The 268,425-nt window shown below is 40.4% G+C and overlaps 33 protein-coding genes, 3 long non-coding RNA genes, 3 other non-coding genes and 1 pseudogene across 65 annotated transcripts; 18 read left to right on the top strand and 22 right to left on the bottom strand.

Moving 5' to 3' along the window:
- Positions 1 to 1,415: 1,415 nt before the first annotated feature.
- LOC135642059 (homeobox-leucine zipper protein ROC8-like) lies at positions 1,416 to 6,013 on the top strand. Its single transcript, XM_065157841.1, has 10 exons — positions 1,416 to 1,858; positions 2,002 to 2,119; positions 2,254 to 2,442; positions 3,183 to 3,644; positions 3,720 to 3,821; positions 3,904 to 4,110; positions 4,206 to 4,383; positions 4,483 to 4,751; positions 4,857 to 4,946; positions 5,244 to 6,013. The coding sequence occupies exons 1-10, from the start codon at positions 1,764 to 1,766 to the stop codon at positions 5,622 to 5,624; spliced, it is 2,091 nt and encodes a 696-aa protein (XP_065013913.1). The 5' UTR covers positions 1,416 to 1,763; the 3' UTR covers positions 5,625 to 6,013.
- Positions 6,014 to 8,826: 2,813 nt separating this feature from the next.
- LOC103991391 (type IV inositol polyphosphate 5-phosphatase 9-like) lies at positions 8,827 to 10,981 on the bottom strand. Its single transcript, XM_009410831.3, has 7 exons — positions 10,493 to 10,981; positions 10,285 to 10,395; positions 9,891 to 10,212; positions 9,620 to 9,804; positions 9,421 to 9,529; positions 9,183 to 9,334; positions 8,827 to 9,110 (listed from the first exon to the last, which is right to left on the bottom strand). Exons 1-7 carry the CDS (start codon positions 10,843 to 10,845, stop codon positions 8,960 to 8,962), a joined length of 1,383 nt encoding a protein of 460 aa, XP_009409106.2. The 5' UTR covers positions 10,846 to 10,981; the 3' UTR covers positions 8,827 to 8,959.
- Positions 10,982 to 12,924: 1,943 nt separating this feature from the next.
- Positions 12,925 to 16,122, bottom strand: LOC135642845 (purple acid phosphatase 17-like). 3 transcript variants are annotated; one of them, XR_010498097.1, is made up of 8 exons: positions 15,833 to 16,122; positions 14,964 to 15,120; positions 14,762 to 14,869; positions 14,546 to 14,673; positions 14,058 to 14,186; positions 13,915 to 13,982; positions 13,555 to 13,836; positions 12,925 to 13,482 (listed from the first exon to the last, which is right to left on the bottom strand). XR_010498097.1 is itself a non-coding variant. In XM_065159316.1 (7 exons), exons 1-7 carry the CDS (start codon positions 16,055 to 16,057, stop codon positions 13,626 to 13,628), a joined length of 1,026 nt encoding a protein of 341 aa, XP_065015388.1. In that variant the 5' UTR covers positions 16,058 to 16,122; the 3' UTR covers positions 13,504 to 13,625. The 3 variants fall into 3 exon arrangements, 1 of the variants encoding a protein (XP_065015388.1); XR_010498098.1 differs by having other exon boundaries at positions 12,926 to 13,482; positions 13,569 to 13,836; XM_065159316.1 differs by lacking the exon at positions 12,925 to 13,482 and having other exon boundaries at positions 13,504 to 13,836.
- Positions 16,123 to 16,420: 298 nt separating this feature from the next.
- LOC103991389 (actin-like) lies at positions 16,421 to 18,175 on the bottom strand. The gene is made up of 5 exons (XM_009410829.3): positions 18,108 to 18,175; positions 17,950 to 18,028; positions 17,446 to 17,839; positions 16,751 to 17,364; positions 16,421 to 16,655 (listed from the first exon to the last, which is right to left on the bottom strand). Exons 2-5 carry the CDS (start codon positions 18,007 to 18,009, stop codon positions 16,590 to 16,592), a joined length of 1,134 nt encoding a protein of 377 aa, XP_009409104.1. The 5' UTR covers positions 18,010 to 18,028; positions 18,108 to 18,175; the 3' UTR covers positions 16,421 to 16,589.
- Positions 18,176 to 30,653: 12,478 nt separating this feature from the next.
- On the bottom strand, positions 30,654 to 39,701 carry LOC103991387 (probable histidine kinase 4). The gene is made up of 13 exons (XM_009410828.3): positions 39,066 to 39,701; positions 38,808 to 38,943; positions 38,247 to 38,700; positions 37,503 to 37,736; positions 37,242 to 37,411; positions 36,092 to 36,310; positions 35,805 to 35,991; positions 35,677 to 35,728; positions 35,360 to 35,589; positions 35,018 to 35,116; positions 34,091 to 34,809; positions 32,990 to 33,481; positions 30,654 to 31,319 (listed from the first exon to the last, which is right to left on the bottom strand). The coding sequence occupies exons 3-13, from the start codon at positions 38,526 to 38,528 to the stop codon at positions 31,070 to 31,072; spliced, it is 2,934 nt and encodes a 977-aa protein (XP_009409103.2). The 5' UTR covers positions 38,529 to 38,700; positions 38,808 to 38,943; positions 39,066 to 39,701; the 3' UTR covers positions 30,654 to 31,069.
- A 1,535-nt stretch (positions 39,702 to 41,236) lies between these two features.
- LOC103991386 (uncharacterized) lies at positions 41,237 to 54,821 on the bottom strand. The gene is made up of 2 exons (XR_672212.3): positions 54,731 to 54,821; positions 41,237 to 41,838 (listed from the first exon to the last, which is right to left on the bottom strand). It is a non-coding gene; the product is annotated as an uncharacterized LOC103991386 (long non-coding RNA).
- A 361-nt stretch (positions 54,822 to 55,182) lies between these two features.
- On the top strand, positions 55,183 to 72,658 carry LOC135643374 (vacuolar sorting protein 39-like). 2 transcript variants are annotated; one of them, XM_065160225.1, is made up of 13 exons: positions 55,183 to 55,732; positions 57,280 to 57,491; positions 59,497 to 59,628; positions 59,714 to 59,857; positions 60,541 to 60,653; positions 61,171 to 61,588; positions 63,022 to 63,354; positions 64,241 to 64,462; positions 64,548 to 64,790; positions 64,919 to 65,362; positions 66,753 to 66,851; positions 67,111 to 67,328; positions 72,309 to 72,658. In XM_065160225.1, exons 1-12 carry the CDS (start codon positions 55,273 to 55,275, stop codon positions 67,309 to 67,311), a joined length of 3,021 nt encoding a protein of 1,006 aa, XP_065016297.1. In that variant the 5' UTR covers positions 55,183 to 55,272; the 3' UTR covers positions 67,312 to 67,328; positions 72,309 to 72,658. The 2 variants fall into 2 exon arrangements, with proteins under 2 accessions (XP_065016297.1, XP_065016298.1); XM_065160226.1 differs by lacking the exon at positions 72,309 to 72,658 and adding an exon at positions 67,751 to 67,874.
- Positions 72,659 to 72,949: 291 nt separating this feature from the next.
- Positions 72,950 to 80,109, bottom strand: LOC135643768 (uncharacterized). The gene is made up of 4 exons (XM_065161107.1): positions 79,836 to 80,109; positions 78,789 to 78,865; positions 73,661 to 74,026; positions 72,950 to 73,415 (listed from the first exon to the last, which is right to left on the bottom strand). Exons 1-4 carry the CDS (start codon positions 80,107 to 80,109, stop codon positions 73,041 to 73,043), a joined length of 1,092 nt encoding a protein of 363 aa, XP_065017179.1. The 3' UTR covers positions 72,950 to 73,040.
- Positions 80,110 to 80,459: 350 nt separating this feature from the next.
- On the top strand, positions 80,460 to 83,886 carry LOC135642665 (alpha,alpha-trehalose-phosphate synthase [UDP-forming] 6-like). Its single transcript, XM_065158988.1, has 3 exons — positions 80,460 to 82,942; positions 83,060 to 83,333; positions 83,412 to 83,886. Exons 1-3 carry the CDS (start codon positions 80,940 to 80,942, stop codon positions 83,721 to 83,723), a joined length of 2,589 nt encoding a protein of 862 aa, XP_065015060.1. The 5' UTR covers positions 80,460 to 80,939; the 3' UTR covers positions 83,724 to 83,886.
- Positions 83,887 to 85,617: 1,731 nt separating this feature from the next.
- LOC135643357 (uncharacterized) lies at positions 85,618 to 86,511 on the top strand. Its single transcript, XM_065160195.1, has 2 exons — positions 85,618 to 86,090; positions 86,162 to 86,511. The coding sequence occupies exons 1-2, from the start codon at positions 85,758 to 85,760 to the stop codon at positions 86,345 to 86,347; spliced, it is 519 nt and encodes a 172-aa protein (XP_065016267.1). The 5' UTR covers positions 85,618 to 85,757; the 3' UTR covers positions 86,348 to 86,511.
- Positions 86,512 to 88,574: 2,063 nt separating this feature from the next.
- LOC135643356 (adagio-like protein 3) lies at positions 88,575 to 92,513 on the top strand. 2 transcript variants are annotated; one of them, XM_065160193.1, is made up of 2 exons: positions 88,575 to 89,120; positions 90,722 to 92,513. In XM_065160193.1, the coding sequence occupies exons 1-2, from the start codon at positions 88,855 to 88,857 to the stop codon at positions 92,304 to 92,306; spliced, it is 1,851 nt and encodes a 616-aa protein (XP_065016265.1). In that variant the 5' UTR covers positions 88,575 to 88,854; the 3' UTR covers positions 92,307 to 92,513. The 2 variants fall into 2 exon arrangements, with proteins under 2 accessions (XP_065016265.1, XP_065016266.1); XM_065160194.1 differs by having other exon boundaries at positions 88,981 to 89,120; positions 90,735 to 92,513.
- A 1,891-nt stretch (positions 92,514 to 94,404) lies between these two features.
- On the bottom strand, positions 94,405 to 105,741 carry LOC103991381 (phragmoplastin DRP1C). Its single transcript, XM_009410820.3, has 16 exons — positions 105,192 to 105,741; positions 105,028 to 105,091; positions 104,835 to 104,939; positions 103,704 to 103,805; positions 102,061 to 102,111; positions 101,909 to 101,970; positions 101,286 to 101,376; positions 101,089 to 101,153; positions 100,781 to 100,975; positions 100,548 to 100,667; positions 100,394 to 100,464; positions 99,528 to 99,753; positions 98,957 to 99,007; positions 95,723 to 95,963; positions 95,380 to 95,519; positions 94,405 to 94,766 (listed from the first exon to the last, which is right to left on the bottom strand). The coding sequence occupies exons 1-16, from the start codon at positions 105,318 to 105,320 to the stop codon at positions 94,641 to 94,643; spliced, it is 1,839 nt and encodes a 612-aa protein (XP_009409095.3). The 5' UTR covers positions 105,321 to 105,741; the 3' UTR covers positions 94,405 to 94,640.
- Positions 105,742 to 105,887: 146 nt separating this feature from the next.
- On the bottom strand, positions 105,888 to 124,898 carry LOC135643142 (uncharacterized). The gene is made up of 18 exons (XM_065159774.1): positions 124,610 to 124,898; positions 124,239 to 124,331; positions 123,365 to 123,558; positions 122,330 to 122,434; positions 121,660 to 121,760; positions 120,668 to 120,746; positions 119,589 to 119,600; positions 119,385 to 119,450; positions 118,765 to 118,833; positions 118,624 to 118,680; positions 117,851 to 117,928; positions 114,016 to 114,113; positions 113,896 to 113,941; positions 112,555 to 112,682; positions 109,248 to 109,350; positions 108,853 to 108,915; positions 107,223 to 107,288; positions 105,888 to 106,225 (listed from the first exon to the last, which is right to left on the bottom strand). Exons 1-18 carry the CDS (start codon positions 124,710 to 124,712, stop codon positions 106,043 to 106,045), a joined length of 1,644 nt encoding a protein of 547 aa, XP_065015846.1. The 5' UTR covers positions 124,713 to 124,898; the 3' UTR covers positions 105,888 to 106,042.
- A 2,319-nt stretch (positions 124,899 to 127,217) lies between these two features.
- On the bottom strand, positions 127,218 to 130,304 carry LOC103991379 (probable inactive receptor kinase At1g48480). 3 transcript variants are annotated; one of them, XR_010498186.1, is made up of 4 exons: positions 128,659 to 130,209; positions 127,816 to 128,556; positions 127,539 to 127,627; positions 127,218 to 127,398 (listed from the first exon to the last, which is right to left on the bottom strand). XR_010498186.1 is itself a non-coding variant. In XM_009410817.3 (2 exons), exons 1-2 carry the CDS (start codon positions 130,004 to 130,006, stop codon positions 127,880 to 127,882), a joined length of 2,025 nt encoding a protein of 674 aa, XP_009409092.2. In that variant the 5' UTR covers positions 130,007 to 130,304; the 3' UTR covers positions 127,443 to 127,879. The 3 variants fall into 3 exon arrangements, 1 of the variants encoding a protein (XP_009409092.2); XR_672211.3 differs by lacking the exon at positions 127,218 to 127,398 and having other exon boundaries at positions 127,443 to 127,627; XM_009410817.3 differs by lacking the exon at positions 127,218 to 127,398 and having other exon boundaries at positions 127,443 to 128,556; positions 128,659 to 130,304.
- A 2,707-nt stretch (positions 130,305 to 133,011) lies between these two features.
- LOC135643269 (uncharacterized) lies at positions 133,012 to 134,884 on the bottom strand. Its single transcript, XR_010498187.1, has 2 exons — positions 134,626 to 134,884; positions 133,012 to 133,430 (listed from the first exon to the last, which is right to left on the bottom strand). It is a non-coding gene; the product is annotated as an uncharacterized LOC135643269 (long non-coding RNA).
- Positions 134,885 to 136,421: 1,537 nt separating this feature from the next.
- Positions 136,422 to 141,307, bottom strand: LOC135642308 (uncharacterized). The gene is made up of 7 exons (XM_065158342.1): positions 141,170 to 141,307; positions 140,442 to 140,504; positions 140,264 to 140,343; positions 138,327 to 138,435; positions 137,401 to 137,564; positions 137,114 to 137,273; positions 136,422 to 137,011 (listed from the first exon to the last, which is right to left on the bottom strand). The coding sequence occupies exons 1-7, from the start codon at positions 141,170 to 141,172 to the stop codon at positions 136,685 to 136,687; spliced, it is 906 nt and encodes a 301-aa protein (XP_065014414.1). The 5' UTR covers positions 141,173 to 141,307; the 3' UTR covers positions 136,422 to 136,684.
- Positions 141,308 to 142,774: 1,467 nt separating this feature from the next.
- LOC135642237 (ribonuclease 3-like protein 2) lies at positions 142,775 to 144,778 on the top strand. Its single transcript, XM_065158207.1, has 4 exons — positions 142,775 to 143,194; positions 143,275 to 143,442; positions 143,510 to 143,883; positions 144,382 to 144,778. Exons 1-4 carry the CDS (start codon positions 142,868 to 142,870, stop codon positions 144,548 to 144,550), a joined length of 1,038 nt encoding a protein of 345 aa, XP_065014279.1. The 5' UTR covers positions 142,775 to 142,867; the 3' UTR covers positions 144,551 to 144,778.
- Positions 144,779 to 147,984: 3,206 nt separating this feature from the next.
- LOC135642504 (ribonuclease 3-like protein 2) lies at positions 147,985 to 152,057 on the top strand. Its single transcript, XM_065158711.1, has 4 exons — positions 147,985 to 148,428; positions 148,510 to 148,677; positions 148,740 to 149,113; positions 151,664 to 152,057. Exons 1-4 carry the CDS (start codon positions 148,075 to 148,077, stop codon positions 151,830 to 151,832), a joined length of 1,065 nt encoding a protein of 354 aa, XP_065014783.1. The 5' UTR covers positions 147,985 to 148,074; the 3' UTR covers positions 151,833 to 152,057.
- A 402-nt stretch (positions 152,058 to 152,459) lies between these two features.
- On the top strand, positions 152,460 to 152,861 carry LOC135643767 (stigma-specific STIG1-like protein 1). The gene has a single exon (XM_065161106.1). It carries the CDS (start codon positions 152,460 to 152,462, stop codon positions 152,859 to 152,861), a length of 402 nt encoding a protein of 133 aa, XP_065017178.1.
- A 781-nt stretch (positions 152,862 to 153,642) lies between these two features.
- LOC103991376 (transcription factor bHLH149-like) lies at positions 153,643 to 154,512 on the top strand. The gene has a single exon (XM_009410813.3). The coding sequence runs from the start codon at positions 153,747 to 153,749 to the stop codon at positions 154,218 to 154,220; it is 474 nt and encodes a 157-aa protein (XP_009409088.2). The 5' UTR covers positions 153,643 to 153,746; the 3' UTR covers positions 154,221 to 154,512.
- Positions 154,513 to 157,104: 2,592 nt separating this feature from the next.
- Positions 157,105 to 157,177, bottom strand: TRNAE-CUC (transfer RNA glutamic acid (anticodon CUC)). Its single transcript has one exon. It is a non-coding gene; the product is annotated as a tRNA-Glu (tRNA).
- A 2,215-nt stretch (positions 157,178 to 159,392) lies between these two features.
- On the bottom strand, positions 159,393 to 159,465 carry TRNAE-CUC (transfer RNA glutamic acid (anticodon CUC)). The gene has a single exon. It is a non-coding gene; the product is annotated as a tRNA-Glu (tRNA).
- A 114-nt stretch (positions 159,466 to 159,579) lies between these two features.
- On the bottom strand, positions 159,580 to 159,652 carry TRNAE-CUC (transfer RNA glutamic acid (anticodon CUC)). Its single transcript has one exon. It is a non-coding gene; the product is annotated as a tRNA-Glu (tRNA).
- Positions 159,653 to 161,508: 1,856 nt separating this feature from the next.
- Positions 161,509 to 166,833, top strand: LOC103991375 (beta-amylase 3, chloroplastic). Its single transcript, XM_009410812.3, has 4 exons — positions 161,509 to 162,153; positions 165,228 to 165,438; positions 165,530 to 165,646; positions 165,755 to 166,833. The coding sequence occupies exons 1-4, from the start codon at positions 161,591 to 161,593 to the stop codon at positions 166,544 to 166,546; spliced, it is 1,683 nt and encodes a 560-aa protein (XP_009409087.2). The 5' UTR covers positions 161,509 to 161,590; the 3' UTR covers positions 166,547 to 166,833.
- A 771-nt stretch (positions 166,834 to 167,604) lies between these two features.
- Positions 167,605 to 172,117, top strand: LOC103991815 (probable pre-mRNA-splicing factor ATP-dependent RNA helicase DEAH5; annotated as a pseudogene).
- Positions 172,118 to 173,161: 1,044 nt separating this feature from the next.
- On the bottom strand, positions 173,162 to 177,387 carry LOC135643013 (probable transcription factor GLK1). 3 transcript variants are annotated; one of them, XR_010498120.1, is made up of 7 exons: positions 176,689 to 177,387; positions 176,433 to 176,573; positions 175,640 to 175,957; positions 175,495 to 175,569; positions 175,301 to 175,414; positions 174,215 to 174,422; positions 173,162 to 173,757 (listed from the first exon to the last, which is right to left on the bottom strand). XR_010498120.1 is itself a non-coding variant. In XM_065159509.1 (6 exons), the coding sequence occupies exons 1-6, from the start codon at positions 177,169 to 177,171 to the stop codon at positions 174,273 to 174,275; spliced, it is 1,281 nt and encodes a 426-aa protein (XP_065015581.1). In that variant the 5' UTR covers positions 177,172 to 177,386; the 3' UTR covers positions 174,052 to 174,272. The 3 variants fall into 3 exon arrangements, 1 of the variants encoding a protein (XP_065015581.1); XR_010498121.1 differs by having other exon boundaries at positions 173,162 to 173,753; XM_065159509.1 differs by lacking the exon at positions 173,162 to 173,757 and having other exon boundaries at positions 174,052 to 174,422; positions 176,689 to 177,386.
- Positions 177,388 to 185,877: 8,490 nt separating this feature from the next.
- LOC135642522 (signaling peptide TAXIMIN 2-like) lies at positions 185,878 to 186,326 on the top strand. Its single transcript, XM_065158733.1, has 2 exons — positions 185,878 to 186,021; positions 186,122 to 186,326. Exons 1-2 carry the CDS (start codon positions 185,924 to 185,926, stop codon positions 186,243 to 186,245), a joined length of 222 nt encoding a protein of 73 aa, XP_065014805.1. The 5' UTR covers positions 185,878 to 185,923; the 3' UTR covers positions 186,246 to 186,326.
- Positions 186,327 to 186,397: 71 nt separating this feature from the next.
- LOC103991373 (homeobox-DDT domain protein RLT2) lies at positions 186,398 to 193,161 on the bottom strand. 2 transcript variants are annotated; one of them, XM_009410809.3, is made up of 5 exons: positions 192,636 to 193,161; positions 192,074 to 192,553; positions 188,569 to 188,645; positions 188,063 to 188,350; positions 186,398 to 187,212 (listed from the first exon to the last, which is right to left on the bottom strand). In XM_009410809.3, the coding sequence occupies exons 1-5, from the start codon at positions 192,745 to 192,747 to the stop codon at positions 186,724 to 186,726; spliced, it is 1,446 nt and encodes a 481-aa protein (XP_009409084.2). In that variant the 5' UTR covers positions 192,748 to 193,161; the 3' UTR covers positions 186,398 to 186,723. The 2 variants fall into 2 exon arrangements, with proteins under 2 accessions (XP_009409084.2, XP_009409085.2); XM_009410810.3 differs by having other exon boundaries at positions 188,569 to 188,636.
- A 1,090-nt stretch (positions 193,162 to 194,251) lies between these two features.
- LOC135583107 (auxin response factor 15-like) lies at positions 194,252 to 200,607 on the top strand. Of its 6 annotated transcripts, none has more exons than XR_010498166.1 (12): positions 194,252 to 195,267; positions 195,353 to 195,409; positions 195,732 to 195,914; positions 196,043 to 196,127; positions 196,964 to 197,054; positions 197,133 to 197,288; positions 197,951 to 198,070; positions 198,149 to 198,224; positions 198,989 to 199,151; positions 199,242 to 199,940; positions 200,009 to 200,121; positions 200,246 to 200,607. XR_010498166.1 is itself a non-coding variant. In XM_065159878.1 (12 exons), the coding sequence occupies exons 1-11, from the start codon at positions 194,977 to 194,979 to the stop codon at positions 200,070 to 200,072; spliced, it is 1,989 nt and encodes a 662-aa protein (XP_065015950.1). In that variant the 5' UTR covers positions 194,253 to 194,976; the 3' UTR covers positions 200,073 to 200,121; positions 200,246 to 200,602. The 6 variants fall into 6 exon arrangements, 4 of the variants coding, with proteins under 4 accessions (XP_065015951.1, XP_065015948.1, XP_065015950.1 ...); XM_065159878.1 differs by having other exon boundaries at positions 194,253 to 195,267; positions 200,005 to 200,121; positions 200,246 to 200,602; XR_010498165.1 differs by having other exon boundaries at positions 194,254 to 195,267; positions 200,005 to 200,147; positions 200,246 to 200,603.
- Positions 200,608 to 200,720: 113 nt separating this feature from the next.
- LOC103991371 (monothiol glutaredoxin-S3-like) lies at positions 200,721 to 201,437 on the bottom strand. Its single transcript, XM_009410807.2, has one exon. It carries the CDS (start codon positions 201,336 to 201,338, stop codon positions 200,898 to 200,900), a length of 441 nt encoding a protein of 146 aa, XP_009409082.1. The 5' UTR covers positions 201,339 to 201,437; the 3' UTR covers positions 200,721 to 200,897.
- A 1,036-nt stretch (positions 201,438 to 202,473) lies between these two features.
- On the top strand, positions 202,474 to 205,056 carry LOC135643192 (transcription factor VOZ1-like). 2 transcript variants are annotated; one of them, XM_065159881.1, is made up of 4 exons: positions 202,474 to 203,064; positions 203,174 to 203,365; positions 203,454 to 203,976; positions 204,052 to 205,056. In XM_065159881.1, exons 1-4 carry the CDS (start codon positions 202,813 to 202,815, stop codon positions 204,606 to 204,608), a joined length of 1,524 nt encoding a protein of 507 aa, XP_065015953.1. In that variant the 5' UTR covers positions 202,474 to 202,812; the 3' UTR covers positions 204,609 to 205,056. The 2 variants fall into 2 exon arrangements, with proteins under 2 accessions (XP_065015953.1, XP_065015954.1); XM_065159882.1 differs by having other exon boundaries at positions 202,475 to 203,064; positions 203,177 to 203,365.
- A 422-nt stretch (positions 205,057 to 205,478) lies between these two features.
- Positions 205,479 to 207,578, bottom strand: LOC135643079 (ras-related protein RABA1f-like). The gene is made up of 2 exons (XM_065159636.1): positions 207,318 to 207,578; positions 205,479 to 206,216 (listed from the first exon to the last, which is right to left on the bottom strand). The coding sequence occupies exons 1-2, from the start codon at positions 207,533 to 207,535 to the stop codon at positions 205,784 to 205,786; spliced, it is 651 nt and encodes a 216-aa protein (XP_065015708.1). The 5' UTR covers positions 207,536 to 207,578; the 3' UTR covers positions 205,479 to 205,783.
- A 1,062-nt stretch (positions 207,579 to 208,640) lies between these two features.
- On the top strand, positions 208,641 to 212,750 carry LOC135583097 (sirohydrochlorin ferrochelatase, chloroplastic-like). Of its 9 annotated transcripts, none has more exons than XM_065160740.1 (7): positions 208,642 to 208,809; positions 209,121 to 209,193; positions 209,282 to 209,382; positions 209,491 to 209,552; positions 210,158 to 210,268; positions 210,353 to 210,445; positions 212,459 to 212,750. In XM_065160740.1, the coding sequence occupies exons 2-7, from the start codon at positions 209,183 to 209,185 to the stop codon at positions 212,564 to 212,566; spliced, it is 486 nt and encodes a 161-aa protein (XP_065016812.1). In that variant the 5' UTR covers positions 208,642 to 208,809; positions 209,121 to 209,182; the 3' UTR covers positions 212,567 to 212,750. The 9 variants fall into 9 exon arrangements, with proteins under 9 accessions (XP_065016808.1, XP_065016807.1, XP_065016812.1 ...); XM_065160742.1 differs by having other exon boundaries at positions 208,712 to 208,809; positions 209,139 to 209,193; XM_065160743.1 differs by having other exon boundaries at positions 208,760 to 208,809; positions 209,159 to 209,193.
- A 53-nt stretch (positions 212,751 to 212,803) lies between these two features.
- Positions 212,804 to 213,760, bottom strand: LOC135643596 (uncharacterized). Its single transcript, XM_065160745.1, has 3 exons — positions 213,477 to 213,760; positions 213,117 to 213,359; positions 212,804 to 213,049 (listed from the first exon to the last, which is right to left on the bottom strand). Exons 1-3 carry the CDS (start codon positions 213,758 to 213,760, stop codon positions 213,013 to 213,015), a joined length of 564 nt encoding a protein of 187 aa, XP_065016817.1. The 3' UTR covers positions 212,804 to 213,012.
- A 1,532-nt stretch (positions 213,761 to 215,292) lies between these two features.
- Positions 215,293 to 216,561, top strand: LOC135643766 (uncharacterized). Its single transcript, XM_065161105.1, has 2 exons — positions 215,293 to 215,572; positions 215,627 to 216,561. The coding sequence occupies exons 1-2, from the start codon at positions 215,293 to 215,295 to the stop codon at positions 216,559 to 216,561; spliced, it is 1,215 nt and encodes a 404-aa protein (XP_065017177.1).
- Positions 216,562 to 224,868: 8,307 nt separating this feature from the next.
- On the bottom strand, positions 224,869 to 226,284 carry LOC135643595 (probable xyloglucan endotransglucosylase/hydrolase protein 26). Its single transcript, XM_065160734.1, has 4 exons — positions 225,870 to 226,284; positions 225,699 to 225,799; positions 225,417 to 225,610; positions 224,869 to 225,348 (listed from the first exon to the last, which is right to left on the bottom strand). The coding sequence occupies exons 1-4, from the start codon at positions 226,117 to 226,119 to the stop codon at positions 224,976 to 224,978; spliced, it is 918 nt and encodes a 305-aa protein (XP_065016806.1). The 5' UTR covers positions 226,120 to 226,284; the 3' UTR covers positions 224,869 to 224,975.
- A 2,981-nt stretch (positions 226,285 to 229,265) lies between these two features.
- On the bottom strand, positions 229,266 to 232,634 carry LOC135643442 (auxin-responsive protein IAA17-like). Of its 2 annotated transcripts, XR_010498248.1 has the most exons (6): positions 231,973 to 232,634; positions 231,232 to 231,461; positions 230,568 to 230,709; positions 230,146 to 230,207; positions 229,687 to 229,769; positions 229,266 to 229,587 (listed from the first exon to the last, which is right to left on the bottom strand). XR_010498248.1 is itself a non-coding variant. In XM_065160396.1 (5 exons), the coding sequence occupies exons 1-5, from the start codon at positions 232,470 to 232,472 to the stop codon at positions 229,550 to 229,552; spliced, it is 972 nt and encodes a 323-aa protein (XP_065016468.1). In that variant the 5' UTR covers positions 232,473 to 232,632; the 3' UTR covers positions 229,266 to 229,549. The 2 variants fall into 2 exon arrangements, 1 of the variants encoding a protein (XP_065016468.1); XM_065160396.1 differs by lacking the exon at positions 229,687 to 229,769 and having other exon boundaries at positions 231,973 to 232,632.
- Positions 232,635 to 236,046: 3,412 nt separating this feature from the next.
- On the bottom strand, positions 236,047 to 246,111 carry LOC135643106 (uncharacterized). 2 transcript variants are annotated; one of them, XR_010498146.1, is made up of 5 exons: positions 245,582 to 246,111; positions 242,270 to 242,332; positions 238,527 to 238,679; positions 238,114 to 238,224; positions 236,047 to 238,051 (listed from the first exon to the last, which is right to left on the bottom strand). It is a non-coding gene; the product is annotated as an uncharacterized LOC135643106 (long non-coding RNA). The 2 variants fall into 2 exon arrangements; XR_010498147.1 differs by having other exon boundaries at positions 236,047 to 238,039.
- A 3,262-nt stretch (positions 246,112 to 249,373) lies between these two features.
- On the top strand, positions 249,374 to 253,246 carry LOC135642214 (eukaryotic translation initiation factor 2 subunit alpha homolog). The gene is made up of 6 exons (XM_065158171.1): positions 249,374 to 249,964; positions 250,056 to 250,142; positions 250,222 to 250,368; positions 250,532 to 250,636; positions 252,365 to 252,463; positions 252,780 to 253,246. Exons 1-6 carry the CDS (start codon positions 249,536 to 249,538, stop codon positions 252,885 to 252,887), a joined length of 975 nt encoding a protein of 324 aa, XP_065014243.1. The 5' UTR covers positions 249,374 to 249,535; the 3' UTR covers positions 252,888 to 253,246.
- Positions 253,247 to 257,991: 4,745 nt separating this feature from the next.
- LOC135642722 (transcription factor bHLH68-like) lies at positions 257,992 to 261,596 on the top strand. Of its 2 annotated transcripts, none has more exons than XM_065159106.1 (9): positions 257,992 to 258,081; positions 258,904 to 259,207; positions 259,459 to 259,536; positions 259,653 to 259,718; positions 259,892 to 259,957; positions 260,182 to 260,232; positions 260,747 to 260,791; positions 260,889 to 260,933; positions 261,051 to 261,596. In XM_065159106.1, exons 2-9 carry the CDS (start codon positions 258,950 to 258,952, stop codon positions 261,180 to 261,182), a joined length of 741 nt encoding a protein of 246 aa, XP_065015178.1. In that variant the 5' UTR covers positions 257,992 to 258,081; positions 258,904 to 258,949; the 3' UTR covers positions 261,183 to 261,596. The 2 variants fall into 2 exon arrangements, with proteins under 2 accessions (XP_065015178.1, XP_065015177.1); XM_065159105.1 differs by having other exon boundaries at positions 258,017 to 258,484; positions 261,051 to 261,471.
- Positions 261,597 to 268,425: the final 6,829 nt, after the last annotated feature.

Below are 268,425 nucleotides of genomic sequence, written 5' to 3'. Positions count from 1 at the left end.
ACTCGGAGAGAAGCTGCTGAGAAATCCAACGACAGGAACGGGTAGAGTTTGGGCTGGGAGGAAGCTGCAAGAACAGGCCAAGAGAAGAAGCCTTTGGAGGCTTCCGTCACACCGTGCCCAAGGTGGTGGGGGTGGTTGATGTAGTTTACTTGGTTATTGTCAGAGAATGGTGTCGAAGAGAAGCAGCATAAAATAACATGTTTCATTTGTTTATATTCTGGGAGCCCACAAATCACAGGATCCAGCTCGAGATCTTGCATGGTTTGACCCCTTTGGATTTCCGGGTTTAGGGAGACAGTAGGAATAAGGGGGCAGGCAAAATCTTAGTTCTGTGTTGCTGACATAAACGTTTCACTTCGGTACTGGGTCACTCCTGGTAACCATCTCCTTCTCCTTCCCCTTCCCCTTCCCCTTCCTCTTCATCCTTCTTCCACTGTTTGATCATGGCAACCGAGTGATGGACTGAGGGAAGACAACTACGGGTATTAAAGATCTCTGATCTCATAGCATTGAAGGGAGGGAAGCAGCGTCTCTTCAACCATCTGGTTTCGGTTCAGCATGGTGGACATCATAAATCTGTGCACCAGTAATTTCAGCTGCAAAGGGTAAAATGTACCACCATGCAACCATTATGGCTCTGCTCAGCTGACATGTAATCTTGATTGCTAGCATTCACTACATGAGGAGGAGGAGGAGGAGGAGGAGGAGGAGGAGGGGGAGGAGCACACCACAGTCGCTGATTGAATCACCATCGCTTCTCACTCACCCGACATGAGACTGTCTTCAAGTAGATGACGATCATGGAGTTAGAGCAGAGGGCGCATGCTATCATGGTAAGCAGCAGTGTGTTGCAATCAGCGGGACACGTGAGAGAGAAAGGGTCGAAGGTGAGAGCTGGCAGAGTAATAAGCTCAGCACTCTTCATGCCTCATCTCTCTCTCTCTCTCTGCTCCGCTGTCTCATCTTAAATTCTCGAAGACGAATCATCCCAACAGACAATGGTTCAAAATCAAAATGGAAGCTTTTTCGTGCAATTTCTGCCAAAATTTCATCTTTGTTTCGAGTACACCTTGTGGTTGCTAGAAATTTTAGATCGTACGAAAATGCATCGCAAATAGGAAGAAGAATTAAAGTCGGAGAGCGAATCAACGAGAAGAAGAAAGCTGGGAGTAGTATCAGATTCAGAAAACTAGCATGAGAAAAGCGAATAATCCTAAATCTCAGATGTATATTATTGTGTAATCTGCTCCTAATAAATGTATAAAGATGTGGTTCGGGGAGGATAGAATAGCCCATGAAGCGAAATCCAACATTGTTAAAGCCCTGACCTTTTACATCGCGTCAGTTACTGTTGGCTTTAAATACAGAGAGAGAAAGAGAGAGAGAGAGAGAGCAGAGTGAGAGGGGGAGAAGAATTCTCGGTGCATCTTAATAAGGGGGAGAGATGGGGGCGAATCCGCCCGGATTGCTGCCGATATCTGCGATATGCGCACCGCCGGTTTCTCATTTAGCTCGCAAATCCCGCTCCCCGACGAGAGTCACAGAGGGAAACTGATGTGTGTTTTTGCAGCCGGATGTGAAAGGCGCCACCTTTGAGGACGAAACATAGGGGGAAATAGCGTCGCCAAGCCTCGGAAATAGATAGCATGAACTGGCTAACCTCTGTAGCAGATTGTCGTGGGTACCGGTAGTGACAGTAGTAACAGTATAAGCGGGAGGAGGAGCGGTGAGGGGGGGTTTTGGAGGCGTCACAGGTTGGGAAAATGGACTCCGGTGACGAACAGGACGTGCCCGACTCACAGGGGAGGAAGAAGCGTTACCACCGGCACACGCCGCGGCAGATTCAGGAGCTCGAATCGTATGCTCTGCTCTCTTCTATCTCCTTCGCTCTCTCGCTCTGTTTGTTTGGTGTGTCCGCAGAGGTTATGGTGCTGTTTTGTTGTGTGTTTTGGGGCTGTTCGGTGGCGGCTTCCTGATGGGTTTCTCTGAGCTTGTTGGTAGGATGTTCAAGGTTTGCCCGCACCCTGACGAGAAGCAGAGGGCGCAGCTGAGCCGGGATCTGGGGCTGGAGCCGCGGCAGATCAAGTTCTGGTTCCAGAACCGCAGGACGCAGATGAAGGCAACCGCTCGCCGCTCCCTACTGTTCTTGTTCCTCTTTCGTTCGTGTTCTCGATGGAATGACTGGACTTTGATGCTACTGCTAGCAAAAAGGAGCTACCTTGGCCTTGTTTGATCGATCCTGGCGCTTTGCAGGCTCAGCACGAGAGGGCGGACAACTGCTTGCTCCGTGCTGAGAACGACAAGATCCGGTGCGAGAACATCGCGATGAGGGAGGCTATGAAGAACGTCATCTGCCCTTCCTGCGGCGCCCCTCCGGCCAGTGACGACTCCTACTTTGACGAGCAGAAGCTGCGGATGGAGAATGCGAGGTTGAAGGAGGAGGTAACGTCGACATCACTTTCCTCTAATTTGTTTGTTGGTGGTGATCCTTCCCGTGTGTAAGTATCCTGTTTAGTAGTCTCTTCACGCATGCATTTGTCATATAGTTGTTATAGCTCCAAAGAGTTGCAGTTGAATCATTGTTCGAGTGTCATAAATTGCTAAATTAATGGAAGCCTCAAGCATTTATACTGTAATAATAAGAGATGATTATATCCGATGCCATCAATCTACTTTGGTAGTAGTCTTCTTTTAGGAAGAGATAAAGAAAAGCAATCAGAAAAAACTTCAATCCAGTGTGCTTTTATCATGATGGATGAAGCCTGCAATTGATACAATCTGTTTAGTTAGTCATCCCATTTTCATATACATTTAGTTAGCTACTTATGCTTGGAGGAAGCAGATCACTATGGATCATTTTGATCGGTTTATGTTTGTCACTGATTTATCCAAGGACAATTATTTGCTGGTGTGGCATGTAAATGTGGATCATAAGAAGCCGCTGTTGTCTTAATTCTTTGGCTTCAAGGCTGTCATCTGATAATTATTTTCCTATAGCGCACATGCGCTAATCTGATATAATTATAGATTATGTAAACATAATTCATTTAATATGACACTGGTATCTTTACTCTAGTTAGTTGCTTGGTCATTGGTTGTTGGTTTACATTTGAGGAGAGTAATCATTGCTACTTGTGATAATTAAGATTAATGATTGCATTTCTCCATGTAATTCCTTGTAGCTCGATCGTGTTTCAAGTCTTGCATCAAAGTACCTTGGAAGGCCCTTCACTCAGCTTCCCCCGGTTCAGCCATTATCTGTTTCATCATTAGACTTATCGGTCGGAGGATACAGTAATCCAGGGATAAGCCCTTCGCTTGATCTTGATCTCCTATGCCGGAATTCTTCTTCGGCTTTTCCATATACATTTCCTGCAGCAGTTTCTGAGCTTGAAAAACCTCTAATGATGGAGATGGCCACTGGTGCAATGGAGGAGGTTATCCGGCTTGTGCAGGCTGATGCACCCTTGTGGGTGAAGTCTGGAAGTGACGGAAGGGACATACTTCAACTTGAAACCTACGACAGGATTTTCCAAAGGTCAAATCGGCAGCTCAGGTTCCCAGATACTCAAACTGAGGCATCAAGAGACTCTGCTCTTGTTTTTATGAATGCTACGACATTGATCGATATGTTCATGGATGCGGTAAAGTTTCATTCTTCTCAAAAAGAAATGCTTTCTCCTTATTCTACTTTTGAATTGATTTGGATTATGTTGCAGAGCAAGTGGGCGGAGCTGTTTCCTACAATTGTTTCCAAGGCCAGGACCTTTGAAGTCCTTGCAGCTGGAATGGCGGGAAGCAGAAGTGGATCTTTGATCCTGGTAATGACAGTTCTTAAGCTCTTTTCATGAATCCAAACTTTCGAACCTCCTCTGTGATACTGATAAATCCAAAGGCATGCAGATGTATGAGGAGCTACAGGTTCTTTCACCAGTTGTTCCGACACGTGAATTCTGCTTTCTGCGGTATTGCCAGCAAATAGAGCCACATGTGTGGGCAGTAGCTGATGTTTCAGTGGACTATCCCAGAGACAATCAGCTTGCTCCTTCCAGATCAAGGAAGCTTCCTTCTGGCTGCTTGATCGAGGAAATGTCAAATGGCTATTCGAAGGTGATCAAAATATGGTTCTTGTGCTTGCACAATGTTCATAGTTACTGGTTTCTCTCTGCTTGCATAACAGAATATCCGTGGTGATACTACTGTAGATAACTTGGGTCGAGCACATGGAAATTGAAGAAAAGAATCCAATTCATATACTCTTCAGGGATCTGATAAATAGTGGAATGGCATTTGGAGCACAGCGCTGGCTCACCACCCTCCAGAGAATGTGCGAGAGGTTTGCTTGTTTAACCATCACTGGACTTCCAGCTAGAGACCTTGGAGGTAAACTGCAGTTTGCTTAAAAGTTGCAATCATGGGTATCAGAATCTTTATACAACTTGTTAAATTGCTGTTTGATTGTGTTTTTAACTGTTGACATAGTGACACCAACACCTGATGGCAAGAAGAGCATGATGAAGCTTGCTCAGAGAATGGTTAACAATTTCTGTGCCAATGTTGGTGCGGCAAATGGTCACAAGTGGACCACCCTCTCTGGGTTAAATGATGTTGGTGTCAGGGTTACACTTCACAAAAGCACAGATGCTGGCCAGCCTAACGGAGTTGTTCTCAGTGCAGCAACCTCAATATGGCTTCCCATATCAACTGAGAGGGTCTTTAGTTTCTTCAAGGATGAACAAACACGAACTCAGGTTTCTGTTCAGCTTCTCGAGATGACTATTTTAAGATACCTTTCTTTCCGCTGTATTTTTTCTTTTACAAAAAGAGCGTTAACTCTCCATCTTAATCTCTTTCAGTGGGATGTTCTTGCAAATGGAAACACTGTACAAGAGGTGGCTCATATCACAAATGGATCACATCCGGGGAACTGCATCTCTCTTCTTCGTGTATGCTTTCTTTCTCTTGCCCTTGTCCTTGACCTTTAGATTTATGACATCTTATGGAACGAAAATGTCTTCCATGTGGCTGGTCATGGTTTTTCTTTTTTTTGTAAATATTTATTAGAATAGTATGCAAATCTAGTGAAAGAGTCTGCCTTCCAGCACCAATAATAATTTTCTTTTCATATTTTCCATGAATTTGTATGCTTTGTACAATCGAGTTATAATTAATTTTGACCTGCAAGTGAATGCCAATCTGTGTCAGAAGTTTTTAATTGTCTATTTTTGTTGGTCATCAAATAGGGATTAAATTCCGGCCAGAACACCATGTTGATACTCCAAGAGTGCTGCACTGATGCGTCAGGCTCAGTTGTGGTGTATTCTCCCATTGATTTACCGGCCATCAATATTGTCATGAGCGGTGAGGATCCATCTTACATACCCATTTTACCTTCAGGCTTCACCATATTACCAGATGGGCGATCTGCTGGGGGACAAGGCGCATCATCCAGCTCAAATCCATTGGGTGGCTCCTCTGGCTCATTGGTGACTGTCGCATTTCAAATACTTATGAGCAGCTTGCCATCAGCAAAACTCAATTTGGAGTCAGTAACGACAGTCAATAACTTGATCGGCACCACAGTTCAGCAAATAAAGGCTGCCTTGAACTGTCCTGACGTCTGATGCATCTGAAGAGAATTAAAAGCCTATTTTTTCATCTCTTCCCACCACCTCCCTTAACTTCTTCAGATCTGATGAACTCCTCTTAAGGCTTTTGATGCAGCATTCAAGATGGGGATTAAAGTGGGTCTTCTATTGTTGGTTGGTTGGCCTTGAATGCTTCCATCATAGGCTTGAATTGGAACTTTAAGATGATGCTGCTGCAGCTGCTGCTGGTGCCAGTCTCAGGACAACCCTTTGTTTTCTTACAGGAATCAATCAGGCTTTACATTTACAAGTACTTAATGAAGGAAGTCAAGAACGCACCATACCGGCCTCTGCTCTTCTGCTGTCATAACTTCTTCTTGGCCTTTAGACTTTAGGTTTCTTCTTTTAGGTTTGCTTTAATTCTCTTCTCCTCCACACCTCAATCCCATTCTTTCCTTTCTTCGTGCAGCAAGCGGTAATGGTTCGGGTATTGACTTCTGTCCTTGAACATTTATTAATGAGCATTTACTTTGAAGTGGTGTAGATGGTTAGATTCATTGTGATATCTCTGGCAACAGTAATGCAGAGCAATGAGTTGGATGATGCAGCTCAATCTTGAACTTGAAATGATGGGGCATTGTTCTTGAGCTTCGACAGTGTGGTCCCTTCATGCGATGAATCTACTCCAAGCTTGACACCATTAATATGGCTGAAGTGGGGGCACCTCCTTTACCTCTGCTCTGGTTCTGGTTAGCAATTCTATCTCTGTTACCTTCATTGAGTGAAAAGTTGTGCTAGCTTTAATTGTACTCTTTGGTCTGCACTGGTGCTTTGGTCCCTCTTCCCTTTAAGAGCCAGCTACTGCTCCATTAGTTTTCAAGGTCTAAAATTTTCATTGATTGTTCATGAGGCAATGTGCAAGCTATTTGAATTGGCACATTACATTTTTGTTGATATGATGAGTAAATGCAGTGATCAGTGTGACAGTGACCATCACAACATTGTTAGGTTTGAGTTCTTGGTGCATCCAGCTTTGCTTACTTTGTAGTCAACTTTCTCCAATATGGCTTCAAAAGCACAGGACAATACATTCAGATAATTCTTATTTATCACAATGCAAATTTGTTCTACCAAACCAACCTTATCATTACTGTTCTTTTAATGAGTTTTGTGGTCCACAAGGGCTCACTTCACATCAAAGTTTTGGCAATCCAAATGAAATAGGATCTGACTGTTAGTGAACAGTATAATCTTGCAGGAAGGAGAATCCAAACAGTTCATGTAAACATCTTTTTGTTGCCTCTTTAGTTTGTAGTCTTCTTTAAGCATGTTCAAAAGCCCACTCTCTTCTTCAGATGTATCCATCAGACTTCATTTTTCAATGGAATGTCTTGATGATTATCTAAAACTAAGATTTGAGGACACTACAAAACCTTTTATATTCATGTCCTCTTTTCAGATTTAAGTTTTAGGATGGCTTGAGGTAGGCCACTGGAGGTGCTTGTGTGGTGTAGGAGGTTCTTCATTTGGGGCCAAGAGCCTACTAGGAAATCTAAATCTGACAGATTCCATGGCTCTTCATGCTTACAGCACACACATCTTCATGAATGGATCAGAGCAAAAGGGCATTATCCCTGAAACCAAAAGCTTCAAGAAGATGAACTTTCCAAAGTCAGTTTATACCTTTCATTAATTTCATAAAAACAAAGATGCTGTTAATTAAAGAGAAGGGTGTTTGTCTTTTTATTTATATTATTTAGGGTAGAAACTGTCAGAAATAATCAAGAATTCCAACCACCTCATCAGAAGCTAAAAAAATAAGACACTGTTGAGAAATTATAGATAAAACTGATATTACAAAGAAAATAATTCTTTTTTAATTATTTGAGTATTTAAAGATCAGTTCTATGAAACCAAAAATAGAGGATCATTTGGACCATAAAAAATGTAGTTGAGGATGAAGTCAAATATTAATTAATCATGAGTGTCATTACTCTTTTACCATGGGTACTAAGTGCATAATTGCCTCATTGCTGTTATATCTCATACTTTACATCCATTTCATGTTGCTCTTCTTCTTCCATCTTCATTAAATTAAAATTCCTTGAGGTTTGTGGTATCTGTAACATAATTCCATATTCATCCACTTAAACTTCATGCATGTTCTTGCAAATCATACTTACTAAGTATACCTATCTAATATCCACTAGTATCCATGAGCTTCTAAATTTATGGTGCTCTTTAGTATGAAAAAAGTATTCACTTCTCAAACTAGAAATTATTATTACAATTTTTTTTTTCTAAAAGTTATTTTTATGAAGGAAAACATATTTGCTGATTGTATATGAGTAAGACAGTGACAAATTTATCATAAAATAATCTTATTTCTTTTGTCATTAAAGATATGTTCATCTCCATATTTTTGTAACTTGTCAACCCTTATTTCTTCTAATTTTTTGTTGATAAATTCGGTAAGCTAATCGATGGTTTAACTACTAATCTCCTATTCAGACTATATAAGCGATGCTTTAATTAGATTGAGCTCAGTTCAAATAACTGAACAAAATTCTGAAATTTGTTGGGTTATATCTATTATTCAGAGTTTATTTTCCTTTTAGCAAAAACAGTGCTTCCTCTTAAAGTTTCAGTCAACTGTTGCTCCTTAGTGCATTTTCTTAAAAGTTACAGTCAATTTCTTCAGATTGTAGCACTTGCAGATAATTTGATGTTCTTTCAATCCATGGCTTCCTCTTTTCTCCCCAAGCTTTCATGCAGTTAATATGAGTTGACTTGTCCCAAATGGTGCCATCCAAACTCTTGTCATAGGGTCCACCAACTTGTTCTTGTCCCCCATCAACTTTGGCCTCATTACACACAGCATCTTCGTCATTGGAAGCAGCTACCTTGCTTTGACCAGGACATAGTTGTTCTGATCCTTTAGTCAGATAGATGACCAATTTGTGGCTTCTACGTATCTGGATCAGAAGATCCAACTCAATCGTCTTCTCTGAGACGAAATCTCTTTGGCATGCATATGTTTCCTATGGAACCCAGAAATCTGTGTCTGAAACGAGTATGCGTTTGTTCTCTGAGTTGAAATCTCTTTGGCATGCATATGTTGCATATGGAACTCAGAAATCTGTGTCTGAAATGAGTATACGTTTGGTCTCTGAGATGAAATCTCCTTGGCTTGCATACGTTTCATATGGAACTCAGAAATCTGTCTGAAATGAGCATAGGTTTGTTCTCTGTTCATCTCATGTAGAAGAGAAGTGATCATCAGATACTCAATCAGTGGTATACAAATAGAAAAGGTTGAAACACAGTCCAATCACTGATCCTGTTAGCTTCCGGCGAAACCCGTCATACGGTCAGAAGCTTGTCAGAGACGTCAAGCTTGTCACCACCTCAACTTCTACACCGAAGATGGATCTCACCGGACGATGATCCGAGAGCTTCGATTCGCATCGTTCGTACAGTTTTTGCTTTATGCCATTCCCATGCCAGATGATCCGATCGCACCTGCAAAACCATCAGATATCATGAGGCGTTCTTGGAGCTGCCGTCTGCGTGGGAATCAGTTTCAGGCCTCACCATGCTGGAACGCGCCTCTTCTCTCCCTTCTTCCTCTGAATGCACCCGTAATACTCGTCGGAGTTCGGGTAGTACTTGTACGTGGGGGAGAAGGTAATGGCGCCTTCGTGCCAGCCGTCGAAGACTCGGCCCACGGACACCTCTGTTCTTAGCTGCAGCATGTTCAGAGAGAGTTGAGACATATTGATGATGGTATCAGAGTTCTCGTCTCTCTGAAACAGTGCTCTGCTCTTTGTACCTGATCCTTCTCCAGCAACACGTTCCAGTTCTTCTGTTCCACCAATGACAGTGTGGTGGCCTCCGGCAACGAGACCCTGTAGTTCAAATCGCCGAGCAGAATGACCCGACTGCATAATGTCAAACAGTGATGTGGTAAGTCTTGCGTCGCTGATGTCGATGAAATCTTAGCCAGAACGGATTCGTGTTGGTGTTCTTACTCATGATCTAGTATCTTCGTGGGCAGATCAAGTGAAGGATGAGGGAGGAAGCATGTCCGGGAGAAGATCTCCATCGCGTCTGAGTTCCTGTGCAGCTCGTCTCCTTCTTTTCCTCCTGAAGCCAAATGGCAGCACACGACGCAGAAGCTCGTCTCGTGCAAGCAGAATCTCACCGAGATCGAACCCTGAAGAAGGAGAAGAAGAATCTCCAGAAACTGTAGGATCTTTGCATCAGATTTCGTGATCCATGCTATTGATCAGAGCAACCCACCTTGTTCCCAAGGCAGCCCATGAGGCCGCAGCCAACGCAGCAGACGCCGGCATGGCGGATGCAGCGGCGGATGTCGGCTCTCACCCAGACTGAGACCAGGATTCCCACCATCTGCTTGCTGAGGATGCAGTGGAAGCTTCGTGCAGTGCCTTCACCGACTGGATGCACTCTCTGCTCCCCCATCTTGGCCTCTCGTCGACCTTCCGAGAAGGAGGAGGACCTGTTCAGTGCTGCTCCGATGAGCGAGTTCCACTTTGCAGCGACTCTGGTCTTCTCCGGCCCGAACACATTCTTGGCACTGAGGGGGACGATCTCTTGGAACCTTCCGAAGAGAACGATCGATGTCATCTAATGCAGGAAAGCACGTTGCCGAACGAATTGGCGAATTGGTTACCCGAGAACGTAGATGTCATAGGACGCATTTCTTGTGTGCAACCAATCCTCCAGGTTCAGACCATCCGATGGTGGCGCCATGCCGCCGACGTTCCAAGTACTAGCAAACAGCCTTGGAAAGAGAAGAGAGAAAGCATCCGCATCCATCAGTGATCGAAAGCCAGCATGTACTTGAGAAGGAAGATGAGATCGATTGATCCGAAACATACTTGTAATTTCGTGTTTCCTTTCCATCGTCGCATGATCTTTGTAAGTTGATGATCTCGTCCCAGTTTGATGTAGCGGTGGTGGTGGTGGGAAAGTCTGCAGCAGCAGAAGAGTTGCTGCTCGACAACCTGTGGAGCAGCTTGCTCGCCACCAGTCTTGTCCACATGACACAACTGAAGGGGAGGAAGAAGAGAAGCTCACTCACCGCCTGCTCTTTGTTGTGGAGAGGTGAAGCTGCGTGTGTAAGCCTGGAAGAGCTAAAAAGATGGAGGGTGTGACAAGTTGGAAAGGGTGGATAAGGCAGCGGTGATTGGACCCGTACAGGATGATGATGATGCTGCATGGGAAGCTTCATTGATTCAAGACATGCAACACTCCTTTAGGTATGCTTGTGGGGCAGAAAAAGTGCACAAAGTGGAGAAAACATTCCGCCATGGCTCTCACTGTCAATGCTCAGCAGACTCTCCACCACTGCAACCTCGTAGACTTCTCACCCACAGAATCACCACCGAATTCAAATAATTAAGGTGTTCGATCGAATCTTACCTTTGTCGTCTCGGTTATCAGATTTTTGCTATCCTTTCAGGAGCAAGTTTAGGTAAACTTGCATTAACCATGACTTTTTCCTCCTCCAATTTTGTTTCCCTTTGATAGAGAAGGCATCTTTTGGAGGCCATTAAGTTCCAATCTTTTCTTCTCCAAATTTCTTTAGCATACTTATCCAACTTGTATATTCCTCTGTGTGATTCTGACAAATCATTAAACTCAATCACCTAATGAACCATAGTAGCATATCTGAAAATAATCGAGCTGAGTTATGAACCACTCAAATCACCAATTCTTTCTTTCCCTTCAACCAGACAACCACTATAGTGATTTGGCTCCATATTTTTGCTGCTCCTTCAAACACAGTCCATGGCTTGAGTTTTTCTCTGAAGCAAGAGATAATGCCAGTCCTTATTATCTTAATTCTACTTACCTTCCAAAAGAAAACAGTCAGTTCTGTATTGTTCTTGAGTAGATTAACTGCTGATATCATGGATGTGATGACATCAAGGTAATTATATTTCAGTGTGTCATCTAATCCTGTTCGTCCTCAATGTTTAAGCCTCTACTACCAGAAAGCTAGTGGAGTCATCAGCTACAATCCCCAGATGAACCTGCTCTTTCAAGTATAATCCAGTTCTGCTCCAACACTCCATTAATTGCAACCTGTCAATGCCTCTAAAAGGACAAAGACAAACAGGGGATTCATAGAAATGGGGATGAACCCATAAACAAAAGGATTCTGATGATCTCACACAATCTGAGTCACTTATCATCAGTTCCATTGCTGAACAAATAATTAACTCTTTCAACATATACTATATGATTATTTTATAGTTGAATGTAGTCTTCGAAATCAGTGGTCTCTCTTCTCCTGGACATCCACAGCACAAGCATCTGATAAACAATCCTTGTGCTTCTTTCAATCAGTTTCAGAAACCTCTGCAAGCCAATGGTTTCTGACTTTTATGGCAAGCAGAGGAAAACTATTCAATGGTATGATGACAATGACATAGAAGGTCCTACTAATTATTAATTGTGGCTTATAATTATTATTTTTTTAGTCTACAAATTGTTCATTTTGATAGAGCAACTTGAGGAGATAAAAAGTTTTTTTATTTTGTTTTTTTTTTATGGAGCTAAAGAATTTGACCATGAAGAAAAGATAGAGCTAATTCAGAGGATGTTTTTATTTTTGTTGATACAAATCATGGTAAGCTATTCATGCACACTATGAAGAGGATGGATGGGCCCAAGCAAGCCCAATTTAGCCCATGGAAGCCCAATCTTCGCCCCTCTTCTCCTCGTCACCTTCACCTCATCACCCTATTCAAAAAGAGGAGGCAACTGTCGGCGGCGCGGGTGCTCGTGGCTTCCCATCGCTACCGCCAGACTCCCCTTCCTCCCCTCAAGAACACATCACAGACTGCCGTCGATCTTCTTCGGTTCTTCCACCCCTGAGGTCGGTTGCCAATCCTCTGTCCGAATCCGTTCTTTTTTCTTCTTCTTGTTTCACGCGATATTTTTGTGAGGTTTTCGCAAATTTGTCATCTTTATGCAATATGATTGTGGATTCGAGTTAAAAGGTTTTCGCAAATTTGTCATCTTTATGCGATATGATTGTGGCTCTGAGTTAGGTGGCTCAAGAAAATAATGCCAATCCTCTGTCCAAATCCCTTCTTTTTGTGCCTTTACGCGATATTTTGGTGGGGTTTTCGCAAATTTATCATCTTTTTGCAGTATGATTGGGGATTCGAGTTAAAAGGATCGAGAGAATGATGCATTGGTGAAACAAAAAACTTCTTTTTCTCTTCCGTCGTCATCTTTAGACTTCCTTGTTGATGGAATAGAATAATAATCTGAAACTTCTCGTGGGGGTGTTTGCACTTCTTTTCAAGAAATTAACTTGCAATGGTCTCTTGCTTAGTTCCAAGAGACCTTCTTGATGATACCCTCTTTGATGCAATGTGTGGAATGATCGAAGAGAGGCTCTTGTTCACAAAAAAAGAAGAAAATGAGGGTGTTTTTGCAGTGGGTTCAGTGGTTGCTTTCAAGAATTCTGCTTGATGATGCTCTATTCAAAGCGTGGAAATGTTTGATGGAAGGGGAGAGGCCAAATTGAAGAAGAACTTGGTTCGGAAATAATCTTCATAATTAGTCCACAAGTATGAATTGACTGACTTGTGAGGAACATCAGAATCATGATATGATCAAAGGGGAAACCTAAATGTAAGGATGCTTTTAGGACCTTGTTCTAGTGCTTGAGGGCATAGCACATTGTTATCTAAAGATTAGTTACTTTGCTATGGGATATAGGTCTTGTCTGATATCTTAATAAATATTTTCAAGATCCAGGCAGGATCTCTATGAGCTGTAGATTCTTGGTCCCTTCTCTTACCTTCATATCTGCCTTCTCTTGAGACAAGTGTTTCCCGCATATGGAAATCTACATAGAGGGAAAGAATAATTAGAGCAATGATAGAATCGCTTAGTTTCAGGATCTCAAGCAACAACACACAATTGGCTAATAACCACTAAGAAATCATCTTGATAATAGCTTTAAGGATCATGCCGCAGTCTTTCTTCCTCCTAGATTGAGCTGTGAAGCTCTTTGGTCACTCTCCATCTGTGAAGAACACTGCCAAATGCATCATAGAACACCACATCAGCCGCTGTCTTGGTCAGCTGCAGGGACATGAACCCTTGGCCATCATAGAAGAATCTAAGCTTGTCCGAGCTCGGATTGAAGACACCCCTCCATGACTTTGAGCCTCCTCCACTGGTTAGGTATTGGATTGGACTGCCAGTGAGTGATATGAAGACTGTCACATCTCTTCAAACAATTCATCATGCTTGCAAGGAGACATTAGATCTGTACCTGTCATTGCTGCTAATGTGTTCTAGGCAATGGTCATGCCCATTGACATAGAGGTCAACTCCATGAGCCTGAGAGGGTTGAATTATCAGTAGAATTCGATTCAAGCTTTTTCCTTCTCTACCAAAGACTTGGAAGTAAATTACCTTAAGAACTGGGAGAAGTGAAGTTTGCAGCTCCTTTGTGTCTCCATGAATGCTGACACTTCTTATGGTGTGGTGTCCAACTACAACCTTCCATGTTGCCCTTGATGCTTCCAGTGCTGAATCCAAATCCTAATCATAAGATCACACAGTTCAGCAATGTTCTTCACTACCATATTGTATGGATCCTTTTGAACTTGCATCAGATGAAATATAACAACCCTTGTCTAGGGTAAAGTTACGAATCAACTTACAAGTTAATGGAAATGTTATCCAAAGTTGGTCGGTCATGACAAATGGATATCAGAATCAGTGACATGGTAAAGGGCTAAAGTAGGAAAAAACTACCTATAAATAAAACCAGAGATTATTACATCATGACATATTAGTTTGAATTAAATCAAAGCATTTTGAGTTAGTGATTTAGACGTAACCTAAAAGGTTAATAGGTTAGTCGCCTCATTGGATCGGATAAAAAAACAAAATAATACCTTTAGAAGACTTGAGATATAGGTTTGGCGTGGAGTGACTTCTCTCCAGTCATAGTGATGACCCTCGGTATTGATCCAGTAATGGTCAACAAAGGGAGTCGTGTCCACAAAGAAGAAGTCCACAATTTCTAGCACAAACAAGGCAGAAACAAATGGTGAAATCACTTAATACAGCTTGAAGACCGTTTGCCAAGCCAAGCTGAGGATCATCTTCACCTGCATTTAGGACGAAAGATCTCAAGCACAGCCATCTGCTATCAACTCCTTGCAGCACAGGGCTCAACTGTGCCAACACATCTCCCCTGTAGTCATGATTCCCCAAAACTAGAGAGAGAGAGAGAATGAAAGCCACTCGATCAGATAGATTAATTGGCACCTTTGTGTTGGCACATTCTTCATCCGTGAAGAAGAAACGTACCACTGTACCATTGTTTCTGCAAGCTCTCTGCAGTGTAGATGTTGGTGAACGAGTCCTCAAATGCCTCGTCAGTGATTCCTGTCAAGCCATTCTCGTAGAAGTTGTCGCCAGTGGATACGACAAAGTCTATGTTTAGCTCCTTTCCGATCTTTCCCATCTACAATCACATCAAGTTTGTGAGTTGCGTTGCAGTTGAAGGTTCGTAGAAGAAACAGAGGGAAACAAGCAATCGATGTTCCGAGCTTGGAGAAGTAAACAGGTTAATCTTTCAAGAAGAGTACGAACTGTTATCCTGTTCATCCTATTTTTCATGTGGGTTGTTTACTTGATGATGGAATATGCTAATCCTCATGCCAAGTCCATGTTTGGATATGAATAGACTAACAAAATGCTCTGCTGCTACTGAAAGAATCATCTGTTCATATCCAAACACACAGTTGGTATGAGGATTAATATATTCCAATCAACATCAAGTAAAGCCAAATAAAAAAAAAGAGGGGATCTGAAATGATTCACAACCCAACTTGCTCATCAACTTAGCCCACTTGATCTTTCTTCAAAAGGAAGAAGAAAAGATACCACCAAACATGTTGGGGGCACCATCTGCCATTGCTGGGGCCTGGGGGGGCATTCCACCATTTATGTCTAAGCTGTCACCGCTGCCATACATGCATCTGCAATCAATGCACCCCCCTCTTTCCCAAGAACAGTCGATGCTCTACCCACCGATACCATCATCGTTCACATGGAAAGCTTAACAATGCATCAAAAGATTAGCGGTGCTTAAAACGGAGATAGTCACCGATATACTTCCTGAGAATGAGGAGGAAGAAGAAGGTTTAGCTGCATGCGCGCATGCCGAGTCCAACCTGCGCGGCCACGTGTGTTTGATTGTAGGCTCCTTTTCTGCCCCAGTCGCCGACGACCAGAAGGCTCAGAGATCCATCGGCCTTGATCGAGTGCTCCAGCTTCTGCAGCTCCGCAGTGGAAGAAACGATGAGAGAAGAACAAACGAGGGAGAGAACGAGAGCCACAGCCATGATCCTGCAACTGAAGCCGTGACTGGCCATGGCCGACAGGGAAGAGCTACACATGCTCGGTAGCAGGAGCTGAGACAAAGGAGGCTGTATAGAGATGGGGAGGGTGGCCAATGCAAGCCAGACAGATAAGTTTTTATAAGGGGGCAAGTGGACACCTGCGACCAATAGCATTTGGAGAGAGAAAGAAGTTTCTGCAATAGAGAATGCATCATTATAGAATCAATCATCAATCACTATATCACTATTTGTTACTCAATTTTTTCGATTGTTAATATAATATATTTTTTTAATTTTTTTTACTTTATTATGTTTGATTTCTATTAACTAACAATGAATCTGAGTCATACTAGTCGAGATTAACATATATATCAAGGATAAGGGCCGACCAAAGCAAACCAACACGTAGCTAATGAAACAAGACTTCTTTTCTTGGTGTGGGTTGAAGCATGCGGGAGCAATGGCGTTAAGCTCGACAAGAGAGTAGTAGGTTTGGCAGTAAGTGTCTGTGGTGAATTATATGCCAACTCAAAGCTTCACACCAACTACACAACACATTGTCGATGCCTTGTTTCCTAGTTGGGAGAAATCAGAAGCATTTCCTGTGCACGATGGATGGACCAGACTCATCGTACTCGGCCTTGGCAATCCACATCTGCAACCAAGTTTGGACTGTGATGAGCAATTCGATCCGAGAATGAAATGTTGGATTAGGAGAGAGAGAGAGAGAGAGATGGATCGATGGATGACCTGTTGGAAAGTGCTGAGCGATGCCAGGATGGAGCCTCCGATCCAAACGCTGTACTTCCTCTCCGGCGGAGCCACCACCTTTATCTTCATGCTGCTGGGCGCCAACGCCGTGATCTCCTTGCTCATCCTGTCGCCGATGCCGGTGAACATGGTGGTCCCGCCGCTGAGGACGATGTTCCCGTACAGGTCCTTCCTGATGTCCACGTCGCACTTCATGATGGAGTTGTAGGTCGTCTCGTGGATGCCGGCGGCTTCCATCCCGATCAGGGACGGCTGGAAGAGCACCTCCGGGCAGCGGAACCGCTCGGCGCCGATGGTGATCACCTGCCCGTCGGGGAGCTCGTAGGTCTTCTCCACCGCCGCGGGGGTCTTGGCGGCCTCCATCTCCTGCTCGTAGTCGAGGGCGATGTACGCCAGCTTCTCCTTCATGTCCCTCACGATCTCGCGCTCCGCGGTGGTGGTGAAGGAGTAGCCGCGCTCCGTCAGGATCTTCATGAGGTGGTCGGTCAGGTCGCGGCCTGCCAAGTCCAGCCGAAGGATCGCGTGCGGGAGGGCGTAGCCTTCGTAGATCGGGACGGTGTGGCTAACGCCATCACCGGAATCCAGCACAATCCCTGCGCCGCGCCCACCAGCGTTGCTCCGGTCATCCTAGTGCAACGCGAGGGCAAACGCAGTGCATGCAACGACGGACGTACCTGTTGTGCGTCCACTGGCGTAGAGGGAGAGGACGGCTTGGATGGCGACGTACATGGCGGGAGCATTGAAGGTCTCGAACATGATCTGGGTCATCTTCTCGCGGTTGGCTTTAGGGTTGAGGGGGGCCTCGGTGAGGAGGACGGGGTGCTCTTCGGGAGCGATGCGGAGCTCGTTGTAGAAGGTGTGATGCCATATCTTCTCCATGTCGTCCCAGTTGTTGACGATGCCGTGCTCGATGGGGTACTTGAGCGTCAATATGCCTCTCTTGGATTGAGCCTCGTCCCCGACGTAGGCGTCCTTCTGCCCCATGCCGACCATCACGCCGGTGTGGCGGGGGCGGCCGACGATGCTCGGGAAGACGGCTCTTGGAGCATCATCTCCGGCGAACCCAGCCTATAAACACACACGCGCGCACACACACAGAGAGAGAGAGAGAGAGAGAGAGGTTTGAGTTCCTAGAAATCATGGCTGTGAATCAAACGGATGATCGTGTTGGTTGGTACCTTAACCATCCCAGTTCCATTGTCGCACACCAGAGGTTGGATGTCCTCACCTTCTGCCATCGTTTACTAAGAGGAGCTCCTGTGTCAGCAACAGAGTTATGTGATGAAGAAAGGATATATGCAGAACGCGTTTGTGTCATGGAGAAAGAAACGAGTACCAAAAGGGGCCGTAGACGATTAGATGGAGTGAGAAGAGGGAGAAGAAGGCTATCGGTCTGTCCGTCTTCTTCTCCGCTCCTCTGTTTCTTCTCTATCGATAGCCGATGGGTATTTAAAGGGGCGAAGGGGTCGAAGCGAGCAAGCGGAGGTCCGCTTCGTGCGGCGTCCTCAGCGAAGAAGCAGTGGGCGTCCGGTTCTCGCGACCCGGCTTTGTTGCGACGTGGCAGTAGCATTAGCAATGGAATGATCGGGTTAGTCCGACAAGAAGAAGAACCCGATCCGCTTAACTCGATACATCACGTGATGCAAATACCGAGTTAATTTCTTCCGACAAGAAGAATCCGATCCGTTTAACTCGGTATGGCCATGAGATGGTATGGTTCAACGTCAAATGAAACAGTACAAAATGGATGAAGATTAGGACAGTATATGTTGGGGGAAAATATGGTTGACTTCAATGTCAACACTATATAATCCTGATCCATATATGAGAAATATCCAGGGTAGAGTATGATTTTTTTAGACTCGTTTTTTACGTAAAGACCGAGGTCGAGAGGTTTCCTGAGTTGATCCTTTGATGCTTAAGTTACTATCGAGTTCTACTTTTTTTTTTTTCTCCTCCTTTAATCTAGAGCTAAGGATATATTTTTATACTAACATCGAGAAGGAAGAATATCCCCAAGGGCAAATACCTTTGTCGTAAAGCTTAGCCATTGCCTTCTTATATATCAAAATTCACAAATGTGCAGTTACTCTGGTCTCATTGATTAAATCAAGCCCAGCTTGAAGCCTTGCTTCGAAGGCTTCCTTGTTGAAGTTTTTGACATGGGGTGTCAGGAATACTATCTTAGGTGGTGATCTCGGTACCAAATGCTAGATTAAAAAGATGATTCACCCACTATGGTCTTACATGTCGTTCGGGAAGCCCATAGGATGCTTGATAACTAGTCTACCCAGGTACCCTTTGATTCGATGACTCACTTTTTGAGATTTTTGAGGATATATCGGTTGGTGACTTCAATAAGATCATTGGTTTGGGGGTGGGCCACCAAGCTGAATCTTAGTTGAATTTTGTATGATTGGCAGAGCTCCCTAAATTTCGAGTTGTTGAACTGAGTTCATTGTCCGTGACGAAGGCCTTTGGTATCCTAGAGTGGGTGATAATGTTCTTCCATACAAACCCCTCGACATGTTTCTCAGTTATCGATGCTAACAACTCGACTTCCACCCACTTTGTGAAGTAATCGACTCCTACGATGAAGAATCTTCGTTAACTGGAAGTGGGTGAGAAGGGCACAAGAAGGCTTATGCCCCGTTGAGCAAATGACAATGCACAATCGATTGGACTCAAGGGGACTACCAATATCATGGTATATGAGCAAATTCCTAGCACCTGTGACACTTTTGGGCATGAGCAATTGTTTCCTTGCATAGTGTTGGCTAGTAGAACCCTTGCCCAAGCACTTTGAAGGAAGGGTTTATCTGTTAATGTGTTCTTCATAGATATCCTCATGAATCTTGGCAATCACCCTCATGGCCTTGTGAGGGGTTAAGCATATGAGGAGTGAGACTGAAAGACCTATGACATAGTCGACTATTGATTAGACAATACCATACCTGATGGTACTTGACTCTTTAGGTTGTTGCGGGGTCGGTTGGCAGTGTGCCATCTTTCTTGTAACATAGGATCTCATCCATCCAACTTAATTCCTCTCTAACCATAACTATGTCGAGCTTCTTGATGGTTTGGGTTGATAATGTTTTGACCCACGAACAGCTTTGCTTGGGAGTTTGGGAAGACACTAATCGGGTGAGTGTATCTGCTAGAGTATTTTTCTTATGTAGTAAGCACACTGAGTTAGGATCAGTTATGAGTTAATTTCTATACCTTAATGAGGTATTTTCACTATGATTGCATCTCGGGCTTCATAACCTCCCTTATGACTAGTTATGAGTGACTAAACATCATTAGTTCTTAGACCTAAAGTTCTTGTGCGAGCTAGAATCCTGATAGGAGTGCCTCATATTTGACCTCGTTGTTATATATTTTGAATTCAAATCTAAGGGCTTGCTTATACATCTGTTGGTCTGAGCGATTTAAGATGATGTCGGCACCGCCGGTCTCCAAGGTGGCTAAACCATCAATAAATAATATCCACACCGTAGGAATATGGCTGTCATCTTCAGGTGGGGGAGTCGACTCTAAAATAAAATCTGCCATGGCCTAGACTTTTATGGTAGTTCTTGGCGTATATTGTATGTTGAACTCACTCATCACTAGTCTGGTTAGTTGAATCGAGGTAGAACCAAATAGAGTGGTTGGTCGGTAATAACCTATATGATGTGCGCTTGAAAGTAAGGATAGAGCTTTCTCACCTTGAGTACTAGTGCAAATGCTAGTCACTCTATATGTGGGTATCATTTCTCGGGTCAATTTAGGATGTGATTAGCATAGTAGATGAGCCTTTGACTCCCTGCATTATCTTGGACTAGTACGGAGCTGACGGCCAGGTCAGTAACGACAAAATAGAGACTGAGAATCGCTCCCGAGGTAGAGGTCAACTATCGTCGTTGGGCGAGGTGATACTTTAATTTCTCAATAGCCTCTTGGCATTCCAAGGTCCAAAAAAAACCTTTTGGGTTCTTAAGGGCTAAGAAAAAAAGGTTAGCATTTATCGTCAGATCGGGACAAAAATTAGCTCAAGGCTACTATTCGCCCTGTTAGTCGTTGAACTTCTTTTACTGACTGAGGCGAGTGCATTTTTAGTATGTCTTATACTTTTTTATGGTTTGTGTCTATCTTTCTCTGATGTACAATGAACCCAAGAAACTTTCCTTAGCTGACTTCGAAAGTGCACTTGGTCATATTGAGACGCATGTTGTATCTCTTTAGAATTTGAAAAGTCTCTACCAGGTTTGTAAAGTGTGAGTCAATCATTCTGCTTTTGACTATCATATCATCTATATATACTTTAACATTTCTCCCAATCTGATGCTTAAAGATCTTATTCATCATCCTTTGGTATGTTGCTCATGTGTTCTTCAACTCGATTGACATGACTTTATAGCAATATGTCCCTTAGTGGGTGTTGAAGGAGGTGTGTTCCCGATCTTCTAGTACCATTCTTATGTGGTTATATCCAGAAAATGTGTCTATGAAGGTGAGGAGCTCATGACCCGAGGTGGCATTGACCAATTGATCTACCCGAGGGAGCGGATAGTTGTCATTCAGATATGCTTTATTGACATCGATAGAGTAAACACACATCTTTCAATTTTCATTTGACTTTTTGACAAATACAACGTTGGTAAGCTACTGCGAGTATTACTCCTTGGTAATGAACCAAGCTCCTAATAGTTTGTTAATTTCATTGCTAATAGCCTGCTAGTGTTCGGGAGCAAATTTGCGAGGTCTTTGCTTGATTGGTTGAGCTCTAAGAGATATGTTTAAATGAAGTTGAGCTACATCTAGATTGATTTATGATATGTCCCTTGATGACCATGGGAACACCTCGACGTTTTTCTTAAGAAAATTAATAAGTTGTACTCGCTTCTCGTTGGGCAACATTACGCTAATCTTAACGACCCGATTAGGGTGAGCCTTATCTAGGGGTGTTTCAATCAATGGTTTCATCAATTTCGATCAAGGGGCTTAGCGAAATCTTTTGGGTCCACAGGTGGTTCCTCAGATCGAATATTCTTAGGCAAGGAGACTATTATGAGGTAGCACTATTGGGACTCCCTTAGATTGCTCCTTAATTCATCAACGTTGGTGCTGGTTGAGAATTTCATCATCATGTGATAGGTTGACACGACTGCTTGTAGTTTGTTTAATGTAAGTTGATCTATGATGATATTGTATGTTGAGGGGATGTTAATTACCATGAACTTGGTTACAATTGTCTTTGAATATAGTTCATCTCTAAATGTGACGTGTAGGTTTATGATCTTGAGGGGGGAGATTGAGTTGCTTATATCGATCATGACCTATTTTATGTGGGTGCTGACCATCCTTACGGAGACTACCAAGGCATTATCGTGGTTTCGGTCGAGGCATTCCATTTCTTTTTCTTTTAAAGTTATTTCCTAGTCGCCTTAGGGTGCTTGCCAATGATGGCTCGAGCGTAAGCTTTACGACCCATGGTGTTGACTCCTAAGGTCGGACCATTGACGATAATGTCGATTTGTCTTTCGACCAGCCCTTGAGGTTGGGGTGATGGCTCCCGACGTCTTCAGATGAACCGCCTAAGGTGCCCTAGTCATATGAGATCATTAATCTGTTCCTTCGTAACATAATAATCCTCCATATCATGGTCGTAATCACGGTGGAAATGGTAATACTTGGATTTGTTTCTTTTTTCAAGTGGAGTTGATACCGGGGGGTAATGCAGAATGGATTTCGGAAAAAAGCCGATAGTAGGAAAGGAACGAACACACGATATAACTCTGATAGGATCAAAAAGAAAACTCACCACCAAGTTTAAAATCACAAAAGGATACAGAAAGATCACCATCCGAAGGATAATAGACAAGGATACAAAACTAAAAACAAAAGACTCACCACTCAAGGATGCATCCAAGAGATATAGAGTTTAAGGGAGCACTTCAAGAGAGCTTATGCCAATATCATCAGTTTCTAAAATTTTTTCTAACCCCTAAATACCAAAATAAGTACTAGTGAATGAAACAACCCTTCATGCATAGGGAATTTCGAAATTAAGTATTTTACAGTTGGTAACTAACTTCTTTAATGTATTCCTTGGTCATGAAGAAAAACACCTTGAAACAATTGTAACTTTATCCAAAGAATATGCTCATGACCTGTCATATTTTAGTGGGCTGAGTTGAAAATTATTGTTGAATCTCAGATTTTGATGATGAAACCAATTGATGAGTGTTTATGATTTAATCTACGTTTTGAGTGACACAGGATGCTTCGATCAGGATGAGACAATTAAAGCAGGAATAATCATGTTGGGCCGATGGAATATGTCAGAAGATTAGATGTCAAGCCGGAGGATCGGTCGACGTATCGACAGAAGGCTTTGGGCCAAGAAAAGCGGATATTGCGCCAAGGATATCGGAGTTGCGGAGTCAATTGGCCGATTGGGTAATAGGCCGCAAGAGAGGACGATGCGCCGAAGAATCGGACGAAGCGTCAAGGGACCAATGACATGCTGGACAACATGATTAATGCTTAGTATTAATTGCCTAGATCGAAGTGTATTTTTACATGCGTAGGATTAACTACGATAGCAAGGCATAAAGAAAAATGAAGTCCCGGAGTCAAGAACGCGAATTCGTTGGGAGTTCGAGAGTTCGTCGGAAGTCCAGACGTTCATCGGAAGTTCTACAGGAACTAGCCGAGAAGTCTCAAAGCTTGCCAGAGAAGCTCATCGGAACTCACTAAGAAGATCGTCGTGAAGTCCAGGAGCTTGTCGGGAGTCCGCTGGAACATTGTCGAGAGATCGTCGGAAGTTCACCGGAAGATCGCCGGAAGAAACTAGACTTACGGACTTGTTAACTTAGATATGTCTTAGGAATCGTAGCTAGCACGTAATTGGATTTGGATTTGGGCTAACCTAATTAGGACTAGTTGGGCCCATGTAAGGACTGTGTTGGGCCCAATGAAAGGCCCAAACAGTGCCCCAAGAGGTGACACCGTCGTGGCACACTCTCCGAGACTATGTCAAGCGGTGGTACCGCTAGTCTGGGCGGTGGAACCGCTCCTAGCAGGGTGCCAGGCGGTGGTATCGCCAGTCTGGGTGGTGTTACCTCTCGTGGCAGGGTGCCAGACGGTGGTACAGCCCAGTGGTAGGGAGCCAATCGGTGGTACCGCTAGACTAGGCGGTGGTACCGCCCAGCGCAGTGTCAGTATCAGACTAACACAAGCGGTGGTACCGTTCGGCTCCAAGTTTGAATCAACTTGAGGCCTATAAATACTCCTCTCATCCCTGGTTAAAATACACAAGCACAGAGAATTTAAAAAGGGAAAAAATGATGTAGAAATCTTTTATGAGAATCCTTCTCTAGTCTAAGTGTTAGAATAGTTTATGAGAGGAGTGAGTGCTTGTAAGGGTTGTCTCGTAAACCCAGTAAAAGGAGAAGAGGGGTGTAAGAAGGAGGTTGATCTTTGTCTATTAACGGAAGATCAATAGTGGATGCTGGTGGCCTCGACGGAAGAGGAATCGACGAAGTGGATATAGGTCACGACGATCGAACCACTATAAAATTGGCGTGTTCTCTGGTTTGCATTTCTATTGTTGCCATTTACTTTACTGCAAACCATTTTACTTGCTTACTGCCTTCAATACATTTACGAACACATGTTTCAAGTTAAGTTTCCGAAATCGGTTTTTATCGTACGAAAGAATTTTCTGAAACTGACGTGATTTTATTGCTGCACTAATTCAACCCTCCCCCGCCCCCTTAGTGCTGACCCCTTTCCTCACAATTGGTATCAGAGCCTCGTTTTCTCATTTGGTTTAACACCTAAAGAGAAATGGCTCTTTTCGGCTTTCAAGAGGGTCACTCTCTCATTCGCCCTCACTTTTTCAATGGGACGGACTACACTTATTGAAAAACTCGAATGAGAATTTTCTAGCTTTCATTGAATCTCGATTTATGGCATATAGTCGAATTTGGTTTTCAAATGTCTTCTCTTCTAATGAACCATTGGAATGATTTGGAGAAGGCTTTTTCTCTAATGCAAAGGTTATGAATGCCTTATTTTACGCCGTAGATAAAACTGAGTTTAATCGGGTTTCTATGTGCGAAACGACTTTTGACATATAGCGCACTCTCGAAATCACACATAAAGGCACTAGCAAAGTTAAAGATTCGAAAATCAACTTTTTAATGTATGATTTTGAACTTTTTCGAATGAAGCCTAGCGAAACTATTGTTGATATGTACACCCGTTTTACAGATGTCGTCAATGGTTTAAAAGCTCTCGGCAAATGTTTTTCGAATTTTGAACTCGTCAATAAAGTTTTACGCTCACTTTCTAAAACTTGGGACTCTAAAATAACGGCCATACAAGATACCAAGGATTTGAACTGTTTTCCACTCGAAGTACTAATAGGGTCTTTAAAGACCTATGAAATGAGTTTTATGACACATGTTGAACTTGAGAACCACCTTCTAAAGAATAGGAAGGATTTGGCACATCGAACAAAAGAAGACCACTCGAGCGAAAGCTCAAGTGATGATGAACTTGAACTTCTCACAATAAAACTTAAAAAGTACTTAAAGCAAGAATAAAAAAATAAAAACAAATTGAAGAAGAAGAATGCACTTTGGGACGAAACGAGCTCCTCGGAAGACGAGGAGAAAATCAACAAAGGCGAGGTGGCAAACTACGCCTTAACGGCTTTCGACGATGAGGTACTCAAAATGCGTTTATTTTATTTCGAAATTACATGATATTTTTTCATGAGTTATTTTTAATTTAGTTTAGTTATTTTTCTTAAAAAATTACATATTTAATAATGTTTAATAAAAATACAAAAATAAAATTGGATCATGCTTACCTTTCTAGTGATTTTAAAAATTACATGTTTTATGATAAACAAACCTGAACTGAACTGCTTTCTAGCCTTCCTAAAATATTCCTCTGAATATTCTGCAAGAGAGTGGTTCATAATGTTGGGAAATCTCAGACAACATCACATGTATAACAAAAAAATAAAATAATTTTTTTTTTTAAAGAATCATATCTAATCTTCGTGCGGCAATTGAGAGCGAAAAACTTATGAAATTGAAAACTGCATAACACAACACGTGTAAGAAATTCTCACCTATGGGAGATCATATATCTCCAATTTGCATATCTCAATCAATGGATGAAGGAGCTCTCGCAAACTCCTCTCTAGTGGTGATTCACACGACGGATGAAACAACGACACACCTCCTCTTGCGATGCATTCTTTCGTTGCCTTCGTGCACCACCACGTAGTAGCAAGCACAAGAAGGGGCCAGCCCTTCTTGCTATTCTCATGCCCCAAATAGGGTTGATAGTAAGGGACGAAAGGGAGGGAGGAGAATAGGAGATAGGCGGCCAAAAAGTCTAGCCCATTATTCTTTGCCCCCCTCATATTTATAAAGAGTCATCTCAACTTAACTCTAATGGCTCCTGCCCTATTGGGTATTGAATTTTCATCCAATTACTTTAGCATATTGGATATGGATCTCCATCTAATTATCTTTAGTTTAATGAAAATTGGATCTCCATCCAAATATCCACTCTAAGTTCTTATTAGGTTTCACTCAATAGATCCAATAAAATAGGGACTTATTGGATATCACATATCCAATCCTCTATTCATCGTGTCATCCACAATATGTGTGTGTGACCTTCTAGGCCAAATACCGAGCTGGCTATGAACTGCACCAGCTAGAACTCTTTATGATTCAGTGAATTATTTTTCCCATAATAATTCACTCAACTCGTACTAGGCCACTACGTCATAGTCTCAAACGGTACAAGGGAATCTAATTCATTAGACTTGTATGCTCTCAATTACCGTGTATCTGTAGTCCCTCATTTATCTAATATCCCAGAGATTGTATACCGGGCATGATGCTGTCAAGCCCATACGAAATCTATCTGAGTCCCACTCTAATCGGATTCTCCCGAAGAACTCCTCTCTCAATCCAAATCTCACCTTTATCGGATTCATCATGATCTGATCGACCCTAGCCAAGAATTTGCTTGAGTGAAAATGCATCGGATATTCCTCTCATGATATCGAGAGTAGATGTGTTAAGATCAAGAGCACTAAGAGGGGGGGGGGGGGGGGTGAATTAGTGCAGCGGAAATCTTTCGACGATAAAAAAAAAACGTTCGAACGATAAAAACGATTTCGGTGTGAAAGCCGATTCTAAGATTACTTTAACTTAAGATCAAGCGAGATGACGTTAAAGTCAATCTATGAAGGCAGTTTGCAGTTATGATGAAAACCAGAATATAAGCGCAAACTGAAATATGACGTTCATACGAAGAAACTGATTTACGTCTAAATATTGATTCGTAAATCACTTGATTAGGCGAGATGCAGCTTAAGCAAGGATATAAAGGTAGTTTGCAGTTAAGATAGAAATTAAAACGTAAACGCAAACTGAAATATGATGATCGTACGAAAAAACAGATTTACGTCTAAACGCTGATTCGGAAAGTGCAAAGCTTGAAACCCGATCGTATATGCGCAGAAAGCAGTAAGCTTTAGAGGAGGTTTGCAGTAAAGATAATATGCTCAAAGTAAATACAAACCGAGATTTAGAGTGGTTCGGTCAATCTTGACCTACTCCACTTTTGGCTTCCTCCACCGACGAGGTCACTGACGTCAACTAGGGGCCTTCCTTCAATAGGCGAAGCACCCTTTTACAGTTTCACTCCTTTTGACGAGCTTAGGAGACAACCCTTACAAAATTTTCTCTCCTCTCTTTACAGCTCAGAACTTGGAAGAAAAGAGGGAGAAGAACTTTTGGCCTTTACAACAATTTTGAGCTCTAAAAATCACAGAACAAGATCAAGATTTCGGAGTGTATTCTGTGCCCTTTCAGTGCTGAATGGGTGGGGTATTTATAGGCCCCAACCCAGTTCAAATTTGGAGCTCAAAACTGTCAATTCCCGGAATTCCGGGATCAGGCGGTTGCACCTCCTGACTGGAGCGGTTGCACCGCCTGGCAGAGCTCGAAGACTGAGCCTCTGGGCGGTGCCACCTCCTGTCAGGGGCAGTTGCACCTCCTTCCAGAGCTCGAGGACCGAGCTCAGGCGGTGCAACCTCCTGACTGAGGCGGTTGCACCGCTCAGCCAGTGCTCGGAGACCGAGCCCAAGCGGTGCCACCTCTTGTCAGGGGAGGTTGCACCGCCCAGTCTCGCTCGGAGACTGAGCCCAAGCGGTGCCACTGCCTGGCTGGAGCGGTTGCACCTCCTAGTCTCGCTCGGAGACTGAGCCCAGGCGGTGCAACCTCCTGCCTTGGGCGGTTCAACCGCCTGGTAGAAATCAGGGTCCGAATGGGTTGATCCATTCGGCCCAATTTGGGTTTTTCATGGGCCCAATTGCCCCAAGATTAAGTTAATGGGATCACCTCCCATTTCCAACTTAATCATTGTGCTAACTACGATATTCCCTAAGACATTTACTGCAACTTGCTCCGGTGCATCAATCGTTTCTTCCGGCGAACTTCCGTCGATCATCCGATGAACCCTCGGTGATGCTCCTGCGGACTTCCGGCAAACTCCTGGACTTGCGACGATCCACTTGACGAGTTCCGACGAGCTTCTTTGGCAAGCTCATGGACTTCTCGGATTTGTTCCTGCAGAACCTCCGACGACTGTCCGAACTTCCGTCGAACTCTTGAACTCCTAATGTGATCATAGTCTTAACTCCGGCGCAACTCCTACTGCATGTCTTACTTTTATCGTAATTAATCATGCACACTTATCTCAACATATGGATTAGATAACAAATGACAATTGACTTCATCATCAAAATCCGAGATTCAACAAGATGATCCTCTATTGACACCCAATTTCCCTCATAAGATTGGCTACTACCTTCGATGACCGGTTTTTATATATCTAGAACTCTCAGACTTATAAATCTGATATCAAAGAGTAAAGTACTCATTAAGGACATCCATGGTGTCTTAAGTTTAAGGACCAAACACACAATTGAGACTACAGAATCATTGTCTGACTGTGAGATATCATTAACCAACCAACATTCAGTAAGCAGATTGTTCATTAAACTCATTCTCCAATGAGCACATGCACTATATCCTTAGTGTCCCTACACAAGCAACTATGAGACCAATTGTCTTCATCATATGGATAGGTATATAGTACACTGATCTATCCAGTTATCTCGATGACTCTCTCGAGTAATCTATGACCAAGAATATATTGGGTCTATGTCTATAGATGAATTGGTCTTATTATCATGATCTCATCATGATTCAACTCTCATTGCACAAATCCAAGGACATCACAATATATTCATCATCCAATATAAAGTAAGAAAATATAATAATAATAATAATAATAATAATAATAATAATAAAGATTATGCAGTATGTCACATGTGTCATCACTCATGTGATTAACATACAGGGCACCTATAACTAGCACATAACCGACCTGAACTGCCTTTTGATATTTCAAGAATATTCTTATGAATATTTAATTGGAGAGTTGATTTATAACCGACTCGAATTGTCTTCTAATATTTTGAGAATATTCTTATAAATATTTCAAGGAGTGCTGATTCATAACCGACATAAATTACCTTTTGGTATTTTAAGAATATTCTTATGAATATTCCATAGGGAAATCGGTTTGTAACCGACCCAAATTGTCTTATAATATTTCAAGAATATTCCTATGAATATTATGTAAGGAAGGTAGCTCGACAACTCGATAATTGACCTGAGCTATCTTTTGGGCTTCTATCGTTATGGATAAGAGGGTGTTGGCCTGATATGGCGTTGGCATGACGAATGGTGGTTAGTTGATTTATATTCCCTATCAGTTTGCAAAGAAAATAAAAGATAAAGATCATAAGATGGCGATATAATTATTGGTGATATCTTTGTGAGTTCGATTTAATTTAGGACTGTTTGTAAGAGTCCAAAAATGACTGAGTAGATGACTCGGGTGTTTATCGGAGAGCCAATCTACAAGAAGATCAAGGTCGAGTGGATGCCCGACTTGATCTCTCCAACGCTAAGTTAGGATTGAGATGAAAAATGAAGTTAATAGGTTGGGTTTAAAAGAATATTAAGCAAGCTAGGATTAGATAAATTCTCCCGAGAATTTTTTTAAATAGTTTAGAATGTGAGAATAATAAAACATAAAAAAGATATTATTTCAACACCTGAGATATTTTTGCTCCATTAATATCTTAAAACCACTATAAATATTTTTCCTCTATATTTATCCAAAAACTATGATTTTGTTATTGTGATTGCATTTCTCCAAAAAAAAAATATTTTTTATATCTTCCTTCATAAAAAAAATTAAAATAAATAAAATATTTATAAAACAATCAAATACTAATTTTAAGGACCAAAAACATTGTGATACTTGAATTCCTTTTCCTTCAAACAACTAAATTATCCAAACAATTTGATTTCTTCTTAGGATCAAACTAATAATCTCCTCTTTGGTAAAACATCTTTATCCACTTCATAACTTTCTGTAGAGACATTTATAAATTGTTAACTTGAAAAATACACCAGACATACAACATACGATACCAAATTAATTCATGGTACAACACATAATTCTAATAAAAACCATTAATACACAATGAAAGGAAACACAAAAAACTGGATTGAACTCTAAGCATAGCTCATTCTCAAACACATTACAAGGTTTTTTGTTGCAAAGAATTACACAGTACAAAATGATTCCAATTTTCTGAGAGCTAAAAAACTGAGAATATGGAACATCCATAGAAGGATCGTCCAACAAGAAATAAGAAAAAACAGAGAAACTGGAGAGGATAGATTAAGCCAAAATTGGATCTTCACCACTGATATATGAAACTCATCTGTCATTGAATGATTCATTTAATGTACTTGTCAGAGCTTGAAGAGCAAAATTATGCTCATTAGAGCTCCCAACAAAAAATCAGCATGAACATCGCAATTTACACCACTGAAATGGTATGGTCTCAGATTTTACATTGCCACACAACATCTATACTATACCTTGCTGCTCAGTGTATTAAACCTCTGATATCTGCTGCTAGTTTCAAATCTACAACAGCTTGATCCAGTGGCTCTGTGAAACTGCCAAGATGAATTACCCTCGAGGGAGATTAAATCTCAAAATCAAGTTGCCTTGATCCTGCCAATTTCCAAGATGCAAGGCACTTTGGACAAGAACAACCTCACATGCTAGGGTGGAGAATTGCACTCTTCGGATGCAGAACATGTGCCGATGTGGATGCTGTCAAGAGTCTGGAATGGGTTGGGAAACCACAAATCTGGCAACTGCTTGATATAGCTGAGCTTCCTCGAAAGGCTTGGAGACATACCCGTCCATTCCGCATTTCACACACTCCTCGTGTGTTGCTTGGATAACATCAGCAGTCATCGCCAAGATAGGTAAGCGCCATTTAGCCTTCACCGAACCTTCTTCCAGAGGAGCTTCTTCATTTGCCTTGTTCTCCATTAGGCGTATCTGGCGTGTTGCCTCAAATCTGACATTTAAGAACATACAATTGTACAATGAATTTCCCATCTTTCTTGAGTGATAACAGATGGATGCATGTTATCTAGCAAATCCAAAGCTTAAATATACACACACTCTCTTATGTGTTCCTAATTTTATACTTCCACTAAAACCTTTAACCGTTCAACTCATGCGAATTAATTACAAAGAGAAGTGACCTAATTACTGATGAGTAAAGGTTGCTGATTGTGCAGTGCAATGGTAAGCGAAGGTGCTCAGTAAAATTCTATGTAGATTGGTAACAAAAGGTTCTACAGTTTGTAATGTATCAGTCAGTCAATTATAACTTCTTAAACCACACTAGAGCATTTTTATATCCTTTTCTTTCACTTGTAAAAGAGACTAATGCATAAAATTCCACACCTGTGAAGATGGCAAAGGATTGAGGGGAACCTCAGATATCATATAGGAATCTGTTTATTTCCTTTTCTTTCACATGTAAAAGAGTGTAATGCATAAAATTCCACACTTAAGAAGATGACAAAGGATTGAGGGGAACCTCAGATATCACGTATGAATCTTTTTGGCTTATGATCATAGTAGTCTTATCAAGAATGGGTGGTGGAGAGGTTGGATTGAATTTGTCCAAAAATAATTAAATTCAGTTTTAGACAAGCTATGGTGTTTGAGAAGTAGGTTAAGTTGGGTCCTTTTTTTTTTTTTTTGGCAAAGGGTAAGTGGTGAAGGCAAGATTTGAGCTAAGAACCTTGCGATAAACCATCAAGGTCATTACCAACTAAACTAGCTGACACCTTTAAAAATATATCCAATGAGGTTTCAAATCCTCAACCCTTGGTAAGAGAATCTGGTACACTACCACTAGACCAATGTTTAAAGTGTAAATAATATTAGTTGAGGTTTTGAACCCTCAACTTTTGGTAAGATAGTCTGGTACACCACCATCAGACCAATGTTTAAGGTGTAAAATATATCGAATGAGGTCTTGAACTCTCAATCTTTGGTAAGAGAGCCTGGTATACCACCACCAGACCAATGTTTAAGGTGTAAAATATATTGGATGAGGTTTTGAACCTTCCACCTTTGGTAAGAGAACCTAGTACCCCACCACCAGACCAAGTTAAGTTGGGTCTTGGTCAACAATCTAACAAATGTCCAAACTCTAACCGATCCAGATCTAGAATTTTGCCTTAGCTATCCATTCTTACAGTAGTGAGCCGGTCACCGATACTAGCATCGCTGAGTCTATCATTGGATGCTTCTCAACCAAGACCTAGCCACCACTGGACTTCTCCCAACCCCAATGACAACAAAAGATGGTCCTGACAGGATCCGAAGCTTTCTAGGTCAATGACAGAGGCAAACTCATCCTTAGTACATAAGACAAGCACTGAGGGTGAAGTTTCGAGGACAGCTGGTCGGGCTTGGGCTGGGGTAAGAGCAGGTGCAGAACCCAAAGCATGCTCCAGGCGCCTCAAACCTGACCCCTCCTACTTGAGTCATAACCTGGTTAAAGATAATTATGATCGATGTAATTTCATAAATAGAATTTTTGCACAACAAAATATGACATTAAGCACAAGAAAACTAAAAGACATGTAACTATGCAATTTCATCAATAGAATAGAAACTTTTGCAACAATGCAAATTTATCAATTGAATTATGCCTAATATCCATACCCATCCATCTCTGGCATCTGCACATCCATGAAGCAAGCATCAAACTTATGTGGGTGTTGGAGCAAGGAAAGAGCACTTTTGCCACTTTCAACGCACACAACCTTTGCGCCATACTTTTTCAGTGCAGCAGCAGCAACCCTAAGATTCACCTTATTATCATCAACCACCAATATGTTCTTCCCATCCAACAAGCCACGGAGGGAAGTTGAACCATTAAGTGTATCTTTATTTTGACATTTTCCCATCCCCAGCATCTGTTGAAAGCATGTTGCTATGGTGCTTGCCCGCAGAGGCTTCACAATTATAGCATCAACATGAGATCCAGCCCTTGTTTTATCAGATTCAATGGTCAATAGAAGAACAACTTTCGGCACAACTTGTATGCGACCAGCTTCTTTGTATTCCAAGAGTTGATTCTGAATATGAACGTCCACCTTTGGATCCCATGAATCTTTCTCAATTAACAATATGGATGGTTGTTTCCCAGGTTGACTGCAGTAATAGCAAAAAATAATAGTGAGACTCCAATAGCATAAATAATGGTGAAAACAAATCAATGGAAGCATAGAAACAACACTTAAATTCTTATTAATCTCATCAACATCAGAATCTTAATATGAAAGTACCAAATATGTATATTATATGTTGATTCACATTGCCAAAAGCCAACTTGCTACTGCTAATCAATAACTGGATCTGATGGTTGTAAAATACAGAAAAAACAATAACATAATAAGATATGATAAAATAATATGTTATTTTTTTCATAATTTAAATTTTAAAATTTCAAAATTTTCAACAAAAACAAGCAACATATATATAAATAAATGCATGCCCCTCAAACTGTTGGGCATACATGATACACAAGAACTTTTGTGTTTATACCAGAAAACAGAAAGGCTCTATGCAAGTTAATAGTTTTGTATATCACCATTGTCAGGACACAATTCTAACCAAATTTCTTTTTTAAAGTCCAATTTAGATGCAACACAAAAACCAATTTCCACGTAGAGCATTTCATAAAATGTTGAGAACTTCAAGAATACCAATTATCAAAAATTGTCACAATAAGAAACAAAGATAGGCATACACAAGGCTCACCTAGAGTTTAAACAATCATTTTGTCCAGATAGTGCACATAGAACTTCATTGCCAGTACTAACATCTTCAATGATTATGCCCAACCTTTGTAGATGGTATTTTGTTACGGCAGCTCTGACTGCTCTCCTGTCAACTAGAGTTACTCTCATTCCTCTAAAACAGGTAGGCAGAACTTCAGAAAGAGATCTCTTTGTATCAACACCAGCACTTTTTCCACATTTCTGGAGGACTGCAGTGAACATAAATGTGCTTCCAACATGAGGCTGACTAATGAAGTTTATTTTCCCACCCATAAGTTCAACCAGACATTTGCTGATGCTCAAGCCAATACCGGTTCCACCATAATTCCTGGAAGTTGAGCTGTCAGCCTGCATAAAAGGTGTGAAAACTCGATCTTGGGCATGAACCGGGATGCCTATCCCTGTATCTTCAACACTAACCATTAGAGTTACTTTATCAGCAATACTTTCAGGAACTGACCCACCTCCAAATGTGCAGGATAGAGATGCCCCATGAGAGAGCAACAACTTAAAACTTTCACATGAATTTCTAGAATCAGCAACTTCTAGACCACTTAATGTATTGAACACAGTAGTGGCTGATTTCTTGTTCACTTCATTGACATGTCCATTTAAACCTGTTTCAGCTGTTGCATTCATCGCCATATTCACATGCTCAACCAAATGAACTTGGACAAAAACATGACCTCTCTCTGTAAACTGTGACAGATCAAAGATAGAAGATCAAGGACACTTCAATTAACGTAAACTAATTTGTAGCTCAGTCTAAGGACTTCAACATACTGTATGATTATGCTGAACTTTATAGTGTCCAATAAGTACAATATTCATCTTGGTACAACCATCTGAAAATTCTACAACAGAGAAAAGAATACAATTTGTGCCTCAAGAAAAAGAGTGTACTCACTTTGACTGAGTTCCCAACAAGATTTGTAATAATTTGCCGAAATCTCCCAGGATCACCCATGAGAATACTAGGAACTCTCTCAGAAACATAAACAGCTAGCTGCACTTGCCAATACAACATAACAAATATTGGGAAGGTCAAAATATAGAATGCAGAATCCACTTAAAATGAATCATGTTGCAGTAGCATGTTTTGAGCAGAATAAAGCAGAAAAGAGATTAACATATATTCAAATGCTCAGATCCATACCAAAATTCCATTAAGATGCCACACATATTACAGCAATAATCAAACAGAATATATGTCCAATATTTTGCAATGAGAAAAGAGGTTATTATTCACCTCAATTCCTTTTTCTCTTGATTTTGCAGAAAACAATGATATCACATCATCTAGGATAGATCGCAGGTCAAATGGAACCGACTCTATCTCTAACTTGCCAGCTTCAATTTTTGCTCGGTCAAGTACTTCATTAATCAACGATATCAGTGCCCTTCCACAGACTTGAGCAGTTTGTGCATAATCCTTCTGAGTTAAATTCAGGTTTGTGTCCAAAAGCATATCGAGCATTCCTACAAATGAAAAAAGCAGTGATCAGCTTTCACATTGTGAAGGCTTTACTCTAAGCTTTTAACAATTTAACGGGGACTAGAGAATACCAAGGACTCCATTCATAGGTGTTCTGATTTCATGAGAGACAGTAGCAAGAAACTGTTGGAACAACAACTGTTGTTTAGATAAACTAAATGTAGACCTTGAAATTCACAAAGAATGTAAAAAATATAACCTGAGATTTAGCAACATCTGCAGCTTCTGCTTGCTTCTTTAGCTCTTCCATTTTACGAAAATCTTCTTTAACATTATCATAGTGACTCCAAGCAGCATAACCTATGTAACCTACCAGCATACAGATCACAAAAATACCAGATGGCGTAGTAATTGATGATAGTGAAACTGGAGGCTTCTCACGGTATCTGCCAAGGGAACCTCAAGATATTAGTCTTACCTAAGTAAGATCTAAAATTAGAATATCTCAAGATGGTGATCCACCACTAAACATGAAGACAGCATTACCTGCACTTCATTTGGTGTTTCCTGAATGGATCTCCAAAGTCAAGCATACTGACATGTGAAAGTAACATGTGATCATCAGGAGGATTGGTTCCATACATTATTAATGGTTCAGATGCATTTGTGACATCATATACATTGACCATGATTTCCTGATTGCCAGCAAGCTGGCGTAATAGATTTTCCACGAGAGACTCAACATCAAAAGCTCCTCCAAGGTACCTGTTCTCCAAAGGTTATCAAACTTGATAAAGAAAGATGATCAAAGAGATAAAGAATATCCCAATATAGAAAATATATAATAAAGAAACCAGCAAAAAGCAAACTATGAATTTTGGTTTGTCAGTTCTTTCCTCTTATTAGAATGTTAGGGAAGCCAAAACCATAAGAGGCTCTCAGTAAATTCTTTTTAAAAGGCTTACAACTAGAAGCCCATATCTCTTTGATAACCTAGTATGCATATATAATTTATGGGTATTCTTAAATAGAAATTGTAGCAAAAATTACACCATCCACAAGGTCACTAATGTATTAACATGTTAGCTTTCTAGCTCTTCATACCGAGTTTAGGCGTTACTGCATTATGTAAATTCCACCAAAACAAATATGGACATGACATACATTCATGATATATGTACTTGGAGGGTATATATATATATATAGCCTGCTGCAATTATTCACTGCTAGCATTGGTTTCGAAGTTTGGCCAATAAAATGACTGAAAAATTTTAGGAGGTCATCAACCCACAGTTATAATAACTTCTATATATACTGGTGAACTGCATTTCCTATGAAGTTAACCTCAAGAGTGTGACAAAGTACAATAATAGTTTTGAGTATGGTAAATAATTACAGTATCAGTGAACATGTACCTTACTGTGTCGCTATGAAATTCAAACAATAGTTTGCACAGACAAAATCAAAAACCATGAATGATGGTAAGGCTCTTCCAGCAGAGATACATATTGTCATACAGCCCAACTCAAAATCGTCTATGCCAGTATATCATATTCTCATTTAACAAACTTACCAACAAATTGTCCAGGTTTGAATGATCCAGTCACATGTGTTCATAATCTAGTTTAGTGATGATCATCTACAAATGAGCAATTAACAACCCTGAAGTGATATAGACAGAAGTAGGTTATCTCACCCTGCAGTTGCTCTCACACGCTCTTCAGCTGTAGCATCATCAGGAAGATCTAACAAATATACAGGAAATGTTAGAACCACACCCAGATGGTTAGACTCCAAAAGTCTGAAGGGCCTTGTAAGAACAGCTTTTCCGGTTGCTCTAGCCCTTAAGATATTTTCACGATCTTCCTACAGTTAGCAGAAAAATATTCATCGCTGGAAGGAACAATAGTGAAGAAATTAAACAAGAAACTAGACAGATTTGATTGCAGTGCACAACCTCTCCGGACATCATATCAAGGGCTTCAATGTAGGAGACAGTCTCCTGAGAGTAAATCACAGGGGCATACTCATCTTGTACAGGAGATGGATCCCGTTTCATAGTCTTGATCATCCAGCCCTGCTGATTCTCAAACAGTTGTCTTTCAGCATGGACAACCCGTTGTGCATAAGCCACACCATTCAACAATGGCCTCTCAAAAGCTGTACTTGCTGTGTAATCTGCAAAAGTCTCCTGAAAGCAAATTCTAATCAGCACACAATCCGAAACCCTATAGCACGATTTGAAATGATACAAAACAGATTGTTTAATGTAAAAGATAAAGTAATGAAGGAAAAGATACAAAAGAAGAGAACATGCTCAAGAAAATAAAAGATAGGAACACCAAGAACCTGAAATAAGATTGACAAAAATTAAAGAACCATATCAATAAAATCAAATAGTGCAATTTGTAAACATCTGTATCTGAGCAACAACGGGGAAAACAACTTAAAAATGGATGATAGAAGCTTTAAGTCACAAAAAAATAAAAAGAAAATGTTTACTAATTTTCAAGAACAAAAAACCAAGAAAAACTAATATAAGATATCTGATGGTTGAGATACTAATCATCACTAACATAATAAATATATTCCTTGGCACCTTACCCAACCAATCCAAGAAATATCAGCAATAACAACAGACTACAGTATCAACCATGAGATCGATAAACCGTATACCAAGACATAGTGCAATTACTCTGACCTGATCAAGGGCGGGTGGGCTTTTCTGGTAGTGAAAGGTCGACACAAGGATCGCTAGAGCATGCACGTGGTTGACACTTACAGCAAACTGCTCCTGCAGCATTCTTGCCCTCTCCTCACACATGCTCGTCAATGTCTCCTCTGCCTTCCTCATGCTTTCTGTCCTCATATGGCAATGCAAACCTATGCAAAAGCCTACCGAAAGCATCACCCAGAGCACCATGATCACATTTCGGTTCCACCACCACCTCTTTTCACCACCCGCCCCCGTCTTCAGACCCATACCACCAGGAACCAACACCCAGCCTCGCCTCCCCCTTTCTTCTTCTTTTTCTGCCGCCAGTTCGTACGAAGAGGTAGAAACCACAGCTTTTTATACCCTTTTCTTTCCTTTTTGATGGAGAGTGAAAATAAGGCAGCCCAGCGACTTCTTCACCATGCTCTAATTCCTCCAACTACAAACATCATTGGAGGGAAGAGTAGCTCACAGAAACCAAAAAGGGGAGATGAAGAGAAGAGATGGGAAAACAACCTAACAGAACCAAGAAAAGAATGCACCTACCTCTTCCAATCTTTAAAGGAATTGGTTGGGGATTAAGGACAAAACAGAGGCAGCTCATCAGTTGTGACATCAATAAACAAAGAATACCCGGCGAGGTTAACAGCGAAGCAGAGCAGGAAGAGAACTCTTTGGTGGACTGCAATGCAACGGAGGCGATGATTCGAGACAAGCCCCTTTCTCGAAGCAACAACTGAATCGAATTCCTGGATTTTCACGAGATATGCAGCAATTAAAATAAAGCTTTACTTTCTGGATTACCTCGGTATTATATTCCCTAAATCTCATCCGTTTGGCCCACCGATTTCTTTATCGATCTCTGGTCGCCTTCGTCCCCCTTCTTCCTTCGCCCCCTCGCCTTAGGTCTCTTCCCCAAGTCAGCGGACGGGGAAGATTCGGGAGCTCAAACAGTACCAAGCCTCCTCCTTTGGCATTCTCTACATCGATCAGAAGAGACACTCCTTTTTCACCGATTCGAAGTCAAGCTGCAACCTTTGTTTTTGTTCTCGATTCTTGGGCGCCAACCCAGCATCAGAAAACCAAACTATCTGCCGAGAAATTCTCCAAGCTCATCCACCAAGCTCCGGTTCAGCTCGAACACGAGACCTTCCGAGCTTGCCCGCAACTAACAGCAGCTCCGGAACAAGCGGAAAGGGCTCCTCCATCTGCCATTTTCCTTAGGTTTCGAGTCCTACCATCGGCCAGCGCCGAGCGAACTCGAATCACTAGGCGTCATCCAGTGATGCGTGGCAACGGAGGGGTGGGGGCATCCGGACGGAGCCTTCCGGTCTGTACACGACTACCCATTAATGGCGGGGAGGGAATCGAGCTCCCTCCGTGGGATCTACAATAAGGGGTTTTTAGGGTTCCTTTGTCTCGATTCTTAGGGCTATTAGGGGTTTGTTATTCCGCCACGGAAAGAAGGGAAAGAAACGAAACAAAAACCATACATATCGCTGTCCAAAAGATTTCGGACGACGACGCCACGTTTGGGAGAGATCGAACCGGTCGCTCAATTACCAAAATAGCCTCACCTCTACTGCTATCGTCCGAGGATTATGCTTCCGTTCTAAGGGTACATTCGTCATCGAATCTTTCTCCTACTTCGCACGATTGACGTCACTGGTCTGTCGAAAGAACACCAACCAGGAAACTTCAGAAAGCGAGATGCCATTGTTCTCTGCGAGGCGTGGGGCCCGCTTCTGCAATCAATGGTACAGCGTTGTTTCTCTGTTCGATGGTTGTCTGAGACAGGTGCCCCTCGCAGATCCCGGGCACGCCTTTTTCGCGGACGGATTTGCCCTTTGATGCGGCGACACAATGGCAGTTATGCCCCCGAAAAGCGTCGACTCTATTTACTATAATACCCTCACTTCAATGGTCCTCTCGCGCCCGATGAGGGTATTCTTGTCATTTAACTTGTCCTCTAGGCGACGCGAAGTTGCGGCTCCGCTCGTCGGAAGTGCGGGACCCGCTCGTTCTACCAATGGGAATCGATCGTTCCATGTCGGTGGCCCGTACGAGACAGGGGATCGACCACCAACCTTTGCACTCGCTTTATCCTCCAAATGACGATTTTACCCCTGTTTCCTATGCAGCGTTGTTGTACCGGATGGTAATTAGGGGAAATGATGGGTGCGGCGCAACGCGACGCGACAAGGGCCTCTGGTCTGCTCACTCGCGGGTGTCGGCATGCGCGAGAGACCACGGTGCGGCCACCGGGGCCCGGCTCGGTTTCATTGCTGCACCTAAGAGGGAGCAAAGTGTGTTAAGCTGAACCGCAGGTCCACCGCATGTACCCTTCACTGCTGTTCTTCCTTTTGTTTGATCGTAGACAAATATGATCTCAATTTGCATCTTGTTCTTTTCCTATGTATTCCTATTCATGATCACGATGAACATTTTTTGTTGTTTTTCTCCCAAAACAAAACAAAAAAAAGAAATAAAACTTATATGGGCATCAAAATATATTTATTACACTTGCATATAAGCTCTCACGAAGCTTAGAGATGAAGCAGCCAAGGATGATTTCTCCTTCTTGGCTGGAGTAGCAGCAGGTCACAGCTTACTGCAGATGCTGCAGAAGTGAGACCTGATGCAATAAAGGTGACTTTTGAGTTGCAGCAGAGTCACATCTTGAAGCAACTTTATTGGCTATCCCCAGTGCTTTATAGCTGGGAGATTATTCCCTCAGATCTGCTGAGGGCACATCACATTTGAGCCTTGATTGAATTTGATTTTGTATTTGCCAAGTTGATCCACTTGCAGAATCCAGTATGCAGAGCTGAAAACTGGATGGCTGTGGTGATTGGGATGACATGAATGGAGGACACTCTGATGCTTCAATCTATCTACTATTCATCTGTTTATATGAAAAAAGAGATTGAGCTGAAGCTTGCTTCTGAAAAAGTGCTCGGTGAGACTCACATATCTGAACAATGAAATGGAAATGATTTTGCCTACTTCCATCAGCACAATCGTTTAGTATTTTGGCTTATGTTCAGCTGAACATGGATGATTCTTTCATCATCAAACACAGGTTCATGAGGCTTCAGGAGCTGATCAATGGAAACACAAAAGTGAGAGTTGCCATCAATGGATGGAAGACTCCCGATGATGAGAGTATTGTCGGCAGAACACTGTGGAAGATTTGATGAGGGAGGGGGGGACAAAATGTTGTGGGTTTAGGGAAAAAGGAGGGGAAATAAAGTAGGATCACATTCTTAATTCAAATCCTAGATAATGGAAGAACATGAAGCTCCATGTCATCAGTCAAAGCTTTAGGGAGACACATAGGGCCATGGTGCCATTCCTGTTCTTCTGCGACGCAAGATTTAGCACCCGATCTGATACCTTTTGACACCATTAGTACTTGGCGATGGGGAGATGGTCCTCATGGTCTTCTTCTTCTTCTTCTTCTTCTTCAACTCTGCCTTCCTTTCCTTGCAACCAAATGAAGGAACTCCATGTTTTGATTTCTAGTCCTCACCCTCTGTTGGTTCTTTCTCTGCCTCATTCATGCTTGCGAGTAACTCTGGATGATCAAGATCGAAAGGCATATAAAGTATTCACTCTCTTCACATGTCAATTACTTAACAGGCCGATCATGCATGTGTTGAGTTGTAATTTATGCTGTGTTTTGCACAAGTGCCACAAAAGTTTGAGATCTGAACAATAACTTCATTAGTTTTGGAATAGACATGTTTTGAAAAGAATAAGAAAAGGAATGCTATGAATAAGGAGAATCTGAAGTAATGTTGATTATATCTCATTTGCGATTATGTGTTGCTGTTCTAATTGTTGGTCATTTAGCTACCAAAATGATATGTTGTTTAGGTTGCAGGGAGTTCAATTCAGATGTGCTCAATATCAAGACATGTTGTGATCTATCACACTGGAGGCCACAAAAGGTTGGGACTCAAAAGCTGTGCAGAACAGAGTTCAGAAGCTTGGAGGCTTCCTTGGTTCCAATCATGGCAAACCTGTGTGACCTGATATGAAGTTGGACATCCTGTGTCAATATTAAGTGGTGATGTACTGTTTGACACTTAATATTATGTATTTTTAAGATATGGCATTAGCAAACATTCTTCACATCATAATTACTTTAGTCTCTAAGGAATATTTATCGAATACGCTCTGATCTTCGACATCAAATTTATATTGAAAATGATCTTTGAATCAGATTATATCGAATAATTAAAATAAAAAATAAAACATCAGTGTTATACTTGATAAATCAAGAGGACAGACAGTATATAATGCCAAGACTTCATAAATCAAGAGGACAGGACATGCTTGAGAGCAATGAATGAAGACCTTGTTGTCACTTTCTTCCCACCTAGAATCATGGAGAGGGGAGAAATCTGCAAAAGAAACATCTATAATGGGGACATGTGATCTCCTCACATGGTCTTGATATTGCCTTTGTCACAAAGACATTGAGTGGACCATAGAAAAAGAAAACACTTCCTCCATTTTCTCTACACAGAGACATTGAGTGGACCATGGAAAACCTTCCTCCATTTTCTACAGGCTGCTCCTCTGACCTAATCTCCTTGTCAGGGTGCAGGATCTTGATGGTGACACTCATCCCTCACCAACCACTGAGCGCACTCTGAACGTTGAGTGCCTCCCTGCAGTACATACAGTGATGGAAGCATATATGTGGAGCTTGTGCTCCTCTCTCTCAGGCATGGTAACTTTCCAAGCCAAATTAGGAGACATAAGCATCCACATTGAATCAACAGTCAAAGTGTCAGACTACCTCTGTCAGAGGATAAATATTAGAGTACAAGCAAGCTTTTGAGGACAACCTTCCACTTCAAGGTTGGAGCGAGAGTAAGTAATATTAATAGGAGGTAAGTAAGCTTGCATGTGGTGTGTCGATGTGTAATCACCCATTTGATTGTCTTATTAGTTTTATTAATCCATAATTATTGATAAAAATACTAAAGTTCATAGTTACTAATATTATTATACTCGAGAATATAAAATCAACTGGTCATTATTCGTCACATTAAATATCATATTAAAACAACGTTCTCCTACTGGAAGCCTAAAAAGCAACTCGGGTCAATTATTGAGTTACTAGATTATTAAGTTACCTCTTCGATGAAATATTCATAAGAATATTCCTAGAAGAATAAGAGGTGATTCAGATCGGTTATGAATTATCTCCCCTATGAAATATTCACAAGAATATTTTAAGAAAATCAAGAGGTAATTTGAATCAACTACCCTTCTCTGTAGGATCTTCATAAGATATTCTTTCCTTCTTAGCTCTAGATTAGAGGGAGAAGAAAAAAAAAAGAAAATATGTAACTAAATACTAACTTGAGATTGGAGAGATCGGCTCAGGAAACCCCTCTCGACCTTGGTCCTTGTGTAGGAATGAAACTGGAGAATCCCTGCTCTACCCTGAGAGACTCCTCGCATCCGAATCAAGGCCACGTTGTACTGATAAAGACATCAATAATATTTTTTCTTAATATTTTGGCACTAAAATTAAGGCTCGATGTCAAGCATCCACAGGTCGACCCTATTTGCGAACATCCGAGTGAGACAGTGCTTCCAACCCATAATGTTTTCACTAAAATAGGGTAACAACCACCCTTTCCCTATATGGATGCATCCACCTCACCACAAATACCACTATAATATTGGCATTCACTTAATGACCATAGACCTTCATTTTCGTGAGTGTTCGCTGACCATCTCCTCATTCCTACTGAGGCGTTCCTGAATCTCACCTAGTAGATGCAAGCACTAGTCGGCATAATATAAGTAGTCACTCCACTCCTAACATAGTCAGACTAATAAGTGACACCACTATCTCAACCATCGATGACAATTCCACAACCATCGATGTCAACATCCATTGGCATCCTTCTGTCTAACAGACTAATAGCCCCTCTCGAGCATCCGTAACCCATCGAACCACTAGTTGAGATGGCTCCCCGCTCCCCAATCGTGAAATTCAATAGGCTACCCCACCACCGCTCCACTCCACTTGAGTCTGAGACCCACTCGATTGACTCAACGACTAATTTCTTGAGGATCTGATTACAACAAATGGATCGGCGCCTAGAAGAAATGTGTCACGACTTTCATGAATCTAGGGGTGAGGGGCAGGTCGACTCCACACCGGGTCAGTCCCCATTTATTCAAAATATACAAGAGGAGCCAATCCCTACAAATTTTCACATCCCGTTGTTGGAAACCTTTAACGGTGCTACTAACCTAGTAGAGCACATTGCTACCTTCCCGACTTAGATGTCGATATATGTTACCTCAAATGGCCTAATACATCGTGCCTTCCTAACCACCTTAAGGGATTCGATAAGAGAGTGGTATGCTTGTCTAAAATAGTTTTCTATTAGTGCTTTTACTCAACCAGTGAATGAGTTCAAACTCTAATTCCTCGAGAACGTGCACTCGAGGACCAGGACAACAATGTTTCTAGTATTAAGACAAGGCAAGGAGGATGTTGGGAAACCTAGGATAGCATCATATACACAGTGGGAAAATAGAAAATAAAAATATCAAATTTTCTGCATAAAAGGGTTTCTCGTCGTCGTGCAAAGATTGGTGCGCAAAAACCCGTAAAACCGAAAACTACGCATATATAAATAATGTGTTACCTAAGGAAATCGTATATCACTAAAAACTAACATATCTGTAGGGGAGGATGAAGGAGGTCAATTGTCCTCCTTTGTAGTGGTGATCTACATGGCAGATGCGACGAAGATGCTCCTCAAATAGCTGCATGACCTTCCTCTCCACGCGCATCACGTGAACAAGAAGGGGTTGCCCCTTCTTGCTATCCACACGACTCAAATTTGGGTTGTTGGCTAAGGAGGAGAGGGAGGGAGGAGTATAGGAGGTGGCAGCCAAAAGGAGTCTAACTTATAACCCCTTTGGTTCCCTCCTATTTATAGAGGTCCCTATCAACTTAACCCTAATGGATCCTGCCATATTGGATACTAGATCTCCATCTAAATATTTGAGCCTCTTGGATTAGTGGATTTCTACCCAATAATCTTTCGTTAGCTCTTATTGGATCTTATCTATAAGATCCAATAATTTATGAGTTTACTGGGTATCCAATAAGATAGAGGCTTCAGTAGATATCTTATATCTAAACCTTCACTCATCGTAACACCTATCATATGTGTGTGATCCTCTAAACCCAATATCGAGTTGGTTATGAGTCATACATATTAGGCTTTTTTATGACTTAGTGAATTATCGACTCATCGACTACAGACGTACTAGGCGACTACGGACGTACTAGGTCACTACACTACAGTCCCCAAACGATATAAAGAAATCCAATCCATTGGATCTATATGTTCTGAATTACTGTGTATCTATAGTCTCTCATCCATATAATATCCTAGAGACTATATACTGGGCATGGTGCTGTTAGGCCCATACGGAATCTACTTGAGTCTCGCTCTAATCGGATTCTCCCGGAGAACTCTTTTCCTCTTAATCTGAATAACCTTGGCCAGGGATTTGCCTAAGCAAAAACATAAAGGATATTCCTCTCATGACGTCGAGAGCAGATTATTCTCTTATCGATACTCAATTGCCCTCGTGAGATTGGTTGCCACTCTCGATCACTGGTTGTGCTAGATTTGGAACTTCCAAATATATAAGTTAAATATTAAAGAGTGGAGTACTCATATAGGACATCATTGATATATTAAGTCTAAGGACTAAATACACAATTGGGGTGGCAGAATTATTATTTGACAATGAGGTATCATCAATCATCCAGCATTTTGTGAACGGATCAATCAATGAACTCATTCTCCAATAAGGACTACATTGTATCTCTAGTGTCCCCATACGAGCAGCTATGAGACCAGCCGCTTCCATCATATGGATGGGTATGTCCCTCTCAAATAACCTACAACCAAAATTATTTATGGTATATGTTTAAAGGCGAATCGATCTCATTATTGTGGTCTCATTATGATCCGCTTTCCATTGCGTAGATAAAAAAATATCACAATATATATAACAAGCAACATAAAGTGAAAAAATACTAATAAATAATAATAAATAAAAAGAGTATGTATCATGTCATATGTATCATGATATCACATGTACAACGGAAGAACATAAAGCAAAATCATAAATTTCTCAAAGATGTGTTCGTCGTCGTATGAAGATTGATGCGTAAAATCCATAAAATAAAAAACTACATATATGAAAGATTGTGTTACCTAGGGAGATCGTATATCCCTGATTCCTTGTAAATCTCTCAAAGAGGGTGAAGGAGGTCAAGTGTCCTCTTATCTAGTGGTGATCCACACAACACAACTACAATGATGCTCCTCAAAACTCCAAGCCTACTATTTAAGGAGGAGAATGGGAGAAAAATAGGATATGCGACCTAAAAATGCTTTAGCCTATGAACTATTGGTTCCCTCCTATTTATATAGGTCCCTTGTCAACTTAACCTGAATAGATCATACCCTATTGGGTATTGGATCTCTATCCAACTACCCAAGCCTCTTAGATTAGTAGGTCTCTATCCAATAATCTCTTATCAGCTCTTATAGGATCTCATCCATAGGATCCAATAATTCATAGGCTTATTGGATATCCAATAAGATAGGGGCTCCGGTGGATATCTCATATTTGAACCTCTACTCATCGCAATGCCTATCATATGTGTGTGTGACCCTCTAGGCCCAATATCGAGTTAGTTGTGAGTCATAACTATCAGAACTCCTTCTGACTCAGTGAATTATTATCTCTATAATAATTCACTCGACTCATCGACTACGAACGTACTAAGCCACTATGCCGCAATCCCCAAACGATACAGGGGAATCCAATCCATTGGACTTGTCTGGCCTCAGTTATCATGTACCTATAGTCCATTATCCATCTAATATCCCAGAGACCGTATACTGGGCATGGTGTTATCATACCCATATGGTTTATACTCGAGTCTCACTCTAATCGGATTCTCCTAAAGAACTCTTTCTCTCTCAATCCGAATGATCCTAGCCAATGATTTGTTTGAGCAAGAACACATGAGATATTTCTCTTATGACACCGAGAGTATATGATCCTCTATCGACACTCAATAGTCCTCGTAAAGTTGGCTACCACTCTCAATGATCGGTTGAGCTAGATCTAGAACCTCTAGACCTTTAAATCTAGTATCAAAGAATGAAGTACTCATACATTACACCCTTAGTGTCTCAAGTTTAAGGACCAGATACACCACTAGGACTACGGAATCACTGTCTGACAATAAGGCATCATCAACCATTCAGCATTCCATAAGCGGATCAATCAGTGAATTCATTCCCCAATGCGCACTTGTATTGTATCCCTAGTGTCCCCACACGAGCAGTTATGAGACCAGCTGCATCCATAATATGGACAGATATACAACACACCACTCTGTCCGATTATCTCGATGTCCCTCTTGAGTAACCTTTGACAGGGATTATTTATGATTTGTGCTTAAAGGCGAATCAGTCTCATTATCGTGATCTCATCACGATCCGATTCTCATTTCACAAATCCATGGACATCATAATATATTCAAGTAACAGATAATATAAAGTGATAAAATATCAAATAATTATAATTAACAAAAAGACTGCATGTCAAATCACACGGGTCATCACTCACGTGATTGGCTTGTAGGATATGACTAGCATCACTCACATGATTGGCTTGCAGGGCACCTATGATTGACAATCTCCCACTTGACCTAAAGTCAATTACTTATGTGTCGGATCCTCATCAGACCCTTGTGACGCTCAAAGACAATATGAGACAACGACTTCATTAATGGATATACGATGTTATCTTCGGATGGAACTTTTTTCACTACTATATCTCCACGGGCAATGATCTTTATAATCAGGTGGAACCTCCTTAAAATGTGCTTGGACTTCTGATGAGACTTGGGTTCCTTTGCTTGAGCAATCGTCTCATTTTTGTTGTAATATAAGGAAATTGACTCCTCGATGCTTAGTACGACTCCTAGATCTGTGATAAACTTTTTCATTCAAACTTCCTCCTTTGCTGCTTTTGTTATAACATTGTACTCCGCTTCTATAGTCGAGTCAGTAGTAGTATCTTGCTTGGAACTCTTACAGCATACAACTCCTCCATTCAAGGTAAATACATACCCTGAGTTAGACTTGCTATCATCGACATCGAATTGAAAACTCGAGTCTGTGTATCTCTCAACCCTAAGACTACTTCCTCCATGTACTAGTAAATGACCCTTAGTCATTCTCAAGTACTTAAGGATACATTTTACTATCATCTAGTGTTCTAAACTTAGATCCATCTGATATTTGCTCGTAACACTTAGAGTATATGCTATATCAAGTTTGGTACATAATATATCTTACATGATAGATCCTATCGCTGAAGCATAGGGCATTATATCTATGTCTGTCCTTTCTTCAAGAGTATTTGGGGACATACTTCTAGAAAGTGATATCTCATGTCTCATCGATATGAGACATCTCTTAGAATATTTTATGTCAAACCTTTTGACAATGCTATGTACCTATATTGGGATAAGCCAAGCATCATCTTGGATCTATCTCTATAGATCTAAATCTCCAAGATATAGGATGTTTCCTTTAGGTCTTTTATGGAAAAATGTTCAAATAGCCAAGCTTTTGCTATGGAGAACATTCATACATCATTCTCAATTATCATGATGTTATCCACATATAACACCAAAAATATGATAATGTTGTTATTTACCTTCCTGTACACACAATGTTCATTTTTGTTCTTAATGAAGTCATAAGATCTAATTACCTCATCACATCTTATGTTCCAACTTCGGAAAGCTTTCTTTAGTCCATAGATGGACCTAAGCAACATGCATACCTTATTTAGACTTTATTTGGACACAAATCCCTTAGGCTGTATCATATACACCTCATCGAGGAGGTTGCCATTGAGGAATATAGTTTTCATGTCCATCTGTCAGATCTCATAATCATAATGTGCTACAATAGTCAATAGAATTCATATTGATTTTAGTATAGCTACGAGTGTGAATGTTTTGTCATAGTTAATACCTTACCTTTAATGATACCTCTTAGCCACTAGCCTTACTTTATAGGTCTTTATTTTTTTATCTAATTTGATCTTCTTTTGAAGATCCTCTTGCAACCAATGGATACGATACCCTTAGGTACATCAACTAGATTCCAAACCTTGTTGGAGTATATGAAATCTATCTTCAGAATTCATGGCTTCTTACTACTTCCCGGAGTCTATACTCGTAATAGTCTTCTCGTAGGTCTAAGAATCAATATTTTCAACATTCATTATTCTGATATGTCTCATATATCTCTCAGGAGGATGGGGTACTCTGCCAAACCTACGTAAAGTCAAAAATTGTGTGTTAGATACCTAAACAAACTTGGGCTATGGAGTGGTGCTTGAGCTAGGTTCTCGAACCTTGCTCAACTTTATCATGCTCCTACTATCTTCACAAAAAATATGTTCCTTCACAAAAAATATGTTCATTCTCAAAAAATATTGCCCTCTTGGCTATAAAGACCTTTTGGTCCTTGGAGTGATAGAAATAATACCCACAAGTTTCTTTTGGGTATCCCACGAACTTGCACCATTTCGTTCTTGATTTCAACTTATCAGGGTTGTATCTCCTAACGTGGGTGGAGCAACCCCAAATCTTAACAATCTTAAGATCAGACTTCTTCTATTTTCATATCTTATATGGTATAGACACTATCGACTTAGTCAGAACTCTATTAGGAAGGTAAGCTACAGACTCTATGGCGTATCCTCAGAATGAGATGGGTAGGTTGGCGAAATTCATCATGGACTACACCATGTCAAGCAGCGTGTGATTTCTCCTTTTCGATATACCATTAAGTTGAGGTGTATAATGAGGTATCCATTGGGATAGAATCACATGGTTCTTAAGGAACTATGTGAACTTTTTACTTAAGTACTCACATCCTCAATATGATCGAAGGGTCTTGATACTCTTTCCAGTATGATATTCTACCTCATTCTTATATTCCATGAATTTCTCAAATGTCTCGAATTTGTACTTCATCAAGTACATATATCCATACCTAAAGAAATCATCAATGAATGTAATGAAGTAAGAATAACCTCTCATGACTTGAGTAGACATGAGACCACATACATCACTATGTATGAGTTCTAACAACTTAGTGGCTCTCTCTCCGGTTTCACTAAATGGAGAGTTGGTTAATTTTCTATGAAAGCAAGACTCGTAAGTCGCATACGACTCATAGTCGAATAGATCTAAGTATCCATCATTCAACAATTTTTGAATTCTTCCTTTGTAGATATGATCTAGCCTACAATGTCATAGGAACGCATTGTTCACCTCATCTCGTTTCCTCTTGGTCGCACTTATATTCATAATATTTGGAGCAATATCTAGCATAAATAAGTCATTATATAATGTTTCTCTAGTGTTAGATCTTGTCATCCAATATAATTGAACAACTATTATTTTTAAAAACAAATTTATATCCTCTAACTATCAAACATGAAATGAAAATAATATTTTTGATAATAGAAGGAACGAAATAACATGCATCTAACACAATAATAGCTCCAACAGACATGTAGGGTGACATCGCCAACATCTACTGTAGTAACTTTTGTTCCATTGCCCATCTTGAGGTTCATCTCGTCTCTCGTCAATCTCTTAGGTCTTGTCATAACTTGCAACGAATTACAAATGTGATGAGAACTATCAGTATCCAATACCATGTGTTATTGTAAGAATTTGACAAATGAAGACCAATTATGAATGTACTTGAAGTTTCTCCAAACTTCAGTTTCGCCTTTTCTGCAAGGTATTCTTTGTAGTTCCTCTTCCGATGCCTATCTTTGTAGCTTCTTTTGATCATTGGTGGAAAGAATACTAACAACGATACTTAAAATACTTCAAAGATACAACTAGTATATGTTGGGAAATCTAGGGGGCGACATCACATGTGCAGTGGAAAAACATTAAAAACAAAATCTCTAATTTCCCAAAGATGTGTTCGTCATCGTGCGAAGATTGGTGCGCAAAATCCGTAAAACAGAGAATTGCATATATTAAAGATTGTGTTACATAAAGAGATCGTATATCCCTGAATCCCTACATATCTCTAGGAGAGGGTGAATGAGGTCAAGCGTCCTCTCTAGCGACGATCCACACAACAAGGTTGCGACGATGCTTCTCAAAACTCCAAGCCTGCTATATGAGGAGGAGAAGGGTACTAGAATAGGAGAGATAACCCAAAAATGCTCTAGCCTATGAACTATTGGTTCCCTCATATTTATAGAGGTCCCATATCAACTTAACCATAATAGTTCCTACCCTAATGAGTATTGGATCTCCATCTAACTACCCAAGCCTCTTAGATTAGTGGATCTATATCCAGTAATATCTTATTGGCTCTTATTAGATCTCATCCATAGAATCCAATAATTCAGAAACTTATTGGATATCCAATAAGATAGGGGATCCGGCGGATATCTCATATCTGAACCTCTACTCATTGCAACGTCTATCATATGTGTGTGACACTCTAGGCCCAATATCGAGCTGGCCGTGAGTCATACATATCAGAACTCCTTCTGGTTTAGTGAATTATTATCTCCATAATAATTCACTTGACTCGTCGACTACGGATATACTATGCCACTACACCGTAGTCCCCAGACGATACAAGGGAATCCAATCCATTGGACTTGTTTGTCCTTAATTACTGTGTGCCTATAGTCCCTCATCCATCTAATATCTTAAAAATCGTATACCGGTTGGCCCCAATAATAATAATCACTAGTACACACATAAAATGGTTGGCTACCACTCACGATGACCGATTGTGCTACATCTAGAACCTCCAAACCTATAAGTCCGGTATCAAAGAATGGAGTACTCATACAGAAAATCCTTGGTATCTCAAGTCTAAGGATCAGATACATCGTTAGGACTACGAAATCGTTGTCTGACAATAAGGCATAATCAACCATCCAACATTTCGTAAGCGGACCAATTAGTACCGGAAAGTTAGGATAAAAAACAATCATTCTAATCTTACCATTTTTTTTTTATTTTTTTTTGGAGACTTTGCATTGAGTGAACATCAAAAGGATTATTTTTTAGTCCTTTTCGGTTAAGAGGGACTAAAGGAACAATTTATATAGGAATGATGGCAGTAAGCCCAAAGTTGCTGAAGTTTTAGTAAGATACCACCATGGTTAAGACTTTGTCCGACTAAAATCCCATTGTAGATATTTTAAGGAAGGAGTTGGTCCGGATGGCAGGGCTTTAGTTTCCATTATCTGACTAAAATCCCATTGTGGATTCCATAGATATTTTAAGCAAGGAGTTGCTCATAAAGATATATGAGGTATTTTATGGATTGAAGACCTGAAGGTTCAATAAAGAAAATGTGAGGGATAATGTATTTTAGGCATCAGCTGATGGACTACGATATACTGATATCTTTTTTAGTGGATCGTGGTTTTGATGGAAAACTGTAGAAGAATATGCCGCTTTGTGAGGATGACTTTTTTATTGGAGTAGGATGGGACAGAGTTGAAGCTAAGGTCCACTGGTAGGAGAATTACTCGTGCTCATGAATGGTGGTTTCTTGCTATTTCATCTCTGAATAACTAAGTTTCCCTGTCACATTGTTGTTCTTCTATTTTTCATAGTTTCTCCCCCACTTCAATCGATCATACTTTAAAATTGCTACAGTTATCTGGGGCACTTCATAGACGAATAGGAAATATTGCTCTGAGGTTTTGAGTCATTTGAGGGAACAAACGAATGGGTTGTTCAAATCATTCATTGCAGTAGCAGCCATGAGCGATCTCATCAAAATTGTTCAAATCATGACTACAACCATTTTCAAGATTATTCCAATCATGAAGACTGTGGCCACCATTGAGACTTGGGATAGCAACCACAACATGCATGATCCAAGAAATGTACGATGTTAAAGAATACATGCAAGAAATGTTCAAGTACTTTGCAGTGCCAACTTCTATATTTTGTTGAAGGATTCATAGATTTCCTTCTTGCATGTATTGGTCACATTGAGGAAGAAAACTGTACAGCTGAGTGTCTCAAGTGTCTCGCACTTACTAAGTAGCATGATAGACACAACCAAAGTAATCACAGAATCAGATGGTGAGAATGACAGAGAATCAAGAGGATGTCAGAGGTGGAGCCTTTTTAACTAATTTGCAGGTACTGCCATGCACATTGATTTTGAACTAATTTGTCCTCCCTCTGAGCTACTTTGCTTGCTGGTAGTACATAAGTTTATGTTATGATGTATTTGGTTTGAAGTCAAGAATCCTCCTGTTTGTTCTTTTGACATCTAAATGGTGGATTATTTGGTTTAGCAAAGGGATGCTCTGGCTTCCTTCAAGAGCTGCTTCCTTCCATTCAGGTATACTTTTGTTTTTGAGCTTAGTCCAGATTTTGTCCTACACTATCCTTTTGCAGAGTATTAAGAATTGAAAGCCTACAATCACTCTTTCTTTTCCTCTGCAGTGATCATGCAGGAAGAAGACATTGTACCAACAAGAAACAAAGGTGATGGACTAAATGAAAGGAGCATTAGGTCTCAAGTTGAAGAGGCTGGACCCTCCCCCACCCAATATTCAAACCCTCTAAGTTCAGCAGATGCCTTCCCATGTTGGAACTGGGACCAATGGCATCATCCTACTCATCTTTTCTCATTGTCATCATTGTAATCTGGTTACTGTTTTGAGTGCAACAGATAATAATGGAATATAATTCAGCATACTCATATGTTCCCTAAATGATCTGTTTTGCCTTGATCAATAACCTCTGGGGGTACCACATGTGTTTGATGATTGAAGGGCATAACAATGTCCACCTTCATTCTCAAGCAAAACTTGTATCATAATTAGGGAGATGGAAGAAGATGCCGTCATACCCCTTACTGGAACATGAATGGTCTGTAGATTTCAACTCTCTTAGAATAATATGGTCTAAGAAGAGCATGACAGGTGGTAACCTCAAAATGAAGACCACAATCTTTTGGGAAGATGTTTACTCAAATCACATTAAAGATTCATTGCCTGCCACCAGTATTACCCAACAAAACCATGCTCACCACCTGATTGTTCCTTTAGTCCCTCTTAACCGAAAAGGACTAAAAAATCATCCTTTTGATGTTCACTCAATGCAAAATCTCCAAAAAAATAGATGTAAAGATTGGAATGGTTGTTTTTTATCCTAACTTTCCAGCACAACCACGAGACAATACTAGAAAGAGAAAGAAAAGAAATCAAAATTTCACCAAAGAATTAAGGCATCCAAACAAGACCAAAGAGGAAACGTAGTAAGGAGAGATTGTGGAGGCGACAATTACCTACGGTCCAGCAGGGGCACCGTTGCTCCTTCCAAAGGAGCGAGAGAGGTCGGGAAGACCGGAAGGAGGCGAGCCGAGGGGTAATGACAGGACGACCGAACCATTTGCTCGTGTGAAGCACGTGCCTTCAAATAGCTTGTGCGAAAAGACAATTGTATTCCTCATTTATCCACGTCGGCAAGAGGAAGGACCCCGCGTGCCATGGCATCATGTCGGGACATAAGCCCACGGGTGAGGACCCGCCCGAACCGATACAAGAGGGTTGACGGGTAAGCAGGTATCGGGTCCATTGACACGCCACTCGCTGTCCGGATCCTATTGGAAGTTTTCGGATTCCGAACGTGTTCGGCCTGATCCGAACGGTTGAATAGGGGATCTTTTCCAACGTTTAATTTCGCCGTTCGTTAACATTATATATACAAAGCTTGGAGAGGATCCATCTGGGTTGTTTATTGGTTCTGTGTCCCTCACCGGAGGGCGGGGAGAGAGAGAGAGAGAGACGAAGGGGAAGAAAGAAAGAAGAAAGGAAGGGAGGGCGAGAGATGGTGCACAGCGCCTACGACTCGGTAGAGCTCCTAAAGGGGTGCCCGGTGAGGATCGACGCCGCCGCCGCCTATGGCTCCAAGCTCCTCCTTGGCTGCTCAGATGCCTCCCTCCGAATCTACGCCCCCTCCTCCGCCCCCCCCGCACCCCTCGCCAGCGGAGGCGGAGGGGGCGATGATGGCCCCCCGCCACCTGACGTCGAGATCCGGAGGGAGCCTTACCTGCCGGAGAGGACGGTGTCCGGGTTCTGGAAGCGGGCCCCGCTGGCCATGGAAGTGTGCCGGTCGCGGGATCTCCTCCTCTCCCTGTCGGAGTGGGTCGCTGTCCACCGGTTCCCGAATCTGGAGACGGTGGTGGCGATCGGGAAGACGAAGGGCGCTCACGTTTACAGCTGGGACGATAGGAGGGGGTTCCTCTGCGTCGGGAGGCAGAAGAGGGTTGCAATTTATCGTCTTGATGGTACGTATACGATCACCATCCCTTTTGATGGAATCTATGGAATTCTGAAAGGGTCCTCATTTACCAATTTGGCATTCTGAATTCATGGTTATTTTAAGAAAGTAGTTCTTTTCTTTAATTGTATTAACTCCTATTTGCTAGTTAATTGATATGTACATGTTCCTAAACAAACTAGTAGTGAATCGGAAAGGGAGAAATTACATGTCTCATCTGTTCTCAGGATAAAAAATTGGGTAATTTTATTGCATTTATTCGGAAAAGAATCCTTATAACTTATCATGCCTGTCTTCACGTGCTCAATTTTTAGAGGCGATCCATATTTTAGTAGACTTCTATCAAAATTTTCTCTTTGCAGAATAAATGGTGGAGTGCTAGAATATAGACTGCCTTTCTCTTTTATGTATAATATTTTATTTTTTGCTATGCTATTCAATCAAAGACTTGTGGTGCGATCTACATTTAATGCAGATTAATATGATAGTTATCTATGATAAACAGATCATATCTCTGAGTCCAAGTTACAGAATAAAGTAGCCTCACTGGTAGAGTGTTGGTTTAGAGTTTTTTTGCTGCATGACTTTTGTACTGCAGGTTTATTTGCTGTCAGGATTTAGTTTCTCCTATAAGACATTTTTGTGTCTCTTACTTTTCATTTATAATTACTGAAGCTTAAGTAAGAACTTGGAGAAAAGCTTATGTGAAAAGTAAATGGTGACACATATTTCTGTGTCCTATTTGTGGAACCTGACATATGTTATGCCATGTATACTTCACAAACTTTTAAGCTTCAAATTGTCTTCCTCCTGATAAAGGGAGGCTTCCACGACCCGAGCACAGCACCCCGCCAGAACATTATAAGCATAAGCGAGTTTAGGAGTGTTGTAGAGTAACAGTACCTCTCTGTACTAAGGGCATAGATAGAGAAGAGACATCTTAGGAAAGAGCTATAAAGCACACAATAAATAGCGTTAGCGACCAGAACGACTAGCAAGGTTACGGAACATGCGCAATAGGAATACCTTATTCTAATTGAATTAAGAATAAAAGGGGTAGCTAAAGTAAAGAAGTAGTCAGAGTTGAAGAAAGAGGATACGGGATCAGACTCCGTATCAGTAACTGTCTGTTGTTAGATATTCAGTGAGAGATTGTTGTAAATTTACAGTCTTTTCTTACAAAATTGGCCTTGCTATTGTGATCTTTTCTGTTTCACTGTTTTCTTATCTCACAAACCCTTTCTATTTGTGAACTGTCATTACATCAGAATTTACTTGGTCATAGTGGTTCATAGAGAACCTTAGTCAACAAGATGGCAGTGTCCTATTAAGATAACCTGAAAACTTTCTTGGTGTGGTTGGTATAGCATGGCAAACTTATATTTTTCCTTCACTAGGAAAAATACACCTGGCAACTTGTTTTTTCATACATTTTGTTTTTCTAGGCATTCTGATTTTCAAGTACTTCTTGTTGTTGTCTGATAATATCCAGTGTTATCTTATGAAAAGTTATTTCTGCAACAAATAATCAAGTTATTCCAACTTGTTGAAAAGGTGGTCGAGAATTTGTGGAGGTCAAGGAATTTGGTGTTCCTGATGTGGTGAAATCTATGGCTTGGTGTGGGGAAAACATATGTGTTGGTGTTAGAAGGGAATACATGATAATGAATAGTACAACCGGTGCATTGTCAGAGATATTTTCTTCTGGAAGGATTGCTCCTTCTTTGGTTGTTCCTCTTCCCACGGGAGAGCTTCTTCTTGGAAAGGTACTTTTGCTTCATTCATGACATTGGGCTTCTTTACAATTGTTTGGTTTCTTAAGACACACATGAGTATGTTTGCTCATTTTAATATGCTATGATTTATGTAAAATAATATTTTGTTTACACCTTGTACTTTATTTACAATTTACACACTCCTTATTGATAAACATGTCCATCCTGTGTTTGCCAATCTAATTACATCCCCCTTTGTCATTAATATTTATTACATAAATTTATGAACCCACCTTTACGTTAAATTAACACAAGCAACAGATTGACAAAATTACCTTCAAGGTTGCTTCTCACCACGAGAAAGGATTAGATGTTAAGTCCAAGGGGCTGAAGAGGATGCAGTGCTGTCAGCTGGAGGTTGTTGAAGCAAGGAAGAAGATGAAAGGAGGTGGGGTATTTCTGTTATTTAATCTCGAACAAATATATTCAAACAGTTGGCTAGGATGCTTACCACAGGGATGGGATGCAATTATACTGGACACCAAAAGGGTGAAGAATAAAATTATTGATAAGTGTGAAGTGTGGTATTGAGAAATTATAAGGTGGAAAATGAAAATGCTTTTGCTCTTTGTAATTTTTTTGTTCCAATTCTGGTATCTGTTATTTGGAGAGCGACATTACATATTATTATTTGTTAAAGCTACCTCACTAATGTCCTGTTGCTGTTAATGTAAATCATTTATTTGGTCTGTCTTGTTCAACATATTAACTCTTGTGCTTCATTAAAAGAGAGATCAAATAACTGTCTGTCTGTAAGTTAGAGTAAATTTGAAGTAACTAGATATAAGCAATTAAGTATATGATAGCTAATCTTCACTCTGCACACTTTCAAAGTTGCATGTGCACTTAAATCCCAAAATTTAGTGGCTTCTCTATGTCAATTATTGGTGAAGCTTAACAAGTCATGACTTAAATGATACTATGAAAATTATAAAAGGGGATCTCAACAATATCTTAGGTCGACAAAGCATTCAATAATGACAAAAGACATATTCCTTCAATTAGTCCTAGAAACATAAGCTTTTAACCCTAACAATTTTGTTTTTTTATTGATTCACTTTGCCAAGTTCTAATTCATCTTACTACTCTTTACCTGCTTTCAGCTTTCTTTGATATACAACACGTGCTGATCATTAACCCATTTGAAATTGGACACACAACTGCTGATACTTGTGATGATCGAGCAATTTTTATATAAACTTATTAGGCAATAAGTTCGATCGTGGAAAATTGCAGAAGGAAAAATTATAATTTTTCTTCTTTTCTGACTTTATCTAACATTTGTCAGGAAGTTTGGAAATCTTTGTGATTGTTATTAAAGAATACCTATGATCAATTCCTCAGTTTTCTTCTTGATTTTTGCCTCCAAGATGCAGACAAAACCCTGTTATTAATAAAATTATCTAGAATTTATGCATGTCTTGGTTATTCCGAGGGTTGGCTAACTAATCCAGTAGATTCCTTGCTTGCTTAATGATATTCCATGTTTTAATGATTGGCACTCCTTTTGCTCTCTTGGCTTCTCCAGAAAGATGGAATTTCTTATGTTCGATTATGAGTTAAATATCAGTCATTAAAGTATATAGGAGCACAATTTGGGAATGCATCTGCAACCAAACTTATGAAACCTTAAAGCTGTAGTTCATGCTGATCAAACCAGTTAAATATCATACAACAGTCATAGAAAGAGCAAGGATGACAAAGTGCAACATGCTCCAGTTTCTTTCCCATCTCTTGCTTTCAGGTTGCATTGGTTCTTATGATGAACTCTAATAAGCTAAATGAATATTAGTGGTGAAAAGGTAGCAAGTTTAATTTATAACAAGATTTCAAATAATGAATTATTGCTCATCCTCATCAGGCTTCTAGTACTCAATGAATGTCTTTTTTATTCAACATTATGTAGATACATTTCATTTTCCCTTTAAAAGTTCAAATTGGTTTACCAACAAAGATTTTCCCACAAATTTTAATTTCACTTTCATTTTCCTTTTAGGACAACATAGGAGTTTTTGTTGATCAAAATGGAAAGCTTTTACAAGATGGCAGGATATGTTGGTCTGAAGCCCCTGCTTCGGTTGTTGTCCACAAGCCATATGCTGTAGGTCGCCTACCAAGGCATATCGAGGTAAGTGAATGACAGTTAAGATTTCCCACAGCAAACAAAATCAATTTTTTTATGATGTAAATTCTCATGTGTGAAAGCTCTGCAGATACGGTCCCTTCGAGCTCCTTATCCACTAGTACAGACAGTTGGTCTTCGTGATGTTCATCTTCTTCTCCAAAGCAACAATTCTTTAATTACCACATTAAGCAATGCTGTTTATGGTCTGTTACCTGTACCTCTTATTGCACAGGTATGCCTTATTTATCTGATTATAAAATTCCATATACCTGGTTGGTCATCTGCACAATATATTAGCTTCATGGACTTGGAGCAAGAATCACTCTTTTCTTAAGTGGGGAATAATCTGAACATGTAGGCTTTGTTCAATTGCAAAGTCAAAAATGTTAATAATCACAAAAAAAGCAATGGTCCACTTTAAAAATAATTGTTCTTGCCAGTGTATATATATTAAGTTGCAACAACTTTATCTATTTGCATATGAAAATTTGGATACTCTTGTGGCCAGAACAACATGAAAATTCTGGTTCATTTGTTTATTATTTCAAGTTGCTAATTTGTAGACAACCTATGGTTACGTATGGTTTTTATTATACTCATATTTTTTTTGCTTGAACAAATGAAGTCAAGAGATTAGTTGTATCTTTTGCAAGTTAAATGCTGCATTTTCCATTGAGAAAGCCTAATTTGCATGCTCAACTTTCTAGATAAACTCCTACACATAATCTCTTTTAGATTTTTAGGGGCATTGGAATCTGAATAAGTTGTCTACATCTTTTATTTCTGGAATTTATGCCTTTGCTTATCTAGAAGGGGAAAGAGTTCTTTAAGATTACCTTTAAGATTACTTTACCTAACCTAGGGTTATATTTTAATGTTACTTATCATCTTTCTTATCTGTTCATTATCTTACAGATTGTACAATTAACTGCTTCTGGAGATTTTGAGGAGGCATTGTCTTTGTGTAAGCTAATTCCTCCTGAGGATTCATCACTTCGAGCTTCTAAGGAAAGCTTAATACACATAAGGTAATTGTTTTCCTAAAGAATATGCATCTTAGATGGTGAATTGACAACATTAGAATTTTAGTTTGGAATGCCTATCCTTTTGAAAAATAATAAATTAATGTGTTTTTTGCATCATTTCCAAGACTTCAACAATCTGAGTTGTAGAATTTTCTTGCCAACTTTTTGATCATTTGGAAGAAAATGCTTACAGATGGTTTGCAATGTCTCCATGTCCTAGTTGTTCTTTATCATAAATATATGCATGATTTTATGATTAAGAAGAAATAAGTCAGGTTTTGGATCCATAATCATGTATGAGAACTTGAGGCTCTAATGCTTGAGACTCTATTACTTATTATTTTGAATTAGGTTATAGTATGTAATTTATGCAGTTTCATATAGAAGTACTTTTACCTTAAAGGTAGTACACTTTTATAAGCTACACATGTAGCTAAAAATAATTTCCAGCATCTTATAGTAATGTATTCTGTTATTATTGTCTTTTATCAAACTTTCTACCTATTTCTGTATGTTTCAGATATGCACATCATTTATTTAATAATGGGAACTATGAGGAGGCGATGGAGCAATTTCTAGCTTCCCAAGAGGAGATCACCTATATTTTATCCTTATATCCATCAATCATTCTTCCCAAGCTGCAAACCGTTTCTGTACCTGAGAAATTTGCAGATGCTAATGATGAATTACATCTCTCGAGAGTTTCATCTGATGCCTCAGATGAGACAGAATCATCTTTGTCCCAGCACTATGAATCTGATGATAAATCAACGCTTGAGATTAAAAAAATGAGCCACAATGCTCTTATGGCTCTTGTAAAGTTCTTGCAGAAGAAAAGACAAGGTATATTTGAAAGGGCTACGGCTGAGGTAACAGAGGAGGTTGTGCAAGACAGTATATCATCTTATGAGCCGTATAGGTCAAAGAGCTCCAATAAGGTAGACTCTTGTTTTTTCTCTCTTTTTTACCCTTTTCTTGAGCAATGCTAACAACTGTTTAATTGCTTAGATTAGTTATGGCATGTTGTGATGGATATAAGTTTTGTATTTAGAGAAATTCCTGGTAAGACTTGAATCAAATCTTTGTGTAATTTTAAATTATAAAAATGCAAATATAGATAATGACACCATATGTTTCTTAAAGCTCCATGCTAGTTTTCGCTAGTATTGGATTTTATATTAGTATGGATGTCAGTTTTCCAGCCAATGAACAAACCAACAAACACAAAGTTATATCTTTGAGATACCAGCATTTTAGCATGTGTGTGTGTGTGTGTGTGTGTGTGTGTAATGTGTGTTTTTGTGTGGTTTGACATATAGGTTGCATAGCTGGAATTGGGATTTGAATCTGTTGAATCTGTTAGCAGCAATACAAACAAGTTCAGTCGGATTGGCCAGAGTGGATTGTTGGGATCAAAATTGGTTGAGAAAATATTTTAAAATTCAAAAATCATAAAAATAAGAAAAAAAGGAAAAGTACTAGAAAATTTGAAAAACATTTAAAACAAGTAACATATAGAAATACATTTATCGTATTCTGTAAAAAAAAGTGCATAACTCAGTTCAAGGTGATTATATATCCTTGACTAGCTTTACTGTAGGTCCTGTGGGATTGCCAACACAAGTGGCAGAAGAAGCAACGCAAAAATGCAACCGAGCAGCGAGCATGAATGGTTGACTATTAGGGGAAATCAGTCAGTGGATCCACAGAAGACATGGCAAAGCAACCACTTAAACCTAGTCAGCCAGATCTTTTCACTCCCTTCCATTCCTCTTTCTCTGCTCCTTCCCCCATCCTCCATTATGCACCTCCTGTTCTCGTTCTCCTCTCATCCTTCTCCCTTCTCTCTCTTCCCTTTCTTCATCATCTCCTATTTCTCTTCTTCTTTCTTTCTTTTATTTAATGATTTGATAAGAGAATCCCTAGTGGTATCGGTTAGGATCAGCTGTGATCCATCTTAATCGGATGACAGCCTTCCAATTATTTACCTTATCATCACATGCAAATGATATGTAGGGTTTAGCTATAACCCTTCAAATCTCTGCCAGCTTTGTAGTAGGATTATTCTCGAGTAAATGATTACTACTAATGGCCAAGATCTGTTGTCACTTCAAGATGCCATATCACTATAATTTTAACATCTAGGTTCATTTTTGTTTACCCAATGGAAAGACAACTAGTAGCGTGCTTTCAGATATCCATGAATTCACTAAAGCAGTTTCATCATGACCCAAGTTACTGCATTTTTTTAAAATATTCATATTTCCAGAGAATACATGGTACTGCTTTTTGGTTATTAGAAGCAGTAACTTGACTCTAAGTTAGATGTTTTTTTCCTGATATCTGAGAAGGATATATTTTGTGATCTCAGAAAGGTGGTGGTTATACCCATATCAGCTCGGTAGCCAGGGAAATGGCAACCATACTTGACACTGCTCTTCTTCAAGCCCTGATTCTTACTGGACAATCTTCATCTGTGTTAGAGTTGTTGAAAGGTCCCAATTTTTGTGATTTAAAGACGTGCGAGAAGTTTTTGATGGAAAGAAATCAGCACACATTACTGTTGGAGCTTTACAAGTATAATGGAATGCACCGTGATGCACTCAAACTTCTTGATCAACTAGTTCAGGAATCAAATTCTGGTGAAATGCACTCCGAGCTGACTCAGAAAATCAGGCCAAATATGATTATTGAGTATCTTAAGGTAAGATGCTAATTCACAGCATTTCTCTCAAGGTAAAAAGTTGTTCACATTCTGAGCTTCATCAACTCAATAAAAGAAGCATAAACAATTATAACATATAAGATCATTTTTTATGCTTGATTCTTCTTCTTATTATTTTTTTCATTTGATCTTGATGCCTTTTGAGTGTCTGGCAAGTGACTCGGTCTGGGCGAAAAGGAGTTACTTGCTATTAGCATTAATTGCATATCATCTATCCTTTTAGTTTCCGATTTATCATTGATATAAAAGTATTTGAAAAAAAAAGGATTGCTGATTGATATTCCACCAGCTTTGGACATTATTAAGTCATGACTGTTGTAAGTTTTGTAGGCTCTCTTTTGCTATTTTACCTTCTTGTTTCTTTCTACATGTGAAAAAGAGCTCTGCAGTTGCTTGATCATTATTCTGCTGTGATTTATTCTCTACTTTCAGTACTTATCATCATGCTTATCTTATTAATAAATATAAAAGTGAATTTGTGATGTGTAGATCTTTTCTAAGATCTAAGTTTTATACTCTTAGGTTTCAAGTTAAATGCAAAAGCATAGCCAAGTCCTAGGTCGTACTGTGCATTTGACATTTTCTAAGAATTTATTTTGTCTTCTTTATTTGAATGTTCAATGAAAAGTGGCTTAAGAGCATAATTGGAAGTGTTATACCATAATACAAAATGTCTATTAATGCTAGTTTATGCAGTATAAGATACTTCTCTAGTGTAATGCTGTCTCCCAAGTTTGAAATTTGCTTATTAAGAATTGGCGGTATCTTACAAGTGCTCTAGACTTGATGTATTAAGGTACCCTTCCTTTTATCTTGTGCACTCCTAATTCTAGCACAAGTTTTGTTGAGCATTGTTTTTTTGCAGCCTCTTTGTAGGACTGATCCCATGCTTGTATTAGAGTTTTCAATGAATGTTCTGGAGAGCTGCCCAAGTGAAACTATTGAACTCTTTTTGTCTGGAAATGTTCCAGCGGAACTGGTGAATTCATATTTGAAGCAGCATGCACCAAACATGCAGTCAACATATTTAGAGCTTATGCTTTCTATGAGTGAAAATGGGATAAATCCAAAGCTTCAAAATGAGCTGGTATTGAACTTTATTCATATTTATTAAAATTGTTTAGTACCTACATTGTTCTTGACTGATTTGTTCTTAATACGACACATGTCAGGTCCATCTATACCTCTCAGAAGTAATTGATTGGTTCAAAGATCTCAAGGAACAAAAAAAATGGGATGAGAAAACTTATTCACCAACTCGTAGGAAATTGTTGTCTGCTCTGGATGGTATTTCAGGCTACAATGCAGCTGATTTGTTAAAGCGGCTTCCACTAGATGGTTTGTTTGAGGAGCGTGCAATTTTGCTTGGGCGAATGAATCAGCACCAGCTTGCATTAGCTCTATATGTTCACAAGGTATGTTTCCTTAAACAAACTAGTTTCTGTATTTTCAGAGAAGGCTGCACAAGTAACCCTGCAAGTTATTTTACCTTTTGGATTCCTATGTTGCCAAATAAAAGATAAGTTACTGTGGGCATATGCAGCTTCATTTACCAGAGTTAGCACTTGTCTACTGTGACCGGGTTTACGAGGCTGCACTTCATCAACCTTCAAGATCATATGCTAATATTTATCTAACACTTCTGCAAATTTATCTTAATCCAAGGAGGGCAATTAAGGAACTTGAACAAAGAACTGAAAACTCATTTGCAGTAGTTGCACAGAGCACTGGTGTCCAAAAATCTGGTTTTATTAAAGTTAAGGGGGGCCGCCAGTCTAAGAAGATTGCTGAAATTGAAGGGGCAGACGATATGCGTATCAGCCTCAGTAGCACTGACAGTGGACGAAGTGATGGTGATGCAGATGAGATGACCGATGAGGGTGATTCAATAATGTTGAGTCAAGCGCTTGATCTTTTAAGCCAGAGATGGGACAGGATAAATGGTGCTCAGGCATTGAGAATATTACCAAGAGACATAAAGCTCCAGGTACAACTGTTCCTAACTCAAACTTTGATCCTGCTCGGAGCTTCTCAGCTCTGCAAAATTATAACTGTTGTTGCTAGTAGGTAGATAATGCCATCATAAATAATCAACAGGTACATGTGTTGTGTGTACCCTCCATTAATGCTGATATTATTGTTATAATAATCATATTATATTATTTTGTGGGTCCTCATTAAGATACAAGAGGAAGAAAAGTTGTGAAAATCAATCTTGAATTATAATCCCAAAGCAAATGATTAGTTATGCAGTTACATGTGGCATGGTGAACACCTTGGATGATAAGCTGGTCTAAAGTCACTCTTTCAAGATATGTAATTGCAAGTTGTAAAATAATTGATCTACTGGTAGTTCATTTGACATATTGCATATTGTAGATCTGTTTCATGAGTCTATTTATTACAGGTGTATGCAGTTATTTACATACAAGCTAATGATTCCTAATCTTCACTGGTTTGTTAAAAAATTGAGTGACAGAGATAACTAGAGGTCCTCTAATGAAAAGTTAGGTCAAGTTCGTGTATGAGACGAACATGAGACACACTACTAGGTGAAAGATGGATTATTTGTTTGCTATAATCATATTCTGTTAGTTTCTTGCTTGTTTCTTTTGGAACACTAAAAAGATTTTCATTTGCCTACTTTGCTTTTGCTTATATTGCAGTAGCAATTATTGCTACTAGAGTGAAGTCTATTGATGATTTACTAGGTTTCTGAGTGACATCAATTCATAACGTTTTTGTTATGTGAATCTTTTACCAACTATTTTGGTTTATGCTTTAGCTACATATATATATTTTTCCTTCATTTTGCTTTGTGACAAGCAAGATCCCTTTGGTAATCTAAATTCCTTTAGTATGTTTTCAATTAACTCTTGTTTGGTCTTTCACTTTAAGTTTTGGAACTGTTGACTTGAATAAACTCATCTTTCTACACTAATGGGCTTATAGATTTTGCAAGGACAAATCTGGACCACCTTATGTGATTAGCCCTCATCATATACTCAATTAATGCTATCTGTAACTTTCCATCGTATTGCACATATAGGAAATCTGATATAAGGGTTGATTTAGTAAAGCTAAATTAGGGTGTCCTCTAATGTGATATTGGAAAATCTGAAAACTAATTAATTAATATTTAATATTTAAGAATCACTGCTGGCAGTTTGTTAACAATAGTAGTCTTGAGTTCAGCAAATTATGAGGAAATTAAATATTGGGATGTCATGAGAGACTGCTATTTAACATCCAACAATTCGTTGGAGAAGTGCACAGTGGTCTTATCAATAATGGTAACTCAATATAATTTCCTTACCACTTATTTGCAGCTTTTGAAATTTTTCATTAAACTTAAACCATTAATTCAATTTTGTCAGGATCTGCTTCCTTTCCTCAAGCCCCTTCTGAGGAAATCTACTGAAGGCAGCCGGAACTATTCAGTTATCAAGAGCTTGACATCCAATGAGAATTTGCAGGTAATTTTTTCATAAACATGGTGACTAGGTTTTACTTATATTTGCTTTCAAGATAACTTTTGCTAGCATAGAAAGGTTAGTCTTTCTTCTAGACAAAGTGAGTGGAACCTTTATTCTAGACGTGCCTTTAGAAACTCTTTTATCAGCTGGATTGGTTTGCTTGCTAAATAAATCATGTCCACACTTCTCTATAATGGCATATCTGCAAGGTTTGATAACACCTGCTTTATTGCCCTATTGATCTTTTGTACTTTATCAGGTCAAAGAAGAGCTTTATAATTGTCGTCGAGCAATAGTGAAGGTTGATGCTGATAGCATGTGTTCTCTTTGCCATAAGCGGATTGGGAGCAGTGTTTTTGCAGTATACCCCAATGGAAAGACACTTGTGCATTTTGTTTGCTTTAGAGATTCCCAAAGTATTAAGGCTGTTAGAGGTCCAGCAACAGTGAGGCGCACATAATCCAACCCCATTTTCAAGTATGAGTTGCTCATTTTGCTCCCTAACTCTCTATTAATATGGTAAAAATTTATTGGCTTTTTGCATTCATAGGATACTTTTATCATGTATTGATGAAGAAAATAAGAAAATATCAGATTGTTTAAGGTTCTCACCTATCAGTTATAATGTTATATAGTATGACCAAGAATCATGCCAGAGAGGCACTGATGGGTGATACCTACAGGCATGAGTCTAAATTGATATGATTTCCCTTTTTGTTATTGTGCTTACCTATCTCGTCTTTCTTTTTGCCATCTGGTTGTTAGAATTGAATGCATGTTTTATTTTTTTTGCTTGTAATATGACTTGCACAAAAATAAAATCTTAGTGATTGAACAGATAAATAATATATGCTTTTGATGCTTAGTCATTTGACATCTCATTCTTGCTATTTGTGCAGCATAATATCATTGTTCTTGTGCCTTGGTTTGATACGGTATCCAAAAATCAACTGCTTTGTTTTCTTTGTCCTCCATCAATCAGTCATCCTGGCGAAGCAAGTTTTTTTGGTCAAAGAGTTGACCTTCAATATTGGTTTGAAATGGTCATTGTTCTGGGTTGTTGATTGAATCAACTATACCGAACTTCATATCTATTTGTCTTGAGCTAGGTGGGATTAGGATGGACATCAGGTAGAGTACTTGCAAATTCCACCCTACCTGTACCGAATATGATTTAGTATACAGGTTCTGAAACTCATACTAAACTTGCTTCGAGTGCTTTTTTCTTTTTCACTTGTACTCTTCCTAAACCCGTTTCACGGATACCCTAATCTGGATTAAGGGGTTACAGTAGGTGCGAGGCCTAAAAATACCGACCTACTACCATTACTACATTAACTAGGAGCAACAACAGGTATTGCTGAACCCATGTATTGCTGAATCTACACATTGCTGAACCTATGCATTACTACATTTGACTTGTAGGGTGCTCACAAATCTCACCTTACGCATTGCTGAACCTAACTAAACACCCAATTGTCCCAATTTATCCTAAATCTGATCTGTAACACCTTGATTTAGTCTCACATCTGGTGTGTCTAAAGATTTCGATTGATTTATAAGGGGCTGATAATTGTACTATTTTTAACTTAGCTTAAAATTAAATGTTGAGTCTCGGCTTAATTAAGGTCATGGGTCAAGTTATCTCATTAGAAACCGACCTAGTATTAGGCATGTCGAGGGACTCGAGTCGAAAATCACTACCTATGGATGGGGCTTCGCCATTGGGCTAGGCCTTAGATTAAAGAAAGAAGATTAACTTGTCACTGCGTGGATCCACCATTAGGTTGTCTCACATGTGTCATACTAAGGTCAAATTTTGGATTTTGTTGAAGCCTTAACAACGAGACGTCAAGTCCTTAAGTGACTTTAGCGTGCGAGATTGTAATGCATTGATTTAGTTCCACATCGGAAGTGTGATGTGTTAATTGTGACACCTTATTCCTAGTCTCACCTATACTCTATATGCATGATTAAAGTAGGATGTCACATTTCAATTTTCATTACTTTTATCGATAGGGGATCAGGGGATCAACGGAAAGTAGGCAATCTTAAAATTAAAATATTGTAATTACTAAACAAAATGACAAGGTTCTCCTGTACATAGTGTTTTTGACACATGTACATACTTATACCATCTAACTAAAGAAAAATATAAACATAATAGATCTAAAATTTATATACACAAAATGCCCACAAGTCATCGTCCATATCTGCGCTAGCATGGACTTGCACGTGTTCACTTCCCTACCCAATCACTTGGATGGGTTACTAGTATCCTTACTTGCAAAATAAGGTCTGTAATAAGTAATCACTCAGTAAGTATAAGCCTTTATAATTTTATTTAGATGAGCATGAATCATGTCATATATACAATATTTCAAAATCATGGGCATAAGACATTTAATGGTAAACATATCATCTTATGACTTGTTTAGTAAGCATAACCCTACAACATAGTATATGCACAATAAGGATGTAAAGTTCTACGTTGAAATAAATTCAAAATGTTTATCTACACACGTAGGAAACATAGCAAATGCATGGATTTCTATGCCTCATATCATAACATATATGTGCACTCCCACATCGTACAATAACATTTACATGCATTCTCACATTGTACGTTATAATATATATATGCACTCCCACACTACATGTCTTAATATATACGTGCACTCCCACATCGCATGTCATGACATATACGTGCACCCTCACATCACACGTCATAACATATATGTGCACTTGCACACGACACGTTATAACATATACGTGCATAGCTTGTTGTAACATATCCGTGCACTCCCACACTGTATCATCATATATGCATGCATACAAAATATTTTTATCACAATTCATATATTTTTATGCTTACAAAATATACATCCACATTTAGCTCATGACGAGCTCATGACGATCATATCATTCCAAACATATTTTCCAAAATATATTATGCATACGATAATTTATACGATCACTATTTTGCAGTGAATTAAATTTACTTGATTGAACTAAAAAATGATGATACTAATGAAAGACCATGTTCCTTATTGGTCAAGTGTGCTAGTGAGCGATACACCTATCAAATTAGGAGCATAGGGTCATGAGATACATTAATTAAGAACCCTACCTCTTGAATTATCGATTTATAATAATTCATTACAATAATCCAAAGAGAAAGCTTGATGAAATGAACTATACTTAATCTAAAAATTTATCTAGATTCCACCACCAAATTTTCTAATAATTCACTCTATAATCAAATAAACTCGATAGTATCAATTAAACTATCACACTATTCTGTAAAAAAAAATTTACTTCACTATTCTAGTTGACCAAATGGTCTTGAATTATTATGAAATTTTATAGAAGACTAGGAGACATATAAAACTAAGTACACATCAAATTTTAGCTTAAAACAAAATCATTTGGAGGCAAAACTATCCTCCTAATTCAATTACTAACACCTATTTTGGTTTGTTCAAATTGGGTTGGGACTGTCTGAACTTATAAACCTCATATCTAGTGATGCACAGAGGTGGTATTCACTCTATTCCAAAGCTCACAGAATCCTAAAGGAACATTTTAAAACATATCAAAGGGCCAAAGCCTAATCATATCCTTTTAAAGGGGCTAATTCAGCTCGAACAGAATTCCTTCTTAGTAAATAAGGGATTCTGAGTACCTTAAATTGGGACCATAATAACTCTATGCACCAATATCAGATTAATGTCATACCAGTGGCCTTAGAATCATAAAAGAATCATCCAAAACATATCCAAAAATAAAAAATAAATTCGAAGTCTAGGTGACTCAAAAGCAGTTGAAAAGATCAACCTATAATATGTAAAACTGAATACCTAGGCATAGCAAGGGAAGAGTTAAGTTTTTCTTACCTCAATCCTCAGAGCTCAGGTTTCATGGCCTCCTTGAGAAAGCTAAGAGAATGACTAAAGAAGAAGAGAAAGAGTAGTGGGTTATCAATTGGGTAAAGAGGATGAGGCCAAAATTAATGGAGAGGTACTTAGGTTATCTTGAGGTATAGGGTTCAATCCCATTAGACCTCATTTCAAGTTTTCTTTTTCTTTTCTTCTTTTACTAGTATAATTTTAATATTGTAGGAACTTTAATTGAGTTTGATTTGGTTTGGTAAAAATAATATTCTTGATCTAAACTTATCGTTCAATCTCACTTATGTATCTCAATATTTAGTATAACACTTCTTTTTTATTTGCATCTGCATTTAATTTTTCATTACTCTATCTATGCCTAAGTAGCTTATTATCCTTCATATACATGAGGTTTAAAACTTAAATTTTCTTACTTTGATTGTGTTTAAATTCATTGAAGCCTTAAGATTCACTTAAAATCGATTAAAATTCAATTGTAGTCACTATATGCATACTTATTACCATAATTTAACTTTATATTCAAGTTCGCTAGCACATTTTGGCTTGTTGTACTATGCATAACGTAAACATTAATGTTTATGCATACTCAGCTAATATTTTGTGAAGTATCGAGAATGATATTTTTGGAAAGCATGTACTTCAATCTTAAAAGTAAAAAACATGAGCATATCATTTATCATATTTATGAAACATAGGAATTACAAATCATATCATGAAGTGAGAGTAACATATATATATTATTTGTGTTTTTATTGATATGCTAGTCATAATTCAAAGTGTGTAAGACTTGGGCACTACATTAATACTTAGATTGACTTAGGGTATAACGAGTGTATTACTATTAATTTGAGCTTAGTCATTGGGGATCAATGGATGGAGCTAAAAAAAACTTAATAGGTCAATTATTCCATCATTAGATCAGGTTAGGCCTTGACATGGTTAATGGCTATCCTAACTCAGACTAAGTAGGTCACATAGGTTTAGCCTGGAAAACAAATGTGCTACCTTCTACATGTTGAATAGGTTAAGTCCATTGTCTAAATTTAGTGTGGCCACAGAGTTTCTTTGTTTATCAATGTATTGGTTATGCTAGTTTTTAGTATTTGTCTCGACTCCGCAAAAGTCAGTTTCGGAAACCAACACGTATACTTGCATGCACAACTTGTGCACGAGATGCAGGCTTCCAGGTGGAGAAGTAGAAGGACATGTCATATGCATACTATGTATACATATTGAAAGTTCTGTTGTTGAAGGAAACTGATATTTGTGATAAAATAATTTAATGTGAACAGCATCCTGTTGCTTGAACAATTCCTCTGTTGCACCAATGCTTGCTTATAGTAACATGTATACCAAAAAAAAAAAAAAATTATTTTGACCTTAGATTTGTTTTCTGCCTTATTTGCCCTAAGAAAGAGTGGTTTTGCATTTTTCTTTGTAGTTGGACTTGATATTCAGGTTCCAGTCATGCTCTATAGCTTAAATTTCTTCATACAAAAAAATTATAAATCTTCAAAGTGACAAGTTAATCTTCTTTCCTTTTCAGCTCTGAAGCAAGCATATGACTTATGGACCGAGGAAGGATTATGGTTCTGATTTTGGTTTTCACTAATGGTGTTCTCCAAGTGAGCTCAGTTTTTATACATTCCTTCTCCAAGCAATCATAAGTTCCAGAGTCCACAAGAGATTGTCACTATGACATAGTCCGTGAACTATATATATATATATATATATATATATATCTTGGGAAGTGCTGGGAAAACCTGTGCAGTACTCACCAGTCAGCTACTTCTCATCTGACATGTAATAGGTATTGGGATCAATAAGAGTGCCATGTTCTTGATTTAAGAGTGTAAAGACTTCTTGAATTGATATGACACGGTGAGGTTTGCATTCCCTCTCCCTATTGTACAGTTTGTGATCCGTGAGGTGGTTTGGGGCGTTCGGCTTTCTGAACGAAAATATTGTTTAATTGGTTAATGTATTTGTTGTTGGATTACTCCGCTGATCTGTGTGAGTAATTAATAGGATTCTGGCATTTAATTTGTCTTCGTTACCAATCTACTACCTAGAAATGTTCTTAATGATCATTTAGTCTCATGACATTTCTTTTATATTACTTTCACAGGAAGGGTTAAGTTTCCCAAGACGAAGACAACATATTGCAGAGAGAATTCCTTCCGGTATGTTAACTCATTGCCGTCACTTGTGCTATTTCTTTTAAGCATATCAAATAATTCAACGTTTTAATCGAACTAAAAAAGATTAAAGCAGAAGCTCACAAAAGTGGGGCCCGGCGAGGGCGTCCTTTCCTTCTATGGACCTTCGGACAGGGGGGCTCGGTGATCCGAGGGTGGAAATCGTCTCGGCACGCATCGGACGGCTGAGGCGAGAACGAGCACGACGGGGACTGCGACCCCTCGAGCCCTGCCGTCAGAGTCGGAAGGAACGGCTCCGATGGGTTGCATCCGATGGGCCCGGGCGCCGCGGCTCCTTCCACGTCGGCCATGCAAGCGATGGAGCAGTATCGATTGAGCTCCGAGATGGATCGACGGCAGAGCTGGCAAGCGGACCCGCCCGCGTTCGACTTGGACGGCTTTGATTGCGTCCTGGGATTCAGCAGCACCACTTTGGCGCCGTTCACGGTGTAAGGCTGATCACCAAAAATAAATAGAGAAAGTTCCTTATATTAACAAGATAATTAAGAGAATAGTAGTAATCAAAGCCCAATCGAAGCAAAGAATTACCTTTTTCTTCTTAATCCAAACCCCTAAAAAAATTTAAATTACGAATACAATTCAACAAAAAGAGATAAATTGAGTGCCGGTAAATGCTTTCAAATTTATGCGCTGTACAACGATAGGGAAGAAGAAGAAGAAGAAGAAGGTATGTGTCTACCTGGACTCGGGAGCAGTCGAGGAGCTTCTGCATGTCGTGGACGCGGACGACGTCCTGGTAGACGTAGCGGCGGATCTGGAGGAGGCGGTGGGCGCGGTGGGGGCAAGCAGGCCCAGCGACACAGTGGGGGCACATGCGGCGCCCGCAGTCGACGCAGTAGATGTTCTCCTCGCTCTTCCGCGTCTCCTTGTGCTCCTCGCACACCCCGAAGAACTTGCTCCGCAGCAGTAACTCCACCCATCCCGATCCCCCCGCCTTCGCCACGCTCCTCCGCCTTCCCCTCCCCCTTATCTTACCAAGTAAGCTTTCCTCCTCCTCCTCTGTCTTGATGACACTCTTCTTCTTGTAATGGAACGCATACCCCACCTTGCCAAAAACCCAAGATTTCGTTAACAAGATTACATCGAGACGTTCATCAAGGAAGAAACCAAACCATTGAAGAGAATTTCGAAGAACGATTCCTACTGCAAGTCTTGAAATCAACAAGAACAGATGAGATCGAATAATTCTCTTACCATGTTGACAGGAGCGACTCAAGAATCCGTGAATTGTGAGCAAATAATACTGAATATATTAGGAAAATTTGGGGAACATTACCGAATCTTTTATACCAACAGCTGGGTGGATTTTATTAGGCAGGTAATCTTTTTCACCTTCCCCGAACAAATAAAGATTCGGGCCCCTTTGCACCACCTACATTCCAATTGGAGGAACAGAGGGGCCCACGTCGTCATACGGGATAGGGAGCGGAGGCGAGATCTCGGCCCGGTCGTGGGGACGACGACGACCGTTCGATAGGGCAGTCGGGGCCGCGGGAGCCGTGCGATGTGCGCCGTGCGGCTCGCCACCCGGGCCCACGCGCATCCCTCTATGATTTGGCCGGCGCCGCTTCGCCGGGCGGAAATCGCGCGTCGTCGAGCGCGTTTCTTTGCTCATTTATTTCGCAACGATGGACTAAAGGTCGAAACTTTGGCGGCTCGGCGGTGTACGGACTTCTCCGGTCTTCCTTCTTCTATTATTATTTTTTCTATCATCCTATTTATCGGTTAAGAATCGATTTTTTTCCTTTTTTTTTTTTTAAGAAGGTGTGAGTTTGAGAGTTAACTTTCTAATCATAAATAGCTCCAAAGAAATTAACCCATATTTATGCCTCTAAATTATTCGCATGTTCCGCATTCGTCATCATCTTTATGTTATGATCTATTTGTCTATCCTCCTTCGTTCATTTACTCTGTGTCAAATGTGAATGAGTCGTCTTCTTCATGTCTTCTCATCTCTTCAACGTTGCAAAATCCTTCTTGCTCGGTATTTTTTCATTACATGTGATACAATATATCATCATTGGAGACTTAGATTAGGAAAACATGGATCAAATTAGTGATTATCCAAACCAAAGAAATACATTCAGTTAAGTTCTTACAAGAAAGAAAAAGAAGAGGAAAACAGTGGGCATTGGGTGTTGTAACCCAGAGAACTTGATGCTTGGACCTGATCTCACAAGGCCCAATTATGATTCATGGTGTCAGTTCATTGGCTCATGGGCAATCTTGACCCCAGCTGCTGTTGGAGAGGGTGTTCAAATTGGAGCAACACTTTTTCTCTACTTGGTCTTTAGGACTATGATCATTGCCTCATTGGTCTTTAGGACTAACAATTTAATGTTGCTTGCATTTGGCATCTGGAAAACTACAAATGCTTGCTGTGAGTTCCATTTATGAGTAGGTATAGTACTTGAAGAATGTGAATGGCTGCCCTCTTCCTCTCCTGGTCAGGTCTCTCTCGAAAGCAGATCACAAACTTCTGAATTGTGAGGATGAACAATGAATGTGATGGGCAGTCTCGAAGGTGATTCGTATGGTTCAGCCACTGACATATCGATAGGCTGATGAAAAGAACAGACCACAACCGGGCATGACTACATTCATTGTTCTCAGACTGTTTGGAATTGTGTCATTGGTGAAACACCTAATTTTCTTGAATGCATTAGGTTGCAGCTGTCCTTGTTCAACCATTCCTCCTTGTCACTGAGTTACCAAAAGGAAGTAGATGTCTTTTGGTTAGATTTATGCTTGATTACATCCATAGTTTTACAAGTGCAAGTGGAACCTGAGGACAAGGATTTAAATGTGAGACAAGAAGTCGCATACTTAAGCCAACAGTTCTTCATGCTTTAGTTTTGTTTACCTTTGGACACTCATCGCCGGCAATTGCGATCTGTGGTAAACAATACAAATAAAAGAATTCTTTTTGTAAGTATGGTTTAGAGTCCCTTTCTATTTCAGTGTCACAGACCCTGAATAAGTGATGCAAAAGGGTTGAAGCTTTCAAACAGAGAGGGATTGTTGGATAGTGACTGTATGATTAAAGAGAGGATGGTTAGTGCAAAATGCTATTCAAACAATGTTTTGAGGCAGCCTGATGTGATAGCTATGTAAAATTGGATGGCTTTTGGTTGAATCAACCAATGTCAAGTGATTCCACCAGTTACTGATAAATGGCAAGAAGTTTATCTGCAGGAGCAGGAAGCCTAAAATGCATATCTTCTCCTCAAACATGCCAATATCCCTAAAGCTGCCAAGTGGGGGATCATAGTTGAATGCATGAAAATGATATCTGAACTGTGAACAGTACTGAGGTGCACATGATCATCGTTTAGCAAATGACTATGTTCTTCTTTTATTCTTTTTGACAAATCTGTAGGAGAAGTTGCATTTAAGAATAAGAACCTTCAATCTCTGGGTACTCTTAATGTTTACAGAAGTTGTAGCTAAGTGTACCCCAGAAAACATGCAGTGATCGACTTCTTGAACATGGGCACACAACATCTTTTGGCATTTGAGCAGAGTCTGATTTCACATTTGGAAAAAACAGTGGCTTGGCATGATGGAACACCAATTCACTCATATCTTGCTTGATGTATGAATTTGGAACTCCATGTAAATACCTAGTCATAAATCATCTTGGCATGTTGGATTTAGGCTGAGTAGGTCATGGTAATATTACAAAACTTATCTTGTACATGTGCATATTTTGTGACTTTGTAGTCAACTGATCATAGTTATTATATATTCAGCATTTTTTGTTTTTTGTGTATATACAAAAAAATTATATACACAACATTTCTAGTCCACAAGGACTGTAGAGAGATTTCTCTTATCCACAGATTGTCTCCCTCCTGTACTTGTACATGTCTCAGTATCTGGGATCCCTGTTTCTTCTTGTCTGATTCATTTTTGTCCTCATCCTACACCTGACATAAATGTGTGCCAGAATTATAGTTATCCATTATGGGCCCTATGATCATGCTAAATAAAACAGAGGACTGGACAACTTGATAAAGGAAGACAAAATCCAGCTGTATCGACAATTCAATATGCAGTAATACTTTGTTGATCTTAGATACAATGTAGACATAACACAGTTAATTTCTCATGCAGCTGTTCTCTAGTTTAACCTTACTTGGTCTTGGTGTTTGTTGCTTTCCAGCTTGCCACTGGAGTCAGCATATTCCTGTGGATGTGGGTAACTTTTTTATGAGATCATCAGATGGTGGTACCACTATAATGGTTAGGCATTCTCTCATACTTGAATCCTTGCTAATCTTATCTTTATCTGAAACCCAACCTAACTCTCTTAGTATTTTTTTATGCTGTATGCATGTGCCAGCCATCAATATCTCTTCTCATCTTCCTTTTGAAGACTCCAAGTAACAGGTCAAAATGCTATAACTGATGCTGTTTTTGTCTTGCTTTGAACCATAAATGATCATTTCGTATTGGAGAAATAAAAATACTCCTTGCACATGCTGTGGGGTGTGCATAGCTTAGAACTTGTATGCTTTCTAACCTTCCTTTTAACTGTGGTTGGCTTTTGACTAACACACTCAACTTTCTGTTCACTGCCTCTAATTTAGATTGTTAAAGAACAAAGCAATTCATCAAATCTATTGGAATGCAAGTAATTATAATTCTACTCTGATTCAAGTTCTGGGTGCTGAAAGAGTCATTGTAGCAGCCCAAGTGTGATGGGTAGGTAGAGTGCCAGAATCCAAGTAATTGAACTACTTTTTTCACCTCTGCAATGTAGGAGTTATTAGTGTCAAAAGTTCTGCAAAACCATTGCCCAAAGGATGCTCTAGGCAAGTGGTGGGAGCTCTGTTTCCATTTGGGTCATTGTCTGCCAACTCCTTTGTACCATATCTATGTGCATGTGATGATGGTCCCTGTTGAAGCAGCTGGGTGCTGCAAAGCACTGCAGTGTACTGGGCACAAGTTGGCTTAGTAGGTCTGGCTCAAACTACAGAAATCAACAAGAGCATGCCAAAATGACTTATCTTTTTGCAGGAAAGGAAAAAACAAGTAATTGTAGTTTTTTATGGAGAAAAAAAGGGAATCATTTTGATGTATTTAAAACAGATTCATCTTAGGATCTGCAAATATACATACCTACAAGAAGTGGAATTAAAGCTTTTTAATAAAAAGAGTTATTAGTGGCTGTTGAGATACCTAAACCAAATTCACTTCAACCCCCTGAAGAATCAACTGTAACAAATGGGAACCAAAATTGTTTGTTTGTGAAAATAGTCTTCAGCAAACACAGGTGGAGATCTGACAAATGAGGGTTGCATATCAGGTGCTTATTTTACATACACGTAAACTGAAGTGGTGAACACTTGTAACTCAGTGCTTTTTAGTATAGATAAAGTGTAAAGGCACCTTCTGGTGGGCTTTCTAAGAAGCTGCTTGGTTTTTAAGCTATCAATTAAATACAACAAAGAATCAGCTCACTACTAAAAGAATCTTATCCATAAGGAGCAAAGTTGGATTAAAATAATAATAACTGGTGACAACTGATTATTTCTGATCTTGTGATTTATAAACAGATCATTAATTAGTTAAAGACAAAAAGTAGGAAAACACCTCATATCTGTTGAAGTTCTGCCCTGCAATAAATAAATTTAATGGAATACCTACCTTATGTGCAATAATTATGAAGTCCATATATTGTAAACCATTCAACTCATTATGCAATATCTAAGTTGAGAACTTTTCATTCAGTTGATTCCTCAGGTTCCAATCCAAACTTGTTTCTGAGTGGAAAACCATTTAGAGAAATAGCTCCTTTGTACCTTGTTCCCTCTCAAAGCTCCTTTGTGGTTGCTGCAAAACTGAAGGTACAAAATTGCTTGAGCTTGTGAAGTGTGATCTGATCCAAACATTTATCAGAAATAAAATCATGCAGACTTGCACGATGGATCACCACTTTGTCAGCATTGCCTAAGCAATCTTGTCTTGGATGGGGAAGAAAGCAGATGACTTGGCTTTCCTGATCCGAGATGGACAACCAATTTGTCAAGTGGCACCTACCATGCGAAGAAAGCATATTCCTTGGGTGTCAATGTAGCTCCTCTTTGGTCACAGGTTGTTTCAATCCAATGAATTCAACATTATCTCTGGCGATGATCGAATTATCTTCCTCCAAATAGTCAAGATAGTTGATGATTGATCTTACAAAGTGTGTTCAGAATGGTAGTAATTCTGGCTGATGCTTTTACATACACACATTTTGTGTATCTCAAGACTCTTACTGCTCATCTGTGTACCTATCTGGCCGCAGCACAAGATTGTTAACTGGCAATTAGAGATTGGAAGATTCAGCAAGTGTTAGGAGCTGCATCATGATCAACCGCAAGAAATCAAACAGGTCTTTTTTCTGTCATATCTGATGAACCAGTTTAGTTTTCTCTTGCACAATGACTGAATATCTTCCTTGGATTATCATTTCCAACAATTTTTCCCATGATTAAACCATCCATCATGATGAAATAGAAGAGTAATGACATGATTTTGAAGGATCAACAGTTCCACAGTGCATCCAATCTTTTTGTGAATAGATTACTTTGTGTGATCATGCGGTCTGAAGGAGTTGAGTTCTTGCTGATCTTCTTCTTCACTGCATCCAAGATGATAAGAAGAACCAACGGAAGGAAAAGGGTAAACCTTCTCTCTCGTTCTCATAAATGTGCATGTTCATGTTTTGATGCAGGCTAATTGGCATCTTCCATCGAGGGGAGGCAAAAGTTCCAGCTCAGACACCATGTTCTCTGCTCCACTCTCACTGCATCCAAGACAAAAAGGAAGGGGTTAGACCTCATCTCATCACTCCCCATGTTGACCAAACTCCTCCACCTCCACCTCAACCTGGGAGCAGCAAGGCAGCAGCCATCGCTTTCCTTCTTTCACGGCGGCCCTCGTGGTCCCCGACTGTTGTCGTGGCCACATTCGAAGGTCCTCCAATCGGGAGGCCTCACCGGCGTGGGCCCGGGAAGCAGGCCGGCACGTGCGATGGAAACAGCTGCGGTCGCCCCGCCCGGCACGACGGCTCCGCTTTCGCCACGTTTCGTCGGGCGTGTCCGTCGGGGCCGCCCTCGTCCGGGCTGTCGCCGGCATTCCGTGGCTGCTGAGGGGTATGCATGTCATTTGATCCTCTTCAATTATTTGCTTCCGTTTAACAATTGGCTTGTCGAATTGATACTCAATAGGGACGAGCGAGCGCGTACACGGAGGAACAAAATGGGGGTGTCCTTATCGATAGCTCAAATCCTCTTCCGCTTGTCTTCACACCTGGATTTCCCCACCCGCTGTGCACCCGCGTTGATATTGGACAGACGCGTTATCCGCAGCCTCTTGTAGCGGGCGTAGGAACGGAAGCGACGTCTCTTTTGTCCGTCAGTGGTTTTCTTCCTCCTCTCTCACTTTCCTGCTCTCTTGAGTCAGTATAAAACGCGAAAGCTGCTCCGAGCAGCAGCCGAAACACCGTAGATTTTTTTTCTCTTTTCCTCCAGATTATCCCCCCTTTTTTCTCCCTTTTGCTTGTTTCTGGACCTCTCAAGATTCAACGCCGACAAGGAAATCTCTCGATCATGTTGGGGTTTTGGTAATCCTCCATTTTTCTTCTTTGGAAAAATCGCTTCTTTGTTGCTTTATGCTCTTCTGCTCCTTTTGATTCCGTTGATTTTCTCATACATTGTGAGAATACCGGCTTAGATTTGTCACCTTTTTTGCTCTTTTTCCTTGAAAAGAGAGACTTTGCTCGGAATTTTTTTACTTTTTTACCATGTCGAGCTCCCTCTGCTGCCTCTTGTGGATGTCTAGAAATCCTTTTTCTCTCGCTTTGATATGTTCTGAGCTGGGATTTCGATGAGTACTGGCTATTTGATTCGGTCGAGGCTTTGCTGAGCCGGAAAGATCCTTTCTTTGATCTCTAATCGCCGGAAAAAATGGTGTCGCGGTCTTACTCAAACCTCCTCGAGCTAGCCTCCGGCGAGCCTCCCTCTATCAGCCAGATCCGCCGGCGGATCCCCCGCGTGATGACCGTCGCCGGCATCATCTCCGACCTCGACTCCGACTCCGACTCCGACGGCTCCGCCACCGGCCCCTCTTCCACCACCCGCGACCGCACCATCGTCGTCGCCAACCAACTCCCCATCCGCGCCCGCCGCCGCCCGGACGGCCGCGGCTGGGACTTCTCCTGGGACGAGGACTCCCTCCTCCTCCAGCTCAAGGACGCCATCGGCGACCGCGGCGCCGACATGGAGTTCTTCTACGTGGGCTGCCTTCGCGACGAGATCCCGCCGGCCGACCAGGACGACGTCGGCCAGGTCCTGCTCGAGTCCTTCAAGTGCGTGCCGGCCTTCCTGCCGCCCGACCTCCTCGCCCGCTACTACCACGGCTTCTGCAAGCAGCAGCTCTGGCCCCTGTTCCACTACATGCTTCCCATGTCCCCCGACCTCGGCGGACGCTTCGACCGCTCCCTGTGGCAGGCCTACGTCTCCGTGAACAAGATCTTCGCCGACAAGATCCTGGAGGTGATCAACCCCGACGACGACTTCGTCTGGGTCCACGACTACCATCTCATGGTCCTCCCCACCTTCCTCCGGAAGCGGTTCAACCGCATCAAGCTCGGGTTCTTCCTCCACAGCCCCTTCCCCTCCTCGGAAATCTACAAGACGCTGCCGGTCCGCGAGGAGCTCCTCCGTGCGCTGCTCAATTCCGACTTAATCGGGTTCCACACCTTCGACTACGCCCGCCATTTCCTCTCCTGCTGCGGCCGGATGCTCGGGCTATCGTACGAGTCGAAGCGGGGCTACATCGGGTTGGAGTACTACGGCCGCACGGTCAGCATCAAGATTCTGCCGGTGGGCATCCACTTGGGCCAGCTCAAGTCTGTGCTCGGCCTTCCGGAGACCGAGACGAAGGTCCAGGAGCTCAGGGAGCAGTTCTTGGAGAAGGGGAGGGTGATGATGCTCGGGGTAGACGACATGGACATCTTCAAGGGGATCAGCTTGAAGCTGCTGGCCATGGAGGAGCTGCTCAAGCAGCACCCGGAGTGGCGGGGGAAGGTGGTCCTGGTCCAGATCGCGAATCCGGCGAGAGGGCGGGGGAAGGGCGTGAAGGAGGTCCAGGCCGAGAGCTTTGCGACGATGAAGAGGATCAACGAGGCCTACGGCAACCCCGGGTATGAGCCCATCGTTCTGATCGACGAGCCTCTCCCCTTCTTTCACCGAATCGCTTACTACGTGGTGGCGGAGTGTTGCTTGGTCACAGCAGTCAGGGATGGCATGAACCTCATCCCCTACGAGTACATCATTTCCAGACAAGGGAACGAGAAATTGGATCGTGTCTTGGGCTTAGGCACGTCGGCTCAGAAGAAGAGCATGTTGGTGCTCTCCGAGTTCATCGGATGTTCTCCGTCCCTGAGCGGAGCCATCAGGGTGAATCCATGGAACATAGAAGCCGTCGCCGATGCCATGGTCAATGCTCTGGAGATGTCAGAGCAGGAGAAGCAATTCCGGCATGAGAAGCACTACAAGTATGTTAGCACACACGATGTAGGGTACTGGGCAAACAGTTTCGTGCAAGACCTGGAAAGGACATGCAGGGATCACTCGAGGAGGAGGTGCTGGGGAATCGGCTTCGGATTGGGATTTAGGGTGGTTTCTCTTGATACAAACTTTAGGAAGCTTGCAATGGAGCACATTGTTTCAGCATACAAGAGAACGAGAACTCGTGCCATCCTTTTGGATTACGACGGCACGTTGATGCCACAAGCATCGATCGATAAGAGCCCTAACGCTAAATCGATCGAGATCATGAACAGCTTGTGTCATGATAAGAACAACCTAGTGTTCCTTGTTAGTGCCAGAACCCGAGCCACTCTCAGTGACTGGTTTTCTGCTTGTGAGAACCTGGGGGTAGCTGCAGAACATGGTTACTTTCTGAGGTTAGCCGTCCTCAGCTTCTTTGCGATGACAAAAAAATCGTAAATGCTTCATGTTTGATGCTATTTCTGGTCCTTCGAGTCGATATGTGATGAGCATTTATATTCATTTGGTTTCAGGTTAAAGAGGGATGCAGAGTGGGAAACATGTGTCCCTGTTGCAGATTGCAGCTGGAAGCAGATTGCAGAGCCTGTAATGAACTTGTACACTGAAACAACTGATGGTTCGACGATCGAAGACAAGGAGACCACGCTTGTGTGGTCATATGAAGACGCTGATCCTGATTTTGGATCTTGCCAAGCCAAGGAGCTTCTTGATCATCTGGAGAGTGTCCTCACGAACGAACCAGTTTCAGTGAAGAGTGGTCAGCACATTGTGGAGGTTAAACCGCAGGTAAGGTGTCACTGCTTTTATGCTATGCTTCCTCACGGGTCATGGATGAGGCTACTGATAGTGATGTTATGCTTGCAGGGAGTGAGCAAGGGCCTGGTAGCCCAGCGCCTTCTTTCCATTATGCAGGAGAGGGGCTTATCGTCAGACTTTGTACTATGTATCGGAGATGACAGATCAGATGAAGACATGTTTGAGGTTATCAGTACTTCTATAGCAAGCACTTCTCTTACTCCGACAGCCGAAGTATTTGCATGCACAGTTGGTCAGAAACCCAGCAAGGCTAAATACTATCTGGACGATACAGCTGAGATTGTGAGGCTAATGCAAGGACTAGCAACTGTCTCAGAACAAGCACTCAGGACCCAGCAATCTCTGCAGAATGGTCTTTGAGCTATAAAAAGGAAGTTGAAGGTTCATTTTTTCTTCTGCATGATCTGACTCTCTTCTAGGTAGCTCAACATTCTCTTTTCTTCTGCTTTTTCCTCACTGCAGTGTACATAAGATCTTTGAACAATTTTCTCGAGTGACAACGCAGATTGCTGTTTGATCTCTATTTTAGAGACCAAGAGACTTGTACGGTTGGTATGCATGCCCATGCTCTTGCTTCCCCACTCCATGTTCTTGCTGGGATTACAGATTCGGTTTCTCTTTCGATGATGCCTCAATTTACTTATGCAACCTCTGAGATCTGAACCAAGTTTCGGTTTCTCTTTCGAAACTACGCTTGCTCTCATTAGACGCAATCGGATCACGGTTGAAGTGTGATTTGTTCTCTCTACCTTGGTTTCTCTTGTTCTAAGTTAGATGTGCTGTCTTCTGAAAACTATAGAGAGATGTGCTTCTGTGTGACTTCCCTCCAAATTCTGAGATGCTTCAGGATTTATTTCATATCGACAGAGGTGAGACAGGAGACTATGCTGCCAACTTCATCATCCAGCACAATGATCTGCAAGTTTACCTTACTTTAAGATGTGCTGGGTGTGGATCAAGCATCTTTTCCTTACCAACTGCGACATCCACTTGTGATAGTCTTCCCCCACACGAGACTTCTCACTTCCTCCATGTCCTGCTGTGTGAGTACTAGTAATGGCAGGATTTCTTTCTCTGGAGGTCTATTCATGGCATTGCTAACTCCAACATCTGTCTAAATTACAAGAAAATGGGCAATCGAGGGATCCCAAACCCATAGAAAGGCTTTTGAGAGTCTACCTTGGCGTGGCATGGCAAGTATTCAACTGAGGAAATCTCTTTTACCATGTATAAATAGACTTAATGTGATACTAATTATAGTGTGTTTTTTTTACCTTTATAATTTTATTCTTCGTTCTCTCATTTTATCATGGTATCAGAGTCTCCACCTCCACGACAAAAGAAAAGGCTATCTATCACTGCTTTTCCATCGTCAGGTCGTCGGTGCGACAAATCTTTCCTCCTCGGCAACTGTCTTCTCCACTGCCACTTTGTGCCAACGTCCGTTCCCTTCCGTTGCGGCGTCTCTAGTGCTGAGCTCACCAGTACTGCCCCACCTTTCTTTCTCACTGTTTGTCAGCACCTCCCCTCCTCACCAGTGTAGAACTCTGTCAACATATCTCAATTGAGATCTATTGTTGCTTCTTTTCCTCTGGCAGTTGCGATTCTCTGGTTGTAGGTCACTCTCTACCGCCCAAATTCCCAACTGTTGCATAGAGATTTGCAACTTTACACAATTCACAGGTCCTCTTCTTCAACGAAAACCTCATCTCAGTGCCTTTGCTGATACTGATTGGACGAGAAACTTTGATGATAGAACCTCCACGTCAGAGTATGTCGTCTTTCTTGGGTCTAATCCAATCAGTTGGAGTTCTAAGAAGCAAAAGACAATGACTCGGTCTACAACTGAAGCTGAATATCATGCTATTACTATCATTGCTGCTGAACTCAATTTACTTATACTCCTATAATATATTGTGACAATGTTAAAGCTATCTACTTATGTATCAATCCATGTGTCTCTAATGTCCCTAATCAACTAGACTCACTCACGAAGCTGTCAGATTTCCTTAACTGGATAGCAGATGAGATTTCCTCAACTGCACGAGGAAATATTCTTTTTCACCAAGTATAAATAGACTTCATATGAGACTAATTATAGTGTGTTTTTCTTTTACCTTTACGATTTTACTAATTGTAGTGTATTTTTCTTTTATTTTTATAATTTTATTTACTAATGTACTTTTCTTTTACCTTTATAATTTTATTCTTCGTTCTCTTATTTTATCGTAACTTTCGTCGTTGGCCTTCACGACCTCTTCGAGTGGTAAAAATTGTTTTTGGATGAATCCGTGAAATATGCAGTCATACTTCCTAATGGCATCTCCGAGAAGCCAACACCACACGCCATCTTATCCCATCCTCCACCTTTCATAGCCATTCTCGGCTTCCTCGATGTTGATCCGTGCCGCAGTCCCACAAGTCCACCACCCATGGCTGCCTCCGCCCATTGCCCCCGCCCTTGCCGTCGTTCAGAAGGTGCCACCTGCGGCCATCTCCTGCCGCCTCGGCACGCCGCATTTGCGCAGCCTCAAGACAAGCCACGGCCTCTGTAAAGCGAGGCGAAGGGTGAGGTACGAAGAAGAAGATGAGGAGGAGGACACCGAGGAGCATGCGCAGAACTCGGAGATCTCGTTGATGGAAGCTTACAGCGAAGCAGTCAGAGATGTGGCTCTCGTTGTCCGGGCAACAGTGGATGGCGAAGAAGAGACTGTGCTCGTCTTTAAGGTAATCATCGAAGACACCATCTTGCTTCCTCCTATCAGCACTCTCTATATTAAGGAGTTCGGTGACTGCAGGGTTTCTCTTCTTGTTTGAGCTCCAGGACCTCATATGATCCATCCAAGAGTGTTCTTCCAGCGAGAGCAGTCATCGAATGCATAGATGTGGTGAGAGGGCCATTCGATCCCTCCAACGTGGAGTACTTGGAGAAGGACTTGACATGGGAGGCCTTCAAGACTCGTCTGCAAACCAACAACCGATGAAATGGTTCATCAACCATTACTTCTTCTTCTTCTTCTTCTTCTTGTCCTCCTTACAATGCCGTGGCTGTGGGATGCAACACAACCGTATGTATCGAATGCCAAGATTGCAACTCCGTTGAATGGACATCGACAACATATGAAATATTAATCCCGATTGCTGTAGACATTCCAAATGCAAATAATAGCTCGATAGAGGCACTAAAACTGTAAGCACACAAACCTTTTCTCCATACTGAGAAAAAAATGACTCTCAAACTGCATGCAATTCATGATTAAGCATAACTAATCCAAACACAAAGCATAGTTATCATAAACATCTTAAAAATCTACTGTAACTTTCCCTTGGACAAGAAAAGGGTTTGGAACCCATCAACTGAAGCTGAAGTGACACCACGCCAGCAGACAATTGAGTGATCGTAAACATCTGTTTTCTTCTAGTGGACTGCTTTCAGACAATGAAATTTTTGGAAAGTTATGAGCTTATACTCGATAGAATTTTATTTCCATGACAATAGTAATATTATTTTCTCACTGTTTTGCATAATTCTCTTTCCTCCAATGCTTAGTTGTGCGCGAAGCTCAATGAAATACAACAAAATTCTCATATGTCTGTCTGTCTGTCTTTTTCTCTCTCTTCTTACGAAAGGAATAAACTATGAACATTCTCCCGTTGGCAAAACTTGTGGCCATGGCATTGTGCAGAAGCCACAGATGCTGGAGATCACAGGGCAAAATATCTCCGAACACAACCAGGCCGAAGGCTGCATTCCGAGCTCTTGTTCTCGTTCACAGAGTCATCGTGCAGATATGCCATCAAAGATGCCTCTGATCTTTCATTAAGTCCAATAAAAAAGAAGCGGAAGCAACGGAGGAGAACAAAAAGAAGCAGCGAAGGTATCCGACAGTGCGCTGCCGTAGAAGAGGGCATGAGCCCGAAACATCTCGGCCACAATTGCTGCCATTGGCGTGGCATCTTTTGTGCATGTGTTGGTCTGCCACACGAAGATATTTCCTTACACATGCAACTGTGATGCACTCTCGGTACAGATCGCTTTCGTCGAGTTGGACATACATACATCCACTCATGTGTTCCATCATCATCAGGAAGAACAGCCTTTTCTACCTCTGCTGCTGCAGCTGCTGCACCCAAGCCATCATCAGACGAGGCATAGACTGTTCGGTTCCTAAAATCGATAGTTTCAATTCAAAATGATTAAATAAAATAGTTAATAATCAAAATTAACCGATCTATCTTAGGATATTACATGTCAAACTATGAAAATTATATTTATTCAACATTAAGATGATATATATATAAATAGAATTATCGATGGTTCCGACATCGATGGGACGGATCCAATATGACGATCCCGAACTATAAAGATTTCGATCGAAATCGTCGGTTTCGAAGGCGGAAACGATGCGTGCCTAACTTGGAAGAAGCATCAGCTTTGAGGTGAGTTTGGTGAGAAGAAACCGAACGCTGGTGATGACGACATGGGCGGTGGGTTGCACGTACAACTTGACCGACTTGTCGGCCGATGTTTTATTATTATCTTCAAAAGGAAATAAAAAGAAATAGATCGCAACAATTATATTTCTTTAGTATTTGTAGATTACGACCTCAAGTCAAAGTCAAATAATTTGTACAGAAACAAAAGTCCAAAGGTTCATAGTAAGTGATATTTGTTCGAAGAGATGGAGATGAAAATTGGAAAGAGAGAGAGAGAGAGAGAGAGAGAGAGAGGGTCGAATAAATATCTGAGACGAGAAGGAGTTGACAGAAGTTGGGCGATGATATTTGATGGAGAGTTGACAACAGTTGGGTGATGATATGTGTGGGTTTGAGAGAGAGAGAGAGAGAGAGAGAGAGAGAGAGAGAGAGAGCTGCCGTGGAGGGGATGGAGAAGTTTGCCGGCGCACTCACCGACCCAAGAAAAGACAGCCCACCCATAGATATTTTTAGGCAGCAGTGGCATCCACCGCTTCAAACCACATCGCAGCTTTTCTTACTACAAATAAATGATGTGATGAATGTATAGGTGATTTAGTAAATAATAATAATAATAATTATTATTATTATTATTATATATGAGCTATTTTTGAAAGAAAAAAAAAGAAAAAAGAAAAAATAAAAATGGAAAAATAAATATATTGTAGCCATGGTGGGCCCACGCGGTCCTTTGTACCATTTTTATGGCTTGTCAAAGCGAAGCATCAATTACGATCCAAAGTAGATTTGTTGGCAGCCCATTTTCTCTCTCTCTCTCTCTCTCTCTCTCTCTCTCTCTCCGAAGCAGATATTTGTAGTTCCGTCACCACCTCACAGCCACTGCCTCTCCGATCTCCTTTATCACCTCTGTTCAACCCTCCCATCTCATACGGAAGCAGCGGTAGTCGTAGTGGTAATAGGAGGACGGTGGGCAGATTCATTTGCAGCAGCAGCGAAGGAAGAGAAGAGAAGAGAAGAGAAGAGAAGAGCATATAAGAGACGAGCATAGAGGAGGATGGCAGCAGGAGTAGAGCGAGGGAGAGGAGGAGCCGGCGGGGGAGGGAACCCGCTGAAGCGACTCAAGTGGTCGCAGGAGGACGAAATGGAGCTCGAGGAAGAGGAGGAAGAGATGGCGGGCCTTGGCCGGTTCTACTACCCGGACTGCCCTTCGGCTTTCGTCGTCTCCGACGCCGTCGAGCCCGACTTCCCGCTCATCTACGTTAACACCGTCTTCGAGAACGCCACCGGATACCGCGCCGACGAGGTCCTCGGACGGAACTGGTGATTCTCTCCCCTCCCCCCCTAACCTTTGGATGATTCCGATCGAGTTAACCCTTGCGATGGGTCAAAGATTTGACGTCAAAATTTCATCTTTTCCGGGTATTTATTTGATTGGTTAATTTCGAAAGTTTCTGATTGGTACCGTGTGAGTGTTGGTAGCCCCATCATCTTGTTTCATTCCGGGAAGAAGGATTCTGCAAGTCCAGTGGACGTTCTACCACAGCCACATCCTCGATTGAAGGGAGCTAATCTTGTCGCCCTTGTCTACAGAAAAACCATGATTTACGCTCCAGGATTGAATGAAACGATCGACATCACAATAAAAAGAAGTTTTCTTGCCATCCGAATCGAAATCAATTCCTTATTCTTCTGATCAATCGATCTTTCCCTTTCTCCTTTGTTTTGCCTCTATGCCTGATATCTTGGAATAATAATGTGTATATGGTCGAGCTAGTTATCCTACTTCATTCTCCCTTTTTTCTTGCTTCGTATGTGTCTCATGGTTCTCTCTCCTATTTCAGAGCTTAACTCGCTTTTGTTCCGAATTAATTGTTAGGTAGTTGAAGGAATCTCCATGAGATTTGGTAAATGCACAAGATTTTTGGTTATTCTGTCATTTTTGGTAAATTCACAATGGATGGATAATTTGGGTCGAGTGCCTTTTTTGTGCAATTACCATGGGACTTGTGAAGAAGGAACACTTTAAGATGATATATTCCCTTTGAGTCGTAGTAAATTGAGATATTGTTGCCGTAAAAGCAATCATAGTAAGTAGAATGATGGAGACTCTCTGGTTTGGGATTTAGGGGTTTCTGCAATATGAAATGCTGGATTTGTATGTATTCCATGGACAACATTTATCTATGTCAATCAAGTAATTTACAACTAGTGATGATATTGTTCATCATAAAAGATTACAATTAAGCATAGTTGTATGGCTACTATGATTAAGTTCTTCACCTATTGCTTGATTTGACTTGATATATATACCTTTTTACATGAGTAGAATTATCTTAACAGCAAAGTAATTGCAAGATCTGCAGGCTACATGTTGGCCAAAGTATTTTCTCAGAACCAAATGCAACTATCAAAGAGGTTTATCTTCTCTTGTTCTGGTGCTCCAACTTTCATTCCAAGTTCTTTTATTTTCCTTGAAAAAATTCATACAACTTAGCGATATAGGGAATGTGTTGAATATGTTAATTGGACGTAGCTATTCGATACTTCCAACTCCAGCGATATGGGGAACGTGCTAGTTGGATTGCAATCTTGGTATAGTTATTCTGATAGTTGCTTTGAAGCTTCATTCATGTTCTCTTACGGCAGTTGTCTCCCTTTAAGCCGTTGCCATCATTAGCCACACTGCACAAATAGCAGAAGCATTTAGGTCACCTACCTTGTGGTCCTGCTCTGTCATCAGCATATACATGGTCCCTCTTTTTATTTTCTTTCATCTGCTTTGTTTTGTTACCATAAGTGTAAGCATTATAATCATTGGTTGTGCTTTGCCCCCAAAATTATTTTGCCCTCTATGCCTGTCATTTCTTTTTGAGTAAGAAGATCTGCAAACTTGATTGATTCATTTCAGAACCCTGTTTCAGCCGATTCTTGCAGTTTCGTGATCCGCGAGCACAAAGACGGCATCCCTTGGTGGACCCAATGGTTGTCGCTGAAATTCATAGATGTCTGGAGGAAGGGATAGAGTTTCAAGGCGAGCTTCTCAATTTTAGGAAGGATGGCACTCCGCTGGTGAACAGATTAAGGCTTACGCCGATATACGGCGATGACGGCTTCGTTACCCACATCATAGGCATCCAGCTGTTTTCTGAAGCAAACATTGATCTCAACCGTTTGTCGTACCCAGTTTTCAAACAGACCTCCTTCATCAAGTCCTACCATCAGGATCCAAAATTCTCCATACCTGAAACCAATTCTAATAACCAAAACCGGGACTACTGTGGGATCCTTCAGCTCTCAGATGAAGTCCTGGCACATAACATCTTGTCACGCTTGACACCTCGAGATGTAGCTTCTATTGGATCAGCATGCATTAGAATGCGTCAACTAACTAAAAATGAGCATTTGAGGAAGATGGTTTGCCAAAATGCATGGGGAAGAGAGGTGACCATAAGATTGGAGCTGAGCACCAAAAGATTAGGATGGGGCAGGCTAGCAAGGGAGCTAACCACACTGGAGGCTGCCTCGTGGAAGAAGTTCACAGTTGGTGGCAGAGTAGAGCCTTCCCGTTGTAATTTTAGCGCCTGTGCTGTTGGTAATCGGTTGGTTCTCTTCGGAGGAGAAGGCATCAATATGCAACCGATGGATGATACTTTTGTTCTCAATCTCGAGTCAGCAAATCCAGAATGGCACCGTGTGAAGGTCACCTCATCGCCTCCAGGACGCTGGGGGCACACGCTTTCATGCCTAAGTGGTTCATGGCTGGTTGTCTTTGGTGGATACGGCAGTCAAGGATTGCTGAACGATGTGTTTGTGTTGGACTTGGATGCCCAGCAGCCAGGTTGGAAAGAAGTCTTCGGTGAAGCCCCTCCTCTTCCAAGATCCTGGCACAGCTCTTGCACTGTTGGTGGATCCAAACTTGTTGTATCAGGTGGGTGCACCAGTGCCGGTGTCCTTCTAAGTGACACTTTTCTACTGGATTTGACTAGGGAGAAGCCAACATGGAGGGAGATACCCTCCCCATGGGTGCCTCCTAGGCTTGGTCACACACTTTCAGCATATGACAAGACTAAGATTCTGATGTTTGGAGGACTGGCTAAGAGTGGCTCACTAAGGCTGCGGTCATGCGATACATTCAGTATCGACTTGGAAGATGATGAGCCTCAGTGGAGGCAGCTAGCGACCACCGGCTTTCCTGGTACAGGTCCGCCACCGAGATTGGACCATGTGGCTGTCAGTTTGCCTTGTGGAAGGATTATCATCTTCGGTGGATCGATCGCAGGCCTTCACTCACCGTCGCAGCTCTTCCTCTTGGACCCATTAGAAGATGAACCAACATGGAGGATCCTCAATGTCCCTGGTCAGCCCCCAAAGTTTGCATGGGGACATAGCACTTGTGTCGTTGGAGGGACACGAGTTCTTGTGCTCGGTGGTCACACCGGTGAAGAGTGGATTCTGAATGAGCTGCATGAGCTATGCTTGGCTAGCAGACCCGAAGGAGATCCATGATCTCGATCATTATGTTTTAGATGTTCATTGGAGTGAAAAAGAGTTCTTCTCAGTTACCATATGTTTCAGTATTTGCCTCAATTTTCCTTGTTTGCTTCTGTGGGAATCTTGCTCTTCATTGTCTTGTATCATCCCCACCTTCAGCTACATCTAAATCTGCTGTACATAAACTTTACAGCGTATAAATAACTGATGTATTTATACTGATTCAGCTGATGTCAATCTCAGGTTGCCAAAATGACAAACTTTCTTTGTGCTACCACACCTAAGCAATTTTGATTTCCAAAGTCTTCCGAGTGATCTCATCTTCAAACTGGTCTTCTTGCAAGAATGTCAGAGCAGATGAAATCTCAGAGTTACCTACAAACTGGAATACTTGTTGCTTCTCTGAGCATTGGGTGATGATGGATCAATGACAAAACTCGAAGATATCGGTCAACGCGACCAAGAAAATGTTTGTCGGAGTGTATTGGGTGCTGATCGATCAAAGAAGGTTTCTGCATTTTTGCCTAAATGGTTTTATTTTTATTTTTCTTATTCATGAAATATTCAGATATGGATCCAAACATGAAAAGGTGTGCTTACCCTCCGTCGGTTGGACCTCAAAATCGCCTAAGAAAAATTTTTTGGGTGCTAAATGGTTCGAATTCCATATCGTTGTTCGTACCTGCGGTGGTCGGAGCAGGGAGATCCAAAGACTGAGGTGTGCTTACCTCCCACCAGTCTAACTTCGAAATGGCCGCCAAAAAAAAATTTCCGAGCCAAAATGGTTCAAACTTCCACTTCTTTATGCTCGCTCGCGGTGATCGGAACCCACTTCCACAGCAGTGAGATCCCAACACTGCAGTGAGCTTACCTCCCTTCAATCTGATCTCGAAAAGGTCCAAAAATAAATTTTGAGCAAAAATGGTCCCGACTTCCACGTCGGTATTCTCACTGATTGTGATCGGAACCCACTCACTTACCAATGAGATCCAAACACCTGGTGTGCTTACCACCCACCAGTTTACTTCGAAATGGCCGCAAAAAACAATTTTCCGAACCAAAATGGTTCAACTTCCACGTCTTTCTGCTCGCTTGCGGTGATCGGAACCCACTTCCACAGCAGTGAGATCCAAAGACGACCCATGTGCTTACCTCCCTTCAATCTGATATCGAGAAGGTCGCAAAGAAATTTTTTTTGGAGAAAAAAAGGTCCGACTTCGAAATCGGTATTGTCACCGCAGTGCTCGGAATGCACCGCAGCACGAGAATCCAAAGACGTGAAGGTGTGCTTACCTCCCTTCAATCTGATCCCAATAAGGTCCCAAAAAAAATTTTTTGGAGCAAAGAGGGTCCGACTTCCAAACCGGTATTCTCACCGCAGTGCTCGGAATGCACCGCAGCACTAGAATCCAAAGACGTGAGGTGTGATTATCTCCCTACAATCTGATCCCGATAAGGTCCCAAAAAAAAATTTTTTGGAGCAAAAAAGGTCCGACTTCCAAATCGGTATTCTCACCGCAGTGCTCGGAATGCACCGGACCACTAGAATCCAATGAGCCGAAGGTGTGCTTATCTCCCATCAGTAGGACGTCAAAATGGCCTCAAAAAATATATTTAGGCACATGTTGGTCAGAATCCCAGGTTCTTATTAACACTCGCAGTGTTCAGAACCCACTCAGCTGTGCGATGTCTGACGACCGTCCGATCGACTTACCGCGTCCCATGATCTATCACAAAGCGCTTCAAAAAAAATTAATTTCTCACAAAATTGATCTCTATTTGGTTTAGTGGATGGAAAGCGTCGCAGCCATTTTGCCTTGGAAAGATCCGTGACTAGTTAACTCATCATGCTCCCAATCTGCATAGAAATCAAACTTTAAGTTGGTTGGATTCCATACCAAGTCGATGCGATCCATTGACATACCCCCCTTCGACACACACACAAACAACAGAATGTAAGACGAGCACAAACCCAGATAGATTATGAACCAACAAGATTTTTGCCTTTTTGTGTGAACACCTTATGCATAGAATTCCAATAGGAAAAACAATGTAACTGTAGCTAACAACATGAATAGTATGCTGTGTAGAAATCACCAATGAGAACCAAATATCTAACCGTATAACAGACTCTTCATGTTGAAGATCAATCGCAATTGTAGTTACAGTTCAAGTGTTACAAAGAATAAAAGAGATAAAATGATCAATCAATAGACTGATGCTCTTCATGATGTTTGAAGGCATTTTGCTTCAAGTATGAAAACGTCAAGTGTCGAAATGGAACCTTTCCTTTGGTAGCCATTATAATTGTTGTAATATGCAGATCTCATATCCAGTCTGTTTAGACTATCATTTCCAGCCAACAGAATCAATCTCATCTCTTGCATGTTTGTAGAGCTCCAGTCTCTTAGCTATGGCATTTCTCTTCTCCATGAGAGTTGGGTCCTCGTCCAACATAGCACTAAGCTGCTTCTTCTGCAGCAATAAAAGCAAACGTGTCAATTGAATCAGCTTTGGCTTGCATATAGATTTAAAAGCTTGAGATTAAACACAATTTACCATCAATTAATCATGAAATAAACAAGCATTCAAACAAATAGCAACATCAACCTGTTTTAACTTTTTTGATTGTCTGGTGGGTCAAAAAAAGGAACATCTAATCTATTTCAAGATATATAGTATGCCATCAGCCACAAATTTTGAGTATTACTCTTACTCTTTCAGATTCGTTATCTTAGTAAGCTGAGTCATAAAATTTAGGTCTATATAGATCGAAGGAAATGAGACTGGTTCAGGCAAGACAAAAAAGAAATAGGCATTGTGCCACAATACAAGTCTATCAATCATTCCAAGCAATTGGCAATCACCAAGCCAATGGACCATTCACCATCAATTATTGCATGAAACATATTTTGTGATTGAAGGCACTTTTTAAACTGGATACAGAAAGGTAAACACTAAGTAATTGGAGTAATGGCTAATTGGGCTGATAGCCCTATATCATATCTTCTTCAGAATTGCATGCATCATCAATAGAATGGGTGTGAAACTAAAAACTACAGCAAGAGTAAGTTGCTGAAAGACAGACCTCCCTCCCCCCAACTTGCGCATAAAAATAATTAAGCAGCGACTTCTTTGCTTCGCGGACTTGACAATGAACGACAGCCTTTGGTATAGTATTCTTCAGTGTGTCGCATACCATGCCAACATAAGATGACACATTGGAACCTGAAATCGGAATCGATTAGAATGCCAAAAATAGATGTCATGAGCATGGCCAAGGCAATATCACATCATCATACATATACATAAGTAGGATAAAAAAATACGAGGAAATCTTGTTTCAGACATGCTGCAGGTATGAAACTTGAATACTACCAAATTGAACTTGAGCAAATGCATGCTTTACAAGTACAGATGTATGGATTTACCAATTTTCCTCAGGTGGTGATCACCATATCTGTCGGGTGCTGGAGTATTGGGAGTTGAACCAGGATTTGAACCTTTATCAGGTTCATGAGAGAGTTTTCTGAAGAAGTCCACTGTGAGGTAGGCTGACTCCATTTCTACTAGACGAAGAACTGTTTTCCGGCTGTCATCCCGGAACCTTTCCAAAGCTTCGTTTGCTGCAGCTGCTATATCACTCTGAAGAGTTGGGAAGCGCTTCAGTTCCTACCAACGCAACACAACACCACCACATCAGCATAATCAAGTAAGCAATAAGCTTCAGGACCTTGCAGCTACTCCAAAACAGTTTGTGATACATGGGTATCTCACGGAGATAATTGATAAGCCAGTCCCTTCATTGAGAAGACATCCAATATACCACTTTCTGATAAAAAAACAAATTATGCACTAATAATATTCTTGTGAATACTATAACATAACAAAGCACATATAACCGAGTAAAACAGCAAACTAAAATTAAAACTAATTGCAATTCTGTTACACTCATCAGTAGCAATTTACAAAACCTGCATCGGGAGTAACATCAACAAGGTTTTTAAATCATTCATGATGAAATGAACAATATTGGACCAAACAAGAGCATAATTAAAATATCAAGATGACCAGTGTATCGCTTAGAGGATGCAGAAAAAAAATTCATTAAGAATGCACAGAAATTTAAAATCCGCTAACATATTCCATTAATAATATTTACAGTAAAGTTAAAATATGTATTTAGATATGTATATGCATAAAAAACAAAGATATAGAAACTTGTCCAATATTACTTAATTATAAACATTAAACAAAACAATCATTAAAGAAAGTCAAACCCAAAGCATAAGACACCCATTAATATGGAATTTTGAGTGGCTCACTCTATTTTGTCTTACTCCAACTAGTCTGGATGAAATATATACCAACAATGAATCCAAATTGTTAATGACCCAACTATTTGGAATTAGGCACAAAAAACTTTTGCCACAATTGAACACTGCATAAAGTAATATCCTATTTATAGTTTCCAGTAAGGTCATCTTAGGCCTCCCTCTAGCTATCAATCTACAACTGATCTCCCTATAGGTCTTCTCATATCATCTTAAACAATTGTCCCTCATTTTATCCTCTGTCAAATCTGGATGTAATTGTCTACATACGAAAACATTTATTTTTCTATACTTCCTACTAGCTCCACATATTCATAAAACATCGCTGGCCTACTGGCCTAAGAACATAAATGGTGATCATGCAAAACTCATGACACTTCTATGAATAATATCTTCATCAATTTCTCCATAATCAACTCAAACCTAAAACTTTTACTTATTCGAACTTACTGTCCATTCAACCTCAGTTCTTCTCTTTATATTATTTAGATTATATCTCATATATTTAATTTGAATCCTACTTAATTTAAAATCCTAGTTTCCAAGGATTATCTCCAAAACTCCGGTCTGTAATTAATTTCATTTAAACTTTCATCTACTTTAACTATCAAGTTCATCCATTCGTCCATTACCAATATAAAAATGTAAGGATTTAAAGTTGATCCCTGATGTAAACCTATACTCCTAAGAAACTTATTAGACACCCTTCATAGTTTTAAAACTAGTGACCACACTATCATAAATATTCTTTTCATGACATCAACATGATTAGTGGAATATAGATCTCAACAAATTTTATCAGACTTTTTAGAATCAATAAAAATCATATGCAAATCTTACTTTTGTTCTCTATACTTTTTTATTATTTGTCTTAATAAATAAATAACTTATATAATTCACCTTCCCAACAAACATAAAACCAAATTAATTTTCAAATATATTTGTTTCATATCTTATATATTTTCATAGTGTAACTCATAAGTTTGATTCTTTATAACTAGAACAATTTTGAATATCATTGTTATCCTTATAAATAAAATTAATAAACTAAAACAACTAATATTAGTTAAAATAAAAAATAAAAAGATACATTATATTAAAATAAACATTTTAAGTATTGGAAAGACGCTAACATACTCATCACTAGCATCATATGTTTTCTCGGATTAATTACAAGAATATGTATAGAAAGCTGTTGCAAGTTAATCATAAGTAAACAATATGATGAAAATAACAATATAAAAATGTTTTAAAAAACAAATGATGATGGATGGTCATGGTCTGTAAAAGCTGATTATAGGAGTTGGAGAACAATGGAGTGAAAACAAGTGGAAACACCAAAAAGATGTCTCCAGATTTCTGCAATTTACTTTTTGAGTTGTTTTTCTAGAATGACCATCGAAAGTTGATAGGGCAGAAATTTGAATGATGCGTCGCCGGCACGAGGGCCATGCGATCCGTCGAGTTATCATGAATCATCGGATGAACTGAAAACAATACTCAGAAATCAGAACCATACTAGCACAAGATATCTCAGAAAGTATAATGCTCACTGAAACTTCTAAGAGGAATTCCTTAACCAACAAAATGTCACCATTAAAACCCATATAAGAAAGTTTCCAAGATGTTGAATGAGGAAGCCAGAATGCTGCTATTCAATGAATTAGACTGATGAGCCCTAAGAAGTCTAATTGATGGACAAATGTAACATAAGCCCAACCTGCTACTGAATGGTTCTCTGGATACAATTCTTTTTCTCTTTTGCAAGAACAATGATATCTGGTACGAAAATTTTCGAGGATCGACAATTTGAGCACAGTTATGAAACCTTAGATGCAGTAATTATGACAACGTTTTGTTAGTGTAAAGAGTTAGGAAGTATCATCAAGAAATCTGTGCACAAGTATTAAAAAAACAACAGATGACTGACAGAACAAGTGTCTAGTTTCACCCATCATAATGCTTGGAATATTAGGATCTTAAATATGTAAAAGTAAAAAGAGCACATACATGTTAATCTTTGGCTGCACACACAGGCCTACCAAGTTCCAAGATAATATTTGCTTTTGTAGTTTGAACTTATTATAGATGAACCATTTTTCGTTGTTTATTGCACACTTCTATAGGTAAAATCATGCTGCTGGCTGCTCCCAGTTATACAACAACATCAACAAAAATCAGTCATAATGTCTGAACTATTTGCAGTAGGTTACATGGACATAGAAAGAGGATTTGAAATAACAAGAAATATAAGCAAACAAAAGAACATAAGGCATGTGAGATATACATTTAGTTACTTTCTAAATAAGTTTTTTCTATAAGAGTTGTTACCTCTGTTTCACCAATAGATTTCCGAACAAGTTCTTTCAAAACAAAGTGCACCTGAAAAGTAACAATGACATTAAAAATCTATTACTATTGGCCAAAGTACACAAACAAATTACATCAAAATTTTTTCTTGCAACTCTAATATCATCAAAATCTTTGTAAGGGAAAGATTATTATGTTCTACTCTTATTTCTTCACTAAAGGGCATCATGTAATAAGATTAGTTTGAAAAATTAAAAGCTTATTTGACTCCTTACTGTCGTAATTGCATGAAATTTAATTATTGATACAGGATCTTCAACTCCTTGAAGTTGAGATAAAATTCTTCTCAGCCAAAGGCCTTATTTAAGTCTTTTCCTTCTATTATCTAATTCATTTATTTCACTACTCCCCTTATTTTTTCGCTATTGGAACAACTCTATCTAATTGATCTCTTTGTAAACTTCAAAGAATACACAATAATACAGCAAGTATATCAGACACAGTAGGAATGACATATCATGATGTTAAGCAATGCAAGGATAGTATACTACACAAAATAATGTGAGAGAAAAAGTGAGTGAAGGAATTTTACAGCATCCACGGATGCTTCTGCCGGACCCTTGAAATAGCCTAGAGAGCTATCTATAAGCCTTCTATATCCTTGCTCGGGCGCAATCAGATGAGGCTGGTAACCATCTGCTTCAGAAATAACCTTTCGAACATTATGTAAAGAAAGATGTCTATCAAATGGGAGCTTCTTCAGAGCTGCAGGTAGTTGGTTGTCGAAAACCCCATAGATCCTATCTCCACCAGGTCGTCTAAGACAACAAGCAATATATCAGTACATAGAAAACCTCACAACAGCAAAATCACAGCAGCATGTCAAGTAAACAACCTATGTCTTTTGCTTTATAAGTGAGTAGTTTTTATTTATTTTTTTCCCCATTCTGATATAGGACTTCTTTCAACCACCATGGCCTACTTACCTTCAATAATCCAAGGTACGTGCAGAACCTCAGCTGGTGATGTAAAGAAGTCAGGTGAATTGTTGAAGTGACCAAATGATTACCATCCACCAATACCTTGCTTATTTCTATAGAATTAATGGTAATCAGAGGAACAATCTAGGAGACTAGGACTATAAACATAAATAACTTTCTGAGAACATTAGCAAATGAGTGGTTTCTCTTATGACCACTGTCTAAGAGGAGTTCAAGAGCCAAAGAAGAGTATTGGAAGAAATTGCACCCGTGACCTTTTCCTTCTTGAACCACTATATTAAGTGAAATAAAGACATTTCTGAATTCTTTGCAAGATATTATTTTACCAGAAGTTGCTTCTTCTTTAATAGATTTTTGGCAATGAAATGAATTAATAACAGTCTGTCCAAAAGAAAATTAGAAGATAAGTGATTCCCCGACCACAAACCATAAAAAAAAGAGATAAAGATTGCATTACCCTCCATCCAAGTGCTCTTTAAAAATTCGATCAAATGCACGACACATCTCCAATATTGTGTAAAGCTGCGCCTGCATATTCAAAGCAAGGCAATTATGAAATTACAGTTATGAAGATCATACCTAAAAATACGATAGATTGTTCTCAATCTTACCCCTCCATCAGCTCCAATAGGTCTGCCAAGACGGTCCAACTCAGCCTCAAGCTCATCAATTGTTTTATTAATTAAAGCTACTATACTTGGTATTCGTGCTCTGATTGCACTCTCCAGATGCTAGACAAAAGAAGTCATTGAGAAGTTTTTCAGTGATTTGAATTTTGAAGTTTTCCAACCGAAAGGAAAAAAAAAAAAAAAAAGAAGCCAAAAAATGAGACATGGATGGCCACCTTGGATAATAGTTTTGCGAGATACTCCGAACCCATTTTATGTGCCAGATGTCCATAATCAGGGCTATTTGCAAAATATTCTTGTTCTTTGCGTCGTGCTGCAATCATATCTACATTCTTGTTAATATCAGCTTGTGACCGATTAACAATTCCTACCCAAGGATGTTGTAACCGATACGATCTTCCTTCAAGCACCTGGGACAAGAAGAGGCAAAGTAAGGTCTCAAAGGCAGGTTCCCCCTTAGGAATATAAAATCACAAATTTCACTTTGATGCATATTCACAGATAATAAGCAAGGATAGCCTACATCTAAAGCATTGGTACCCTTGTCCATAAGATCAAGCTTTGTCACGACACCAAAAGTTCGCTCACCTACATAAAAGAACAAAAAATGTAAGGCTATTGTTTGCATTTGACTGTGATCAAATAACCTCAACCATAGAAAGAAACTCCTACTCAAACTTCTTGTAATACTTATAGGAAGAAATAAAATAAATTTTCTACCTGAAGGATCTACTTCCCTTGCAAGCTTGATGGCATCTGAGGTGGCAATGTCTTGATTCGCAGGAGATATGGCCAGTATGATACAATTGGGCTACAAGCATTAAAAAATCATCATCACTAAAATAAGTGGGCTAATGTCAAACTTTAAATAGATACGACAATTACCCTTGACAAGATAACAAAAAACGTGGATTGCATATGCCAGCAGAACTATTTCGTGCAACCTGGCACATTCTAATATATAGGTGGGAAAAATAAAAAAGGGATGCCAGCTGGAACAGACCCCAAGCTGGGGCATGTATCATGGGGGTAGAGGAGCATGGATACAGATTTCATGCTAAACAAAGCTAAATAAAATGAATGAGAACAAGGAGAAAAAAAAAAAGTCCCATAGCATGCATTTCATGATAATTAAATTCAATATAATTAGATACATTTAACTTCTGTATCATCGAAAAGAAGAGAAACCTAAAGATGTGTTGTTTAGTAAAAATGTTCATTGTGTCAATTTAATTCCTATAACATAAAAGAAAGATATAACTAAAAATATGTCATCATTCACTGCAGACAATTAAATTCCTGGAACAACAAAAAGAAGAAAAACATAGAGCTATTTTGTTTACCTTTTCAACATAAGACCGCACCATATCTTCAATATCTGTGACTATTGATTCAGGCTGTCCCTCTGCAAAAACAAAAACATCCAGTAAGTTCATTGTAAAAAGAGAATTGTTTGCAGAACATAACAGATAACTAAATGACCTGAGATATTTACCTACTGCAACCTTTGTCAACCCAGGAAGATCTATGAGTGTTAAGTTAACCACTGCATAATACAACAATGCAAGAATGTTATGTAAAATATTAACCAGGAAATCTGAAGAAATCCAATATGTTCCACACATAAAACCAGTGCATTAATGTGAAACAACAAGATTACAAGATTTCAGCAAAAATTTAAAGATATAATATCTTGTATATTCGCTAGAAACTCTTGCAATAATAAGCACTGAAAACAAGGAAGACTTCGACTTCTGAATTTAAAACTCATTAAGTCAAATTCTACAAATGATTGCATGTTCTCTGCCACCTCTCTCTTGATGTCAATGCATGAATGGGCATGTGTAAACATAACCTTTTACGGTCAACCATGATACATGATAAATGTATGAAGTTAATACATGATACATGTATTACAAGTAAATAATTGGAAAACTTGTAAATCTGTTTACTTAAAACTATACAAACCATGCCTTAACCACCAAAAGGATCATCATTCTGGAGCAAGAGATGGTTAAGATCTGCCATGTGAGTCTGTTGAAAATCAATATTATAATTGAAGAACTCGTACATGATACTACTCGCACGGCATCTGATACTGATATAGTATAACTGAATCAAACTAATGGTCATTATGTGTAACTGGATTACTAACCACTATGTTGGGATAGTCAAGCAAGTACGAATGTTGTGAGCCTTGTGACTGTTGATGTGAAACAAATCTAAAGTTGTGCAACCACAATAATTGTTCAGCAGCAAAATTGTCATCAATATACTGCCACTAGAAAGCATTTTCCCAATACTAGACAACATCCCTAAATTTTATTCTTAATATGAACTGCTTAGATTCTAAATGTTGTCTCTATATCTCAACTTAAGGTTAATTTGCATGGATTTACATCATGGCTAAACCAAAATAGGCTGGCTATCACATACCTTTCTGTGCAATGCCATGTTTCCACGTGTATCAATCAAAACTATATTGTTCAACTCTTTATTTGACTCACTTTCTTTTCATTTAACTAAACTTATCCTCCTCTCGAGATGTTCTCCTTAGGGACCACATCATCAGCACTAACATTGTTGCCTCACACCCTTGCCAACTTACATCAATAGTCATCCCAGTAAAGTTGTTAGAGGTCATCAATACCACTACTATTGTTGGTGATTTTGTCTGTCTAATGATACACTTGCTTCTTGCTTCCACACAAGTTTTGCCCTCCGGTACATATGTGCATAGGTCCACTGACTGAGAGACATTTAAGAACAAATGCTCAAACATTTTCAAACAAGAGATGTGTGTGTATTTTTTTTTACTTTAGTTCATCCATTTCATCCTGGATCTAAGCAATGAATCACCATAATTGTCAACATGTTCAAAATTCGAGTACATCTTAAATCTTTTTAATTGAATTACCCCACAACAGACAGGATTTATAATCGGACTTTAACATTACAAAGCTTATGTAGATATTATATCCCACTTTTATGTGATGGAAACATGAAAGAAACAAGAAAAACCGTTGTGACGGATAAAAGGATGGAAAATAACCTCAAACATATGACTATGAAATAAGAATAATCCTTACATGAAAAGTACTATAAAGATGGATTGGAACATTATATAAGCATACGGACCATGTGGCGAGTAAATGCTCAGATGGATTGGAACATTGGATATTTGTTTTGATTTTCCAGTTATCCGATCAGTTTCATCAGCAATCTCCTTTCTAACACCAGCTGCAAATGCATAAAATTAAAAACATACTTCATTAACCATAGTTATCTGCATGAATCTAATAAAAGTACAATGATTAACGATCTAATATATAGATATTTGTATACTTCCAGCAGATTTAGAAATAAGATTCAGCAGAAGCCATCATTCCAACACTTGATTAACAACCATGAATTAGTAAGATATATAATACTGTTTTTTGTGTATTGACATCAACTGCCTTACTTTCGAGACAATCTTGTAGATACACTTGAAAGAGTTGGTACAAGCTTCGAATGGCCTAGTTTTAAAATGTCCCGATAGGTTAGGTTCAGACCAACTTATCCTTATAATTGAGTCAATTTACTAGTCATTTGATTAAACCTTTTTCCCTTTTTTTCTTTTAAAACTTTAGTACTTTTTTATTAGCTTAATCTTGGTTTTAGTCTTGTGGAGTCCTGGCAAGTATAATTTCTGAAAATGTTTTTTGAATTATAAGTGGAGTTATTTAATAATTCTCTGAGTTAAATATCAAGATTTTTCAATGACTCCAAATTTTTTTATTTAGGAAAATCTTGCTCTGCAAAAGAGGTCTAACAAAGCTGGTAGAAACATAAACTTGAGGACCAACAATTTGATACTTGAAAAAGCATGGCATTCACATGAAACAAACAGGAGCATAGCAGGATCATAGCACCAAGGGTTTAAGAAACTATTCATTGTAGGAGAATGCCAAAGTTCATTAACAGATCATGGGCATCGGTCCAGCATCCTACCAGCAAGCCAGCAAAATCATAGAACTCACGGAAACTAAGCCCAGAAGAAAAAAATCCAAACTAATCTGAGAAATTAAGAATTTTTTCCTTCATAAGTGCGTGTATGCGTTCCAAACAAGGATATGATGAAAAGATCTAAACGTAAAATATATGATGCTAACAAGAAAACAGATAAAGTTGTTAACTTCGAGACAAAAATGTATCAAAAATAAAGCGACTAAGTGCCTTCAAAAAGAACAGAACAGAAAATCTAAGCTCTAATCAATCAGATCCTACCAAAGTCGGTATACTTCCTCCTAGGGGCATGAAGGAACTCCGCGTACTCCGACCCACTCTCCGTCTTGTGAAGTTGCAACACCAACGGCCTCCGGGTCACGATACCTGATCCAGACGAATAGATCTCAAACCATAACCAAGGAAACAAGAACCCCAGAGGATGGATCGAAAGAGATCCGCATTGAAACGTTACCAGATCCACGAGGCAAGAAGTCCCTCCCCACGATGCTCTCCAGCACGGACGACTTCCCTGAGCTCTGAGATCCCAAAAAAAAGGATGATCAAGAGTTGACGAAAGATGCCAGGTACGAGCGATCTGGGAAGCGAAGAATGCTGTTACGCGAGGAGTGGGGCTACCTGGCCGCCGACGACGGCGACGGAGGGGAGAGCTTCCCACAGGGAGCCCTCGCCGCCATGATCGCCCAAGACGGTGCACGCCCTCTGGATCCGGTTCACGAGGCCGATCAGGCTCTCCATGGTCGCCATTGCCACGGAGAAGAAGCAGAGAAGGCGAGATCCGAGAGAGAGAAGGGAATAAAAATAAAATGCAAACGAAAAAATAAAAAGAGGAATGGCTCTCCAGGGGTTCCCCGTCGCGTGTTTCCATTTAAATAGACGTGTCGAGTCGTTGCGATGGATCCTGGCCGTCCGTTCCGATGAGCGCGCTTAAATTGAAGGATACCATGTCGCTGATCGCTGAAACATCAAATCATGATGATGAAGCTGCTGCTGTCCACCTCGTCTTATTGGAGTCACTGGAGACCACAATGAGAGCGCCCAGGCTTGTCCATCCGATCGCTCGCTGGTGTCGGCGACGGCCACACAGCTATAGCAGGAGGCGCGCGTGCCTGAAGGGAGACGTGGTTAGTTAGTACAGGGAGTTGTCTGAATGGCGTGCGGCAGCCATGTTAGAGATCACCCGGTAGGTGTCAGTAGCAGTAGAAAACTAAGTGACGGGGTACGTCCGAGGTTGTCGGCGTGAGTCGGGAGATCCCCGAGCCGAAGGTTCGTCTTCTCACAGGGCTCTGCAGTAGCAACGAGCCACACCTCAAAAGGCTAGCAAATGATATTCTTTGAACTACAAATTTGAAGCAATTATTCAACAATGCTTCGTTCAAAAGGATCACAATTGCTACGGAAGGTTAGTCGAAGAAACATTAAAATCACGATTTTGGACTGTGGCTGAGAAAATAAAAATGCATGCGATTCTAATGTCGCCTCGGCAAGAGCTCAGCTTCTATACGCTGGGCTTCATCTATCAGCTCCTGTAGCACTATAGACTTCTGTGACTCCTCCATGGTTGTGGTTGCCAGATTGCGAAGATGTTTCAAGCATGACAGATACTCTTTCTTAACATTGGGAGCATCCAACACCATGCTGCGTGTACAAGGCTACATAAGAAGCCTCATTAGAATGAGCAGAGATCATTCACGTAAATCAAATAGTACAGAAAACTATTACATAAGTGATTGAGGTTTCAGACGATATCAGTTTAACAAGCCATTCATGAGATACCATTAACAAGGAAAAACATACAAAGAAGCAATCATAACTAGACATTTATGATTACCAGCACTACACCTATTTCAAATGGTCACACCTCCTACAAATATCAAGTGGTAGCGAAACTGATAGATAATGACTAATTGAGTCAAAACTCAATCCATATATGAGTCTCTCAAGGACAGACTAAATGTCAACTACGTTGGAATTTCAGTTAAGCAGGGTTGTTCAATGAATGGATACACATCTGCATTTTTCACAGGTGAATTGCACATACTTTCAAACATGTCCCTCCACAAAAATTATCAGCTATGTAGGTCACATGATAATGAGTTTGGTTTCAGCTTCCTTAACTAGACAAATACATCAAAACAGGTGTCCAGGTTTCGCTGTTCTGTGACGTTCTTCACACTCTAAGCTCAAGGTTTGACAATATAAGATATTAGTACAGAGAAATCTCTTAAACCTTTAAGCATCAGAAAATGCACTATGCTTGAACCTTGCCTTGCACATTTGAATCAACATATGTGATTGATATTCGCAAAGCCAAACAGATATTTACTGAGTCAAAGAGCTGATATGAAAGGACTGACAAGTACTATATCTCTTCTGGGATCGAAGTTATACAACAATAACAAAGCCTAAGTCCTAACTACTTAAGATCGGCTACATGAATCTTTTTGGGATCTAAGTTCCATATAAACATAAATTTTAAATACAAACAAGTAATAAGCTCATGTGGCTAACACAAAAGACTTGAGAAGTTCTATCTTGAGTTTACATTTTCATTAAAAATGAAAAAACAAGCATTGCAAAATCTGAAAGAGGTACACAATAAATGACAAAGATTTGAAATGAAAAAACCTATAATTCATATATACATACCTCTTTGAATATTGAAATACAATCACGAAGAGCATGTTCTACTTCAAAAGGATATTCGAATGTTTCCTGAGTTTAAAAACATATCATTACAAGTCAAATTCAGCAATGCAAACTAATGTTAAGAATAAATACAAATAATTTAAAAAGAGTGTTGGCATTGGAAAATATTAGGAAGAAAATTTAGAAACCACATTGAATTCCCAAGGGTCAAATTTTTAGGGTAACTTAAACTGTTATTTTCATGTCTCCTTTGTTTCTAAGGTTTCTAGTCTAATAGCAGTGGCTATATTGCACAACTATTACAAATATATGTAAATCTAGTCTAATAGCAGTAATCTTGTCTGTGCTAGAAATGGCACAAATTGACAGGGACTAGTTAAATTGTAAGATTTTCTTTAAAATTGCTATTTACTCAGCAAAAAAGTTACCATATATGATATACACCATGTTGATTAAGATAGTGAGCAATACAATTCAGTGCCCCACCATTTATCTAACTATACCAATATTTACAGTTTTGTAACTACAGTTCACTAAAAAAATTGACTATCATTCCAAAAGATTTTCAATTTAGATACTTCATGTCCCTGCTCCCGATGGAGAGATGAACTTCATCTCATTTTAGATAAACTTATTTCCAAAATGCATTATCATGTGTGTGTGCATAAATATATATATATATATATATATATATATATATATATATATATATATATATATATATATATATAAGAGAATTAGAATAGTAGTAGAATTTCAACCCCGAACTAATATCACATTTTTATCCCATGACTTGTTTTTATTTCTCAGACATGATTATTAGAAAGCAGCACAAAGATTGAGGCACAAGGAAATTTCACATTCAACAATTAGCAGTAATGGGAATAATGTTAACTAGATTTTTGTTGCAATTTACTGAAATTTCTCTGTGTTGGCTATTTGAGGAAAATGAATTTTCTGAAAAATCAAGATATAGGTGCTCTGAAATGGAGTCCATAGATAGTAAATATGGTTTTTCAAGCTATACTATGACTTGAGATGCAAAAATGAACATTTCTCACTACTTTTTTCATCATAGTGATGAAGGTACTTTCTTCAAAGATGGAAACTACTTTCATCAACACAATACCAGATATTTCCATTCCACATCTACCAGGCAATTAGCTACCCAAAGAAAAGATTATAATAGAAAAACTGGTGAAATCCAGCAAGCTTGCAAGATAAACTTGTTGTCTTAATCATAAGGTAAAGGATTTCGTAACTCTAGACACAAAACATATTAAAGGTAGACAAAAATAAGAAACTTGTTTCATGGATTCAACCCGCAAATTATGAACTGTTTATACCTCAACACCAAAAAGAAAAAATCTAGAGTCATGTTTTGAAGTCAATGATATTGGATGCTGGAGCAATTATTTCCTTTCTTGGCCAAAAAATAACAGATAAAATCAAATGCTGAAATGTTGTGACCAAGCATATATATAGTGTACATCGGAATTCCAAGTAAAATTAAAAGCAGTACCAACTTTCTGAATGCTAGACATTCCTTTCGGAGATTCATAAACAGAATATTCAACTCATTAATTAAATTGATATTATAAATAACGAAGGCAATGGCTTAGAAACAGACCCTAGCTTCTACTAATTCTCGCCTTTGGGCATCCAGAAGGCCAAGAGAATCCAGCGACTGTAACTGCATACAAATTATTTGACTGAGCTTCAAATATAAAGAAGTATGCAATAATATATGCTCATAATTGATGATTAAATGCAATTATATCATCTTAAGCAAGAAACTTTATAATCCACAAGTATGTATCTGATTTGCCTTGGAGAAACCAAATCAAATCATACAGACTAATGAACCTAATATCAATCATTTATTCTGTACATATATGATTCAAGTCAACTTCAAAAGAATGGCAGTATATCTTACTGGGATAAACATACCAAATGAATCAATACAAATAATAATGAGAAGTTGTACATAAGAAATTCATCATTATATAGCCAATACAAACTGACCTGTACAATCAATGCAACATGTCGATCTTTCTCACCTTCAGAATGGCTACTCTTGAAACTGTTCTGGTTCATACCTGATGACCCCAAAATGTCCTTTGCAATCCTGTAAGGAAAATATCCAACAAAAGCCAGAATCATTTAAAACAAATTTCAGGTTGAAATGCTAAATCATAACAAACAAATTTAAAAAGAAACTTAGTAGTTTGAAGCAATAAAGCCAATGACACATAGGAGGCATAATGTGCCACAATCTAAAATGAAAGATCAGGATATAACAGCTTATATGAACTTACATGTTTTAAATTATGATATGTAGTCAACAATTTATCAGTTGTTGCCCAATATACATCATTCTGCCAATTAATGTACCAAAACCTAGGTATGTCGTTACCACAATCTGAGACATATGAAACATTTACCTGTATGTATTGCTGCAGTCGTTTATGAGCATATGAACAAAAGGAGGTGTTATCAAGTAATCCATTATAACAGTACAAACAAAGTTTCCAAAGATCAGCAGTGTAAGGTTTCAGTATTTTGTCAGCATGATAAGGCTCCACAAAATCCTGCCAACAATCTATAGTATAAATTAGCCAGATCTATCATGGCACAAGTCAACACAGTTCAGCACTTCATGTCAGGGAAACTTGAATCCTTGGTTGAAAGTTTAAACCCTGTTTTTCTTCCCAAGACTAACAATGACCTTCATCAAGAAATAAAAACCAGTTGTCTCGTTCAGTACAGACCAGTAACGACCGGTTCAATGGCCAAGCACTACAAGGACGCAGGTAATTTTGCCCATTCCAGTCAGGTGTTGGCCTCAGTGACTGTTATGCTTGCCGTATCAGGTTCATCGAGCGAAATGCTGATTTTTTTCTTTTAGCCAAAAGCTTATCAACAGACAGCTGTACAGGGCAGTAAGACTATTGCCCAATATAAGATTCAAGGCTTCAAGCCCCCTTTTATCTCATCTTCTCACCTCCAATCTTTCTCCCTTTCTTCTCCTCTTCTCACCCTCCGCCACTACAGCTTCCCCACAATATCCGATCCTTCACTGTTGTCACTGCTTCCCTACCTTCGCCACTCCTTCCCACCACCATTGTGCACCAATCTCACCATTGCTCCGTACCTATAATACCCTTTGGTTACTCATTGAGAACCTTCTTGTTTCAAACCATTACTAAGCTATTATTTGCTACAACTAACTCTCTTCAAATATTTCCAACAACTATAATTGCACTAAGACATTGGAAATTCATGTGCTACTTCAAAAAAAATGAAGTAGATTTTCAACCAACCAAGCTTTTAATAGAAACTAAGGCAACTAGGACCTTATAGAAGTTGAAATCAATTGACATGACAATGATAAAATTTACAGAATAAGCACCAACAATAATAGTCAAAAAGTATGAATACCACACTATTTTACACCAGTGATTGAAAAAGGCGCTCGGGCGCTCGCCTAGGCGCTCGGGCGAGGCGAGGCGAGTCGAGGCCCGAGCGCCTCGCTAATGTCCCAGGCGGCGCGCTTCAAATAGGCGCTCGCTCGAGCCCAGGCGCTGGGCGCTTCGGGCGAGCGCCTGGGTAAACCAAGTGACCGAACCAGAATTTTAGGTCTGGTTCGGTCCTAGTTCGGTTGTTAGTTGGTTCAATCGAACCAACTAAACCGATATAACCCTTACCCAACCCTAACCCGCTGCCGCTGCCGCTCCCGATCCCGATCTCGTTGCTCATCGCTCCTGCTCCCGCTCCCGCTGCCGCTGCTCGCCGCTGTCGCTGCTCGCGCCTCCCGCGAGCCCTCCCACTGCTCGCGCCTCCCGCTCCCTTTCCCTTTCCCGCTGCCGTTGCCGCCGCTCGTCGCTGCTTCCTCGTTTCTCCGTCAGGCTCAGTATACAGTATACTCTTAATATTATGTTTATTTGAATTTTTAAATGATTAATTTTCAATACTGTTAATAGATTAATAATATATTATTTTGATTTTAATGTTGTTAATTTTTATTTATTTGAAATTATTGCTAGGTTTCAACATAAATGGTAAGTGTAGAGAGCAACTCAATAGAGTCTCCAATGGTATCAAAAAAAGATCCTGCATGGAAGTATAATTATTTGAAGGATCCGAAAGATCATAATGCAGTGACTTGTATATTCTGCGATAAGACTACCAGCGGTGGTATTTTTCGTGCAAAACAACATCTAGTAGGAAATTTTATTGTTTTGAATTTTGAAACTTTTTGTTAATGTGACATTACGATTTTGTATCTTAGATTTTCTTAATTTAATAGCATATTTTTATTTAAAATTTTAAATAATTATATTTATTAATTATATTATATATTTTTATATTTTAGCGTCTCGCTTCACTCGGGCGAGCGCCTGGGCGAGTGCCTAGCACCTCGGGCGTTTTTGGACCTTGGCGCCTTTTGGCGCCTAGCGCTTTTTAAATCACTGTTCTACACTAAGGAAAATAACCAAGGTCAGCTTATCAATTTACATTTTAACATCATATGAATATGTGTAATTTGTAATACCATATAAATTCATGTGTGCATATTCCATTGTCCATACAACTATATAATTTCTGAGCTTAAAACCATTGTATAATCAAAACAACAGGTCTTGACAACATTTTAGGTTTGAATACTTGTGGAGAAGATATAGAAGTATTTAACCTATGCATTTGTTTTAGTGGAGGATCGGAGGATCCCCCCTCATTATTCTAAAAGGGGAGAGTATAATAAAGAATAAACTTTTATAGACAAGAATTGTTATATTGTTCAGGGCATGCCAGTATGGGCTGAAACATATCATGCCATAACAGTAAAGCTATGCTTTTTTGATCAAAGTTGTAATTTCCAATTAACAGCAAGACAATTTTTTACATGTCAACCAGCATAGAAGTGTGCCAACAAGTACAGCACAAAATCACACAGTATCTTTGGCTCTTTGCTTTCAAAATTTTATTGTAAAATTTCAATATTAACAAACAAAGAAGCAAATTTGTCAAAATCAATTGACATCCATGAGAACTATACTGCTCAGCTACCCAGCATGAGAAACAACTGAACGACTTACTGATATCCTAAGCAAATTTGTCAATATCAATTTACACACACAGGTATTATACTGCTCCAATACATAACATGAGAAACAACTAATCAACTAATCAGTTATGCTTCCTCAAACATGTATAGCAAAGTAAAGAAAAAAACAAAGCAGATTGTTCCAACTAAGTTGTTTATGGCAAATAAAGTAGGACAGGTAGAGTGGTAAACATTCATCATGACTTTAGAGCAACTTTTATGAACCTGACTGAGGTATTCAAAAGCAGCTTGGCGTTATCTAGTTCGCTGCTTGCTTCAGATACTTTCAACTTCCGCAGGTTGTTTGAATTGAGCATAGCTACTCTTGCCAGATGAAGCATATTAGCAGCAACCTAAAATATAGAAAAAACAATGTTATCAGCTACCCAAATACATCTAGTCAACTTTTTTTTACGCTTTCCCAAAATTAATTCATTATAATATTTTACAATTACACAAAACACATTTATGAAAAAAAATGTGCAAGTGCAACCATATGGGTCAACAGCAATGCACTAGTATTAGCAACTATTACCAAAGCAGATTTGTTCAGTTATTATCCATTTAGTGATTTACATAATTATGAAGAATTGCAGACCATCTTGAATTCCAGCCATCAAATAAGTCATCTTAGTAACTGCAGGAGACGAGTTTTCTATGATCCAGCATCTTTTACTTGTAACAGTGTGCTGTGCCTACTTTGTTGTGCTCGTTTATTTTAAATTCATCTTCAAATGTCTGGAATGGCATCCTATGCTCAAATACTGCTTCTTAGAGAACCTGCTGCTGAAGAACCCATTTATGTGAATGCAATACATTACAGTGCAATTCTTGGAAGGAGGCAGCTTCGTGCAATGTTGGAAGCTCAAAACAAACTTATCAAAACTCAAAAGATATGAAACTAGCATATGTGGTTGGTTCTTATCCTTCTAGTTTTAAAAAGTACAAATCCTATTGTAACAATATCTTATGGCCCCTTTTCATAACAGCTTCATGTAGCTAACCAACTATAGTAGCCAACATACTAAGAATAGAGATTAAGTGCCGACAAAAGAGTCATCCAAAGAAACATCACATCCAAGGACATCTTGATGGTTTAGATACAGATTACAGAGCAAACTATTTCACACAGAATGTGATGCAGCATTCCAGGTGCCCAGAATCTAATTCCTCAGCCTTCAACTTACCTATCAGCTTGCAAAGGAATTTTTCATTCTCTTCTATATTACTGGCCACACACACCCCTACATTAATCTTGTTTTATTATGATCTAGATTGGTCTTTGAAGACTGCATATGCAATAAGTATGGTGGTCTGTTGCTTTGCATTTTAGAACCCTTTGTTTCAAATACTGTTGAAGATGTCATTTGGTGTTTAAGATGTCATTTCCTGTGCATATTCTCTATAAGAAACCCAGGTGAAGCAGACTGGTAACAAATGCTAACCATATGAAACAAATTATTGATTATCAGGTTTATCAGATAGCTGGTGAGACAAAAAAACGATAACAGGAATTTAACATCTGTTATAGAATGAAATGAATTTCATTAAAAAGTGCGGTTAGACCTGAACATGATTTTGAGGAAATATCTTTTGTCTGGCAACAAGACATCTGCAGGAATAAACATATACATTGGTGAACAAAAACTCAAATGAGATAAAGTAAATAAATAATGACTCAATAACCGTTCTAAAAGCTCCTTGGCTTCAATTAAATTCCCAAGAGATTGAAGAGTCAATGCCAAGTTTTCAGCTGCAATTACAGTGTCAATAGAATCCCAACCCTACAAAAAAGACAACAAACTAATATAACAAAAAGATGATATGCACATTCATGAAATGCAAGGAATAAAAAAACCACCACAGTCCAATATTTACATAAACACATTCTTTGGTAGCAAGAATGCTGATAAATTTTAAACAAACATAAAAATGACCAGGAAAATCCAAGAGTTGAATTTCTAAAAGACAAGAAATTTCCAAGTAATAGCTTCCACATTGAGCTAGTGTAATTTAGTCAATGCTCAAGACTCGAATTTAGTTATGAAATTTGCACAATTTTAAAATTTATTTGAACTGGTAGTCATAATGGGATCAAGTTATGCCAAAAAAATAATTGGGAGCAACCTAAGGACTAAGGAGTATATTAAACTACAACTCCTAGAGTTAGAAGCTGACTAGCACCTCACTTACAGGGTTAAACCAACAGTGTGCTGTCATCTCTCATCTAGTACATGATTTTGCATGTTAGAGTAGACCATGAATGCAATGAACCAGTCATGTCAGTTACAACCAAGATTTCAATTTTCAATCTGAGATTCATACCAGTCACAGGCTGGACTGGTGTGGGTCCAATATGTAATGGCATACCATATGAGTCGAGGTCCAATGTGAGTCATGGAGTCCAAGACTTATACCCATCGTCGGCCGAATGCTACCAGAGGACATACTCATTTGTTGCATTTTCAACCCTTCTTTGGCTGCAGCAAACACGCTGTTATTGAGTTATCAAACTTTAATCTACAACACCGCCTCAACCCACCAATGACTCTAATATGGCTTTGATTGAGTTGTGTTAATCTTTGTTAGTTCCAGTGGATCACATTGATGAAGGAAAAGGATCTTCACTTTTGTGTGCCACTCCCTCAAATGTTTTACGCCGATTGAATTGGATGGATGTATGTTGGAACTTTATTGAGCATCGCTTTGCAAAATTTAAAGTTTTAAGGTCTTCTCCTCAACAAAATTTGCTTATTTCCACTTTTGCTTAGCTATTACCTCCAAGTAGGTTCTCGTTTGATGAAGAGGACAAGCTACTTTCGGTAGAACCTGTCACCTCTAATGAGTATTTGACAGTTGTTATCTTCTTCTAAACAATCTTTGAAGGAACTTTAAAAGCTCAAACAAGTAAGAGAACTGGGATACTCAGTTCTAACCAATTCTCTTAAAACTTGAGAAAGCCATAGTTACTTGACTTCGCTAGCCTCCTTGAGTGTTGTATTCAATGCATCAAGCTGGCTACTAACTTTTGCTCACACTTCTAAAGCACTAGAAGTGTTGCACTCATTGCATAGAGTTAGTTACTAAATTTCACTTCCTTTATCATCAAACATGTTATAGGTCCTCCACCACTTCCGATTGTGTTTACTCTATTAGCAATCAAATTTCGTCCATCCAATCTTAGGCCTTCAAAGGATGAAGCTTAGCTCTAGGTCACTCAGCAACTCTCGAAGTCGACTAATTTCATTAAAAACTAGTGTGCCATTATTTGAATATTAGGATTATACCTCTAGCACAATCTTCAATGTTCGTTCTCTTACGCAAGGATTTGCTCGGTACGGTATGGTACTGTATACCGAGTGGCATATTTCGATATACCGCTCAGTATATATATATATATATATATAAAAGAGGTAAATCGCTCGGTATACCTCTCTTCTCCCCACGTGAGGCGACGTCGTCGAGGCAACGCCGCCTCTCTTCTCGGGCGACATCGCCGAGGCGATGTCATAGAAAAAAAAAAAAATTGCAACGACATCACAGAAAAAATAATTTTGCGATGTCGTAGAAAAAAAAAAATTACAACATCACCTTGGGCAACGTCGCAAAAAAGAAAAAAATTCGCTGAGACGTCGCCTCTCTTCACCCCGTGATGTCAATACTCTTCTCCCCACGCGCGGATGAGAAGTCGCCATAGACAAGGAGAGCGACACCGATCTCAGATTCTCTTTTTTTTTTCCCTATTTCTTTCTTCCCCTTCTGCCTCTTCTTTCACCTTCTCCCTCTTTCTTCTCCCTCGGTCACCGTCGACGATAATGGCCCCAATCAATGGTACTGCTTGATAGTGGACAGTCCGTGTACCGGTCTACTGATGGGCGATAACATTTGGTATTGTAAACCTTGCTCTTACTACAAGTTGAATGGCAACACAAAAATTGGCATGTTCTTCAAGAAAGCCCGTCTTTATAGCCTCATGCCCCGTGCCAAGTCTTTCTAACTCCAACTTCACCTTTGCAAGTGTCATATCCTTAACTCTCATATAATGAGAGCTCCACAAAGTTAGGACTTTCGCTCATGTTTCGTAATCTAAATAGACTCCATTCATGGGACTCAAGCCCTTCATATATCGAGGTAATGGTAGCCCTTGTGTCCACTGTTGCACGGGTGAGCTCTCGGATAAGTTCAATGTTCTCTTCATCGACTCAACATGTGCCTTTGTTTTTTACATGTTTTTCACATTGCCTTCGGTTGCTTTCCTACTTGATCTCGCAATGTATCTAATGACATATCACTGCATGTGAGATCTTATGACTCCTTGTTGATTGATTTATTTCAACCTCTTTTGAGCTTTATAGAGCATTTATCTTTATTGCACATGTCCTTTAACTTAAAAGAGACGACCATAAGGTTAAGTAGACTTGCTTCTCGAAGGCATCTCCCTCTTCATGTGTGGCGAGACTTGCCCTTTGGAAACTTGTTTAACTGGAGTACTTTCATCTTTGTATACTTCACTTATGCATAAAAGAAAGTTTTCATGTTCCATATGATCGAGTTTCGATCCCCTTGGGATGGTTGCGAACAAGTCGTCGTTCGCATCCAAGCCCTTGCATGAGTATCGAATTCATTGAGTCATCAATTTTTGCATCTTTGTGAGTCCTTGCATGTACAATTTTAATCACAGATCAACCATTCTTTGATTTGCAAGGTCTCATCCTTTGTGTTGACGACCTCGAGTCATAGCTCAAACTCAGTCATCCTAACCAATCTGTGGACACATGTTCTCCTTAGCTTGTTCGTATGGTGCCTCTCGCGCAAGTAGTCATTCCTTTAAATGCCAATTTTGGATGCTCACTCCATTGAGTGACTCCATTTCCCACATCTTTATTTGTTTTTCTCAACCGATCATGTGTGCAAACTACCCTCCATGCAACCCCACTAGATCTCATGTTGTAGGTTGAATGTTTGTTAATGTGCTTGGCTCTCTCTAATACCAATTGTGTACTTAGTTAGTTTTGTCTAATTCGTACGACACCCTTACAATATCCATCCATAAAGGATCGGTCTACTTAAACCATGAGAATGCTTAAACAATTGCATATTGTTTACATCAGGGTCTGCAGTACCGAACCGTACCGCCCGATACGTATCGGTCTGACAGGTTTTCGGTACGCGGACCGACTGTTACCGGTCTGAGGCACTGTAGCAGTGCACTGTAGTACTGTAACAGTACTCTATACACCCGGGTGTACCGCTCGGTACACCTGGGTGTACCACTCGATATACCGTACCGTACCGGTACCGAGCCCAGGTCGAAATACTGGTACGGTACGGTATTGCGAACCTTGGTTTACATAACATTCAAAATACTATAAGAATGCTTAAACAATTGCATATATTATAAACAAACAGATTAGGACATTGTCACATGGATACAACATATGCATTATCATCACAATCATGAGCAAATCATTAACCTGGTGGTTGTGCACATAAGCAAAAGACAAATTTCTGGGTAATAGACCTTTGAAAGTTCCAATATATGCAAGATCTTTCTTTGAAAATTTTCTGTCTCAGCAAGACGATTAGAATTCAGTAGAATCTGCAAGAGAAGAGAACAAGAGGAATTTAAAACTGACATTTTAATGTATCAAACGATGCCAATGGTTGCCATGCATTATAATTTAATATGCTTTACCATCAATCGTTGATCTAGTTTGAATGGTTGAGACACAAGTAATCCATATATAATTAATGATTTAGATTGGAAACCCTAAAATCTTATACACCGCCTCATCCCAACTCCCTCCCTTCCTAATGCCCTTGTCTCCTGCCTCTGTATCCTCCGTTCCCCTATTCTCTTCTTATTCTCCAACCTAGCTTTGCTAGATACCTACATCAACTCCAACTTTGTCCACACTAAGACACTGTCATGCCCTATGCCTCCACGTATAAGCCATTAAGCACTTCCCCAGATGTCTTGTCTTGTGAAGGTCTCCGCCCTGACCTCTACATCTTCCCACCCTGGCTTCTACAAGAAACTCTGTCATGACAGTTCAATCTCATACCAGGCAGAAGACAAACTGTTTATGTTCAGTCCAAACAGAATCATTCAGTTGAGCCTACAAGAGCTCCCCCAATTCAGTTGAGCCGAACATGGACAGGAGGTTGTTCATTCAATCTCAGCTCATAACATGTCTTGGTGGTACAGCATCCTATTTGTATAGCTTTGCTAAGAACAAAAAAGTTGATATTGTGAAAAATAGGAGACAGAACAAAGGTACAATTATTAACTACCTGAGTCAGGTATCTCATCCTCCGTATACATGTTGCTGATTCCCCCAAACCAGCTTCCTGGAATGTTGCAAGTGTTCTGCAGTCAAAGCTGGAATGTGCATGCTGAAAGTTATATCAACTATAAGTACTTGATAAAGCAACCTCTAGAATCCTAATAGACTCCCGTATTAGGTCCTCAGCTTCTTTCTTTTTTCCTTGGAGATGCAGAACCTGAAACAAAAGAGAATAGAAAAAAGGTCAACCAAAACAGGAATACACTGTTTAGGAAAAAATGGTCAATAAGTCACTTAAAAAATCAAGCATAATTAAAAAAAACCTAGCTAAATTTAAGTCACAAAACTGTTCAGAGGGTCTCTCAATATATAATAAATAGTTATTACAAGAATAATTCATTCATGAAGATCAACCAATAGAATTTGAAAGATAACAGATACGAAATAAATGAATTCCTCGTCACAAAGTAGTGTTTTTCCTTAATAGAACAAGGCCCAAAAGACATTAATTCATTAAGAAAATGATTCAAAAGTCCAAATACCATATAAATTGCATAATGAAATAAGCAGATACTTTCTAGTTTCTAGCAATTCATATCATCTCAATAATAGTGAAAAACACGTCTCTATTGTCCTTTCTAAATGTATTTGATTAGCGATCCCTACTTTTTTCTCATTGAAAATTGAAATAAAAGGTTGGCGTTATAGCTATAGCAGGTAATAAAGTAGAGCAAGCTTAAATCATAAATCAGAACCAGTATGCATTACCCTTCCAAGATGATACATTGTATCTGCATACTCTGTGTGACCGTAGCCAAGAACACGTCCCTTTATCTATACTAAAAAATAAGTTCTTAGTCAAAATTACACAAATGAAAGCAGTCAGTATCTACATGGTCTCAATGAATCACCTCAGAGTTAATGGCTGGAGAAACATAAATGATCAAACAAATCAAAACGCTAACTACATACCTTTAAAGCTCGCTGCCAAAAGAAGCATGAAATGATGAACAGGCAAAAAGAAGAAAATTTGTCAGTGAAGTTTTATCAATGTATACATGCTGTCGATAAACTTGTCTAATTAGAAAAAAACTACTATGCCAAAAAGCCAATAGCTCAAATAGATTTATGACTTTTTTTTCCCTATATGTGAATGACCACAGAAGCAACAACTCCATGACGTTGTTGTGCTATTTGTGCATGAAAATATAACGAATCAAAGAATAAGAATGCTATTTGTGCAACAGATTACATTTCTGCCTGCGCTTCAACTCTCTTCATCCTCCATAAATACATAGTAGAACATACCAACAAGAAACCATTTATTGGTACTCATAGCCCTTTTTATTTCTACTGTACTAGTCTTACGAATGATAAGCTAGTATAAATTTCAGTCATACTCCAATGGTACTCTGGAAATATAGTTATTTGGGAATGTTTCTCACAGAAGTCATAAGATGACAAAACAAAATTGAATCCAAATTCAAAACAACAAGAGAAAACACGGTGCAAGATTGTTCATAATCTGGAATCAAGTGGTCACATGAACTCTAGCGACCATCTGGAAATTTTCTGCTGATGAGTCCAGCCCATGATAATAATGTTGGGATTTTGTTATATTGTAAAATACAAGTAGGTATACGATTTTTTTTCATTTTATTATATGCTTTTACTTTTAACATCTTCCAAACTACAACAAAACCATATACAAATTTGAGAAATCACATACAGAAACATCCTATTTGTGCAAACGAGAACTCAGGGCATCAAAAATCAAATAATTAGAAATAGAAGCAACATAAGAAAACACCACCACCACCACTAACAGAACTCACTTCTCTCGCATGATGCTTACTTTTCACATGAGAAATTCCATTGTTTTTCAGGTCTTACTCAGAGAAGTCTATCTTTTACATATATGAAACACAAAATAACATAAGCAAAAAATATATACCAAACCCTACAAGACAATACTCCTAAGAGAAAAAATGTATACAAGTAAAGTTCCGTTACAGCTAAAACAAGCAACATTGAGATACCAATTCTCTTACCTCATAACACTTCCGAGCTTGCTCAAGTTTTCGTAATGCAAGGTAAAACTGCCCAAGGTTGTGAAGGGAAGCTCCTACACTGGAAAAAGCATATTATTTTACCCTCTGAAAACTGAGGTATAAGCTCTAGAGTTTGCATATCAACATCTATAAGAGTAAAATAATACTTGTTTGGTTTAGTTGACCAATTTTGGTCTTGAAACTAACAGGTTTTGCGATATGAGTTTACAACTTATTCCAATATCATATCTTGTTAAATTGAAGCTAGATTTCCTTTGTATATTTGTACATGTATTTACAACTTTGCTTGAGGTTCATATTGTCAATCTGTTTTAGATAGATCAAAATATTAAACAGACGAATATGGAAATGTGTCAAGTTCAGAATAGTGTTAGATCATAATTTTGAGCATCTCCACAGGATGCTTTGAGAAAAAGAGTGATACTAAGTCACCTGGAAACCATTTTCTCACGTCGATAACTGTGCTAGGGACTAGGGAGTAACAAACGGGTCTCACACATTATTTGTTTTGAAGCCAAATTCTTGCACTGTTTTGGATTGGTGTGATCGGAGAAGTATTTCAAACTCATAACAAAAATAGTTTCAGATTTGAGTTGGTGAACACCACGATCAAAAAGTTCAATAACACAATTTTTTTACAAGAAACACAGCGGGTAGGTGAAAATAAAATAAGCGAACTTGAATGTACAAATTACGGGCTCTAGGAATGAAGCAAGCATTACTGTCGCTAAGAATTTATAAGCACTCCAAAGCTGCCACCTCCCACTTTGATCTTAGAGAACAGATGAATTCTAAAAATAGAAAGAGATACTTCCAAATTCAGATATTTCAAATATCAAAAACAAAGTAGGATAATTTTTCCTTTCTTGCCATTTACAGTGGCTTGTGCCCAGGATGATAAACTTGCAGGAGATCTTTTTGCACATCAAAAATATTGCTAACTGCAAACAAAATAGAACACATGACCATACCGTACATCATCAGCCCCAAAAGTGTCCTCCAGAATATTAATTGCTTCCAGATATAATGGCTCAGCTTTCTCATATGCCTTTTTAACCCTGTAAAGTTCTGCCTGCAGGAATAAGCAGAGTAAATTTGATTAGAAAACCATCCAGATAAGCAGATAGCAAAAATGCATTATATTGAAGAGGATAAAATAAAGCAATATATTTGATAAAACATGTTAAACATTCCTATTTCAGGTAATTTTCATGAAAAGATGGGAGCAATAACATGCCATTACTAACTAGACATTCTCAAGTCAATACCAAGTAATGCACTATAAATACATACAATTTCATGACCAAATTGCAGTGGCAAATCAGTGTTCACCCATCTGATGGCATACAGACCAAACCAGCTGTCAAGGTACAAATGAACTATTCAATGGCCAGCCAGAATGAGGGTTCTCAAGGAATCCTTGTCGGAAGTCGACATGAGGTTGATATTAAACAAACATTTTATGTGAAAACAATTTTCTAATTATGGATTATGCCCTTCTTAAGCTTATTGAAATTTTTAGTAGCAACATTTCATAAAACTATCTCCTGTAAAACTGGACCATGACTATTTCACTATTGACAATACAATACTAGACAAACCATGGTTCTAATAAAGAATGAAAATCAGCAACTAATATACCAGATTGTTGCATGATGATGCCACATGTGGATCCTTGGCTCCAAATCCCTTCGTAGCCTCATCTAAAGCAGCTTGGAAGAACTTCTCAGCCTCATCTAGTTTACCCTATCAGCAACAGAAGACTCATAAGATTCAAAATAAATTCAAGAAAAGAAATTGAGTCAATGGTGTTCAATTACAACTTGACTTAGGACTGCACCAAACCCAAGGAAGGACATTGTTGACACTGCAGAGCAGGTCAAGCACATAGCCTCAGGCAGGCACTGATGTAATGATTAATGCCTGACAATGGCAATATCTGAGTGCAGGCTACTTAATGTGTTGTTGTTCCAATGCTACCGGTAACAACCCAATGGAAATTAGATAATCTATAATTAACTGAAAATTTGGGCTCATATGTGACATCAGACTTTCATGGATTGGACGTTTAGACAATTGTTATGCTTTTGAAGAAGATTTTTAAAAAAGTCAAAGATAATAATCAACTTGATATTGGGACGTTGACAAATTGCCCATGACTTGATAGACTCTAAATTCTAGTGAATGGGCATGATATCAAAGTTTACAGACCAGAGGCTGGTTAACTTATGATGGAGGCAACAAACTTATTAACAGATCTTGAAAATAGCCAAGAGGTGAGCTTAAATAAGCAGACAGGTTGTAGCCATTTATGCAGACCTAAAAGCAAGGTGCAGGAGCAAAATATGTGCATGCTACTTGAATGAATTCCTAGTCTCTATCTACGGGGGACCAAGGTGTTAGTTTTACCAAGCCAACAGATTGGTGGTATGCTAATGTGCATGTAATTTCTTGTTTAGCACCAGCACCTCATTCATATAGGTTTAAGCTCGTGATCATGACATGACATGTGCTGGCATGGCCATTTCACGGTCCAGCCTGCTACGCTGCTCAACTCAAATAAGATTTGGGTTGAACACAAAATCTTAATGCTTAATATGACTTCACCATCAAATGTCAATTTCTTCTTAAACAAAAGCAGGTTAACCAAAAAAGAAAGAAGAATCCATTACATGCCTTCAGAAATAAATCCCTTCCATTATCTGTAAATATTCTCCACTTAGATGTATGCACATTTGAAATCACAGAACCATCTTCGATTTTGCGCAAACCAGTAACATGAACTTGTCCTTGATCATTTTCAGTAGCCTGTTCAGCTACAGAAGCATCTTGAGCAAAGACAGAGTTCTGATTGGACCCGAGAATAATTACTGTTGTACCACAAACCAGGATAGAAAAGGGCACTCATAGATGAGAACGCAAATTTATATAAAAATAAGAATAAGGAAAAAAAACAAGTAATAGTAAATCATAGTTGATATACAACAAGGCAATTGCTAATCTAGATAATGAAAAAGAATAGTACATCAATTTGGATAAACACAATTCTTAAATACCTCTTGGCGTATAATAGAACATACAAATGTATGTGAAGTATGGTTCGTCTTAACAGTCCGTACCAGTGTACCAACCAGATGTCGGTATAATATGTACCGAACTGTACTGAGACATACAGAGTGTAGCAACACATGGTACATGTGGGTGTACCGATGTATCGCACATACCGATTTCTTGTCAGACCGATATGTACTGTCTGTACGGAGCAATATGCAGTGGTACGATGAACCTTGATGTGAAGAGCCAAAAATACAATAGCACAAAAAAACAATTCCAAGCATATGAAACAAGAAAATTCGAGGAAGCAAGAATTTAAATCACCGACCAAAACCACCTGGCATCACAGGAAAAAAATATATTAAATTGGACATTGATTAGTATCTGACCCATTCGGTCCAGTACCGATCAGTATTTGTATTCCTTGCTTGGAATAATGTGATATTGATTCACTTGACACTGAGAAAATACGCATCGAAGGTATTAAAAGATGTACCAGTTTGTCCAGAGATGATAATTCCCAACATCAAATCTAACCGATGCTTGTTCCAGCTAAAACCAGAATCGGAACCACAATACGAAGTTAAACCTACAAGCATGGCGACACAATTATGAGCGTGATATGAACACAAGAAGAGAAGCCAAGTTTCTCTTGAAGCACATTAAAAATAAATTGTATGACTTCAGATATCCCTCCGCAGAAATCAGTATTCAAATTAGACCATGATTGAGGCATCTTAATTTTTTCTATCCAAAAACTTAAGCCTGTAGATATTTATCAATATCATGATCCCGTGTCGCGCGTAATGCATGATGTCTCCCAAGAAAGTAAGATGCATAAATGGAGAAGGAAGCAGAAGAGATTACTCGACGACGGAGCCGATCCCGCACGAAGAAGCATCCGAGGGGCGGCGAATCGACGAGGGCATCGGATTCCGCGGAGGAGCGCGGAAGCCCGGCGGATCCACATGAGGCCCAGCAAGAAACCCTACGACTCGGCTGAGGCGAAGGGAGACCGCGCTGAGACCCACGATTTATACAGATTCATGCAAATCTTGGAAACCGGGGAGAACGAGAGACGAAGCAAACGGAGACCACCGTGAGACCCGCCCGAGTCGGCGTGGAGGAGGCAGAGGCACGGAATGGTAATGTGGGCTGCGGGCTTTGGTCCTCGTATTGATATTGGGCTTTATAGTACAACAATCTACCGTGGATGCCCATTTGAATGAGCTAAGCTAAGTTAAGCCTTTTGTCTTCACATGTATACATGGAGTGGGCTCCACTTGGAACCCCCATTTTGATTCTTCTCAAAATAACAAACAAATTGTATGGAGAAATCTAGAAAGGGTCCTACAAAATTTAGTAATCCATTCCCATCATCCATCCGAGTATGCTTTACATTTATTAGGGTCAAATCAATTCTACAATATATATCTATACATCATAAGTTTCAATTATTTAGAGTGAGGAGTCTTTTATAATCATTAAAATATATAAAAAGTGATATATATGTTTAATTAGATTTAAAATACTTAAATTTTTATTTATAATTTTTATTAAAATCTTTTTAGATCTTCTTCGAACTTTTATTTAAAATCTTTTTATTAAAATTTTTATTTATAATTTTTATTAAAATCTTTTTAGATATTTTTATTAAATTTTATTAAAATATTTTTATTAAAATAATTTTTAATATAAATTATTTCATCTCTTTTGACTTTTATATCCATATCATTTTAAATAATTTTTTTCATCTTATCTAGTAACTCTACATATCTTAATATTCTTATCTCGGTAATATAATTTTTTATACATATTATTTCTTAATTATCTAAAACTCATATTCATAAATTACTATTCGTCTTACAATTATTTTATAATATTTTTTATCTCAAAAGGTATTTGATGATCACATAAAACTCTTACGCTTTTTGTTATCTTAGCCATCATTTTTTTTACTCTATAAATAATATTTTTATCAATCTTTCTATCTTGTTGAATAATTGATCCAAGATACCTAAGACTTTTATTTAAAGAAACTTATTATCTATCCAAAATAATTATATTTTTTCTATTTAATCTTATAAATTTAGTCTTAATCATATTTAATATAAGACCCTTAGTTACTTACCTCTATGTTAAGTTTATAATTAACTATACGTAATCTCCTATTAAGCCAATATCATCGATAAATAATATGCATCAGAAAGATTTATCATATAAGTAACTAATAAGCTCACTAGATATATAAGTCGACTGTTTAGAAAAATACACTTTGGATGCATCAATCCAAATTGGACTTGCTAAGTTCCTAAAATAGTAAAAAAATAGAAAAACTAATTAAATAATTACTTATATTATATTTGTTATTCAATCACAAGAGTTTGAGATGAATCCAAAAGAAAAAAACTGTTATGCTCATTTTAGAATCGAGATGAAAGATGTGCTAAACTAGACAGTAAACCACCTAAAATCAATTGAGCAATTAGCCATGTCATAGTTTTCTTCGATGGTTAAAGTATAATATAAGTTGGGTAAACCTTATTGTGTTATATTCGTAAATGAATCATGTTACACTATTGTAGAATCAGGTGTGATGTAGTTTTATTCCATCTTAATTGATAACCGAGAGTAACATTATAAAATTTATTCAGTGCACCTTAATATTTCGATGTACCAAATAAATATAATACATAATGGTTTCATTAATTATCCTCTCGTTGTTCTATAAGTGCCTTAAATAAATTCTAAAAAGTGAAACACATGCCTGCAATATAAATAAATAAATAAATAAATAAATAAAAACACATATTGTATGAAAATTTAAAAAAAATTAAGATAAACGAGGGACCAACTTTTATATAGGCATTTACATTTTAATTATAGATTATCCTTTATAATTAACTATCTTTAATATTTTTACTTATATATTTTAAAAATTATATTAAAACTTTTATATTTACGAAAGTGAAACATTTAATTTCGTTTCTTGAAAATACTATGTGTTAAGCGTTAAATCGAAATGAGATAAAACTAGTAGATATTCATTCGAACCTTATGATATTTTTGTCAATAAAATCAAGAGATTCAAAATTAAATATTTTACTTTTATAATTATAAAAAATTTAATATAATTAAAATTTTAAAAAAATAAAATAAAATATTTTAAAAAATTAATTATATAACAAAAAAAATATATAATTAGTCCGCCCGGCATTTGTTATTAGTGACGACGCCTACCAATTGGCATTGTTATTTGATATGCTAACGTAGTTGGGCAAATTACCCAAACCAGAGCTGATGCTGTGTTCGTCCTTTTGCGTGTGTCCTTTACGTCTCTTCCCGGCGGATAACAGCCGCTGGGAAACCAGCAGAGAAGTTGTACGCCGCTGCAGTGTCCTCCTCGTGGTAACCAAGCCAAGAAAACCAGTAGAGAAGTAAACCTGCAGTGCTTCGCAAAGCTGAGGTAAGTAGGCAAGAAAACGTGGCGTTCCACAGCCGACCACCACTGCAATTATTGAAAGCGTACACCGCACGAGACTCCGCATCATACCGTCTGTCCCAAAGACAGCGGATCATGCAATCAAATCAACATATCTTCTGCCATACGCTTCGTTCTCGGCTTTTGCCTCCACAGTCACAGCTCATCCACAACGCTGCATGCATGCGAAACGTCGTTGGATACCAACACAGCGAAGCAGAGAGAATTAATGTTATATAAAGACAGGCACACAGCTCATTCCCCACAACAACTACTACATTATTGAGCTCATGGGAAGAGCATGGAACCACCCACCCTTCCATCATCGAATGTAATCTTCTCCAGCTCTTCCGGGCAAGAGGAAGACTCTCACATCAGCAATCCACCAGCAGCCATTGCAAGTCCTACATGAGAGAAAAAGACAGAATAATAGATGTGATAAGCAACGCTATGAATGGACTTGACTTGACACCAGTCATCTATCCTACACACAGCGTCCAACCCTCCTAAAACTTGGAAAGAGGAACAACATCGGGGAAAAGGAAATGGAACAAACAGGTTGTAATAATTTGCTTAATCACAAGAAACGAACGGGAAATAATGCTTGGGATCGATCGAACGCGGCCTCCGAGTTCGTAGTTGCTCCCCGGCGTGACTCAGAGATCGGCACCGGGAGGATTCGATCCGGCCGTCGAGTCGTTCTGCTTGGAGGACTGGTCGTCACCGACGCTCCGCGGAGTGCTCTGCTGGTCCCGGTAGGAGGAAGCTGGGCTTGACCTCGAGATCTCGTCGATGCGGACCACCACCTCGGGCATCGAGGGCCGCTTGTCCGGATACTGCGCCACGCAGTCGATGGCGAGCTGCAGGAGCTGCACCATGTCCTCCTCCACGTTCTGGTACCTCAGCAGCTCCACGTCGAACACCTCGGCGGTCCATTCCTCCTTCACGACCGACTGCACCCATCGGGGGAGGTCGATGCCTTCCTCGTTCAGAAGGGCCTGCGCAGGGGCTTTGCCCGTGAGCAGCTCGAGGAGGAGGACACCGAAGCTGTACACGTCGGCCTTCTGGGAAACCTTGCGGGGGTCGGTGACCTCCGGAGCCCGGTATCCTGCGACGCGGGTAGGGGCGGACGTTGCGCCCGCGAGAAGGGCAAGGCCGTGGTCGGACACACGGGCGTCGTACGACTTGGTGAGGAGGATGTTGGAGGACTTGATGTTGCCGTGTGAGGCGGAAGGGCCCGTGGAGTGGATGTACTGGATACCCTGCGCAGCTGCGAGCGCGATGCCCGTTCTTGTTTCCCAGTTGAGAGGTGTTCGACCGGATCCTCTGTTACCTGCGCATTTGATATGGATGTGAGTTGCATACGCAATTCATCGTCCATGCGCTTGGATTCCAGCAAAAGAAGGTGAAGCATTCACAGGAAGGATGGGCATACCGTGCAAGAGGGCGGAGAGGCTGCCCATTGGCATGTAATCGTAGACCAGGAGCTTCTCATCCTTGTTGAAGTAGTAGGCCACGAGGGGCACCAGGTTGGGGTGGTCCATTGCGCCGATGGTCTCGATCTTCTCCTTGAACTCCCTCTCCTCCAAGTTCACGTCCTTGAGCCGCTTCACCGCCACCGTCACCCCCGTCTCGAGCACCGCCTTGTACGCCGTCCCGAACGTGCCCTTCCCCAGCACCTCCGCCGACGCCCGCAGCAGGTCCTCCAGGTCGAACGCCCTCGGCCCTCCCCCGAAGAACACCAGCTTCTTGGCCCCGGCTGAGGCAGCGGCGGTCGCCACGGCCTTGCCCGCGGCCGCCGCCGGAGCCACCGACCCACCGTTCACGTTCGCTCCACCTGCGCCTAGACCGTTGTCCCTCTGCTCTGCTGCCGCCCCCATCTCCATCTGCTTCCCGCCCACGGCCGACGACTGCGACTTCCTCCCGCGGCAGAGAAGGATCAGCACGACGAGCGCGATCAGCAAGAAGGCTACGGCCCCGATCGCGATCCCGGCGATCGCCCCGCCGGAGAGTTTCTTCTTCTTGTGGTTGCTCTCAGCCCCTCCAGTGGGATTCACGGAGCCGGAACCCTCCGGCGATGGGGACGGCGCGATCTCGCCGGGGCACAGCCCGAGGGGGCCACCGCAGAGACCCGTGGCCAGGAACGCCGTTGCCGGCTGCGAGCGGAGCTTGGCCGGTATGGATCCGTTGAGCTGGTTGTAGGACACGTTGAACTGGACCAGGTTGGCGAAGTCGAGGGCCGGAATCTCGCCGGTGAGCCGATTGTTCTCGAGGTAAAGCGTACCAAGCCGAGAGAGGTTGTTGAGCCCCAGAGGGATCCCGCCAGTGAACTGGTTGCCGGCAAGATTTAGGCGGACGAGGTTCTTCAAGGAGGAGAGGAAGGCCGGGATCTCGCCGGAGAGGCGGTTTCCCTGGAGGTAGAGGTTGCGGAGCTCGGCAAGGCCGGCGAGCTCCGAGGGGAGAGGACCGGAGAGGACGTTGAAGCGGAGGCTGAGGGTCCGTAAGGCGGTGAGGTTACCGACGGCGGCAGGGATCTGTCCAATGAGGCCGGCCCCGGGGAGGCGGAGCACGTTGACTCGGCCGGACTCGCACGAGACCCCCAGCCAGGAGCAGGGCGCCCCGGGAGCGGAGGAGTTCCACGTGGTCAGCGCGTACCGGCCGACGGCAGCGCGGAATGCGAGGAGCGCCGCGGCGTCGGACGCCAGATCTGGGGCCCCGCCGGGGAGGGAGGCCAGCAGCAAGAGTGCTCCGGCGACGAGGCGGAGCCATAGCGGCGAAGCCATGGGAGGAGCCGGTGACCGTACTCACCGCAACGACACGCGCTGTCACAGTGCCCAAGAACTAAAGCAAACCCATCAAGCACGCACCCCGCGCACACACTGCCTATTTCCGTGCCGCTCTGCGCCCTCTCCTTTGTTTCTTTTAGAAAAGAAAGAGAATAGGAAAAAGGGGAAGACTGAGAAGGAACACAGAGGAGCAGAAGAGTGGAGCGGGGGGTATAAAACCCTAGCTGTACCAATTTAATGATTTCATTAAGCGATAATTATTAGTCCTATTTGGGTGTAAAGCAATGCAGAAAGGGAAATTATTGTGTGGCTTCGAAAGCAAGGAGATTATAGTGGAAGGTAATTTGATCGGTAGCCCAACGCATCTCTCACTACAAAATAAAAAAAGCATGGGAGCTTAGCGATCACAGGTTGTCTTAATCTTCCTTTCTCCTTAAATTAAGCAGCAAGTGGCAAATTTTGCAGATTTTCGTGAAATAATAATATTGTGGTCGTCGGAAGGTGGACAAGCGCTATACTGTCTGCCAAATAGTGTGATTCAGTTTAGTCAGGTGTTGGTAGGAAAGTGGAAATTGCCGCTTCTACAATTAGATCTCCAAACTCCAAACACTTTGAGCGGGCCCCACTCACGCTGGATCACGAACCGGGACGTGAGCGTCACACCCTTCGCATTGAGGACCGGGAAGGAGAACGGGTGGGGCCAGGTCAGCTCACCGTTACGGGGGACGTACCCTTACGATGCTGTCGGTTGTCCTCCAGCCCCTCGAGGTGACGCGGCAGACAGCCATTGGCTGACGGAGATGCAGGGGGCACTGTCGCCGGCCATCCCTTTTGCTTTGACGCTAACGGCAGCGAAACGGTAGGCTTCACGGTGGTCCCACACCAACCTCCCGCGGCCCCTCCCCTAACCACCGCTCACTAACCCCGACGAGAGGACCCGTCGGATCCGCCTGCCCGAGTCGAGGCACGGCACACGGGATTCGCACAGGACAAGTCCGTGTTCCGTGACGTGGCCGACACAGGATTCGGACCGCCGGGTCCCGCATGCCACCACACGTGTAGACGACGCCGCCCTCCGACGCGCATCGACTGACGGTGACCGTCGGATCGAGGGAGGAAGCAGCGACCGTCGGATGGGGGAGGAGGGCTGTTGGGAGGTGGGAACAACTGGCCGCGACCGGCCAACCAACCATGACGCGCCTCACTCTGATGCCAGCGGACCCCACCAGCCCCATGTGGACAGCTGTCAACGGAATCAATCTCCGACGGCCATGATGGCTTGCGCTTTTAATTTAATCGAACTTAATCTAACCCCTATTGCCTTCTCCCTCTTCTTCTCTCTCATTCATAGTTTCTCGGCCTCCACGGCGCACCGTTCTTCCAAGCATGTGGTAGGGATCCTCCACATAATATATAGACGAAAAACTCATGTATTCATCAGCTCCTATAAATCACCACACTGCCAACGACTTTCTTTTCTTTTCCTTCTCTCTGACAATAAATAATAATGCTGACCATATACATGTACATACATGTTGGTGCTCGATCATCCCATCAAAGCAGGCAACCCACAGGTTTCTTTTTCGAAGAAGAGGACAACCCAAGTAAAGAATCTAATCTTTGATGTCCTCCTCATAATTGGTTGTCCGAATGATTTTTTGCAATTGACATCGAAACTCCTATTATTTTGTATTCTACAGAAGCCACAATTTTATCGTGGCAAGTAATCTGTAACTCTTAATCGTTGATGTCTATCATACAATGTAGTCATATTTTAGATACAAAAGGTTTACAATATTCGCTTTGACACATAAGAAGCTACCTAATGTGCTACATAATCAACAAGTGAAAATTTAGGCAGGAAAGTTTTCTTAAAAGAATGTGTATAAATTGATGATGAGAAGAGTAGCTGTGCGACATGATGGTCACTCTAAAAGAGTGAGATGATACTGATGAAGTCATTAATTGCACATGGATAAAGAAACAATATAAATATGAATTAGATACATGTGTGCTGTTTCATATCTGTGATGCAAAAATTATTATCATCTTAAAAGCGTTGCCCGTACATATATCCATTTAATTTACGCAATTTTGACTTGGTAATCTACCGACTCCAAGCTCAGTAGCCACACACAAAAACACAAAAACCCTAAAAAAAAAAGGAAAAAAAAGGTTTATTTGGATAATGATTGACATAGATGGGGACTAACTGAATGAAAGGCCAGACAAGTTCGTACCTTCACATGCATAAGCGTGCGACAATAGGTAGACCCAATCCGCATGACGATAAATCATGGTGAACTACTTTTAGCCATGTCAAGTAACATCAAGCAACAGCACCACGAGAAATAAGTCGTCCAAGAGATCAAACAGGATAAACATGTGACAACAGCATAGGTCATAAAAGAAAACAGTATATTAACTCAAACAAAATATGTAGCAGACTATTAGAACCCTCAAATCTATAATCCCTAGAATGTCTTTCATTTTTCTGATAGGACACATTAATGATAATTTCGTCATGATCATGTAACTTCACTTTTGGGCAGTTAGCAAAATAGGTTACTAGATGAAGGGATACAAAAGGTCGCTGTGAAGTTTAGACTAAGAACAGTCTCCTCCATTAAAATGTGAGCAACCTTGGATGAGGCTAACTCAAACATCTTGGTTCTTAGCAACGCTGAGAGAGTAAGTCTGCATCTAAAATCCAATCCAATCAATCATGGGAGCAATATTGTGTACTTTTACTACCAGACAATTTAGTTTAAAGACAAATCTTATAACCTGAGCGACCAAGATTGAAGTCATGAAAATAGTATCTCCATTTATAGGGGTAGAACGGTGTGCATTGTCCTCCTTAGATTCTGCATTGGTCAAACGTATTTACTTAATAATAGAGAAATGATCGTAATCAACTCCTGCATTTACCAAGGTTTAAAAGATCAGACAAGAAACGAATCTGCTTGTAATGACAAGAATAAGTGATGAAGATCAGCAAGTAAAAAGCTGGTCGCTTGACCAAGCTTAGATAATGCAGGCCATCTCAAGTAGAAAGTCAGGAACTCTCGTGACCTCCATTGTTTTGATTACTTACAGCACAGTAGCTGAAGAGTTGGCCTTTTCACTGTTTCACAGAACTGTAGAGAGCAGAGATTCCATAACCATGAGCCTATTCATCGTTCCTCTGCTACATACAATGCCAGATCTCACAGGATTTACTTGTCTAAAGAGACAAGTGATTCATCTAAAGTCGAACAATTAATTCAGTACTGCGGTAGAAGGGGACGTACCACCAGTCATAAAAGGAATAGATCTACGATGCTACGTTCTGATATTGGCTGATTTGGCTTCTGGATCTTGCTTCTAACTCGATTACTTCACCTCTTTAAAGTTTCCTTAAGCTTGACAACATGTGCGTCTGTATTAGTCAGACGGCACCACAGTGAGAAGTTAGTTCCCTACTCAATCATGGATGAGCTACACCTCCACCTCAGAATGCACTTCTCCCACAAACAAATATAAAACAAGAACTAATCCAAAACATAGTATAATATTAATAAAAGACTATATAAAAATAAAACTATATTGAATACAAGTAACCAAAAATAAGAATTAGATCAATTACCATAGTGGAATCAAACATGTTAGGCAATTTATCTATTACATTTCAGATTCTAGCGGATTTGAATTGTGATTCTAATGCCAACCAAATGCCACCTCAGTAATTAAATACACACTTCCGAATTCTCAATAACCAGTATGTATATAGGGAACCGATCAACTTGAACAGCTTATGTAATTGAGTGAAACCAAATCAACTAGTTTGTAATATTCGACAGTTTAAAAGAAAGAAAAACCATATAAAAGTTGTGGAGTTGACAAACATTTATAAACTTAGTGGAGCAACACATTGAAATTTGGGTCTCATTATAGTCTTGAACACTACCCAGATGAATGAAAGACTGTGCTTTATTCTTTTTCCTGGTGTATATCATGATTAATTGGAGAAGTGAGATAAAGTGTAGACTACCATAAATTCCTGTCTATCAATTTACTTCATGCATCGAGCATTTCTCACAAATTTGAGATCAACCAGTACTGCTATGACCCTAACTAAGGACATTGTTGAACATAGCTCAGGAGATGCAAGATGCAAGAGAATCTTCATCTCAGACACATTTTATTACCAAATTTACCCAATATGTCGGTGATAACTGATGGTAGGATCATGTGTGTCATACGTGTGTGTGTGTGTGTCCGTAGATATCAGTAAAATGTAAGGTTTTCAATTGGTTTCATCTTAAGATACTGATGCAGACTACATTCAAGAATGATCATGTACAATTGTTTTCCATCCTAATGTGTTGCACGCAAATGTAGAATGCAGTACTCGCTGCTTCCAAATTCATGGTAATATGCTCATAAACATATTCTCCCTATCTTAATTATAGGATATCCACTAAATCCCAATTGAGATCTTAAATATTAAACCGACTCTTGCATTCATGTTGAATCCAAAAAAACAAGGGTTCCCCAAATAATACAAATAAAAGCAAATCACGGCACTAATACTGTTCTTGGAAGAAGAGTATTTGAAGATTAAAATTGGGTACCTTCGGGCGCGGGCGCTATTGACCTCCTCGACTTCCTAATGAGGCGGAGCCTCGTGTACTAATCTGCCGGCTTAGCCCTAATCAGGGCGCATCTGAGTTGACGACCGCGATTCTAACGGGAAGCAGTCAGACGGCAGCGAATCTGGAGGGAGGGGAGGTCCGATTCCAGCCGCAGGGGTATCGGAGGTTGGGAGACGAAGGGGACGCTTCTACGACGAGACAAAGGGTTTCGAGAACGACAAATAAGTACGTCAGCAAAGGCGGGGAAAGAAGGCAGGTTGGGGTAAGAATATGGGTATATATATAGGCACGCATACATTCCCACCGGGCTACTGTCATAGAGCCGTAGGCTAGATCGAACCGAACCGGATCGGACCGGACCGGGCTACTGTCATCATCTTGTTGAAATTTGCTGAGGCTTTCCGATAGACTCTTTTTGAAATCATTAAGTGTTTATTGTAGTTGGTTCTCAATTTTGATTTCCAATACTTCCATTTATGCGAGTTATCGATAGCCATTGTGTAAGACTGTAAATATGTAATCCCCAGTTCTTGTTTATGATGTCTGGTCAAGGGCATCAGCATGGTCGACGTGAAGCTGCCAAGGAAGCTTATGCCAAGGGTAGTGCTGCGGTCGCTACGAGGAGGAAGAGTTGCTGCCCTATTTTTATCGTTGCGTGGGGTGAGAGCACCGGGGGTTGGAAGGCGATGGCGTCGGTGTGGCTGCAGCTGCTGCGACCCAAGCCAACGATCACTGAGCAGCCAAGGTTAAATTAAAAGTTACTGTTGTGTCTGATTGAGTTTGTGAATGCCAAATATTGGTAAAGAACTATATGGGTCGGATAGGTCAATTCATTACGAGTGGATGTGAACTCAGGAAGATTTTTTTTTCTTAAAGTTAACTCCATTGCATTTTCGTCGACAACAATATAGACAGTGAACTGTAGCAAGTTGTAGCAAAACAATATAGATTTTTTTTTGTAATGGTGAATTGAGGAAGATATTAGAGAACATTATTAGATGTTGTGGTGTTGTAATAGAGCTTTTGTTGCTCTTTGCTCGACTAGTATTTTTTTTCTTTTTTCTCAAGAGCTTGATGACCAAAGAAGTCCATTTTAGATAATTTGATTATGTGTTTTTTTATATGTTTTCTCACTATATTTAGAATTATTTGTGTACGCATACAAGTAAACCACATGGACATCTGATTGAAGATTCTAGTGACAGATGCATTCATGCAACTATCAGCAAATTATCATGCTGTAACTAAATACGAATTATGTAAAGCACCATGTTTTCTCAGGATGATAGTAGTTTATAGATTGTTGAAATCTGGAGGGTCTTTCCAGTACATTTATGACAAATGTTGATGTCTGCCTCTCTCAGGTCATCGAGTTTGGTGGGAATGGAAGCTTGAGCTTGACAATTGTCGATGTCATGTCTGATACCTCAAAGCCTCGTAAATGGAAAGTGAAGTGGTACTCTCGAGATACTTTATCGCAATTCGTCGCTCTACTCAAAGGCAATACATTCAGGATGGACTGCTGCCCCTCTTAACTATAAAGTGTGCATCTTAAGGGGGTCCTCGCAATATTTTCTCGTATTCATTTCATTCATTCGTTTAATTTGCCGTAGATGTGCAGATGTTTTTCTTTTTCATTTTTCCAGCTCATCATATTATTTGTTTTTAATATGGCATGAAATGATCGTTCAAAGTTTGTTTCCAAATAATCTGCTGTATCATTTTGTGTTTAAACAATTGGATAGGAAAGTTTTGCATTGCTGAGTGATGTGGCATGTGAAACAGTTATTTTCATTGTTGAAGCCCAAACCTTGTTCCATATGACCCCAAAAACCAAAAAAGATCAATCTGTTTGTACAACTCAAAAAAGATACCTCCTTGGTGTTTGCAGGTCATTACGACAGGCAGATGGAGGTTGAGAAAACAAAGCATGCATTCCGTATGTTCTCACATACCACTGCCAAGCGCGAATGGCCAAAATACTTTATGTACGTGGGTAACTGCAATCTTCTACCAAACCATTGGCATCCTTTCTGTGTTAGTGCTTTACGAACCCTGCGCTGTGTTGCCACAACAAAGGCTTGACTCTTCCGGCCAATGATGCAGATGCTGCGGTTGCTTTTATTTTTCTTCTCTTTGATTCCAGCTCTGATCTTTTACTTCCCGATGCAGATGCCGATGAGTCTGGAAAGATGGAGGAAGCCATAATTGCTGCCCGCTTGTTCTTTCTGTTCCTATCAAATTTCGAGGCAAATCTAACCGCAGCCGTTACTGCTGCATCTTCTTCTGAGGGGGGGAGAAGACGGATGCCAAGGCCCATCCTCCTCGATACCCCCTCTTCTTCCTCGACCCTTCTCTTTTGGTTCTGAGATCAAGACATGGTACAGCGTAACTACCAGTGGCAACTCTTGATGATGTCCAGAAAGCCAAAGAATAAAAAAAACCAATGGATTCGAAGATAACCCACTCTAAGACGAGCTCGAAGGGCTCTGTTTAGGCTATAATCGTCAGCATGCCGACTGTCTGAGACTCTCTCAAGACGAACCAGCAACGGCTCGACTTCCTTCTTCTTTCTCAGATCTTCTTCTTGATGTTCGAGACGGTAAAAGGGATCAGCCAGCTTGCCTCTTTCTGCAACAATGCCATTCAATGAGATACAAGAACTCTGTAATGGAAAAAAATTAGATGCGAAACCTACTGACCGACACTGTTGTACTAGCCAGGTAGAATGAAGAAAAAAAAAAAAAGAAGCACATAACTTCGTCGGCTGGAAGGGCAAATGTCTCCGCATCCTCTATATCATAATCCTCCGTCTTGCGTTGAGCCCCACTGATTATGACATATTCACAGTTCTTTGGGTCCGTCTGTATCACTATTTCATGCTTGCAACAAGCTGACTTCATGGTAAAGCTCCATATCTAGCACACAAGTTACCGATTAGGCATCTAGAAATAGATATTGATCGTCGAAGGTTACAACAGGAGAAACTATACCAAGACAAATAAAGCTGATGTTAACGAAATTATTTCCCAGTTAAAGAAAAGAAGAATTTTAGCAGATGTCACTTAGGTACATATGACGGGGAGTTGCATAATAACCATCCGAACCCATTTTCGCTTCATTATGGTTTATATAAACATCTACCGTATATCTGCACCCTTGATCAAGTTTTGTGATTCTATTTCTTTCTAATGCAGCTACATATAAAAATTGATTCTATCCTCATCCAGAAATCTGAATGCCTCAATATGTTACAGAGTTTCCCAATATCAATACAAGGAAAAATGTTACTTGAATACTCAGCTTTAAGTCGCCCTTCTTTCCTTTTTCACATTTATTGTATTCTTCTTATCGCATATAAATAGTTGACGAATGAATCAGTAGCTTAATCATTCATCAACATCCAGATCCAGATCCAACATGCGTTTTTTCAATTAATGATACATAAATATGCATATTTCTTTTTTCAAAACATGTAATTTTCCAACCTACATCAGTCTTAAATCCAACATCCCATTCTTCATCTGTATATGAAGTGCTCCCTAGAATTCCATTTTCTTAAACTTTAGATGATCAAAGTGCCGTTAGAAAAGCGGGGAAGTGATTCTTTCTCTTTACATTTCCAATTTAATTTCTTATGCTACTTGAAAACATTAAAAAAAAAAGCACTCTTAAAATACCTTCGTCGAATAATAGTTTCCCACTTGCTTTTTCTCTGCATTAAACCTTACACCTTTGGCAATCATCGAATTGCATCCGCCACACCAGATATTGAAGGGCATCTCGAACCTGCACAAAAGGATCAAAGTTACGTTCATGGAAGTGTGCTCGGGAAAGTCAGAAGAAGATCAAGACTTGAAAAAGAAAATCTTTCAGTTAAAAAGTTTTCCTTTCTCAAAGGAGATATCTGCAAATATTGTTCCTACCCAAATCAAGTGAAAGAATTGATAAAGTTCCACATCGTCCTTAGAAAATTTACCAACAAAGCTTGTCCTTCTCAAGGATCAATACAATGTCTAAAGTAGCAGTTTTGACTTTTCCTAGAATATAAATTGCATCCTGATCATTTTTAAGGTATATTTTAAAACCTGCTTTAGTCCTACAAAATGCAACCAAATAAGCTATCCTAACCTTCGATCAAACAGCTTTTTACAAGTTTCCAGTTGCCTATTCAAACTTTCAAAAAACAAAAGGCATCCTAGCCACAAATTTTTGCATGTCATCCTCTCTTATCTACAATTATGCCTTCCTGATAAAAACCCCCTTAATTTTACAATCAAAGTTCACACATACATCAGGTACATGCAACATTGTACCTACATTCTACAAGGCAACATATATGCATGTGGCCAAGATCCCCTACGGTGTCTCTCAACATCAAGATTCACACTTGCCAAGTTCAGAGCATACAGTAACTTATTTGCAGATGGACATCCTCCTGTTCATATCAAATAACTCACCAAGCAGTAGACATGATGCACATCAAAGGATTGGAAGTTATATTGAATACCAAAACCCAAATCAACATTGAAAGTAATATAGAATACCAAAACCCACACAAGAGAAACATCTGAAATGTGCTACATCTTCATAACTGAATATGATAGGCTAGTAAAGGTTATAGGGTGCATTTAGGAATGCATCTGAAATGTGCATTGACGGCCCAATGCACATTTCAAATACAATTTTATTTTTTGTAATTTTTCTTTTAAATCATATTTGGCATGGATGTTGCATTGCAAATGCTCAACTACTGATGCTACCTTAGGGTAGCATACTAGCATCAACATTTTTACATTTCCAGGATGTTAATGATTTTTTTTTACAAAGTTTTCAAAATAACCTGTGATATTCTATAGAATCATAAGATTGTCATTATATAATAAAAAACCCTAACTAAAAATTTCAAATTTAGTGAGAAACCAACATGATTTATGTTTTCTATAAGATAATTTTTTTATTTATTTGATTTCAAAGGTTATTTTATATTTATTTATAGGATTATATTTAATTTATTTATTATATATCTAGGTCATACCGATCCCAAATAATTGAGACTTTCAACTTTGTTGTTGTTGTTGTATACAAACCTGGGTCATGCAAAATTTTTATAAGATTACACACACACACACACATATATATATATATATATATATTATTTACCTATTAATTAAAATAAAAAATATGTATTCACTTTTGAATAAATATTAAAAATTTTAAAATATAAATTTATCATATAATATTCGATGGATTTTTGAAATATAATCGTATCAAACAATACTTATGTCAATACACATTTAAAATGTAGCTTTAATTTATTGTCTACCAAACACCCAAAGCATTACACAACTACACGTTCACTCAATCCTCCTTCTCCAAATGCACATTAAAAATACAAATGTGTTCCCAAACACACCGATATCATATTAAGTTGCTCCAGATAAACAGCAACAAGGAAATCATGGTAAGTGCATCATGCCTTCTTATTGGGAAAAAAATCATGGTAAGTGCATCCAAATAGATAACTCAATGGATCGATGCTTTTTCAGAAAGACAAAAAAGAATTAGTAAGCAACATGCTTTGTAAATAATATTTATCGGTTCACCCATCATGTACCTTATAATTAGTATGCCTTGGTCTAACTTTCTGGCTCTTTCCCTCAAAGGATGTTGTCCCTGAAACTTGTTCAAGGAACCCTGGAGAGCATATAAATTAAATCAATCAGCAGATGACAGGGACAGGCCTTAGCAAACTACAATGCAATCAGAATAATACCAAGTACAATGAAAAGTACCTTTTTTGGTTCCCATTCTGGTGGGTAGTAAAAATTATCTGCTCTAGCAGCTGCAAGAGATGACTGAAGAACAAAGGAGAAGCATAAAATTAGTGGAAGAAAAAGTAAAATTACAGCTACTGCCAGAGAAGGGCTCTGAGGATAATAGCATAAAGACTTCAAGATTTAACGCTGACACACATCAAAGCAACAATTACAGACAAATAATAGGACAAATCAACATCAAAGTACATGGATGGAAATATATAAGGAAAAACAAGAATCTCGATCACCAAAACCCTGGGCAAAGGTGATAGTAAAGAGAAAATTAGGGTTGGAACGCGTTGAGTCTAAATTGTTCAGAGAAATCGATCCAATGGATTCAACGATGCCAAACACGACCAATCACAAAAACAATTAATAGGATGAATCAAAATCTAAACAAACAAATACGGTAAGAAACAAACAAAGAAGAACAAAATTACCGGAGAAGATAATCCCTAAAGGCTAGACGATATTGAAAGGAGAATTAGGGTTGCACTGCATCACAGAAAACCAATAGAACAAATCCAAATCCAAGAGACAAGGCAATCATCTCAAAGATCGAACTAAAGAAACCCTAAGCCGAGGTAATTTTGACGGGCAAATCAGAATGGAAACGCGTCAAGTCTCAAATCGTTCAGAGAAATCGATTCGATACCATTCAAAGGATAGATAGGAAAACCCTAGGAAGATTTGCTACTTCGTACCATCTTCGATCACTGGATTCAGAGACGGAGCAGTCGGCGACAACGATCAAACCGTGCGACCTTCCGCTCTCTGGCGTCAGGCGAGGAAAGGGTAAAACGGAGTCGATACGACGACAACGCATCCCTTCTTATTTTGTTGTCCGATCCCGGTGTGCTGTCCCGCGTGACTGTGATCGACACGTAGGTCCATCGACATATATATATATATATATATATATATATATTCTCTATTAATCCTTCTATGTATATACATATACATATATGTGTATATATATACACACATATGTGTATATATGTATATATACATATATACATATATATTATATCAATTTTTTTCGAAATTATGTTATTTTCAAAACTTTCTAACAGCTTTTTTAATTACTATTTGTAACTTTTTCTGTTATTTACAACCTATTTTAACATTTTTAAATATTTCTAAGTTATCTTTTGTAAATAGATATATTTTTTTAATTTTTAATTTAATTTTAATAAAATCATTTCACTTCTCACCTATCATCCATTTTCTTATTTTTCATTCTTCTCTTATGATGAAAAAAGGTAAATGATGAGATGAGATAATTCGAAACCCGAAGAGATAAAAATATTTTTTAAATATTTTTTTTTTATAATAATTTAATATTATTATGATTATGTAAATTATGTAATAGTTTAGAAGATATTATCTTCTAGATTAATTATATTATCCTATAAGATGTCATGTTTCAGGCTTGTATAAATTGTCTAGTAGAATATATGCGTGATGAAAAAAAAAAAGTCAACAAGGAAGATAAAAATGAAATTAGAGGGGTTATAAATTATAAAATATTAGGTTGTGAATAATAATGAGAAGCTTTCAATAATAAGATTTTTTATCTAATACCAAAAAATAACCCCACTTATCCTTTTTTTTCTTCATTTATTTATTTTTTAAAATTGATCGATACTAAAAAGTATAGAATTTATATTTTTTAGTTTTATTAAAAAAATATTTTACAGTAATGTAATATAAAAATATTATAACACAGTATATTTATAAAATTTATAAAAAATATAAATTTTCTAAAATACTATGTAACAGTGTTTTTATACTACAGTATAGTATTTTCAACAGTAATAGAAAAAATTATAATTGAATTGGTTTAGACGAATGTATAAGAAAATAAAGAGAAAAAGTTATTTAAAGTATCAAGAGAATAAAAAAAAGTGTTATTTAAGAATTCTAAAAATAAGGAGCACCAATCGAGAAAATAAATAATATTTTTATGTATGTCATTACCTCAAACTTTTTATTAGGATGATCGATCATGCTATAGGTTACATTTAAGAATATATTTATATTTTTAATATTTATTTAGATTAATATATAGTAATAGAATATCTTGTATGTTTGGTAAATAATAGATAAAAAATATATTTTAAATATAGATTTACGAAAGAGTTACATGGTAAAATTACACTTAGAAAAATTTTAAAATATTTTATGATAAATATATAATTTTAATATATATATATATTATGATAAAAAAAATCTTTTTTTTTTTAATTTCTCTTACAGCACCCCATTTGAAAATTATCGAAACAAGGCTCCCTTTTTCTAAATGATCATTCAACCCCCTCTGCCCTGCCTCCGCCAAACCCCGCGCGTCGGCCATTGCCTCCGTCGTTGCTCTGGTCGAAACCCAGCAGCCTGTGATAGTGATGCTGGCTCAGGGTGGGACGAGGGCCGTGAAGGAGATCGAGCGTCTTCTGGGCTACGCTTTCAGGTCCCAGTCCCTCCTGGCGGAGGCGCTTACGCACTCGTCCTACCCCGACCACCGTTCATACCACCGTCTCGAGTTCGTCGGCGATGCAGCCCTCAGCCTCGCCATCACCAAACACCTCTACCTCACCAACCCGGACCTCGGCCCCGGACGCCTCTCCGCCCTACGCGCCGCTAACATCTCCACCGAAAAGCTCGCCCGCGTCGCCGTCCGCCACCGCCTCTACCGTTTCCTCCGCCGCAACTCACATGCACTCGATCAAATGGTACTCGCGCCGCGTCACCCCTCGACGATTCCGACTCGGTGCGATCGTGGCCTCTCACGCTTCGCTTTTTACCCTAATAGGTGTTCGATTTCACGAACTTGGTGATGATGGAGAGGGAGGAAGAAATTGGGTGGGCTCCGTACGGCGGAAGCACCGTCAAAGCCCCCAAAGTGTTGGCCGACATCGTGGAGTCCATCGCTCCCGCCGTCTACGTCGACTGCAATTTCGATCTTGAGTTGCTCTGGAAGGTGAGCTTGTTGTGTCCTCTCCTTTTCGCTGCTCCGTGGGTCTATTATAATTGCGGGTCGTGCGTAGGTATTGAGGGGGATTTTGGAGCCGATCATCACGTCGGAGAACATGGACGAGCAGCCGGTGACGACGCTCTACGAGCTCTGTCAGAAGCAGGGCAGAAGCATCGAGATCAAAAACTGGAAGAGAGGTTTTGTGAACAACATCAGCGTCTTTATTGACGGAGACCTCATGGGCATCGGTTGCTCGGAGCAGAGGTCGATCGCAAAGCTCAACGCTGCGAGAGATGCGCTGCAAAAGCTGTCTACTTTAGAGGAAGCTGACATGGAGGTCGAGTTGAGCTCGGCCGCAGGCAATGGAACTGCAGAGGAGAAAGATGGATCCAAGCAGAAACTAAACCAGTTTTGCAGCAAGAAGCATTGGATAATTCCCATATACAAGTAAGTTCTTCTTTAAGCTTCCTTTTCTTGCCCTAATTGTTATAGTCTACTGAGAATTTATTATTCTGTTCTTGAGGCAATTTTGGGTTCTCAGACATGCTTTTTTCAAGATGTTTTGTGTTGTTTTTCTCTTAAATGCTTTACAATTCTTCTTCCATCACAATAATGTGGTAGTTAATAACCAGCGAGTGAATTGGATCCTTCCAATTCACTTGTACAACATTGTCATGATGTGTTGTTATATTAAGATTGAATGTGTTCAAACAATTCTGTGGTTAAGCTTGTTTTCGCAGTTCCTTCTTATAAACTTCAACAACAATGAAATCTTAATTTATACTATCAGTCAAAATATTGTCTTTGTTGGTGCATCCATTCGGAATTGCTTCATCAATCTTTTATTCTTCAATCATCTCAATTAAAAAGTCTTCAATCGTGTTCTTACTGCCAGAAAACAAAGATATATATATTCCCTAATCACTGCATTGATGGAACTTGCAGGATTGAGAAAGAGGAAGGGCCTGCACACTGTAAAAGATTCATATGCTCAGTCCAAGTTGAAACTGAGGGCTGCACCTTCATCACCTTTGGGGATCCAAAATCAAGAGTGAAAGATGCAGAAAATTCAGCAGCATCTAAGATGTTAGCCGATATTTTGGTTGGTCGTTAAACAATATATCCATGTAGAAATCCAGCTATAATTTAACCCAAATCTAGCTCGACTTTTAGTCATGTAAATGTTCTCTTTAGTATTGCCTCTTTTCTCCTGACATGATTTGTGGTCGTGCTAATCTTCTCAATTGCTCAAAAAAAAAAAAAAAATTTCTTGTAAAATATGATATCCTTTCGTACAAACAATAGTGATGGATATTTAAATTTATCCATTATACTTTTTATATCAAGCAGATATTGTGAAATTTGTTTCGAATGAGAATTGATTGCAAGATCTTATTATGTCAAATATTTGTCAATCTTTGCATCGAACGAGTCTCTAAAACTCATTCTCACTCTTTAAGTTCTTGAAGCAGCTTTCAGAGACTGGATTTCTTGGGTTGACTTTGGGGCTCCAATGTGTTGTCCCACGTGACAGTGATGATTGACACGTAGGTCCATCATATATATATATATATATATATATATATATATATATATATATATATATATATATGTTGAGATGAGATAAACTACAACTCTAAGTTCTTCTAGTATATGGGAGATAGGAAGAGTCTGACAATGAGTTTAAAGCGAAACCAGAAGAGTTATAAATAATAAAATATTATTTTATTTCTTTTTTTAAGAGAATGGTAAAGAGTTCTGAATAATAAGAATGGACTTTAAATAGTAATTTTTTAAAATCTAATGATTTAAACAACCCCATCCACTTATCTATTTTTCCTTCATTTCTCTATATTTTCATATTGCTCGATCTATAGGATGAAAAGGTCCAGCCATAATATTTTTACACTGTTTTACAATGTTCTGAATAATACTAAAAATTTATTCTGTATTATAATATTTTTCTAGTATTATTAAAAATAAAAAATATTTTCACAGTACCGTAATATAAAAATATTATAACACAATATATTTACAAAATTTGTAAAATATATTTTTTTTTTCTAAAAATACTATATATATTATGTAATAGTGTTTCATGCTACATTATAGTATAAAAAATATAATTAAACTAGCTCATTCTATGGACTGATCTAAAATAAAGAGAAAAAGATAATTCAAGTATCAGAAGAACAAAAAAAAGTGTTATTTAAGAATTCTAAAAATAAGGAGCACTTATCGAGAAAGGATTATTTTTTAATATTCACCCTATGTATATCATTACCTTGAACTTTTTATTATGATGATCATGCTAGGGCTGCGTTTAAAAATATATTTATATTTTTAATACGTATTTAGAGAAATTTTTTTTTGAGTGAATATATAGGCATGGAATGTTTTGAGTATTTAGTAAATAAGAGATGAAAATTATATTTTAAATACGGATTGACATAAGTGTTGTTTAGTCAAATTATATTTAAAAATTCATTAAATATTTGTATGATAAATTTATCATTTCTAATATTTTAATATTTATTGAAAAGTTAATTCATACGAGCAATTTTTAAAAAAATGTTTTACTTTTTAAATTTATTTTGTACCGAGCCCCTATTTTAAAAAAATTAAATAATATATTTTAAAATGATCATTCTTCCCGTCACCCACCTCCCTCTGCCCTCAAGCGATACTCACTTTAAAGTAAGTGAGTGACAGTCTTATGTGTCATAAAGGGGGACAATCAATCCTTGTGCGAGGGCTATAACAAAGAAAGTGAACCGATGCATGATAGAAGAGCATGCTCGAAGTCAATTGATGACAGTCTTATGTATCGTAGAGGAAGGCAACCAATCCTTGTGCAAGGGCTATAACAAAGGAGATAGTTCAATGCATGATAGAAGAGCATAGGGGTGCACAAGATTGATCATGTGTATGGTGGAGCCGGGTGGCCAACCCTCACATAAAGTTGCAAGCAAAGGGGGGTGTCCCTGAGTATAGCGAAGGGAGGTGACCAACCCTCATACGAGGGCTATAGATGAAGGACAATGGAGGAGTGTGATCAACCGTCTATTGGTCTAATGAAAACAAAAGGTAAAGTAATTTTTTCATACAACTAAGGGCGTTATTTTAAAAAAAATTAAAGTAGAGATACTATGTGAAATTTTTTTTAAAGTATACATTTTTTTAAGTAGAGATACTATGTGAAAAAAAATTTAAAATTATAAAATTTTTTTCTGATGATTCATCCTGCATATTTTTTTATTTAAAATAAGAAATAAAAAAAATGAATGCATATAATCTTATAAAAATTTCATATGGCCCAAATATATAATAAATATATATAATCATATCCATGTAATGGTCTTTAAAAATAAATAAAATAAAAATAATCTTTATAAAAAATATAAATCATATTAGTTTCTCACTAAATCATTTTGACAATCTTATAATTTTAGATAGAATCATATAATATTTTATAATTTTAAAAAAATATTAGCATTGTATAAATACTGAAATGTTAATACTATCCAGAGATAATATTTGAATATAATATTTAAATCAGAAATAATTTAAAAGTATTTATTAAATACTAATTTCTATTTAAAATATGTAGTTAACTCTGAACGCATAAAAAGCCGCCCTCACTTATTAAGCAAAGCGTTGGGGCCCACAACCGAGACAGTGTTATCGGATGAGTTTATGTGGGCTCCTGCGGTGGATGTGTCACGCTTGTAACGCCCGACACGCTTTGCGGTACGACTTGGCTTACGAAGCCGCTGCATAACAGGAGACATGCAGTACCATCGGTAATGACGCGCCGCATCATCTCTTCGTAACTTCAGTTGTTCCGTTCCTGGTTTCGAATTCCCCACAATTTGATGGACGAGATGGATCGAGTGACCGTGATGTGACGGCCAGTTGCAGACGATTCCTCTTTACCCGGCCCACTGGTTTTACCACGGCGCACCTCTCTGAGGCAAAAGTGGGGCCCCCAGTGGTCCCACTGACACTTGACCCTTCGACGAGGTAGAAAACTTGCGGGAGTAATTATATTACTGCTTCCGGAAAAGATGCACGCATGCACGGCCTCCTTTTATCGCTGGATCTGAACTTTGCGAATCTTGAAGCGTCAAGGGTCAGAATCCGTCGTGCGATTCGCCTGACGTTTATCTCGGTGCGTTTTCACCGCACCAAACATTGCACTTTCGACGCATACCGTTTTCCCTATTAGAAGGTTATGGTGGTCCCCAGGTGGGCCCTCTTCTTTCCTCCAGTCAACTCGCTCTGCGTTGAAGAACGAAAGGGTTGGATAGAAGTATTGCTTCCACCCGGAATCCCGTACGCCTTTCCTAAAGAAGTCCTAAGATCTTATCCAATCACACCAATACAAATCATTGAATCCTAATCTCGACCCTTACTACGACTCGGACATCACATCTCAGCCATCAAGTGGTGTCAGATGAAGGGAGCGTGGTCAAATGGATGGCTGTGATGTCATCAGTTGGAGGTGGAATTTCAAGAAGAGTCGGATCCGCACGATTTGGAGATGATCCCTAATGGGTTTACTAGCGTCTCACACCGCTCCGAGGCCCAAGGACACGGAGGACGACGAGCGACCACCGCCACCGCTTCGGTCACACCATGAACCGATCCTGCCCCGAGGCGGAGGAGAGGGACGGCGGGCTGCGACGGGCCGTGACGGAGATCGAGCTTCTTCTGGGCTACGTTTTCCGGGACCAGTCCCTCCTGGCGGAGGCGCTTACGCACTCCTCTTACCCCGATCACCGGTCATACCAGCGTCTCGAGTTCGTCGGCGATGCAGCCCTCAGCCTCGCTATCACCAACCACCTCTACCTCACCAACCCGGACCTCGGCCCCGGACGCCTCTCCGCCCTACGCGCCGCTAACATCTCCACCGAAAAGCTCGCCCGCGTCGCCGTCCGCCACCGCCTCTACCGTTTCCTCCGCCGCAACTCACATGCACTCGATCAAATGGTTCTCGCGCCGCCTCACCCCTGCGACGATTCCGACTCGGTGCGATCAAGGCCTCTCACGCTTCGCTTTTTCCCCTAATAGGTGTTCGATTTCACGAACTTGGTGATGATGGAGCGGGAGGAAGAAATTGGGTGGGCTCCGTACGGCGGAAGCACCGTCAAAGCCCCCAAAGTGTTGGCCGACATCGTGGAGTCCATCGCCGCCGCCGTCTACGTCGACTGCAATTTCGATCTTGAGTTGCTCTGGAAGGTGAGCTCGACGCGTCCTCTCCTTTTCGGTGCTTCGTGGGTCTAATGGCGGGTTGGGCGTAGGTATTCAGGGGGATTCTGGAGCCGATCATCACGTCGGAGAACATGGACGAGCAGCCGGTGACGACCCTCTACGAGCTCTGTCAGAAGCAGGGCAGAAGCATCGAGATCAAAAACTGGAAGAGAGGTTTTGTGAACATCACCAACGTCTTTGTTGACGGAGATCTCATGGGCATCGGTTGCTCGGAGCAGAAGACAATCGCAAAGCTCAACGCTGCGAGAGATGCGCTGCAAAAGCTGTCTGCTTTAGAGGAAGCCGACATGGAGGTCGAGTTGAGCTCGGCCGCAGGCAATGGAACTGCAGAGGAGAAAGATGGATCCAAGCAGAAACTAAACCAGTTTTGCAGCAAGAAGCATTGGATAATGCCCATATACAAGTAAGTTCTTCTTTAAGCTTCCTTTTCCTGCCCTAATTGTTATAGTCTACTGAGAATTTATTATTCTGTTCTTGAGGCAATTTTGGGTTCTCAGACATGCTTTTTTCAAGATGTTTTGTGTTGTTTTTCTCTTAAATGCTTTACAATTCTTCTTCCATCACAATAATGTGGTAGTTAATAAACAATGAGTGAATTGGATCATTCCAATTCACTTCTACAACATTGTCCTGATGTGTTGTTATATTTAGATTGAATGTGTTCAAACAATTCTGTGGTTAAGCTTGTTTTCTCAGTTCCTTGTTATAAACTTCAACAACAATGAAATCTTAATTTATACTATCAGTCAAAATATTGTCTTTGTTGGTGCATCCATTCAGAATTCTTATATGCTTCTCTCTTTATCTATTGTCTTATTTACTTTGTGTCCCTTAACATGCATCTAACAAACACTATTGGACGATGTTAAAATAAAAATCCAATGCATACTGAAGTTGGAAAATAAAGTAACCTAGTCGATGCATGTTTACGACATCCTAGTGTTGTAGATCATTTTAATAAATAACATTCTGAGTTTGCATTGAGATGGTGTTTGAATCGTGACATAACTCATAAGCTGACCTTATTAGACCCATAAAACAAAGTAAAAATTAACTTGAGTCATAATTTACGCTTGTATGGGTGTCGATTAACTTGGCAAAATGAGTCGCATTTGTAGTTCCATTTGTGGGACTGAATTCAAACTTATCAAAGATTGGCACATTTATGGGACTTGATTAACTTGGCAAAAACTCAATTTCTCCTCAGAGTGTGAGCTGCATCAAGAAATTTCATATTCAATTATATTAGATTAGAAATGTTCCTTGTCTCAATTATATTTTACTGGGGTCTCGGAGGATAGCGGAAGAATATGTTTGAGAAAGAGAAGCTGATTGCTACTTCCTTTATTAAGTTTGTAACTGCATTCTACCAGCTTAAGTTGAAGCTCAGTGCTACTAGAATCATGATGATCATACAATATTTAATGGCCCTGTATGAGGAAAAAAATTAGAGTGGCCGCAAGTTATAATTTTCTGCATTTATATAAATTGCAGTGTAGCTGCATCGGGAGTATCTTTACAAAACAGCACTTAAAATACTAGCCAAACTTACTCGAACTTGTGTTGATAACTTAGAATCTTTGGTTCTAGTTTGAGTTTTGTTTGATCTGTTAATTCTTGTTTGATCAAGGTTCGTTGTACCGTATCGTACTGGCGTTTCGACCCGGGCTCGGTATGGTATGATACCGGTGTACCGGGCGGTACATCAGGGCGTACCGAATATTTTTTTTATTGTTTTTCATACTGTAGCAGTGCTACAGTATAGTACTGTAGCACTGTAGAGGTACCGGACGGTATGCTTTGGTACGACAGGCCTTGGTTTTGATCACCTGGGAACTCCGTGTAACCATATGGAAAGTGGCCTTAGGTTATACATATTATTGGATTTGGAAGTTCTGGTGCTATGGTTTTTATGGTGTATTATCCAGTCATATGTGAGATATGATGGGAAGCCAAAGAAATGATTTTGTTGATATTGTTCTTCAACCTCTTCTTCTTCTCTCTCCTGTGCTTCTTACACTCCCTCTCTTCCTTTGTTTTTCTGTCTTCCTTTCTTTATCTCTCCCTGGTGTCATCAATCTGCAACCTATCCTATACCACCTTTCTTTGCATCTTCACCACCAATCGCTGTCAGCCACTACTGTCCTGCTCTTACCCCTTAATCTTTCTGAAGTGACACTGAGCAGTTCATCACTGGTTCTACCTTGTCTCCAAATAGTAGCTGGCCAAAGTGAGCCTCTCACCAATAGTCTCAGGAGCATGTTCACTATCTTTTTTGGACCTTCGATCGAGGCCTTTAAAAGGTCCATAGGTTTGGAGAATAGCATTCCTCCAAGTCGTCCGGCATCAGAAATAGCTTTTATGATTTCCCTTGGTTAAGTTAAAGTCGAAGAAGAAAAAATTGCCAAGTGTTGCAACTCCATTCCACCAGGAGGTGTGTGGACATTAGTTCTTGATCATGTAATTGAGGTGATAATGTTTTTTGTTGAACAACTCTGGCATTAAATGGAGACGATAATTAGATCAGAACATATAAATCCAATTGTCAGCATGCACCTAACATGTCTGTCATGCACCTAACATGTCTGTCATGTACTCAAATAGAAAATTAGTTTTCCCACTTGCTGCATCATATTTCATCAAGTAAGAAAGATGAGTGAAGATCTGTATGGGCAATCATCGTTGTAAGAGAAAAAAATTATCCTTAAAATGTATTTATTACCAGTAACAGATGTGCATGCTCATCTTATCTTCTATGTGGTTCTCATTCGCTTCTGTTTTCTTTCTTTCCTCATTCATCATTCAGTTCAGTGATCCTTGGAATGCTCATTATCATCGCTTCATCAATCTTTTATCCTTCAATCATCTCAATAAAAAAGTCTTGAATCTTGTTCTTACTGCTAGAAATCAAAGATTATGTTTTCCCTTATCACTGCATTGATGGAATTTGCAGGGTTGAGAAAGAGCAAGGGCCTCCACACAGTAAAAGATTCATATGCTCAGTCCAAGTTGAAACCAAGGGCTGCACCTTCATCACCTTTGGGGATCCAAAATCAAGAGTGAAAGATGCAGAAAATTCAGCAGCATTTAAGATGTTATCGGATATTTTGGTTGGTCGTTAAACAATATATCCATGTAGAAAACCATCTATAAAGTTTAACCCAAATCTAGCTCGACGTTTAGTCAAGTAAATGTTCTCTTTAGCATCGTCTCGTCTCCTGCCATGGTTTACGGTCGTGCTAATCGTCTCGTTTGCTCAGAAAAAATTTGTTTTTTTTCTTGTAAAATATGACATTCGTTCAAACAAACGATAGTGATCGATATTTAAATTGAACTTTTTGTATCAAGCTGATATTGTGAAACTAGTATGGGATGAGATTTGATTTATGCCACAGGTTTGTCAATCTTTGCATCGAACGAGTATTTAAAACCCATTGCCACTCTAAAGTCCTTGCAGCAGCTTTCTGAGACTGGATTTCTTGGGTTGACTTTGAGGCTCCTTCTTCCTAACATCCTGTCGAACCTTTGAAACACTGATTTGCCATACAAAACTGAGGTCAACATCTGTGTCCGGTGTCATGATGCTATTTTACCTAACACTCCCTTGTATGGTTCATCACCTCACCCTGTTTCCAGGCTCCCAAACAAAAGAAGGTGGTGATCGTACGAGCCAGCAAGCATGCAGATTTCCTATGTATATATCGCTACGATACCAGCTGCCTTCTTCATCTTCCACTGATCTCTGAGCCATGGCGATCACGAGATGCATGTTCGTCGTGGCGGTGGCTCTGGCTCTGGCTCTGGCTGTGGCAGTGACAGTCTCCCTAGCCTCGCCAACAACAACTGCAACAGGAGTAGGTCATCTTCTCGTCGAGCGCAGCCTGAGAGCTGCGGCGACGTGCAGCAAGTTTCCTCGGATGTGCCACGCGAAGGGCAGCCCCGGGCCGGACTGCTGCAGCAGGCGGTGCGTGGACGTGAGGACGGACAGCCTCAACTGCGGGCGGTGCGGCCGGCGGTGCCGCTACGGGTGGACGTGCTGCCGAGGGAGATGCGTGATCATAATGTACGACGCGAAGAACTGCGGCGCCTGCCGGCGCCGGTGCCCGAATGGAAGCTTCTGCAGGTACGGGATGTGCAGCTACGCTTCGTAGAGAGTAAATTAGAAAAGGAACATTTTAAATAAATAAATTGAAATGGAATGGAATGCCTTCATTTTGATTTAAAAAAAACTATAAAATTATGTGACAATTCATCGTAAATAAATTTGGTAAATTACTTCTTTATTCTATAATAAAAATAAAAAAATCATTTTGATTTTATGATTTTTATTCTATAATAAAAATAATACAATTTTATGCTGTAATTGTATTATTTATCGATTGTGTAATAGTGCGTAACCACCCAAATGTCCATATCCTATGAAGGAAGACAAATGAGGGTTGATTCTGCTGTCTAGAATGATTCATGCAATCCTACTTTATGATTTACGACTAATCAAATGGATTTATGATAATAATATTTTTATTTTTCTTTGCCTTTTACAAAGATACACACCATCTGTCTCCTGTTTGTGTGGCAATCATAAACAAGGCGGAAGGTTTGGGTTCTAGATATTGAATGTTTCGTAGGGCGCGGCGCATTGATCAATTCCGATGATGATGGCTTGACGTCGAGTTACGTGGCAGCTGTCCGTACGATGACGTCCTGAGAAGGCTAATCATTCGCACAGAGAATAAATTGAAGGAGGACACGCCACTCGTTCTTAGAACCACAGAAACACGAATCACATCGCCATCAATTAAGAATATGCTTCGACAATGACCTGTTGAGCGTAATTACCAGTGACGTGTCACCTAAACTGGAACTGTTCATTTCTATCAACTTTGGACCCCACCAGAGATGATAAAATTGATACCTTCACTGAATTAATTAAAGAAGTAAATACTGCTTTATTTGAATAAATCCATCCCCAAACCTCATCTCTTCCTTAACGAACTCCATTTCTATCCATTTCTCCTCGCACCCGCCGTCGCACAATGATCACCGCCGCCTTGATATCGAAGCGAAACCCGCAAGGCTCGACATCGGAGAACAAGTGGCGGACCGGCGCTCGAGAGCGAGCCTACCGCCGCCGGCTCCTCGAGGCCCTCTGCCGCGCCCGCGGAGGGAGCGCATCCGGCCCCCGCGCAGTAAAGGAGGCAGCGGACTCCGCCCTCGCCCTCATCGCCCGTGGCCGGTCCCGCTGGAGCCGCGCCATTCTGTTCGGCCGCCGCGGCGGCAATCTCCTCCTCAAGGCCCGCGGCAGTGTTTTGGTCCGCCGAGGGAGGCCACGGATGGTAGCGGCGCCTCGGCCGGAGGGGAAGAGAGTGAGGGACAACCTGCGGACGCTCCGCTGGCTGGTGCCTGGGTGCCGGAAGGTGTCGACGTCAAGCCTCCTGAAGGAGTCGGCGGACTACGTGGCGGCGCTGGAGATGCAGGTGAAGGCTATGCTAGGGCTCTTCGGCGTCTAGCCTCCTGAAGGAGGCCGCAGACTACGTGGCGGCGCTGGAGATGCAGGTGAAAGCTAATCGCGCGATCGTTGACGCCCGGGGCTGCGGTCGAGGGCGGCTACCCGGAGACGTTATATATATATATATATATATATATATATATATATATATATATATATATATATATATGGCTCTACAAATTAGCCCAGTAAAAGAAGTATATAAATTTGTAGAGCGCGTGGATTAACAGTAATGTCTTGAGAAGTGATAATGTCAAATAATATAAAATATGGCATACTGGTATTTTGTGTTATTTTGAATATTTTCCCCTTTGATTGTCTAACACAATAAGGTGATCGTGTACATGGCTTTTATTCATTTAGATTTATGCTTTCAAAATTTGGTATTAGAAGGAGACTAGTTGGCTAGGATAAATAATAAGAGAATACATTATTATTTAATGGTTGTGGAGTCAATGGTTCTACCATGGAACCGAGTACTAAATTTTATTAAATTCTATTATTGAATTCTAAGGGTAAAATTTTATTATTGAATTTTAAGAATGAGATGCTAACATTTGTATGTAAGATGCTGATTGAGCATGACAAATGATTTTTTAAAACTCTTTTTAATATAATATATGCCTTAGATTGAGCATGAATGTCTAATTATCAAAAAAGATAAAAAGGAATTTCCATTCATAAACAATTAAGTGTAGCCACAATAGAAAATAAAATGAACATGCAGGAGTAAATTCCACCTATTAATCTTAGCAATCAAACATCTGCTTTATCAAAAAGAATAATTTGAAAGCAAAAAATCAAAATTCCAGATTGCAACAAACATCATAGCAGGTGGTGGCCACCACAGCACGCGGGCATTGTTAACCCAAACGAAAGCATTACCCTCATGTCTGATATCAAGAATTCCAATAGAACAAACAAAATACCAGGAAAAATATGTAGTTTTAGGGGGGGAAACCAGATGCTCTATCAGCTTTGTCTAAAGATATACAAATGCCAATAAAACAAACAAAAACCCACAAAAAGCATTAGGTTTTGGGGGACAAGATTGTCTTCTTGAATATGCTTCATCAGCTTTGTCCAAAAATAAGATTAAACCACAGGAGATATAATAGTGTGTTTAAATAAGTCAATTAAGAATTTATCAAAAACAAATTTTCGCATAGAATAGTGTATTTATATAAGTCAACTAAGAATTTTTTGAAACCAAATTTCTAAGTGACTCCTCTTTCTGATAGTATTTGTTGCCTCCTTCCCCCCTCTAGTTCTCAGACTGCCCAAAGTATTTTATTTTGCTTAATAATCTCAACAAAAAGAGATATTCTACTGACCAAACAATGTCCACAAGGATATCATTATACTAGTTTTCAGCCATAACCATATTCTAGAGGCTACAAACAGGATTAGGGCACTGTCATATTGACAGCTTTAAACAATTTATATTACTATTACTATTATCAAACCATTTAATTTACTCTTTCTTTTGCTGTTAAAATTTATAAATACTTCAAATAGATAATTACTTATAACCTGAACCAACTCCACCTTAATGATTGCTACATCTTTGGGCTGTCATTTCATTGAGAATCATATGGTCTGTATCCAACTCCCTAATTCATTTGCATGTTCAAAAATGTTCAAGAAAGGGTTTTCCAATCTAGACGAGCTTGTTTTCCTATTAGAAAAATCATTAAACAAAGAAAACAGTTTATTCTATGAGGGAATAGAATGTACTAAAAATTTGGTGTCCTGTTAGGTGTAGGCCATTGTTCATCCTAATAAAAAAGATTCTTGAGGTGCTAGTGTTTCCCTGGTATGTTTCTGGGAATCTTATGTTATAATTACGCTAAAGGAGAAGATGAATAATTCTTCTTACTTATCTATGCTCTTTACTCTTACTATTGAACTCAGAAGCAGCCCATAATTCCACAAAGTGGCATGCAGCAATAAAACCAGTATCTGCAAATAGAGAAGTGTTTCTCACCAGAAGAGTCAAACAAATAGCACGAATCCCTTACAGTCCCCTCTCCACCTAATGCAAGATTAAATGGTGAACATGCCTAAAAAAGACAACGAGTTGCAAAATCTAGCATGATGCTAATCCACAAAGAAACTGGGAGAGAACATTTCACCTTTTTAACAAGAACAAGCTTCCCAAATCCACTAGATGGCCTTCGAGGCTTGTCCGATTTCATCAAGGAGAATCTAGCATAGCAGCACTGCGCAGCTACATAACATCAAGAATAACATACAGGCATCACTATTGCAAAGGAAACACTAAAATTAAGATGATAACTGTCTATGGTCAGTTCAAGAGAGTTGCGGTCCATGAGGATATGAAAGATGGCATCAAACAATCTCGTTCGCAGGAGCAAATCGAAAACCAACATGAGAACTATATATCGGTACATAGACGGGAGGGATCGGAAGGAGATGGTACCAATAGGGAGCCGAGGCGGCTCGGTCGCGAGGTAGGCGGATCGAACAACATCCAAGAAACAGAGCCCTGCAAGGGGAGAAAGGAGAAGAAGCAATCATAAGGCGTGGGGGAGATAGTGATGATGGGAAGGGGGTGGGATCATCGGTGTCGAGGAGGTGGTGGTGGTTACTGTTACGGTGGAGAGGCCGAGCTGCTGCAGGGTATGGCGAGCCTCGGGCAGTGTGTTACTCAGGGGATGGCGTGTCACATTGCCATTTTTGTCCCTATCAGGGACTGCTGCTGTTGGAGGAGGAGGAGGACGAGAGGAGGAAGGAGAATTAAATAAGAAAAGAACCCTAATTTGATTCGACTGACGAGAGGGAATATGGCAACTAGGTGGATTATAAAGGAAAGAAGTATCCGCGCTAAAACAGGAACAAAATTATCTCGAAGTAATAATAAATTCCGTTGCCGGGACTCGAACCCGGGTCTCTCGGGTGAGAGCCGAGTATCCTAACCAACTAGACTACAACGGAGATACATTTGGTTGACAATATCTTAAATTAATAAGTAAATTCTCAATGGATAAAGGGCAACAAATTCCGTCAACCAGTAAATTCTCATCCTAATGTCTCCTCCTCGCATCTTAGGTGTTCACGTGGCAGATCGACAAGAGAGGTCCACTGGGGGGATGTTTTATCGGGGGTAATATGACTTTAAAATAAAAAGATTGAATCGAGGAACAAGGGTCTCCCTTGTTGCGGGGTCATCTCATGGTGACAAGATCATCTCTTAGCCATCGATAGTCCTGCATAACAAGTCTACGTCAAGAGCTTTCCGGCTCAACCCCTCCGATGCTTAGTTAGCGCATTACGGAGAGGGAGGAAGACAATAATATGAACTATGTAAATAAGAGAGTCGAGAGTAGAGAGAGTATTTACCTATTTTTTCAGCTTAACTTAGGGCGTGACTTTTATACTTGGGCGTATGATCTGGTCATGTATTAGCTAAAGTCTCTCGTACTCTAAATGATAGAGACATTAATGAGGGTAACTTGCTATCAGTTATTAATGTAGAGGCATAGCTTGATATGTTAGCCAAGAGATGTTTAGGGAAGTTGAGACTTATTGTTATTAATGTTCGCGGGTTCCCATGTCTTTATTGTTTATTAGTTCACATAGAAGAGGGAGCTGGAGAGTACCAATATTATTCTTATCATTAAGAAAAATTGAGGTATGCTGTCATTAATGATCATTGGTTCCATACCTTTATTGTTTGTTAATCCACTTAGTGGAGGGAGTTGAAGGGACTAATATTATACCCATCAACCATCCTCTCAAAAACCCAAGGGACAAAGGGTCTTGGTTGCTCGATCAATCGAATTTATCTTTAATTTTATAAGATAGATCAGTAATTAAAGGATTTTAAAAATGAGATCAGATAAGGAAAGTAGTCATATCCTTACTTATAGTCCCCCTTTGTTAGAAGTATTATGGAGAAATCGATCCTTTAGACATTTCGAATGCCAACATTGAAGTTATACGAAAGAAGCTTCAATCCTTCTAAATATAGTCATATTTACTTTATAAATGTCTTTTATACGTTACACATTCTCAACAACTCTACGAGAGAATGGTTCTCTAAATTGGCCCAAGAGTCGATCTCTTCTTTTAGTCAGCTTATCAAGAAATCAACTTTATTAGTTATAAAGTACCAAAGAAATCTATAATCTCCCTTCGAAGAGTCCGTTATATAAAATAATTCAATAATAAAGTAAAACCAATTACTAATCCAAACTCATATGTTATAATTAATGCTTGTATTGATCACCTTCAACTTTTAAAGTTTTTATACTCGATCATCTCCAACTATATTCCAAGAATTATTATAAAATATAACGTAAGAAGGTAACATAAGAAGAGAAACTTAAAACGTAAGAAGGTATTGTAAGAAGAAAGAGTTATACAACCAAATATTTCAAAACAACTGCATAACAAAAGATAAAAAAGGAGACCAAATTCTTTTTTATCATAAATTCATTCCATTAAGTACCTCCCACATTGATATATTTATGCAAATTAGGGAGAAGGGTTTTTTTTTTTGTGCCCCCATCCTTTACTAATTTCACCTACTAAATAAAATATATTAAAATCTCATACAATCATCACTATTGCAAAGGAAACACTAAAAATAAGATGATAATTGTCTATGGTCAGTTCAAAAGAGTTGCGGTCCATGAGGATCTGAAAGATGGCATCAAACAATCTCGTTCGCAGAAGCAAATCGAAAACCAACATGAGAACTATATATCGATACATAGACGGGAGGGACCGGAAGGAGATGGTACCAATAGGGAGCCGAGGCGGCTCGGTCGCGAGTCAGGCGGATCGAACAACATCCAAGAAACAGAGCCCTGCAAGGCGAGAAAGGAGAAGAAGCAATCATAAGGCGTGGGGGAGATAGTGATAATGGGAAGGGGGTGGGATCAGAGTATGAGCCTTCGTGGACGAAATCCTTGATGTCGGAGGAATCGAGCACAGCCATGGTGTTCTCTTATCACACATCGGTGTTGGTGGTTACTGCTGCTGTTGGATGAGGAGGAGGAGGACGAGAGGAGGAAGGAGAATTAAAGAAGAAAAGAACCCTAATTTGATTCGACTGACGAGAGGGAATATGGCAACTAGGTGGCTTATAAAGGAAAGAAGAATCCGCGCCAAAACAGGAACAAAATTATCTCGAAGTAATAATAAATTCCGTTGCCGGGACTCGAACCCGGGTCTCTCGGGTGAGAGCCGAGTATCCTAACCAACTAGACTACAACGGAATTACATATTGTTAAGAAAAATATATTAAACTAATAAGTAAATTAGGTGGATTATAAAGGAAAGAATCATCGGCACCAAAACTGGAACAAAATTTATTTCGAAATAAAAACTAATTCCGTTGCCGGGACTCGAACCCGGGTCTCTCGGGTGAGAGCCGAGTATCCTAACCAACTAGACTACAACGGAGTTGCATGTTATTAGGAAAAATAAATTAAACTAATAATAAAGTTCCTTTAGCCAAATATTTATTATAAGATATCTCCCCTATTGATTTATCACAAGAAAATAACTCTCCTCAAAACCTACCTCACGGGCCACATCACCATTCTCTCCAATAGTTCGAAGTGATAAAAGGGCCATAAATACCATTAACTAGTGAGTCAGTCCAGTTGGTTCATTGTCGAAGGTGTAAGCTCACCGTAGTGTCTCATCCTTACTGATGTTGAGTGCTGATGTAACGGACCGACGAGATAGGTCCATTAGATGATAGTTCATCGGGGGTGATCTAACTTTAGAACGAAGAGGTTGGGTCGAGGAACGGGGGTCTTCCCTGCTATAGGGTCATCTCATAGCGATAGGGTTGTCTTTTAGCCATCGGTAGTCCTACACAATAGGTCTATATAAGGGGCTTCTCGGCTTGACTTCTCCACTGCTTAAGTCAACGTAAGAGAGAGGTGGATAAAGACAATATTATGAGCTATGTAAATGAGAGAGAAGAGAGAGTATTTGCCTACTTCCTCAACTTCATTTAGGGCATGACTTTTATACTTAAGAGCCGAGTAATCTAGTCATTTATTAGCCAAGACTCCCCTTACTCTAAACGACAAATGCATTAATGAGGACAGGTTACTGTCAGTCATTAATATAGTAGCATAGCTCGAGATCTCAACCAAGAGGTATCAAGTTGAGGCTTTTTGTTATTAATGTTCGCTGGTTTTATATCTTTATTGTTTATTAGTCCACCTAATGGAGAGAGCTATAAAGTATCAATATTATCATCCTTATCATTCAGGAAAGTTGAGGTATGCTATCATTAATGATCACCGATTTACGTGCCTTTATTATTTGTTAATCCAGGAGAGAGCTCAAGGGTATTAATATTATCCCTATCAACCATCCTCTCCAAAAGCCTAAGGGACAAAGGGCCTTGGTTGCTCAATCAACTCCCTCTAGATATTCGTCTTCAATTTTATAAGATAGATTAGTAATTAAAATATATTAAAAATGAGATTAGATAAGGAAAGTAACCGGGGATCAATCCTTACTTATAGTCTCCCTTTATTAGAAGTATTATGGAGGAATCGATCCCTTAGACGTTTCGAATGCCAACATTAAGTTATACGAAGAAAGAAGCTCAAATCCTTCTAAATATATAGTTATATTTACTTCACAAATGATGTCGTCTGGGACAACATACTCTTTTATTTGCTAAGCATTCTCTGAGAGATGATAAAAGATTGATTCTTTAAATTACCCTTAGAGTCAGGTTGTCAACCCAAGCTCATATATTATAATTAATACTTGCATTCATCACTTTTAAAAGGTTTTTATACTTGGTCACCTCCAACTATATTCCCATAGTTACTATAAATTTTCCCAATGTCAATAAACGAATTTAGACACCTAACATTAAAAAGGCAACCAACTAGGAAGTCGACTTATAAGTATTTCCTTTCATGCCATGCCATGCCATGCCATGCCATGCCAATTCTGACGCTTCTCGCATCGACTGGAATGTGTTTTGAAAAACTCATGCTACAACACTGCACGTTCTTTGTTTTTGCTGCAAGCTTCTACACAGGAGATGAGGAGGTGTTACTAAGGGTGTTGTAAGTCTACTAGAAAACAGATTGGGTTTTCGATTTTAGTTTTGTGAAACATGGCACGAGGACGACAGGCTCAACAAAGGAGATGGTAGAAATGCTAAATGCTGTCGTCGTCTTCTGAGTTAATAGAAAGCCTTTTTCTGTTTCGGGAAAAAATAAAATAAAAATAAAAATAAAAAGGCCCAATAAATTGGCCTCCATTAAAAAGGAGACGAAGCTCAAGAAGAGGCCAAAACAAACCTCACCAAATTACTTGTCCTCCCAAGACCCCTCCCCAGCGACTCAAGAACCCGCTCGAATGACGGTGATCCCGGCTCCACCGCCGCCGTCGATCTTCGCCGTCGCGGCATCCCCCGGCCGCCGCCGCCCCGCCCCCTCCTACGTCGCCTCTCCGCCGCCCCTCTGCCTGTTTTCCGGCCACCGCCTCCTCTCCCCCCTCCGCCTTGCCGTCTCTTCCCGCCTCCACTTCTCCAAGCCCTCCTCCGGCGCCAACGGGTCTCTCGAGGGCTCGTCGTCCTCCTCCTCCGGAAGCGGCGGCGAGCTCCACCCCGCCCTCCCCCCGCCGCCGCGATCCGGTCAGGGCGCGCGGGTGTTCGTCACGCTCCCGCCCGACGCCGTGGGGCCATCGGGGCAGATGGCGCGCAAGAAGGCGATGAGGGCGTCCTTCATGGCGCTTTCGGCGGCCGGCGTGGAGGGGATCGCGGTGGAGTGCTGGTGGGGGATCGTGGAGAGGGAGGCGCCCGGGGTGTACGACTGGGGCGGGTACATGGATTTGGTCATGTTGGCGCAGCGCTGCGGCCTCAAGGTGCGAGCGATCATGGCTTTTCACCAGTGGGGGACGGGCCCCGGCGACCCTGGCTGGTCTATCTCCGATCCTACTCTCTGGAATTCTTGATTTCCTTTTTGCATCTTACTCTACAATTCTTGCATTTCAAAACCTAGTGTCCTCTAATGTGCTTTCAGATAAGAGTGTTGTGTGGTTTTTCGCGTTCAGCATATCTGGGTTTCTTTCAGGCGCTTTAAGCTAACTGACATGCTTAAATCAATGGTGAAAACCTATTTTACATTTCTTAAAATGCTGTAGCATTAATGGCTCATTTCCTAGTTACTATACTTGATACAAGTATGCACATCCACATCCACATCCATTTATGATGTAATTGTAATGTCATGGTTAGATTAGAGAAGCAGCTGCTGTAACTTTCTTGAAAAATAAACTCATACTTAATTTGCATGCGGACAAATTATCTTGTCATCGCTCATGCATGCATATGTTGCATATGATGCATGCATAATCTACCAAAAAGAGAACAAGATTTCCTTTGTCTTTTCTTATAACCTTAAAGCAAGGAATTCAATTCTTTACTATGTATCTTAGTAAGGCACTAGACTAGATAATCAAGAAATTTAAATTTATGCTACTTGTATGAAGAACAGTGGCAAGAAATCCGTTTTAGAAAATTAACGATCATTTGGTTGTTGAATAAGCTGAAACCAATCATATACCGAAAATAAAATCCGGTACAATTTTGGAAACATTGAGTCCGATACGTTGATAGCTTTAAGCTGCAGTCTCGGTGCAATCCAGTCCTAATATTTGGAATTATTTTTTCTTGAAAATTTATTCTAGTACAAACAGTAAATGCTTTGCAAATGCAGTTTTACATTTATATGAGAAAAACTTCAGTAGTGTCAGCTTAGTAAGTGTAAAAGCACTGTGTATTTATTATCATTCTTAAGTATTCTTACAGCATGAGTTTCTCATCATTTGAAATAAGATGATGGATTGACTGACATTATCCATGTATTGATATTGGGACCCACTAGGCTTCAAAGATTGTTTGGTGTTTAACAAGTTAATAAAGAACAAATAGGCTAGCTTAGCTGAAAACTTGGACTAAAGTTTTGTTTGACTGAGACAAAAGACAGTGCAGTGTGTTATAACTTTGTGAAACCACTTTCAATGAGGTTTTTTTGCTGAATTTTGGGTGAAAGAGATGATCTTTTGTTGGCATTGCATTCTATAAAGAAAATAGCTTGGGTTTAAGTGTATTGGGTCACTTGGTTTTAGGCCTATTAAGTTAATGGATTGATTTCCTTGTAAGGTTAGGTGAAAAATAATAAATGCAGTTTTGTTTAAGCAGGCACTAATCCAGGTGTTGACTGGGGCACAAGTCACCCCTTTTTGGTCGGTCCAAGTGCAGTACTGGGCTTTCTACCCTGTTAGCCCTATGAACCAGGCATACTGCCTTGTAAGCCCGGGCTTATCGTCAGCATTGGCCCATGCCCAGCATTGCACTCCCCTTCATTCTCTCCTCCATTGTGGTTCCTCCTCATCTTCTTCTTCCTCCTCCTCTTCTTCTTCTCCTTCTCCCCCTCCCCTCCCCTCTCCTCCCATCTCCCCACCCCTCCACCCCTTCTTGTTACCATGGTACCTGCCGACATATCATGTGTTGATACATTGGCATGGACAAGAAGTGTACTGTGCCGGTACCGGAACTATCAATGTTTGGGTCCATGGTGTGAGTTATCATTGGATTGGGTTTCGCTTGTTATCTATCATGCATGGTTCTCGGTTACGAGTTGGATTTTAAGCTTTGGTGAAGTCGTCAAACTTTTGTTGGTGAAAGATTGTGACATAGTCTCACGTTGGAAGTAATGGGATCTAATGTAAATAGGCTTAAGCATTTTGGAGCATGCGGTTTGGGTCTATCATGTTAATTGGTCGATTATCCTGTCAGGCTACATCATGGCTGTTAATATTGGGCAGTGATTTTGGCACCAAGGTCCAAAAACGCCCGAGATGCTAGGCGTTCGCTCGAGCGAAGCGAGACGCTATAAAAATATACAATATAATTAATAAATATAATTATTTAAATAAAAATATGATATTAAATTAAGAAAATCTTGTAAAGTTACAATATCACATTAACAAAAAGTCTCAAAATTCAAAACAATAACAATAAATTCAAATAAATAAAAATTAACAGTATTAAAATAAAAATAATATATTATTAATCTAATAAATAAGAATACTATTACTAGTATATAGTTATTAGTATACTGTTAATATACTATTAACAGTATACGAAGTGAGAAGAGTGTGAGTAAGAGAAAGATCGAGACTGCTGACTGAGAGCAGTGACAGTGGTAGCAGCGAGCACTGGGAGCGGCGAGCGATGACAGTGGCTGCAAGAGCGGGAGCGGCGAGCAACGACAGTGGCAGCAGTTGCAGTAGCAATGAGCAGCAGCAGCGGTAGCAGTGAGCAGCAGCAGCGGGAGCGGCGACAGTGGCAGCGATAGCGGTAGCAGCAAGAGCGGGAGCGGCGAGCAGGGTTAGGGTTGGGAAGTCACAAGAGGAAGGTTGATATCGGTGCTTTAGTTGGTTCGATTGAACCAACTAAAGCACCGGAAACTGAACCAGATCTAAAATGCTAGTTCAGTCGCATGGTTTAACCCGGGCGCTCGCTCGGGCTTGGGCGAGCGCCCAAGCGGCGCCTCTTTGAAGCGCGTCGCTTGGAAATGAAGCGAGGCGCTCTGGCCTCGCCTCACCTCGCTCGAGCGCCTATTGAAATCACTGATATTGGCGGATTGTTTAAAAAATGTTTTTGAGGTTTCATAGATGTCTTACTCATTTCATATATGTGCCTAAAATTCTACGAATTTCTAATAGGATGGTATTGACTGTATAAAGTGCAAACAGCAGTGGATGATATTTAAAACAATTGTTTTATTTGAAGTTGCATTAACTATGCTGCAGACTGACTATAAAATAGAAATGAGTTTACTGCATCAACCAGAAGGAAGTTTGATATGTGAATTTGCATTTTGTTTAAAGATTCTGATGATAATGATACATTGTTTAGCATTTTGGCATCTGTTCTGTCAATCTTGGCTTTGCTTTCTGGGTACTAAAATTATCTTCCCTTATAAAGGATACCTCTCCCGAGATGGGTACTTGAAGAAATGGACAAGGAGCCAAATTTGGCTTTTGCCGACAGGTTTGGCAGAAGGAATAAGGAGTACATCTCTTTGGGATGTGATGTTTTTCCTGTTCTAAGGGGACGATCTCCAATCCAGGCTTATTCAGATTTTATGAGGAGTTTCAGGGATACATTCAGGGACTTCTTACGAGTTGTAATAACGGTAAGATTTTAAGACTGACTTTTATGTGCCTGCTTCTAGACTTTTTCTCATTGATTATTTACTCAATTCATCTTATTCTGCATTTTCGCAGGAAATTCAAGTTGGTATGGGCCCTGCTGGTGAACTTAGGTATCCTTCTTGCCCATCTGAGAAGTTAATTCGAGCAAGGGCTGCAGCCGAGCTAGGAGAATTTCAGTGTTATGATAAGGTCAGAGAGCAGTCAGCTTTTGTGAACACTAGTACTATGGCTTTTGATGTTTCATAGTGTTCTTAGTAATATGGTTTTTGATGATTTAGTTTCTTGTCTCTTCCTTAGTATATGCTGGCATCACTAAACGCTTGTGCTCAAAAAGTTGGCATGGATGAGTGGGGATATGGTGGCCCTATTGGTGCGAGTAACTTCCCACAGAACCCCGAGGAAACAGCTTTCTTCAAAAGTGATGGTTCTTGGAACACCCCTTATGGACAGTTTTTTCTTGAATGGTACTCAGGGTTGCTTCTTCTTCATGGAGAGAGGTTGTGCATGGTGGCTGATGTAATTTTTTTGGGCACTGGTGTTCAGATCTCTGCAAAAGTTGCTGGCATACACTGGCACTATAGCACAAACTCACATCCATCCGAGCTAACTGCTGGTTATTACAATACCCTTATTCGAGATGGCTATCTCCCAATAGCCCGCATGTTCAGTCGGTACAGAATGACACTGTGCTGTATGTGCTTCGATATGCGAGACTCAGAGGAAAGTAGCAATCCAAGGAGTAGCCCAGAAGGATTTCTCAGGAAGCTTATATATACTGCTAGGATGTGTAAACTGCCCCTTACTGGTGAAAACTCTTTTGCTAGGTTGGATGAGGCATCTCTGGATCAGGTTGTAAAGAACTCCAAGCTTTACTACGGTGGTGTTTATGAGGCCTCATTATCTTTTAACTATGTCAGAATGAATAGAAATCTCTTCGACTCTCATAATTGGAACCGCTTTACCAGATTCGTGAAGCGGATGTCAGATATCCAAACCTTTCGGGCCAGATTAGATCTCCGAGGAACTGAATCTTTTCTCTCTTCTACTTCTTTTGCTGAGGATGTTGGACGAGCTTTGGTGTGTCACTGATAAGCTCTTTCCTAGCAACTTTGATTTTCTCTTTTAATTTTTGTGAACATGACCGAAACGTGGAATCAAGTACACAAGTGGACAATTTGTGGCACCTTTTTGTTGCCAAAAAGACAATAATGTCTGTGCTGCCTCCTCCCATGTGTGTCCGTAGGTTTCATGTATATTCCAATCCATCCAATTCATGGTTTGGTTCTTTTTTTTTTATCTTTTGACCCTTTGTTCTACTGGACCCAGACTTTGGAAGTTCCAAGTTTTCAATACACAAGAGCTGCTTTTTCATGAAACTTTTAGAATCATGAAACTTTTATTTCATTATATTTGAAATTTGTGAGTGTTCAATCTAGGTATAATCTTTGTGGCTTCCTATCTAATGCTTCTACTACTGCATTAGGCATGTGTTTAATCACAATTTTCATATACTTAGTGCGGCGAACTATGCATATTTAATTTTCACCTGGTTAATTCCTGGTCCCTCTGGTGTTTTTTACAAGGCATGCAAGCATGGCCAACAATTAGTATGTATAATTTATCTGTTCTAAGTCGCATGATGTGTATTTATATTATCTGAGAGATGTCTAAGATGCATAACTCACATTTGTGTTGTCACAGTTTATATAATCTGTTACTAATTAGTCTATTTGTAACTTCACTGTTCTTTTTTTTTTTCCCTGATAGAATTAATTGATGCTAAAGATAATAATATTTCAGTGAAGACAAATAAATCTCAAAGGTAGAAGAGAGTCTCCTCCATCATCATGGGGCGATCGTTGGGGTGGGAAATGACGCGGAGGATAAATCAAGAATTAGATTTCAGTTGGCGATTTATTTTTTTGGTTATATTTCTTATATGAGAAAATGAATTAACTCACTAAGGAGGAAAAAACAAACTCTAATTTAGAAATTTTAAATTTTCTATAAAAAAAATGAATTAAAGATTCGGTGATTATATATATAATACGAAAAATTGTAAGGGCGAATACACCGTTTCCAAACTTGGCAAGGATTTATCTGCAAAAAGGCCCAACAAACATTGGGCCGCTTCGAGATTGGCGTGCCGATCTCGTGGTTTGCCGCTCCGTTAGCCACCGCGATCCCTTTCACCAATCTGCTAAACCCTGACCTTAAATCTTCCGACTCTTTGCCTTTTCTGCCCCTCCGTGGCGCCCGCGGCGGCGGCGGCGGCGCTCCTCACCATCATCCACGCCATCCTCCCGCTCAGGTCCAAGGCCAGCAAGCCTCCTCCCTCCGATCCCCAGTCCCAGTCCAAGAAGAAAGCCTCCGCCAGGTTGCCAGTTGGAGAATCGCCAATCCCAAGGATGTGGTGAAGCGCGATCAAGAAGTCTATGTGAAGGTGATTTCGGTGTCAGGGCAGAAGCTTAGCTTGTCCATGAGGGATGTGGATCAGAGGACTGGAAAGGATCTATTCCCAATGAAGAAGAGCTATGAGGATGGGGCGTATAGGGTAAACCTAGCAAGCGGCGATGGTGGGCGAATGAGGAGGTTGGGCCTTTTGGGGATTACAATAGTCGAGGAGGATGAGGGTGGACCATCGAGGCGCCTGAGAGGTGGGAGGCAAAGCAGCTTATTGCTTCTGGGGTCTTGGATGTCCGGGATTACCCGATGTTTGATGAGGATGGAGATGTGCTCATGTATCACTAATGGCGAGCTGAGGAGGAGATCGAGATTGAGCTTAATGAGGATAAGCCTGGCTTCTTTCCTGGCAGCTTATGAAGCGTAGGCTGGATCTTCGGTTGATTGTCACCTCTGCAACACTTGATGCAGATAAATTTTCCGGTTACTTCTTTAACTGCAAAATTTTCACTATTCCTGGAAGAACTTTTCTGGTGGAGACCCTTTACACCAAACAGCCAGAAGCTGATTACCTGGATGCAGCATTGATCACTGTTTTTAGCAGATCCATTTGACAGAACCTGAAGGAGACATACTTCTCTTTCTGACTGGCCAAGAGGAGATTGATCATGCTTGCCAGTCTCTATACGAGAGAATGAAAGGATTAGGGAAGAATGTGCCTGAGTTAATAATCTTGCCAGTAAACATTGCGCTTCCCAGTGAAATGCAGTCGAGGATTTTTGACCTCGCTCCTCCTGGTAAAGAGGAAAGTGGTTGTGGCTACTAATTTGCAGAGGCTTCCTTGACAATTGATGGGATCTTTTATGTTGTTGATCCAGGTTTTTTGTAAAACAAAATGTTAACAATCCAAAGCTAGGGCTTGACTCGCTGGTTATCACTCCGTTCCCACAGGCATCAGCGAAGCCGCGAGCAGGTTGTGCAGGGCATACTGGTCCAGGGAAATGTCACAATGAGATGTCTCCAATAACAATTCCAGAAATCCAGAGGATTAATCTTGGGTTCACAACTCTTACCATGGGGCTATGGGAATAAATGACCTTATGTCTTCTGATTTTATGGATCCCCCATCTCCTCAAGCGCTCATTTCTGCTATGGAACAGCTATACTGTCTTGGAGCTTTGGGTGAGGAGGGCTTCTGACAAAATTGAGTAAAAAAATGGCTGAGTTCCCTTTGGACCCACCATTGTCGAAAATGCTTCTGGCTATTGTGGACCTTGGATGCACTGATGAGATTTTGGCTATTATAGCAATGATTCAGACTGAGAACATCTTTTATAGACCAAGAAAGAAACAAGCCCAAGCAGATCAGAAAAGAGCAAAGTTCTTTCAGCCTGAAGGAGATCATTTAGCACTACTTGCTGTATATGAGGCGTGGAAAGCTAAAAACTTTTCTGGGCCATGGTGCTTTGAGAACTTTTTAAGAGTCATGCTTGCTTAGGTGGGCACAGGATGTGAAGAAACAGCTTCGTACTATCATGGACAGGTATGGTATTTCCTTTCTGTAATATACTCATTAGATTGCTTTATGGATTTATGTTGGTTCTCCACAAAATGCCTATCTCCAGTTCTGTTATTTGTTTCCAGTTGCATGTACCTTCTAGCATCCTTTACATACATTTCTTGTATTGTGGTCTACATTACAGATATGCGTTTTCTCTCTGGTTTGATGAAGTTGTTGCATTGCATAAGTTGTGCATGCTGTGTTTGTTGGTTATTTATATTTTACATCTGCATGTATAATCAAGTGCTTCGAATAGGTTTCAGATTGACATCTTTTGATAGCTGGAAATATTGCACCCTGCTGCATGTATATGCACTTTGTAAATGTTCAATATGTTATATTACCTAGTGCAGAACTATTGCAAGAATTCGCTAGATTTTAATCACTATTGCTGATAAATCTTCTGGTCATTGATTGATCCAAGAGATCTTTATATAGGATGTCAATGATAGATCATTTACTTAGTTTATCAAATTCCCAAAATGCCAAAATAAGAGCCTGAAATTGCTCATCCACATACAAACCATTATTTTCACCCTTCCAAAACTTGCGAGATGGTTGGCAGCAATATTTGCTTCTCCCAGAGAGAAGACGGGAAATCTCAAATGTCAGCATTCATAGAGAAGTTCTACTTCTTATCCACGCCCTTGCTTAACTTAATAAAAGATTAATAAAGGAATCAAATGTCACTGTTTTGAAGAAATATTTAATTTCATAAAGGACCATAAAAACTATGCAGACATTCAGCTAGAACCCTCAGACCAAGTTCGTAATTCCTTTTATTAGTTTGGCTAAAATATCAAGTAAAAACCTTTTTTTGCAAAGGAGAATAGGTTCTTTTGTCTGAATGTTAGTGGCTGACTGATATATACTCTTGAAAGATTATAAATGATAATGTCTTATCTAAGTCTTTGTTAGGCAATCTTAGATGTTCATTATGTATGATTCTTTTGAAATATTGGTAAGTGATATATTTTATGCTTTCATATCTGATTCAGTAACCCGAGTAATAGAGTGAAGAACAGCTTTGTTTGGCAATGAGAATTATTTTATTTAGCAAAAAGTCATGCTGATTTTACCAACTCTGTCCTCCTTTGCAAGATCAATTACTGTAGGTTCAGGATATTATTCAAGTTCTGGGTGTATTATGAAGATTGCTACCTTTTCTTTTGAACTTCAGAAGGAAACCTATGTATCTGTCCTTAATGCATCTATGTTTTAGGTTAACTAATAATTTGAGGTTGCGTGAGAAACATCTGATTCGTTCTGCAGTCAAACCTTGAAGAGTTGACTGATTTCTTAAATGTAAAGAGAAACTTGTTTAAAACTTTAGGTAAATCACTGATGAATGTATGTCATGATGATTTCTTGTTGGCTCCTTGGACTAGCTGCTAACTCTGTTGATCTACTTTGAAAGAGTGAATTGATCTTTGGCAATCAGAATCGAAGGGAAAGTGCCAAAATATCTGGATGAAGATGTCTAAGATGTTAGGCCAGTTGGCATGGGTTGACAGTGTCATTGCCTATCCTGTTGGATGCTTAACTTTGTACCAGATTGCTCACCTGTTCATGTTACTATGAATTAATTACTTGAGTGCGCACGGAAAAGCTTCTGAAAGGCACTTTGCAATATTTTACATGGCATCCTGTCTTGGATTCTTTTGTTGCATTCTGCCTTGGATTGACTGCCACAGGTTCCAAGTAGCTGTTTAAATTCAAATCTTCATGAAAAGTTGCACTTCTGTTGTCTTATTTTTATGAAAGGGCAGAGAATTATATAATGACACTCAAGCAAGTCATTGATATCTCTAAGTTCAATTTGAAGTGGTCTATGCAAATAGTTATCAACCGCTAGTGTTAGCTAATAGTTGTGATCAAACTGCTGGTAGTTATATAGGGAAATCATGTAATTCTTGCCAATGCTGAGTCTGAAATTATGCTGCATTTCTTTTTATTTTCATGTCTTGTCCCAGTCTTGCATGATCAGTTTCATTCAGGCTGAATTTTTGTTGTGTCCAACCCATCACTCAATCCAACATCTAACCCTCATCAACCCCTGATTTCAGGCATAAGCTGGACATCTTTAGCGCTGGAAAGAACTTTACAGAGATACGGAAGGCAATTACCGCCAGGTTCTTCTTCCATGCAGCAAGGATGGACCCCCAGGAAGAGTACAGGACCCTAATCGAGAACCAGTTTGTATATACTCACCCAAGCAGCGCTTTGTTCCAAAGGCAGCCAGACTGCTTTATATATCACGACAGTCATCAACCCCAAGTGGCTGGTAGAATTGGCTCCAAGATTTTACAAGTATGCAGATCCAACAAAAATCAGCAAGCACAAGTGACAGGAACGGATCGGACCCCTCTATGACAGATATCATGAGCCCAACTCTTCGTTTGAGCAACCACTGGGCTTGAGACTGCTATCAGCTCGTATCTCTTCTAACGTTTTTGTAACTTCTGTATCATCTGCTGATTTAAGAATTTAGTAATCACGACCTGCCATTCTTGGTATCATGGAAGAAGCACAACCTTTTTATAGTTCAATTTCTGTGCTTGCTAATGTTCTCATTGGTTCCCTAATATTTGTAATACCTGTATTATCTGCTGATTTAGAGCCTTTGTAATCATGCTGAGAGGGTTGAAACTAAATGTGGGTTGGTTGCATCAAGTAACTTTTTGCATACTTTATTCTGTTCATCACTCAGAAGCACAAACTTTATTTTTTTATGGAGAACATTTATTCATCAATGAACTGTGTAGCCATTGAAGATATTCAATAGCTACATTATAGGATTACACTGTACAAAAGTGTTGTGATTGGTGGTCTGTGAGAAAGTATTCTGTCATCATCATCATCACAGATCAAGGCTTTGCATGCATGCCCAAATAGATGCTGCATGTACAATACCTGACATGGCTGTGTTGCACTGTGCAACAAGCATTTATGCCAGCTCTGATCCAATGCTGCCACTGCTCCTCCTGCCACAGTGCATACAGTGGCATTGGCTGCAGCACCTCAGTCCATCATGACCATATAATTGGTGAGACAAACAGCCACCCATGAAAAGGCAGCTTGTTTGTGAGCTCCACAAAAGTGAATCTCAACATTTCAAATGAAATGCCACACAACCATCAGAAAGAAAAGTATGAAATATGAAAACTGAAGATGGATGGCTGATTTATTATTATTACTATTATTTTTATCATTAAGATCTTTCATATGGACATCTCTCATAAAATGGATTTCATATATTGAATTTTTTTTATCTAAACAAACTTCAACACAAAAAAATGAGAGATTTTAAGCAATGACAACTTGTCTTGATCCTAGAGTAAGTGGTAAAACTAAAGATCACCCTACCATGACTTTGGTCTTGTATGTAATCTCATCCTGACAAAAAGTTGAAGAAACTCTATGATATGATTGTGAAAGCCAATACAAAGTCCCCTTCACATTGCATTCTTCAAGTGTGCACTAGCTATATCTTGCTCTATTTCTGTTTGATGGCATAAATTGCTGGCTTCAGGATCAAAGAATAGATCAGCAAATAGTCAAACAGGGCTAATGTGAGCATTGAACAAAGTTATGAACTTTTAATTTCGATCTCCTCACTGATCATCCTTGTTCTCAAACATCATTCATGATCATGGTGCTCAGGGAATCCTCTCTCTCTCTCTCTCTCTCTCTCTCTGAGATAGAGAGAGAGAGAGAGAGGACTTTTAGGCTAACATATATATAGAACCAAGATTTTAGAAATCAAACAATATGTAATTACAAATCTGTCCTTGTAATTGTCTGAAAATATAAGCTGCTCCATTATCAAGGCAGAAAATAGCTAACAACTTCTTTGCATTAAATACATCAGATTGGAACCAAAATACTTTCTGCAGTTGGAAATCCATATAGCTCATAACCTCAAGTTTCCTGGCATTTATAGCTAATCTTGTTATAGAAAAAAAAAAAAAGGGAAACTTGAGCACTATCATACCAAAGAAGCTGAATACATTTACAAAAAAACAAAACTATTGTTTCGAAGAAGAAGAATTTAGAAGAAGACATTTCGAAAAAGTTCAGCATTTTCATCACAAATCCTTATGCTATTATGCCACCATTTGTTACTTTTACTACCAATTCAGAAATATGCAGAGAGAAGTTGCAATAAAAGAAATCCAGAAACAATAGCACCTCATAGTGACTGACATTCTTGGGAAGTGACATCAATGTTTGATCTGTGGCAGACTTTGAGAAGCCCTCAGAAAGAATGAATCAAGTATATACACATAGATCAGTTGCCTCCATTTTCCTTAACAAGATGCCAGATTGAAACTATCTATGTATGTTAAGTGGTTTGATCAACTTTAGAAGTACAAAAGATCATTAGTTTCATGATCCATCATCAAGTCACACTATACAATTAGAATTGTGCAGTGATGCATAAAACTGTTCTCTCATAGTAAGGTTGAAATTTCAAGAGGATAGAACATGATTCTACTTGTTTTACTCTCACTTAGAAAAATCTCTTAAAGAGTGAGGTAATCTAACTTTTACCCAACTAGCACACACTACCTAATGCATTTATTTCTCTCACTTTGTCAGTCCACTAAAATCTAAAAGCATCATAATATGTGCAAAATAAAATTAATTATATGTTCTACAAAAAGAAGAAGCACACCATGCTCTTCAATTGTTAAGCTCAGATGCTCCCTAAAAGAATAGCATTCTTAAGCATATGACTTACATGAGAGTAAGGGGAAGAAGAAAACAGGAAGACTAGTTTATTAGGATACAAACTGGAATATGACTTGTCGGCAAATTTGTTCTTTCAGGTGGATTGATGTAGCAGCATCATCCGCAAGCTGGTGGCACTTTTGGTACCCCTTGCTTTTGTAGTTCCACCAACACACCATCTACTGATGGGGACTTCAATCCGAGAGGCAATGGCAACCATGGCTTGGCTAACACATCTCCTATAGCTGCATCTATGCTTTCAGTTGACTGAAGCAACAAACAGATAGAAAGACAAGTTGTCAGGAACATTAAGATGATTAAGAACAAAATCTTGCTTGCTAATACGAGATTTATATATATATATATATAGGGGTATACACTAAGTTGTATTCTTGTTCAGAGTCTGCAACTCATTTCCATCCTCAGGCTTAAGATGATGTTCTCATCAAATACAAGTAGTTTATATGGAACAAGCTATCATTTTGAGAAGATAGCTCTCTTTTTTATTTTTTTTTTCATTTGAGAAAAAGAAATGTGTGCTAAATGAAATTTCTTTTTCATTTAATTTTCTAATGCCATTTGTATAAATTTCATAGTAAAACAATATTGGCATGCTTGTTTGTAAATAAGTTGTTTCTTTAGAAATAACTTTTTATTTGAGTTTATAATGATAATGGTGATCAACAATTAGGTTGTAAAATGAATTGAAGGCATGATGTGATGAATTGAGCTAAAACTCTTCAAAATGGAGAAGATGATTAGCCACTTTACAGATGTTGTTGGAGATAGATGTGGAATATGGAGGAGTGCTAAGATAAGAGTTTAATTGATTAGGACACCTAATCGTTACTGGATATAATGAGTCCTAATATGTCTTCCTTCATGAGTGTACTAACTCAAATTGAGAGAGGAGCAGACGAAAGAGTAGTTAGTGATTGAGCGACTGTAATCAGATTTCTTTTAATGCATTTGTTATAGTTTAAATTATTTTTCTTTTAATGAAGCTTTTTATATTTTTGAATTATTCTGATTGTGTTTGGTTTTCTATCTCAAATGTTTAGATGTTTGAGAGTCGAAAACTATATGGTTTCTACTTGATTGTTAAGATGAGAGAAAGAGGCGACAGAAGAATAAGAGGAGCTTACAGGATGAGCATCAAGTTGAAGCTGCGAGCTGGAGTGGTCGGTCACGGGAGGAGGAATCGGTCTGTACATGGGTTGGGGGACGATGCCCGGAACAGGTGGTGGAGCCGGAAACCTCTGCATCATTGATTCTGCCATCAGCAATGTGAGCACAGCAAACACTTTGAAGTAGATGAGCAAAGCAGGACGAAGATTACCGCCGCCGGCAGTGGCTGAGGGAAGCAAGGAGTTCCCTGGGTCATGGCATGTGGAACCCATCCTTCTCTTCCTCCCTGCACGGGGAAGGACGAAGCGATTTGGAGTAGATGAAGGCAGCAGACGCAGGGAGAGAGACGTGCGTACCCTTTGATAGAGGTGGTGCCAATAGGAGGGATCCGGTGGTGGCGGAAGTGGTGGCTGAGGAGCCCACGGCAGCGAGGGAGGCTGCGGCACCGGACGCCGTAGCCACATGTGGACCAGTGGCGCTTCTGCGGTGGGGTGCCCCCAGACGTGCAGTGGCCGAAAAGGCCGGACCGCAGGCGGAGGAGGAGGAGGTGGGAAGCCGATAGTAGGGGCGAGCCATGGGTTGACGTCCTTCTTTGGGTACATCTGCCGTCGCCTCGTCCAGCTCGCCGCCTCCGCCTCCCTCGCGAGCAAATGCTTCCGGTGCGATCGATACTTCTGCGTATGCACCACATGAGTCTTCTTACAACTCGGTTTTACGTCGAACGCCATGACTGCGAAGCAAAGCTAATGTCTTTCCCCATGCAGGGATAAAGCATGTCTCCTTTTCTTGTTGGAATTTATCGTTATAAGCATCGTAGATGCCTGACAGGCATCCGTACAAGCATCGCTTGCAGGAACAGCTTTCACGTTTCATGATGCAAAGTATTCATCAAATATATTATTGGTGAGTACTGTTGGTGGTACAATCGAGATAGCAGAAAGAAAGAGCAACTGTTCTCGCATGGTTTTCAATCAATCAATTATATTATATTATATATATTTATATTTATATAATGGAATTAGAAAAATGCTCAGCATTCATATCTTCAGATGTCAACTCTATTCATGACCATGGTGAGATCTGATTCTGTAAATGGTGACAGCAGCAAGAAGAAGAAGAAGAAGAAGAAGAAGAAGAAGATAAGAGTACTTGTAGATGGCTAGCAATATTGTGTCGGGTGAGGCAATCGATCCCCATGAGCTCTAAAATCCTGGAGGGCACCGCTTTGTCGATCCCCAGCTGCTCCACCGCCTGCACGAATCTCCGGTGCAGCTCCGGCGTCCAGTCCACCTGCCACACATCCATCAGCAACATGAGGAGAGAGAAGAAGATTAGCTCTTGAAGCACATCTCTCTCCCCACAACAAAACACCAACGTAAGGAGCAAGAACTGGAACACCACTTACTTTTGATTTGCGCTTCCCCTGTGAACCCCTCGTAGCCGACGGAGACGACGGCTTACGACCTTTATTGCCGTCAGGCGACTCAGATCTCAACCCAGATGGCATGACCATTGAGTCCTCCGTCGTCGTCGCACCCACGACTTCCTCCCGCTGTCTCTTCACATCCTTCTCCTCCTCCCCGATCTCCGCCTCCAAGACCACCACATCTTGCGTCGAGCCATCTCCACCAAACGCCCCTTCGGGCTCCTCCACGGCCGTCGCCTTGCCCGAGCCCTCCTCTCCGACCGAGAACGCCGCGAAAATCTCTGCTGGATCCAGCTCAAGGTCCGGCAGCACGTCTCCGTCATCGATTCCCATGAAGAGGTCACCGAAGTCGATGTCCTCGAGCAAGGCCTCGTCGCCGAAGTCATCGGAGATGGGGAAGTTTCCCAACGTCCCATCCCGATCGTCTCCATTGGAACTTCTTAAAGACTCGACTGCAAGCATATCCAAGCTCCGGAATCTATGTGCACGGAACTCGATTGTCTCTACCAAAGCTGCTAGTTAGCCAGGTCGACGTACTTCACGTACCGAACACTGCACACTAACTGCATCAGATTGCTCTACAAGGGAGAGGAGCGAGGAAGAAGCAGTGGATTAGCTTGAGTAGGGACTTTGGAGTAATAGATTTAGAGAGGGCGCATGTCCACCACAAGTTCCTTGAGATTTCTCTGCATGGGGCTTTTGTTTGGACTTGTCACCCACAAACTCTAATGTTCTGTCTCTCTCTCAATAATTTCAAGGTCTTGTGGATGAGAATTTTGAGGTCTTTTAAATTGAAAGTTGATAGAGAGAGAGAGAGAGAGGGGCCAGAGGAGACAGTGGCAGCATGTATATCTGTTGGGGTGACTGCCCACCCTCTTTGATAAAAGAGAAAAGGAGAGAGAGCAGAGTAGTCTTTAAGCTCTGGTCCCTCCTTATAATGGCAGTCGTGTCCCTTTCACCTGTCTTCCTTTCTGCGGTGGCCATTCTCTGAAGCTCCAAATAAATCAGGCAATGCAGGGAAGACGAGAGCTAGGTTTTCGAGGTAGCATGACACTGCTTTGGAAGAAGACATCAACTCCTTGGTGCAGGTTGATGAAGCTTTAATGTCTCGCATGTGGATTTCTTCCTTGCTTGCGTGCGTCAGTATTCATATATAGTTTCGAGTACGTGTATCGCAAACACGTACATGGGACATGCATGCATGCGTGTGACAAGTTAGTATCCACTCTCCAACGTTGCAGCGTCGGATCCCATTTTGCTTGCCGGTTTTCTTGATTCTGCTGAAGAAATTGTTTGCAAGGTACATCTCATGTACAGCGGATAGAACAAGTTAAACCAGCTTTACAACCTTGCAGGGTGCAAGGACCACCTTCATTCTACTCAAGTACATGAACAGGCTCACATAGGTTTAACCATTTCAACTATCACCGTCTCCATGAATCATTGATGCATTGCATGGTCACTAACCTTTTGTACTACCTGAGGAACGAGGCACTGCACCATTCACTACTATTTGGTGTGTGATAACAGCGAAGGACACTCTCGAGGACCATACATAAATGATGATGATAAGATAATTTATGTTTGACACTCATTAACTTCGGTTAATGCCACATGTAAGTCATTTTCGACAATGACCATACATGGATGCAATCACAAACACAAAAACACATATAGTGTTGGGTTCATGGCACATCGTTTGGATCCATGCATCAACATGAATGTGACCTATGATAATAACTGCAGGAATGAGACAGTACCGTAGAAGTAATTTTATAGCAGAAGAATCAATCGGTCTCTTCTCGTTTGTGAACTCTGTAAGTGCCATGGCATGAAGATGAAGCTGACCTACTACTGCTTCATGCAGTAACAAGTAAGAGAGAAGAGAAACATGACAATGTCTTGTGCAGTCATAAAGATCGGAGAAAGAACACAGGATATGTAAATGTCAATGTGAAAGGTCCTCTTCTTCATCCCTTTGACGAGGGCTCGACTATGTTTGCGTCTTTTTCTGCTGTTTTGATTTCATTTCTTCCCCGTAAAATCAACGGATGCTCAGAAGGAAAGAAAAGGAGAAGGAACAGCCGAGGCAGTCCAGCTGCTAGCATATGGTAAAAAGGAGGCATTTTTTTGATGCGAGTTAACGAAGATCATGGTTTGAAGGGTGGCGTTGTCAGTTGATGCTTTGAATGTAAGCATAAAAATCTGTAATTATGCTAAATCAATAATGCGGAATTAACCTATATGCCAGGATTTGAAATTCAATACATAGATCTAATATACGATGCGTACCTTTTGATGCCATCCGTTCAGAGATCTTGTTTGATCTGCTCAGCACCGTGATCCAAGATTGCTGCGCTCCGTCTTTAATCCGATCGCGCTGCGGAATCTGCAGGGAGTGCGAAGCGTAGACCCTTAATCAATAATGCAGAATTAACCTATATGCCAGGATTTGAAATTCAATACATAGATCTAATATACGATGCGTACCTTTTGATGCCATCCGTTCAGAGATCTTGTTTGATCTGCTCAGCACCGTGATCCAAGATTGCTGCGCTCCGTCTTTAATCCGATCGCGCTGCGGAATCTGCAGGGAGTGCGAAGCGTAGACCCTTTCTCCTCTCTTCCTATCCTTTCACAGGATCACACAAATTGATGGATTTGGGGAGAGGGTTTTGGGGGAGAGAGTCGAGGAGAATAACTGAATTCCTCAACGGAGAGATGCGTCTATACGTGTGACGCGCTAACACACTAACCACCCCTTAACAACCCCTAGAGATCCTGTCCTTTAATAGGCGAGAGCAGAGGGTCTACGATGAGATGAGATCTCAGAAGATATCCTCCCATCAAGAATATCTCCGAGGAATCGTTCCGTAGTGGACTTAGTCTTTATTGGCTAAAATATCGCAACGGAACCCAATTCTATTATATATCTTATTCAATAAAAGGCCACATATTCTAACATTGAATCCATCACCACATGTTGGTGTGGTCCTTTCACGAGCAGCTTGAGCACACGGAGTGTCCTCCATCAACTGCAAGTTGCACCGGAGACTTCCGCTTTCAGGGATAAAGACCAGCTTTTATGAGTTGGATATGGGACACGGAATCAGAGAGAACGGACACAGAGTCGCGTAATAATGGCGACCTGACCTCGGCCACCTGACAAATGCCGCGGACATGAAGCCACCACCATCTATTTCTAGTTACGGTGCCTTTTCCTTCTTCGGGTGGAAGCACAATTGATGGGTTCACAGGTGAGGGAGATAAGGGAAGATTACTGCTTGTTTGTCCTTTCGTGTGCAGTGAGGGGAAGAAGAGAACATAGTTACCGTAGTAATTCAATTAACTTGAGCTTTTCTTCGCAGAACTTACAATGGTGGACTGACAATATTCCTCCGACAATGGTATAATACCAAAACCAGTGGTTGACACCATATTTCTCAGCCAGAAGAGATGTCTGATGGGGAGAAGAAAAGATGAGTTAGAGAAAGGAAAAGTAAGAGAGAAGGATTAAGGAGGTTTGAAAGAAGAGGGAAACTAATATTTTTTTTACATAAATCTTTATTTATTTATTATTATTTTTCTATACTTTATCAGGATAAGATTCATCAATTTAGAGGGTGATAGATGATAGTTATAAGACTCATTATATTTATATATTTTTTATTGTATATAATTTATCTAATTTATTAGTGATTTATTATTTTCATAATTTTTTTTATAATTTTTATCATGGTGTACCTCTTTATTCTCGTTAAATTTTTAAAGATTATAATTATTTTTACCCATGCAATCATGAGAAAGATTTCGATCTATCTCTTTTAATTGAGTTTAATTCTCTTAACATCTATTTTAAATTTAATTTATTTTTATCGTATGATGTCTTCATCTTAAAAATTATCTCTGAATTGAGAAGCTTGATATAAATATTCGTAACTTATCACTGGATTTGATATAGTCGAATGAAACTTTCCTTCTCTTTGATTTGTTTTGGAATGAAATGGTAAAGTCAATATACTTGCTTCATTTATAGAAGATTAGGTTTTTGGCTAATGCAATTATCGACTTGTTATCAATATTTATTTTTGTAGCTTGATGTTGTGGATAACTAACTTCATTCGATAGCTTCCTTAGTTATATAGCATCCTATACACATAATGATGCCCTTATATATTTTGCTTTGCATATAGATAATGTCATAATGGAATGTTTTTTCGAATACCAAAACAATATCGCCCATATAAAAAAATAAAATTGATTATACTTTTTTGATCTTCTATAGCTCACCCCAATCACTATATGAATAGTCAACAAGTCAAAAATTATTAGAAAATAAATATAGTAGACCATAAGTTATGGTATCTTTGATATAGCATAAGATTCTTTTATAATCTTCATGTGTTTCTTGGATCTTCCATAAATTAGCTTACTAATCTAATTCTATATAAAATATCTGATCTCGTGCAAGTTAGATATCTCAAGCTTCCTACTATCTTAAAATTTTATCTTATTATAAAATTTTGATAACACATTCTATCAATGTGTTGATCAGTTTATAATCTTTCATCTTAAATCCTTTGAGAACCTCCTCGTGGAACAAAGATATCTTCTTTACTTTGCTTCACTTTGATGCCAAGAAAATAAGATATTGGTCTAATATCAATAATTTCAAATTCTTGAACCATTTTTTTGTTTAAATTTTTTTAATATAAGTGAGTTGCTTTCTATAAAGACAAGATCATAAAAACAAATAAGTAAAATATCTCTATTTTTGTTCATCTTCTTATATAGGGTGCTTTAATAAGAAAATTATGTATAACTATTTTGCTTGAAATAGGCATTATATCTAGCATTTCATGCTCTAGGTGCTTGCTTTAACTCATTCAAAGTTTTCCTTTAACTTCGAATTTCTCTTCATGCCTTTCTTAACATAAACCAATAGTTATACTATGTATACTTCTTCTTTAAGTAAATTATTCAAAAAAATATAGATTTAGCATTCATTTGATAAATTGATCAAATATTTTGTGTGCTATTAGATATAATCAATCTAAATTGATAACAGGGTCAAATAACTCATCATAGTCTATGCAAAAAATTTTACTCATGACCATTTGTCACTAATCTAACTTTGTATTTCTCAACTTAGCCTTATTCTTTTTATTATTGTTATTTTGTAAACCCACTTCATATCAAGATTTCATCCTTAAGGTAGTGATAGAAACTCTCAAGTTTTATTTCTCTCGATAGAGTTGATCTCTTCATTCATAACATCCTTTCATATTTTATCTTTTATGATATCTTCATATTGAAATGGTTCACTATCTACAAAGAGACAATTAAGATACAATTCATCTATTACTTTGTATAAATTTTTTAGACTTTTTGTCTTTTAAGGGACTGAGTTATCTCTAGGAGATGATTGTGTAGAAGAAGAAGATGTTGGTGATGATACAGTGAAGCAATTTCAAACTCCATTTCTTTTTGTTGATGCAACTTTTCAATGTTTTTCTCTCAATTTCATTTACCTTTTTCATTGAACTTCACATTTATAACAATAATATTTGAATGATTATATCAAATAATTTGTAGACTTTAGATTTAACGTTATACCCGATGAAGATGAGTTTGGAGCTTTTATCTTCCAACATAGTTCCACTTTAATCAGGTATATGTGCATAACTAATACACCTAAAGATCTTAAAGTATGAGATACTCGGTATTTTTTTGGTTTATACCTCTTAAGGAATCTTGTTCTTCAAGCTTAATGTAGCGGGCATCAATTTAGGATATAAACAACATAACTTACTGCTTCAACCCAAAATTCTTTAGGCATATATTTTATATTTATCATACCATGTTGAGAATTGTTTGATTTTTTATCCCTATCACACCATTTTGTTGGAGAGAATATGGTGTTGTCAGTTGATGTCATATATGTTTTGGAGGTGAATTCTATCACCTCAATTAGAGTAAATAGTTTTAATGTAAAAACTACTTTCAATCTTTATAAAAGTTTTGAACTTCTTGAATATACTAAAAAACTCCTCTTTTTCTTTCAAGAAGTAGACCCAAATTATTCTTAATAATCATCAATAAATGTTAGAATATAGTGATACTCACCAAAAAATATTGGAGCAATAGGACCATAAACATAAATGTGAATAAGTTGAAGTGGTTTTTTTACCTTAAAATTTGCCTCAAATAAAAAACTTTTTCTTAGTTATTTAGCCAAAATACACCCTTGATATATTTGACTTAGGTATTATATATAAGGAAGAATGTTTACCATCTTCTTTATTAATACCATATTGAGATATCTAAAGGTTAAGTGTCTAAGCTTTAAGTGTCACATGAGGCATCCTTCACATAAAAATATTATGCCACATCATGGTTAATGGGTAATATAAATAATATATTCTTTGACATCTCCACTTCATATTTGTATTGCTTTTAATAAAGAGTTGTTCAAGACTAAGAATATTATTCTTTATTTCTGGTATATAATAAATATTTGAAAGAAATAATATATTGTCTTGCTAGCAATAAAAGATACTTTTTTTTTTAACATAGTTATATTTTTGTTACAAAATAGAATTTAATATTTGAACGATTATACTTGTGGCCTCTTTTATCTCTTCTTTCTTATTGTTATTTTAGACTTTAATTTTTTTTATTCTTTCTTTCTTTTCCACCTTGCCATGTTCTCTATGACAACCATGGTCTCTTTCACATCCTCGAGCTTTTTTATGACTATGATCACTTGAACCTTTATTTTTTTCTTTCAAAGTGAACTTTGTTTAAAGAACTTATTCTATTACATTCGGTTTCTTCTTCTTGACTAAATGTTTATGTCTTTACAAAAAAACTTATTAACTTATCAATAATTATTTAGTCAATTCTTTTATTCTTAAATAAAGATCATGAGAAAATTGATTTTTTCATGTAGTAATTGAAGTACTTTTTCGATCACACATATATCTTTTGGATTCTCATCATTTATTCTTAGTTGATTGACAATAGTAATAATTCATATAGAAGAATCTAAAACAATCTCAAACTCATTCATTTGTAATATTTCAAAATCCTCTTTAAGTGATTAAAGTCGAATTTTTCTCACATTCTTAACTCCTTTGAAAGATATTTGAAAAATCTCTCAAGTATTTTTGGAGGTGTTGATGATTGCAACTTTATCAAGATTATCTTCATCTAACCCTTCATAGATAAAGAAGAGCTCTTTCTTATCTTTATTCTTGATATTCTTCAACGAACCTTCTTCACTCACTGTAAAGATAATATCATCTTGAGACTCCTTATAGCCTTTCTTTACCATCTCTTATGTCTTGTGATCTAAACAAAATATTCATTTAAATATTCTAATTTTTATAGTCGTAGGCACTTGAAGTTATATACTATCAATTATTTTGACTTTGCACTGATATACTTTGATGGGAAAAAGAAAAGAAGGGAAAAGAAAAGATGATATAGAGAGAGTTATTAGCAAGAGGTAAACTAAATTTTCTTTCTCATAGTCTCTATTTTTTTATTTTTATTTATATTTTATCATGATAAAATCCATCTATTTATAGGGTCATTGAGAGTTACAAAACTTAACTGTTAGGGCTAGATTTATATAGGTTTATTATATGTAAACTATCTAATTTAATAATGATTTATTATTTTATAATATAATCTTTTTATTTTTATTAAATTCTAGAAGTTATAATTATTTTTGTCCATGATGATCTTTATCATTGTGTAACTTTTCATTCTTATTAAATTTTAGATGTTATAATTATTTTTACCTGTGCTTTAATTCTCTTTTTTAATTAAATTTAATTCTTATAATAATTTATGCATCTTTCGTGTAGTTTTATATAATGGCAAACATATATATTCCTCTTCGGCTAAGAGCTTTTTTTTTTCCTATATATATTTTACTCTTTTATGTTGGGAAAAAATATTATAGTGAAATAATTTTTTTCTCTTTATGTATCAAAATGAGTTTTTTTTATCTGAACTTGTTATCAAAAGTAAATATTAACCAAAGTAGTATAAATAGTAGAACAATAAATCAATTACAAAGTGAGACACTAAATTTTTATATGAAAAACCTAATACGGAAAACATCATGTCAAACTTCCACTATCACCAACAAGTTTACAGTAAATCTTCTCCAAAATAATCAGACGCTCACAATAACATTAAGAAGGCTCAATCATAACATATCATAATCACCACATATGAATTTCATAAAAAGAATTTTAGATACATATGGATTTCATATAAAGAAAAGTTTAGGTCTCATAAAATAGGTATAGCAGGAAAGCACCTTAGAGAATAAACTGTAGATCAATACCATTAAGATTCTTCGTATAAAGTTTAAGCCAAACCTAATAAAGTTTAGTCGCTCTTTTCACAACATGATCGTTGTTCTCCTCATATGGCATACGTTTTTTTTTCTTTTTTTAATACATTTGGAATCAGTGTCAAAATCATCTGATGCAAGTCAACATATGGGCTGGACCTAATTGTTACAGCAAATGTGAGTCTAAATGATAATTGCTAGAGGTTCAATAGAAACTTATCTACTATCTTTTTCTTGTTTGTCTGATGCTGAAAGGGAACGATGACTCGTTCTCATTTGAAAGAGGAAGAGACGATTGATATGAGTTACGAGCCATCATCCCAACTTGTCAAGAAGAAGAATCTTACAAATCATTTCCATTGCTTTTGCAGTTCTCATCCTAATTTTAACTCTTCCAAACTTCAATTAATATGTTTTTACATCTTAAATATTAATCTGATGATAATATATTAGACTAAACGAAGCCTTTTGTATATCATACCTTTGCAACATCGTTCCTTTTCAGCATGTGCACCTCTAAACGTGGGACCCGCTCGCTCGATCAGCCTCGCGTCGAGTCGCGAAGCAGGTAGGTGAAGCGGGTTGGACAAGGCGTAGTTGCCAATTAAGCATGTGATCCAGAGCTGCGTCCTACTTGCACGAATTATAAAGTCAATCTCGGCGGCACATGCCCCACTCCACTCGCCCGTTGGCCAAGTCAACGACTCAGAGTAAGGGACGGCATGGTCAACGAAAATTCATCTCTTCCCGGGGCACTTTCGTCAATTCATACACCAGAAGTTAACAAGAACCGACCCTTCGCGAGAGGGGGCGGAGAAGAGAAAGCAGAGGAGACGCCAAGGCATGGACGACTGCAGGCCTCTTGGGTTCCTGATAGGGTTGCCCTTCGCCGTCCTCGCCTTGGCCCTGTCCCTCGTCGGCGTTGTTGTGTGGTTACTCGGGTCAGCCTCCACCTCACCTCTCTTCCTCCCGTTCCATGAATCTCTTCCGAGTCATCGATGATGGCGGCGTGACAACACTTCCTCTTCTTCTGCAATGCAGGACAATCCTCGGTTGCCTGTGCCCTTGCTGCATCTGCTTCTCTGGTCTGGCCAATCTGGCGATGGCGCTCATCAAGATGCCGGTCAACGTCATCAGATGGTTCGTCCGACAGATCCCCTGTTGAGGATTTACGTACGCTTTGGGTCTTCCTTGTGGCTCTGTTTTAGAATCTTATGGCATGATACATACTTCGATTGCTGCAGCATTTTTGCTTCTTCTTTTGTTGAATGCGTTACAGTGTTCATGTTTGGAGAAGCAGTAAATATAAATAGTGGATTGAAAGAAATCAAACAATGAAATTCTAATGTTAAACAAGTCATCTGTTTCATCACACGCAAAATCTCGAAACAATGAAGAGTGATATCAGAAACAGCATCATAAAGTTCAAAGAACAGTAATCATGCCAATGTATTATTACACTAGTGTTACAGTATATGCCTCCATGTAGCAAATGGGGTGAAGCATCTTTCAATCTCATTGTTCTCTGCATCCTTGTCTCTGTTCTCCTCTTCATCATCCTTGTAAACCCTGTCTGCCATCTCCTCATCATTCCCATGTCTTTCTTTCTGCCCATTCTGATGCATTCCTCTTCATCATCAGCATCAATTTACTTCCATGGATTTGCTATCTGTACAATCTTTCTCAACATCAACATTAACTACTTCCATGGGTTTGCCGTCCACACGGCCACCAACATTTTTAGAAGCCTCATCACATCCACTACTCAAAGTTGAATTAGTTCCACTTGACATAGATGGGGTAGTGCCAGTATAATCCATAATATAAACAACCTGGCCTTCTTTTTCACTCCACTTAGCGACCAGAGGCCTGCGACTATGATCAACATTGTTAAAATAGCCTGTTTGTCGCGCATCTACTGATGTAGTTTCTGATCTCTCCTGGGACATCACAAGATACTTGTAACAATCATAACAATGGTGGAGCACACATGACTTGTCTTTTTTTCTCAGGTTTTGAATGGTTGGGTAACAGTTCTTTTGGTTTACTTCCTCTAATGTTGCCGCAGCAGGAGTTCTTGCATGATCAAGGTGCTGGTTTTCATTGACACCATATGATCCTGATGGATGTACCTGCATAGGGATAATGATGAGATCTCCCTACCAAGGTCCAATATCTAGATGGAAATTATTTATCACTGCGATAACAATTCTCCGATGCAACCACCAGAAAGTACAAATAAAGAGGCTCCACTAAACTATACATAACTAGTTTAAGATGTCATGAGAGATTAATAAGTCGTGTTCAGAGCACTGGAAGTAGACTACAGAAAAAAATTAGCAGTTTTTTTTCTTGGTTTTATAAAAATTAGCAGTTGATGATGAACCTGAAGCACTGCAAGTAAACTTAAGAAGACAGCTATCCGCTGATGATAGCAAGATTTTTATCATTGTGCATATCCTGATGCCCTTTTGAATGTTCGATTTTGTGCTTAACTTTGACCGATTGATCCATATTTTACATGCAACATTAGATACCAAAGATTAGGTTTGTATCAAAGTTCAAGAATAAACTTAGGGTACTCAATTCACAGTCCTTCCCCTTTCTAATCAAAAAGCTTTGTGAGGAACATATGAGATCAAGATGACTATTAGAGAATCAAATACAAGGATTAATTCACCCTTTTTGTGTGTGCATCATGATCCATTCCAATCAGTACCCATTAACTGCTCTGTAATCATGGGACCATGAGATTGATTTTGCAGTTAAAGTAATCAAAGGCAAAGTAAATATTTAATTAAGAACTAAAACAATCCTTTTTAAATTTTAATATATCTTATAGGTAACTTCTTCCTTAACCATTTTATAATATTGCATTCCTTGGCTAACCTTTCTTCTAAAATAAATGCTGCTGAAGTAACCACTACATTAGGGGCAATGTATCAAAACATTCGGTAAAATTATTCACAAAAATCTAGATACCTGTGTTTTCTCTGTTTTATAATAACTGTCATCTTGAAAAACCACCTTACTAGATGAAGGAAACAGATTTGCCTGTTCCGCATCTGGAGTAACAGCATGACAATCATCAGACACATTATGTGAAGTATTAACTGAAGACTTCGGAACACCAGTCTGGTTGACATCTTCACACTTCTGCAGCCAGCTTGGTTGAATCGGAAAAAACTGGAATTCATGCACTGCCTTTGGAGCCTCAGCTTCAAGTGCATGAACATCACCATACTCCAACCTAAGCATGAATGCTGGTTCCTGCAAAATCCAACTCACTGATGAGAAGAAGCAATTTGTTAATGGACAAAAAAACCCTTGGAAAAGGTAGGATTTAAATGCCTTTATAAACTAAACTTTTTTTTAATGCTAACAAGACAGGTTGGAAGCTACAGTAAGGTGCTTCAAGTGTGCCAAAATATCATCATATTTAAGGAGCCAAAAGAACATTAGTATGACCGAGCTTAGAGAAAGAAGACCTTCACTGACTCCAACTTTGGTTGCTCAATTTCTTTGCCATCATAAGGATGTGAAGCTCGCTTTTGTTCTGCATTTACTATCAAAACGATCAATATTTAGCAGCAAATCTCCATGAACAAATAAATCAAGAAAAGCTCAGACTCTACATCAAGTTGATCAAGGTAATAAATATAAAATTAATTGCCTATCTTCATATAGTAGTTGAAGGAAAATCAATCATGGTTATTTATGCAATAACATAACAATTCCAATTTCAAATATCATATTTTCCTTAAGTGCCCACATTAATATTTTTTTCCCTTAAATCATAAAAAAGTTACCAAGCTGTTTACCAGCCCAAATTTTCATTGGAGCAGCCAAATCACACAGCCATATCATCTGAACACCTGATGTTCAGATATGCTGTTGGAATAGCTAATAACATGGTTGTTTGCAAGGATTGCAGACTAGTGCATCGATACATCAAAGAAAGCTCCATCATGAACAATCATAATATATGTAACTGTAGTTGCCAAAACAGCAAAGACATGGAAGTCCAAAAATTTCAGGTGCAAAAATTTCCCAAAAATCACAAACTGTATGCATGGAAGGAAGAATAAAAATGCTTTTATACCTATCTGTACTGGTTTCAAGCAAAACATGCAAAACCAACAAGACCATTTCTGAATCTTATCCTTTGTTTTGGCTCAAAATCCAGCCAAAACTTCAAACATGGGATCCCTTACCCCACCCTACCTAGTTTACTCAGTTCTTAATCCAGATCTGGAATCTTGATAAGTTTTTCATCAGGACTAGCTTTTGTTAAGATTTCACCTCAGAAAATGCACCTTAAAATTCAGAATGCCCACAAGTCAGCCACTAGCCAAAACTATCTGTCTAGCCTCCCCACTTGTCTTTCCAAATTAGGTTCTCTCTGCTGTGCCTTCTGTGGTTATTATTCTGCCTTGCAACCACAATCTATGTTCCCCATACAAATCACTATACTTTTGCATCATGTATTATTCTGGTACACGACTCCAAAATTCCATAGCTTCAAATTCAAAATTATCACTGTCTTTCAGTTTTATAGCAATGGAGAAACTATACAAATAAAAAAAGACATTTTTTGGCTCTAAGATCCATTCATGAAAGGCTCACAACAAAGTACTCACTAAGCATAAGAAAGAAAATATGAATCCATAAATTTCAAGTCATTTGCCTCAATTATTTTTGGATCAGTTTTATGCATAACAAATTAACTTAGTAAAGAGAAAATTGTCTCACACAATATTATAAGTGAATTAAGTAGCTAGAATGTACCACAACACACTGTAATGAACCAATTAACGCTACTCCCACATACCATGAGTCAATCTGAGTGCCATAGCCTATATCTAACAGTGACACCCATACCACAACCTATAACATCTCTAGTCTGACCACTTCTGAAAAGCTTTTAAATTTTAATTCGTATTTTGTTCAAATGAACTGGAGATTCCAAGCATTTTGTTTGCTGGTTGGAAAATGAAATAGGGGTGCAGAACTTTAGGTCAAGTCATGATATGTTAAAATTTAATCATTAACTGATTTATATGATTTTGACTTTTTCGAACTTACAAGAACAGTTCTCATAGATTTCTCCAATCACCACGGAATAGATATTTTTCTTATATTTGACTTCATATTTTAGTGCTCTTTGTCAAGGTATAACAATAACTCATAAGTACTTACCACAATGGACTGCACTCGATTTTCTACTATTAGCAACATAATTTTCATTAAAGTTGAATAGAGATATGATATATTATGTTAATTTTTTTTAGGACAATCTCCAAATAAAAATAGAATCATGAAATTCTTCTGCATGGCATCATATCATTTTAATATGTTTTCCTTAATCTTAATGCTTCTTAGAGGCTTTTAACTTTCAAAATATATTATGCAACTACTTTAGTGTATATCATCCATCAATCATCCTATATGACACATATGTAGTTAATATCAAATTTGTATCTGTTTCCAACTAAGCAAGCCTAGTAAATGCAAATCCACATCTGATCATATCAACTGGCACTATCTATAACTGTAACTAATAATTTATTATCTATAACTGGCACAGTTTATCATATCATATCTCTTGTAGTTTGAGAACACTAAGGCAACATGTGGACTAGGGATGGTTAATGTACATCGCCTTACCCACTTTAGCTATTATTTTTCATTAGTCCACTAAATTGGTCCTTCTGTTACATTAGTCAGGAGGATCTCACTAATAATTGGATTACACTAGTTATGAGAGCATCATGTGGAACTGCAAGGAAATGACAATGAATATGGAAAATAAAGTCCCATTAATAATTGGATTTGCGTGATCACACTATTGTTATTGACTAGATCAAGGTTTTGAATAATGTTCCGATGCTGTTATCGGCCATGGGCCAAACTGGTACATTACTGAAATATCAAATGATATACCGACTTGTATCATCGGATATCACAAAAAAAATTTATAAATAGTATAGATGAAGGGTAATGAACTGCATGCATTGTTATTGGTACACATCGATCAATACATATTCATTAGATTGATAAATTAATCATAAGCTTGATTTACTTTGGATTGACCCATGAAAATTTGTTGCCAACACGTTGAAAGAAGCAGTATGCATAAACAATGTGCATGCCAATGTGCAACTTATTTGCATGTTGAAATTTGGTAATAACAACTTTTGTAGATATTAACTAGCATACTATGTGAAACTTATGTGTCTTAATGTTGGATGACATGTCCCAATTTCCTCTATCAAGCCCACAATTAACATCTTATGTAATGTTTCATATTTATTTTCTTCAACTTATGAACAGTTTCAAGTTAGATATAACACATGCTCATGCTCCTTAAGCCATACTATGGTAACAATTGATCAATTTGTTTGACATAATAGCATAAGACAGTCTCCCAAGTTAGTAACAGTGTCATTACAGTTACTGTATTCTAGATTATGCTTTTGGGCCACCATTTAAATATGTTTATTAAAGTAACCAATAAACCAGTTCCAATAAGAATATCAAGCTGTCTTATCTGAAATGCATAGCTTCATGAAAGTACATAACAAAATCCAGTAGGAACATTTAGATGTCAAACCAAACATCAAGATTTTACAAATAAATTGTCTCTAGTATCATATTTTTTAAATATCTCATTGTGCGAAAGATTAAAAAAAGTGCATTATGCACCACACAAAATGCGATAACAGAACCTAAGCAAAATGCGGCTTCATACAAACTCTTATTGCATTGTCATACCAGCATCATGGTTAATGGTGCTATGTTAGCATTTTTCAACATCTACAATCTCTCATTATATCAACAGAAAATTATTACCATGAATAATCAGACAATTCAGAAGAGTTCTTTTTATAACCATGGATTATCACCACATGATAGATTGTGTAAGTTGTTTCTATATGCATCTAATAAAGAGGAAATTCATTTTTCTCAATAGAATGGTAAGAATTATAATACCTAAAGCGAACCCAAAAGCTCCAGGAGGCAAAGCATCAAACTCAGTACCGAGGATCGGCCCATCAGCTCTTAAAGGATGCCCAAGCTTATTCTCAACATGTGTGATCATCCATTGTAACTCTTGGGACACTGGCAACAACTGTGACTGTGTCGCCAGTGGCACACATGGCAGGATCGGAACCAATCCAGGATTCACTGTGTACTGTCCTGCAGGCCTCATCATCGGCAAGGTCTCCGCTGAGTATACCGAGCCATTCGGTGCTGGCCCTGCTCTTGCAACTGTAACAGGTGACATGCTTGAGGTCCTGTCTGGATTGAATTCCCATAGGGGTCCATGGGGATCTCTCCTGGGTGTGTTCGTCCGGGGTCCATGCTTGTCCAAGAACCTCCGGTTCCCAAACCAGTACTGGACTTGCGTGTACTCCAGCCCGGTCCTTCTAGCCAAATCCTCCTTCATCAATGCGGATGGATTCGACTCCACTACACGAATCCAGCCAAGAGATGATCAAAGTGTTCAAGAAACACACACCAAAAGATCAATTTTTTGAAAGACGTAACGAACCTGCATAAGCTTCCTCGAGGATCTGGACCTGAGATGGACTCTTCATTTGCCTCTTCACCGTCGATCCGACAGCAGGAGGCCTCTTAACGTTGCTCCCCTCTCCATGCTCCATCTCTTACCGTTGCGCGGCGATCAACGGAGCAAAAAGGTGAGGCCTTTCTGGGTGGAAAAGGGGCAAGGACAGACGGAGAGCAGCGGCAGCGGCCTTCCTTCGGCGAGATTCATGCACGCACAACACGAGGAAAGGATGGAAGGAAGCGGGCAGGGGTTTGGGCTGCGGAAGCCAAGCAAAGGTGAAGAAGGGGGCGAACGAGGAGGTGCGCGTCATAATTAGCTGGGGTACGGGGACGATAACAACAAAGATAAGCACGACGACGAGTGGCACGAGAGGGGAAGTCGGCGAAGAAGGTAATTAATGCAGTGGAAGGAGGAGGAGGAGCGCATGGATTGGATCGAAGAGCAAAAGGAAGGCTTTTCGAATGGGGTTTTGGAGGTAATGGGAGAAACAAGAACGGAGGTCGGCAGAGGGAGAGAGAGAGAGAAAGGGGAGGGTGTTTCAGTTTAATTGGGAAAGAGAGGGGTAATTTAGGAAGAAGATTTGATTTCTTTTTATGGATAAGAATTAAATGTTGGCTTCAGATTTATTGTAGTATGACATTTGGAATCACCATAAAAATTATTATGACTTTTAATTTATTTCCTTATGATGCACATCAAAAGTAATCTGCTTATGTATGTTATTGTAGAACATTGAGTGCATTACTGGGAAATTAATATTTCCATATCAACATCAAGACTTTTACTGGTTGTGTTATGTAAGACATTGCAACATCAACCATCCATCCTATTTGGGACTGCCTTTTGCTTTGGAAGAGGGAGTTGGGTTGAGTTGAAGCATGTTACCTACCATATGGTGATCTAACCACACTTAAAATACTCATCTTGAGTCATCATCTAATTTATTTAAGAAAATAAGCAAATGATATCAACCACACCTAAAATACACATCCATCCAGGTTAAGATTTTAATGCTTGATAACACATAGATGATGACTATTGACACCTTAGTTCTATGTGGTTGACATGTCATCAAAGGTGCAAAGTTGACTTAATCAACTATTATCTCATATCTTTTTGGACAAAAATAATTATAACTTCTAGAAATTTATAAAAAATTCTTTTTATAAATATTTGTTTAAAAATTTTCTTTTATGGGAATAAAATAAATTTATTTTAATAGAATATATATATAGTAGAGACCAATTCCCTTAAGATGTCACAAGGTCACTCCTACGCTACGAAGGAACACGAAGACGAGCGTTTAGGAGTTGGGAGGCCGCCGGCAACGGCTCCCGCGTCTTGTCGTCTGATCCTGCCCCAGTGCGTTCCAGCATCAGACAGCCGCTGATTCCCTCTTCAATCCATGAGGAGAACCACAGATCGATTGTAAACCCACCACCAGCAGCAACAGCGACCCACCAGCCAGGGTGTTAGGGGATAAGGTAACATTCCGTCAAACACGTTACACGCGTACGCTCTTTTCGTCTCTTCTGTTCTCCTCTCGCTACTAATCTTCTGCTTTTTTAGCTCAAAATGATAAAGCAAAGTTCCATCAAACACATTAGACGCGTGCCTCTTCGCTTCCCTCGGTTTCTTCTTCTCGCTGCTAATCTGCAGCTTTTGCGGCTAAAAATCATAATGTAACATTCCGTCGAACAGATGACACGCGGACACTTCTTTTCTCCTGTTCGCTCTGTTAAACATGCAACTTTTACAGCTCGAAACCACAGCCCAATCCGCTTTTTCCACCATGTCACTGGTGGCAGCAGGAACGACGGCAACAGAACAAAACACAAACTACGTAGACAAGGGGAGATAGGCAGCAGCTTGCAGCAGGATTGAAGGGGGGCAATGGAGCAGAGGTTCCGGGGCAGCTCTGCGTCTGTAGCAGGCCGCTTTTGACCTCTGCTTTTGGCAAAGCTGATGTTTTTATAGGAAGAGAGTGATAGAGGAAGAGAGACATAAAAGAACGCCACAGACCAAGAAGTAGACGACGACACGATGAGTAAAGGCTCCGTCTGCTTTCTGGCAAAGCTGATGTGTTTATAGGAAGAGGGAGACAGACGAAGAGGCATAAAACAACGCCACGGACCAAGAAGAAGACGACGACACGAGGGGCAAAGGCTCCCTGAACGCTGCTTTGCTGCCTCCACAGTCGCAGCAGCTGCCTCTTGCTTTAATCCTTTCTTCCTTTCATTTTTATGCCCCGCCGCTTCCACCTTCGGCTTCCCGTCCCTTTCTTGCGTCTCTCGCCTCCTGGTGCGTTTGGTCGGAAAAGATCATGGAGATCGATCTGAACATCATCGAGGAAGAGGAGGAGGAGGAGGAGGAGGAAGAAGAGAGGAAGGTGGCTGCGGCCGCTTGTTGTGGTGGAAGGGGGTCGGTGTGTATGGAACTGTGGCACGCCTGTGCCGGGCCGCAGATATGGCTGCCTAGGAAGGGAAGCTTAGTGGTCTACTTCCCGCAGGGGCACCTCGAGCAGCTTGGAGCGGCCGGCTGCGGCGGTGGCCTTGTCGCGCCCCGCGATGTGCCTCCCCATGTTCTCTGTAGGGTGTTGGATGTCAAACTTCGAGTCCGTTCCTTGACCGTCCTATTTCTTGGCTCTCTTTCTCCAGAACCGAAAAAAGAACAACTTTTTTATTCAGTAGCTTTTGCAGGCGGAGGAGGAGACGGATGAGGTTTATGCTCAACTCTATCTGGTTGCCGAGAACAAGGTTAGGGTTCTTATGATGCGGAAATGAATCTCCTTCCATCTTATGGAAGTTCATGTCTTCCTGTCTATTGAGCTCTGTGTCTCATGGTCTAATTCTAATCTCGTAATCCCTTCCGAAGAAAAAAGATTAAACTTTTGGTATAATGAACATTAGCATCTGTTTTCTTTCCAAGATATGATCACATTTTCTGTCATGTTGATGTATATTGGTAGTAGGATCTTTTATGTCTGGATGCATCAGGTGTCCGACCCCAAAGTGTACAAGGTTTTTTGTATATTTTCATGATATATTCTCTTTACAAGTATGGGACTTTCTGACTCAGGAATTGGAGCAACAGCTGCAAGATGACGAGGCTGGAGAAAAAAGGCAAGTGGAGGAGAGTGATGATTTGAGCAAGGCCTTTACCACGCACATGTTTTGTAAGACCCTGACTGCTTCCGACACAAGCAGCCATGGAGGCTTCTCTATCCCTCGCCGAGCTGCTGAGGACTGTTTCCCTCCCCTGGTAAGTGCGCGAGATTCTTGCCATCAAATCAGTATGTGAAAGATACGACCTACTGTGGAAATTGGTACTAACAACCATCTTCTAGCTGTCTGTTTCATATGGGTGTGACTACCATATTTTTGGCCTAGGATTATAAGCAGCCAAGGCCATCACAAGAGCTTGCTGCTAAGGACTTGCATGGCACTGAATGGAGATTCCGACATATCTACAGGGGTATGTTGATGAAATACATTTAAGTTACTATCTATTGCTAGAAAATTGAGCTAATGCCAATATGTACCACTTTGTAAATTCTCAAAACTAAAAATGAAGATATCCAAAGTACAAGATATCTCTCTTTTAAGAGCTTCAATTGAATGACTTGAAATCCAAACTGTCCCTTCTTAATTAATTTAAGTTTTAACAGTGAACATTTTCGATCTAATTAGCACACATGAGCGGTGATATTGGTTCTTTGAACCGACTGATCAAGATTCAAGTTATTAAAACAATCTCTATGTTTTTTCGAAGAGTAAGGTTGCATATTTGGACCCTCCTTGGATCCTGCATTGGCAAGGGTTGTGCAAGCTAATCAATTATTTGGTAGTTAATTGTATTTTTTTCAGTGGCTATATTTTTCATTTTTATACTTTAAAGTGCAACCTTAAGTGTAGTCTCTTTTGTTACATGTGGTTTATGTTTGACCTGCAATATATATGTGATCATTTGATATGTTATGATGTTAAGTGTTAACCATTGCGATTCCATCTTAGGTGGTCAGAAATGATTTTTTAGAAAATAGAAGGATTCTTCTATTTTCTAAAAAATCATGTTTATTAGCCTCCTATTTTCTAATAATTGAACTCTTGGAATCTTTCAAAGATCTCCCTTTGATTATTCAAGTATCCTCAGAATGAAATGTGATCTTTACATCCTTATTCAATTCCATTTGTTGCTTTTGTAATCATTTCTTTCTTGTCTCATATGTCCGGTTTCATCTCAATGGATGAGTGTGAGATTCTATATATAGTTAGATATACCTGAGAAATTAATTTCTGCATTTTGTCTAGGACAACCTCGTAGGCATTTGCTAACAACAGGATGGACTGCATTTATTAACAAGAAAAAGCTGGTCTCCGGGGATTCTGTGCTCTTTCTCCGGTATGCATATCTGACGTGTGCAGCTGATTAACCTACTTGAAACATTTTCTCCTGCTCATAGTGTTTTCTTCAATTTAGGGGCAATGATGGGGAGCTTAGGTTGGGTATACGGAGGTCTGATCAACTGACGAGAGTCATTCATTCTCCTTTTAATAAAAAAAATCTTGGCATACTCACTGATCTAGCCAATGCTGTGTCTGCAAGAATGGTATTCTGCATTAATTACAACCCGAGGTATGTTTGTATAGTGATAACATTGAATCTATCTTGGTGCCTTGGGAGTATATGTTTCTTGAGATTGCAGAAGTTGTATTTAAACCACCAATGCTTAGATATGCAGGGTATGAGGTTTTGAAAATAACTCCTACAAGTTAATGTCATTTGACTACCCTCAATCTAGAAATAGACAGTTGACAATATTAATTCAATGAGATCTGTAGTGGCAAAAAGTCTTGCTTGTTTATGTAACATTTTTTGTCAGCTTTTTCCCGAAAGCCTCACTGAATTTATTTAGCTCAATATGTAGGCACTGCTAACTATCAACTTATATAGTTACTTGATTATTGAAAGCATCATATGGTTGGCATGTAGTTGATAAGATGTTAGGTTAGTGAACACCATGGGGATTGAAGACCTCATGATGGAATCACAGTTATTTTTTGAGGAAGATTTTACTTGCCATAGCTTCACTCAGCATGAAACTATGCAAATTTTTTCAGTTAACTGTGCTTGTAATGCTAGTAAACTGTGGATTCTTGGTTATATGTCACTCAATTTGACTCTCAGTAGATGCAATACTAACTTTGACTAGAGTCAGTTAGCATCACGAATTATTAAGGTAATGCGGCTCTCGTGCCATCTCCAGTTAAAGTTGCACTAAGTTGGGAACCTTGCAGGGAAGGCAAATCAGAGTTCATCATTCCCTATTGGAAGTTCACAAAGAGCTTTAATCATTCATTTTCTATTGGAACAAGGTTTAAAATGATAATTGACTGTGAATATGCTGCAGACAGAAGGTCAGAATCAACTTATTTTGGTAGAACATTAGCTCTTGATTGGTCCCTTAAATAAAAGTTGTGGATATGTATTAACAGGTGCACAGGATTGATAACTGGGACTGGTGAGCTGGACCCTCTTAGGTGGCCCGGATCAAAATGGAAATGTCTTTTGGTATGTCATAATATTTATGTTGCTTCGTATATTTTACTGCACCATCTTAGGTGTTACTCCCTTAGATCCTTATTTAGTTTCGGTTCTTAATGGCTAATTGCTAGAACTGACATTGAAGTTAGAGTGTATTTCTGATAAACAAATTAAATGCAACTTTGGAGGGGGAGCGAGATATTGAGCTACTATAAAGGGGTATGACTATACATTTTCCTGAAAAGTAAATGCAGAAAAACTTGCACATTGTTTCAGTGGTGGACATCTCCAGTCATATCATAATCTTCGATGGTGGGTAGGAACAAAATTCTGACAACTGCTCCTTGGATCACGCTAGCAGTTGCCAATGCAGCAATTAGCTGGTGTCATTTTGGCAAAATGAGTATGGACAGTTCAGTTTTGTTCACCTTTTTGGCATCTGACATTCCTTGTTCAAATTAATGAAAGTTTTACGACTGAAATCTTGTAAAGCTTATAGTTATCCATAAGATAGTGCATTATTCCATTATCTGATGGTGTGATACAAATAACACACACAAATTTTAATTAATTTATCTCTTACCTCTGGTTTAGCTTCCTATTTACATCTACTGAACATTTAAACTTACAAAGTTATCTGTTCGAACTTGATGCTAAATGTCTGTGCTCAGCCAGAACTGATTCACCATACAGTGAATCCAGTAAAGCTATTGGTTTTCATAGTACGAATAGAATCAATAATTATGCCAGCAAACAATTTCTGTTCTTAATTATTGTGCTTACACTGGCAGGTGAGATGGGATGATGAGGTGGATATAACTAGTGATAACAGGGTATCTCCTTGGGATATCGAGCCAACAGATTCAATTTCACTGTCATATGTTCCACCAACAACTGGTCCAAAGAGAACCAAAAAATTTCATCCTTGGGACCATCTGGATCATCCAATTCCAAGTAAGTTCTTAGTTGTATACTGGGATTTCATTTCTCTGTCGAGGAACTCTTCTTTTCGTCATATAGTAATCTCCCTTGCCTCCACCGCAGATGGAGTTGCATATCCTGACTTGGGGGAATCTGCAAGGTTCCTCGAGGTCTTGCAAGGTCAAGAAGTTATGGGTTCGAGAACCCTTTATGAGGGTGTTGACATATCAAACACCGATATTAGAAACAATGTTGGAATTCCAGTTGGTCATTTTAACTTCCCCGACAAGGGATTTGGAGAATCTGTACCACTCGGCAAGGTCTTGCAAGGTCAAGAATTATATCCAACGGTGCCCACATTTCAAAGTACTCCGATGAATGCTTTGCCAGAAAGCGGTGCTAGGCTCTTAAGTCGCTTGCTCGGCATAGGAAGCAGTTGGCCAAGATCATTTCAGGATTCCAGCTTCCTTGGGAAATCGACTCCTACTTCTGTTCCAATGTTTCCGCAAGAAAGTGCACAGTTTTCACACCCTGGTGCAGTTTCCACCACAGATGAGCATGACAAGAGCTCGTTTGGCACAGAGAAACAAATGCCTTGTGTTCCCTGTAACATGGTAGATGAGTTTGCTAAGGGACATTATAGTTCAGCAGATCCAAAGAATGATGAGAATGCTCTTCCTCATGGTATCAAAAGCTGTAGGCTTTTTGGATTCAGTCTGACCGAGACGATCCCAGCAGCAAATATAAGTGCAGGTTCGGTGACCGACATGCATTATGAAGAATCGGAATCGCCGTTCGGGTCTCGGAAGCCAAGCTCTACAGGTGAGCCCTGTTGCCTCTTCTCTGAATTCTTTCTGCGAGATGAATCATGTTATGAGTCATGCAGCCAGGGCTGTTGATCACCTGAAGCTGGGGCCTCGTGATGATCTGATGCTTCAACTGGGAGCTGTTTGACATGGAGGGCGGAGACTGGACATGGTGGAGCATCTCTCATCACTTAGTGGTTGGTCAACTGCGCTCTGTACAACTGTAATAACTACATTAAACTTCTGCCTTGTCAAATTCCACAACATTGCCTCATGGCATTTTTGATATGTAATACCATTAAGGTGGTGGAAATTTCACAGGATGATCAAATCTGATCCCTCCAAGACGATGACTCGAGCCACGACTTTAGTCCCCATAAGCAGAGTTCTCCATGACTGAAGTCATGACTCGAGTAGGGGCTCGTCGCAGCCATCGAAGGTATTTGATTCTCATGGCACTTTTAACTGTAAGCGTGAATCATGCTTCATTCTATTCTTAATCTTATCTCTCACATAACATATTCCTAGACGTTGACTCAACTCACACGTCAATCCCGATGGTTGCCGTGTGTTATTCACCGTTGGTTGATGACCACCACGAGTTGACTTTAAGACGAGTTATGCTTCTTTCTTTTGGAGTAATCGGGTTCTCGCCATTGCCCAAAAGTAAAAGCAAAATATGAGTTCACGTGTTGCTTCTCCATTAGCTGCTCCATGGGGTCCGCTAGCTCCATTATTTTTCCCCCTTTGATAAGATAAAGCTAGGAAAATAATACGTATATTGGAGACAAAGATCTGAACAAAACTGATGTCAGACAAGTAATTAATTGCACGAGCGTCGTCCACAAAGCTACAGGCTTACATGTGGCGGAAGCACACCCAGTTCTCTTCCTCTCGATGTCACAGATTACATCATGGACATCACGGAATTGATTACAAGCGAGAAGAAAAGGAAAACGTCAGCCACATCCGTTCATAGCCACAAGGCTCCGGCTTGCTTCAGGATGGGCACCAGCTCGCCGGCGATGTGGACCGCCATCAGCCGGTCCAGCCCCCCGACCAGCCTCCCCCCCACGAAAACCGCCGGCAACCCCGCCCCCGAGGCCTTCGCCTGAGGGAGGCCGCTGTCCCCGGCGCCCGCCTCTTGCAGGCCGGCCATGAGGGCCGCCTCGTCGGCGTCCTCGCCCACCTCGCACACCACGGGGTTCACGCCCTGCCCCAGCAGCAGCTTCCGGACCACGTGCACCATGCAGCAGCCTCGCCGGCCCACCACCACCACCGGGTTCTCCTCCACCGCCCTCTTGATCTCGCCGACGCCCTTGCTGCTCTCTCCAAACTCCGGCGCGTCCGACGACGTTAGGTCCACCTCCGACGGCCACGCCCTCCCGTTACCGTAGGGGATGGCCTGCTGCATCACAACGACCCGCTCAGTTAGGTGAGCGGGAGCGGGAGGGGGTGGGCAGGTGCAGTGGGAGGAGCGTAGGAGCGAGGGGGGGCGTGTGGGGATGTATAATGCGGGGGGTGGTGACGTCGCGCGTGGATCGGAAGCTCACCACTCCGCCATCGACGCGTCGGGTTCTGCTGCGGTCCGCCCGCCTGTCACTGACGTGGACCGAGCAGCCACCATCTGCTGACGCGAGTTGCGGGTCTTCGGGATCCGCTGCGCACGCTGAGGCAGCGTCCGCATACCATACGGTAACCTGTCCGGTTCTGGTTCTCCCGCAGCGTCGTCGCTCTCCGCCAGTGTCCAGCTTAGCTGTCCAGCCCGGACACGGTCCAGGGTTTTCGATGCCAGTTACCCTTCCGTTTGTTCCATGTGTGTCACGGTACCCTGAAACGTGATTGAAACGAAGCATCAAATCCGGGCTTCTCCAAAACTTTGGTCAGACTGACACACCAGTGTACGAGTTGTGGTCACCCTGGCCCACATCAGTTGGGCCGGTGACTCAATTCGCGACAGGAGGTGATGCTTCTAGCGAAGTTGACGAGGACGGTGACGCCACCGTGACAACGAGGTAAGCCACGACAATCCGACGCCATGAAACGCCAACGACATCGTGACAAGGAGAGCAATAATAATTTTAGGCACGTGCAATTCCACTCTCTCCATCAGATCTTTTTTCGCTTCTTATCCATTTTCCGACAATTAAATCACATAATAGTGAATTATCCCAAAAAAAATAAAATTACTCAGAAATAAAATATAGTTAATATAAGAACTTGGGCGTGACACACGTGGAATCGAAAGTGGACAGCACATGGGGAAGTTCCTGCCACATCTGGTATGTACAGGTCAACATAATCCAACGCGGATCCACCAACCGCGCCACCCAACCTTTCCCAACATGGAAACGTGACGGAATGACCGATTACTGGCATGAAGTCACGAATAGCGGCTGAGGCTGACTTTGCCAGACCTGATTTATACGTGTTGAACACTAATCTCTTTAAGATGTGTGCAATCATGATGTTCGATACCGATGGTCGTACACCTGTCGCGAGAAACCTTTTAATTATCCTGTTCGAGCGGAGTGTTTTGAGGAGCAAGTGTCCGTGTGAGGTGTGTTGGGGTGCGACTCCGAGGCGCGTGCGAGGCCATGCATACGCTTTGATGGAGGTGTGGACGAGCAGAGCAGTGCACTGGTTGAGCTGAGCTGAGCTGAGCTTTCGAGGAATATATTCGCCTCTCACCTTTGCTGCGTTACCCCTCGCTTTTTCCAGATTCCTTCCTTCCTCTCTTCCCCATTAACTCTCGGTCCATCAATGGCCGCCTTGTACCTTGTGGAGGAAGAAGAAGACGAAGAAAGAATAGATTTCTTTCTTTGCGCCCAAAGCCCTCTTTCTACGCGTCGGCCGGAAGAATTCGATTCTTCCACCGATCGGAAGAGATGCGGAAAAGGAGCGGCGGAGGTGGAGGCGCGGCGCTGCACCACAACCATCACCGGCGGGCGATGAGGGAGAAAGCCAAGAACCAGGTGGACGACCTCCAGGCGATGTTTGCCGGGCTGCAGTCCGCCCGCAGGGAGGGCCGGGCCGCCGACGCCGCTGTCCTCGAGGAGCAGCTCCACCAGCTGCTCCGCGAGTGGAAGACCGAGCTCAGCGAGCCCTCCCCCGCCGCCTCCGCCTGCTCCTCCTTTCTCGTCTGCGTCCTCCATCGCCCCTCCCTCTATCATTATTCACCTCGTTCGTACTTCTTCTTTTTGTCACGGATAGTGCTGACTCTGAATCTCCTCTCCCTTTGGCTGCAAGAAGGGGCATAGCCGCGGGCCTTCCGATCTGTCCTCTTACATCCGCCGCATGCTGCAACTGAACGAGGAGGAGGAAGACGACGACGCCACGAGCAAGTTGACCGTGCTGCCACCCAAGGATGAGCCGCTCGAGGTGCTCGGCCCGTACCCTGTGGGACTTCAAAGTGGCGCCGCCGCTGCTTTTCTCCGAGAGGTGAGCATCCTTAAGCCCTTGTTTCATCTGTCCTTAGGAAATCGTGTTTGCTCTGAGATCGATTTACGGATTCCGAATCGCTTTGCAGGAATACTTGATGGCCCAAGAGATGCCAGGCTACGGATTTGTAGCCGCCCAGCAATACAAATGCGGTTCTACAGGAGCACAACATGCTGCGTTGCAATGCTTGGAAGGAGCCGACGATCTTCAAATCCAACACTACAATCTGCATCAACAACTACCCCAAAATGTGTTATTTGGCTTTACTGCCGCCGGTTTCGATGCCGGCGATCTGGCACCACCTTTTTGCGAGTTCGTCGCGGCGACATGCCCTCCACCTTCGGCTTTCCTGAGACCCAAGTGTGCGCTCTGGGACTGCCCCAGGCCTGCTCGGGGATCAGAATGGTTCCAAGACTACTGTAGCAGCTTCCATGCCACTCTGGCACTCAACGAAGGTCCTCCTGGTATGTCTCCGGTGCTCCGCCCTGGTGGCATCGACTTGAAGGATGGCCCCCTCTTCGCTGCCCTCATCGCCAAATCGCAAGGGAAGAACGTCGGCATTCCAGAGTGTGAAGGAGCAGCGACCAACAGATCTCCATGGAACGCGCCTGGTATGCATCGACAACAACTGCGTTTGCAGAGCATGCACGAATGACTATGATGCTTCCTCGTGTGTTTGCTTGCAGAGCTCTTTGATCTCTTGGTCCTCAACGGTGAATCGCTCAGAGAATGGCTCTTCTTCGACAAACCTCGAAGGGCATTCGAGAGCGGGAACAGGAAGCAACGATCGTTGCCGGATTACAACGGGCGTGGTTGGCATGAATCGAGGAAGCAGGTGATGAAGGAGTTCGGAGGGCTCAAGAGGTCCTACTACATGGATCCGCAGCCGCTGAGCCATTTCGAGTGGCATCTCTACGAGTACGAGATCAACGACTGCGACGCGTGCGCTTTGTACAGGCTCGAGCTCAAGCTGGTGGATCCGAAGAAGAGCGCCAAAGCGAAGGTGACAATCGATTCGATGGTCGATCTGCAGCAGCAGATGGGGAGGCTTAATGCAGAGAACAAGGCGATGGAAAGCAAGCGATACGCCAAAGGCAGGCCGAGGTTTCACTACAAAGACTCTGCTGAAGCCATGTATTCTGCTTCCGATTTCATTGGCCATATGGAAGATGGTCAGAGTCTGCGTTCGTCTCTGGAACAGGAAGCTGTTGCCGATAAGTTGCATGGCTATTTTGGCACATGACTCGGGAGAATCGACTTCGTAGTTGTGTTCGTTGCCTCACATTGTACAGGCACTGTTGCCGAGGAATACATTGACAGGAAGGAGAAGATGTGCCATGTCTTTGAGCACTTGCAGTGTAGAAGAGACTGTGCAAGTAATTCTGCTACTGAAGCTTCCGAAACAAGCCATCTGTTGTTGGCATGAGAGTGTCACGAAGGAATCAGATGCCTAACATCAAATGGGCAGTGATTTGTTCCATCAAAAAGATACTGTTTTTCTATTGTTTTGGCTGCATTTACAGCTTTGTTAAAGCATGTGCTGTAAAAGTGATTTGGAATGGTGATGTTGGAGATGAACTCAGATTGAATGGGAGCAATTACAACATCAAGCATATCATCAATCTTTTAGCTAAAAAGATTGGGTATTTTCTCTATGTATAAATGGAGTAATATAATGCCCATTGAGGATATCCCTTGACAAATCCATTAAAGATGGTCATATCTCACATGAATCAAATTATGATCTGAAGCATGATATCCCTTGACAAATCTAAAGCTTGGTGGACCTAATGATCTCTAAATGGTGTTGGAGAAGAATGTAAAACATTTTGGACAAGTATTCTTTAGATTTAATTAGAAAAGACTACTTTCAGCAGAGAGTGAAAGTGGCATTGAATCTCTACATAGATTCATGATTTCATCAGAGCAGTGGCAGCATTGTCAGATGATAAGAGGACTAATTCACTCTCACCATACATAATCCACAGAGCACCTGTTGTATCAGCAGTGTAGAACTATAATATAAACTCTGCATCTGCAAAATATGATACCAATAATTCCAACTGATAGAATATAAAAGCTTACCTAAATCCAGATCGAAGCATTTATGAGGTTAAGGGAAGAACAACTGAGCAATCACTGATATAACAAAATAGCATTCCTGATTGCATAGTGCGATACATCGGTTGCAACAAACACTTTCTAACAAAATCCAGTTCGAGTTCAAGCCATATATAAAAGTGAGAAGAAATCTTGCAGTCTGCACTCTGGAACGATGACCACTCGTATATAAAAGCCATACTGATACTAGCTATGGAAGTGCAGGTGATGCTAAATTTTCTTGGAGTTTGTCTTCAAGAGAGAAGTACTTGGAAATTTGCAAAAGGCAACCCCATTCAAGAATGCCAAAGAAGAAAGCTAAGTTGAGCAGCAGCCACGTTTCTTAACAGCTGATACATCATCTTTTCCTCCCATATTGATGGTCTGTCCCTTCGGAAATACTGCAGCATCGTCGCCAACATCAAGGGATTTTTTGCTTGTTACTCGATATATCTGTGATAGCACTTCTGTAAATGCATTCTCCACATTCAGTGACTCCAAGGCAGATGTCTCCATGAAGAAGGTTTTCTCCTTCTCAGCAAAGACCTCAGCGTCCTCCAGGGAGACAGCCCTCAGGTGACGCAAGTCAGCCTTGTTGCCCACCAGCATTACCACAATGCTGGGGTCTGTATGACTCCGTAGCTCCTTCAACCACCTCTCCACATTCTCAAAAGTGGCATGGCGAGTCACATCATAGACGACGAGTGCACCGACAGCTCCTCTATAATATGCACTTGTGATGGCACGATACCTATACAAAAAGAGCAAGAGGATAGAACACATCGATTATAGACACAGAAGGTCAAGCCATATATGAAACAAGAGAGCAAAAAGTCAATTTTTATGCAGGAGATTATGAAGAACAAACTATGAAATTATAGATATCAGGCAAAATTGGCCAGACAGCAGTCTCCGAAAACAATGACTTCTATGGCTTTAGAGGATCAGGTTGATTCTGAAGAACAATAGAGCTCTTAAATCTGTCTGATCACAATTTCCAATAAAAGATCAACTATACTGTTTCAATTCAAAGTTTCAACATACAAGAGTAGTCATGTAGATTACTTCTCAAACAAAATGCTAAACGCGTCGAGGTTCAATCATGATAATTGCTGAAATCAAGAAAGATCCGGATTCTATTTTGCTCTTGTTAAGTTTATAAGCATATGAAAGAATCAATATAGCTGATAAAACAAACAGATTGTTCTTTTTTACCTCGAGTTCTTTTGGTAGCTCAAATGGCAATTCAAAGCAGTAAAATCTGCCAAGTTTGTCATGGACCTCTATAAAAATGATCCTGTTGAGGAGAAGTCCCCAGACTCAAAATTGATGAATGAAGGAGATAAAGTTCAAACTGGCTTTGAACTAGTTTTGAGCATCAAGCTCAATATTCAAGAATCGGGAGGAAATGAGGATCTTGAATGTTCATAAGAAGAACCAAAGAATTGGTAACTTTAGGAGATTGTTACCGTAATGCTCTGATCCAACTGTCGGAACACAAGCAAGAGTCAAACTGTTCCTAACGTTCCCAAACGATTCGAGATGAGAAAGGGGGGAGACGGAGAAAGGAACCATTTTTCCTAATCAATACTATCGCATAACTAAAAATCCAATGTGGTCAGAAGTCAGAACAATGCCTCGTGCTTCACCCGGCACACAGAAATGTGCAATGCGCTTGCTGCTAATTGACAGGAAGAATGCACGCCAAGCACGCACCAAAGTCGAAAAATCACTTCTTTAGCAAAAATTGCAGTAGAAGCTGAAGGAAGGCGAAAATTTTCGGAACCAGGGATCTCAGACAGCAAAATGCCTCACGATCCGCAGCAAGATCCGTTTGGCGAAGGGGGTTTACCGTTCTTGGCCGGCGGTGTCCCAGATCTGGGCCTTGACGACCTTGTCGTCGACGTGGACGGTGCGGGTGGCGAACTCGACCCCGATGGTGGACTTGGACTCGATGCTGAACTCGTTGCGGGCGAAGCGGGAGAGCAGGTTGGACTTGCCCACCCCGGAGTCCCCGATCAGCACCACCTTGAACAGGTAATCGTACTCCTCGTCCGCCCTGTACGCCATTACGACACCCACCTCCCTCTCCCTCCTCCTCCTCCTCCTCCTCCTCCTCCTCTCTCCCAAGTTCGATATTTGTGAGACTAAGAGATCGAATGGGAAGGTGGTGCGTGCCCACTCGACACGCCCATGTAGAGAGAGAGAGATCAATAAACGAGGAGAGCGCGCTCTGCATGACTTCAGCGCCGAGCCGGCGCTGCTGAATTAAAGAGAGAAGGTGGTAGCGGCTGTAATTTTTCCAATATAGTTTTCTTTTTTCTCTTCTATTTCAATTTTTCTTTTTTTTTTCAGACAAGCAAAAAAAAATACATTTTTTATTAAGAGCATAAACAAAATAAATATAAATTATTTGGATATGTAATATTGATTTGGGTGGGAAGTGCTTCCCATTACCCACTTAGTCGATCAGCGGGTCAGACTTCAATGAAGTCAATTCAATACAAATTTACACATGCACTTCATTCATTTCCTTGCATTGCGCATTCAATATATATATATATATATATATATATATATATATATATATATATATATATATATAATGTTTAATGTTGGAGTGGCAAATATGATATGTTTGGAAGTTTATTATTCATACTTCTTTTTTTTACTATTGATAACTTCTTGCTATTGATAATTTCTTATAAAATAAAAATATTATTATTTATAATCCTAATATTATTAATTTATTTTTTGTTCTTATAATCTCTTATTTTATCTTTATTATCGATGCCACTCTCTACCTATACTATCATCGTCGACTTAATCGTTGTCTGACCTTGCTTGACACTGGTCTTTTAATTAAAAAAAATAAAAATGAGGAGAAAAAAGATGAGAAAAAGAAGAACTAAAAAATAAAAAGGAAGAAAAAAATATTTATATCTATTTATGAAGGGTAGTATAAAAATATTTAAATATAAAATAATATTATAAATAATAAAAAGGGTGGCAAATACTAATATCCTATTTTTAAATTTTTGAAAGGATAAAAATGTAAAGAAAAACACATTCCTCGGTTTTTGTGCATAAGTGGATGATGGGCTACGTGTTGTTTTGTTGGGCTTCAGCCAATAAATGGGCCTAAACGATCTGTCGAACCAAACCGGGTCTAGTCGCCGCGGCTTCTCGCCGAGCCCGATGGGGTTTTCTTATCGCCTTGTGCTCATCGCGACGCCATCTCCTCCTCCTCGTTTCGCCTTCGATAGCTCATCCTTTAGTGGGGAAGCAATTTGGCGACGGATGATGCATTCTGCCACAACCCCCTCGCGAGCTCCGATCATAAGGTAAAAGGACGCGTTGATTCCCGTCGATGTCTCGAAATCTTTTGTACCATGTGTGAGGGTTTGATGATTTGGTACTAACGCAGTAATTTGAATGATACATAGTGCTGTTTCTTTTTTGTAGCATATATTAATGCACCCAATTTTTCCTATTAGATGTCATCTGTAAGAGATGAATTTTCCTGATTTTTATTGAACGGAAACTTCGGCATTATTTCTGTATTAGAAATACGACTTGTCACAAGAACAGGAAGGAAAAAAAAGGGGGGAAAATTAGGTTGTCACTGCTCTCATAGCTTTCTCTTGTTGCCAAGATTTTGTTGTTCTGATAGGGTTTTGTCTTCGAATTAAGAACACGTGCCAGTAGGGAGTATGCATGGATTCCCGGTAAACTGCCTTTTCCCAATTTTGTGAAGTTGCGAAGAATTATGACGAAAAGTAGTCCCCTTTCTGCAAAGTTTGGTTTGAGTCTCAGAAACGAAGCGACGGGAAGAGTGGAACACACGGTGGGTGACAATGATGCTGTGATCATTGTGGACCATGGATCTCGACGGCAAGAATCTAATCTCATGCTAAGTGAGCTTAAATTGTTCATATATTTTGTACTGCTGTCATCCTCTTTGGCATTTTTATCCTATTTGGTCATATGAAAAAGCTAATTGAGTATTTCGATTGATAGTACAGATGAGTTCGTTGCAATGTTCAAAGCTAGAACTGGTTATCACATAGTGGAGCCTGCTCATATGGTAATTGCTCCTTATTTTGCTTCTGGATTATACTTAGTACAATCGATCTAGAACACGAAGGGGGCATGCCAATCACTGGTTGGCACAACGTGCATCATGGCACAAAGTATCCTGCTGTGCCTACACCATTCACATACCAACAGATAATACATTGGTGTCACTTTTCACTTTGCTTGTTTTAGCACAGCAACATGCTAATGCCATCTCTACTGGTCAGTGCATTATGCCTGCATGGAAAAATAGAACGTTTTTGCATGCCTTAAGTTGCTTAAGTAAATTTACTTTCCGAGTGCTGGGAATGATTCACATGTCTGAAGTTGCTGCACTCCTGATGCAGGGAAAAATTCTAGAAGTTTATCTAACATCACTTTCTTCAACATTATAATTCTTCAACTATTAAAATTTATTTCATTCAAAATATTTATATGGATGATTTTGGTAAGATTAGAACTGTATTCATTGTTGTGTATGATGCACCACATATGAATCAAATAGGTACTAATGAATGCATCTTTTCATAGAGTTAGAGGATGTGTATTACCTTTGCTGCTATTCTCAATATTTACATAGGTAATGACTGAACTACAACCTATCTGAATAACTAGGAATTGGCTGAACCATCAATCAGGGATGCATTTAAGTTATGTGTGCAAGAAGGAGCAAAGCGTGTTATTGTCAGTCCATTTTTTCTTTTCCCAGGACGACATTGGCAGCAGGTATGTTCATCGCACCTGGCATGCTCATCTTGTTGTTAATAGTATACATGCACAGATATATGAACCCTTGCCATTGTTATTTAGGACATCCCTTCTTTAGTAGCTGACGCATCCAAAGAACACTCAGGCATATCCTATGTCATAACAGCACCTCTTGGGCTACATGGACTTTTGGTGGTATGAATAATCCCCTATTTTCCTTTGCATTTAGATGTATATTGTCAGTGCCAATTTCATTCACATGAATCCTTAAGTAAATGAATACACAGGTGACATGTGATATTTGTTAATATATTAACTCATCATGATGCTGATGATGCAAGAAATATTTAGAGTCAATGGTGATTTTGCAATTTGATAAACCTTCCGCTGTTGCCAGCATTCCAGGGAAGAACAACAGTGTTTTAGTGGCAGAATGTTGCACAAGCAATATTGACATTAACAATGCATTATTTCTTGGTCAAGCTAGAATATGACCTTTGGTTAGAACCTCAATCGAAGAGGTGAGTAGTAAAAGAGTGCTCGACTGTGGCCACCAAAGTTATCACATTATGTATGCCAACAACATGGGTGGGTATTTTCTCATGGCATGTGATGAGTTAGTTATTTCTCAAAAGCCAATCATAAGTTGATCCTCCATTAAATTCTATTAATGTCATATTCTTAATTCGAATCAGAATATGAAAGCAATATAGAATAACATTTTAAAATTGCCATGAGATGCCCACAGTTTTGGCCAGTGTTTGCCATGGAATGTGCTCCTTGGATGTCATGGCAAACCCCTGGACTGTCAAAGGGGTGCAGGCAGGAAACCAAAAAATAAACAAAAAGAAGAAAAGCGAGAAAACAAATGATAATAAGCAATGCTGCTTTGACGATCTCCCCCTCATCCAACCTCCCTTGGATAGTAAATGACATTAATTAACTCAGAGTGGCATGGGTTGATATTGAGCTAGGGATTTATTCAACCATTTGAAACCCCTGAAGGCCCAAATAAACAACATAGATAGGTTTTAAGCTATCACTCAGACCCAAGCCAATATGATTGATGTTTTACGACCAGTTGGCCATAAGAAACATGATCTTTTACTGTTGTGTATAACTGAGTTCTCTTATATCGAGCCTCAGTTACATGTTGGCATGGAAAGTCTCAGTCTATACACTGAGAAGTGCCTGTAAGGAAATTTCTGAATTCTTATGTAAGGCATGTTTACATTAAAAATAAATAAATAAATGTGACATCTGCATCTTTCTAGATTACACCACAATTTATTTGTATTACAGAAAATGTAGCAAAGAGTTTGGACCTACAAAGGTAAAATGCTGTTAAATTCACAGCATCAAGTGTTTTTACCACTCAATGCCAACAATTAGCTGCCATCAGTAGGAAAAGGGATGACATGTTACTGCAATATGCAACTGAAGTGGAACATTTGGACATGCTTCACGCATTATTTTGTCATCATGTCTGGACTGCTTTTGACCACCTTTAACATGGCATTGAGCATGCCTTGAGTTTTATTTTGGCTTTTGACACAGTTAAAATATACAACACAAACATGGTTTTGAGACTAGGGAAGCGCCTGTTTAATAGACCACCTTTATGACATCATGATGTACCAACAAAAATGGTGTTAATATATCTACTAGTATGATATCATTGTGAATGTGATATACTACAATAGTAAGTTTAGGCCCACATAAAAATTGTGGTAACATGGTTGGTGTAAAACATTTTAATGTGATTATCATTGGTATCATCACTAAATGCAAATGATTAATGCTGAATTTTTGATTACGATGGAATTTTGTGAAGTCTAGAACTTTTAGTTTCTGTAGTATGACTGTTCTAATCATTGGAAGTATTTATGATATTTATCAAAATGACCCTCTTTTGATGACTCGGCAACATTAACCTTCATCTTCAATATCCTGGTCAAATCATTAGATCATCTGTCTCCATCCATTTTTTTTTCCATTCTGCCTCTGTGTCTGCACTTTCCTTTTATTTGTAAACATGCATTCTTGTTTCTCTTGATTGTGGGTATCGGGTAGGCTTGAGGATCTCATGTACAGTTGGTGAGGTTTGACTTTGAAAGCGCTCATCTTTAATCTTTGAGACGTCTTTTCTTTTCCTACCATACTTCTCTGTTTAAGTTACTAACATGGCTGATAATATTGAATGTGCAGGATGTGGTGAACGATCGAATAAATCACTGTTTGAGCCACGTAGCTGGCGATGCAGATGAGTGTACTGCATGTGCTGGAACAGGAAAATGTCGTCTATACCAACCATGACATATGCATTTTGCAACCAGTTAAAAAGCCGTTGCTTTGGATTCAATTGGTTTTCCAAAGCCTGCAATTTGCTTTTTCTTGACGCATGTAAATGATAATATTTATGTCATCAATCTGTTTAGATATCGATACGATACGTGTTCTACATTACTCATTATTCATCAATCTGTTTAGTTTGATACGATACGATACGTGTTCTACATTATTCATCAATCTGTTTAGTTCGGAAAATCTGCATGACCAGCTAGATGTATCTTGTATTTTGCAGGAACTCTGTCCAATTGGGAGAAACATTAACATATTTAGTTGAAGGTCACAATGTTGCTGCTGGTTCTTAAACTGTTCAGGATACAATGCAACAGGGCTATCATTCGATCTGTGACATTAGAAAGAGGCATGTTCTTGCTTAGTTTCTTCACTATCATGGAGCACAACAACAGTACTCATCATCCCTTCAGGCTCTTTGCTGCTTTCCCTTTTTGGCTGCATAAAGTTACAGGAAGATTGGGTAAGAACAAGTGTTGGATGTGAGAGCATTCAGAAAAGGTACCTTGAGCTGGGCTTATTCATGCTCTTGGTGGGCACTTCTCTGCTTCCTCTGCCAAATGCAACCTCATCCATGCTCTGCCCTTGCCTCCTGTACCTTCCACCGGTCGCCACGAACCCCGGGCAAGGCCTGAAGGCTTTTATCGGCCACCAGCCGAAGCCGGGCACCGTTGCTATCCCGCCCTGGATTCGCCCCTCGCCATTGCAGCCCTTCTCGACTTCCTCCCTTCCGCAGGTCTTGCAGCCCCTTTAAAGAGTAAATTCTCTCATCAGTCATTTATTTTCTTTTCTTTGTCTTGTTTGTTGTGTAAATTAAGCTGGTGAGAAGAACTTAGCAGGAATTGCATATAGGATTACAGGATACCTGAACTGGGGGTCTTCTGTGCCTGCAACCAGTGATTCGCCATCAGGAGGGCGGATTCCTTCTTCAGGAGGAGGAACAGCAGCGGCGGAGCTTTCTTCTTCCTTTGATGCTTCGTCCTCGGTTACGATAGGAAACGCAGCTTGCGTGAAGGAAGAAGAAGAGGAGAAGCAGCGAAGAGTAGATTCGTGGGGTGGCTTCGCGAGCGAAGGATGAGGAGGACGAAGAGAGGAACGGCGTGGGAAGAGGAGGAACTGGGAAGGCGCGAGGGGGAGAATTGTAGCCATTAGAAAACCAGAGAGAGGGGAAGAGAGAGGATATATGGATCCGAAACCAACAAGATGGAAGGAAATTTTGTGGCCATCTTGGATTCGGGTCGGATCTTTACAGACCCTAATCCAATAAGATGATGTTAAGCTTGCGTTACATCCCGGTACATACGAACGGAATGGGATGGCGCTTCTTCCTGGAACTCCTCTTTCGACCACCGCCGCTCCTTCCCTCTCCTCTCTCCGGAGGCGGGTGGGCTAGGAGAAAAGGCGCCTCCTTTGGACTCTTTTCGCGAGGCGAAAAGGACGTGGTGGAGTTCAAGATCCGGGATCCTCATCGGCTCCTGCCGGAGTATGAGAACATCGACTTCATTCGGCTTAACCGAATCGGATTGGACCGGAAACGTTTCGGATCTGTTCAAGAACGGCCCATATTTCGAAGGCGAATAGCCGTGAGCCCCCCGCAAGCCCTTCGTCGCCTATGAAAACCCCGCCTTCGGCACGAGGCTTCTCTTGATTCGTTCCTTCTTGCCCTTCTCGTCCCGGGAAAGCGAAAGAACGACTTCGATCTCCCCTCCCTCCTCCTCGCGATCGCTCCGCTTCACCACCCGATCTTGTGATCAGACCGACGAGGGATGCATCGAGGTCGATGTCCGGAAAAGGTGAATCAAACCTTTCTTGCTACTTACTATCCATGATTTCGGTGTACCATCTCGTTTCTGGTTGTTGTCCCAAGATTTCTAGGGCAGGTTCTTCTTTCTCGATGCACACCTTTCTTATCCATGATTCCGCTATGCGATCTCGTTTCTGGTTCTTGTCTCAAGATTTTTTGGGCAAGTTCTTCTTTCCTGATGCACGCCTTTGATTTTTGTTCGTTTCTTTATGGAACTTGATAGGGGAATCACCGTGAAAGTCAACGGGGACATGGACCATGACGCCAGCCATCCCAGGGCGGGACAGTAGAGAAGACTCCCCTCAGGAAGTGATGGCGATGCGACATGCCACGCCATCCTCCGCGCGCAGGCCGCACCCTGTCCGAGTGAACGGGCATTAATGTCGACTCGACGTCTCCAACATCACCCCCTCAGCCAGCGACTCCCTCGCCCATACCCTGCAACCGGATGATCCGACACGCCACCCTAATGGCAACGTCAAATCCGGTCAGAGGCACGACCCCGTTCTGACAAGCAGGAACATCAGGTAATATCAGACCGAAACTATAAGAGTCCAGGGCCAAAAAGCCACTAGGGGGGAGGCAGAGGAAAAAACCCCCTTCTCGTCCACTAACAAAACCGTCGGAGGGGTCGGGCCCAGAGGACGGTCCGACCTGTGTGCAGGTACACGGCGACCACGTCGCCAGGGGACTGCAGCTGACTACCTCGGGGGATCACCCGCGGATCGGCCGGCTGTGATCGCCCACCCCGAAGACATCAGGAGGCTCTACGTGCGATCTTCGGCATCCAGACCCCTGAACCAAGCCGTAACGTCCCGAGGTCACGGCTTAAACAGGTGCAGACCGCATCAGATTGGCGCTAGAAGGAGGGCCCCGAATGCCGAACGATCCTCACGCCGACCCTCTCGGACCCGTCACCCACGGAGAAGGAGAAATGCTGACGTCAACGCCAGATCGTTATTGGCGCCTGTTCAACGACTTAGGGATGCCACCCCCATTAACCACGGTCGACCCTCCAGCCACGCTGCCCGAGGCGTTCCTCGCTCTCGCTAAGCAAGTGCAGGGAATGATGGAGATAATGCAGACCGTTGTCCCACTTATTCCCGAAATCAGGCGACTGACGGACGCCTCCGCCGACCCGGCCCATCTAAGGCCGAGTGCGGGACAGGATGCAACCGGTGAAACCTGAGACGGAGCCGTCCACCACGAAGGTTCGCCCACGCGCGCCTCTCCTGCCCCCTCTCGAGCCGCACGGCGCCGCCCCGAGCCTGACACCGTATCGTCCGACTCGGCGGACAGCTTCCTTAAGGTACAATTCTCCCAGGTCAATCGCCGCCTGGACGAGTTCCGACGCGAGCTCCAAAGGTCGCGGGACGAATCAAGCGAGGGCACCTCGGGGGGGTCCCCTTTCGTTCAGGAAATACAAGAAAAACCCATCCCCCTCAACTTTAGGGTGCCGGCCCTCGAAACATACGACGGCGGCTCCGACCCAGCAGAGCATGTCGCCGCGTTCAGAACTCAGATGGCCCTTTACGGCACGGCCGACGCGCTAATGTGCCGTACGTTTCCGACCACCTTCAGAGGACCAGCACGCGCGTGGTTCAGCCGGCTGCGACAATCCTCGATCGCGTCTTTTGACCAGTTCACCAAAGAGTTCGAACAAAACTTCCTTACCAGCGCGCGGCCTCGGCCTTCCATAGCCGCCCTGCTGGCACTATCGCAGCACGAAGAAGAAACGCTCGCGCAGTTCGTGGCGCGCTTCGCCGCGGAGATCCGCGGCTATTCGGATACTCACCCCTCTTTGATCATGCAGGCGTTCCTGACGGGGCTGAAACCGTCGAGATTCTTCTGGTCATTGATCGAGAAGCCGCCCGCCACTGTCCCCGAGATGCTCTACCGGGCAAACCAATACGTCGCCGGCGAAGCATTAGCAGCAGGAAGACGTCCGGTCGGGAAGAAATCGCGAACCGAGCAACCCCGAGCCGCCACCTCGTCGGCCGACTCGCGACCCCATCGGAGGCCCGACCACCCCGAGCAGCGGCTCCCGAGGCCCTCGCCCCTCCCGCTCAACGCACCTCGTTCCACCGAGACCACGGCCATGACACAGAAGACTGTCACGACCTCCAGAACCAGATCGAGGAGCTGATCAGAAGAGGGTACCTCGGCCGCTATCTCAAGGAACCCCGCGAAGCAACCCCGCGTCCCCAAATGCCCGTGGAAAGGCAGGTCGACGTCATCATCGGTGGACCGGCGGCAGGCGGCAACAGCTCAAGCGCGAGGAAATCCTATGCCCGGAGCTCGGTCGAGAAGCGCCCCCGACCCGAACTAGAACCCGAAATCTCTTTTGGGGCCGAGGAGGGGGAAAGGTCCCATCATGACGACGCTCTGGTAATTTCTATCTAGATCGTCAACGCCCGGGTGAAGCGGGTGATGGTCGACACTGGGAGCTCCGCCGACATCCTGTACCTCGACGCCTTCAAAAGGCTCGGCCTGCCCACTGAAGACCTCATCCCCATGAGCTCGGCACTCACGGGGTTCACCGGAGACTCAATCTCCCCGCTCGGCACCACCACACTCCCTGTCTCCATCGGGGAGGAGCCAAGGACCAAGACAATAATGACTACGTTCATAGTGGTCAACCTGCCCTCGGCCTACAACGTCATCCTCGGGCGGTCGACGCTCAACAAGCTAAAAGCAGTAGTCTCAACCTATCACCGAGCCATCAAGTTTCCCACCTCGGCGGGGGTTGGAGAATCACGAAGCGACCCAAGCGAGTCAAGAAGGTGCTACCTCACCGCGGTCTCACTCCCGAAAAGGGCGTGCCCCCACATCCCAGACCCACGGGAAGAGGCCCCCATGTCAACACACCTTGAACCGCCCGAGCGGCTTACCGAGGTGCCGATTAAGGGGGACCGGCCCGGTCAGACCGTAAAAATCGGCACAGCTCAGCCCGAAGGAGACCAGCTCCAGCTCGTCGAGTTCCTAAAAGCGAACGCCGATGTATTCGCATGGTCGCCCAAGGAAATGCCAGGGATCGATCGGACGATAGCCGAACACCAACTTAATATCAATCCCGAGGCCAGGCCAGTAAAGCAAAGACCACGCAGGTTCGCCCCCGACCGGCAGAAGGCGATCAGTGAAGAGGTCGACCGGTTGACAGAGGCCGGATTCATTTCCGAACTAAAGTACCCCCAGTGGCTGTCAAATGTAGTCCTCGTTAAAAAACCTAATGGAAGCTGGCGGATGTGCGTTGACTACACCAATCTCAACCGGGCGTGCCCCAAAGACTACTACCCGCTCCCGAGGGTAGATCAGCTAGTCGACTCCACCTCCGGCTACGAGCTCCTTACCTTCTTGGATGCATACTCGGGCTATAACCAAATCCGCATGGCACCAGCGGATCAGGAGAATACAGCTTTCATCACCGACAGAGGAATATATTGCTACAAGGTGATGCCGTTCGGCTTAAAAAACGCTGGGGCAACCTACCAGAGGATGGTCGACAAGCTGTTCAGACGCCAGATCGGCAGGAACATGGAAATATATGTGGACGACATGATCGTAAAAAGCAAAACCGCGGAGGCGCACCTGACCGACTTGGCAGAAACTTTTTAGACCCTCAAACGATTCAATATGCGTTTGAACCCTGCGAAGTGCGTCTTCGGGGTTAGCTCGGGAAGATTCCTTGGCTTCGTCATCCACCAGAGGGGAATAGACGCCAACCCAGAAAAGGTACGGGCCATAACCCGGATGCGCTCACCCCGATCCGTCAAAGAAGTACAGTGTCTCACAGGGAAACTGGCGGCACTCAGTAGGTTCATATCCAGGTCGGGCGACAGGTGCCTGCCCTTCTTCCAGGCCCTACAGCAAGTCAATAACTTCGCCTGGACACCCGAGTGCGAGGAAGCCTTTGTAAACCTGAAGGTATACCTTGCTCGCTTGCCCCGACTCGCTTCCCCTGAGCCAGGAGAAACCTTGAGCCTTTACTTGGCGGCGTCAGGACGGGCAGTTAGCTCGGTGCTGGTCCGAGAAACACCGTCGCAGCAGCAACCCGTATATTACGTCAGCCACGTCCTCGCCGGGGCCGAGGCGCGGTACCCCCCCATCGAAAGGCTAGCTCTGGCGTTGGTGAAGACAGCGCGAAAGCTACGCCCATACTTCCAGTCCCACACAATCAAAGTCGTCACCGACCAGCCACTGCAGAAAATCCTATCCAAGTTCGACGCGTCGGGTCGAATGTTACGATGGTCGGTCGAGCTCAGCGAGTTCGACGTCCGATACTCTCCGCGGAACGCCATAAAAGCCCAGGTACTGGCCGACTTCATCTCTGAACTAACGCCTGAGGATTGTGCAGAGGAACGGAAAGATGCCGACCGTGCGTGGACCCTGCATGTCGACGGCTCCGCCATCACCGGCGCGGCCGGAGTCGGCCTCATCCTTAAAAGCCCTACTGGGGAAACCTACGAAAGGTCCATCTAGCTGCAATTCCAAGCCACCAACAACGAAGCCGAATACGAGGCGCTACTACATGGCCTACGCCTTGCCTTGGAGATGCAGGTAGACAACCTCGAGGTATTCAACGACTCTCAGCTGGTGACAGGACACGTAAACGGGAACTACGAGGCCCGGGACCCCACGATGGCGTCATACCTGGCGGAAACACAGCGGCTCGCCCGCCTCTTCAGCCGATTCTCAATCACACAAGTGCCCCGAGTCCAAAACGCATCCGCCGACGCTTTGGCAAAAGCAGCCTCCGCACGGGGTTTAGAAAAGGCCCCCGCGACCGAGCCCATAACAGCGCCAACCATACCATCCTGCGGCGTCGTCGAGACCCGAACCCTGCCGAACTAGATGGAGGAGATACTCCGCTTCAAGATAAATGGGGCCGAGCCCGACGACCCGGCGGCGGCAAGACGACTGAGGCGAACGCAGTCCTGGTATAGCTTGATCGGCGGGAAGCTGTACCGCAGAGGTTTCTCACAGCCACTCTTGCTCTGCCTCGCGCCCCCCGAGGCCCACACCGTCCTCGCCGAGCTCCACGAGGGAATTTGTGGGGAACATATAGGGGGTCGGACCTTGGCCTTCAAGGCCCTCCGACAGGGTTACTACTGGCCAACAATGCGCCGAGACGCTGCGGCATACGTGCGGCAATGCCAACCGTGCCAACGGCACGCCCGACTACAGCATCAACCGGCGGTCCCTCTCAACTCGATGGAAGTCGCTTGGCCATTCGCCCAGTGGGGGCTAGATCTCCTCGGTCCTTTCCCTCCGGCCTCGGGGCAACGACGTTTCCTCATTGTCGGGGTGGATTATTTCACAAAATGGGTTGAGGCCGAGCCACTGGCCTCCATCACCGAGAAGCAAGTCGAAGGCTTTACGTGGAAGAACATCATCACTCGGTTCGGGATCCCAAGGGCCATTATCACCGACAATGGGGCCCAGTTCAACAACGCAAAATTTAAGGCTTACTGCTCGTCGTACGTAATACGACTGAAGTTTAGCTCGGTGGCACACCCTCAGACCAACGGGCAGGCCGAGGTGATGAATCGGGCGGTTCTAGAAGGCCTCAGGAGACGAGTCGCAGGCGCACTCGGAGCTTGGGTAGACGAACTACCGAGCGTTCTATGGGCGATGCGGACTACCCCGAAAACGGCTTCAGGCGAATCCCCGTTCAGCCTTGCGTTCGGGACCGAAGCAGTCCTACCGCCCGAGGTGGTATTCCCAACCTTTCGCACCTCGGATTACAAGCAAGAGGATTCCGAGGAAGGCCTGAGGGCGCGTCTGGACCTCCTCGAGGAAAGAAGGACCGAGGCCCACCTACGCGCCCTGGCCTACAAAAAGGTCGTGGCACGAATGTACAACCGAAGAGTCCATCCTCGCCCAATCGAGATTAGAGATCTCGTTCTCCGTAAGGCGGAAGTGACCAACCCGACCCGAGCGGGAGGCAAGCTCGCACCCAACTGGGAGGGCCCGTACAGAGTCTACGATATGGTCCGAGAAGGGACCTACCGACTCGAGACCATGGAAGGGAGCCGTCTCCCGAGGACCTGGAACGCAATACATCTGAAGAAATTCTACCCGTAAGAAAGGACCAAGCAGAGACGTATATCGCGCCAGACGCGCAAGACAATAGCCAGAATAAGTCGTTTCATTTATGAAGAATTCATACAGACATTGGGTGGGCGATACAAAGACCCGAAACTCCAGCCCGACCCAAAACAAAACAACAAAAAAAAAAAAAAAAAACATCAGCACGGAGGGGGTGTCTCGGGCCCGTCATCGAAGGGGACGCTCGCCGACATGTCCACCGCCTCGTCCGCAGGATGGTCGGCGAAGGGATCCGACTCCAACTCCCACTCCGGATGACTCGAGCGGGCACGAGCACAGGCTACTCGGTAACCGAACTCGTACGTCGCCCACCCTGACCTCACCAGGCCGCGCTCGAACCCGTTCGATGCCTTGTACTCGGCAATCGCCCTCTCTATCCGCTCCGGCAGAGCCTGTTGTTCCTCCTTCAAGGCTGCCTCGGCGGCCCAAGCGGCTGACCGCGCGGACTCGACGTCGTTGGAGAGCGTCTGGAGTTCATCGTCCAACGTTCGGGCGCGAGCTTGGCTCTCCTCCAGCTCGCCCTTCAGGCGCTTCACCTCTTCGTCCAGCGCCGCGGCGCGCTGCTCGGCCGCTGCCACGACCTCCGGGCCGGACGACTGCCTCAGCTCTTGATTCTCGAGACGAAGCGCGGCGTAAGTGCTCGACTGTCGTTCGATCAGCCGCCCGGCATCAAGGACTCGATCGATCAGCGCCATGGCATAGTGTTGGCCCTGCACCCAGGTCAGCATCAACACCTAAAGTAACAGACAAACGGAAGAAGCAAGGGCGTCACTCACCCACACCAAGGATTTCGCCGCCCGTTCCGCCAACACCTCCGAGGTGGAGCCATAAAGTTCTTTGGCCAGCAGCGGGGGAAGCGCCCCCCGGATAAACTCCTGAGCCGTCGACCCGTCGGCCCAGACCTTGCTGTCTGCTTTAAGCCCGGGCCACCGCGGGATGTAGGAGGCTCCGGCTGCGCCGGTAGGGAGGTTGGCCATGATCGGGGCCTGATACTCCTCGTCCCCCAACCGGCTGACACGGCACAGGTCCCGCATCGACCTCGGGCGCGCCGATGCCCCTTGAGCCGGGTCGCCACCAGCCGGCTCGGCCGCCTCCTTTCCCTTAGCGGTCCCCGTCGCTTGCCCCGACGGGGCGGTCCCCGTCAACCCCGCGGCGCCACGCTCCCGAGCGGCCGAACGCGCAGACACTTTCCTGACCGCAGTTTTCAGTTTCTTCGCCGGACGACTCGTGTTCGGAGAAGTCGACGCAGTCTCGGGCGCCCCCCTCTTCGGGACCTCTCCAGAGCCAGTGCCGCCCTGTGGCTGAGACGCGGCCGGTCGGGAGTGCGACGCCTTCTTTACGGACTGGAAGTTCACCATCCCTGCAAAAGGAGATCCGATCAATCAGACAACACGAGACAAAGGAGAGGGGGCATGCAACGGGAAGGCAACCGTACCCCCAGCAGCCGGGCTCAACCCTACGTCAGCCAGCCACTCCTCGGTCATCTTTTTGATCATCCGAGAAGAGGACAGGATGCCCCTCAAACGATCTACATCCGCCGACTCTCTGCCTGAGAGCAACGGGAGGACGTTGTCGACCATGCGGGAAGTCCATCCGGTGTTGAAGCCCCACCCCCGACTGCAGCTGACGAAGAAGAAGCGACTCTTCCAGCCCTTATTATTGGAAGGGGCCCCACCGATCCTGAACCCACTACGAGCGGCCAGGTGATACCCACCCCGACCCCTACACAGCCGAAAGCAGGCCAGAAATAGAGCTCTGGACGATTCTATCCCAGCCATCCTACACTCCCCGAGAAAGACGACCAAGTATCACCAGGAATTCGGCGCCATCTGGGATGGCGAGATGCCCCAGGCACGGAGGTAGTCCTCGATTACGGGATGAAGCGGAAACCGCAACCCCGCCTCAAGAGCACCCACCGTCAGCCCGAACCCCTGAGGGAGCTGGTCATACGGCCGTTGGTCCGGACGGGGGGCTGACAAGCTGTAACCCTCCGGGATACAGTAGCGAACCCGGAGCTCCTCCAAAAGCTCCTCGGTCACCACCGACTCTACGTCGTGCCACAGCTTGAGGTTTGCAAGCCGGGCGGAACTTCCCCCCACTTTTAAGGACTCGCCCCCCGAGGACAAATGCCTGACCCCGGGGCCCTCAGAAGAAGAGGTGGAGGATGAGGAAGAGGAGGAAGACGAAGACATCCTAACCTCAGAGACGATGTGGAAGGCCTGAGTCGAAGGACAAGGTGAACGAGGGACAGCGGCGACCCAACGGAGCGACAGCAGCCAAACGACGATCAGCGAAACCCCTTTAGGGAAGGCTTATATAAAAAGAGCCGGAGGTGACGGTCGAGCTTCCCGAGAAAGGGGAAATAAATCACAGCCGGCAGCGCGCCTCAGCGCCCTAGATCTGCCGATCCCGCGCGACCGCACCTGATCCCTAGAAACTGCGCCGCCCCCCTCAAAGCGCCACGTGGCGCATGGCGCCGCACGATCCACTCAAGACGCCCGCGTTCCCGCCCGTAGGAGACAGCGGGGCGGTATGTCCCAAGCAATAAAGGTCCACACCTCGAACGCAGCGCCAACGCGTGACAGCATGCAATCAGTCCAGATTGCGACTCGACGATCCAGTCATTTCGAGTCGTTCCAGTTCAGGTTCCGACCTGCGACTCGACGATCCAGTCATTTCGAGTCGTTCCGGTTCAGGTTCCGACCTGCGACTCGACGATCCAGTCATTTCGAGTCGTTCCAGTTCAGGTTCCGACCTGCGACTCGACGATCTAGTCATTTCGAGTCGTTCCAGTTCAGGTTTCGACCTGCGACTCGACGATCCAGTCATTGTGAGTCGTCCCAGTGCCGTTTCCGACCAACGACTCAACGACCTCGCCGTCCCGAGTCGTTCAGTTCCCGACCCGCGACCCCTCGATCCAGTCATTTCGAGTCGCTCGGACTCATGGTTTCCCTGTCCAAACGCACGAGGGCGCCCTCCGTCCGCAAAACTCTAAAGACCGATGCAGCAAACCCCCGCCTGGGGGGGGGGGGGGGGGGAAGTGATAGGGGAATCACCGTGAAAGTCAACGGGGACATGGACCATGACGCCAGCCATCCCAGGGCGAGACAGTAGAGAAGACTCCCCTCAGGAAGTGATGGCGACGCGACATGCCACGCCATCCTCCGCGCGCAGGCCGCACCCTGTCCGAGTGAACGGGCATTAATGTCGACTCGACGTCTCCAACATCACCCCCTCAGCCAGCGACTCCCTCGCCCATACCCTGCAACCGGATGATCCGACACGCCACCCTAATGGCAACGTCAAATCCGGTCAGAGGCACGACCCCGTTCTGACAAGCAGGAACATCAGGTAATATCAGACCGAAACTATAAGAGTCCAGGGCCAAAAAGCCACTAGGGGGGAGGCAGAGGAAAAAACCCCCTTCTCGTCCACTAACAAAACCGTCGGAGGGGTCGGGCCCAGAGGACGGTCCGACCTGTGTGCAGGTACACGGCGACCACGTCGCCAGGGGACTGCAGCTGACTACCTCGGGGGATCACCCGCGGATCGGCCGGCTGTGATCGCCCACCCCGAAGACATCAGGAGGCTCTACGTGCGATCTTCGGCATCCGGACCCCTGAACCAAGCCGTAACGTCCCGAGGTCACGGCTTAAACAGGTGCAGACCGCATCAGAACTCTTTCGGGAGGTAGAGGTCCTCGTCTCAAGATCGATGCCTGGAGCTCGAATCAACTCTCTATTGACATTTATCATCCATAATTTGCGCATAAGATTCCATTTCTAGTTCGTGCATGTTCTTCTTTATTGATATATGCGGGAGGTAGCGGTCGTCATCTCAACTAGCACCAAACAGAGCCATGTCTGCGGCTCAATATCATACTCCATGATTGGAGCTCCAAAACTGATGTGATCAACCCTTTCTTGCTATTTCTAATCTGTGATTCATGTATTAGGTTTCGTTTCTGTTGTCCCAAAATTTCGTGCGTAGGGTAGTTCTTCTTTTCTTATATACGATTATTATTATTATTATTATTATTATTATTATATTATCATTTTATAATAGTTCTTTTGTTGATGTCTTATATGATAACTTCTTAACAGACCAATGAAACTGCCATGATGTTTGTTGCAGTATTATTATGATTATTATTATTATTATTTTATAATAACTTTTGGTTGATGTGTTATATGGTAATTTCTTAAAGGACAAATGAAACTGCTATGATGTTCGCTGCGGTATGCGAAGATCCAGAATCAAGCTCTTCATCCATACACGACACACTACCATATCTCAGGTACGCCAAGTCACCATAAATCCCTATAAATTCTATGAGACCATAACATATTAATAGAAATTTATTCCACCGATAATAATTTTTAATAAAGCAATAATGCAGCAAAACATAGATCATGTGGCTGAGAGCACATTAATCTTGTGGCTGAGAACACATTAATCTTGTGGCTGAGAGCACTCGGGGGGCATGGTTCCATTGAATCTGCTGGTATCCTTGCAGTAATCATAGATCATGTAGCTGCCCCTGATGTTTGCCATCTGCGTCTTCTGATCTGGAGTGAGAGTGCTCGCAGGGTACGTGGAAACGCACTGCGCGTCGTCCCACACGCAGGCCCGCAGGCCGAGACGAGCGTAGCCGGCCACGAATGGCGCGCTGCCCCAGTCGATCTTTACCCGCCCGCCCCGGGTCGCCCACGCCTCCCCGTTCCATATGCTCGAGTACGCCTTCATGGCCTGCTTGCTGGGGTAGGGAATGCCGAGGCTTTCGTAGTTTCGGAAGACCCGGATTGGTGTCCCGTCCACGAACCACCTGCATCGAATGAAGGCTGTGAGGGGGGGGTCGTCTTCGTTTGTAGACTCAAACCTTGATTCACTTACACGATCTCGCTGGGGTTCCAATGGATGGTGTAGTTATGGAAGCTGGAAGTAGGGTCGAACCAGGGGTAGAACTGCTGCTCCTTTTTCCCCATGCCCTGTGTATAGATGTTCGTGTGGATGATGTAGGGCTGTCCGGTCGAGTTCCCCAGGAACTCGAAATCTATCTCGTCGTGTGCTGATCCGTCCGAGGACATCTGCATGGGATGAAGAAGATGTTGATCGTAGAGGATAAAAACCTCAATGACTTTGGTGGGAATTGATCGACCACTTGCATCCACTTACGTAATACGAAGTGACAGTACCGGCAGAATTCCCTGCGACCAGCTTAATGTTCATTTCTATGCTGCCTAACATGAACCGATTGACGGTGTCGATCCGACAACCTAAACATGAAATGAAATTATATGCGACAGTGAAAAGATCGGCTAGTTTAGACTCTGTGTATGTGTATACCTGTTTGGTTAGTGAGGGTGAGGGTGAGGTTTTCGCCATCGGCGGAGACCCGTACGTTCTGCGCTCCCCAAGAAGGTACAGTGTCGTTGGCGAAGTTTGCATGAACGAGACGTCGATCAAACGCGAACAGAGCGACAAGAGCGACGATAAGGATACGGGCGTCCGCCATTGCCGACCTGCAACCGGCCGGAGGTGCCTCCTCTTGTTTACGATATCGAACCTGTGAGGGCTTCGGATATATGATAGCCATGAACGAGAGAGCCTGTTCTTATATATGATCCGAAAACTGAGCCGACTCTCCACAGCTATGCCTTTACTGGATCCAACTTTTCATTTATGTATGCCCAAGGGATTCATCTTGCAACGCTGGCATAAAAATCTTGGTTCTGATTTAGTTGTGGCGTGCACTAAGCGCTTCATGGGTGTAAGCCGGTGATATATAATATTCGCTGATTGATATTTTTCCTTGGCCGGCGACATGCCTCAAAAGTCAATGTATCTGGAACGATCCAATCGTTCCTTATTGCTGCAGCTGAATTAAAAATGAACAAAAAATAGTTGGGGCTCGATGTTTGTTTGCACGTTTGTATGTTCTATATTTTTTTTTTGGTTAAGGAATGACCAGGTCGAAATTATTGGTCTTTGGAATTGCTTTACATGATATTCATATTAGAAGATATAGTTGGGGATTGTAACACGACCATTTTGGCATGCAAATATTGCTCGAGTGATTGGTTGTGATAATTTGATACCCCTAAAGCGCTATATATTTTGGTCTCTTCTAACAGGAGAGAAGATGGTTGTACTCATTTAATTGAGTAATTTATTTTATTTTCTTATGAAAAAAAAATCTATAGAAAAAAGAAAAACATAAGTGTCACTGGATCAGTTCAGCTAAATAATCTATTCTCAGTAGTTTGAAGCATTTTCTTTTCCTTTTTTTGCATTGTGATAGATACTTCATTCGTTCAATTGTGATTCTAGTTGCATATAAGATATGTAATTTTATCTAAACGGATTAGACTAATGTGCTAGCTCAGAGGACAAGTATGCCAGCAAATGCTTTTATATCAATTTATATGTTACTACAAAAGACTGAGAATAAAAGAGGACCTGCCAGGCTTTTGATTGAAAAATCCTTGAATATTTGTCGTCATGTAGCCAATTAATTACCTTGGAGAATGAAATAGAGCTACATTGATTGCACAACAATGACGATTTAACTATTTGATGAATCTTTTCTATCTTTAGTAGAACAATAATCACTAGTTAAATCAAAATCTTCTTTAATTGTTTCCAATGAATCAGCTTTGTAAGGCCACCAAGCTCTTGTGCAGAATTTTTCTTGGCTCAGCAAGAAGAATGGTTGGGAGTGAGATCATATCAGTAGTGGTTGCCATGGTGCATTGGATTCACGGGGGAGCTAACCTTGTCTAACAGGGTATTAACTCAGCCTTCATCCTTTGTTCTCGTGTCTTTGTACCACAATGTTGTAGAGAGAAGATTTGCAGTGCAAAGGTTGGTATTTGATTCGAAGATGACGTGAACAGAGTTATATTGTTAAGCCAACATATAACTCAAGACTTGATCGGATCGTGTCCCATCCGATTTTGATAACTACGCTTACATAACAGATGAGGATGAACCAATTGGGATCAAAGATGAGTCAGCCAAAGCAAGAGAGATTTCTTATGCTTGTGACAGGTGACACGGCTATTGTCCTCGGTGTCTTCCTCATCAATGCTTGGTTGGCTTGATGCAAAAATGTCATGATCTGGGCCATGTCTCCTGGCCCAATTTAGAAGACAGATCAGGTCTTGATTGCTCATTAGACTAGGCTACATTTACTACACCACTCACTAATAGACAAAATCCAAATAGTCTTGATAAACTTGATTCTCAACCACATGCATGCATGTAAACTACTGTTTAAATAAACAGTATCATCTCACAGCCTGTGAGTTAAAAAAAGGTTCAGATTGTAAGAAGAGGTTGTTACTATCATCTCACAGCCTTCCTTTGTCACAAAAGAACAAAGGGAAGAAGCTGAAACCCTACTTGTGTTCCAAGGACAAGAAACAAGTAAACGAATAATGCTTACTTCAGTAGTTGTGTATCTCAGGAGAAAGAGATAAACACGAGTAAAAGAGGTTGTGTCTCTCAGTAATCCATGGCCAAAGTCAACTACACGGGTCATCAGTCAGTCAGTTCAGAGACAAGGATGCTGTCAGCAATGGCCAGTAGGGGATGTATCAGTCACCATCTAACGGCCACTCCTAGCACTAAATGAAGACTGTCCCCTCACCCACCTCCAATGCAGGCCCCTCACATGCCCTCTCATCCATCGCACGATGCCATATTGTGATTGACACCTTCTCCCTCCCTCTCCTCCCCACCGTTCATGTCTTCCCATCATCGTCACTGCTTTGGCAGGGTCAGCAGTCATGGTTCTGATGTATTTGAGTGCATCAGCAGCCATCAATGGATGCCCTAGTTTGTTTTGGTCAATGTGCAGCTTCTTTTAAGAAGCTTCAGAGGACTCACTCTACTTGCAGGTGATACACTCTTAGTTCAAGCAGCCTTTCTGGCTCTGCAAAAAGGCACACTCAGTCATATCTACCCATGGAGGGAGGGGGAGAGAGAGAGAGAGAGAGAGAGAGAGAGAGAATACACCAGTCAAAAGCATAGAACAGATATGGATTGCAATGCTCGAAGTGGCCACCAACAGAGAGACATCATATGAAGAGAAAGCGGAGTGAGGCATCATTTCTAAGGAGGAAGTCTGATTCCCAGGGGGGAAGAAAAAGCCTAATTATAAGGGAACACAAACGCACCCACCAAATTTGCACTGCCCTATATTTAATTGGAAGATGAAATGATGGTTTTAGGAACCTGTGAACTCTTCTGCAGACAATATCATGGCCCTAAAAGAGCACAGCAAATAGATGGTGGTGGTCTGTCTCCACACAGCACAGCCTCTCAAATAAAGCTGGCCATGGAGCTTGACTTCACCATGCAGGTCTAGTACTGGGAAACAGAAGGCCTGAATGGAAGTATCACTACAGTTGGAGGACCAGAAACAGGGAAATTAGGCATGAGGCTTTTCAGACGAACAATCACAAAGCCATTTATCTCGGAAGAATGAGAAGTCAGAAATGAGACACAGGAACATCTGCACTTCAAGAGCAAGCGAAACCTAAAAGAGGTGGTTTATGAGGTGGGGTATGGCCTCAACATGACCAGAGCAGAACACAAGGCAAGAGGTAGCATTGTAGCCAATTCACCATCCGAGTGCAGTTCATTCAGATGCACTTTTAACCTTTATGTCCTTATCAGAGGTGTGGACATTTGTTGGGTGACTTCCATTGTTAGGTATCAGCCGAGAGATAAAAGACATTGTAAACAGCAGTCTCAAATAGGACACTTAAATTATAACAGTTGCAAACAGCAAGCCAAATGTTCAGACATACAACAATAGCAAGACAGACATACAAACACCAAATTCACAATCATAAATAGCTTATATGATCCTAGGGAATCTTAGCTAACAGAGTCTTAGTAGCAAACTATGCAATATGATAGATATATGACGGTTGCCGGTGGCCTTGTTAAACATTTCGGAGGCCCCTACGGAGGCACCTGATTCATGTTTGATTTCATAGAAGGGTCGGCGATGGCCCCTAGTTACGGTTCTTGCATTTCTCCCTGGCCCTTGGAGCTGTAAGAATAAGGACCACATTTGGTTAGTAGAAAATCCACAGTTCTACCCATTCTATCATAACGAAAACAGAGGTAAATATAAGAAGAAGATTTTAACCATAGGTTTTACTTCCAATAAGTAGACGCATTTTCTGATCAAAACTCGAACACAGGTAGTGGAGCTTCACCTTGTAGCAGTATCTTTTACCACAAAGGTGGTAGAGTCAAGAATTAGGGATTAATGAATACACAACAAAATATACAATAAGACCTAAATGATTCATGATGTATCGACGACTATCACATGAGTCTGTTCTGTATCAGGTGGAAAACGATTAGCATAACACATCACAATATAATCTTAAATCAGCTATCGAACATATCTACATACCTATCACAATTTCAAATGTAAAAGTTGGCTGACTATTCATATGGGAATAGACTTTAACAATCCAAAAGGGCTTCATATTTCTTCTATTAACTAATGTTACATGCAGTTAAGTAACCAGACGTCTATTTGTACATATATAATTTTGGATAGAGCAATTCTGTACACCGGTTTAATCTTTGTACTCACCAAGTCCAATTGCATCTGAACCCTTCATTATCCTCAGCCTCCTGCAAGAGTCGATGAACATCCTGAAATTTCAAGTAAAATATCAGCAGTCAATGATCAAGCAGCAATAGACACATCAAATCTGCCATAAAAAGAAGAAAAAAACTCACTACCTAGAATAAAATTATTGGAGATCGAATCATTCACTAGTCACCTGTGAAAAATAAGTTCAAGCTGAACTAGACCATGGGAATATACAACCTAAGTCTCGATTATCAGTTTTTATTTGCCTCAGATATCTCAAATGGGTAGCAGTCGATACCAAAACATATGCAAAACTGGAAAAGGATGATTAATCTGTAGTAGAAGCTAAATGACATGTTTACGATCTGTATTCTTTCGACTATAGCTATAAAGTTCACATCGAGGAATATTGTACTTACTCCCATGGCACATCTCCGACAAGCATCCAGTCACCATCTTTGTCTTCACAAGTGAGCACATATTCGGAACCACTCAGAAGATCCATCAACCTGCTCTCGGATAACCCATCTCGGCTTGGTATTGCATGAGAACCGCACTGGCCTGGAGTAGCACAAATTACAAAAAGCAAGTAAACTCCTCGTAATGCCAACACACAAACTTTTCAACTTTGGAACAATAGAGGAGATGAACAAGAACTCTGCTTCTGCATTAAGAACATCATACAGTTCTACAGTGTTTCACAAAGTAAATCATGATTCGGTCTCAAATAAGTCAAAGAAGGGTCAGAGAATTTTGAAATAAAATTAAGAACTTGTTTGATCTGATGAACACTATCATATTATCATAGATGCAGCTAAATTTTTTTCTTAAACAACATACGGATGGCACGATCCTCTTAAATCATGTGAATCACAATATAAGTGTAGCCAATGCAAGATATCAGCCTGACTGAATCGTTTTAAACAGCATAAAAAAGAAAACCCATACAGATCTAAGAAAATAAGCAAATAAGTGACTGAATTTTGGCAAGAAGTACAACAAAACGTTTACTCTTAGAAAGAGAGAAAATCATGAAAATTCTGTGAATCATAAGAGCAAAAATGGAGAAAAGCCACAGCTCACCGATGGTGAAGCCACTGAACATCTTCTCGAGTGCCACGGAGAACTCGTTATAATTGTTGTACGTCTTCAGGTCAACTTTCCTAAGGTACGGTGCTCCATCCATGCTGACCTTGACGTAAAGACATCCTAGACCTTGTTTTCCATCGGCATCTTCCTTGTTCTTTGATGGATTTGTTGCCATAGTGTTCTTACGGTAGCTGCGGATCGGTGGCCAACCTACCACCTGTGCCCTGTTCCAGTTTTTACTCATCATTAGATGTGCTCATCAGATCAAAACAAGACTTGCCTAGTTAAAATCTCATCCCCAGTTGCGGAAAAAGTTTGTCCCAACCAAATCAGGTTATCCTTCAAAGCACAAAAGTGTCAGCATGGTGAAAAGTTCACAGAGAACATTAGGAACACCAAACAATAATTTGAGAAGTTCAGCAAAGACAATCTTTAGATCAGGAATTGGATTAGATTCATGGCATATCCAACTTCTTATCCATGTGCAAATGCAGCCCGTAATTTTTAAGTGTCTACTAAAGATCTACAACTAGTTTTCTTAGCAAACTTACGATCTCCCGTAATTTGAGAAATCAAGTAGAACAAATTTATATTTTCTTTTTTTAGTAGTATTATCACGTTAGAACATGTAGAAACATGCTTTCTGAGATAAACAACAATCATCATATATGACGGAGGAAACGAAACAATATAAAGATGCAAATTTCAGCTCCGGCAGCGGTTGGAGACACTTACTTGGCAGCAGGCGCGACGCCACGATCACTACCAGCAGAATTCCCAACCTGTGCGGCGGCGGCGGCCTTCCGCTCTTGCCCGGCTGCCTTCGCCACCACATCCTTGCCGGCGTTGCCGTGCCCGGGCAGCAGCCCCCCGCCACCGTTCTCCCCTCTCGGCGAGAACAAGGCGCCACCTTTCCCGCCCTCCACCTCGGATCCGCCCCCTCCGGCAGCGAGGCCCCACTTCCCCGCCCCGTCGATGGCGTCAGAGAACCCCCTCTTGGCGCCGGAGACGAAGACCTTAGGGAGGCGCCCCAGGGTGAGGCCAACCTCGTCCTTCCGTTCAGCGGGCTCCGACCCAGGGAGGCCCAGCCTCAGCTCCGTATCCTTCAGGTTGAGAGCCCCGTCCTCGGCTCCGCCGCCGCCAATGCCGGCGGCGGCGGCGGGGCAGTGGAGCTCCGAGAGACCTATGTAATCATGCTCGAGAGGCGGTGATCCGCAAAGAGAGCCAGCGACCATTAAAAGTGGTGATCTTTGAGAGATAGAGAGAGAGAGAGAGAGAGAGAGAGAGAGTACACAAGAGAGAGAAGAGAAGAAGAGATAGAGGTAGCGAGGAAGACGAGTATATTCCAAAGCGCTGAGTAAGGAAACGGAGGAGAGGAAGAAGAAACGAGATGTCTTTTACTTCGATTTGGGTCGTAATGTGTACATGAAGAGTATAATACTTCACGTCATCGTCTAATCATGTCATTGTAATGGAGGCAAAAAAATGATGATAAATGTCATTTTATTTTCGTGCATGTGAAAGAGATTATTAATGCTTTTTTTTTTTTTGAATTAATCTACCGACAAAACACTGTGAGTTTCCGGCGGTGTCTCAATTAACTTTTCTTCTTTATATTTTTTTAATGGAATAATTAATACTATAACCTATTAATAGCTTTGTTTACTGAAAAGGGTAGACTAGTGTGGGTAACTACTCGCGCCGCTCGGGTGGGCAGCCGCACGTTGTGCTTCAATAAAATACTTGGAAATTAACTCGATATTAAAAGAAAGACAAAAACAACAACAACAACAAAAAAAAAAGTGGGGAGATTTGGTAGATCTATGTGTACTCTATTTTTTTTCCTCATAGAAAAAGGTTAGAAATTGTAGCAATGCATGTGGACTGAAGGAAACAACAAAAGAGAAAAGGTTAGAAATTGTGTGTATAATTTTTTTGGTTGAAAACTTTTATGATAATTGTTTAAGAATTCAAATAATACAGAGACATATTTTTTTATCTTATCTTAATGTCAGTATTCATTGCTCACATATATTTTCTCATTCATATCTGAACAATGAAGATAAGGAAAAAGCTACTGCTTAGAAATTGGGTATATATTTTTTTTGGCTGAATAATTTTATGATAATTGCTTAGGAATTCAAATAATACAGAGACACATTTTTTATCTTATCCTAATGTCTTTTGTGGCAGTGTGACTACTCAATTAAGATAATAAGGAAAAAGCTACTGTTTAGAAATCAGCCTAATGGATCAAACATCTGTAAGTAACTATATTCTTCATAATTGCATGGTTCTGATTGCAATTGGTTTAACTATGCCCACTTGATTTTAAATATGTGTACTGAATTATTAAGCTTAGTTGATTCCATGGGATAGATCTATAATACTTAGTATATTATATATGGCAAGTCTCCTTTAATACCTACCTAGGATACTTTATCAAGTTGATATAATATAGATGACATCTGTTAGCATCAAATGCATACAATTTCTATTTCTGTGCTGCAAACAATTTAGGCAGTAAGTAATTAGATAAACTTCAGTAAGACACCATTATAGTTATAATGACTTGTTTGTTTGTCTGAAATATAAGATTCATAAAGTTAAGTTGAATTCAGATCATGTTTCTTGTGTACGTCTAAAGTGACATAGATGTATGACATGTTAAAGCAATTTGTCAGCCTAAAGACACAGCACTCTACCAAATACATGCACCTTTCAGGCCTCTACGCTATGCTAACCAAGGAAATGGACAAGAATTAATAATCCTTATAGAATATTTTTATTTCACTCGTTTTAAGATCAATTTTATTTCATAATAGTTGAAAGAGAAAATAGAAGAAAAATAGCACACGGAAGCTTTCAGAATTACCTTTCACCATATTGGAATGGTGCCCAAACTTAGACAGAGAAAAGCCAAAAGGGAATTTGTTGTTTTGCCATCACCAAGGCTCTGACCAAGAAAAATTGTCTCTCATCCGTTTCTTTTCTGCTAAACCTTTCACATGAGAATTAACATGTCAGTAAGAAGAAAGATTCAAATGAAGAGGAGGACTGTCTTTTCCAAGAAAATTTTGCGAACAAACATTTGATCTTTTCTTCAAAACATTTCAGTCAAAATGTAGCAAATAATATCATTGACAGCATGGTAAATATACATAACTAAATGCTTAATTCAGAGTTGACCAATGGTAAATATTGGTTCAGATTTCAACAGTGTGATCCACCGATGGCATGTCTAGTGTTTTACGTTACTCTTACCATCATGCCATCAAATCAGACAGCATGCCAAGTACCCAAACATTTAGAACGAAACAATAGCTACTCAAAAAATGTCACAAGTAGAGCCATATGCAGCAACAAGAAAGGGAACTATTGGATCTACTGCATACTGTTTAAATTAGTGATCGAAATCATGATAATGTAGGCCACTAGATCCAAACTTTTTTTGTTAGGGGCATTAATTTACAATCTATGTCGCCAAAAAGCAGCTTTACAACCAACATAACCTCGATTAAAGCATAAGAATGTCCCCTTTGCTAATAAATATTTCCCATTGACCCGCTAAACTAGTAGGTGTGTGTCCACAAAGTGATACATTATTGGAATGAGGACCTGCTGATTGTACTGAAAAATTCTCCTAGGGGTGCTTGAGATTGTAGTGCTATGATATATCATTTCACCAGGTCCCTGTTGATGTCTAAGCATGGCATGTTTCATAAACAGCTGAAATTTTTGTGGGTGCTTGAGATTGTAGTGAAAAATTCTCCTAGGGGTGCTTGAGATTGTAGTGCTATGATATATCATTTCACCAGGTCCCTGTTGATGTCTCAGCATGGCATGCTTCATAAACAGCTGAAACTTTTGTGGGTGCTTGGATCTTCTGGTAGATCTCAAATCCTCAAAAATGTATTAGCTATAAGAAAAAAAGTGAAGAACAAGGCACAAGAGACATTATTAGGTAATGAAGATAAACTGCTTGTCAAGCTCCTAAAAACAGGTACAGCGGCAAACAAGAAACATGATGGCTTCAAGTAAAAGTTAACAGTTTGCATTGCCATTATTATCTAGCTAAAATATTTAGTAACATTTGTTTTCCAACTCCTACAGTAGCAATCACTTAAGCCAATCTACAATTCTAAATCTCCATAATGTGTTTCTATCCAGTAAGTTAACAAACAAGAAAATACCAACATTAATCATCATGTTACTACCAGACTAGATCATGCATATTTCTCCATAATAAAGGGACATCTTCTACCAAGAAAAAGAAAATGAAAGATATATCAGTAATATTGAGCTTAAATCCTACAACAAAATTAGTCAGATCAGAACAACGAAAGCCTTGTTAGTGGACAATCCTATAGCAGTTTTTATCTGTCCTGTTGGGACTTTTTTTTTTTCCTAACTTTGGCCCCAGAACACAACACATGCTCATCTCCTTTTGTTCCCATTTGATGCTCTCTGCCCCTCAACCTTGGTCCACCCTTGTCCCCCACCATCCCTGCACCGGGATCCACTTAGCCCCACAAGATAAGCCCCGCATCATTCTCCATCTTTTAGCAATCGTAACTGAAGGAACTAGTGTCTCCACCCTAAGACTAATTAATCCTTTAATTTTACTGACTCCTTCAATAATTTATAACCGGGTTAATATCATATCAGAATCTAGTGTCAGGTGTTCTGCTCTGGTATATTAGCTGAAGTCATCATTGTAAACTTTTCTAAAAGAAATAATCATTGTAAAAAGTATATTACAATCAACAGAGCACCATGTCAGACATTTGAAGTTATGGGACACCATATGTGTCATTTTTTCTGTTCCAAAGACTCATATATTAGCATTAATTAACTTTTTCAACTGGACTAAGATTATGTAATAAGCAAAAAAAAGTTATCCTTAACATACCTTTTTTCTATCCAGATTCTTTTTGAGTTCATGCTCTATTATACGAACAAGGAATCCAAAATGTGAAACCCCACATCTTTCTAGTAACCTTTTACTGTAGCAGCTAAAAATAACTCTTAGTTAACATAGTTTTCTTGCTTAAGGTTATAATTATTACCTTAATGGCTGGACAAATAACAGCAATTTCAAGTGCCTCTCAAGAGAATCATTAGTTGAGGGGTTTCTTTCTTCCATATAGATCAACATTATTTGATAAATAAGCATCATTCTGGAACCATCTTGAGATAAGAAGGATCTGAAACTAGGAGTGGCTTTCACTTCCCACATCTAATCTTCATGTTCATTTGATTGGTCTAAGACCAAAGTATCAAGCATGCTACTTTGCCAAAGGAAAGAAGGTATCACAAGAACATGCCTCGGAAAGCTGGTAGCCCCATGGAATTCAAGATTCCGTTACATGCATCTATTGCGTCGGCGCCAACTTCAGATCCAATAATTGAGATTGATAACATGATGGCAGTCACTTGAACGATGTGCTCGTGGACCGAGTTGCCGGTGGTGGCACAGTGGAATCCAGAGAAAGATTTGGGCTACATGATACAGAATGAGCACCAACGTAGTTGTCGAATTGTAGGTGGAAGGGGACCTCCTTTGTTGGTGGGTTGTGTAACAGAGTGATTAGAAGTCTCCCTCAGCCTCCTCTTTCTTACAGTTCCTGATCTAATTGGAAACCATTCCACAGTAGCAATGGGTTCCCTTTTGGGACCCAAGATTGGATATTTTCTTGGCCTCCTATGGTTGACGAGATAAGGTGGACCAAGAGACTCCTCTTTTAAGTAGTGTCACCAACAGTAGCATCAATAACTTTTTGTGTGCTGATAAGCATGGAAGCAATGCTGCAACAATGCGACCCCTTCTACCACCAATATCCCCAAACTGGGATCTGGTAGAAGATAGAATCATGTCATGTTACCGAATTTTCTATCTTGTATTAAACATCTGCACTGTACTGAATTCGATGCAAGGCCCAGCCAAATGTAATCTTAGTTTCTAAATCATACTATGCTCCAAACCTCCAACAAATTTTACCTTGAGTATTCTGGCCTTTCAACTTATGAATGTGTATTCCCATAGTTGAGCATCCCTGTGATAAGTGTAGACAGCAGGTTACGAAGTCCCTTTAAAAATTTATCCTCAATGCACTGCCATCTGCAGACAGAAGGAAGATAACCTTCTCGATTCGTTGGAGATAAAAATGAGCTCAAATCAGTGAGACCCACCTTCACTATTCCAACATGGAGGCTACAGTAATCCCCGTTGCGCCCAACAGTGATTGTACCATCTTCAAATGGTGCATGGCCTCTGTTACTTGAGTGGTGGGCTCAAGTGCAGACCGCAAAGTGGAGTTGAATCAAGAGGTGGAGTACCATCATATCACATGGCTTCTCTTAAGGGGTGAGGCAAGTGGTGGTAGGCCTCCATGGTGTTCCTTCAAATGGGCTGCATTGATTGCAAGTCAGACTCTGGCACCAGAAAGAGTCAACAGCTTCAACAAAGTGAGAAATAGGATATGACCCCTCGTCTCCGGCTTTGCATTGTGCAGCTCGACTCAAACTGTTTTGCTTTCGATGATTGCCAACGATACTTTGAAAATCATTTACCATTATTAGCATGCTTGCCCCAATCTTTTGTCAAGTGTGTCACCTTTTGTTCGGTATTGCGAACCTGTGAATTCTTCTTTTAGGCTGCCACTAGCTGAAGACTCCAAAACCATCCTAGCTGATAGTATTGGATGAAAAATATGAAACCTTCACTCACAGTACATCCTATCGCTTTCAGATATCTAGCATCTCAATTTCAGGTAACAGGTGGCATCTAGAGAAACTGGACCTGGCACAGGCACTATAGGCAATTAGTTAGTTGAGGCTATAACACTTGATAACAGCATATGAAAACAACTCTACCTTGAAGAACCAAGCCACCAAAATGAAAAGAAGTCGGAAGCGCTTGTTAGCAGGCTGCGATCTCTGATGTCAGTCATCACTCCGGCAAGGGCTTCACCTAGTTTGTAAAAGCTGAACAACACAAGATGATAAATGGAAGTCACCTTCATAAACCTCAGTCTTAGTCTTAGGATTTCTAGCATGTAAAATCTGTTTGGTAGCCATGTCTGGAGAGGACCAACAGTGTCATCTAATAATCCCGACATTGATATCAAGGACTGCAAACATAGAAACCGTTCGTGTCTTTGTTGCCAAATAGATGCCAACACTGAATTTTCAGGAGTCTCTATTTTATTAGCCAAAGAGATGGAAAAAGAGAGCGGCCAAGAAGATGGTGGATGATTCAGTGGCTCATGGAAGTCGAGGGTCTTTACCTCTATTTCTCTCTATGCTCCTGCTCGGATGAGGTCCATGTCACAGAAATGGCGGCAACTAGTGAAATGATTGTGAGACGTGTGCAGCTGAAATCTCCAGTAAGCGAATCATAAGCTCTTGGTGAAGCAATCTCGGTAAGGAAGAGATATACACTGAAAGAGAAAACATGCTTGGGTGAATTCCAATTTGGCATTTGTTGTCACAATATCTTTCAGGCCTTCCACTTGATAAAAGTTTGTACTATAACAAAGATTCTTATATCAGCAAAAATACAAAGAGATTCTTACAAAAGCATAAACCTGTATCCGATTCATCTATATGACAAAACCTTCCTGATAAATCAAAACCTATCTAATCCAAATATAGATTGTTACTATGCAGGAAAAGTCACTTAAGTGGGTAATGATTAGTGCAACAAATAAAAGAAATTAGAATGGAAGAGACAAGAGATGTTATTAGGACAAGATCTTTGAAGACAGAAGCCAAAATGTTAAAAAACAAGAAAGAAATTAGAACTAACAAGAGCCAACCAACCATCCAGAAACCTTTTTTGATTGAATCCAAGTGTTGTATGGCTTGATAATTGACATGCTAGATATTGATACAATGCTTAAATGTTGTCCTGACCATCCAGGATCCCACAACTGGATAATTATTGTTTCTCCTATTGGCTGAACTTTCTTTTATATTAATCTAAATACTTCTAGAAATCCTTCTGATTTGTTAAAGGTGCTACTGGATATATACAAGGATAGGATTGGGGGATACTTCATTTAGACTTCTAAACCAACGGTAAAATAAATCGCAACTAATATGATTAAAGTAACTACTAAAGCAAAACTGATTGTCCTCCTACTAAATCTCAAATTCACATCTTAACTAGAGTAAAGTAGGTTCAAACATTAAACTTTACTCATATCAGTTTCTTATTTGGAATGGGCTGCATAAACCTATAACACAATTATGTATTAAAGTAACATGACCAACAACCACTAATTTGAGGCCAGTAATTCTGAAAGATTATTTTCAAACCTACACTTTGAATTGTCTGGAATTTTGCTAAGTTAAATCACTTTGGCATTCTAGGTCAACATCAGACTGGATAAAGATTAGTGGAAATGAGTCACGACCGACTTATAATATGTACGTCCCTCTTTTCCTGCTTCCTCTTTCAATCACAAATTTGGAACAGACTTGCTTTCCATCAACATTGTTGCCTTTGATATCTTTGGCTTCAATAGAATTCTTCACTACTCATCTAAAGCCCACTGCCAAACTGATGAAGTAAACTTATGCCACTCCATAATCCAAATGGTTGAGTGGGATTAGCAAAACAATGAGGAACAAAATAATGGTGAAGTGTCAAGAGCAGTAATATGAGAATATCCTTCTTGAAAAAATTTAGCAGTGTTCTGATGGACATATTCCTTGCAATTAGCATATAGAAGTATACTCAATTAAGTTCAACAATAAAATATTCATACATGGATGCTTGAAACTGCAAAAGCATTCTCCAGTGACCACTACCCGACAAAAGCCATTAGATAATCAGATGCACCTTGTTCATTCATTGGAATATATACAAACCATCAAAGTCCTAATCTTCATATTCTTACAGATAAGTATAATGTGAGTGGGAATTCATCAGGAAGAATTGAATCTATTCCCATAGCACATTAACAGAATTTTTAAGGTCCTGCAAAATCCAGATTTATTCCCTTTTCTGGTAGGTCCAATAATTCACTTTTTCATGAGATTGGCAACTTCTGCATCAGTAAATTTTGGTTGGTTAAACTGGCTGAATAAACCGAGCAGCCTTGACTAAGCAAGCCAAGTTGACTGTGTATTGGACATTTGTCATCATAGCTTTATTCATTCACAATACCAACCAGAATTAGTACTTTATTCCATTCTATCTTTTTATAGTAGCACAACTAAAGGGCTTCATACTGTTCATCTAAAAACGGTGATCTAATGGAGATTACTGTTCAGGTCCTTGCACTTCTAGAGATTCAAGGGATCAAGAGTATACAATATTATATAAATGCAACTTTTCCACTCCAGAATTTTCATAGATGGTATATCTAGAGAGCTGGTCTTGCGGTGCTTATTCATGATTGTAAAAAAGATGCAATATTGATCATGCATTTTTTATGTCTACACCCAAAAATAAAACTAACTTTGCAACTAAGAACTTTGTCAAAATGTATGCTGTGTTTATTCACAACTGTTAAAATATGTGATATTTATAATGCATTGTTTATATCTACGTCCAACAATAAACTTGTTAACTTTGCAGCTAAAAATTTAAAATTACAAAATAGATGCTACATGTTTCTATTGCTAACATACGATTATAATGATTCTCAGAAATTTCTTCCTTGTGTTGAACACCATCTACCTTAACTCAGGTGCTTTTGCAATATATTAGAAATCTACTAGATCTTCAGATCCAAGACCACTGGATATCATTTTACCTAAGAAAATATTTTACATACTTACACAAACCAGATCACCTAACATAGACACTTCAATGATAAAATCAGAGGCAACAAAATGAAAAGAGAAAAGCTATAGACACCAAACTTTAAAACAACACTAAGTTTGGAGAAGATATATATCATAAATAGACTTAAGTTGCATAAATTATGATTGGAACAGGTAATGCAATCTAATTATCAGAGAGCAGTTCCCATAATTAGTAAAGACCTGCCAGCCAAAAGATATATCTTGTGGAATATGTTGCCAGAGCTACATCCTCCTATTGAGGAACCAATTGCATAGAAGTATTACCACAACCAAAAGGTTCATATTGACAGGTCATTCAATCTAGAAATTAAGAGATCACAATGCAAAAGAGGATATATTGCAAAGAAACCACAAATTCACATACGTAAAATATTATTTGCTTGGAGAAGAACTACCATTTAAATGTTTGAAGATGAGCAACACTACGTTCCAATCAGCGATAAAAAGCTTCAGGCACGTCCACCAAAGTATCATGTAACATTTCATTGAGATTTAACCCACCATATTGCATCATGTTGAAGAATCTCTGAAACGTGTTCCATCAATGTTCGCTACGGAACCAACCAGACTAGAATCAACCAAATCAAGCCACAGCTAGATTGACAACAGATTTTGATTGTATGCTTTTGGGTTTCCCTTTTTATGGCCTAACTCTTTTCACAGTCACTACTAACCTCAGTGTTAAGCTCACAATCATCTGCCATGTATGATGGCCACAAGAGATTTATGGGAATGATGCAGCATTCCTCCAAAGCAAAGAAAAATCTGTTGTTTCTTCATTCATTCTTTTTAGTTTCCAGTTTTCTTCCCTTTTTCATCTAGTACCATCAGCAAAACAGCCTCTACTGAGATTCAGCATGGAACAACATGCAGCATGTGACATTCCAACAACTATGCATGCCACATGCAATGAATTCTTGACTCCTTAATTGTAACTATATAAAGATCCTAGTTCTAAAAACTTTGCATATGTTTAGCATTAAACATGAGAGGAATTCTAAAAAGAAAAGAAGACATAGATATGAAAAAAGGTATTAAGAATGTGTAAAAACATACGAAGTGAAAAACACACTAGTTCCAATATAGAACATATTAGCTAAAAGCATACAAATAAAAAGATCAAGATGACAGGGATAACCTACTCAAAGAGTGGAAATCATAGGCTAATGCCCCAAAAAGTTAACTACATCTACAAAGTACTAGAGAAAATTACACTTCAAAAGAGCGGTGTCAACTTGATTGAGATGGCCATTTTTTCCAAGAACATGCCTCCAAGCTGCATGAAGTAAGCCAACTAAAAGTTATTTCAATTCTCAAGAAGAGAAAAGGAAACCCCAAATATTCCAATACTTACACAATTGGAGTTTCTAATTATACAAACAAGGTTTCCTATTTTACTCATAGTATCATACTCTGAACATTAATAAGCAGAGACTTGATAACTAACACGATAACAGAATATATGAGTCCAAACTGACAGCTATCATCTGCATGGAGATCAAGAGAAGGAATGACATTCTCTTCCATAAGTGCTACAACATGTTTTCTCCCAGTTTTAGCCTGTGTATTGAGAATGGGCAGCTTAATCTATTCAAAATATAGCCATAATAAGAAGATCATCCACTTGACTAATATAACTACAGTATACAAATCATCCACTGAACTAAATAATAGCACGCTCAAAGTCTGGTAGAACAGAGGACAGGAAATTTAGCTCAAAGGATATTCGTAAGTCTTCATAGACATTATGATTACAACAGCACAACCGCCAACAAGGTCACCAGGTCAAGCAATATTACCCACAATCTTATACAAAGAGTTGCTTGGAGTATTTGCCTAAATTTATAAATTTAAGTATTCTTATATTATATTATACTATATTATATACATGCATATGTATATATATTTCTCCATATATGCAGCCTTCCCTCTACCTTAGAGAAGCTATTTTTGAGACTCAAAAATTGGCCACAAGGTTGAAAAGGAGCAACCTTAGTGTTGTACCAAGGTCCACCCTAACACATGTATATATACATGTATATATGAAATCTCCAGACGAGAAAAAAAGAATAAATAGTTTGACATCTTTCTGATATGCGTACATAAATACATAGTAGATGCACAACTTAGCTATGACACATGGGCACATCTTAATTTGCAAAGGCATGATGATATAGCATGCATATGTGCATACAATAATCCATGGCTATGCCATGGTCATATATTTGACCGACCTAAATTCCAATTATCACCCCTTTAAAACATCATAAAGGTGTCCTTTTGAACCACTCCAGTAAGTTCATCACATGCCTCTTATTCAGAGAAACAGTCAGAATTTACACAGGCTGGAGGGGACACATAGCTTAATAAATGATATCTAAAACATCGATAGGTAGATAGGGAAAATGGAGGTCTTCCCTCTCATTTGGAACTTCTAGTTGGAAGGTATCAAAGTTGATAAAAGAAATGAGAAGATAATATGAGCTTGGATACATCTTCGGAAGGCAAAAATGGTACACTAATAAATTAAGAAACAAATACACAAATCATGACAGAAATACACAGAAGTTAGCATCAATAGCTACATCTAGAGGTTAAACGATGAAGGCAACCATTCGAAAATGATGATACTTGACCAAAGTTCATGAGATTGAGATCAGTTCAAGAATGGTGATAGATGAAATTGAGATTAATATGCACCAACAGAATCATATTGTCTTATCAGATTTCATGAAATCAATTCAAAATGTCCATGATTGACCAAAAGTTGGCTATAGTCCAGAAGCAAAGAAACCCGTCAAACATTGATTGCGCCACAAAGAATCAGTAATGATAGAGATTAAGAGTAGCCAAAGCTCATTAATACTAATGATAATTTGTCAAAAGCAATTAGAATCAGCTAAAAATTAATCAAGTTTGATTAACTCTGCCAAGTCCAACTGGTTCCACAATTTCCCAAGGGTTTCAATATCAGTTGGGTGATTCGATCCACCATTGGAATAGGTCGATCCTACAAAATGTGGCACAAGCTTTTTGAGAATAAACATAATGCAGGGAAAAATGCTTTTGGCTAATTTGCTACAGCACATGACCCAAGAAAATCTCAAACCATGTGAGCCCTCCAATAGAGACGAGTACCATACTCAAGAACCAATGGTTTTACTGATCTAAAACAAGTCGGTGTAGTTTACTAACATCAGGAGAAATAAGATAGACTGTTCACATTTTGACTTGATGGTCAAAGTTCAACAAAACAAGGAGGTACTGTTTAAAAGGATTACCTACATCTTACATATAAGCCAAACCAAACTGGATAGTTTTGGGCAGCGTAGAGAGCCAATCCAGACTGACATTCAAAATGGAGATATTGGTGGTCCCATTTGGTATACAGTTTCAATGTTATGAGTGTCACAAAGAAAAGTTGCTTTTAATAAACTACATCATGCCATATAAATGTCTTTCAACTTCAATAAATAATTATACATTTTAACAAGAATGGTCATTTGAGCCCCTAAAATACTCAACTAAATCATCTTATGTTATTAAAATATGGTTGGATAATTTAAAAAGATTTTGACTATACTCTATCAGATTGAACATATGCAATCTAGATGCTGAATGACTTTGACTGAAAGAAGAACATGACTCTTGCCAAGAAAACAAATGTGATTTATGATTGGAATTATAAGCCCCAAAAGCACAGAGTTAGATCAAGGGCAGAAAAAGGTTTGACTACCCTACTCGTTCTCCCTCATAAGGGTTTCTTTTACAATTAGTTTCTGCTCTTTAAGATTCAAAATAATTTGATGTGAAGAAAGAAACCTAATTGTATCTAATTAATTTAATATTATAACAGACTGAAAAAGAGAAGTACAAGTACGAAAAGGTTAGTGCCTCTCTCATTTCAACAAGAATATTTGTAGCAGAAATACTGAAATCATTACCACCAATAACCATGTAAAACTTAAAAGAAGAAACGACATACATGTAAGAACCAACATATGGATACAAAATAAAAACTATAGTTTCTACAGTATTCAGCTCAACCTCTTAGATGATAAAGTGCATGATCAAAATCTCATTATCTAGATGTTGTGCTCAATTGCATGCAATTTTCGTTTCCTTGATTTATCATCTAAAATTTGCAACTTTACACGACTACAAGGAACCCATCCTAACTGATGGTAATTCCCTAATGTTCTAAAATATTGTTAGTAATCATCCCGATATCAGAAAAATCTAGCTCCAGAAAATACTTGATAAACATCATTTATTTCATTTGCAAAATTTAGCATATAGATATTAAGGTCAAACTAATAACACATCGAGAAGCAAGAGATTTATGAAACTATTGGTATGATTGCATAACAAAAGGGACGAGATTCAAAGTACATGTTTGATTGCTTTAATGAGGAAGAATTCAAAAGAAGTAGAAGAAACCTGGACAACATATTCGAAGTTGCATAATAGAAGGAAACACACATGACGACGGGAAAAGAAGTTATATAAAAGAGGATCTACAAACCAATCCGTCACCAGGACTTATCCTCGTAGAGCGCAGTGAAAAGAGTCGAGAAGATGAGGTGGACGATCACAAACCCCTGCCAAGCCCTAGCTGTCATGGCCGCCACAGCCGGATCTGCCCGATGTATAACGCGATTCGATCTGTTCCAAATGCAAAGGAGGGGGGGGTGGGGTGGGGATGGATACAAAGTTCCTACGGGGAGATCCCTCACAAGTGACCATGTCGGGAGGGATCAGTGTACCGCCATGTGCCAGCAGTGATCGTAGTGAAATGCTATGAATACCGGTCCGGGGATAACAGATCCCGAATCCCCACAGTTGACTCCACTCTGGAGGCGGTAGGAGGTGAGGGAGGCGGTTCTTGGTGCCGGAGACGGCGGGGACAAGGTAGTTGGCCGCGATCGTCCGAGGAGGGTCGAGGAGACGGACGCACATTCAAATGGAAGAGGAGAGACGAATGTCGCCATCGAGGTCGGTTGGGATCGACGCCGAGGACGCCGGAGGCGGTGGAAACGAGCGTGATCGGGTTGTGCGTCTCAACGGATTTTTTTGATCTATAACGGATCTCCGGTGATATTTGAAAGGAGTTTTTGCATATATATCCTTGTCTTTTTTTAAAATATCATGTATTTAAAATTCTAATATAAACATAAAATAAAACATTCAATTTTTTCTTAAGAAACAAAAAAAAGAAACTATATTACTGCGCCAAAATATGGACAAAGCACAAACGGCCTATATTTTTACTTAGTTAATGATGAAAAATTATTGATGAATTCTATATTGCATGTACAAAATAAATAAATATCGTCATCGAATCGAGTTCTCGATACGGTTTCTTCGATGCTTAGATCAATAACGCATGTACAAAAGCATGTACAAAATATATAAATATCGTGGTTGAATCGAGTTCGGTTTCTTAAATATATAACGATAGAGTTATCTAATTGAAGACCTTTATTATCATAGTATTTTTTATAATAAATTTAATATGAATAAATATTATGAGGTATGAACATAATATATATATATATATATATATATATATATATATATATATTATTAGTATGAATAATTTTCCTATTATCTCTTTTTGTGTTATCACGTGTCTTAACGAACAACTTTATTTCTCTCTATATAAACATACCGCCGGTTAGGAATTCTGGGTCTGAATGGGTTATTCCATTCGGCCCAATTTAGATCTGTTAAGGGCTCAATTGGTCCTAATTAAGTTAGTGAGATTATCTCTCAATCCTAACTTAATCAATACTCTAACTATGATAATTACAACATGATTACTGTAATTTTGTGTTCCGGTGCGTCAATCACTTTTTTCGGTAAGCTTCCGACGTATTTTCGGCGAACATCCGATGAACCCTCGATGATGTTCTGACGGACTCCCGACAAGCTCGGACTTCGCGATGATCTTCTTGGCGAGTTCCGACGACTTTCTATACCGTTTAAAAAAGCATCAAAGGAATAATCTCTGATTATAATAAACTAATTAGATAAATTATTATTCTCATTACTAATTAGATAAATTGATGCATCTTCATGAATGCCATGTCATGATCCCACCCTCTTAGATTTCTATCACTTAACATATATTTGGCAAACCTCGATTTAATATTCAAGGGAGAGGCCATGAGAGTAACATCAGTGGTTTTGTCATCTGCCTAAAAGAACATCAAATGTGAAGCCTTTTCTTCCCAATAAAACAAACTCATTCTGATTCTTCCTAAAAGTTTCCTACACAAAAACCTAATAAAAGATAAGATTAATGTGAGAGAGAGAGAGGATACTTATAAATCCAAAAAAAATCAAGAGATCAACGAGTAAATAACATAGTAAAAGCTTGACATAAAGATTAACATAATTTGATATTCATTATCTACATTTATGATGAAAATAAAAAAAAAGTTACTATATAAAAATCAAATATAAAGAATATTACTTCTCGACTAACTTAAACTCAAATCCAAGACTTTGTAATACATGACCTATACATAAAAATAAATTCTATTTCATTAATGACTCATTTCTTTAGTTAGATCTCTAATCTTAATACATAAAAAAAAAAATAGTTAACTCCTTCAAGTAATTTGAATATAATCAAAACTTTGTAAAGTAGTTGGAACTATGACACTCAAAAGACTTCTTTAAAAAGACCCATGTATCCTTATTGTCTAATTGAAATAATAAAAACTTAAAATAAAATGCCAATGCAATTTCTTTTCCCAAAAGAAAGACTAATTAACCGGTAAAAACACAAAAAATATTGAACTTTTGCAACATAAAAAAAAAAAAGCTGAGTCAAAAAATATTCAAGGTAATTGCTCAGTTACCCATTACCCATACACATTGAAAATAATATCCAAGGTAATCTTTCTATTAATATGATTATCTAAATTATAATAATATAAAAAATTAATAGACATCCATAAATAGCTAGAGATTTTCCTAGAAAATACCCTTATTTTAGGTATTTCTTAAATAATTACTTCTATTTTAATTTTTTTCAAACTATACCATTTAATCTACAAAATATCAAAATTGTTCTTCATTATAACTCTTTTGTCCCTCACCCACCTCAACTGTCATTATAACTCTTTTGTCCCTCACCCACCTCAGCAGTCGTCCAATGTTCGCTCGTCATTGCCCCTTATCACCACCCATCGTCCACCTTGACAATGATTAAATGATAGGCGAAAAAGGGATGATGACAACGCGTGAACAACAATCGAGAGGGATAGTTTTTATATTTTCTAGATTATTGGGTATGGTTTTAAAAAAAATAAAATGAGATAATTATTTTAAAAAAAATCTAAAATAAGGGTATTTGGTAATTGGTGGACATTGGCTGATGACACCGGTGGAGGATAGTGAAGATGGATAGTTTTAGTATTTTCTATATTAGAGGGTATGGTTAAAAAAAATCAAATGAGATAACTACTTAGCAAATATCCAAAATGAGGATATTTTTTAATAAAATCACCCTTATATTTATTGTCACAATTGTGTATATATATATATATATATATATATATATATATATATATATATATATATATATAGTCCAATTCGAATTCAGGCTTGGTCTATAACACCTTCCAGCTTACTCTTGAGGCATACTTCTACAATTTAATTACATATTATCTGATCCTCTTACTATTTTCGTTCATACACTTACAAAATTTATATTAATATTTTTTATAATTATAAAAATAAAATATTTAATCTTGTTTATTCTAATGGTATTTATGGCCAGTGGATACGCTGAGAGAAAAGAACAATCCATACTAACATATGATGTGACAATCGATATATGTCTACCTACCTAACATGACTTGATAGCATGAGGAGTGTCATAGGTTCATATAAGTGCAGTTCTCACGAACTATGGAGGCCTTCGATATGGTTGCCTAGAGGTGGGGCGATATAGAGGAGGGGAGGAGAAGTTGACGAAGACGTTATACTAATGTATACGATGAATAAGGATGAGAAGATATGCATATGTCAACAATGGTGGATCTACTCGGTGATACAAGTCGCATAAAATGATCATTTTATTATTGATAAAATTGATAATTCTATGCATATTATTAGTAAAATTAATAATTTTATTATCACATGTGATATCTTTTATTAATAAAATTGACATTGTTAGTATAAATTAAATATCAATATAAAACTCACGTGTTATATCTTTTATCAATAAAATTAATATATATTTTATCTTCTATAATTATAGATATGTCCAGAGACGATGCTAAGAGCGTAATATGTAATTAGCCCTCCTCTTTCCCGTCATCTCCAAACCATAAACCCGACGCCTCCAACGCTAATCCCTCGTTTTGCCCTCCGCCTGCGACATTTCTCGCTTTCCGTGAATCCTTCATACCCTAATCCCATCAGAAGAACCCTAACTCTCGATTCTATCGTGGAGTCGTCGAAGATGCCGAACCTTGAGTGCCGGATGTACGAGGCCAAGTACCCGGAGGTGGACATGGCTGTGATGATCCAGGTGAAGAACATAGCGGACATGGGCGCTTACGTGTCTCTCCTCGAGTACAACAACATCGAGGGTATGATCCTCTTCTCCGAGCTCTCCCGCCTTCGCATCCGTTCTGTCTCCTCCCTCATCAAGGTCGGCCGCCAGGAGCCCGTCATGGTCCTCCGCGTCGACCGCGACAAGGGATACATCGACCTCTCCAAGCGCCGCGTCTCCGTGGAGGATATTCAGGCCTGCGAGGAGCGGTACAACAAGAGCAAGCTCGTCCACTCCATCATGCGCCATGTCGCGGAGACCCTGGACATTGACCTCGAGGAGCTCTACATCCACATCGGGTGGCCCCTCTATCGCAAGTACGGCCACGCTTTCGAGGTATCACTCAGCAACGCAGGCAATTCAGTTCGTTCTTTGTTGATTTCGCCACTTAACCAATAAAGATTCGATTTGTAAATGTTTTCCTTAGGCATTCAAGATAATTGTGACGGATCCGGACTCAGTTCTTGATCCCCTGACTCGAGAAGCGAAGGAAGTTGGAGCAGATGGGCAGGAGGTCCTTTTCTTGGTCTTGTAGCTGTTGAACTTGTTACTGTGACTTGTATAGTTGTGTTTCTTGATCAGGATAACCGCAGGTGACTAAGGTGGTACGTGCGGTGACGCCTGAGGTGAAAGATGCTTTGGTCAGGAATATTAGGAGAAGGATGACACTGCAGCCACTGGAGATACGTGCTGATATAGAGATGAAATGCTTCCAGTTCGATGGAGTTCTTCACATTAAGGTACTGATGCCTGACTTTAGCCAAATCTCTCTTCTTCTTTTTTTCAATTGATCTCGCATACATTTTTTTATTGAAATTCTTGATGCTATTATGCTGAGGATTTTTTGTGCTATAAAATGAAGCATGTAATGATGTAGGTTATATTTGAACCATTGCCTCACAGGAAGCTATGAGGAAAGCTGAAGCTGCAGGAAATGATGATTGTCCCGTGAAGATCAAGCTAGTTGCCCCTCCACTCTATGTTCTCACTACTCAGACTCTCGATAAGGTAAACAAGATTTTGTTATTCCATTTTATCTAACTCGAATGATCTTCTACATAACTTATACTGTGTAGCACAGATATCTTTTTTGTTACTCTAGCAGCGAAGCCCTTTCAAGCCATCAGGATAGAAACGTACCTGATCTAGTTCCTTGAGATTGAATATCGTATTCAAGTATCATATAGGAAAGACAATATCACGAGTTACATAATTAGGTACTTGAAATATGTGGAAAACAACATAAGTTGCGACGAGTGGTGCTTCCCCTGTTTATAACTTCTTACAAGCATGAGGACTGATACTACGAGACCAATCAAATGCATATAATATATAGCCTAGCAAGACCAAGATATCTCAACTAATGTAATAATTGACAAACAAGCTATTGGATCACGGTCCACCATGTGAATGAAATAACCCTACATGTCATCTATCTCAAATCATGGATTAGAATGCTGTTTGGACTTGTACACATCTTTCGATATTTATCAACTAACCAAACACTGGTGTAACTAAACTTTAGAATGCTGTTGAATTGCTTAGCTATCCACATTCTTTACTATATACTGTTACAATAATTTGTCCAAATTTTATGAAGACTTGAATAGTTCACTTGACGTTTTGAGTCAACTTATACATCACTTATTGAGCCGGTATTGTGGAATGGCTGGCCCCTTATAATCCAATTAACCCTGTGGTTTTGTGCAATTGCTTGACTGTTTTTTTCTTTTAGGGTTCTCATTTCATACTTAATTTAACCTTAGGATACAAATTTGCAGTGAAATATTTGTCTTTTTTTTCAAAATAAACAAGAAATTCTAACTTCTGAAATGTGATGTTCTGTGTTTGTCATTATCATATTAGAACCTCGTTGAACTTTCATCAGTAAGTCTTCTGAAAATTTCTCCTGTTCATGATTTCATTAACAGAGAGGTAAAAAAAAAAGTATCAAACTGTCAGTCATGGCATAAGTTCATACCCATAATTAGAATATCACCAATGGTGCCATACTGGAGCTTAGGGTTTCGTGATGGCATGATGTACGTGAATGTAGCATAAAACCATTTAAATTGGATGTCTATAGGAAATGGATTATGTAGATATAATATCTATTTGTTTCATGTTTAACTTGTACAAAACTATATCTTCATCAAAATGTGTCTGAGGATATGAATGGTTCTGTTACTTGTACTGATTTGTTATTGCTAGTTCTGACTATTCTTCGGTCACTGCCATTAATCCGGGATCTCTCACTTCAGTTATTCCTGGAATGGGAGTGAATATTTTTGTTTCGATTTGCAAGCAGACATCTGATTTTCAGAGGAAGTGCTATCCTAAATCTCACAAATAAGTTAAATGACTGTGTAGAGTGTTCTGTTTCTTTTTGGGCTTTGAGACTGATGGGTCTCTGGCAAATAGTCCCTACGTACTTTTTCAGTAATATTGGTGCTGAGTCTGTTGATATTTGTACTTCCAGTGTTCATTACTATTTTTAACAACAAGACATCAATTTGATCACTCATTATAAACGTTGTTTATGCTTCAATTCTTCTCTTATATCCTATTACAAATGCACAATGACTCTTCATGAATCTTCATTTAATTCTTGGAGATTTGAGCTATAGAGATTGTGATGATTATTTTATGTTTTGTCAGGTATATTTTGAGTCAACAGGTATAATTATGGTTCTTGATTTTTTATTCTTCTTACTGCGATGTCTGTGCCCTGTGTAGGAACAAGGCATATCAATTCTGAATAATGCAATTAAGGCTTGCACTGAAGAGATAGAACGACACAAGGGAAAACTTACTCTGAAGGAGGCACCAAGAGCTGTAAGTTATATTTTATATTATACTTCTCTTGGTGTATTCTTGTTGCTTTCCCTTTTGCAAAGGAGAAGCGTTACATTGCAGTTTTGTTAATTGAGCTTCTTGCTCTGGTTCTTGTCCAAATCTTTGAACAATATAATGGTCTGGTTGATTGCCAAGTTTTTGCAGTCTGTACATCACAGTTTTGAGTGCTGTCGACAAAATGGTCTTTTCTGAACATTTTTAGAACACTTGCAATAGCCTTGGAATTCCCTTTTTGGTGGATGATGCAATTGTATTGGATGATCTGGCTATGCCTGAATCTTGGATGCTGTTGCAGGTGAGCGAACGAGATGATAAGCTACTCGCTGAACATATGGCAAAACTACAGTCTACTAACACGGAGGTCGACGGTGATGAAGGTAGTGAGGAAGAGGTAGATACATGAATGGGTGAAATTGATGTGGAGAACTCTGGTGTTGTCATGTAATGCCGATTAAACAAAATGGTCAAGTGGGCAGATTAAGTTGGAAGATTTTGCATCCGAGTTTAGTGATCTGTTGTATTAAGCTTATATCCAATGGTGGAAACTACCATCTTCTGTTTTATTTCTTGGAGTTGATACTTGGATTTTTTGACATTGAACGATACTAGCGTTGTACCAATTTGATTTGGGGAAGAACATGGTATTTGAGTTGTGTAATAGCGATGGGTTAGTTGGATCCTCCAATGTAATTTGAGACTTTGTAATCATTTATGTGGAACAGATACAAAGGTTGATCGATCTTTAAGGTGATCGATTAGTCACAGTAGGTGGGGTTCCTAACTCTTGGTCGAAAACAAAACAAGGTGTTATTATTCTCCAAGAGGTTCACCAAAAATAGATAGAATCTCCATTCATGGTTTATAAAAAAGGAAGGATACAGTCATTCGTACCCACCGGATGTTCCACAGGCATTAATTTGTAATCCGCAAATATGAGCCCGATCATCGAGTTTCGCATCGTCTTCCTTCCGAACGGATCAGTGGCTGTGATGTGGCAGATGGACTTTAAACAAGATGGCCTCCTCGTCATCCAAATGCAACCAATCGGCAGCCCAAGAATGTGTGCATCATTGATGGAAATGTGTGGCCCTGGGAATTCGCCATCAAGAATATGTTAAAACCAGCGTGTCCCATCACATGCCCCTCGTGCATCTCTTTCAGCAAACATGGCAGACCGGTGGAGCCAACCTGCTGCAAAACATACATTCTCTTGCTCCACACAAGTCGCCAACCATGTCCTCCTCCTCCTCCTCCTTGCCAAGCTTCGACCCTTATTGCAGTTTTGTTCTGCTCTCTGCCATCCATATATGCAGATGATCGATAGTACCGTGTCCTTTCTGCAGTCGCTTTGCATGCGTATCCTTCACCCCAGCAGGCGATGATGTCTACAGGTAAAAGAAGAAAAGGAAAGGAAAAAAGAAATCCAAGAAGAAGAAGATATTTGGTGGAGCAGTATCATGTTTGTACGACCATTGTGGACATCATCAAGATCCATGCAGAATCCTGTACCAGAAAGAAGCTGAACCCTGGCTTTGTTCTGCACCTACTGACTGATACGAAATGATCACAGGTTCAACCACAATAAGAGCGATGAGTTTGATAATGATTTCTTTTCATCCTTGCAGCGAGGACTTGCGAGTCATGATCATTAGCAATCATGTCAGAATTGGTTCTAAGCAAAGTTGTAAGCATGCAAGTCAGCTCATGATCCAATGCTTGCTGTTAGTCTCGTAGGTCTGATGAATACATTCATCACAATTATTATACATATATATAGCCATAGACTAGCAAGGAGAAGCATACAACAGTTTTCAATGTTAGAGATTACCTGGAAAAAGGGATGAAAGACGATACATAATGGGATAGTTGATGCTTCAAGGTCAAGTAGTTCTCGAGTGCTAAAGAACAAAGTGCTTGTCGGCCAGCCAGTGCAATCCTCTCTCTCTCTCTCTCTCTAATTTGTGTTGAGACTTCAGTTTATAGAATATAATACATGTAGGTTGTCGTTAAGGGACGTGCTTTTGTGGGGGGTAGAAACCTAATAAAAAGCAGCATCAGAATCACATCTTTCAAGGCATGTCATCATGATCAATAAAGCAATTATACCCGGAAAAAGGATTATATAAAAGCGATGCTTCGTACTCCCTCCTCGAATACATTAAACACCCCTCCTTAATGTTGCAATGTAGGATGGTATCAGCAGGAACCTATGGGTGATAAATGACTCGGGTATGATACGTGCATGACGGAGGAAGAAGAGAAGGCGGGGGTGATGGAGTGATCATGAGGACATGTGTTGGCGTTTCAGAATAAGAAGAAGAACGCACGCAGAGGTGACGAGGTGTGTCGATAGGGTCAGGTCAGCGTTGACACCACCATTCGATCACCAGTGTTCCTTTCTCTCCTTCCTCCTCTTCCTTCAACCCAGGCAGGCACGCGGGACCCCGCCATTGTCCCTTTTCCTGCTTTGTTCCTCTCTTCCTTTCATCATGGCTTTTCTCATGCGCTTTATGCTCGTTTACACGTGCATCGACATGGGAGTTACTGTTCTCGAGCTCCTTCGAGAGAAGCATTGCAGCTTTCATTAATCCTCTCCATCTTCCTCATCCTCCCAAGTCCGCTTGGTGGTGGAAATCAATCTTGGAAGAAGACAAATTGAACATACTCATATGAACTAAAATAATAATCTCATTCTATCATGGTTTGCAAGAGTGATCGATCAGGTGATGCATGTATAGTAAAAAATTGTAGATCAAGATTTTCTTATTTCATGTATGCTAATCTTGATTAATTATACAGTCATGCTGATCATCTTGGGATTTGTTTGAGACTAGAAATATTACCTCAGCAAAGATTCCATTTAGGCCACAATAATTCATCACTAAATTAATGTGCCCTTCACTAGTATTATTGATCAAGTTTTCTTAATACCATCACAACCATATAGTTATCTTGATACAAATATAGGCATTAATTTAGATTTAGTGAGTGCAAGCATTATAGCAAAACAAATATATGTGTTGCTTCCTCCAAAAGGAAAAAGATGAAAGAAAAAGATTTGGATCCTTCACTGTAGAGTAGCATCACACAATAATAAATTAAATTAATAAAAAAGTAATTACTTATTCTACATTCGATTGATGTAAGCAGTCCTAATTTCATAATGACATGATGTTTTATAATTGGATTTTGTTAAGTGGTTGATGATGTTATTAATGGGTCAGTTATGTGCATTCGATTAGCATAAACTATTGTATTTCCCTTATTAAAGAGTTACATTGTTGTAGACAAGTCTTAGAGGATAAATATGAGAATTAAGTAGACAATTCAGGGTTAATAATTGAAGCTTTTTATGTGCATTTCAATTCATAATGAGCTGAGCAGCAATTAGAAACTCAAATTAGGAATTAATTAGGAGGAGAGCTAGATTTAAGTTCTCCATTCTTCACACAACAAAAGCCAAAAAAAAATCATAAGATCCATGTAAACAACATGAATATAATTAGAGTCTTACATGATGATGATGTTGTTGTTGTTGTGGTATTGAACTCAATATGAACTGAATTGACTCATTGCCAGCTTTGTTGGATTGTCAAATCAAACTTCAAAACTTATCTTTTCCTTTGTTGCTAGTATCATGCAAGAGGGTCCATATCCCCACATGCAAAACATGTGCATGCATGAATAGGTAACTCCAAAGGAAAAGTAGTGTTTTATTTCCAGCACCCATGGGGGCATATCTTTTACTTTTCAGGTTGTAACTCTTGTATCTTGCAGGAATTTTTTTCAGGTTCAATTCCCCAGCAAGGACTTTGCAGCTCAAAATCTGTGATTGGAACCCTTGCAGCTGCTCACCAAAAGAAGCAGAAGAAAGCAAGAGAGAGGAAAGGAATATTGGCATGAGCAGATGAAGACAAGCAAGAGGAGTGCTGCTTCCAAGTAAGAGCTAAAAGGAAGAGTATGTGAATTGAAAAGGGCCTCATGGAGAGGACAAAGATGCTGAATATGGTACTGTGTATAGAAACCATTAGTCTTTCCTCCTTAAAGTCCACTACTCTCTCTCTCTCTCTCTCTGCATTTAAGGACTTATTCTATGCAGCCAAGGGAATGATAGGAAGCATACACAAATCAAGGGAATTTGCTGGACTACTGCAACACTGCAGGTGGTGCTGGGAATATTATAATGCAATGCTTGCTTAAACTCTATCCTGAGGAGTAAAATGGGGATAGATTCAAAATTTCACTTGCTTGTGATTATGTGATCAAGGTAAAATAGGTGAAGGCTTTTTATGAGAAGGAGCTGAGAAATATGTTCTTGTTCTGTGGTAGTGACTTACATTATCACCATAACCATCTCACCTCTACTTCTTCTTAGTTTCATTGCCTAGTGCTGCTAATGGATGCATATACACTTCTGAACCATGGTTAAAATGATGCAGTTTCAACCATGGCTGGGAAAATTAGGTTATTTTTTATTCCCTGGTCTCAATTATTCAATCATGTTGGTCTATAACTATACATGGCATTATATGTATAGTTATAATGTATTTAAGTTACCATGTAATATGTGTTAAGATTAATTCAAATAGTTAGGATTAGATAAAATTTTAGATTTAAATAAATAGACTAGGATGAAAAGATTTATTAGGATATGATAGATTTTTTTATTATTATTTTTAAAAAATTATAATATATCTTTTAGTTAATATAAATAGGTGCTTTTGGATCAATCTAAATCATTACAAAAGCACTCTTAATTTTTTATACTATTATCTTCTCCTTCTTCCTAAAGTTTTGTAGAAAAATTAACAAAATGATCTCAAATTTTATCAGGCTAAGGATAAGGTGGTCCTTGGGATGCTCATAATAGTAAAACAATAAATAAGTTGCTCATTATTTGTATATGTGGTCACTTTGTTAGTGTAATAATAGCTAGAAACAAGTACTATAGTACAGCAGGACTACCATCCACAGGATCCATCTTTTGTTGGTACCCTTCACTAGCTACCAAACAATTCTTATGTTCTTCATGATATGGATGAGAATTCAAAATCAGAGGCTCAAAATGTTGGATTTTGATTTTAGAGAGACTGAGAGTAAAATTTTCAAAATTCATGAGATTTGGGTTTAGATTTTTAATTAATTTAGCAAAATTCTTTTTTTTTTTTCATATTTTATTATTATTATGTAGTTTTCTCTAAATTTTATATTCTATTGGTGGTTGATACTTTTGATTTTCTTTTTCCTTTTGGGATGGAAGAATATCTTTAAAGACAATGATATCAGAGTTTCTTCTACACACAAAAAGACCTCAACCTCATTAGGTGAGTGAAGTAACAAAGGTTCAACATTCACTTGTGTGTCTCTAACCAATGGTAATTTAGGTACTAAGGCCCATCCTTAAGCCACTTTTTTTTTTGTTTTTGTCTGAATTCTCTGCATCACCAAATTTTGCCCCACTTTATGATAAAAGCAAAAGTAAGGAAGAAAAAGAAAGGAGGGTGAAATAAAAGGTGAGCAAAAATACTAAAGAAGGATTGAGAAAAAGGAAGCAAAACAAAACAGGACACTTCTTCTTCCATCCCTCATGTACACAGGTAATTAGATTCCTCCTAATAAGGGGCCTTTGCTTTCTTCTCCAGACCTCATCCATAGAAGCAAATGAAGCAAAGCTTCCAAGGGTTGACTTGGGGTTGCAAGGAGAGGTTGCAGAAGGAGAGAGCCTGGTAGAGAACCAAGTGTGCGCCCAAAGCATTCAGGCATGAATAGAGGGTTGTTTCAGAACTCTCTGGTGCAGCATATGGTGGGAGGACTCTCCAACTGTTGGAGCTTGAACAGCATGAGGCCACCTCCTGAGCAAACCTTCCCTCTTCTACCCTCCTCTTCTTCCTCTTCATCTCCTTCAGTCTCCCCTCAGTACCCACAACCCTCCACTACACTTCCAATGATCCCTTTTCATGGTAGCCAAGACCTACCAGAATCATGGAGCCAGCTATTGCTGTAAAACTCTCTTTCTCTCTCTCACTCTCTCTCTCTCTAATAATTATATGATTTCCTTTCTTTTTGGAGAAAAACAAAGAGAGCTTTTCAGTCTCAAGAGGGTTTTTCGAATTGTGTGATGAGCTGAGCTTGTTGAGTATCAAAAAAATTCGTCTTCTTTCCCTCTCATGATTTCCAGTTCTTCAACTTGTATGATTTCCTTTCTTTTTGGAGAAAAACAAAGAGAGCTTTTCAGTCTCAAGAGGGTTTTTCGAATTGTATGATGAGCTGAGCTTGTTGAGTATCAAAAAAATTCGTCTTCTTTCCCTCTCATGACTTACAGTTCTTCTACTATTTTATGCACATCTAACACTTGCCAGCACTGATTACCTCGAATTCTCTTGGATCTTGCTTACTTTGGTTTGCTGGAAATCTTCCAGGGCAGAAGAGGAGAAGTATGGGCTGACACCTCCCCAGATTGAAAAGATGAAGAACTGGGAAGATCGGCTAGTGTACCCATCAACAACCCCCCCTCATATGTCTGATATAAAGCAAGAAATCTCCGGAAATGGTTACCTCCACAGCGGTGGCAGTGAAGAGATCCAAGCATCTACAAGTCCATGGAGCCGAATTATCCCATCTTCCTCTCCTGGATCTTGCATCGCGGCGAGTTTCGGCAGGAACATGCTGGACTTCTCGAACAAGTCCGAGAGAATGCATCACCAACCAGATAACTCACCCGAGGTGATATGTTGGCTACTCTTTCTTCATGCTCCATCCGAGATAATAATTGCGGGTTGTAATTAGAAGCAATCGATCTCCGTTTACTCGTTATTCTTTGCTTTGCATGGTAATGTCCTGCAGCAATATCAGTGTTAAGTGTTAGAATTCTTTGGGATGGATAGATAGATAGATAGATAGAGAGATAGAGAGATAGATAGATAGATAGATACTGCTTCTAACGTGTTCTTGTTTCTTCTTTTTCCACTTTCAAGTGCAACAGCACAGAAGCTGGTGTAGTTCTCAAGAAAGCTAGGGTTCAGGGAACCTCCTCAGCTCATTCTACTTTCAAGGTACTACTACATTTCTACTGACATGGGGCAAGCAAACTCTCCAATTAATTCTTTGTGTATGTAAGAAATAATTGGAAATGTTAAGGTAAAAAACATGTTTTCTTGCTCGTTTTCAGGTGAGGAAGGAGAAGTTAGGGGACAGAATAACTGCACTTCACCAGATTGTTTCTCCTTTCGGGAAGGTATCGCCATTATCTCATACCGCCTGTTTCGAATCTACATATGGGGGCGTATGCGCAGCGTTCTTGTTTGTGAAAGCTCTCGCAGTACTTTGAGCTGCAAAGCTACACATATTTTCCATTTCTTTTTCTTTGGTGTTCAAGTAAAGGATACCTGACATGAGCTCCTTTTTCAGACTGACACTGCGTCTGTATTGCTAGAAGCCATCGGCTACATCAGATTCCTCCAGAGTCAAATTGAGGTCTACCCCCTCTCTCTCTCTCTCTCTCTCTCTAGAAAAGTGAAACAAAGGATGGGGGAGGTTTGAGAGCACGCAGTTAAAGTAGGTGGCAGAAGAAGCATTGTCAGTGTGCAGCATCTTTGAGTTATGGGTGTCTTGAAATGCCATGTGTTCCAGCGTATACATGAGAGATTATTCTCTCCGGTTCTCTTTCTCACTCTCAACCATTCCTTTCTTTCGTGTAGGCTCTGAGCTCACCGTACTTGAGCAGTGGATCAGGGAACATGAAGCAGCCTGTGAGTGACTGCAACTCCCAACCCCACTCTGCTCTCTTCCCAAAGCTACTATTCATTCATATATATATATGTCTCTCTCTCTCTCTGTCACACACACGTACACCTATACGTGCGTGCATTCCAGCACGCACCTACGAGCACTTGTAGCCCACGGTTTGTGTGTGAGAAACTTCTTACAAGCTGCTTCCTTTTGTCTCTCTCTATATATATATTCATGAACATAAGCTTTCTGATAGCTATGTGCTGATTCTCGATCCATGCATGCATAGATTAACGACTCATTTTTATGTTGAATACATGCACTTAGCAATGCTCCATGGAAATTGTACTTCGTTCTCTACAGTAACCATGACACCACTTAAAAGGATATAATATCATTTCTCTCTTTAGCAAGATATTGATGGATACACAAAACCTAATATTGTCACGTAGGCTTTCATCACATGACAAAGATTTTGTATGTCTGAATTGTTGTCACTGAGTTCGGCCTGATCGGTGAAGCATGGTTTTCTAGGAACAAGGAGAAAGGAGGCGTATATTTGCAGAAGAAGCTGGTCATGTAAATAAACTCTTGTTATCTTAACCTGCCTATATAATCTGTTATCTGAAGCTATTAAGGAAGACATTAATGCCAAGCTTGTGTCTTCCTTGGGCAGCTGCTAAATGGAAATGGCAGCAAGAAAAGAGGACGACCTGACCAGGTACTTACTTTGCTTAGTTAACCTCAAATCATCATTTACAGAATCAAATCATGTATACGAAGAAATGATGGATTCCAAAAGAGTGATTGCTTTCCCTGCTTTTGTTCCTACCATCAGGAAGGCAATGTTGAACCGAAGAAGGACCTGAGGAGTAGAGGACTTTGTCTCGTTCCAGTCTCCTTCTTCTTGGATGTCGAAAGCGATAACGGGGCAGATTACTGGGTTCCAACTCTCCATGGAGCCTTCTGATGGCCACCATGAGTTCTCAGCATGCTTGAGGGCTCTGCAGTCGACGTGCATATCATCATTAGCAATCACTCTGCAAAACACTGAAGGCTGATTGCTCATGATAGTATGCATTAAAGATGGAGGAAGACCACAGTGTGCTAAGAACCAGGATGCATGGTGCAAATAAGGAGGAGTGCTTCTCCTTTGTTTAACCCTCAAAAACCTTGCTGTATATTTTTAGCCAAGTGTCGATCATTTGCTACTGCCACAAACGCTTTGGAGATACACCAAAACACTAGGGTTTTCATCATTTGATGGCAGGCATTTCCTTCCTGACCTACTCAGAAGGTGACTGATGTGTGTGCCATCCCGGTGCTAAAGTTCAGACTCCATGTACATGCATTTCAGTGAGGAAATTTGATGCTGCTTGATCCACTCCTCACAGTGTTGAGCATCTCACTCTACCGGTTCATCGTCTTGATAGAAGAGTAGGAATCTTCAGGGTTAGGAGAGAGAGAGTGAAGTCGAGGTTCAAGTGTCTCCCAAGAAGATCATTGGCACGTTGCATGGCCTTGCAAGGAGAGTTTGCTGGAGAAGGCGATGCTGAAGAGAGAACATATATCGTCAGGCTGCATGGCCGGTGTGCATTAGGGCAACGTCATTGAGACAGCTCTCTCTTGAGCTGAAGATTCTACGACACTGTTGCAAATGAATGAATGTTTTACATCCACCCTCGGACGTGTCATAGTCCAAACTCGAGGAGAAAGAATGAGAGAGACAATTTCAAGGCCTCGAGCTAAAAGTGAGTTCAGAATAATGTTCCAAAGTTCAAACAGGCTCAAACATCGTTTGGCCTTCAAAGCTTCATCCTTGCCTTGCTCGAGGCCACTGATTGATTGGACATAGAAGATTATGTATCAGAGGATTGATATCAAATCATCAAAATCGAATCAAATTAGATGCAGTGATATGATCGAAGCAGATCAAAGGCGATTACGATGACTAGCGATAGAAAACGATAAAAATCTTTTAACATGAACAAATCAAACCATGAAGCATCTCAAATATTTGATGCAATCAAATTTGATCATCAAACATCTTGAATTCATGACGCATGACGTATGTTGAATCCTCGATGTGATCGAATCTGGCCATTTGAGCATCCCAAATTCGATTATGAAGCATCTCGTGATCGAATTTGGCTATGAAGCATCTTAAACCCATGAAGAGTTTTGAACCCATAACACGACTAAATCTAACAATGAAGCATCCCTGATCTTGACGTGGCCCAACTATGGCATGAAGCACTTCTATTACATAATGAGTTATCTTGTAAAGACATTATCTCCCAACATGTTGTATGTCTCCAAGCACAAAGGATGATGCTAACCACAACACCCAAGATTTTGAGCAACTCTCCATAATTGGGGCAATACTCGATTACTCCACATTCCATAATCTTCGATGATTCTATGAAACTATCTTACGGAATAACATGTGACAAAGTGTCGATAGTTACTAGAGTCATTTATAAAAGGGCTTTAAGTATGTTGGCTTAGCCCGACCTCTCAAACTATTTCTAATCCTCGATATCATCTTTGATTAAGCATCAGATGGGCTTTTTTCTATCATTCCCTCGATGTCATCTTTTGAGTAATGTCTTTTCTTTTATCATTATAAAAAGACTTATGTACGGATAAAAATTTAAATGTCCTTGATAGTTAATAAAATACTAAGAGCATTCAAATCCTTTTTAAGGTTCAAATGGTCTAATCAGTGAGTAATACTAGTTTAGAATCTACATTTTTATTTTTTAATTGCATTTGAAATAGATATTAATGTATTTTTCTTTAATAAATGAAATAAAAATATTATAAAAATTAAATTAAATTAAAATAAAATAATGTGAAGATTTTTTTTTTTCTGAAGTAAAAAAATTGTCAAAAGGGTTTTAAGGATATTTTAGTGTTTTTTACACTCCAATTGATCTGATTAGTGAATTGAATGAGATTGAGGTTCGGATCACAATTTTTCCAATTCAATGAATCGGTTCGATTCGATCCGATCTGGGTTTGATAATTGTGCATAAAATATAAAAAATGCATTCACTCATATGCTTTGCATACATATTACATACTTGTACATAAATCAAAATCAATAATAAAAGGTAAAACTTATAAAATGTCTAATTGATTATACATAGTAAATCATGTTGACTAATTACTATAAAAATATATAAAAAGAATCATCCATTAGTATTAGGAAATAAACATTTTTTATACTCATGCTTTATATGATTTCTCGATATATATGATAAAAGATGACACTTCCATTGGAGATACCAATCTTTTGTCTCACACTTGATTTTATGAAAGTTTAAATATTCCCTTTATAGTTTTTATTTATTTGTGATATGATTTGTCCTATTATATACTTATAATGATAAACGAGGACTAACTATAAAGTAATTAATTTTTTATTGATGTGTTTATTGGGTTAATGTTGATTTCAACAACATTTGAGTGGATACGATACTTTAGTTGAGGATCATGTTATATATGTCTACTATGAGATAGTTTTGGTTGCTACATAAAGAGAAATCATCTAAATTGAGAGGTCGGTAATGATAAATATATATATTTATAAATTATATATCGTAAATGTAAGATTCTGAATATCATATCTTAGTGATATATCGATCAGCTAGGTACATGACATACCGATTTATACCAAATATATCAATATATGATATATTAAGATATACCGATATATTATCTGATCTTCTATCAGATCGGTACATATCACTCATATCGAATAGTACGGTATAATATTACAAATGATACATAAATACTCTAATAACACTTTCACAATTAAGTATCATATATTTTTCGAAAGAAAAAGGTATATTAAACATAAAATTTTGTACGCTTGAAATTCTTCGAGCGAAATTCTTCAATATACCCAAAAAAAATCCTAAAAAGAAAGGGATACATTATTTTTTGAGTTGAGTTGGAAGTATAATTAGGCAGCAACGTGTTTGATGATCACACACATTTATAACATCAAAATTAATAATAAAAGGTAAATTTATAAAATTGGCTAATAGGTTAAAAAAATAGTAACCCATATGAGCTAATTAAAATCAATAATACATAAAGCATCCTCCTTTAAATTGGTTCAATGAACAGAAACATTGTAATTATATTAGAAACATAATTATAATTCAAATCACCACTGACCATAGCTACTATTATAATATATGTATATATATATATTATTTATTTATATAGGAATTTGAATGATATTGGATGAAAATTATGAAGAGCCTAATAATATATTCCAAAATAAAAGATGGCAAAATTTGCATACTTAATCTGAAATATACGTATATATGTATTATTAAAAAAATCATATACTATTGGTGATTATTTATCATGAAAATAGTAATAAAATATGTTTAATAATGGCATGAGGACATTTGTGTAAAGGGAAAGCCAATGGAAACGGCGCGCGCGCGCTCTTTTCCATGGAATTCGCGCTCTGTTTTAAGGGCGGATTTGTTCGACAACCCCACCAAATCACAGCGAGCGCTCCGACGCATTCCGCCGTAGTTGAAGGCGACGTGATGCGAAGCGAGACGAGTCAGCGATCGATGAGATCCCGCGAGCGAGACGAAGACGAGGAGACGCCGCCGCAGGAACCCTCGCCTGCTCCGTCCCCGAGACGGACCGGTGCGGGCCCCGGCAGCCAGGACGACGAGGAGCGCCGGGACACCGCCTCCGAAGCCCGCATCAGCGATTCTCTTCGGTTCCACCAGCACCATCCGCCGCCGCCTCCTGCCCGGCGCCGCGGCGGTCCGCAGGACCGGCGCCGGCGCGGGTCGCCGCCGCCAACCCGCCGTCGTGGCGGGTCTACGGTGTTCCACTCCCGCCACCAGCGGTTCCACGAACGTCCAGGTTTTCATCGTTTTTCTTGCCTCCGAAACCCCATAATTATGAGAACAATGAGTTTACCATCCGTTTCCATATGCTTTTTTCATCTTATTTAAACAGCAGATGAAGATTCAGTTACGAAACGCTGATGCAATCTCTTACTTCCATCCATAGTGCATTTTTGTGCCATTTGATGGTTTAATTGGTTGAGAAATTAGGGTTTCAATCTGGTCATGGAGATATTTTTTCATGCTTTTAGTTCCTATTATCAGAATTCCTGTGCTTCTATTTCCGTTGTTCTTCATTCATTTTGTTAGGATGTAGGAACCTCGATTAAAAAGTAGTAACTTTTTTATCTTATAATTAACCCTTTTAGATTGTATCTTTCGTGTTCCTTCTGTTCTTTTCTTTAATCTGCACCGTAATAATTAGCGGATTGTGTAAAATGTGAGCAGAGCCCTTGAGAATACACAACTGCTCATCGTTTTCATGGTTTTTGTTCTTCTGATTTTATACTTCTTATACGATTTGGAAAAAGAATATATCTCTCTTCATTGCACTTTTCAGAAGACATTGTTATTATTGTTCAATGTAATGTGGTTCTATTGCTCATTTTTTGCTTATGATGTTATATTCTACCTGATATTTGGTAGCCACATGGATACATTGGTTGAAAGCAACGTCTAAACAATGTTGATTAGAGAAATGAACACGATCTTTAGGTTTAGTGCTGACACAAATCTGAACCTACCAGCCAGTGGACCATCAAGTAGCCGGTGCAAAAGTGATGTTGTCGCTCAGCATGTCCTGTTGTCTGGAAAACACTGATGCACAAAGTAAAGAGAGAAAATTTGTTGAAAGTATTTTTGGTTTTAGTAATTGCACCTAATGTGTTGCATGCTAATGTGCTTCTTAAGGGAGTCTATATTTCTTGGTTAGAATTTTCTGATATATTTCTTGGTTAGTATTTTCTGATTATTCCAACGTGTTTTAATGCATTTTAATCAATAGAAAATAATTGTCTTGTTCCAGCTTCATGCAGTAACTGTTGAAATCACTCTGTTCTTCATGTACTAATTATCTGTCAATTTCGCTTTGAAATGGTTTCCCCTTGTGTTTGAATAGCTAAGTTTTCCTTTTCTAGATTTGAGTGTTGTGAATGTCCAAGATTATGTGATTTGTATAAAGTTGTAACACTGGTGGTATACATCTTCTAGCTTGCATGTTTAATATAATAGCCAATTAGTTCAAGCTCCATGTTTTTCCAAATTGAGAATGAATTTCTATGACATGCAGATGATTGGTATGCAGGCAAGCTTGTGTTATTAAGTCCTGCAAAATCATGTTCTGAAAGCATTGTGGTGATGATGATGTTGTAGGTTAACCATGAAATTTTGGATAAGGGCAGCCTGGTTAGATATCTTTATCGATGGAATCCAATAAGGCTAATTGTTCACCTACAATCACAGGTTACGGATTGGCAAATATATTGACATATTTATTTGCTCTGGTCATTGGTTTTCAAATCTGAGTAAAAGTCATTGTGGCTGGCTTTATAGTGCAAGACCTTGACAGGTTTTTTCTCTGTTAGATCGTGCTAACTGGAATTTAATCTTATTGGAGCAGTCAGGATGACTTCTGACATGCTTTTTTGTTTCTCATGCGAACTTTGGTGTGCCACATCCTTTTGCTCATTTTTCTACAAAAGAAGTGGTGATCTATTTTTTATCACATACAAGTTCAGCAGATCTTTTTTTGGTTTCATTTGATGAAGATTTCAAGCATTTTATGTTCATTTATGATTAGTATATCATATGGAGTCAGTGTGTTGATCCTACAGAGAAAGAATCTAAAGGCATGAAAATTTGCTAGCTGAAGCAAACAAAGGTTTTGTGCTTGGCAGGTAGGCAATCTGTTGTGACATCTTTTATGGCCACTGATTTTTCGAAATTTATTGTATCGGAAAGAACAAATGAGAACTAGCACTACTTCTCTACTTGAAAATGGTTGTTGCAAAATGGGGGTGTAGAGCCATGTTCCTCTGACACTTTACGCAGAGCATTGTCCAGTGTTTAAGCGCACAAAGGTTCTGTTGCAAGAAAAATTGGTAGAGAATTGTATAGAGGAATACCATGTAGTAGTTCATCATCGGTTGGATCGGTATGCTTGTGATTGCACTGTCTACTAAAAGAGGATTCTTCCTGAAGAGGTGTAAGTTAGTCCGATTTGAGAGACTTTATGCTTGATGCTTGGATGGTGATTGTAGTCACACTCCTTCAAGTTTCTTGGAGAAGGTAAAGTGTTTTTCAGAGTAGTATTTTCGACCAAGAAAACATAGTACTTTGGGGTCTACTCATCCAAGTGAAAGAATCACTAATGCAGCTTGATTAGTTCCATTGTCAACCTCGGTGCTCACGATTTGATTTATAATGCTGCCCTTGGCAGCATGTAAGCAGATACTCGCTTGAATTGTGGTATTTGGCACTTGAATTCCACTGAATCCACTGCAGTAAGCCCGCTCATCGGTGTTCTATGATGTCTGAAATGTGATCGTGGATATTGGCATTCCATTGTTGTGCTGCCAAGTGATTCATTTGTTTACATAATTTCATGATTGACCTGCAAAGACATGATTACATTATAGCCACCATACTACTTACTATAAATCATGATTTTGTTCGTGCAGGTTCTGCCTCTTCCCCTCGACGACAGAGACTGGATGGTCAGCATGATCCAGATTTGTACAGTTCAACGAGACAGAGGTTTGGCCGAGGTTCACAAGGTGGCAGGGCAGATGGTAGGTCTCGAGAAGTTTACACTGCATGTAGAGGGTCTGTCTCTGAAGGAGGATATATTCACGGAAATGATCCCAACTTGACCCCTCAAGAAGGTGACTGGGTCTATCATGCCCCCTAGTAAGTTTTCTCCCGCCGATGGAATCAAATTTAATGTCGTGTGATGCCTTCGGTTATTGTCATTTATTTTGCTTCTGATGTTTTATCAGCTCTTAGTAACATTCCATGATTTGTTAGTTGTGGGAATCTGAATTTTGCTCGACGGACGCATCGTAACAACTGCAACAAGCACCGCTATGGACCTCAACTCCCTGCACCCAGCCATCCTTCTTGGGAGGCCTCCTTTCGTGGTGGGTCTCCACCGAGAACATTGGATCCAACCGGCTGTGTTCCCCGTCATGACTCCCACAGATACGGATCACTACCACATCATGGTTGGGGTGTTGAGGATCCAAGAATGCCACCTCCAGCGTGTGGAGCAAAATTTGCAGGTTCCAAGCGTAGGGAGAGAGAAGACTATCATGATGAGCTCGAGTA

The sequence above is a fragment of the Musa acuminata genome, chromosome BXJ3-7 (assembly GCF_036884655.1).
Source record: "Musa acuminata AAA Group cultivar baxijiao chromosome BXJ3-7, Cavendish_Baxijiao_AAA, whole genome shotgun sequence".
Classification (NCBI taxonomy): Eukaryota; Viridiplantae; Streptophyta; class Magnoliopsida; order Zingiberales; family Musaceae; genus Musa; species Musa acuminata.
This window is presented reverse-complemented; position numbering and strand designations above follow the sequence as displayed.

Bases quoted from the DNA above. Each gene is read 5' to 3' on its own strand.
- LOC135642059 (XM_065157841.1), top strand. From the start codon at position 1,764: ATGGACTCCGGTGACGAACAGGACGTGCCCGACTCACAGGGGAGGAAG. The intron at 4,111-4,205 runs GTGATCAAAATA...ATACTACTGTAG, and splicing joins TGTCAAATGGCTATTCGAAG to ATAACTTGGGTCGAGCACAT. The intron at 4,947-5,243 runs GTATGCTTTCTT...GTCATCAAATAG, and splicing joins ACTGCATCTCTCTTCTTCGT to GGATTAAATTCCGGCCAGAA.
- LOC103991391 (XM_009410831.3), bottom strand. From the start codon at position 10,845: ATGAAGCTTCCCATGCAGCATCATCATCATCCTGTACGGGTCCAATCA. The intron at 10,213-10,284 runs GTAACCAATTCG...TCTCTTCGGAAG, and splicing joins TATGACATCTACGTTCTCGG to GTTCCAAGAGATCGTCCCCC. The intron at 9,111-9,182 runs GTGAGGCCTGAA...ATGGTTTTGCAG, and splicing joins AAGAGGCGCGTTCCAGCATG to GTGCGATCGGATCATCTGGC.
- LOC135642845 (XM_065159316.1), bottom strand. From the start codon at position 16,057: ATGTGTAGCTCTTCCCTGTCGGCCATGGCCAGTCACGGCTTCAGTTGC. The intron at 14,870-14,963 runs GTACGTTTCTTC...CTCTCTCTCTAG, and splicing joins GCAGAAACAATGGTACAGTG to TTTTGGGGAATCATGACTAC. The intron at 14,187-14,545 runs GTATTATTTTGT...TCTTATGATTAG, and splicing joins ATATCTCAAGTCTTCTAAAG to GATTTGGATTCAGCACTGGA.
- LOC103991389 (XM_009410829.3), bottom strand. From the start codon at position 18,009: ATGGCAGAAGGTGAGGACATCCAACCTCTGGTGTGCGACAATGGAACT. The intron at 17,840-17,949 runs GTACCAACCAAC...GTGTGTTTATAG, and splicing joins ATGGAACTGGGATGGTTAAG to GCTGGGTTCGCCGGAGATGA. The intron at 17,365-17,445 runs GTACGTCCGTCG...GGCGCGGCGCAG, and splicing joins CGCCAGTGGACGCACAACAG to GGATTGTGCTGGATTCCGGT.
- LOC103991387 (XM_009410828.3), bottom strand. From the start codon at position 38,528: ATGGGTCTGAAGACGGGGGCGGGTGGTGAAAAGAGGTGGTGGTGGAAC. The intron at 36,311-37,241 runs GTGAGATAACCT...TTTGGAGAACAG, and splicing joins CGTGTGAGAGCAACTGCAGG to GTACCTTGGAGGAGCTTTTG. The intron at 35,729-35,804 runs GTTATATTTTTT...TTGTTCCAACAG, and splicing joins CAGATGTTGCTAAATCTCAG to TTTCTTGCTACTGTCTCTCA.
- LOC135643374 (XM_065160225.1), top strand. From the start codon at position 55,273: ATGGTGCACAGCGCCTACGACTCGGTAGAGCTCCTAAAGGGGTGCCCG. The intron at 61,589-63,021 runs GTAGACTCTTGT...TTGTGATCTCAG, and splicing joins GGTCAAAGAGCTCCAATAAG to AAAGGTGGTGGTTATACCCA. The intron at 63,355-64,240 runs GTAAGATGCTAA...GTTTTTTTGCAG, and splicing joins TGATTATTGAGTATCTTAAG to CCTCTTTGTAGGACTGATCC.
- LOC135643768 (XM_065161107.1), bottom strand. From the start codon at position 80,109: ATGCCGGCGACAGCCCGGACGAGGGCGGCCCCGACGGACACGCCCGAC. The intron at 78,866-79,835 runs GTCAACATGGGG...TGTTTGGATCAG, and splicing joins GGTGGAGGTGGAGGAGTTTG to ATCACACTTCACAAGCTCAA. The intron at 73,416-73,660 runs GTAGACACATAC...TTTGGTGATCAG, and splicing joins TCGACTGCTCCCGAGTCCAG to CCTTACACCGTGAACGGCGC.
- LOC135642665 (XM_065158988.1), top strand. From the start codon at position 80,940: ATGGTGTCGCGGTCTTACTCAAACCTCCTCGAGCTAGCCTCCGGCGAG. The intron at 82,943-83,059 runs GTTAGCCGTCCT...ATTTGGTTTCAG, and splicing joins GAACATGGTTACTTTCTGAG to GTTAAAGAGGGATGCAGAGT. The intron at 83,334-83,411 runs GTAAGGTGTCAC...TTATGCTTGCAG, and splicing joins TTGTGGAGGTTAAACCGCAG to GGAGTGAGCAAGGGCCTGGT.
- LOC135643357 (XM_065160195.1), top strand. From the start codon at position 85,758: ATGTTGATCCGTGCCGCAGTCCCACAAGTCCACCACCCATGGCTGCCT. The intron at 86,091-86,161 runs GTAATCATCGAA...CGGTGACTGCAG, and splicing joins AGACTGTGCTCGTCTTTAAG to GGTTTCTCTTCTTGTTTGAG.
- LOC135643356 (XM_065160193.1), top strand. From the start codon at position 88,855: ATGGCAGCAGGAGTAGAGCGAGGGAGAGGAGGAGCCGGCGGGGGAGGG. The intron at 89,121-90,721 runs GTGATTCTCTCC...ACCCTGTTTCAG, and splicing joins GAGGTCCTCGGACGGAACTG to CCGATTCTTGCAGTTTCGTG.
- LOC103991381 (XM_009410820.3), bottom strand. From the start codon at position 105,320: ATGGCGACCATGGAGAGCCTGATCGGCCTCGTGAACCGGATCCAGAGG. The intron at 104,940-105,027 runs GTAACGTTTCAA...CGTCTGGATCAG, and splicing joins CTTCTTGCCTCGTGGATCTG to GTATCGTGACCCGGAGGCCG. The intron at 95,964-98,956 runs GTAACAACTCTT...TTGCGTTGGTAG, and splicing joins AATCTATTGGTGAAACAGAG to GAACTGAAGCGCTTCCCAAC.
- LOC135643142 (XM_065159774.1), bottom strand. From the start codon at position 124,712: ATGTGGATCCGCCGGGCTTCCGCGCTCCTCCGCGGAATCCGATGCCCT. The intron at 120,747-121,659 runs GTATGGTCATGT...TGCTTTTTCCAG, and splicing joins TTTGGGGCTGATGATGTACG to TGTAGGAGCTTCCCTTCACA. The intron at 118,834-119,384 runs GTAATGCATACT...CTTTTGTTTCAG, and splicing joins CAATGTATCATCTTGGAAGG to GTTCTGCATCTCCAAGGAAA.
- LOC103991379 (XM_009410817.3), bottom strand. From the start codon at position 130,006: ATGGCTTCGCCGCTATGGCTCCGCCTCGTCGCCGGAGCACTCTTGCTG. The intron at 128,557-128,658 runs GTATGCCCATCC...TCAAATGCGCAG, and splicing joins CCTCTCCGCCCTCTTGCACG to GTAACAGAGGATCCGGTCGA.
- LOC135642308 (XM_065158342.1), bottom strand. The intron at 140,344-140,441 runs GTACTTTTCATT...TATGCTCTCCAG, and splicing joins CAGAATGGGAACCAAAAAAG to GGTTCCTTGAACAAGTTTCA. The intron at 137,012-137,113 runs GTGGGTTATCTT...TCTTGATCTCAG, and splicing joins CCCTTCGAGCTCGTCTTAGA to AACCAAAAGAGAAGGGTCGA.
- LOC135642237 (XM_065158207.1), top strand. From the start codon at position 142,868: ATGCTGGCTCAGGGTGGGACGAGGGCCGTGAAGGAGATCGAGCGTCTT. The intron at 143,195-143,274 runs GTACTCGCGCCG...TTACCCTAATAG, and splicing joins CACATGCACTCGATCAAATG to GTGTTCGATTTCACGAACTT. The intron at 143,884-144,381 runs GTAAGTTCTTCT...TGGAACTTGCAG, and splicing joins TGGATAATTCCCATATACAA to GATTGAGAAAGAGGAAGGGC.
- LOC135642504 (XM_065158711.1), top strand. From the start codon at position 148,075: ATGAACCGATCCTGCCCCGAGGCGGAGGAGAGGGACGGCGGGCTGCGA. The intron at 148,678-148,739 runs GTGAGCTCGACG...GGTTGGGCGTAG, and splicing joins ATCTTGAGTTGCTCTGGAAG to GTATTCAGGGGGATTCTGGA. The intron at 149,114-151,663 runs GTAAGTTCTTCT...TGGAATTTGCAG, and splicing joins TGGATAATGCCCATATACAA to GGTTGAGAAAGAGCAAGGGC.
- LOC135643767 (XM_065161106.1), top strand. From the start codon at position 152,460: ATGGCGATCACGAGATGCATGTTCGTCGTGGCGGTGGCTCTGGCTCTG.
- LOC103991376 (XM_009410813.3), top strand. From the start codon at position 153,747: ATGATCACCGCCGCCTTGATATCGAAGCGAAACCCGCAAGGCTCGACA.
- LOC103991375 (XM_009410812.3), top strand. From the start codon at position 161,591: ATGACGGTGATCCCGGCTCCACCGCCGCCGTCGATCTTCGCCGTCGCG. The intron at 162,154-165,227 runs GTCTATCTCCGA...TCCCTTATAAAG, and splicing joins GGCCCCGGCGACCCTGGCTG to GATACCTCTCCCGAGATGGG. The intron at 165,439-165,529 runs GTAAGATTTTAA...GCATTTTCGCAG, and splicing joins TCTTACGAGTTGTAATAACG to GAAATTCAAGTTGGTATGGG.
- LOC135643013 (XM_065159509.1), bottom strand. From the start codon at position 177,171: ATGCTTGCAGTCGAGTCTTTAAGAAGTTCCAATGGAGACGATCGGGAT. The intron at 175,415-175,494 runs GTAATCTTCGTC...TCAATGATGCAG, and splicing joins CTCAGCCACTGCCGGCGGCG to AGGTTTCCGGCTCCACCACC. The intron at 174,423-175,300 runs GTAAGCTCCTCT...TTGTTGCTTCAG, and splicing joins TTCAACTTGATGCTCATCCT to TCAACTGAAAGCATAGATGC.
- LOC135642522 (XM_065158733.1), top strand. From the start codon at position 185,924: ATGGACGACTGCAGGCCTCTTGGGTTCCTGATAGGGTTGCCCTTCGCC. The intron at 186,022-186,121 runs GTCAGCCTCCAC...TCTGCAATGCAG, and splicing joins GTTGTTGTGTGGTTACTCGG to GACAATCCTCGGTTGCCTGT.
- LOC103991373 (XM_009410809.3), bottom strand. From the start codon at position 192,747: ATGGAGCATGGAGAGGGGAGCAACGTTAAGAGGCCTCCTGCTGTCGGA. The intron at 192,554-192,635 runs GTTCGTTACGTC...GGATTCGTGTAG, and splicing joins CCTCGAGGAAGCTTATGCAG to TGGAGTCGAATCCATCCGCA. The intron at 188,351-188,568 runs GTCTTCTTTCTC...TGGATTTTGCAG, and splicing joins CAAAGTTGGAGTCAGTGAAG to GAACCAGCATTCATGCTTAG.
- LOC135583107 (XM_065159876.1), top strand. From the start codon at position 194,977: ATGGAGATCGATCTGAACATCATCGAGGAAGAGGAGGAGGAGGAGGAG. The intron at 195,268-195,352 runs GTCCGTTCCTTG...TAGCTTTTGCAG, and splicing joins TGTTGGATGTCAAACTTCGA to GCGGAGGAGGAGACGGATGA. The intron at 195,915-196,042 runs GTAAGTGCGCGA...TTTTTGGCCTAG, and splicing joins AGGACTGTTTCCCTCCCCTG to GATTATAAGCAGCCAAGGCC.
- LOC103991371 (XM_009410807.2), bottom strand. From the start codon at position 201,338: ATGCAGCAGGCCATCCCCTACGGTAACGGGAGGGCGTGGCCGTCGGAG.
- LOC135643192 (XM_065159881.1), top strand. From the start codon at position 202,813: ATGCGGAAAAGGAGCGGCGGAGGTGGAGGCGCGGCGCTGCACCACAAC. The intron at 203,366-203,453 runs GTGAGCATCCTT...ATCGCTTTGCAG, and splicing joins CCGCTGCTTTTCTCCGAGAG to GAATACTTGATGGCCCAAGA. The intron at 203,977-204,051 runs GTATGCATCGAC...GTTTGCTTGCAG, and splicing joins ATCTCCATGGAACGCGCCTG to AGCTCTTTGATCTCTTGGTC.
- LOC135643079 (XM_065159636.1), bottom strand. From the start codon at position 207,535: ATGGCGTACAGGGCGGACGAGGAGTACGATTACCTGTTCAAGGTGGTG. The intron at 206,217-207,317 runs GTAAACCCCCTT...CTTTTTGTATAG, and splicing joins GACACCGCCGGCCAAGAACG to GTATCGTGCCATCACAAGTG.
- LOC135583097 (XM_065160735.1), top strand. From the start codon at position 208,664: ATGGGGTTTTCTTATCGCCTTGTGCTCATCGCGACGCCATCTCCTCCT. The intron at 208,810-209,158 runs GTAAAAGGACGC...CTTCGAATTAAG, and splicing joins TCGCGAGCTCCGATCATAAG to AACACGTGCCAGTAGGGAGT. The intron at 210,446-212,458 runs GTATGAATAATC...TTGAATGTGCAG, and splicing joins GGCTACATGGACTTTTGGTG to GATGTGGTGAACGATCGAAT.
- LOC135643596 (XM_065160745.1), bottom strand. From the start codon at position 213,760: ATGGCTACAATTCTCCCCCTCGCGCCTTCCCAGTTCCTCCTCTTCCCA. The intron at 213,360-213,476 runs GTATCCTGTAAT...TACTCTTTAAAG, and splicing joins ACAGAAGACCCCCAGTTCAG to GGGCTGCAAGACCTGCGGAA. The intron at 213,050-213,116 runs GTACCTTTTCTG...AACTTTATGCAG, and splicing joins ATGAATAAGCCCAGCTCAAG to CCAAAAAGGGAAAGCAGCAA.
- LOC135643766 (XM_065161105.1), top strand. From the start codon at position 215,293: ATGCCGAACGATCCTCACGCCGACCCTCTCGGACCCGTCACCCACGGA. The intron at 215,573-215,626 runs GTGCGGGACAGG...TCCACCACGAAG, and splicing joins CCCGGCCCATCTAAGGCCGA to GTTCGCCCACGCGCGCCTCT.
- LOC135643595 (XM_065160734.1), bottom strand. From the start codon at position 226,119: ATGGCTATCATATATCCGAAGCCCTCACAGGTTCGATATCGTAAACAA. The intron at 225,800-225,869 runs GTATACACATAC...TTTCATGTTTAG, and splicing joins CACCCTCACTAACCAAACAG to GTTGTCGGATCGACACCGTC. The intron at 225,349-225,416 runs GTAAGTGAATCA...CATTCGATGCAG, and splicing joins TGGAACCCCAGCGAGATCGT to GTGGTTCGTGGACGGGACAC.
- LOC135643442 (XM_065160396.1), bottom strand. From the start codon at position 232,472: ATGGTCGCTGGCTCTCTTTGCGGATCACCGCCTCTCGAGCATGATTAC. The intron at 231,462-231,972 runs GTAAGTGTCTCC...AAACTGGAACAG, and splicing joins GGCGTCGCGCCTGCTGCCAA to GGCACAGGTGGTAGGTTGGC. The intron at 230,208-230,567 runs GTAAGTACAATA...TTGAAATTTCAG, and splicing joins GTCGGAGATGTGCCATGGGA to GATGTTCATCGACTCTTGCA.
- LOC135642214 (XM_065158171.1), top strand. From the start codon at position 249,536: ATGCCGAACCTTGAGTGCCGGATGTACGAGGCCAAGTACCCGGAGGTG. The intron at 250,143-250,221 runs GTCCTTTTCTTG...GGATAACCGCAG, and splicing joins TTGGAGCAGATGGGCAGGAG to GTGACTAAGGTGGTACGTGC. The intron at 252,464-252,779 runs GTAAGTTATATT...ATGCTGTTGCAG, and splicing joins TGAAGGAGGCACCAAGAGCT to GTGAGCGAACGAGATGATAA.
- LOC135642722 (XM_065159105.1), top strand. From the start codon at position 258,246: ATGAATAGAGGGTTGTTTCAGAACTCTCTGGTGCAGCATATGGTGGGA. The intron at 259,208-259,458 runs GTGATATGTTGG...TCCACTTTCAAG, and splicing joins AACCAGATAACTCACCCGAG to TGCAACAGCACAGAAGCTGG. The intron at 260,792-260,888 runs GTAAATAAACTC...TTCCTTGGGCAG, and splicing joins TTGCAGAAGAAGCTGGTCAT to CTGCTAAATGGAAATGGCAG.